This window comes from Eleutherodactylus coqui, chromosome 12 (genome assembly GCF_035609145.1).
Source record: "Eleutherodactylus coqui strain aEleCoq1 chromosome 12, aEleCoq1.hap1, whole genome shotgun sequence".
NCBI lineage: Eukaryota > Metazoa > Chordata > Amphibia > Anura > Eleutherodactylidae > Eleutherodactylus > Eleutherodactylus coqui.
The window spans coordinates 122111969-122397577 of record NC_089848.1 but is presented as its reverse complement, the minus strand read 5'-3'; the positions used below and the strand labels follow the sequence as shown (position 1 = coordinate 122397577).

At 46.1% G+C, this 285609-nt stretch overlaps 1 pseudogene; it reads right to left on the bottom strand.

Annotated features, from left to right (window-relative positions):
- Window positions 1-59892: 59892 nt before the first annotated feature.
- On the bottom strand, window positions 59893-268103 carry LOC136586586 (macrophage mannose receptor 1-like; annotated as a pseudogene).
- Window positions 268104-285609: the final 17506 nt, after the last annotated feature.

Here is a 285609-nt window from a genome sequence, read left to right as displayed (position 1 = left end):
AGCAAAGAGGGTTCCTCCCTGGTTTTAATATTACTACAATATGCGCCTGTAACGCCTTAGGAGGAAAGGGACATCCCCGGGAAACTGCATTAAATGCCTCCAACATAGGTTCTGTCAGTTGACCACTGAATTTCCTATAGAACCTTGGGGTGAATCCGTCTGGCCCGGGGCTTTTCCCCACCTTCACGTCTTTCAGTACCTGAGACATTTCTGTGGGGGTGAAGTCTACTTCAGGGGCTTCAGCCTCGTCAGTCAGATGGTTTTAGATATGTGTTGTTGCAGGTATTGTGTGATATTTTCTTTCTGAAAGGGCTTGCTTGTCCCCACCGGACAAGGGATATTGTAAAGCTCAGAGTAATAAGCTCTAAAGGCTTCTAGTATCTCTTCAGGAGCATGAACTACTGTCCCGGAAAGGGCAAAAATGGAAAGAATATTTGTCTGGGGTATCCGGGAGTGCACGGCCCTCGCCAGCCATCTCCCACTTTTATTGCCATATTCGTAGTATCCCGCCCGGAATCTGTCTCTGAGGTATAGGGTGTTCTGGTCTAGTATGGCAAGTATCTTGTGTCTGATGTTAGTTATTTCTATTAATAATGCTTCAGATCTCTGTTTCTTATTAAGCATCTCTCGTGTCTCCAGGGACTGTAGCAATTGTTCTAGCTTAAATTACCTTTTGTTCTTGAGTCTCGAGCTGTGAGACATGAACACCCTTCTCAGTGTACATTTTAGCGGCTCCCACTTAATTAGCGCAGAGGTGGTTTTGGACTTGTGAGCTTCAAGAAAGACAGTGATTGTCTTAGAGATATCCACCTTGCAAATTGAGTCCTTAAGTAGATTGTTATTTAGCTTCCAATTATAGCCCCTGTAGTCCTGCCTCCTAGGTTTGAGCTCCCCGAACACGGGGGCATAATCGGACCATATAAAATTACCTAATAAGTATTTGGAGGAACCATGTAATAGTTTGTGTGAGACAAAAATGTAGTCTATTCTGCTGTACGAATTGTGGACCTGCGAGTGATAGCTATAATCTCTAGTGGATGGGTGGAGAGTTCTCCATAGGTCAACAAGGTGGAGACTCACCAGCATTTTCCGTAGCCTGCAGATGGCCGAGCGAAGAATGGAGGAGTGCCCCTAAGAAGTGTCTTGGTGCGGGTCCAATGCTATGTTGAAGTCGCTTCCGATGATGATGGTCGTGTTTTCTGCATACTCTGTTAATCTCCGGAGTGCTCTGGAACCGAAGGAGACCGTTCCTGGTTGGGAAAATAAAAGTTAGCCAGAGTGTATATATCATCCGACAGTTTTAGTTTTAGAAATATGTATCTCCCCTCCTCATCCCTTTCTGTCACTAGGATCTGAGGTTTAATTGATCTATGAAAGACTATAGATACCTCACATTTTGCGGTCAGGGTGAGGAGTGTGATACCAATAAGGGTAGTATCAGTTGTGGCAACTAGGTGTATTTGCTGAAGTAAAATGGGTCTCTTGGAAAAAGGTTATCATAACTCTCTTCTTATGAAAACCATATAGAATTTGATTCCTTTTTTCTGGACTACTAAGACCTTTGGCATTATAGGAGCTCACCGTCAGTGACGCCATTGATTCCACTCTGGGGGAGGGCAACAGAGTGCATAAAGTGACCGCCTTGTGCTTCCATGGTAGTGGACAAATAAGGAGTGAAAGTTAGGAGGGAGGACAGACCAAGGAAAGGATGGGAGGAAAGGGGGGAAAATAACATTTAGACCTACAGAAATCATAAGAAGCAAAAATAAAATTAAAGACAATCAGAAAGAGATTGGTTTTTACTCTTTGATTGGTTGAAGCAGGACCCTAGGCCAAAGAAAGCCCCGCTCCCAAACAGATATAAACGCGTAGCAGGAAGGGCTAGGAAGGTAAATAACAATTGTAAGTGCAACAGCAAGTGTTGCTGGCCTAATTTGGAGGAACCTGAGCCCAAACACCGGACTTCAGCTCCCTCCAAACCCCTGCACCTGTAACTTAACCCTCTAGAGGGTATATCTTCAGAGACGTCAAGTCTCAGGGCATCCACAGACTTCATCAGGAGAGATATAACCATCTGCTCGAGGACGAAAATAGCAGGCATACAGGACCCATGAGGGGGTCCAACCACCAAAAGCTAATGTTTCCCGGTTGAGCCGGCCACATGCCACTCTTCTCTCGGAGGGAGCGGTTCCGGAGCATCGACTCTTGGCCAATCAGGGATCACTTTCATTGGTAGTTCAAATTTAGCCAGAAACTTTGGAAGGTCTCCAAGCCCACTGAGTATAGCTGTATTCCTGTCTTTTTCGGCTCGCAACTGAAAGGGATAGCCCCAACGCTATAGAATATTCTTATCTTTTAGTGCCGTCAGGACAGGTCACAGGTCTCTGCAGAGTTGCAGGGTTCTTCTTGATAGGTCTGGAAGCACTAGGAGAGTGTTGCCCTTGTAGGTTATGGGACCCTTTTCTCTGATTCTCCTCAGCAAGTCCTCCTTTTCTTTATCAAAATGGATCCTGCACACGACATCCCGGGGTCGGGCAGGGTCAGAGCTTTTGGGGCCTAGGGATCTGTGAATCCTGTCTATTTCCACAGGATTATCAACAGGTCTTTTCAGGACATCTCCAAAGCATTTTATTGCCCATTTTTCTAGGCAGGCCAGTTCTACTTCCTCACTCAAGCCCCTAATGCGGATATTCTATTGCAGTTTTCTATGTCGTCGAGTTGTGTCAAAATGTTGGAGATTTGCTGGGAATGATCTTGTAGGATGTGATGGTGTTCAGTGAACTGAGACTTGAGCTGCAATTGTGCTTCTTCAGAATCTGCAAGTCTATGGCCTATATGCTTGATTTCTGCCTGTAATGCTTCTACTGCTTGCATTTGTGAGCTAGTAACTTTAGTTAGTAGGGAATCTATGTGTTTTTTGTGGGAATGCTCCTTAAATGCGCCTTCCAATCCCAATCCTCATCATCATCAGTTGCATCCTCTGCAGCTGCTCTTATGGGTCAGCGGTTTGTTGGGCCTTTTGTTTTAGGAGATTTGTTAATTGCTGGAGGAGTGCCTGACATTTCTCTAGAGTCCCCGTGACCTTGGGCAACTGGGATTCTGTATGGGTTCCCTCTTCCCCTTTTCACCTGTGGTGGGGGATGCGTAAGTGCTTCTTCCTCCTGCTCTGCCAAGAGCTCCAGTGTGGGTTCCTTCCCCTCCCCCATCTGGGAGCGTGAGCTGTCACTCACCCGTCCCAGGCAGCTGTCGGCCGAGTGCTGAGGTCCTGAGAGCAAAGGGACAAAGGATCCACCACAGGTGTCCTCCATGGGAACATCACTGGTCCGAGGGGGGCTTAAGTAGGCCTCCTGGTGTCCCTTTTCATCAGTTAACCCTCCGTTAATGGCACTGGTGGAGGTGGGAGGAGCCTGCCGTGGGGGGCCCTTTTGGCTTTTATTTATTCTGTGCAGCTGCGGTGATGGGCTTCGCTGCTCCCGAGAGTCTGGAGAGCAGTGTTGGGAGCTCCCGAGCAGAGGTAACATAACATAGTAACATAGTATGTAAGGCCGAATGAAGACATTGTCCATCTAGTCCAGCCTGTCTATCCTACTGTGTTGATCCAGAGGAAGGCAAAAAACCCCAAGGCCAGAAATCAATTGGCCCTTTTGGGGAAAAAATTCCTTCCCGACTCCCTAATGGCAATCAGACTGTTCCCTGGATCAACCCCTAATAGTTCCTACCTGCCTATATACCAGGATTGACACAAACTAAAATTTATATCCTGTAATATCCTTCTCCAGAAAGACATCAAGTCCCCTTTTAAACTTCTCTATGGATTTTGCCATCACCACTTCCTCAGGCAGAGAGTTCCACAGTCTAACTGCTCTTACAGTAAAGAACCCCTTTCTGTGTTGGTGATGAAACCTACTTTCCTCTAATCGTAGCGGATGTCCTCTTGTTACCGTCGTGGTCCTGGGTGTAAACAGATCGCGGGAGAGATCCATGTGTTGTCCCCTCATGTACTTATACATGGTTATTTGGTCGCCTCTTAACCTTCTTTTTTCTAGAGTAAATAGTCCCAATTTGGACAGCCTCTCTGGGTATTCCAGTCCCGTCATTCCATGTATTAGTTTAGTCGCTCTTCTTTGAACCCCCTCAAGCACTGTGACATCTTTCCTGAGCACCGGTGTCCAGAATTGTACGCAGTATTCCATGTGAGGTCTGACAAGTGCCTTATATAATGGAAGGATAATGTTCTCGTCCTTCGCCCCTATACCTCTTTTGATGCACCCCAAGACTTTATTTGCCTTTGCAGCGGCTGACTTGCATTGGTTACTCCAGTTTAGTCTATTATCCACTAGTACCCCCAGATCCTTTTCCATATCACTTTTCCCTAGTGGTACCCCATTAAGTGAATATTGGTGACATCCATTTCTCCTGCCCATGTGCATAGTCTTACATTTTTCAACATTGAACTTCATTTGCCATTTTTCTGCCCAAGCCCCCAGCTTATCCAGGTCCGTTTGTAGCCGCACATTGTCCTCCGTTGCGTTAATTATATTGTATAATTTTGTGTCATCTGCAAATATTGATATTTTGCTGTGCAGCCCCTCTATCAGGTCATTGATAAATATGTTGAACAGAGTGGGGCCTAATACTGAACCCTGTGGCACCCCGCTAGCGACTGTGGTCCAATCAGAGTACGAACCATTTATTACCACCCTCTGCTTTCTATCGTTGAGCCAATTTTTTACCCACTTACACACGTTTTCGCCCAGTCTGAGCTGCCTCATTTTGTATATTAGCCTATTATGTGGCACGGTGTCAAAGGCTTTAGAGAAGTCCAGATATACAAGATCAATAGATTCTCCCTGGTCCAGCTTAGAGCTTACTTCATCGTAGAAACTGATCAGATTTGTCTGACATGAGCGACCCTTCATGAATCCATGTTGGTGAGGAGTTATTCCCTTAATCTCCTTGAGGTACTCATCGATTGCGTCTCTCAGAATCCCCTCGAAAATTTTTCCCGTTACTGAAGTGAGACTTACTGGCCTGTAGTTACCAGGCTCACTTTTGCTCCCTTTTTTGTAAATTGGGACCACGTTGGCAATGCGCCAGTCCAATGGTACTACTCCGGTCTTGATAGTGTCTAGAAATATTAGGTATAGCGGCCTAGCTATCTCGTCACTTAGTTCCTTTAGTATCCTTGGGTGTAATCCATCTGGGCCCGGTGATTTATCAATTTTAGTTTTCTTTAGACGCTTCCGCACCTCCTCCTGCGTTAGGTATGAGATATTTTGTGAGGGGTTCGTTTTATTCCCCTGCATCTCGTATGGCATTTCCTTTTCTTTGGTGAACACACTTGAGAAGAAACTGTTTAGTAGATTTGCTTTCCCTTCGTCATCATCAATGATTTCTCCTGCATTGTTTTTTAAAGGGCCAGCGCTCTCCCTGCAAATCCTTTTGCTGTTTATGTAGTTGAAAAATAGCTTCGGGTTGTTTCTGCTCTCTTTTGCGATCCGTCTTTCTGCTTCCTCCTTGGCAGTTTTGATCGTATCTTTGCATATTTTGTTTTTTTCCCTGTATGATTTTAGCGCTTCTTCGCTGCCTTGTTGCTTTAGTAGTTTGAACGCTTTCTTCTTTTCGTTTATTGCCCCTCGTACCGTCTTGTCGAGCCACATTGGTTTCCTTTTAGTTGAGTTTCTTTTATTTTTAAAGGGAATGAACTGCTCACATGAGGCGATTAGGATCCTTTTGAACTTTTCCCATTTTTCCTCCGTACTGATATTTTTGAGGATGTTGTCCCAATTAATGTTACCGATAGTAGTTCTAAGCTCATCAAATTTTGCTTTACTAAAGTTTAGTTTCTTTGTCACTCCCTGACAGGTGTCTGCTGAGGTGCCACTACAGTCATCTCGGTGCTGGGCAAGGACAAGGCCACCTCCTTCCTGATCAAGCGGCATTACCATCTTCGACCCCACCGGAGCAGTCATCCTCTTCGGGAAATGGCCCATGTAGGCATCCAGGGGACCCGTTTCCTCACCACCAAGTGTCTCCCAGTCTCCAGGTCATCTGGTGCGTCCCATGGTGAGTGGATGGCGTCCGTGGATGCTGTAAAAGTGGATAATTAGCAGGGTCCAGCGGGAGCTTGCAGTAAGAGCGTCCTACAGTCCCATGACTCAGGCCACGCCCCTCAGAAGGTGGCATTATATGAGACAGAAACGCACATGGATGCAGTTGCATCTTGTCTCCGATTCATTGAGACAAGACACCTTCTACAGCAGCATCAGAGACGTCCACTTCCACAACAAAGGTAGTTCCGGATTTTGATGAACCAGCACTGATGCAGAAGTGAACAGAGCTTTTAGTTTTTCAAAGGTATCCTGTGCCTCTGTAGACCATGACTAAGTGCTGGCTTTCTTTGTGAGCAAAGTGATTGGTAAGATGGTTTTTGAGAAGCCTTTTATGAATCTCCAGTAGAAATTCGCAAAACCTATAAAGCGTTGAACATCCTTTAGATTTCTTAGGGTGACTAATCAACCACAGCTTTTATTTTACATAGTACATACTCAGACTATCAGGGGGAATGATATATCCAAGCAATTGGATTCTGTTTTTTTCAAACTCACATTTTTCCAGTTTGATATAAAGATGATTCCTTTGGATATAATTTCCAAGATTAGCTTGAGATGCCTGCAATGTTCCTCTAAGCTGTCAGAAAATAGAAGGATATCATCATAGAATCATAAAATGGCAGGGTTGGAAGGGACCTCCAGGGTCATCTGGTCCAACCCCCTGCTCAGTGCAGGATTTGCTAAATGATCCCAAATAATTGTCCAGCCTTCCATTGAAGGTGAACTCACCACCTCCTGTGGTAACCTGTTCCACTCATTGATCCCCCTCACTGTCAGAAAGTTTTTTCTAATATCTCACACCATTCTTTTTTGCAAGCTAAACATTCCCAGATCCTTTAACCATTCCTCATAGGACATGATTTGCAGACTGCTCACCACCTTGGTAACTCTTCTCTAAACTTGCTCCAGTTTGTTGATGTCTTTTTTAAAGTGGGGTGCCCAGAATTGGACACAGTATTCCAGGTGGGATCTGACTGAGGAAGAGTAGAGGGGGTTAATTATCTCATGTGAGCTAGACTCTATGCTTCTCTTAATACACCCCAGAATTCTGTTTACCTTTTTGGCTGCTGCATCACATTGTTGACTCATGTTTAGTCTATGATCTATTAGTATACACAAGTCTTTTTCACATGTGCTGCTGCTTAGCCCAATTCCTCCCCTTCTGTATGTGCTTTTTTCATTTTTCTTGCCCAGATGTAGGAGTTTGCATTTCTCCTTGTTAAATACGATTTTATTAGCCGATGCCCACTGTTCAAGTTTTTCTAGATCTTTTTGAATACTCTCTCTCTCTTCCCCAGTGTTAGCTAATAGCTATCCCTTTGTGTCGCCTGCAAATTTGCTAAGTTTCCCATCAATTCCCTCCTCCAGATCATTTATAAAAATGTTGAACAACAGAGGGCCTAGGACAGAGCCTTGTGGTACCCCACTTGATACATTCTTCTACTTGGATGTGCAGCCATTTATGACCACTCTTTGAGTACGATCACTCAGCTAGTTGTAAATCCACCTAACAGTTGCCTTGTCAATCCCAAATTTGTACATTTTTTCAATAAGTATGCTATGAGATACTTTGTCAAATGCTTTACTAAAGTCAAGATATACTATATCCACCGCATATCCCTGATCAACCCAGTCTGTGATTCTGTCATAGAAGGAAATTAGATTAGTCTGGCATGACTTGTTTGTTACAAACTAGAGATGAGCGAGCGCACTCGTCCGAGCTTGATGCTCGTTCGAGTATTAGGGTGTTCGAGATGCTCGTTACTCGAGACGAGCACCACGCGGCACTCGACTCCATTACATTTCCATCCCTGAGAAATTTGCGCCCTTTTCTGGCCAATAGAAACACAGGGAAGGCATTACAACTTCCTCCTGTGACGTTTCAGCCCTATCCCACCCCCCTGCAGTGAGTGGCTGGCGAGATCAAGTGACCCCCGAGTATTTAAATCTGCCCCGCCTGCGGCTCGCCACAGACTCACACTAAGAGAGATCAGGGACAGTGCTGCTGATGCTGCTGCTATAGGGACAGTGTTAGCGTCTTCAAGAACCACAACGGCCCTTCTTAGGGCCATAGCTCACCTAGTGCATTACTGTTGTGGCTGCTGGGAGCAGTTTTGCACAATTTTTTTTTTTTTTAATGTATATCGCACATGCAGGCTGTAGCGTTCTCAGGCTGCAGTCTGTACTTCAGTATAGGGGCACTATTGGTCAGGCAGGGACAGTGGTAGTGTAGAATCCTGTCTACAAGTACCCCAACGGTTCTTTTTAGGGCAACCTGCGACCGTGTGCATTTAACTCCGTGGTTGCTGGGAGTTGTAGTACCTGTAGTGGGTGCTGTGATCACTTTTGCACCATTTTTTTTTTATGTATATCGGGCATGCAGGCTGTAGCGTTCTCAGGCTGCAGTCTGTACTTCAGTATAGGGGCACTATTGGTCAGGCAGGGACAGTGGTAGTGTAGAATCCTGTCTACAAGTACCCCAACGATTCTTCTTAGGGCAACCTGCGACCGTGTGCATTTAACTACGTGGTTGCTGGGAGTTGTAGTACCTCTGCATTGCACAGCCTAGCCTGCGTGCAGCCTTCATTTAGAAATATTTTTCTGTCCGCACTTCGCGTAGCCTCACTGCAGTCTGCCTCTAAGTGTACGCCAAGAAACCACACATTTTCTACAACACTCTGTTATACATGTGCTGTCTCAGACGTTCACGGTCTGCCCGATGCCCATAGATTGAAAGTGCAGTACACACTGCCTAGTCTCAGCCCGCATTGCAGAGTAAAATAAGGAGATTTAACAAACAAATTCCTTTTTACGGCTAAGGGTTACCCAGTGCATGTGCCTGCGTGGTCTGTGGGACTTCACGTCCATCCAAACTGCATAGTTCACAGCTAGGCCTGCGTGCAGCCTTCCTTATAATTTATCTCTGGCTTCATTTTGCGTTATATTACCGCTGGCAGCCACCAACTGCGTGGCAATAATTCACAAACATTTTTACACCGCTCTGTCTCTGCTCGATTCTTAATCCACCATGCTGAGGGGTAGGGGTAGAGGACGTGGACGCGGTCGCGGTCGAGGACGCAGAGGTCCACGTGAGGGTGTGGGAATAGGCCGAGTTGCTGGTCCAGGTGAATCACAGCCGGCTGCTGCGGGAGTAGGGGAGAGGACAGTTTCTGGGGTCCCCTGCTTCATATCACAATTTTTGGGTCCACGCGGTAGACCTTTATTAAAAACCAAGCAGTGTGAGCAGGACCTGTCGTGGATGGCAGAAAGTGCATCCAGCAATGTATCGACCACCCAGTCTTCTACGCCGTCCACTGCTGCAACTCTGAAGCCTCTGGCTGCTGCTCCTCCTTCCTCCCAGCCTCCTCACTCAATGAAAATGACACATTCTGAGGAGCAGGCAGACTCCCAGAAACTGTTCTCGGGCCCCTACCCAGATCTGGCAGCAATGGTTCCTCTCCCACCGGAGGAGTTTGTCGTGACCGATGCCCAACCTTTGGAAAGTTCCCGGTGGCCAGGGGATGAGGCTGGGAACTTCCGGCAACTGTCTCAAGAGCTTTCAGTGGGTGAGGAGGACGATGACGATGAGACACAGTTGTCTATCAGTGAGGTAGTAGTAAGGGCAGTAAGTCCGATGGAGGAGCGCACAGAGGATTCGGAGGAAGAGCCGCTGGAGGATGAGGTGACTGACCCCACCTGGTGTGATAAGCCAACTGAGGACCGGTCTTCAGAGGGGGAGGCAATTGCAGCCGCAGGACAGGTTGGAAGAGGCAGTGGGGTGGCCAGGGGTAGAGGCAGAGCCAGAGCGAATAATCCACCAACTGTTTCCCAAAGCACCCCCTCGCACCAAGCCACCGTGCAGAGGCCAAGGTGCTCTAAGGTGTGGCAGTTTTTCACGGAGACGCCGGACGACCGACGAACAGTGGTGTGCAATCTTTGTCGTGCCAAGATCAGCCGGGGAGCCACCACCACCAGCCTCACCACCACCAGCATGCGCAGGCATATGATGGCCAAGCACCCCACGAGGTGGGACTAAAGGCCATTCAACGCCTCCAGCTTGCACCACTGCCTCTCCCCCTGGGCCCCAACCTGCCACTGAGATCCAATCCCCCTCTCAGGACACAGGCACGACCGTCTCCTGGCCTGGACCCACACCCTCACATTCGCTGTCCTCGGCCCCATCCAACAATGTCTCTCAATGCAGCGTCCAGCTGTCGCTAAGAGAATCGTTGGAGCAAAAGCGCAAATACGCCGCCACGCACCCGCACGCTCAAGCTTTAAATGTCCATATAGCCAAATTGATCAGCCTGGAGATGCTCCCCTACAGGCTGGTGCAAACTAAGGCGTTCAAAAACATGATGGCAGCGGCAGACCCGCGCTACTCTGTCCCCAGTCGCCACTATTTTTCACGGTGTTCCGTCCCAGCCCTGCATGGACACGTCTAACGCAACATCGTACGCGCCCTCACCAACTCGGTTACTGGCAAGGTCCACTTAACAACGGACACGTGGACAAGCACGCGCAGGCAGGGCCACTATATCTCCCTGACGGCACATTGGGTGAATTTAGTGGAGGCTGGGACCGAGTCAGAGCCTGGGACCGCTCATGTACTACCCACCCCCAGAATTGCGGGCCCCAGATCGGTGCTGGTATCTGCGGCGGTGTATACCACCTCCACTACACCTTCCTTCTCCTCCTCCTCCTCCAACGCAACCTCTACCTTGCAATCAAGACTTGTCACCAGCAGCACGTCGCCAGCAGTCGGTGTCACGCGGCGCGGCAGCACAGCAGTGGGCAAGTGTCAGCAGGCCGTGCTGAAACTACTCAGCTTAGGAGAGAAGAGGCACATGGCCCACGAACTGTTGCATGGTCTGACAGAGCAGACCGACCGCTGGCTTTCGCCGCTGAGCCTCCAACCGAGCATGGTCGTGTGTGACAACGGCCGTAACCTGGTGGCGGCTCTGCAGCCCGGCAGCCTCACGCACGTGCCATGCCTGGCCCACGTCTTTAATTTGGTGGTTCAGCGGTTTCTGAAAGGTTACCCACACTTGTCAGACCTGCTCGGCAAGGTGCGCCGGGTCAGCGCACATTTCCGCAAGTCCAACACGGACGCTGCCCCCCTGCGCACCCTGCAACATCGGTTTAATCTGCCAGTGCACCGACTGCTTTGCGACGTGACCACACGGTGGAACTCTACGCTTCACATGTTGTCCCGGCTGTATGAGTAGCGTAGAGCTATAGTGGAATACCAACTCCAACATGAGCGGCAAAGTGGGAGTCAGCCTCCTCAATTCTTTACAGAGGAGTGGGCCTGGATGGCAGATATCTGCCAGGTCCTTGGAAACTTTGAGGAGTCCACCCTGATGGTGAGCGGCGATGCTGCAATCATTAGTGTCACCATTCCCCTGCTATGCCTGTTGAGAAGTTCCCTGCAAAGCATAAAGGCTGATGCTTTGCGGGCGGAAACGGAGGCGGGGGGAGACAGTATGTTGCTGGATAGTCAGAGCACCCTCATGTCTATATCTCAGTGCGTGGAGGAGGAGGAGGGGGAGGAGCCTGAGGAGGAAGAGACAGCTGGGCCCACTGCAGAGGGTACCCATGCTGCTTGCCTCTCATCCATTCAGCGTGTATGGCCTGAGGAGGAGAAGGATACTCAAAGTGATCTTACTAGTGAGGACAGCCATATTTTGCATACAGGTACCCTGGCACACATGGCTGACTTTATGTTAGCATGCCTTTCTCGTGACCCTCGTGTTAGACGCATTCTGGCCACTACGGATTACTGGGTGTACACACTGCTTGACGCACGGTATAAGGAGAATCTTTCCACTCTCATTCCCAAAGAGGAAAGGGGTTTGATGCAATACCACAGGGCCCTGCTGGACAAACTGATGGGAAACTTCCCATCTGACAGCGCTAGTGGCAGAAGGCGCAGTTCCGATGGCCACGTAGAAGGGGAGGCTCGGAGATCAGGCAGCATGTTCAGCGCAGTCAGGGGAACACTCTCCAAGGCCTTTGCCAGCTTTATGGCTCCCCAGCAAGACTGTCTTTCACCTCCCCAGTCAAGGCTGAGTCGGAGGGAGCACTGTAAGAAGATGGTGAGGGAGTACGCAGCCGATCGTACCACTGTCCTCCGTGACGCCTCAGCTCCGTACAACTACTGGGTGTCAAAGCTGGACACGTGGCCCGAACTCGCGCTGTATGCCCTGGAGGTGTTGGCGTGCCCTTCGGCTAGCATCTTGTCAGAGAGGGTGTTTAGTGCAGCTGGGGGAATCATAACACACAAGCGTACCCGCCTGTCAACTGACAGCGCCGACAGGCTTACACTCATAAAGATGAACAAAGCCTGGATTTCCCCAGACTTCTCTTCTCCACCAGTGGACAGCAGCGCTACCTAAAGAACTTTGTCAATCTGTGTATGGTATTCGTCCTCTTCCTCCGGCTCCTCCTCCTGAAACCTCTCGTAATCAGCGCGAATGGGCAATTTTCTGTGGGCCAAAAGGCTCATATAACTTTTCTAAATAATATTTATCTGTTTCAATTCTCATTAAAGCATTGAAACTTCCACCTGAACCAATTGTTTTTTAGACTGGGCTGCCTCCAGGCCTAGTTAAAAATTAAGCCACAGTACGCTAAGCGATTAATGGGTTTCACCTGCCCTCTGGGTTGGGCATGGGCAATTTTTCTGGGGTACATTTGTACTGTCGGTACAACAATTTTTCGGGCCCTCACCTACAATGTAATCAAAGTAATTTTTATGGGCTTCGCCTGCACTCATGGTACACCACTGTGTCTGGGGTTGGCCTACACATTTGCTACAGAAATGTAACTCTGTTCTGCCTACCTATACTTCTGCCACAGTAATGCTACAGAGGTCTGACTATACTTCAGCAACAGAAATGTTACTTCGGTCTGCCGATACTTCTGCTCCTGAAATGTTACCTTGGTTGGTGTATACTGTTACTACTGTAATTTTACTAATACTGGGCTCTGCCCATAATGCTTCAACGGAAATGTTACTGGGGCAGGTCTATACTGCTATAACAGAAATGTAACTAATAGTGGGCTTTGCCCATACTGCTTCTACGTTAATGTTACTGTGGCCTGTCTATACTCCTACTACTGAAATCTTACCAATAATACGCTCTCCCTACACTGCTGCCAGGGAAATGTGAATCTGCTGCTTTGTCCCTACTGCTTCTACGTTATTGTTGCTGGGGCCTGACTATACTCCTACTACAGAAATCTTACCAATACTATGTTCTCCCTACACTGCTGCCAGGGAAATGTGAATCTGCTGCTTTCTCCATACTGCTTCTACATTACTGTTGCTGGGGCCTGTCTACACTCCTACTACTGAAATCTTACCAATACTATGCTCTCCCTACACTGCTGCCAGGGAAATGTGAATCTGCTGCTTTGCCCATACTGCTTCTACGTTACTGTTGCTGGGGCCTGACTATACTCCTACTACTGAAATCTTACCAATACTTTGCTCTCCCTACACTGCTGCCAGGGAAATGTGAATCTGCTGCTTTGTTCATACTGCTTCTACTTTACTGTTTCTGGGGCCTGACTATACTCCTACTACTGAAATCGTACCAATACTATGCTCTCCCTACACTGCTGCTAGGGAAATGTGAATCTGCTGCTTTGTCCACACTGCTTCTACGTTACTGTTACTGGGGTCTGTCTATACTGATACTACTGAAATGTTACTGGGGTCTGTGTATACTGCTGCAAATGAAATGTTAGTGGGGTCTGTCCTCACTGCTGCCAATGAAATGTTACAGGGGTTTGTGCATACTCTTACCGCTGAAATGTTACTAATTCTCGGCTCTGCCTATACTGCTGCTACTGCAATGTTACAGGGTAGTGGAAACAGAGGCTTCCCAAAGACATGATGGTGGCGAGGCCACGCTACTAGGTTCCACAGGAGCGACAACTTTTCAGCGACGCGGTCACTGGGAAGGTGCATATAACCACGGACACGGGGACAGGACACGTACTGCCTCAAAAACTTTCCCGTCCTCCTCCTTCAACTATGAAAACATTCTTTGCCGAAGCCCACCTGCATTTAGTCTGACGTTACCTCAGCTGTCCAGGGCACTGCAATGGGATTTATTTATGTACCGCCGGTGGCTTCCTGGGACCCACCCATGCTGTCGGTCCACACGGAGTTGTAACTGCATGTGTCTACTTATAAAGAACCCCAGTCTGACTGGGGCATGCAGTGTGGGCCGAAACCTACCTGTATTTAATCAGACATTAGCTCTGCTGTCCAGGGCACTGCAATGGGATTTATTTATGTACCGCCGGTGGCTTCCTGGGACCCACCCATGCTGTCGGTCCACATGGAGTTGTAACTGCATGTGTCTATGTATTAAAAACCCCGATCAGGTTGGGGCGTGCAGTGTGGGCCGAAGCCCACCTGCATTTAATCTGACGTTACCTCAGCTGTGCTGGGCAATGCAATGGGATTTATTTATGTACCGCCGGTGGCTTCCTGAGACCCACCCATGTTGTCGGTCCACACGGAGTTGTAACTGCATGTGTCTACTTATAAAAACCCCCAGTCTGACTGTGGAATGCAGTGTGGGCCGAAGCCCACCTGCATTAAATCTGACGTTACCTCAGCTGTGCTGGGCATTGCAATGGGATATATTTATGTACCGCCGGTGGGTTTAAGGGAGCCACCCATGCTGTGGGTGCACACAGAATTCCCATTGCGGAGTTGTACCTGCCTGTGACTATTTATAAAAAACCCCGGTCTGACTGGGGCATGCAGTGTGGGCTGAAGCCCCCCTGTATTTAATCTGACGTTAGCTCTACTATCCGGGGCACTGCATTGGGACAAACTACAGGAGCAATACAGCGCTAATGAGACGTGCACAGCTACGCTAGCATAGGAGTCCGCTGTAGGCCCGCGATTGCTGAGGGTTTGTGCAGAGGCCTATGTCCTTGGTGCAGTGAAAGTCCGCTTCCTGCCTAGGATTGCTGAAGCTGTGGGTCGAGGCCTATGTCGTGGGCGCGGTGCAAGTCTGCCATGTTTGGCCGCTCAGATCAATTTTTGGTACATGTCTTGGGCTTCCTAGGACCCCCCTATGCTGTTGGTGCAAACTTAGTTCCCATCGCGGTGTTTGACCTGTCTGGCACAAAGACACTGACTGACTTGGGTAGAGGGCAGAGCGCTGACGGCTTTCCCCTTGCAGTGTGGATTGAGCTATGCGACACCTTGACAGAATGAATACTGTGTGGCACATGGATTCCCCATTGCTATGCCCACGTTTGCAGCTGCTGACGGAGGTGGCACAGGATTGGATGTCTCATTGCTTCTGTACAGCATTGTGGGCTATCGCCCTGCCCCTTTTAAAGAGGGTCGCTGCCTGGCCCTGCCAACCCTCTGCAGTGTGTGCCTCTGGTTCCTCCTCATGGCTGGCGCACTTATAGACATGAGGGTGGTGTGGCTGTGAGGCCAGCGTGTGGCATGAGGGCAGCTGAAGGCTGCGCAGGGACACTTTGGTGTGCGCTGTGGACACTGGGTCGTGCGGGGGGCAGCATGTAACCCAGGAGAAGAGGCAGGGGTGTGTCCCGCAGGCAGTGCTTGTGCTTAGTTGGAGGTAGTGTGGTGCTTAGCTAAGGTGTGGCCTTCTAATGAGGGTTTGTCCAAAGTAAAAATTGGTAGGGGGGGGCACTCTTGCCGTTATTGTGGCTGAATAGTGGGACCTGGGAACCTGAAATGCAGCCCAGCACGTTGCCCCTCGCCTGCCCTATCCGTTTCTGTGTCGTTTCCAGCACTTTCTTGGGTTTTGCAGATTTTCACCAATGTAAACCTTAGAGAGCATCGGCGATATACAAAAATGCTCGAGTCGCCCATTGACTTAAATGGGGTTCGTTACTCGAAACTAACCCTCGAGCATCGCGGAAAGTTCGACTCGAGCAACGAGCACCCGAGCATCTTGGTGCTCGCTCATCTCTAAAAAGTACGTAATGGGTCATCCCTCTTGTCCACAAAGCAGGGGGTGAGAATCTTGAGCAGCTACTAAAAGTTTTTTTTTTCCCACAAATTTGATAAGACATTGCAGGCAGGATCAGATTAATAATGAATTTGCTTAAAGGATATCGCATTTCCAATATTAATAGATGTTTGTTAGAGATGAGCGAGCACCAAAATGCTCGGGTGCTCGTTACTCGGGACGAAATTTTCGCAATGCTCGAGGGTTCGTTTCGAGTAACGAACCCCATTGAAGTCAATGGGCGACCCGAGCATTTTTGTATATCGCCGATGCTCGCTAAGGTTTTCATTTGTGAAAACCGGGGCAATTCAAGAAAGTGATGGGAACGACACAGCAACGGATAGGGCAGGCGAGGGGCTACATGTTGGGCTGCATCTCAAGTTCCCAGGTCCCACTATTAAGCCACAATAGCGGCAAGAGTGCCCCCCCCCCCCCGCACTGTCAGCGTAAAGATCGTTCTCCTCTGCCATAGCTGTAACAGCTGTGGCAGAGAAGAACGATGTTTGCCCATTGAATTCAATGGAGCCAGCAATACAGCAGGTTCCACTGAAAGCAATGGGCTGCCGGCGATCGCAGGATGAATTGTCGGGAAGGGGTTAAATAAATAAGCCGTTCCCTGCAATTCATCCAGAAATGTGTTACAATAAAAATATATACCGGCGTATAAGGCGACGGGGCGTATAAGTCGACCCCCCAACTGTCACCTTATACGCCGGCAATACAGTGGAGCAAAGAATAAAAATCATTACTTACTTCTTCTGACGTTCTGCGGCACTGCTGCAGGCTGTCGCTCCCTCCTGGTTCCCGGCAGAGCATTGCTTTCTGGACGCAGGGCTTGAAATCCCCGCCTGCAGAAACACAGCCAATCACAGCCATTCAATGACATCATTGTCATTGGCTGTGATTGGCTGAAGGCACGTGTGTTTCTGGAGGCGGGAATTTAAAGCCCTTCGTAGAGAAATCAATGCTCTGCCGGGAACCAGGAGGGAGCAACAGCCTGCAGGAGCACCGCAGAACACCAGGAGGGAGCAACAGCCTGCAGGAGCGCCGCAGAACGTCTGAAGAAGTAAGTAATGATTTTTATTCTTTGCTCCACTGTATTACCGGCGTATAAGGTGACAGTTGGGGGGTCGTCTTATACGCCCCGTCGCCTTATACGCCGGTATATATTTTTATTGTAACACATTTCTGGATGAATTGCAGGGAACGGCTTATATATTTAACCCCTTCCCGACAATTCATCGCCGCGCACGCCGGCAGCCCATTGCTTTCAGTGGAACCTGCTGTATTGCTGGCTCCATTGAATTCAATGGGCAAACATCGTTCTTCTCTGCCACAGCTGTTACAGCTGTGGCAGAGAAGAAGGATCTGTCTTCTATATGTTCTCAATGGGGTCGGCGCTGCTGCTGCCGGCCCCATTGAGCGCATATAGAGAAGATTTATGGCCTTAAGAAGGACCGTTGGGGTTCTTGAAACCTAAAATACTCCTAACACTCTCCCTATAGCAGCTCCAACACGATAGCACTTTCCCTGAACTAATGTCAGAATGCATCTGTGGCGAGCCGCGGGAGGGGCAGATTTCAATACTTGGGTGACACCTGATCTCGCCAGCCACTCACTGCAGGGGGGTGGTATAGGGCTTGAACGTTGCAAGGGGAAGTTGTAATGCCTTCCCTGTCTTTCTATTGGCCAGAACAGCGCGCAAATTTCTCAGGGAAGAAAGTGAAAGTAACTCGAACATCACGTGGTACTCGTTACGAGTAACGAGCATCTCGAACACCCTAATACTCGAACGAGTATCAAGCTCGGACGAGTATGCTCGCTCATCTCTAATGTTTGTAGATTATTCTGCCGCGATGTAACTCATGTCTCTGCTATTGGTGCTAACATTTTACAGGCCTTATCTGCATCCATTAAATCTTTTTCCAATGTTATACTACTTTGAACCCGGCTACTCTTCTTCCAATTGAGTACCCTGGTTCAAAGGGGGGGAGGAGAAGGCAGGTTCTGATCTATTTGAAATAGAATATCAGCATGATTGTCTAGCAGTGATGCAACAAGAAAATTTAAGTTTTAAAAAGTTACTGAAAGCCCTTGTTAACAATGCATATTTTGAGTTGTTTTTTATAGATGGTACCCAGGGTGATTGACGACTCCACACTGGATATGCAGTGGTCACACAAAAAGATGTTCTAAAAGCAGAAGCTCTGCCTCCGCATGTCTCAGTACAAGAAGCGGATCTGAAGGCCCTCACTGAGGCGTGTAGAGTGGCGAGACGTAAGAGGGCAAACATTTGCACTGACTCCCGGTATGCATTTGGCATAGCTCATGATTACAGCCCAACATGGAAGGCCAGACAGTTTTTTACCTCAACAGGACAACTAATTAAGAATGGTTCAGCGGTGCAGAGTCTCACGGAGGCCCCACTTCTACCTGACAAAGTGGAGAGCTCACACCAATTCCTACACCGGAGAAACAAGAGGCAACGCTATCACAGACCACACAGCAAAGGCAGCAGCCCTGAAGCCGTGGAAGAAAAGAAGAATTTAACAAAAACTTTGGACTTTGATATACTAAGGACTTTACAGTTACAAGCCAACAAGGAAGAAAAGGAAAAATGGACTAGAAAGGGACGGCGTATGGCGAACAGTCAACATAACTTTCCTACCATGGTCCCTGTGCCCCATGATGGCCCAGCTGATGCATGGAAAGACGCACCTCTCAAAGCAGCAATGATGTTGACGCTTGAACAAGGACAGGTGGCTCCTGGGTTTCTGTAGCTGCTGCATCATTTGTCCAATTTTGCATTATCTTTGCCGAAGGCAACAGGGCAGAAGTAAAATTTGCCACATAACACTTGCCGGGGCCACTCTACCCATTTCAGGGATTGCAAATTGGCTACACTCAGCTCCCACTTGTTGGGAAGTATGAATATGTGCTTGTTGTTGTTGATGTCTTTTCAGGTCGGAGACCTACCCTGTTACCAAAGTAAATAAGCAGGTAACCGCACAGAAGCTCATGCTTGAGGTAATCTGCAGATACGGGGTACCGGAAGTGATTGAGTCAAACAAAGGTACACACTTCACAGGTGAAATAATACAACACATCATGTCTGCTCTGGGTATATTCCAGGCTTTTCACACACCCTACCATCCACAGAGTAGTGAGAAAGTAGATCCAAAAGGCAATGGAGGAAATGGGCAAATCTAGAATTGAGTGTCTTCCATTAGTTCTTTCCCAGGAGGGTACATGCCACAGTAGCTGAGTTTGGGGAATGATTTTCTTGTTAATTTTGTCATAGGCCTCTCCAAGTTATTGTCAATAACGCATTCTGCAGTCTCTGCTTTTCTCCCAGGTCCTACAGATGAGTGTCACAATCTGAAACCAGGTGACAGGGTCTATGTGAAAAGTTTGAGAGAGAAACACGGTTTGAAGGTCCTTACCAGATGTTGCTCACCACCCCAACTGCAGTCAAGCTCGAAGGAAAGCCGACTTGGATCCACACCTCGCACTGCAAAAAGGCCCTGGGTCCCGGAGCACAGAACTCATAGAGAAAATGTGTATGGAGAGCAGCATCAAGTAGAAGCTATTTCAGAAAGACATCCTGGAATCTTCAGGGAATCCAAATCCAATTATCATCTTTATTGAGTTAAAAACTCCATCAGCATGAACAACAAAACTTGCGACGTTTCGTCCTATGCAAAGGACTTTGTCAAGCATGTTAACACAAAGACAGAGACAGGAATATAAATGAACCCCCCCCCCCCCAATCATACAAAGCCAGAGGGTACAGCCCCCGACTGTGGTGTAAACAGGATTGGACAAAAGAAGGGAGGTTCCCAGCACATCAGGTGTAATGCATAGAGGCCAAAATTACCTGAAACAGAAGTGTCAGTAATGAGACAGAGGCGCAGCAGCATTGCCGGAAGTGCCATGTCCGGCATCTAAATGGGTCCGATAGAACAGAGCCATAGAGGCCTCACCACATCCTCTGATCATCAGAGCTGGATGTGTGGGGAAGCAATTAAGGTGCGGAACACCCATGTATACTAGATGTTCAAGTATAGTGCATCATGATATGTCACTTCCGGTCAAAACCGGAAGTAATGCGGCAGAGCTATACAACATGCACAATAGGTAACACCAGAGATGCAGAGGATACAGTAATGATCTATAACGCCCAAAGGGGCGAAATGAAAGTGCATAGAGTGCATATTATGATGGTATTAAGTTGGAAAAGGACAGTAATCAGTGCGCTACATCACTTCCGGTATCAGACCGGAAGGGGCATGTCCAGGCCGCAGACAAGTGCTTGTTGTCATGGAAACCAATATAATCACCGCAAAAGCGGAGAATTGAGCCATAGTGGAGAAATTCCTGCAAGTTTCACCAATAGGTGAACAGTATAAGGAATAAAGAACCTATTGTGTAGGAAACGTGTGTATATACTCATGATCCTGCATATCCTTTACATGCTATGGGCAGTGGTGGGGACCTGGGCGGACGTGGCTGTCACACGTTCAGGGGCAGGAAAGGAGGGAAAGTGGAACCCCTGGTCCGGAGAATATGAAGGGGAAGTGACATTGTGGTACAATTCCTCTAACACACACAAGTAGCCACACATACCTTTGACTACTGTACACTAGCCCCCTGTTTCAGGGATCAGAACAAATTAATACAATCAAATGTGCAATATGAAGACTACACTGAGGGTGAGAATCCAACACTGCATCGTGCTAAGAGAGAAGTTGACGCTCCAGGTGGTAACTTTGATCCACATGTATATATAGATGCAATAGGAGTGCCAAGGGGGGTGCCAGATGAATTTAATTCTAGAGATCAAGTTAAAGCAGGTTTTGAGTACTTATTTGCTATTGTCACTGTTAATAATAATGTAGATTGGATGAATTATATCTATTACAATCAGCAGAGGTTTGTAAACTACATCAGAGATGCTTTGCAAGGGTTAGCTGACCAGTTAGGGCCCACTGCATCCATGGCGTTCCAAAATAGAGTGGCCCTGGATATGATTTTAGCAGAAAGAGGTGGGGTATGTAACTTCCTGTACGTGTATTATCCCTTTGATCAAAAAGAGTATGAGTAAGGGACTGGATAATGTGACACCAACATTTCCCTTGTTTGAAAAAGATGAAGAGCCAGTTCCGATAATGCCAACTACGTACGTTACCAGAAAAATGGAGAAATGTACTAGTACTGCGCCTTCCCCCGATCTCCTAAGATGGATTGTCAGTGGACTTCCCATTTGCCTAGGGATAGTGCAGAAGACCTTAGGTTCGAGCGAGGGCACACTCTGCGGGCTGTTAACTTGTACAGATAGAGGGTATGGATGCCCGGAAATGAGCCCAGGGAATCCATGGCCTCCTTCTGAGGTGAGGTAGGGATCCCCCCTCCTAGGGGTAGGGCCTTACGGGCAGTGGGGAAACCCTGACGCAAGGGAGAGGCGATCGAGGAAGAGTGCAAGGTCTGGTGCTTGATCTCCATATTAAGTTTTTAGGGGGGTTTGTGAGGGTATATGTATATATTGCCATATGTTTTTATGCTTTTATACCTGTATACAAGTTCTATTCTATGCTAAAATGAGAAAAACGTAATCTGTCGCCTTACATCAGATATTCCAAAGGCCTTGCAAGGCGAAGACAAAATGTATCTTAAACACCGCAAGGAAGAGCCGGATATGAAGGCCGCATGCTTGGCTGTTTTCCCAGAAGCGCCGTATCAAGATAACGACTATTTAATTACGTATATAATTATCACTGTCTCAGGCGGAAATCCAGACTTCACATATATGGTTATGCGGTGAATTTGAGCCAATGAGACCATTACCCATTTATAGTGATGTGACCAAAGGGTATAAGACCCCATGTAATCTGTAATAAAGTGTGCAGTTATGTCCCCGAGTGAGGAACTATACCAGACCTCTGTGTCTGGTAGCGGGGCATTGGGGTGGGCCTGATTGGTGCTGTATGCAGAATTTCCCTGACAGTAGTAAGGGCAGTAAGTCTGAGGGAGGAGCGCACAGAGGATTCAGAGGAAGAGCCGCTGGATGATGAGGTGACTGACCCCACCTGGTTCGCTAAGCCAACTGAGGACAAGGCTTAAGAGGGGGATCAAGTGCAGCAGCAGGACAGGTTGGAAGATGCAGTGGGGTGGCCAGGGGTAAAGGCAGGGCCAGAGCAAAAACTCCACCAACTGTTTCCCAAAGCACCCCCTCGCGCCAAGCCACCCTGCAGAGGACTAGGTGTTCAAAGGTGTGGATGTTTTTCAGTGAGAGCGCGGACGACCGACGCACAGTGGTCTGCAACCTGTGTCACGCCAAGATCAGCCGGGGAGCCACCAGTACCAGCCTCACCACCACCAGCATGTGCAGGCATATGATGGCCAAGCACCCCACAAGGTGGGACGAAGGCCGTTCACCGCCTCTAGATCGCACCACTGCCTCTCCCCCTGTGCCCCAACCCCGCTCTCAGGACACAGGCATGAGTGCCTCCCAGCCTGCACCCACACCCTCACCCTCACCTCAGCTGTCCTCGGCCCCATCCAGCAATGTTTCTGCCACGTACCCGCACGCTCAAGCATTAAACATGCACATTGATCAGCCTGGAGATGCTGCCGTACAGGCTTGTGGAAACGGAGGCTTTCAAAAACATGATGGCGGCGACGGTCCCACGCTACTCGGTCCCCAGTCGCCACTATTTTTCCCGGTGTGCCGTCCCAGCCCTACACCAGCACGTCTCCCGCAACATCAATCATGCCCTCACCAACACGGTTACTGGGAAGGTCCACTTAACTACGGACACGTGGACAAGTACTGGCAGGCAGGGCCACTATATCTCCCTAACGGCACATTGGGTGAATTTGGTGGAGGCTGGGATCGGGTCAGAGCCTGGGACTGCACACGTCCTACCCACACCCAGAATTTCTGGTCCTTCCTTGGTTCTGGTACCTGCGGCGGTCTATGCCACCTCCTCTAAACCCTCCCCCTCCTCCTCCTCCAACGCAACCTCTACCTCTCAATTAAGAAATGTGAGCAGCACGTCTCCAGCAGTCGGTGTGGTGCGGCAGCACAGCAGTGGGCAAGCGTCAGCAGGCCGTGCTGAAACTACTCAGCCTAGGTGACAAGAGGCACATGGCCCCCGAGCTGTTGCAGGGTCTGACAGAGCAGACCAACCTCTGGCTTTCGCCGCTGAGCCTCCAACCGGGCATGGTCGTGTGTGACAACGGCCGTAACCTGGTGGCGGCTCTGCAGCTCGGCATCCTCACACACGTGCCATGCCTGGCCCACATCTTCAATCTGGTGGTTCAGAGGTTTCTGAAAAACTACCTGCACTTATCTGACCTGCTCAGCAAGGTGCGCCGCGTCTGCGCACATTTCCGCAAGTCTACCACCCTGCAACATCGATTTAATCTGCCAGAGCACCGGCTGCTGTGCGACGTGCCCACACGGTGGAATTCTATGCTCACATGTTGGCCACTGTATGAGCAGCATAGAGCAATAGTGGAATACCAACTCCTACATGGGCGGCGTAGTGGGAGTCAGCCTCCTCAATTCTTTACCGAGGAGTGGGCCTGGATGGCAGACATCTGCCAGGTCCTCGGAAACTTTGAAGAGTCTACCCAGATGGTGAGCGGCGATGCTTCAATCATTAGCGTCACCATTTCTCTGCTATGCCTGCTGAGAAGTTCGCTGCAAAGCATAAAGGCTGACGTATGTTGCTTGATAGTCAGAGCCCCCTCATGTCTATATCTCGGCGCGTTTTGGAGGAGGAGGGGGAGGAGCAGGAGGAGGAGGGGGAAGAGACAGCTGGGCCCACTGCAGAGGGTACCCATGCTGCTTGCCTCCCATCTATTCAGCGTGTATGGCCTGTGGACAAGGAGGAGGAGGATCCTGAAAGTGATCTTCCTAGTGAGGACAACGATGTGTTGCGAACTGGCACACATGGCTGACTTCATGTTCGGCTGCCTTTCTCATGACCCTCGCGTTAGATGCATTCTGGCCACTGCGGATTACTGGGTGTACACACTGCTCGACCCACGGTATAAGGAGAACCTTTCCACTCTCATTCCCGAAGAGGAAAGGGGTTCGAGAGTGATTCAATACCACAGGGCCCTGGTGGACAAACTGATGGTAAACTTTCCATCTGACAGCGCTAGCGGCAGAAGGCGCAGTTCTGAGGGCCAAGTAGCAGGGGAGACGCGGAGATCAGGCAGCACGTCCAGCGCAGGCAGGGGAAGACTCTCCAAGGCCTTTGCCAGCTTTATGGCTCCCCTGCAAGACTGCCTCACCACTCCCCAGTCAAGGCTGAGTCAGAGGGAGCACTGTAAAAAGATGGTGAGGGAGTACGTAGCCGATCGTACCACTGTCCTCCGTGATGCCTCTGCTCCATACAACTATTGGGTGTCAAAGCAGGACACATGGCACGAACTTGACCTGTATGCCCTGGAGGTGCTGGCTTGCCCTGCCGCTAGCATCTTGTCAGAGAGGGTGTTTAGTGCAGCTGGGGGAATCATCACGGACAAGTATACCCGCCTGTCAACTGCCAGTGCCAACATGCTTACAGTCATAAAGATGAACAAAGCCTGAATTTCCCCTGACTTCTCTTCTCCACCGGCGGAGAGCAGCGGAACCTAATGATTCTTTTCGCTGGAACTGCAGATACAAGCACTCTTCTGTATCACCGGGAAAACAGGGCATTTATCTTTGACAATCTGTCTCTGACATTACTCCTCCTCCAGCAACAACATGTCATCGCGCTGAACGGCCAATTTTTCTGCGGCCCAAAAGGCTCATCTACATCTACCAATATTTTTACAATTTTTCAAAGTTTCAAAAGTATTAATACTTTAACATGAACCAATTTTTTTAACAGGACTGCCTACAGGCTCTGTTACAAATTAAGCAACAGTGAGCTATACCTTTAAAAACATGTTTATGGGTTTCACCTGCCCTCTCAGTTTCAGAGGTACACTTGTACTCTTGGTACACTAATTTTTGGGGCCCACGCCTACACTCTTATTCAACTAATTTTTCCGGCCTTCGCCTACGCTCCTGGTATCCCAATGTTTCAGAGGTTGGCCCATACTATTACTACAGAAATTTTACTGGGGTATGCCTTCCTATACGTCTACTACAAGAAAGTTACAGGGACCTGCCTATACTGCTGCTACAAAAATGTAACAGGGGTCTGCCTATACTGCTGCCACTTGAATGTTACAGGGGTCTGCCTATACTTCTGCCACGTAAATGATACAGGGGTCTGCACATACTGCTGCTACAAGAATGTTACTAGGGGCCGGCCTATACTGCTGCCACTTAAATGTTACAGGGGTCAGCCTAAACTTCTGCCACGTAAATGTTACAGGGGTCTGCCTATGCTGCTGACACAAGGATGTTACTGGTATCTGCCTATACTGCTGCCACTTAAATTTTACAGGGGTTTGCTTATACTGCCGCCACAAGGATGTTACTGGGGTCTGCCAATACTGCTGCCACATAATTTTTGCAGGGGTCTGCCTATACTGCTGCCACAAGGATGTTACTGGGTCTGCCTATACCTCTGCTACAGAAATGTTACAGAGGTTTGCGTATACTTCTGCTACAAAAATGGTACTGGGGTCTGCCTATGCTTCTGCTACATAAATGTTACAGGGGTCTGCTTATACTGCGGCGACAGACATGTTACTGGGGTCTGCCTTTACTTCTACAGAAATGGTACTGGGGTCTGCCTATGCTTCTGCAACATAAATGTTTCAGGGGTCTGCTTATACTGCTGCTACTAAAATGTTACAGGGGTTTGCATGTACTGCTGCTACACAAATGGTACTGGGGTCTGCCTTTACCTCCACAGAAATGGTACTGGGGTCTGCCTATACTGCTGCTACAAAAATGGTACTGGGGTCTGCCTATGCTTCTGCTATATAAATGTTTCAGGGGTCTGCTTATACTGCTGCTACTGAAATGTTACAGGGGTCTGCCTATACTACTGCTACATAAATGTTATTGGGGTCTGCCTATACTGTTACTACAGAAATGTTACTCGGCTCTGTCTATACTGTTACTACAGAAATGTTGCTGGAGTCTGTCTATACTGTTACTACTGAAATGCTACTTATACTGGGCTCTGCCTGTACTGCTGCTTCTGAAATGTTATAGGGGTCTGCATATACTGCTGCTACACAAATGTTGCAGGGGTCTGCCTATACTGCTGCTACAGAAATGTTACTGGGGTCTGCCAATACTGCTGCTACATAAATGTTACTAGGGGGTCTGCGTATACTTCTGCTACTAAAATGTTACTGGGGTCTGCCTATACTTCTGGCATGTAAATGTTACAGGGGTCTGCCTATACTTCTGCTACGATAATGTAACAGGGGTCTGCCTATACTGTTACTACAGAAATGTTACTCGGCTCTGTCTATACTGTTACTACAGAAATGTTGCTGGGGTCTGTCTATACTGCTACTACAGAAATGTTACTGGGGTCTCCCTAGACTTCAGCAACATAATTGTTACTGGGGTCAGCTTATACCTTTGCTACAGGATTACAGAGGTCTGTGTATACTATGGGTGCACTAAGTCTTCCCATCGCGGTGTTCTACCTATCTAGCCCCCCCAAAAAACCAGACTGACTAGGGCATGGATTGTGGGCCAAGGCCAACATGTATTTTTTCTCACGTAACCTCAGCTATCCGGAGCACTGCAATGGGATTTCTTTCTGTACCGTCTGTGGATTCCTGCTAGCCACTCATGCTGTGGGTGCACACAGACTTGCCATAGCGGAGTTGTACCTGCCTGGCACTTAAAAAAAAAAAACAGACTAACTAGGGCATGGAGTGTGGGCCGCAGCCAACATGTATTTTCTCTCACGTAACCTCAGCTATCCGGGGCACTGCAATGGGATTTCTTTATGTACCGTCTGTGGGTTCCTGCCAGCCACCCATGCTGTGGGTGCACACAGACTTCCCATTGAGGTGTTTTACCTGTCTGTCCCCAAAACACTGACAGACTTGGGTAGGGTGCAGAGTGCAGATGGTTTACCCCTTGCGTTGTCAATGAGGTATCCGACACCCAAACAGAATGAGTAGTGTGTGGACACATGGAGTCCCCATTGCTATGTCACTCGCAGCACCTTGGGCCACACAAGGTGTTTGCTGGGACAGAGGCTGACCCAGGGCCCGCTCACATACTTCCCATACCGAGTATTGCTGCATTGTGGAGATGTGTAGAAGTGCTGGGCGGGCAGCGGAGTCCCCTTTATGCCAACGTTTGCAGCTCCTGACGGAGGTGGCCCAGGATTGGAATGAAGATCGAACGTCTATCTATTGTCAATTCTCAACACCATTGTGGGCTATCGCCCCCCCCCCCCCTTTTTCAAAGAGGGTCACTGCCTGGCCCTGCCAACCCTCTGCAGTGTGTGCCTCCGGTTCCTCCTCATGGCAGATGCACTTATAAATAGACATGAGGGTGGTGTAGCTATGAGGCCAGCATGTGGCATGAGGGCAGCTAAAGGCTGCACAGGGATACTTTTGTGTGCGCTGCGGACGCAGGGTCGTGCGGGGGGGGGGGGGGTTGGGCAGCATGTAACCCAAGAGAAGAGGCAGCAGTGTTTCCCGCAGGCAGTGATTGTCCTTGGTTGGAGGTAGTTTGGTGCTTAGCTAAGGTGTGCCTTGCTAATGAGAGTCTGTCCGAAGTAAAAATTGTTGCGGGGGGGCCACTCTTGCCGCTATTGTGGCTTAATAGTGGGACCTGGGAACCTGAGATGCAGCCTTGCATGTTGCCCCTCGCCTGCCCTATCTGTTTTTGTGTCGTTTCCATCACTTCCGTAGGTTTTGCAGATTTTCACAAATGAAAATCTTAGCGGAGCATCGGTCATATACAAACATGCTCGAGTCGCCCATTGACTTCAATGGGGTTCGTTACTCGAAACGATCTCTAGAGCATCGCGGAAAGCTCGATTCGAGCAACGGGCACCCGAACATTTTGGTGCTCGCTCATCTCCAATAGCAACCAATCACAGAGCAGCTTTCATGTTACCTCAGCAGTATAATATATGGCAACCAATCACAAAGCTGTTACCACGCGGCCGTTGCGGCTCCTCCTGGGGTGTGGGGTGCTTGGTCCCACAGTCGGGGCGCGTCCCCCCGGCTTGTGGTGCCTGGACGGGGGTGTGCTGGTGGCTCACGGCGCCATGTGCGCGCGCATCGGTGAGTGCAGCTGCCGTGCACAAGCTACCTTTTTATATTGTCTATTGGGAGTTGGTTTTTCCCTCTCTCCGCCCCTGGGCAGAGGCTTTTCTTTATAAGTCTGGCAGTGACTTGCAATCACTGCCAGTTATTGGTTTCTCTCAGTGAGCTAGCTAGTCCGCCTCTGTCGGTCTTCTGCTCTTGTCCGCTTGTTTGCTATTTCTGCCGGGCTATTCCATCTGCCTCAGGTCTGCTTTGTATTTTCGTGTTGGTTTATTACATCTGCCTTTTCTGTCGTTATTTTGCCCCTTCCATCAGGTATGCCAGTGTCGCTTCTCGGTCCCTAGCGAGAGTAGAGTTGCCCGCCTGGGGTTAGCCAGCAGTGGAGGCAAGTAGGCAGAGATAGGAGTTGCGGGTGAGATCAGGGCAACCCGGGCTGGCATATCAAGGGCAGTATACAGTAACAAGAGCAGCTTTCATGTTACCTCAGCAGTATAACAGATAGCAACCAATCACTACGCAACTATCATTTAAACTCAGCAGTATAATATATAACAACCAATCATAGCGCAGCTTTCATTTTAACACAGCAGTATAATTTATAGCAACCAATCACAGCGCAGCTTTCATGCTACCTCAGCAGAATAATAGATAACAACCAATCACAGCACAGCTTTCATGTTACCACAGCTGTGTAATATATAACAACCAATTACAGAGCAGCTTTCATGTTACCTCAGCGGTATAATATATAACAACCAATCACAGCACAGTTTTCATGGTGCCTCTGCATTGTAATATGTAACAACCAATCACAGCGCAGCTTTCATGTTACCTCAGTGGTATAATATATAACAACCAATCACAGCGCAGCTTTCATGTTATCTCAGCAGTATAATAAATAACAACCAATCACAGCGCAGCTTTCATTTAACCTCAACGGTATCATATATAGCAGTCAATCACAGCGCAGCTTTCATGTTACCTCAGCGGTATAATATATAACCAATCACAGCGCAGCTTTCATGTTACCTCAGCAGTATAATATATAACACCTAGAGATGAGAGAGCACCAAAATGCTCGGGTGCTCGTTACTCGGGACGAAATTATCGCGATGCTCGAGGGTTCATTTCGAGTAACGAACCCCGTTGAAGTCAATGGGCGACCCGAGCATTTTTGTATATCGCCGATGCTCGCTAAGGTTTCCATTTGTGAAAATCGGGGCAATTCAAGAAAGTGATGGGAACGACACAGCAACGGATAGGGCAGGCGAAGGGCTACATGTTGGGCTGCATCTCAAGTTCCCAGGTCCCACTATTAAGCCACAATAGTGGCAAGAGTGCCCCCCCTCCCAACAATTTTTACTTCTGAAAAGCCTCATTAGCAATGCATACCTTAGCTAAGCACTACACTACCTCCAACAAAGCACAATCACTGCCTGCATGACACTCCGCTGCCACTTCTCCTGGGTTACATGCTGCCCAACCCCCCCCGCACGACCCAGTGTCCACAGCATGCACCAAAGTGTCCCTGCGCAGCCTTCAGCTGCCGTCATGCCACACCACCCTCATGTCTATTTATAAGTGCGTCTGCCATGAGGAGGAACCGCAGGCACACACTGCAGAGGGTCGGCACGGCTAGGCAGCGACCCTCTTTAAAAGGGGCGGGGCGATAGCCCCACAATGCTGTACAGAAGCAATGAGAAATCCAATCCTGTGACACCTCCATCAGGAGCTGCACACGTGGGCATAGCAATGGGGAATCCATGTGCCACACAGTATTCATTCTGTCAAGGTGTCGCATAGCTCAATCCACACTGCAAGGGGAAAGCCGTCAGCGCTTTGCCCTCTACCCAAGTCAGTCAGTGTCTTTGTGCCAGACAGGTCAAACACCGCGATGGGAACTAAGTTTGCACCAACAGCATAGGGGGGTCCTGCATGCCCCAGTCAGACCGCTGTTTTTTATAAATAGTCACAGCCAGGTACAACTCCGCAATGGGAATTCCGTGTGCACCCACAGCATGGGTGGCTTCCTGGAACCCACCGGCGGTACATAAATATATCCCATTGCATTGCCCATCACAGCTGAGGTAATGTCGTGCTTACTGCCGGTGGGCTTCGGCCCACACTGCATGCCCCAGTCAGACTGGGGTTCTTTAGAAGTGGACACATGCAGTTACAACTCCGTGTGGACCCACAGCATGGGTGGCTCCCTGGAACCCACCGGCGGTACATAAATATATACCATTGCATTGCCCATCACAGCTGAGGCAATGTCATGTTTAATGCAGTTGGGCTTCGGCCCACACTGCATGCCCCAGTCAGACTGGGGTTCTTTAGAAGTGGACACATGCAGTTACAACTCCGTGTGGACCGACAGCATGGGTGGGTGCCTGGAACCCACCGGCGGTACATAAATACATCCCATTGCAGTGCCCAACACAGCTGATGTAACATCAGCTTTAATGCAGGTGGGCAAAAAATTAATTGGATTACACTGTAGGCGAGGGCCCCAAAAAATTGGTGTACCAACAGTACTAATGTACATCAGAAAAATTGCCCATGCCCAACCAAGAGGGCAGGTGAAACCCATTAATCGGTTTGGTTAATGTGGCTTAATTTGTAACTAGGCCTGGAGACAGCCCAGTTAAAATAAAAATTGGTTCAGGTGAAAGTTTCAACGCTTTAATGAGCATTGAAACGTATAAAAATTGTTTACAAAAATTATATGACTGAGCCTTGTGGGCCTAAGAAAAATTGCCCGTTCGGCGTGATTACGTGAGATTTCAGGAGGAGGAGCAGGAGGAGGAGGAGGAATATTATACGCAGATTGATGAAGCTAAAAGGTCCCCGTTTTTGATGGTGATAGAGAACGATGCTTCCATCCGCGGGTGCAGCCTACGTTCTGCTTAGGTATCACTGCTGTCAGCTGGTGGAGAAGAGAAGTCTGGTGAAATCCAGGCTTTGTTCATCTTGATGAGTGTAAGCCTGTCGGCACTGTCGGTGGACAGGCTGGTACGCTTATCTGTGATGATTCCCCCAGCCGCACTAAACACCCTCTCTGACAAGACGCTAGCCGCAGGATAAGCAAGCACCTCCAGGGCATTCAGCGCGAGTTCAGGCCACGTGTCCAGCTTCGACACCAAGTAGTTGAAGGGGGCAGAGGCGTCACGGAGGACGGTCGTGCGATCGGCTACGTACTCCCTCACCATCCTTTTACAGTGCTCCCGCCGACTCAGCCTTGACTGGGGAGCGGTGACACAGGCTTGCTGGGGAGCCATAAAGCAGTCAAAGGCCTTAGAGAGTGTTCCCCTGCCTGTGCTGTACATGCTGCCTGATCTCTGCGCCTCCCCTGCTACCTGGCCCTCGGAACTGCGCCTTCGGCCACTAGCGCTGTCGGATGGGAATTTTACCATCAGTTTGTCCGCCAGGGTCCTGTGGTATAGCATCACTCTCGAACCCCTTTCCTCTTCGGGAATGAGAGTGGAAAGGTTCTCCTTATACCGTGGGTCGAGCAGTGTGTACACCCAGTAATCCGTAGTGGCCAGAATGCGTGTAACGCGAGGGTCACGAGAAAGGCATCCTAACATGAAGTCAGCCATGTGTGCCAGGGTACCTGTACGCGACACATGGCTGTCCTCACTAGGAAGATCACTTTCAGTGTGGTGGAAGCCCAGTATATATCTATATGGATCGGTGGGCCTTGGCAGTAGACAGTTGTCAATTTAACATTCTGTATACATATTTGCTTTCTGTCTTGCTACAAATATAATGTTCTTACAGTTATGCAATAGGTACTTCCGCTCATATGAAAATATCTGTTTTATAACTCTGCTGACATGGGGAAGACAACATGAAACTTCTGTTCTCAAAACGCTGACAAGATAATATATAGTATGAACACGTTACATTTTCCATTTGTTTTGCAATTTTGGAGGACAGTGTAACTCAGACATGGACAACCGCAGTCTGAAACAGCTACCGCAGAAATTACCCAAGCAATTTTACTGGAAACGTATGCAAATAACATGGGAGGTTTGTGCAATTTATAGTTCATGATGTAACATCCAATCATATCGAAGGAACCACACGTGGCTCCAAGACAACCCACTCATTTCATCCACCACCTGATGGCCAATCACAGATGACCGGAGGATGGAAGAATTGCAAGATGCTTATCCAATAATTAAACAATACGTTGTATCTATGTAATCTTTGACCCGCCCAGATGGGCGGATATGTTAAACTCTTAAAACAAGCTACACGCCGATCATTAAAGTTAGAATTGAGGAAGCTATGCATGCTGAACCTCGTGTCAGTGTGAAAACTTCTTATGCGCATTATCAATTCAGAATTAATATGGAAGGGTGTAAACATTCCAAATTGAGTAAGCCGTGGTTCCGCAAAGGAGGGTTCCGCGACATCAGGATCCTCCTCCTCCTCCTCAGGCCATACACGCTGAAAGGATGACAGGCAAGCAGCATGTGTACCCTCAGCAGTGGGCCAAGCTGTCTCTTCCCCCTCCTCCTCATCCTCCTCATGCTCCTCCTCCTCAACGTGCTGAGATATAGACAGGAGGGTGCTCTGACTATCCAGCGACATACTGTCTTCCCCCGGCTCTGTTTCCGAGCGCAAAGCGTCTGCCTTTATGCTTTGCAGGGAACTTCTCAAGAGGCATAGCAGAGGAATGGTGACGCTAATGATTGCAGCATCGCCGCTCACCATCTGGGTAGACTCCTCAAAGTTTCCAAGGACCTGGCAGATGTCTGCCAACCAGGCCCACTCTTCTGTAAAGAATTGAGGAGGCTGACTCCCACTGCGCCGCCCATGTTGGAGTTGGTATTCCACTTTAGCTCTATGCTGCTCATAGAGCCTGGCCAACGTGTGGAGCGTAGAGTTCCACCGTGTGGGCACGTCGCACAGCAGTCGGTGCACTGGCAGATGAAACCGATGTTGCAGGGTGCGCAGGGTGGCAGCGTCCGTGTGGGACTTGCGGAAATGTGCGCAGAGCCGGCGCACCTTTCCGAGCAGGTCGGACAAGCGGGGGTAGCTTTTCAGAAAGCGCTGAACCACCAAATTAAAGACGTGGGCCAGGCATGGCACGTGCGTGAGGCTGCCGAGCTGCAGAGCCGCCACCAGGTTACGGCCGTTGTCACACACAACCATGCCTGGTTGGAGGCTCAGCGGCGCAAGCCAGCGGTCGGTCTGCTCTGTCAGACCCTGCAGCAGTTTGTGGGCCGTGTGCCTCTTATCTCCTAAGCTGAGTAGTTTCAGCACGGCCTGCTGACGCTTGCCCACCGCTGTGCTGCCATGCCGCGCGACACCGACTGCTGGAGACGTGCTGCTGCTGCTGACACATCTTGATTGCGAGACAGAGGTTGCGTAGGAGGAGGAGGGTGGTTTAGTGGAGGAAGCATACACCGCCGCAGATACCACCACCGAGCTGGGGCCCGCAATTCTGGGGGTGGGTAGGACGTGAGCGGTCCCAGGCTCTGACTCTGTCCCAGCCTCCACTAAATTCACCCAATGTACCGTCAGGGAGATATAGTGGCCCTGCCGGCCTGTGCTTGTCCACGTGTCCGTTGTTAAGTGGACCTTGCCAGTAACCGCATTGGTGAGGGCGCGTACAATGTTGCGGGAGACGTGGTCGTGCAGGGCTGGGACGGCACATCGGGAAAAGTAGTGGCGACTGGGAACTGAGTAGCGCGGGGCCGCCGCCGCCATCATACTTTTGAAAGACTCCGTTTCCACAACCCTATACGGCAGCATCTCCAGGCTGATGAATTTGGCTATGTGCACGTTTAACTATTGAGCATGCGGGTGCGTGGCGGCGTACTTGCGCTTCCGCTCCAACACTTGCGCTACCGACGGCTGGATGGTGCGCTGACAGACATTGGTGGATGGGGCCGAGGACAGCGGAGGTGAGGGTGTGGGTGCAGGCCAGGAGATGGTAGTGCCTGTGTCCTGAGAGGGGGGTTGGATCTCAGTGGCAGGTTGGGGCACAGGGGGAGAGGCAGTGGTGCAAACCGGAGGCGGTGAACGGCCTTCGTCCAACCTTGTGGGGTGCTTGGCCATCATATGTCTGCGCATGCTGTTGGTGGTGAGGCTGCTGGTGGTGGCTCCCCGGCTGATCTTGGCGCGACAAAGGTTGCACACCACTGTTCGTCGGTCGTCTGCACTCTCAGTGAAAAACTGCCAGACCTTTGAGCACCTTGGCCTCTGCAGGGTGGCATGGCGCGAGGGGGCGCTTTGGGAAACAGTTGGTGGATTATTCAGTCTGGCCCTGCCTCTACCCCTGGACACCGCACTGCCTCTTGCAACCTGCCCTGCTGCTGCCCTTGCCTCCCCCTCTGAAGACCTGTCCTCAGTAGGCGTAGCAAACCAGGTGGGGTCAGTCACCTCATTGTCCTGCTGCTCTTCCTCCGAATCCTCTGTGCGCTCCTCCCTCGGACTTACTGCCCTTACTACTACCTCACTGATAGACAACTGTGTCTCATCGTCATCGTCCTCCTCACCCACTGAAAGGTCTTGAGACAGTTGCCGGAAGTCCCCAGCCTCATCCCCCGGACCTCGGGAACTTTCCAAAGGTTGGGCATCAGTCACGATAAACTCCTCTGGTGGGAGAGGAACCATTGCTGCCCAATCTGAGCAGGGGCCCGAGAACAGTTCCTGGGAGTCTGGCCGCTCCTCAGAATGTGTCATTGTAATGGAGTGAGGAGGCTGGGAGGAAGGAGGAGCAGCAGCCAGAGGATTCAGAGTTGCAGCAGTGGACGGCGCAGAACTCTGGGTGGACGATAGATTGCTGGATGCACTTTCTGCCATCCACGACAGCACCTGCTCACACTGCTCATTTTCTAATAAAGGTCTACCGCGTGGACCCATTAATTGTGAGATGAATGTGGGGATGCCAGAAACGTGCCTCTCTCCTAATCCCGCAGCAGTCGGCTGCGATACACCTGGATCAGGAGCTCGGCCTGTGCCCACACCCTGACTTGGGCCTCCGCGTCCTCGCCCGTGTCCACGTCCTCTAGGCCTACCCCTACCCCTCAGCATGCTGTATTACCAGTAATGCAGAAACAGAACGCTGTAATTAAATGTGCCGCTTATTGGCCTGTGGTTGGAGGCTGACTTCGCTTACGGAACGCCAGGAAATAATTTTGCGCAAGCCTGCTGTAACACTTAGCTGGCTGCATATGAATTAGAAGGACAACTACACCCAGCCCAGACCCAGTACACTGAGGACAGTCACAGGCAGCCCAAATAGATTTTTTTCCACAAATGTTTTTGCTAAGGCCCACTGCCTATATTCAATAAATATGTCTTCTGTCCCTGCCTAACCACCACTTCTGGCCCTGGAGTATGAATAATTACTGCAGGGCGCAATGCTCTGCACGGCCGATATACAAAAAAAAAAAATGTGCAACACTGCAAAAAGCAGCCTCCACAGTACTGCACACGGTTAGATGTGGCCCTAAGAAGGACCGTTGGGGTTCTTGAAGCCTAAAATACTCCTAACACTCTCCCTATAGCAGCTCCGGCACCAACAGCACTTTCCCTCCTCTATGTCAGAACAAATCTGTGGCGAGCCGCGGGAGGGGCCGATTTTTATACTCGGGTGACACCTGATCTCGCCAGCCACTCACTGCAGGGGGGTGGTATAGGGCTTGAACGTCGCAGGGGGTAGTGGTAATGCCTTCCCTGTCTTTCTATTGGCCAGAAAAGCGCGCTAACGTCTCAGAGATGAAAGTGAAAGTAACTCAAACATCGCGTGGTACTCGTCACGAGTAACGAGCATCTCAAACACGCTAATACTCAAACGAGTATCAAGCTCGGACGAGTACGTTCGCTCATCTCTAATAACACCCAATCACAGCATAGCTTTCATGTCACCTCAGCAGTATAATATATAACAACCAATCACAGCACAGCTTTCATGTTACCTCAGCAGTATACTATATAACAACCAATCACAGGGCAGCTTTTATGTTACCTCAGCGGTATAATATATAACAACCAAATAAAGCGCAGCTTTCATGTTACCTCAGCGGTAAAATATATAACAACCAATCACAGCGCAGCTTTCATGTTACCTCAGAAGTATAATATATAACAACCAATCACAGCACAGCTTTCATGTTACCTCAACAGAATAATATATAATAACGAATCAAATCGCAGCTTTCATGTTACCCCAGCAGTATAATATCTAACAACCAATCACAGTGCAGCTTTCATGTTAACTCAGTTTAATATATAACAGCCAATCACAGCACAGATTTCATGGTACCTCAGCAGTATAATATATAACAACCAATCATAGCCCAGCTTTCATGTTACCTCAGTATGATATATAACAGCCAATCACAGCACAGCTCTCATGTTACCCCAGCGGTATAATATATAACAACCAATCACAGTACAGCTTTCATGTTACGTCAGCAGTATAATATATAGCAACCAATCACAGCGCAGCTTTCATGTAACCTCAGCATTATACTATATAACTACCAATCACAGCGCAGCATTCATGTTACCTCAGCGGTATAATATATAACAAACAATCACAGCGCAGCTTTCATTTAACCTCAGCGGTATCATATATAGCAGCCAATCACAGCGCAGCTTTCATGTTACCTCAGCGGTATAATATATAACCAATCACAGCGCAGCTTTCATGTTACCTCAGCAGTATACTATATAATAACCAATCACAGGGCAGCTTTTATGTTACCTCAGCGGTATAATATATAACAACCAATCAAAGCGCAGCTTTCATGTTACATCAGTGGTATAATATAAAACAACCAATCACAGCGCAGCTTTCATGTTACCTCAGCAGTATAATATATAACAACCAATCACAGTGCAGCTTTCGTGTTATCTCAGCAGTATAATATATAACAACCAATCACAGCACAGCTTTCATGTTACCACAGTACAATATATGACAACCAATCGCAGCGCAGTTTTCATGTTACCTCAGCGGTATAATATATAACAACCAATCACAGCGCAACTTTCATGTTACCTCAGCGGTATAATATATAACAACCAATCACAGCGCAACTTTCATGTTACCTCAGCGGTACAATATATAACAACCAATCACAGCGCAGCTTTCATGTTACCTCAGCGGTACAATATATAACAACCAATCACAGCGCAGCTTTCATGTTACCTCAGCGGTGTAATATATAACAACCAATCACAGCACAGCTTTCATGTTACCTCAGTACATTATATAACAGCCAATCACAGCACAGCTCTCATGTTATCTCAGCGGTATAATATATAACAACCAATCACAGCACAGCTTTCATGTTACCTCAGCAGTATACTATACAACAACCAATCACAGGGCAGCTTTTATGTTACCTCAGCGGTATAATATATAACAACCAAACAAAGCGCAGCTTTCATGTTACCTCAGCGGTATAATATATAACAACCAATCACAGCACAGCTTTCATGTTACCTCAGCAGAATAATATATAATAACCAATCAAATCGGAGCTTTCATGTTACCTCAGCAGTATAATATATAACAACCAATCACAGTGCAGCTTTCATGTTGCCTCAGCAGTATAATATATAACAACCAATCACAGCACAGCTTTCATGTTACCTTAGTATAATATATAACAGCCAATCACAGCACAGCTCTCATGTTACCTCAGCAGTATAATATATAACAACCAATCACAGTGCAGCTTTCATGTTGCCTCAGCAGTATAATATATAACAACGAATCACAGCACAGCTTTCATGTTACCTTAGTATAATATATAACAACCAATCACATCGCAGCTTTCAACTTACGTCAGCAGTATAATATATAACAACCAATCACAGCGCAGCCTTCATGTTACCTTAGCAGTATAATATATAACAACCAATCACAGCGCAGCTTTCACGTTACCTCCGCGGTATAATATATAACAACCAATCACAGAACAGCTTTCATGTTACCTAAGCCGTATAATATATAACAACCAATCACAGCGCAGCTTTCATGTTACCTCAGTATGATATATAATAGCCAATCACAGCACAGCTCTCATGTTACCCCAGCGGTATAATATATAACAACCAATCACAGTACAGCTTTCATGTTACGTCAGCAGTATAATATATAGCAACCAATCACAGCACAGCTTTCATGTAACCTCAGCGGTATAATATATAACAACCAATCACAGCGCAGCTTTCATTTAACCTCAGCGGTATCATATATAGCAGCCAATCACAGCGCAGCTTTCATGTTACCTCAGCGGTATAATATATAACAACCAATCAAAGGGCAGCTTTCATGTTACCTCAGTGGTATAATATAAAACAACCAATCACAGCGCAGCTTTCATTTAACCTCAGCAGTATAATATATAACAACCAATCACAGCGTAGCTTTCATGTTACCTTAGCAGTATAATATATAATACCCAATCACATCGCAGCTTTCATGTTACCTCAGTTTAATATATAACAGCCAATCACAGCACAGCTTTCATGTTACCTCAGTATAATATATAACAGCCAATCACAGCACAGCTCTCATGTTACCTCAGCGGTATAATATATAACAACCAATCACAGCGCAGCTTTCATGTTTCCTCAGCGGTATAATATATAACAACCAATCACAGCGCAGCTTTCATGTTACCTCAGCGGTACAATATATAACAACCAATCACAGCGCAGCTCTCATGTTACCTCAGCGGTGTAATATATAACAACCAATCAAAGCACAGCTTTCATGTTGCCTCAGCAGTATAATATATAACAACCAATCACAGCACAGCTCTCATGTTACCTCAGCGGTATAATATATAACAACCAATCACAGCACAGCTTTCATGTTACCTCAACGGTATAATATATAACAACCAATCACAGCGCAGCTTTTATGTTACCTCAGCGGTATAATATATAACAACCAATCACAGCACAGCTTTCATGTTACCTCAGCGGTATAATATATAACAACCAATCAAAGGGCAGCTTTCATGTTACCTCAGTGGTATAATATAAAACAACCAATCACAGCGCAGCTTTCATTTAACCTCAGCAGTATAATATATAACAACCAATCACAGCGTAGCTTTCATGTTACCTTAGCAGTATAATATATAATACCCAATCACATCGCAGCTTTCATGTTACCTCAGTTTAATATATAACAGCCAATCACAGCACAGCTTTCATGTTACCTCAGTATAATATATAACAGCCAATCACAGCACAGCTCTCATGTTACCTCAGCGGTATAATATATAACAACCAATCACAGCGCAGCTTTCATGTTTCCTCAGCGGTATAATATATAACAACCAATCACAGCGCAGCTTTCATGTTACCTCAGCGGTACAATATATAACAACCAACACAGCGCAGCTCTCATGTTACCTCAGCGGTGTAATATATAACAACCAATCAAAGCACAGCTTTCATGTTGCCTCAGCAGTATAATATATAACAACCAATCACAGCACAGCTCTCATGTTACCTCAGCGGTATAATATATAACAACCAATCACAGCACAGCTTTCATGTTACCTCAGTATAATATATAACAGCCAATCACAGTGCAGCTTTCATGTTACCTCAACGGTATAATATATAACAACCAATCACAGCGCAGCTTTTATGTTACCTCAGCGGTATAATATATAACAACCAATCACAGCACAGCTTTCATGTTACCTCAGCGGTACAATATATAACAACCAATCACAGCGCAGCTTTCATGTTACCTCAGCGGTGCAATATATAACAACCAATCACAGCGCAGCTTTCATGTTACCTCAGCGGTATAATAAATAACAACCAATCACAGCACAGCTTTCATGTTACCTCAGTATAATATATAACAGCCAATCACAGCACAGCTCTCATGTTACCTCAGCGGTATAATATATAACAGCCAATCGCAGCGCAGCTTTCATGTTACCTCAGCGGTATAATATATAACAACCAATCACAGTGCAGATTTCATGTTACCTCAGCAGTATAATATATAACAACCAATCACAGCACAGCTTTCATGTTACCTCAGCAGTATAATATATAACAACCAATCACAGCGCAGCTTTCATGTTACCTCAGTATAATATATAACAAACAATAACAGTGCAGCTTTCATGTTACCTCAGCAGTATAATATATAACAACCAATCACAGCACAGCTTTCATGTTACCTCAGCAGTATAATATATAACAACTAGAGATGAGCGAACGTACTCGTCCGAGCTTGATGCTCGGGCGAATATTAGCGTGTTCGGGATGCTTGTTACTCTTAACGAGCACCACGCGATATTCGAGTTACTTTCAGTTTCCTCTCTGAGACGTTAGCGCGCTTTTCTGGCCAATTGAAAGACAGGGAAGGCATTACATCTTCCCCCTGTGATGTTCAAGCCCTATACCACCCCCCTGCAGTGAGTGGCTGGCGAGATCAGGTGTCACCCGAGTATAAAAGTCGGCCTCTCCCGCGGCTCGCCTCAGATGCCTTGTGAGTTAGCTGAGGGACAGTGCTATAGTGTTGAAGCTGCTGTAGGAGAGTGTTAGTAGTGAGTGTAGGCTTCAAGAACCCCAATGGTCCTTCTTAGGGCCACATCTATCCGTGTGGAGGCTGCTGTTAGCAGTGTTGTCCATTTTTTTTTTTTCAAAATCGGCTGTGCAGAGCATTGCGCCCTGCAGTAATACTACAGGGACAGAAGTGGTGGTTAGGCAGGGGGAGTGTTAGGAGTGAGTGTAGGCTTCAAGAACCCCAACGGTCCTTCTTAGGGCCACATTTAACCGTGTGCAGAACTGTGCAGGCTGCTGTTAGCAGTGTTGCATTTTTTTTTTTTTTTTAATTGGCTGTGCAGAGCATTGCGCCCTGCAGTAATACTACAGGGACAGAATTGTGTAGGCAGGGCCAGAAGACATATATTATTGATTGAATATAGTCAGTGGGCCTTTTCTTTAACAAAAAAAGGGAAACATTCTATTTGGCCTGCCTCTGACAGTCCTCAGCGTTCTGGGTACGTGTGTGGTGGGTGCAGAACGTAAACAGAAATCATACGCAGCCAGCTACGTTTAACAGCAGGCTTGCGCCAATTTCTTTCCTGCCTGGGAAAAATCACCGCTCTGCTGTAGTTAATAACTCTGCAACCCTGCAGTTCTGTGACACATTTGCAGGGCCAGAAGACATATATTATTGATTGAATATACGCAGTGGGCCTTTTCTTTAACAAAAAAAGGGAAACCTTCTATTTGGCCTGCCTCTGACAGTCCTCAGCGTTCTGGGTACGTGTGTGGTGGGTGCAGAACGTAAACAAAAATCATACGCAGCCAGCTACGTTTAACAGCAGGCTTGCGCCAATTTCTTTCCTGCCTGGGAAATCAAATCACTGGTAATACAGCATGCTGAGGGGTAGGGGTAGGCCTAGAGGACGTGGACGCGGCCGAGGACGCGGAGGGCCAAGTGAGGGTGTGGGCACAGGCCGAACTCCTGATCCAGGTGTATCGCAGCCGACTGCTGCGCGATTACGAGAGAGGCACGTTTCTGGCGTCACCACATTCATCGCACAATTAATGGGTCCACGCGGGAGACCTTTATTAGAAAATGAGCAGTGTGAGCAGCTCCTGTCGTGGATGGCAGAAAGTGCTTTGAGCAACCTATCGTCCACCCACAGTTCTGCGCCGTCCACTGCTGCAAATCCCAATCCTCTGTCTGCTGCTCCTCCTTCCTCCCAGCCTCCTCACTCCACTACAATGACACATGCTCAGGAGCGGGAACACTCCCAGGAACTGTTCTCGGGCCCCTGCTCAGATTGGGCAGCAGTGGTTCCTCTCCCACCAGAGGAGTTTATCGTCACTGATGCACAACCTTTGGAAAGTTCCCGGGGTCCGGGGGATGAGGCTGGGGACTTCCGCCAACTGTCTCAAGAACTTTCTGTGGGTGAGGAGGACGATGACGATGAGACACAGTTGTCTTGCAGTGAGGTAGTAGTAAGGGCAGTAAGTCCGAGGGAGGAGCGCACAGAGGATTCGGAGGAAGAGCAGCAGGACGATGAGGTGACTGACCCCACCTGGTTTGCAACGCCTACTCAGGACAGGTCTTCAGAGGGGGAGGCAAGGGCAGCAGCAGGGCAGGTTGCAAGAGGCAGTGCGGTGGCCAGGGGTAGAGGCAGGGCCAGACCGAATAATCCACCAACTGTTTCCCAAAGCGCACCCTCGTGCCATGCCACCCTGCAGAGGCCAAGGTGCTCTAAGGTCTGGCAGTTTTTCACAGAGACGCCTGACGACCGACGAACACTGGTGTGCAACCTTTGTCGCGCCAAGATCAGCCGGGGAGCCACCACCAACAGCCTCACCACCATCAGCATGCGCAGACATATGATGGCCAAGCACCCCACAAAGTGGGACGAAGGCCGTTCACCGCCTCCGGTTTGCACCGCTGCCTCTCCCCCTGTGCCCCAACCTGCCACTGAGATCCAACCCCGCTCTGAGGACACAGGCACTACCGTCTCCTGGCCTGCACCCACACCCTCACCTCCGCTGTCCTCGGCCCAATCCAGCCATGTCTCGCACCGCACCGTCCGGCCGTCGCTAGCGCAAGTGCTTGAGCGCAAGCGCAAGTACGCCGCCACGCACCCGCACGCTCAAGCGTTAACCGTCCACATAGCCAAATTTATCAGCCTTGAGATGCTGCCGTATAGGGTTGTGGAAACGGATTCCTTCAAAAGTATGATGGCGGCGGCGGCCCCGCGCTACTCAGTTCCCAGTCGCCACTACTTTTCCCGATGTGCCGTCCCAGCCCTGCACGACCACGTCTTCCGCAACATTGTACGCGCCCTCACCAACGTGGTTACTGCCAAGGTCCACTTAACAACGGACACGTGGACAAGCACAGGCGGGCAGGGCCACTACATCTCCCTGACGGCACATTGGGTGAATTTAGTGGAGGCTGGGACAGAGTCAGAGCCTGGGACCGCTCACGTCCTACCCACCCCCAGAATTGCGGGCCCCAGCTCGGTGGTGGTATCTGCGGCGGTGTATGCTTCCTCCACTAAAGCACCCTCCTCCTCCACCAACGCAACCTCTGTCTCGCAATCAAGATGTGTCAGCAGCAGCAGCGCGTCGCCAGCAGTCGGTGTCGCGCGTCGTGGCAGCACAGCGGTGGGCAAGCGTCAGCAGGCCGTGCTGAAACTACTCAGCTTAGGAGATAAGAGGCACACGGCCCATGAACTGCTGCAGGGTCTGACAGAGCAGACCGACCGCTGGCTTGCGCCGCTGAGCCTCCAACCGGGCATGGTCGTGTGTGACAACGGCCGTAACCTGGTGGCGGCTCTGCAGCTCGGCAGCCTCACGCACGTGCCATGCCTGGCCCACGTCTTTAATTTGGTGGTTCAGCGCTTTCTGAAAAGCTACTCACGCTTGTCAGTCCTGCTCGGAAAGGTGCGCCGGCTCTGCGCACATTTCCGCAAGTCCCACACGGACGCTGCCACCCTGCGGACCCTGCAACATCGGTTTAATCTGCCAGTGCACCGACTGCCGTGCGACGTGCCCACACGGTGGAACTCTACGCTCCACATGTTGGCCAGGCTCTATGAGCAGCGTAGAGCTATAGTGGAATACCAACTCCAACATGGGCGGCGCAGTGGGAGTCAGCCTCCTCAATTATTTTCAGAAGAGTGGGCCTGGTTGGCAGACATGTACCAGGTCCTTCGAAACTTTGAGCAGTCTACCCAGGTGGTGAGCGGCGATGCTGCAATCATTAGCGTCACCATTCCTCTGCTATGCATCTTGAGAAGTTCCCTGCAAAGCATAAAGGCAGACGCTTTGCGCTCGGAAACAGAGCCGGGGGAAGACAGTATGTCGCTGGATAGTCAGAGCACCCTCCTGTCTATATCTCAGCGCGTTCAGGAGGAGGAGGAGGAGCATGAGGAGGATGAGGAGGAGGGGGAAGAGACAGCTTGGCCCACTGCTGACGGTATCCATGCTGCTTGCCTGTCATCCTTTCAGCGTGTATGGCCTGAGGAGGAGGAGGAGGAGGAGAATCCTGAAAGTGGTCTTCCTAGTGAAGACAGCCATGTGTTGCGTACAGGTACCCTGGCACACATGGCTGACTTCATGTTAGGATTAGAGATGAGCGAACGTACTCGTAACGAGTACTTACGCACCCGAGTACCGCCATTTTCGAGTACTTCAGTACTCGGGCGTAAAGATTCGGGGGGCGCCGGGGGGCGGGGAGAGGCGCGGCGGTGCGGGGGGGGAGCAGCGGGGAACAGGGGGGGCCCTCTCTCTCTCCCTCTCCCCCACACTCCCCACTGCTACCCCCCGTGCCGCCACGGCGCCCCCCGAATCTTTTCACCCGAGTACTGAAGTACTCGAAAATGGCGGTACTCGGGTGTGTAAGTACTCGTTACGAGTACGTTCGCTCATCTCTAGTTAGGATGCCTTTCTCGTGACCCTCGCGTTGCACGCATTCTGGCCACTACGGATTACTGGGTGTACACACTGCTCGACCCACGGTATAAGGAGAACCTTTCCACTCTCATTCCCGAAGAGGAAAGGGGTTCGAGAGTGTTGCTATACCACAGGACCCTGGCGGACAAGCTGATGGTAAAATTCCCATCCGACAGCGCAAGTGGCAGAAGGCGCACTTCCGAGGGCCAGGTAGCAGGGGAGGTGCGGAGATCGAGCAGCATGTACAGCACAGGCAATACAACAGTCTTTAAGGCCCTGGACAGCTTTATGGCTCCCCAACAAGACTGTGTCACCGCTCCCCAGTCAAGGCTGAGTCGGCGGGAGCACTGTAAAAGGATGGTGAGGGAGTACGTAGCCGATCGCACGACCGTCCTCCCTGACGCCTCTGCCACCTACAACTACTGGGTGTCGAAGCTGGACACGTGGCCTGAACTCGCGCTGTATGCCCTGGAGGTGCTTGCTTGTCCTGCGGCTAGCGTCCTGTCAGAGAGGGTGTTTAGTGCGGCTGGGGGAATCATCACAGATAAGCGTATCCGCCTGTCAACCGACAGTGCCGACAGGCTAACACTCATCAAGATGAACAAAGGCTGGATTTCCCCAGACTTCTCTTCTCCACCAGCGGACAGCAGCAATACCTAAGCAATACGTAGGCTGCACCCGCGGATGGAAGCATCGTTCTCTCTCACCATCCAAAACGGAGACATTTCTGCTTCATCAATCTGTGTATAATATTCCTCCTCCTCCTCCTCCTGCTCCTCCTCCTGAAACCTCACGTAATCACGCCGAACGGGCAATTTTTCTTAGGGCCACAAGGCTCACTCATATAATTTTTCTTAAAAAATTTTATACGTTTCAATGCTCTTAAAAGCGTTGGAACTGTAACTTGAACCAATTTTTCGTTAAACTGGGCTGCCTCCAGGCCTAGTTACCACTTAAGCCACATTAACCAAAGCGATTAATGGGTTTCACCTGCCCTCTTGGTTGGCCATGGCCAATTTTTCTGATGTACATTAGTACTGTTGATACAGCAATTTTTGTGGGCCCTCACCTACAGTGTAATCAAATGAATTTTTAGCCCACCTGCATTACAGCTGACGTTACATCCGCTGTGTTGGGCAATGAAATGGGATATTTTTATGTACCGCCGGTGGCTTCCTGGCACCCACCCATGCTGTCGGTCCACAGGGACTTGTAAATGCATCTGTTTCCACTTCTAAAGAACCCCAGTCAGACTGGGGCATGCAGTGTGGGCCGAAGCCCACCTGCATTAAGCACAACATTACTACCTCAGCTGTGTTGGGCAATGCAATGGGATATTTTTATGTACCGCCGGTGGCTTCCTGGCACCCACCCATGCTGTGGGTCCACAGGGACTTCACAATAGGGAGTTGTACCTGCCTGTGTCTATGAATTAAAAACCGCGGTCTGACTGGGGCATGCAGACACCTTGACAGAATGAATAGTGTGTGGCACATAGGTTCCCCATTGCTATGCCCACGTGTGCAGCTCCTGATGGCAGTGGCACAAGATTATATTTCTCATTGCTTCTGTACAGCATTGTGGGCTATCGCCCCGCCCCTTTTAAAGAGGGTCGCTGCCTAGCCGTGCCAACCCTCTGCAGTGTGTGCCTGCGGTTCCTCGTCATGGCAGACGCACTTATAAATAGACATGAGGGTGGTGTGGCATGAGGGCAGCTGAAGGCTGCGCAGGGACACTTTTGTGCGCGCTGTGGATACTGGGTCGTGCGGGGGGGTTTGGCAGCATGTAAGCCAGGAGAAGTGGCAGTGGAGTGTCATGCAGGCAGTGATTGTGCTTTGTTGGAGGTAGTGTGGTGCTTAGCTAAGGTATCCATTGCTAATGAGGGCTTTTCAGAAGTAAAAGTTGTTTGGGGAGGGGGCCCACTCTTGCCGGTATTGTGGCTTAATAGTGGGACCTGTGAACTTGAGATGCAGCCCAACATGTAGCCCCTCGCCTGCCCTATCCGTTGCTGTGTCGTTCCCATCACTTTCTTGAATTGCCCAGATTTTCACACATGAAAACCTTAGCGAGCATCGGCGAAATACAAAAATGCTCGGGTCGCCCATTGACTTCAATGGGGTTCGTTACTCGAAACGAACCCTCGAGCATCGCGATAATTTCGTCCCGAGTAACGAGCACCCGAGCATTTTGGTGCTCGCTCATCTCTAAAAACAACCAATCACAGCGCAGCTTTCATGTTACCTCAGCGGTATAATATATAACAACCAATCACAGCGCAGCTTTCATGTTACCTCAGCGGTATAATATATAACAACCAATCACAGCACAGCTCTCATGTTACCTCAGCGGTATAATATATAACAACCAATCACAGTGCAGCTTTCATGTTACCTCAGCAGTATAATATATAGCAACCAATCGCAGCGCAGCTTTCATGTTACCTCAGCAGTATAATATATAACAACCAATCACAGCACAGCTCTCATGTTACCTCAGCGGTGTAATATATAACAACCAATCACAGTGCAGCTTTCATGTTACCTCAGCAGTATAATATATAGCAACCAATCGCAGCGCAGCTTTCATGTTACCTCAGCAGTATAATATATAACAACCAATCACAGCGCAGCTTTCATGTTACCTCCGCGGTATAATATATAACAACCAATCATGGCGCAGCTTTCATATTACCTCAGCAGTATAATATATAACAACCAATCACGGCGCAGCTTTCCTGTTACCTCAGCAGTATAATATATAACAACCAATCACAGCGCAGCTTTCATGTGTCCTCAGCGGAATAATATATAACAACCAATCACAGCGCAGCTTTCATGTTACCTCAGCGGTATAATATATAACAACCAATCACAGCGCAGCTTTCATGTTACCTCCGCGGTATAATATATAACAACCAATCACGGCGCAGCTTTCATATTACCTCAGCAGTATAATATATAACAACCAATCACGGCGCAGCTTTCCTGTTACCTCAGCAGTATAATATATAACAACCAATCACAGCGCAGCTTTCATGTGTCCTCAGCGGAATAATATATAACAACCAATCACAGCACAGCTTTCATGTTACCTTAGCAGTATAATATATAGCAACCAATCACAGCACAGCTTTCATGCTACCTCAGCGGTACAAAATATAACAACCAATCACAGCGCCTCTTTCATGTTACCTCAGCGGTGTAATATATAACAACCAATCACAGCACAGCTTTCATGTTACCACAGTATAATATATAACACCCAATCACAGCACAGCTCTCATGTTACCTCAGCGGTATAATATATAACAACCAATCACAGCACAGTTTTCATGTTACCTCAACGGTATAATATATAACAACCAATCACAGCACAGCTTTCATGTTACCTTAGCAGTATAATATATAGCAACCAATCACAGCACAGCTTTCATGTTACCTCAGTGGTATAATATATAACAACCAATCACAGCGCAGCTTTCATCTTACCTCAGTATAATATATAACAACCAATCACAGCGCAGCTTTCATGTTACCTCAGTGGTATAATATATAACAACCAAATCACAGCGCAGCTTTCATTTTACCTCAGTGTAATATATAACAACCAATCACAGCGCAGCTTTCATGTTACCTCAGTATAATATATAACAACCAATCACAGCGCAGCTTTCATGTTACCTCAGCAGTATAATATATAAAAACCAATCACAGCGCAGTTTTCATTTTACCTCAGTGTAATATATAACAACCAATCACAGCACAGCTTTCATGTTACCGCAGTATAATATATAACCACCAATCACAGCACAGCTTTCATGTTACCTCAGCAGTATAATATATAACCACCAATCACAGCACAGCTTTCATGTTACCTCAGCAGTATAATATATAACCACCAATCACAGCACAGCTTTCATGTTACCTCAGTATAATATATAACAACCAATCACAGCGCAGCTTTCATGTTACCTCAGTATAATATATAACAACCAATCACAGCGCAGCTTTCATGTTACCTCAGTATAATATATAACAACCAATCACAGCGCAGCTTTCATGTTACCTCAGCAGTATAATATATAACAACCAATATCAGCACAGCTTTCATGTTACCTCAGCGGTATAATATATAACAACCAATCACAGCGCAGCTTTCATGTTACCTCAGCAGTATAATATATAATAACCAATCACAGCGCAGCTTTCATGTTACCTCAGTATAATGTATAACAACCAATCACAGCACAGCTTTCATGTTACCTCAGCAGTATAATATATAATAACCAATCACAGCGCAGCTTTCATGTTACCTCAGTATAATGTATAACAACCAATCACAGCGCAGCTTTCATGTTACCTCAGCAGTATAATATATAACCACCAATCACAGCACAGCTTTCATGTTACCTCAGTATAATATATAACAACCAATCACAGCGCAGCTTTCATGTTACCTCAGTATAATATATAACAACCAATCACAGCGCAGCTTTCATGTTACCTCAGCAGTATAATATATAACAACCAATATCAGCACAGCTTTCATGTTACCTCAGTATAATGTATAACAACCAATCACAGCGCAGCTTTCATTTAACCCCAGCAGTATACTATACTGCTAATCCAGTCAGATAGCCTTAATCAGCATCGGTGCTTCCATGTGTTCATGCGGACATTCTGATATCATCTTTTCTAACTTACAATGTCCCGTTTTGTACCGTTCTGTATCGGCGACCCGGGCTATACATATATATATATATATATATATATATATATATATATATATATATATATATATATATATATATAGCACAATCTGTTATTTTGCGTCGTACACAAATCCACAGTTCTGTCTCATTTGAGTGACATCCTGTATGCGTGTTCTTCAGCACCCGGCGACAAATACTGGCGGAATTAAAACTCACTGACTCCCCCTGTAATATTTATTGCCAACAGCATTGCTTATAATTCAGAGGTAAAATAAAAGCTACGCTGTGATTGGTTGCTATGGGAAACATCTTTTCTTTTTGGACAGCTTCTATAAGAGTGCGGTGCTGCGCTCATTGTTGTGGCTGACTTTGTGTATTCCAACAACACAGGGTATATCATAGCATACCATATAACAACGGAGGGTATATCAGCTAGTACCGTGATGGTGAACCTATGACACGCGTGTCAACACTGACACGCGTAGCCATAGTCGCTGACACGCGGCCGCTCCCCCGCTAATGAATACCGTCAGGGGCCGCGGCTCCCCTGCCGGTATTCATTAACCAGCACTACTAGCAGCGCTGATCCCGGCACACATTGTGATGTCAGTGTGCACCAGGATCCTCCCCCCCCCCCATCCCCCGACGTCTCTTACCTGTTGGTTCCGCGGGAGCAGGCGTCCTGCAACACACTGACGTCACAGTGGAGAGATCATCGCTGCTGGAGGGAGCCGGGCACAGGAGGAGCGGAGCATCCACGAGGTAAGTCTGGGGGGGCATCTGTGTGTGGGGCAGGTAATGCTGGGGGCCGCTGTGCCTGGGGCAGGTAATGCTGGGGGCCGCTGTGCCTGGGGCAGGTAATGCTGGGGGCCGCTGTGCGGGGGGCAGGTAATGCTGGGGGCCGCTGTGTTTGAGGCAGGTAATGCTGGGGGCCGCTGTGTTGGGGGCAGGTAATGCTGGGGCCGCTCTGTGTGGGGCAGGTAATGCTGGCGGCCGCTGTGTGTGGGGGGGAGGTAATGCTGGGTGCCGCTGTGTGGGGGACGGGTAATGCTGGGGGCCGCTGTGTGTGGGGCAGGTAATGCTGGGGGCCGCTGTGTTGCGGGCAGGTAATGCTGGGGGCCGCTGTGTGGGGGGCAGGTAATGCTGGCGGCCGCTGTGTGTAGGGGGCAGGTAATGCTGGGGGCCGCTGTGAGGGGGAAGGTAATGCTGGGGGCCGCTGTGAGGGGGAAGGTAATGCTGGGGGCCGCTGTGAGGGGGAAGGGCATGCTGTGGGCCGCTGCGGGGTATATCACCTAGTACGTACATACATACATACATACATACACACAACGCAGGGTATATCACCTAGTACATACATACATACAACGCGGGGGTATATCACCTAGTACATACATACATACACACAACGCGGGGTATATCACCTAGTACATACATACATACATACACACAACGCGGGGTATATCACCTAGTACATACATACATACATACACACAACGCAGGGTATATCACCTAGTACATACATACATACACACAATGCCGGGGTATATCACCTAGTACATACATACACACAATGCCCGGGTATATCACCTAGTACATACATACACACAACGCAGGGTATATCACCAAGTACATATATACATACACACAACTCGGGGTATATGACCTAGTACACACATACATACACACAACGCGGGGTATATCACCTAGTACATACATACATACATACACACAACGCGGGGTATATCACCTGGTACATACATACACACAACGCGGGGTATATCACCAAGTACATATATACATACACACAACTCGGGGTATATCACCTAGTACACACATACATACACACAACGCGGGGTATATCACCTAGTACATACATACATACATACACACAACGCGGGGTATATCACCTGGTACATACATACACACAACGCGGGGTATATCACCTAGTACATACATACATACACACAACGCGGGGGAATATCACCTAGTACATACATACATACACACAACGCAGGGTATATCACCTAGTACATACATACATACACACAACGCGGGGGTATATCACCTAGTACATACATACATGCAACGTGGGGGTATATCACCTAGTACATACATACATACACACAACGCGGGGTATATCACCTAGTACATACATACTGTACATACACACAACGCAGGGTATATCACCTAGTAAATACATACATACATACACACAACGTGGGGTATATCACCTAGTACATACATACATACACACAACGTGGGGTATATCACCTAGTACATACATACATACACACAACTCGGGTATATCACCTAGTACATATATACATACACACAACTCGGGGTATATCACCTAGTACACACATACATACACACAATGCCGGGGTATATCACCTAGTACATACATACACACAATGCCGGGGTATATCACCTAGTACATACATACACACAACGCAGGGTATCACCTAGTACATACATACATATACACAACGCAGAGTATATCACCTAGTACATACATACATACACACAATGCCGGGGTATATCACCTAGTACATACATACACACAATGCCGGGGTATATCACCTAGTACATACATACACACAATGCCGGGGTATATCACCTAGTACATACATAGACACAATGCCGGGGTATATCACCTAGTACATACATACATACACACAACGCTGGGTATATCACCTAGTACATACATACATACACACAACGCTGGGTATATCACCTAGTACATACATACATACACACAACGCAGGGTATATCACCTAGTACATACATACACACAACGCAGGGTATATCACCTAGTACATACATACATATACACAACGCAGGGTATATCACCTAGTACATACATACATATACACAACGCAGGGTATATCACCTAGTACATACATATACACAACTCGGGGTATATCACCTAGTACATACATACACACAACGCGGGGTATATCACCTAGTACATACATACATACACACAACTCGGGTATATCACCTAGTACATACATACATATACACAACGCAGGATATATCTTCTAGTTATATGCCAAGATTGTAAGGCAAAACATTTTATGTTTGTGTTGCGAACATCGGGTCAGTCCAGTTATACAAGTGATCAAACAGTCACAATTTCAAGACCCTATAGAAACTAAATATGAAATATATTTAAAGTTCACCCCCTTTACCCAGTTTTATTACTCATGTAAAATAATCAATGCAATAAAAAATAAACATAATTGCTATTGTTAAATGTCCTAAATATCAAAATACCGGATGATTTATCACGGTGAAAAATACTCATTGCCAATATTGTGGGGCGATTTTTCGTCACCCCCGCCACTCAAAAACGGAAAAAAATGAAGAAAAACTGATCAAAAAGCTTCATATAGCCCATATTGGTACCAATAAAAATTAGCGCACTTCGCAAAAAAGAAGCCACCATACAGCTCTAATGGCAAAATGTGGCGATAATTTTATTTATTTATTTTTTTGAAGGTTTAACATTTTTGACCTCTATAATCCTGACCATGGCTCATTATTGACAAGGCTTTCCTTGCCTGCCGCCTGCCCGCACTCCAGCTCTGTTCTACATCTACGTCCCTGTCTACACCTCAGCTGCATTTTAACTGAGACTATCTTGAGGGTAACGGTCCTGGGGGGCCTCAGAGCAAAGACCAGATCCTGATTGGTGGGATGAAAGAGTGAAAACCGGGGAGCCCAGGTGCTGCCCCTGGATCTAGCCCCCAAGCCAGATCAATTTTGAGGCACTGTGTATCCACATCCAATGCCATCACATATCTAACGTGCTTATTAACTCTGTCCCCTGACAACTCCTGTTGGATGGCAGTCGGGTTCAGCCACTTTAGTGTAATGTGTGCAGCCAGATATAGACCACGACCTCTGTCTATATGCACTATTAAAGCATGCGGACATCATAGGGTGGTCTCTCCTCTATGAGCCAGAACGGAGAGAGTTGCTATGTTTCTGTTCCTGTTCTGGAGGACTTGAGCCGTCCTTGTATTACATTGATGGACATTCATCTGACAGACCACCATGTAATGCTACATTTCCCCTGCAGTGGATGCCTGGATGAAGATTGCTTTCCCTGGCAAAACCAACTGTTAGCTGGGGATGCCTGAAGTAGTCGTGTAAAACTATGCTGGTTATATACAGAGCCTCAGAGCTGACCTATCAGTTAGGCCGGTTTCACATGGGCAATAAAATGTGCTTTTCTGGCAATGTGAAATCGCTGTAATATGAAGCCATGTGTTTCAATGTCTTCTTTCACATGTGTGATGGTTTCACTCATGTGATGTGACATGAAAAAAAATTGCGACATGTGCTATCTTGCTGCGATAAGCCTTTTTTTCTACCCATGTATCCATATGGGGCCTCCAAAATATCGCATTGCGAAGCAGGTGCAATGTGTTTTTTAACATTAGCAACTCCTACTGTTTTCCATACCAGAAAATTGCAAGCGGCAGCGATGCAATGTGACATCATTTGCAGGAAAAAGCTTTGCTGACATTCAAACATCTCAAGTACAAAAATGCAATATTTCTGCAAATTTTTTTTTTTTTTTTTTTTTTTTTTATGGTGATATCGTACTCAGCCGTGTGAAACCCATATTAGGGTGAATTCACACACGCGATTTTCTCACATGACATTTGTACTTTCCGAGACTCTCATGGAAATAAAACCCATTATTTGCAATTTGTGTATTTACATGGGGGATTTTTTTTTCTCCTAGTGATGCTGCGGGATAGCAAGGTCTCAGTATGTCTTACAGTTTGGGGCGATATGGTCCACTATTTGTTATAGGAGAAAATAAAAATTGCACAAAAAAAAATCGCATTGCGCCGACATGTGAGTGTTATACAATCTCTTTATTTTCCCTACTGAAACCATATGTGATTTTCCCATGTGCAGCCATGCGATCCATTTGCCTTGCAAAACAGATCTGAAGCGCAGCAAACATCGTAGGTTTCCATGCAGAATATCTCACTAACCCGTGTGGATACACCCTTAGAACGTTTCATTGTATTATGAGCAGTCATGTAATATAGAACCAGCCACGCTGTACACTGTCTACTTCTAAGCACCGTATAGGACGGAGCCCAATAGTGCCACAGCGCCAAAGTAAAAACACCCAACAGCGTTCATACAATACTAGCATACAGCGTCCAAATAACAGATCCTATACAGCGCTATACAATGCCTATAAAACAATATTAAGGTTTGTGGTGCCCCTTCAGCAGTGACCTGCAAATCACAGCAGCTCCATAAGAGATGTAAGTACAAGGGTCACTTACCCCACAGGCAGGACGGCCACGTTAGGTACAGCAGTATGAGTAGTATGGGGGCGCTCATTGTAAGTATCTCATTAGTCTTTCCACTTCTTATGGGAACCGTGTGGACAGAATGGCACCACGAGAGTCCAGTAACAGTTCACAGGGAGAAGAGCGTCACATCCAGAAGTGTGGGCTCTATATAATAAAGGAATATCCCATCACATGGGACATTATAGCAATCAGCACCTCCCAGTCCTAACCGCACACATAAGCAAACTGCTGTGCATGACGATTAGGAAATGTTACTCCACAAATCAGCCTGCCTGGGACAGACCTGCAAGTCAGCTGATTGTTGGATTTTATTATTTCTCATCTGATTCCTTTTTTTATTTACGATACAGGAAAAACCTCTGCTTTCCCGTGCCCCGAGCAGCTTGTTGCTCATTCTGCAGTTATTCTGCTTGCCCTGACCCGTATTGTCCAACTACCTTCCTGTTTACATCCTCAGATACTGTGCCTCGCTATATGGTAGCGTCAGCTGTCACATTACTGGAACGATTTAGCTCTCAAGAATTTGTTCTTGGCGGACCTATCCAAAGGCCTTAAGGATCTGCTGGTTTCGCATCCTGAGCCAAGAACCCAGGAGCAAGCTATGCCGCTAGCCATTCGAGCTGATCATCAACTAAGGGCCAGGCGATCCGCTAGGACCAGTCCGGTCTCACCGGCCACACCATTTGAAGATCAGACTGCTTCACCTCTCCCCATTAAACCCATGGAATTGGGTACTATGTCATCTCAACCGCGAAGGGAATTCCGTCTAAAGAAAAACCTCTGTTTGTACTGTGGAGAATCTGGTCATCAGGTTGCTAACTGTGGGAAGAAGCCTCGGCAGAAAAACTTCCGCTCCTAGTCAGTTGTCGGGAGGACTGTCTAGGAGCTAAGCTACTCCCAGTAGTGTCTAAGATGTACTTGCCCCGCACTTTAGAGTTTCATTCCTTCTGTCGTGCAGAGCAAGCCTTTGTTAATTCTGTGGCTTCGGCGAATTTTGTTAATTTGGACTTCGTGGGTCAGATTTCTGGTTCATTGGTACGCGTAGATCCTCCAATTCAGGTGTCTGGGGTAGACTCCATGCCATTGCAGGCTGGTCTCGTCAAGTTAGTTACCCCAGAGTTAAAGCTTTCTGTTGGGGCCTTGCACATTCCTCGTCATGAAAGACTTGTCTGTGGACATAGTCTTAGGACTCCCTTGGCTAAGGGAACACAATCCTGTTATCAATTGGAACACTCTGGAGTTTATCAAGAGGGGCTCCCGGTGTACCAATCACATGAGTCCGGTGAACTTGGATACCTCCATTTTGGAAGATATTGAGCTGCCGGAATACATCTCTGAATTTTCTGACGGTTTTTCCAAACAATTACCTGAAGCTTTGCCTCCCCGTAGGGAGTTTGACTGCAAGATTGATCTCGTCCAAGGTTCCAAACTTCCTAAGGGTCGGATCTACAACATAACTGTCCCAGAGAGAGAGTCCATAAAGGACTATATTCAGGACAGTTTGGCAAAGGGGCACATCCGACCCTCCGAGTCTCCTACTGGGGCCGGGTTTTTCTTCGTTGAGTAGAAAGATGAGGGTCTCCCACCCTGTCTTGATTACAGGAAACTCAACAAGATAACCGTCAGAAACCAGTATGCGCTTCCTCTCATTACACCCTGTGATATTCAGATGGATCCTGTCAAGATGAAAGCCATCATGGAATGGGCTCACCCAGTCACTTTAAAAGCATTGCAGCGTTTCCTGGGGTTCGCTAACTGCTACCGTAAATTTATTAAGAATTTCTCTGTGGTGGCTAAGCCTTTGACAGATTTCAGCAGAAATGGGGCTGATGTGAGTACCTGGTCTTCTGATGAGCTTGCGGCTTTCTCCACTCTGAAGACTGCCTTCTCCTCTGCGCCTCTGCTCATCCAACCTGACCTATCCTGTCCATTTTTGGTGGAGGTAGATGCCTCCGAGTTTGGTGTTGGAGCGATACTGTCTCAAGGTCCCTCCACACTCACGAATCTCAGACCATGTGCCTACTTTTCCAAGAAATTCTCTTCTGCTGAAGGAAATTACGACATAGGCAACCGAGAATTACTTGCTATTAAGTGGGCGTTTGAGGAATGGAGGCATTTTCTGGAGGGAGCATGCCATCAGATCACAGTGCTCACTGACCATAAAAATCTCATTTATTTAGACTCAGCTAAGAGTAGAGATGAGCGAGCACCAAAATGCTCGGGTGCTCGTTGCTCAAGTCGAACTTTTAGCAGTGCTCGAGAGCTCATTTCGAGTAACGAACCCCATTGAAGTCAATGGGCGACTCGAGCATTTTTGTATGGGACCGATGCTCCGCATAGGTCATGACTTGTGAAACTCTGGAAAACCTCAGAAAGTCATGGAAACACCACAGAACCGGATAGGGAAGGGCAGGGGCAGCATGCATGGCTGCATCTAAGGCTCCCAGGTCCCACTATTAAGCCAAAATGGGGGCAAGAGTCTAGCGTCACCCCCCTAACAATTTTTACTTAGGACAAACCCTCATTAGCAAGGCACACCTTAGCTAAGCACCACACTACCTGCACCCAAGGACAATCGCTGCCTGCGGGTGACACCGCTGCCTCTTCTCCTGGGTTTTATGCTGGCTTTGCTGTCTAACCCTCCCCCCCCCCTCCCGCCCTGCACGATCCTGCGTCCACAGCGAACACAAAATTTTCCCTGCGCAGCGTTCAGCTTCATAGCCATGCCACCCACATGTCTATTTATAAGCGCGTACTGGATGAGGAGGAACCAGAGGCATACACTGTAGAGGGTTGGCAGGGCCAGGCAGCGATCCTCTTTGAAAGTTTGGGCGATAGCCCACAATGCTGTTGACATTGATGATAAATTGACGTTCGATCATCATTCCAATCCCGTGCCATCTCCTTCGCAAAATTGTCAGGAGCCGCAAACGTGGGCATAAAGGGGACTCAGGTGCCAGCACTTCTACACATCTCCACAATGCAGCAATACTCTGTGTGGGAAGCACGTGAGCGGGCCCAGGGTCAGACTCGGTCCCAGCCTCTATCTTGTGTGACCCAAGGTGCCGCGAGTTGCATAGCAATGGGAAATCCATGTGTCCCCACACAATTTATTCTGTGTAGGTGTTAGATCAGTGTTTCCCAACTCCGGTCCTCAAGGCACCCCAACAGGTCATGTTTTCAGGATTTCCTCAGTATTGCACAGGTGATGTAACACTTGTGAATGCCTCAGACATTGCCAGATGTGTTCTTACTATAGGATATCCTGAAAACATGACCTGATGGGGTTCCTTGAGGAATGGAGTTGGGAAACACTGTGTTAGATAGCTCAACACTGCAATGGAAAGTCTTTGAGTTCCTTGGGCTTGCCTATGCTGTTGGTGCACAAAGATGGTATTACACAAGAAGAAATCAGAGCGCCCAAACATGGCAGAGTTTCACCCCGCCAAGAACCTCGGTCCACATTTCTACCCTAGTCAGTCAGTGTATGTGCCAGACAGGTAAAACAATACAATGGGAAGTCTTTGTGCACCCACAGCATAGGCGAGCCCAAGGAACTTAAAGAAGGTATTACACATACAGAAATCAGAACGCCCAAACATGGCAGAGTTTCACCCCGCCAATGACCTCGGCCCACATTTCTACCTTAGTCAGTCAGTGTATTTGTGTCAGACAGGTAAAACACCGCTATGGGAAGTCTTTTTGCACTCACAGCATAGGCGAGCCAAAGGAACCCAAGCAAAGTATTAAACATGAAGCAATTACAGTGTTACGTTTGCCCCCTCCTTCACAGGTGTTTGTGTGTTTGCATTAGGCCCGTATTGATAAGTCCTGTGCTACGCCTATCCTGGGTGACCTGTTCGGCAGTACTAGGCCCGTAGTCATATGTCCTGTACTGCATCTGTGTCTTTGGGAGGAGTTGCATAATTTTTAATGTTATGCTTAAAGGGTCCGGACGCCTATTTTTTAAAGGAGAGGTACTGTTACGTGTGTTGCTGGGATCTGTTGTTCTAAGTCTCCTGTGTTGTGTTGTATTTCTTCATGTTTGTGCAGTCTTCTATATCTGCTGTGCATGTGACTGGACATGAGGTGTCTGTGTGGGCTCACTATCTTGAGTGTGAACAGTGTCATGCTCCTGCAAGTCTGTGCGGCTCTCTGTGCATGCGGTGGGAACTGTCTTGCTGTGGATCCTTTACCATCTAGGGATAGTTGGGTCCCGAGGTTCCAGCACTGGTCCGCCCTTATCAGGGTGTTTTCCCTGCTTGTCTCGTTAGATAGGGACCCCTAGAGGAGTGAGGTGTACTCCTCAATTAATTCAGTTTCTAAATGTGCCAATCACTTGGTAAACTCCTGTAAAATACTATATAGATGGTACCTAACTCCTCATGTTGTCAAAAAATAGCTCCTCGACTTTCCAAATGTTGCTGGAGGTGCGGTTCATCAGATGGTAAATTTTTGCATTTATTGTGGGATTGTCTGTATGTCTCTAACCTTTTGGATTCAGATCTTCCAACTAATATTCAACTTCAACACAATCCTGTTCTAGTTGTGTTAAACATTGATGCTGAGCAATTTCCCTCCACTCTGCGCACTTCTCTTCTCCGTATTTTGATTGCACACAGAGCTAACATTGCTCAACATTGGAATAGTAACTCTATTCCTTCTATTTCCAATATAATCAAATCAGTTAATAGCAATTATTGGTTTGAACGTATGCACACAAGTGCCTTAAGTGCAAAAAGAAAAAACTTAGAAGAGATTGGATGACCTGGATTCAAAGCTCCTTCTGCTACTTGCCCGACTTAACACTCTAACTGCCAATTTTCTTATTTATGACCAATTTTATTTATTTCCATACTTTATTGTTGTATACACGTCATATACTGATTAACCTATGTTTATAACTACTTCTTTAAAGATGTTATGTTTGTAGCATTTAAGTCATGATGGCTCCAAGTTTAATAACTTGCATCTTGTTTTATATTTGATAAAAATCTCTGATTAAAATAAAAATCTGTTAAAAAAAAAACAAAACTCTGTTTACTTGAGCTCATGTAGTGATTGTGCCCCAGTCTTATTTCTTTCTCGTAGATGGGCATCGTCCATCAGCCTATTAGAGGCCAGACTTTATAGCACAGCGCTGGTCAAGTTTTTAGTGCTTAAGAATGTTCCTGTTCATTTTGTTCCATGTTGTCCACTAAGACGTTTCCATCGTGTGTTGCAGCCGCACTGTTACTGTCAAAGTATATTCTGTTGGTGAAACCATTTTCTGCTTGTGGCAGCTTCCCTTTCTTCCTCCGATATACAAAGAAGACTGCAGTGGCGATGCCAGCAACGACAAGAATGACGAGAACAACCACGCCAATGGTCATGCCGTGTGAGGGCTTCTCTTCTGTAAAGGAGAATCTGGGTTAGAGTTATTCCATACATAAAACCTATTCACAGAAGTTGCACTACAAGTATAGAACAGTTTTTCTTGACTATGAGGACATCTTTCAACAACTTACCTTAACTTATACCGTATACTGTTGAGTTAACAAAAACAGTTGAACTATGTTTCAATATGAACTTTGCTAAAAGTTTGGTTTGACGCAAACTCCAATCTCAGGCAATTTGTCTTGGCTGAACCCACTTAAATTTCACTGACTAGAAGCCTAAAATAATGAATTTTATTAGATACTAACTAAAAAGATAGGAATAGTAGAAACATCACTCATCCATGGACGAACAAACACATTAAGCAACCAGAAAAAAGACCGATGTTATGAACAACAGTCGCTATGCATAATTCAGCAATAGAGCCAATATGCCGAAGAGAAAAGAGGAAATAGATTCTCTTTCAGTTAAATAACCAGAACAAACTTTAGTGCAGTACCGGCCACCAATGTATTGGACTAGAACATTCAGGCACTACGTTTTCCTGTAATCTTGCACAAATTAGGTCCACTATTCATGACCACTATATTTTGGGCTGAAGTGGACCACTTCAGCCCAAAATATAGTGGGCATGAATAGTGGACCTAATTTTCTAGTCCAATACATTGTTGGCCGGTACCACAGACCCACCACTGAACTAAGGTTTGTTCTGGTTATTTAACTGAAAGAGAATGTATTTCCTCTTTTCTCTTCGGCATATTGGCTCTATTGCTGAATTATGCATAGGGATCATTGTTCATAACATCGGTCTTTTTCTGGTTGCTTAATATGTTTGTTCATCCATGGATGGGTGATTTTTCTACTATTCCCATCTTTTTAGTTAGTATCTAATAAAATTCATTATTTTAGGTGTCTAGTCAGTGAAATTGCCATTCAATAGGTCGCTTCTACCTCAGTGACGGTAAACCCACTAAAATAACTCATCCTCCTCTTCTTCCTCTCCCCCCTTTTGACTGAACCAAACTTTTTTTGCTCAGATTCAGTAAGCCAGTCAAACCAAACTTTTGAAAAAAAGTTTGCTCAACACTAATGCTATTGAAAACCTATTGTTATACTAACACAATTAAATCCTGAAACACTTGAACCCTGTTTCGGGGGGGACTTTGCTAAAAGTTCAGTTCAGCACAAAGTCAATCCTGAGGTAATTCGTCTTTGCTGAACCCACTAAAATGGCTCCTCCTCTTTTTCTTCTTCCTTCTCCTCCAGCACCATAATGTTTGGAGGTATTGGTGAAGTTTGGGTTCATTTCAAGCAAATTTGGATCGAACTTTTTGCCCAAATTGACCAAACCAGCTAAACGAAATGTTGAAAAGTTTTCTTATCACTAATGCCATTAAAAAAAACTATTGTTATCATAACACAATAAACACCATTCATTGTAAAGTAATTGAAAGGGCAAATAAACTGTGGCTCAAAGTTATATTAACTCCTTAGTGATCACCCACACGCCTTTTGGCGGCCTTTTCACTAATGGGTTTTATTCTGAAGCCCTGACTTTTTATGGTGCTGCGTCAGAGTAAAGTTACAGGCCTCAAGATTGTAATAGCCCCCTGCTTTAAGCTACCAGAGGTAGCTGACAGCTTGTAGCAGTGGCCAGAGGCAGCAGTCAGCAGTCCCTGATCATGTAAAAACAAAGCAAAAAATGAAAGTTCTTTTTGTTTCGTCTCCGACGATTCCGAAATATAGTATTGGAGACCTCCAGGACTGTCTCCCGCAATTGATTTTCATCCCCCCTTTGGTGGGCACATTCGCATAAGCTATATGCTGAGCTGGCTTTGGCAGCATTTTGCACATAGCAACCACCAGAGATTGTTGTCATTGGTGCCTGGTCACATGGATCTTTGTGATACACCTATGACAGCGAATCATGTGATTGTTTTGTAAATAAAGCACAGGATTAGCGCTATTTGTTTCTCTCTCCTCACTAAATGTGTCTGTGAGAGGAGAGAGATAAAGAGCTGCTAATCCAATGCAGCAGAGAGTGAAAGACTTAAAGTACCCTTCATCACCCCATGATAACCCCATCTCACACCTTATTCAACCCCTTTAACCCACAAAGTGAAGAACACCCCTGTTCACTTTTTTTATTCTTTGTTTGGTGAGTCGTAGCACTGTTTAGACAGCATTACGCTATTAGGGCGAAGTCAAATGAGTGGGGGGTTTTTTTGTGCGTGGCTATGTGCGCAAAAAACGTGCGTCTGATAGAAACATTGGTTCCCTATGATGTGTTCACATGTCCGTATCTTACAGGCAACAAACCTTTGCACCTGCAAAAGATAGGGCATGCGTGCAGCGGCAAGGTCCGTGCTGCGCATAAAGATTCCCCGCGGGCAGTCCCCTCATCGCTGAACACTGTAACATTACTGTCACAGTGTTCAGTGACAAGGGGACTTGCCGTGGGAATTAATGAATCCCCTGTCACAGCTGTGGCAGAGGATCACAATGTTCTCCCATTGCTTTCATGGGGGCTGGTGCTGGGTGCTGCAGCCAGCCCCATTGAAAGCAATGGGCTGTAGGCAACCCCCCCAAGGGAAGGGTTTGAAATAGAAGCCCTACCCTGAAAATCATCCCTAGCTTGTGTAAAACAAATAAAAATCCCCACCTGCTGAAAGAGCTTCAGAACACTGCCGGGGAAGCCAGCAACAAGATGCGCCGGAGCTCTGACAGAGGCGGAGAGGTGAGTACATATTTTTTTTTATTTTTTTAAACAAGCTAGGGATGATTTTCAGGGCAGGGCTTATATTTCAAGGCCTTCCCTGAAAATCACTGCGGGGGGGTTGCCTGAACCCCCATGCTTCCCATGCGGCCGGTGGCAGCAGCACTGGCCCTATTGAAAGCAATGAGCACGGAGCTATAGTCACGCACATTTTGCTAATGCGTGGAGCACTCTTTTTGAGCACGTAAGTGCGCAAAATAAAAACCTCTTGTCTGACTGAGCCCTAACATGCGGTTAACCACTGTATATTTCCTATATTTTAAAAGTCTGGAAAAAAACAACAATAGTAGCGTGCTGTTCAGTAGTGTACGTCTACTGACGATTTGTCACATCAGATTTCCAAAATTTGGCCTGGTCATTAAAGCGATTTTGTCATTAAAAAAAAAAAATCAATACTTACCTATTCCTTCCCTGTCAGTTTCCTTAGCACATCTTCTCCTAGCTGAGCTTCTGCAATGCACCGGGGTCACCTCACTGCACACCGGGGCTGTCTTGTTATGGAGGCTGCATTCCTCGCATTCCTTCCGGTTGGATCAGTAAAGGTCATAAAGAGATAAGCAAGGCCAGAAGGGTCTGACTGTTACTTATCTCCATCTTCTTATGGCAATAAAAATGCACAAGTAGATTTTTTTTTTAGTTAGCTGTACAGGCAAATCGGAGTACAACTGAGCTTTGACCCTTAGTAATAAAAATTGCATACAGAGGCATGTGGGGTGCAGGTGTAAGAGCTACAATTGTGTGTGTGTTTAAGGACCTTCTAGGGAGATCACATGATGCAAGTGAGTTCAGCTCTGATATAGTAAGCAGCCAGAGAACAGTGAAAGGGACCTTTGCTCCACCATCTCACCTGACTGCAGCTGTGGTTGTCTTGTAAAAGGACATAGTATTAAGCCACAGCCCCCTAGACTGCAGCTCCACCCCTCCTAGTGCAGTAGGAAGAAGAGAGCAGTGGGAAGGGTATAAAGCTGATAGCTGCGCCACAGGTGGAGAGTGACACAGCAGTTGTTTGAGAAAGTATGATACAGCAGATGAAGGGAAGAGCAGAGAGTCCTATGCAGCCAGTCTATTGAAGTGGAGGAGGCTGACTGCTAAAAGTATTATCGAGAGCTTTGTGCTAAGCGTAGTATGCTGTGAGAGAAAAGGCTTTGTTGGGTGCCTGTAGTTCCCTGCTGGACCATAAGTTTGGGAACCTCTGCAAAATGCCAAGCGCTATGAAGAAGTGGTTACCGGTAACACTGTAAGTGCATTCTTCTGTTATGTGCAAAATATCTGCTCAAGGTGGAATGCTTGGACTTTAGGGGACTACCTAAAAGGGTTAATACTATTGAACAGTGTTAAATATGGCACCATCTTTAGTGCAAGGCCTTGCACAGTTAGTTAATAGGATGATATAATGAATATATGCTTATTGTGGTTGTTATGGCACAACAAGGCGCTCAGTGGAGTGTTCAACCAACTAATATCTGTCTGGGATGATTTAGTGACTCCTGCACTGAGCAGGGGGTTGGACCCGATGACCCTGGAGGTCCCGATGACCCTGGAGGTCCCTTCCAACGCTACCATTCTAGGATTCTATGAGTGTATAATGAAAGTAAAGCTTGATAGTGAGTAGCATCGCAAGTTGCGGATTCTCAGCAGTTGCAAGTCTTGGTGAGAGTGCCTGTGACTATAGTTACAGCCCTGCATGTATATTGATTGGAATTCTTGAGATGGCTTCTAAATTCTAGCCAGATCAGGCTGTATGGGATCTGCACTGACATGTTCCTTGTTGTTGCCAGTTTAAGGAAACAAAGAAGTGAAGTACGACCAAGATGTTATGCTGTATATTGTAAGTAATGTTTTGGACCGATATGTAAGATTATGATGCAACGTTTAATTACACACCTATTGAGTGCTAAACTATAATCAATGTTTTCTGTTTATTACTGTAACAAACTGCCTCAGTCTCCATCTTGTCATCACAACATCCCATCTGTTACACAGAGGTGGCAATCACAACTGGGCCCTGGAGCCTAAGGAGGTCCAAAGACCTCACTGCCATGTAAGAAGACAACATTTTTAGATATTGCACATGGTGGGCTTGTAACAGGTTATGCATAGAAGCCCAACAGCTTTGCTTCAACTTAAAATATAAGATAGCTAGACAGACAGATGAATAGTCATAGTTAGTGGTCCAAATATGCCACCGCTTAGTGGTCCAAAAAAAGTCTGTAACAATTATGCTGATGGATACCAGGGGAAAAAATTCAACCCAACATCTGTAGACCACGATGTGACATCATTCAAGGAGTCAGTCATGACTCGACGCTTGCACCAGGGGACTTTACCTTACCGTGTGTCATGACAGACAGCTGCTGCCCAGCCCACTCACCTGCTGCAAGGACCATGATGATGTGCATGTTGTGGTCTGCTCCCTGGTGTCATATGCGCCCTTGTGTCTTCTCTTAAAGGGCCATTGCACGCTCTCCTAACATGTCCCCCACCAGTCACCTCACATCTTTGGCTATCTTGGATATCCTTCACCCATGAAGGATTCCTAAGCAATTGGTTTCTACCTTTGTGACAAAGCCCCAGTAAGTTTTTGTATTCTTGTTCTGACCTCTGCTTACCCCCTGACCTAGGCTACGTTCCTGAACTCTGAGATTGCCTGCAGACTATGCTGCCTATCTATAGCTATTGAAGTTGTGCTGCCAACCTTGACCACTGCTAGTGCTACGGAAAAGACCCTGTTCAAAGTATAAGGTACTGAATGTTGGCCTCATGCAGCATCAGCAGCCACACAACCTGGATTATCTGTGTGAGTAATGGCTTAGGATCCCCACAGTGAAGACCAAATCCCTCTGGAGGGGCTAAGGGTTAAAACCTCCAATATAGCCCAAATCAAATCGGTGTGCGACAAGGCAGATCCACATCCGCCTGCCTGACAATGTGCCTATGACTTCCTTTATGAGGGGTTGCTGTACAACTGCTGGTCTCCACTGAGTCTACAATTGCTCCTTCTAATATCACATACATTACTGCTAGATGTTATTTACTGTACCTGGTATCTCCACCAGCTTCTCCGTGGGCAGCGGAGCTGTGAACACAAAACACAACAGGTTACAAATGGGATTTTTGTGTATTTTTAAAGCTAGATGAATTTTTGTATTTCATCCTATGTTCAGTGATTTTGCATCATTTTATTTGTTCTTTTATTGTTCTGTTGCAAATTCAATTAACAAAAAGTGAGATCGGTTTTCAGCAGTGGGCCGGCCCACAGAAAATTAGATGGACACTGATCCGTCACAACATTAAACCCAGTTCGGAATGGCCCACAGGTGAATCTTCCAGTGGGCCCTAAGCCATGGTTGGCCCTCAGCCTTTATCCTTGCAATGGTTGTTCACTTGATCTGCAGATGATATGTGAATGGGAATCTACCAATTCCTGCCCACAGCATTCTCCATATACTTCAGTGGACATATGGCTGCACACAAATGCAGCCACCTTTCTATTGAAGTATATGGAGACTGCAGCGGCAAGGAATTTGTGAACCGGGATCAGATACATTTTCCATGTAGCTACACAGTGGGCCTCCAAAATTAATTCTACTAGTGGGCCATGAGCAATCCAATTCGACATTGCATCTGCTAATTTTGTGTAGGTCCTCCTTGTGTTGCCAAAACAACTCAGGACTGTCCACGTTGTCCTGTGGTATATACGGTACCACCAAGACAAAAGCAGCAGATCCTTTACATCCTCTTAGTTGCTCGGTGCGGCCTCCAAGAATTAAAGTTGATGTTTCAGAAAATCCCACGAATGCTTGATATTTTTCTAATCTGGGAATTTTAAGGTCAAGTCATCACCTTTGAATTCTTTGTTAAGTTCCTTACTTGTTTCTGAACAGTTTTTGCAGTGCGGCCCAGCACATTATACTGCTGAAAGAGGGCACTGCCAGTAGGGATTACCGCTGCCAAGAAGGGAGTACTTGGTTTGTACAATGTTTAGGTAGGTGGTACGTGTCACATCCAATTGGATGTTAGGACCCAAGTACCTAACAGGACATTGCCCAGAGCATCACACTCCTCCTGCTGGCTTGTAGTCTTTCAATAGTGCATCGTTTTGTCATCTCTTTTCCATGAAAGCAACGCACATGAACCCAATGGTTTACATGTTGGAAAAGATGATGTGAATAATTCGACCAGGGTACCATTTTTCATTGCCCCTCTTATAATGCTCACATGCCTATTGTAGGTGGTTTCGGTAGTGGACAGGGGTCCGCATGGGCAGTCTGACCGGTCTCTGGCTACACAGCACGCTGCGATGTCCTGTGCATTCTGACACTTTTCTATCATTGACAACTTCTAGAGTAATCTATGCTACAGCAGCTCTTCTGTAGGGTCAGACTAGATTGGCTAGCCTTCACTTCCCAAACATATCAATGAGCCTCGGGTACCCATGACCTTGTCACTACTGTACGTCACTGGCTTTGATTCCTTGGACCATTTTTGGTAGTATAAACCACTGCATACCAGGAATACACACAAGACCAGACATTTTAGAAATCGTCTAGACATTGCAATTGGTCTTTGTCAAAGATGCTCAGAACTTTACATTTGCCCACTTTGCCTGCTTGCAATACATCAACATCAACTACTGATTGTTCACTTGCTGTCTAATATCTGCTCAAGTTACAACTGTAGTGAAGTAACCCCCCCCCCCCCCTTCTTAGCATGGACTTTGATAATGTATGTCCTTGTTTGTTGTTTATATTGTTTATCGCTAACAGTAATATTCCCTTAAGAAAAAAAGGATCGGGCCGAGCAAGGAGCGTTCTTCTTACGAGTTGCAGAGAGGAAGTCTATATAACTGGATATAGGCCTATGGTCTGTGTGTAGAACTTGAGAGCAAATGAGAGACGGCAGCCTGTTCCAGGGAAGGAATATTTGCAGATCTTTTGTAGGGGTGACCAGCCCATGGGACTATCTACTGGGGTTCCACAACCATAGGAGCATTGGACCCTTCAGGAGGGAGAGACTCTTGCAAACGTTGTGTTTGGAAGGAAACATTGCTAAGGAAAATGCTGCCGTCTCAGACCTTTGCTGACAATATATTGTGCTTTGACGCTGGTGAGAGACAATCGGTGTTGTATTGTTTTAACATTAAAGAAAGTTTGCAGCAAATCGTGGACAATTACGGCTGATAACAAGCCCTCTATACATTCATTATATAGGGAACATTGGTGACCGAGCCTTCGCTCAAGGCCATCTGCTGTTGTACCCTCCTGCTCTGGTGGAACCCCACCACCCAGGCTGCCTGGCCGCGCCCGGACTGGCATTGTACAAAGCTGTGGAACGCTATCCCTGTTATCGTATCCTGAACCCTGTGTCCTGTGGCACCTTTGTACAGTACAGTGGGGTACTACATGTTCCATATTGCCCTTTACCTGTACCAGAATGAATTGCTCCTTTGGACACAAGGGGAGGACAGCTCCATGCTATTCTTCGTCTGCACTGTGTGTACTGTACAGGACCCTGAAGAAGCTGCTGATTTACTTCTCCCGGCAGTTAACTTTTATATGTAAGGACTTACTTCATCTGTATTAGTTATGTTTAATTTTCCTTAATCTACCTTTCATGTTACTTTTGATTGACATTTTGGGGTCTTCAGAGCCAATTAAGAGTTTGCCGTAGAGTTAAGGTCTCAACCTACAATATTTTTCACATACAATGGACGTCCTGTAACCAATTAATATCATGAGCGACCACTATATATATTTTGTGACATTCCTCAATGGATCTCATACCCATATCCTCATAGTTAAAGGGGTTGTACCAGAATTTCAAGTTATCCTCTATCCACAGGATAGGGAATAACTTACTGATCAGTGAGGAGTCTCACCGCTGAGACCACCGCGGATCTGCAGAATGGTCGCTTCTTCCCCCTCAGTGACGTCAGCATGAAGGAAGCGCTGGTTGAGCATGCGGGGTCAGCACTCAATTCATTTAAATGTGACTGACAGAAATATCCGAGTGGGTGCCACTTGGGTACCTACACTGTCCCACTGAAAGTGAATGGAGTGTTAGTGCGCCTGTGTGACAAGCGCTCTGTTCAGTCTCCTCCTCACTGCGGAGGATGCAGTAAGCCCATTCCGAGGAGTATGGAAGACACGGCACCGCTGACACCCCCATTATTTAGCAAGTAACTTGAAATTCTGGTTCAACCCCTTTAAAAGGGTCCCAAAGGTACTGATGTCCTGTATGATTTGTACTTACAGTATCTTCACTCTAGAGGTCAACATTGCAATAATGTGTTTCTAAAATACAAATAAAAAGTAATACAGATTTAAGATTACTTACTTTTTAAAGTCTTACAAATATACCCGAAGTCTCTAAAGCACGATGTGACATCCCATGTTCCTTTTCTAGCATCCATTGCTATACATTTGGAAGACATATCTTCATCGGGTGCCTCATGGATCCAGTTTACAAAGTCCACAGGTGTATTGTCCAACCAAAGCCATTCGTCTAGAAACACAAATACAGAATATCTTACTTAATACAAGGCGCCATTTTCAGAATATTTTATATATTATAGTATACAATGTGTCATTAAAGTTGTTCCACATTCCCTCTACTTCCCATGTTAGAGGGAACTATACTTGAATATTTAATAATGGCGGTTTTTTTTTAATAATCAAGGTGAAGCACTGGCTACTAGACTGTAAGGCCAGGCATTATGAACAATATGGCCGCCTTTATAGCTATCATACTGCCACACAATGGACTAAAGGGCCAGATTTACACTATAAATTCTCCACCGTTGCTTACATAACATGCTGTGTTGTTGTTAGCCGTTTAGTCGTTCACGACCCTCGGCAGCCTAAAGGCGAGCTCCCTCCATGTTTTTCCGTTATGCACTGCTTCCTTCAGCTACTCCCTAATGAGTAATGTCACTTTTGCAGAATACTCACGACAACAATACAAGGGAAAGGAAGGAAGGAGGAATAAAGTAGAAATACAGTATGATGAGAATCAAATAGTTTCTGATACAAAAGTGAATGTTCTGATACTTTACCTTTTACATTCTTGTAAAGTCCAATATAAAATCCCTGTTTCTGGCTACTAAGTAACTCAGTATGATGTAAAAGAAACTCTGATTCGGTGGAATCTTCAATGGAAGTTAAACTGGCACCTATAAAATCCACATATTAAATAGTTCAATGTGTTTGCAATCATTTATGATGTTTATTTAACCCTCTAAAGTGTACCACTTCCAGATAACTTTTCAGAATAAGCTGCCATATGTGTAGACGAGGAATAACATTATTTCTGGCTATTACATGACATACATATGGTGTTTTTAGCAGTTTTTCCCTCTGCAAGCTGTATCACTAATTCTCAGTCTTCCCTAAATTGGCAGGTGGAGACTAGCTGCTATGAGGTCTCCAAACAATAAACATTGAGAAAACAGCAAATTCTATGCCTGCTGTAACTCTCTGCTGCACTCAGAAAGATAAAACATCCTGATTGAGGACATTATACAGCAGTTCTAAGCAGTGTAGATATGATTTCAGTAACTGTGGCAAGAGTTAACACTTAGGCCTTCCTCACACAGGGCGTTTGCAGAAATGCAGCGTTTTTCAACGCTGCGTTTACTGCAGATTCCGCCCCGTTTCAGCAGCGCTGGCATACTGTATGCCAGCGTTTTGGCTGCGTTTTCAGCTCGGCTGAAAACGCAGCCAAGAATGCTGAAAAGAAAAAAAAAAGTAATACTCACCTAGCCGCTGCAGTCCAGGTCACGGTCGCTGGTCTCTGCTGCTGATCCGGGCTTCCTCGGCACTCCCAAGTCTATTGACAGAGGCCAGGTTTGAGAACCCCGGCTCCGGCAATAGAGTGCTGTGATTGGTTGTCGGTGCTTGCTCGATGCCCAATCACAGCCCTTCATTGACTGTCTCAGCCAATCAGAGCTTGCCGGCGCTGATTTGCTGAGACAGTCAATGAAGGGCTGTGATTGGGCATCGAGCGTGCCAATAACCAATCACAGCACTCTATTGCCGGAGGCAGGGCTCTCAAACCTGGCCTATGGCAATAGACTTGTGAATGCAGGGGAAGCCCGGATCATCGGCAGAGACCAGCGGCCGCGACCCGGACTGCAGCGGCTAGGTGAGTATTAACTTTCTTTTTTTCGCTTTACCTAGCTGGGGCAGATTTTCGGGGTAGGGCTTCTATTACAAGCCCTCACCCCGAAAATCGGCGAGCGGTTAACGCTGCCAAAAACACGGCACCAAGTGTTGCCGCGTTTTCAGCAGTGCTAAAACCGCTGCCCATTCATGTCAATGGGCGACGCAGGGCTGAAAACGCCCAAAAATAGAACATGCATCGCTGTCAAAGCGCAGCATTGCAAGGCGCTGCGTTTTCAGCCCTGTGTGAGCAGCCCCATTGAAATGAATGGGAGCCTCGTACAGCGTTTAGCGCTGGGCTGAAAAGGCAGCACTGAACGCTGTATAAAACGCCTTGTGTGAGGGAGGCCTTACTATTAGCTGCAGCAGCTTGTCTGTATGAGTCTATTTGCTTCTCTCTCCTTCTTCCTCCCCCAACCCACTCCATAGATATCTATGGGTAGCATGAGACAACAACCCAACCCACACACACAAAATGTTTTCAATTTCAGCATCTCTGTTACTAGAAATGAATGTCACTTGATAACAGGCAGTAGACAGCATACACGCACATTTTACTTTTTTCTCATTATATTTTACTTCCACTAGGAGAGTAGACCTTCAGTATTGAAATATATTGTACTTGCTAGGCTGACAGGCATCCAATTGGGCTCTGCCTATGACAGGCGTACTAAGATGGCAACCTTGGAAACCATTCAAGATTATTTCTTGGGGTGTGCCGATGGGATGATGAAGGGAACCCTCTCCCTTTGTAAACCTCTTATATGCCACAGTTAGCATAGAAAGTCACATTAGGGCTCCCGTAACCACAGAGGAGCACTATTACATCACTATGTGTTAGTAGTCTCCCTCCCATGTCGTAAAAATGCATTATGAAGAGGGAAAGTATTAAATATAATACCAACTTATCTGTTTAGGACCAAGGTCTTCAGAATGTCTATGGCAAAATGTATCCTTTGTGATCTTCTCCCATTGATTTCATTGGGGCCAGCTTTCCATTGAAATCAATGAAACACAAAAGCTGAAGGAATTTCCTGCTGTGAATCCTGATGTTCTACCATTGTTCTCAATGGGGCCAGCAGCAGCAGTGACAGGAGACTCCTGCAGAAAAGATTTTTGGGGAAGAAGGGGGGGGGGGCTTGAAATATAAGCCTTACCCCGAAAATAAGCCCTAACTGTAGAACAAAAAATGAATAAATCACCTTAGAAGCGCTGTCATCTCGGGTGCATCTTCCAGCAGGTCCCCGACACTCTTCCTCAGCTTCTCTTTTGCCCAGGGATTAAAAAATCCTTGCCTCCTTAAAGTGCTGCCTCTGATTGTCTAATCCCTGTGACCAATCAGAGGCAGTGCTCAGCTGTCATTCAATGAATAGCTGAGTGCTTCCTCTGATTGGTCACAGCGCTCAGCCAATCAGAGGCAGCGATTTTAGGAGGTGGGGATTTTTCAATACCTGACCAGAAGAGAAGCTGAAGAAGAGTGTTGGGGACCTACTGGAAGATGCGCTGGAGACGACAGCTCTTCTAAGGTGATGTAGTATAAGTTTTTTTTTTCTTCTACAGTTAAGGATTATTTTTGGGGTAGGGCTTATATTTCAAGCTCCCCCCTGAAAATCCTCACCGTGGGGAGTTTCCTGCCACTGCTGTCATAGCAGTGGCAGAGGATCGCGATCATCTCCCATTGATTTCAGTGGGGCCGGTGCTACTGTCGCCTACCCTATTACAAACAATGGGTGAGATCGCAAAAAGGATTGACATGCTGCGATTTTGTTTTCACGCTGCATCGCAAGCGTTAAAACATCACACATGTGAATGGACGCATTGGAAGCCATTAGCTTCATAATTTTGCGATTTCTCGCAGCCTTACAGCGCTGGGAAATTGTGCGATTTCAACGCCAGTGTGAAGGAACCCTGATGGTAGGAGTTCTTCTGTGATCAGTGCTTCTAAAATTGTAGCTCATTTTCTTCTCCCTTTTTACTGAAAAATGTAACCTTTTACAGTTTTTAACATGTACCTTGGTGAAGGGCAGTTGATTCCCTCCATGATAGCAATAGGAATTGGTGGCAAGACCATGTCCTATTTACTTCCACAACAGAATACTATCCTTTGCTTACTCAGCATTACTTGAACTAAGATTTTTTTTTACTTGATTCTAATTTTAAAGATTATTTTTGTGCAAAAATGCATTAACTTAAAACATGTGCATGAAGCTGTGTTTTTTTTTAATTTTCACTGTGCCGGTGTAATAATGTGCTATTTTAGTAAATTGGAAAAGCAGGGATTTTTATATGTTTAATATTTTTTTACTTTTCTGTTAATTAAAAAAAACTATCTTACTTAATATTTTTAGTCCCCATAAGAGTCCTTCAACTATAGTACTGCATTATAAGAAGGCCACAGGCTGCCTTGACCCCCAGATGACATCCTGCAATCCCATTGCTAGGAGGGTCGTTCGAGATGTTTCTATCCCGACTGGAATATTTAAATGCCACTGTCAGAACAGGCAACTGGCACCCGCCTTATGGACTATGCTCATCTCTAGAGATGAGCGAGCATGCTCGTTTAAGGCAGTGCTGCGTCCTCAGGACGTGCAACCTCAATAACATAAACAAAAGGCACAACTGTGCAAAGGAAACATAAAACTTGGGGGAATTCTCTCCCTATCATCCCCTAACCCGGGATAGGGCCCTGCCTACTCGGCGGACCAATCGCTCTGACAAGTGCGAGCCCGCACGCGTGCCTAGGCCACTGACTAGTCCTTGTCAGGGAACCCTAGCACAAAAGAAAGGCGAAACAGAAAACGCAAAACAGAAAAGCACTTAGCTAGTATGGAGAGCTTCAGCCAAGAAGTGTTCCTCCGTCGCTGTCCAAAGGCAACTGAAGAAATTGCCCAGCACAGGACATAATGCTGGCGCTGATTAAGTAGGAGCTAGGCTACTCAGCACCAGGTGCTGACTGATATTACTCCAACTACCACACCCCTCAGCTCCCAGAGAAGCAAGGGCACACCCAAAACCTGGTCTGGCCTGCAAGCAAGGTGCAGGCCTCAGAACGGCTGCAACAGGCAGATACTCGAGCAAGCATCACTCTTCTCGAGTAACTGATTACTCGTCCGAGCAAATGCGGGGAGGTAGGGGCAGTGGGGGAGAGCAGGAGGTCTCTGCCCCCCCCCCCCCCGCGCGCGTGCTTTTGCTCGAATGAGTAATCAGTTACTCGAGAAGAGAGATGCTCGTTCGAGTATCTGCCTTAAATGAGCGTGCTCGCTCATCTCTACTTGTCTCCCTAGCTCACTCCATGAAATGGCACCCAAATGGATTAAGGTGAGTTACATATACAGTAAGTGGGCCTGAAATATCATTGCCATTTTTTGTTTTGACATTTTTAAACATCATATAAACATACTCAGAGAGGGGGGGGGGGGTATTTCTCTCTGTTGAGAGCACCACAGGGACTAGGGCAGTCTTTTAGACACTGCAATGCTCCCTGAGAAAAAGATAACCAGCTAACCAGAACCCCACTGTGCACTGAACGCAAAACGCACCCAAATAGCTCTCTGTAATTGGATATGCTGGTTTGGTTTACATCCCTAGTCATGTTGCAAGTCCTGTTGAAAGGTTGGACATTAACTTATAGGGTAGCCACCTTCCAATTGGTGGCACTGTAGAGACATTTGTTAGGTCTGCTATCTTTGTCTGCTGCCCTCTTGCTATTCTGGGCAGGCGTGGGCATTGCTTTACTCCCTCCGTATGAATATTCTCTGTTTCAATTTTCTTCCAGCAATGCACTAGTTAACCCTGATTAGGTGCTCATAGCCGAGCTGCAGCTTAAGTGGCAATTGCCTTTCAATTTAAGGTAGCTGGGGACACCCCACCCTTGCCTCAGAATTGATGTGTGTTTGTTCCTGACACTCAGCATATCTAGGTTGCCAGTCTCTAAAGTGTTCTGTCTGTGTATCAGTATTAGAGATGAGCGAACACCAAAATGTTCGGGTGTTCGTTATTCGAAACGAACTTCCCGCGATGCTCGAGGGTTCGTTTCGAATAACGAACCCCATTGAGGTCAATGGGCGACCAGAGCATTTTTGTATTTCGCCGATGCTCGCTAAGGTTTTCATGTGTGAAAATCTGGGCAATTCAAGAAAGTGATGGGAATGACACAGAAACGGATAGGGCAGGCGAGGGGCTACATGTTGGGCTGCATCTCAAGTTCACAGGTCCCACTATTAAGCCACAATACCGGCAAGAGTGCCCCCCCCCCCCCTCCCAACAACTTTTACTTCTGAAAAGCCCTCATTAGCATGGCATACCTTTGCTAAGCACCACACTAGCTACAACAAAGCACAATCACTGCCTGGATGACACTCCGCTGCCACTTCTCCTGGGTTACATGCTGACCAACCGCCCCCCCTCCCCCCCACAGCACACACCAAAGTGTCCCTGCGCAGCCTTCAGCTGCCCTCATGCCACACCACCCTCATGTCTATTTAGAAGTGCGTCTGCCATGAGGAGGAACCGCAGGCACACACTGCAGAGGGTTGGCACGGCTAGGCAGCGACCCTCTTTAAAAGGGGCGGGGCGATAGCCCACAATGCTGTACAGAAGCAATGAGAAATATAATCCTGTGCCACCGCCATCAGGAGCTGCACACGTGGGCATAGCAATGGGGAACCTATGTGCCACACACTATTCATTCTGTCAAGGTGTCTGCATGCCCGTGTCAGACTGGTAATATGTACCTTAACAGTAACCGCGTTGGTGGTAATGTGGTGGTGACTGCGGACCTAGTAGCACGGTTGTATTTTGTTGGTTTTCGGAATGCGGCCAGGATTAAGTGGGCCGTGGCGGGGGGATGGTGTGGGGGCTCTCTTGTTGTGTCGGTAAAGGTGAAATTCTTGGACTGCCACCAGACGAACCAATGCAAAGGCATTTGCCAAGAATGTTTTCCCTGTTGGAGGAGGAGGGGGATGTTTTTGAGGCACTACGTGTCCTCTCCACGTGTCCGTGGTTATATGCACCTTAACAGTAACCGCGTTGGTGGGAAATGGCCTCGCCGCCATCATGTCTTTGGGAAGCCTCTGTTTCCACACCCCAGAGACATACCATTAGCAGCGGTATAGGCAGAGCCCAGAATTCGTAACATTTCAGCCGTAGCATTAGGACAGGCCCCACTAACATATCAGTAGCAGCATTATAGGAGGAGCGCAGTCTTCGTTCCATGTCAGCAATAGTAGCACTCAAGACAGGCCCCAGTAACAATTCCGAAGCAGCAGTATAGTGGGAGCGCAGTCTTCGTTCCATGTCAGCAATAGTAGCACTCAAGACAGGCCCCAGTAACAATTCCGAAGCAGCAGTATAGCGAGAGCGCAGTTTTCGTTCCATGTCAGCAATAGTAGCACTCAAGACAGGCCCCAGTAACAATTCCGAAGCAGCAGTATAGCGGGAGCGCAGTCTTCGTTCCATGTCAGCAATAGTAGCACTCAAGACAGGCCCCAGTAACAATTCCGAAGCAGCAGTTTAGCGGAAGCGCAGTCTTCGTTCCATGTCAGCAATAGTAGCACTCAAGACAGGCCCCAGTAACAATTCCGAAGCAGCAGTATAGCGGGAGCGCAGTCTTCGTTCCATGTCAGCAATAGTAGCACTCAAGACAGGCCCCAGTAACAATTCTGAAGCAGCAGTATAGCGGGAGCGCAGTCTTCGTTCCATGTCAGCAATAGTAGCACTCAAGACAGGCCCCAGTAACAATTCCGAAGCAGCAGTATAGCGGGAGCGCAGTCTTCGTTCCATGTCAGCAATAGTAGCACTCAAGACAGGCCCCAGTAACAATTCTGAAGCAGCAGTATAGTGGGAGCGCAGTCTTAGTTCCATTTCCGTAGCCTTAGTATAGCCAAGGCCCAAGTTACATTTATGTAGCTGAAGTGTAGGCCAACCCCACACACCTTTCTGTACCATGAGTGCAGGCGAAGAACATACAAATTGCTATGATTACACTGTAGGTGAGGGCCCCAAAAAATTGGTGTACCAACAGTACTAATGTACCTCAGTAAAAATTGGCCATGCCCAACCAAGATGGCAGGTGAATCGCTTTGGTTAATGTGGCTTAAGTGGTAACTAGGCCTGGAGGCAGCCCAGTGTAACGAAAAAATTGGTTCAAGTTAAAGTTCCAACGCTTTTAAGAGCATTGAAACTTATAAAAATTGTTCAGAAAAATTATTTGAGTGAGCCTTGTGGCCCTAAGAAAAATTGCCCGTTCAGCGTGATTACGTGAGGTTTCAGGAGGAGGAGCAGGAGGAGGAGGAGGAATATTAGACACAGATTGATGAAGCAGAAATGTCCCCGTTTTGGATGGTGAGAGAGAACGTAGCTTCCATCCGCGGGTGCAGCCTACGTATTGCTTACGTATCGCTGCTGTCCGCTGGTGGAGAACAGAAGTCTGGGGAAATCCAGCCTTTGTTCATCTTGATGAGTGTTAGCCTGTCGGCACTGTCGGTTGACAAGTGGCTACGCTTATCTGTGATGATTCCCCCAGCCGCACTAAACACCCTCTCCGACAAGACACTAGCCGCAGGACAAGCAAGCACCTCCAGGGCATACAGCGCTAGTTCAGGCCACGTGTCCAGCTTCGACACCCAGTAGTTGTAGGGGGCAGAGGCATCACCGAGGATGGTCGTGCGATCGGCTACATACTCCCTCACCATCCTTTTACAGTGCTCCCGCCGACTCAGCCTTGACTGGGGAACGGTGACACAGTCTTGCTGGGGAGCCATAAAGCTGGCCAGGCCCTTAAAGACTGTTGCACTGCCTGGGATGTACATGCTGCTCGATCTCTGCACCTCCCCTGCTACCTTGCCCTCGGTACTGCGCCTTCTGCCACTAGCGCTGTCGGCTGGGAATTTTACCATCAGCTTGTCCGCAAGGGTCCTGTGGTATAGCAACACTCTCGAACCCCTTTTTTCTTCGGGAATGAGAGTGGGCAGGTTCTCCTTATAGCGTGGGTCGAGCAGTGTGTACACCCAGTAATCCGTCGTGGCCAGAATGCGTGCAACGCGAGGGTCACGAGAAAGGCATCCTAACATGAAGTCAGCCATGTGTGCCAGGGTACCTGTACGCAACACATGGCTGTCTTCACTAGGAAGATCACTGCCAGGATCCTCCTCCTCCTCCTCCTCAGGCCATACACGCTGAAAGGATGACAGGCAATCAGCCGGTGTACCGTCAGCAGCGGGCCAAGCTGTCTCTTCCCCCTCCTCCTCATCCTCCTCATGCTCCTCCTCCTCCTGTACGTGCTGAGAAATAGACAGGAGGGTGCCCTGACTATCCAGCGGCATACTGTCTTCCCCCGCCCCCGTTTCCGAACGCAAAGCAGCTGCCTTTATGGTTTGCAGGGAATTTCTCAAGATGCATAGCAGAGGAATGGTGACGCTAATGATTGTAGCATCGCCGCTCACCACCTGGGTAGACTCCTCAAAATTACCAAGGACATAGCAGATGTCTGCCAACCAGGCCCACTCTTCTGAAAGGAATTGAGGAGGCTGACTCCCACTGCGCCGCCCATGTTGGAGTTGGTATTCCACTATAGCTCTACGCTGTTCATAGAGCCTGGCCAACATGTGGAGCGTAGAGTTCCACCGTGTGGGCACGTCGCACAGCAGTCGGTGCACTGGCAGCTTAAAGTGATGTTGCAGGGTGCGCAGGGTGGCAGCGTCCGTGTGGGACTTGCGGAAATGTGCGCAGAGCCGGCGCGCCTTTACGAGCAGGTCTGACAAGCGTGGGTAGCTTTTCAGAAAGCGCTGAACCACCAAATTAAAGACGTGGGCCAGGCATGGCACGTGCGTGAGGCTGCCGAGCTGCAGAGCCGCCACCAGGTTACTGCCGTTGTCACACACGACCATGCCCGGTTGGAGGCTCAGCGGCGCAAGCCAGCGGTCGGTCTGAGGTGTCAGACCCTGCAGCAGTTCGTGGGCCGTGTGCCTCTTATCGCCTAAGCTGAGTAGTTTCAGCACGGCCTGCTGACGCTTGCCCACCGCTGTGCTGCCACACCGCGCGACACCGACTGCTGGCGACATGCTGCTGCTAACACATCCTGATTGCGAGACAGAGGAGGAGGAGGAAGAGGAGGGTGCTTTAGTGGAGGAAGCATACACCTCTGCAGATACCACCACCGAGCTGGGGCCCGCAATTCTGGGGGTGGGTAGGACGTGAGCGGTCCCAGGCTCTGACTCTGTCCCAGCCTCCACTAAATTCACCCAATGTGCCGTCAGGGAGATGTAGTGGCCCTGCCCGCCTGTGCTTGTCCACGTGTCCGTTGTTAAGTTGACCGTGGCAGTAACCGCGTTGGTGAGGGCGCGTACAATGTTGCGGGAGACGTGGTCGTGCAGGGCTGGGACGGCACATCGGGAAAAGTAGTGGCGACTGGGAACTGAGTAGCGCGGGGCCGCCGCCTCCATGATACTTTTGAAGGACTCCGTTTCCACAACCCTATACGGCAGCATCTCAAGGCTGATGAATTTTGCTATGCGGACGGTTAACGTTTGAGCGTGCGGGTGCGTGGCGGCGTACTTGCGCTTGCGCTCCAACAGTTGCGCAAGCGATGGCTGAACGGTGCGCTGAACTACACTGCTGGATGGGGCCGAGGACAGCGGAGATGAGGGTGTGGGTGCAGGCCATGAGGCGGTAGTGCCTGTGTCCTGAGAGGGGGGTTGCATCTCAGTGGCAGGTTGGGGCACAGGGGGAGAGGCAGGGGTGCAAACCGGAGGCGCTGAACGGCCTTCGTCCCACCTTGTGGGGTGCTTGGCCATCATATGTCTGCGCATGGTGGTGGTGGTGAGGCTGTTGGTGTTGGCTCCCCGGCTGAGCTTTGCGCGACAAAGGTTGCACACCACTGTTCGTCGGTCGTCAGGCGTCTCTGTGAAAAACTGCCAGACCTTAGAGCACCTCGGCCTCTGCAGGGTGGCATGGCGCGAGGGGGTGCTTTGGGAAACAGTTGGTGGATTATTCGGTCTGGCCCTGCCTCTACCCCTGGCCACCGCACTGCCTCTTGCAACCTGCCCTGCTGATGCCCTTGACTCCCCCTCTGAAGACCTGTCCTCCTGAGTAAGCGTTGCACACGAGGTGGGGTCAGTCACCTCATCGTCCTGCTGCTCTTCCTCCGAATCCTCTGTGCGCTGCTCCCTCGGACTTACTGCCCTTACTACTACCTCACTGCAAGACAACTGTGTCTGATCGTCATCGTCCTCCTCACCCACAGAAAGTTGTTGAGACAGTTGGCGGAAGTCCCCAGCCTCTTCCCCCGGACCCCGGGAACTTTCGAATGGTTGGGCATCAGTGACGATAAACTCCTCTGGTGGGAGAGGAACCGCTGCTGCCCAATCTAAGCAGGGGCCCGAGAACAGTTCCTGGGAGTGTGGGTTGACGATAGGTTGCTCGAAGCACTTTCTGCCATCCAGTACAGGACCTGCTCACACTGCTCATTTTCTAATAACCGTCTCCCGCGTGGACCCATTAATTGGGCGATGAATGTGGGGACGCCAGAAACGTGCCTCTCTCCTAATCGCGCAGCAGTCGGCTGCGACACACCTGGATCAGGAGCTCGGCCTGTGCCCACACCCTGACTTGGCCCTCCGCATCCTCGGCCGCGTCCTCTAGGCCTACCCCTACCCCTCAGCATGCTGTATTACCAGTGATTTGATTTCACAGGCAGGAAATAAATTGGCGCAAGACTGCAGGCCAAATATAATTTTTTCCCTTTTTTGAAAACGAAAGGCCCCACTACCTCTAGTGAATGAATAATCTAAGTTTAATAACTGTGCTGTGGCCCTGCTAATGTGTCACAGAACGTGAGGGTAGCAGAGTTATTAACTGTGGCAGAGCAGGTATTTTTTTCCCAATTAAGGAAAGCAAATGGCGAAGCCAGCAGTAAACCGTAGCTGGGTGCGTCTGATTTTTAAACGTTGCACACGCAGCCGACACGTACACACAGCCCTTAGGACGGACAGAGGCAGGACAAATAGATTTTTTTTCAGTTTTTTTCCACCAAAAGGCAGCACTGCGTATATTCAATGAACATGAAAAGTTTAATAACTGTGCTGTGGCCCTGCTAATGTGTCACAGAACGTGAGGGTAGCAGAGTTATTATAACTCTGGCAGAGCAGGTATTTTTTTCCCAATTAAGGAAAGCAAATGGCGAAGCCAGGAGTAAAACGTAGCTGGGTGCGTCTGATTTTTAAACGTTGCACACGCAGCCGACACGTACACACAGCCCTTAGGACGGACAGAGGCAGGTCAAATAGAATTTTTTTCACTTGTTTTACAAGCAAAAGGCCGCACTGCGTATATTCAATGAATAATAACTGTGTTGTGGCCCTGCCTACACAATTCTTTCCCTGCAGTATCAATGGAGGGTGCAATGCTCTGCAGAGGCGATTTTGAGAAGAAAAAAAATATGCAGCACAGCTAACAGCAGCCAGCACAGTACTGCACATGGATAAATATGGCCCTAGAAAGGACCGTTGAGGTTCTTGAAGGCTACACTCACTCCTAACACTCTCCCTACCTATGCAACACTTCTGTCCCTAATGCCGGGTGCAACGCTCTGCAGAGCCGATTTTGAGAAGAAAAAAATTGCCACTGCTAACAGCAGCCAACACACAGCTATCAGTGGCCGTAATAAGGACCTTTGGGGGTCTTGAAGCCTACACTAACTACCAATTCTTTCCCTACAGCAGCTCCGGTACAAACAGCACTGTCCCTCATCTAACTCACAAGGCATCTGAGGCGAGCCGCGGGAGGGGCCGACTTTTATATTAGGCGGACACCTGATCTCCCCTGCCACTCACTGCAGGGGGGTGGTATAGGGCTTGAACGACGCAGGGGGAAGTTGTAATGCCTTCCCTGTCTTTCAATTGGCCAGAAAAGCGCGCTAACGTCTCAGGGAAGGAAGTGAAAGTAACCCGAACACCGCATGGTGTTCGTTACGAATAACGAACATCCCGAACACCCTAATATCCGCACGGATATCAAGTTCGGACGAACACGTTCGCTCATCTCTAATCAGTATCTGTTTATTTTGTATGCTCTTTGCTTTGTGCTTCTGCCTGTCTATCCATTTGCTCCCAGTCTTTTGCATCATTCCCATCTCCTTGGTAAGTCAGTCCTGTTCTGTGTGTCTTGTGTTCAGTCCATCATCCCTGTGTCCAGTCAGGGATAATTAGCCCCGAGGTTCCAGCGTGGGACCGTTCTTGTCAGGACGATTGTTCTGCTTGTAGACAGGGGTCCTCTTATTATGTTCCTGATCAGCCAAGGGCTAGACTCCCCATCTAACATTACTTCTTTTCACTGGGGTTAGCTGCCAGCCAAACCAGGTCTGATCTAAAAGTCAGGCAGGTTGGTTAGCACAGTGGGTCCAAAACTTTTTCAGCCGTGGAGCCCTTTTTGAAGCAAAAATTCCTTGTGGAGCACTAAGGTGTGGTCAGGGGTGTGGCTAGGGGAGTAGCTTATAACAACATATTTTTACCTCCATCTTTATAAAAAGGACAGGGCCGCTTAAAAAAAATAAAGGTAGTAATGCTGTAGCACTGGATGGGCTATTGATATACATTATATTTAAAATTAACATACTGCGGAATACTGTGCCACCAAACATGTCAATATCCGCACGGGTTTTATGAATATTTTTTCCACAACGTGTGGAAGATTTTCAAAATCTCATCCACTTTGCTGCTACAGCTACTATAAATTCCATAGCAAAACTGCTCCTTGTAGTTATATCGGCCCTGGTAGTAATAGCATCTCCTATATTGGCCCTGGTAGTAATAAGTGACCCCCACAGTGGCCCCAGTAGTGATAGGTGACCGCCACAGTGGCCCTAGTAGTGATAGGTGACCCCCACAGTGGCCCCAGTAGGGATAAGTGACCCCTATTATGGCCCCAGTAGTGATAAGTGACCCCTATTGCGGCCCCAGTAGTGATAGGTGACCCCTATTGTGGCCCCAGTAGTGATATGTGTAGCAATTTTGGCCCTTAGCAGTAATATTGGCCCCCGAAGTACTAACCTCCTCAGTAGCAATATTGGCCCCAGTAGTATTAACCCCCTCAGCAGCAATATTAGCCCCAGTATTATTAACCCCACAGTAGCCACAGTAATATTAACCCCAAAGTAATATTAACCCCACAATAGCCACAGTAATATTAACCAGATAGTAATATTAACCCCCTCAGTAGCCACACTAATATTAACCTCCTCAGTAATAACCCCTCAGTTATATTAACCCTCTCAATAGCCACAATAATATTAACCCCCTCAGTAATATTAACAACCTCAGTAGCCACAGTAATAATATTAACCCCTCCAGTAATATTAACCTCCTTGATAGCCACAGTAATAATAGTCCCCAACCCATATACTTATCTCCTTCTTGTAGTCAGCGCCTCTCCTCCTCTGCTCAGTGCTGATCCTGGATGCACACTGATGTCAGTGTGTGAGCCAGAATGTTTCTTCCCCTGTCCTCTCTTGCCGAAATAAGGAGGAGAGGACTCAGGGGAGGAGGATCCCAGGCTGCACACTAACGTCAGAGTGTGCACCGGGATCAGCGGCACTGTGTGATTACCAGTGGGCAGCTGGGGCAGCCCCTCCAGTAATCACTACAGTGGTGAGCAGCCGGTGGCATGCATGCCCCATCAAGCACGCGTGCCTCAGGTTCGCAACCATGGACCCTCTGTCGGAGCCCCTGACTGCTGCTCACGGCCCCAAGGGCTAAGCGGAGCACAGTTTGGGAACTGCTGATCTACAGACCACTTCTGTTGTCCCTTGGAAGGGATCTGTAGGGATGGGCAGGGGTTCCTATGTCCTGGTTTGGGAGGATGAGTGCCATTAAATGGACGTCCTTCCAAAGTTGCTCTATGTTTTTCAGACTGCACCGTGCTGCCCTCCTGGGCTTTTCTTCGAGAGACTGTGAGGCCTGCTACTCCAGTTTATTTGGAAACGGGGATCTAAGAGGCTCAGCTATAAGAGTTTAACCAAACAGAAAGAACGAGGTGGAGTGGGTCTTCCTGATCCCCAACTGTATCACAAGGCCGCAATAGGAACCTGCATACTGGATCTGTTTCACCATGGGTCAGATAAATTATGGGTATTCATAGAAAGAGAGGGCAACCCCTTCGAGATGAGAGGGGCATTCTGGATCCCAGGAAAAGTTAACTGGGAAAAGACGCAGGCATCACCTACAATGGTAACGTTACTCAGAGACTGGAAGGAAGGGTGTGGGATCTCGGTCCCCGAGCCTCTTACCCCTTTAGTGGGGAATCCACAACTCCCGGCCACTTTGGGTCTGCGCAACTTGTGGTTCATGCCGGGGGACGCGGAGGCCAAAGTGGGGGAGATGATAGGACCGAAGGGCTTGTGGCCTCTGATGGACTTGTGTAGAGCACAGAGTATGCCTTCGGGCTATTGGATGCAATACCTCCATATAAGCAGTTATTTGGGGGAACTAAGGCCGGAACAGAGCTGGAACCTGGGGCTCAACCCCTTCGAGAGGCTGTGTGTACTTCAGAGGCACCTAGGCACACTATCTTGTTGCTCTATAACCTGCTGCGAGAAGAGCACCTGGACAATCTTTCCATCCCTTCCCTGGATGATAGGGGTATAGGAGGAGGCACTGGGCTGGTCCTTTCCCAGGGAGCTCTGGGGCAGAGCCTTTCAGTTGACACATAAAATGTCTATATCCAGCAAGCTCCAGGAGCTAAACTTCAAAATTATTTTGCAGTGGTACATGACTCCAGAGAGACTAGATAGGCATAGGTGGGAGTGCCCAATGGTGTCTTCCCTATGGTAGGATGTACAGCGCCTATTTTGGAAATTGAGCAGACAGCCACTAGTCCTGACACCGGGGAGGACGGAAACACCACAGGACCCGTAAGAGAAGGGGAGGGGATCTCAACGCGATCAACCAAGAGACCACCAATAGACCAACAGAAGTACCATACAAGGACATAGTGGTAAATATCTCTTCCAGGACATTGACTTCTACGGAGGTGTCTGTCCTATCAAAAGGTCTCTCTTTTTGTCCTAGATCCAAAACCGATTGGTTCTCCCTAAACCTGGACTTGCATAGACTGTATAGACACATTAGGCTGAAAAGGCTTTTTGCTACACAGGTTCCGGCTGCTGCCGCGCAGACCAACGCCCGTGAGGGTTTCTTCTTCGTGGGTGTTGGTCTGCGTGGCAGGAGTCGATATCAGCCTCCTACCACTAACCCTTATGCTGAAGTCTTTGTTAAAGAGGTCGATAGAGATATTGAAAGGCTGAGAATAAAATCTCTAACCAGAAAACATAGACCTAAATATAATCTAATGAGGTCTGAAAATATCACCCTTAATGCCTTATCCGCAGATAGGAGTGTTACTATCAAACCTGCGGATAAGGGAGGGGTTATGGATACTAATATGTATGTTCAGGAGATACAAGGCCAATTGAATGAGGTAGATGTATATGAAAAACTATGGTTCAATCCCACCTCTAAATTTCAGACCCAGTTGCGGATCATTTTCAATGAGGCCCTGATTCAGGGAGTCATTGATTGTGATCTGTTGAAATTCTTGGACATACAGCATCCAGTAGTTCCAACATTTTACACTCTCCCGAAGATTCACAAAAACCCACAACAACCACCAGGTAGACCCATTGTTTCGGGCTGTGGCTCACTTTTTTTTAATATAGCCTGGTTCCTTGACAGACTCCTGCGGGTATTTGCAGAAGGAGCATCATCATACATCAGAGACACCACACATTTTCTCAATCAAATCCTGCCCATGACAATAATGGAAAGTACTATATTGGTCTCATTTGATGTTACAGCTCTCTATACCTCTATCACACATGCTGGGGGTGTGGAGGCAGTCAAGAGATTTCTCATCGCATCCAATATGGATAAGATTTGTGCCGACTTTGCCCTGTCGCTGCTGGAGTATATCCTCACGAACAATTATTTTTTGTTCCGGGAGGTGTACTACCGGCAGCGACAGGGCACTGCTATGGGGTCCAACATGGCACCTACATATGCCAATATCTTTGTCAGAGACTTGGAAGAGAGGTACATTTATGTGTCCCCCTTTAAATGCCATCTGAGGTATTGGGGTAGATATATTGATGACATTTTTGTTCTCTGGGATGGAACATTGTTGGAACTCATGGAATTCCATGAATTCCTCAATTCCATATACCCAGAGTTGAAATTCACCCTATCTCATTCAATGACCGAAATGCAATTTTTAGACGTCTTGGTAAAGAAAGTAGGTGTGAGGCTACAGACGGATTTGTACACCAAAGATACAGACCGCAATAGCTTGTTATTGTATGACAGCAACCATCCATTGGCGATGAAACGATCTCTGCCATGGAGTCAGCTATTGCGTGTCAGACGCATAACACATGATGATATGGTGGATAGAAGATTGAGAGATATGTGTGACAAATTTCGCTATAGGGGATATCCTGGTGACATGGTTCAAATGGCCTGTGATAGAGCTAGAACCTTGAAACAGAGTGATCTTTTGATTTCTAAAATTAGAAAAGCTGACGAGGATACCCTTTGTTTTCACATATGGTACAGCTAGCCGTGCCATTTCAGGCATTATTAAAAAACATTGGCCACTGTTGAAGTTAGGGTGTCCGGAAGTTCCAGAGTTCACTAGTGTTCCATTAAAGGCTTTCAAGAGGGGATCTAACATCGGGGACAGAGTGGTACATTCACATTTTACCGATGTTAGAATCGAGAAACAACTTACACTCAAGCCACCGAAGACAGGCAACTATCCTTGCCTGAATTGTTCCTGCTGTGGAAACCTGGTAAAAGGGGACCACTTTTTCCATTCATTAAGGGGCAATAGATACACTATAGGGGAAAGATATACATGTGCTTCATCATTCGTGGTCTACCTCATTACCTGCCCATGTGGCTTGGGTTATGTCGGAGAGACTACCCTTGAGGTTAGATCACAAATGGTGAAGCACAAAAGTACCATCAGGACCAAGAACAAAGAGTCACCAGTCGCACGACATTTTGTCGAACAGGCACACTCAATAAGTCAATTCCGATATCGAGTAATAGACCATGTCCCAGAATTACCAAGGGGTGGTGACCGTTGTCTCCTATTGAAAAAACGGGAATTAAAATGGATCTATGAACTGGATACAATGACACCAAAAGGGTTAAACATGGAATACGCTTACCAGCCGCATATTTGGATTCTTTTGATGCTTGTTAGGTAGTTTTTAGTTTTAATTTAATTTTGTTTTGTATGTTTATATGTGAATATATTTTTATACCTTCTTTTTTTCTTTTTTCACAGGGACTTACAACTGATGGTTCCGTAGTCCTCCTGCATTTCCGCCAATGTCAAATAACAATTTAATAATGGCGATTATTCCAATATGATGGACATGAATTTGTGCAGTTAATAAAATATGTGCATTTAAAATATTACGATCTGCTGTTGTATATCTGGGGTATCTTAAATGTATAGTAATGGTTCTATTCTTTATGGATATATGAACATGGAACATCACTGTTTAGTGATACAATACATTTGACCAGACGAAATTTTGTTTTCCCTGCTATACATGATGGAATCAAATTTCTATATACATTCCCTATTTAGATACACCGTAGGAGATCATTTTTCACTCGCACACATTGGCATATGGTTTATAGATTAATATTGGGCATATATATATATATATAGTCGTATTGGTATATATTATGCCTATTTGATTACACATCCTCATATACATATGTATTTGGCATATATAGATCTATGGAGCCAAACTCTGTATACACACATATATATATACCTTGGACATTGATGATAATTATGATATGCCGACATTATAGTAATCCTTTGGGTTTGATTGCCGGTCTTCTACATCTATAGCGCGACCTCTATTTGTAGGTTGAGTGTCCGCACAAGCGTGGTATGTCTATTAGGATAATACAAGTGCAAGGGCTTTTCCATATGATATGTTCGGTGTTTGGTCTTCAAGCAAATGGCGCCGCGCATGCGCGGTAGAGAACTTCGGCCTTGGACATTTCCACACATGCGTGTTGGCCCCATCGGGACGCCGCGGACATATGGCTGTATGCAGTATGGAGGAAGTGCGGACTACCATCAGAATGTAAGTTAACCCTTGGGTGCATACTAATGACGTTGCTATTTGAGATTGGTTGCTGTTAATGACATCCTGACTATATATTACCTGCTTGTAGGCATGAGGAAGGCTTCTACAAGCCGAAACCTCGCTGTCTTTGGGTGATGGGAAAATAAAAACCATCTGATTTTACTGCATCCTGAAGTGCTGCCAGTTTCTATTCATACACCGGAATTGGCGTTGTTGTCCATCTCTCCCGGCGCTGCCCCGTTACTCAAAGTGGGCTTGCTGAAGTTTTTTACCATGGCAACAAGGAAGGTAATACCCAAGGTTTGGAAGCAGGGTATAGAAGTGCCCAGCAGTGTGGGTGGAGGCAATAGATGAGATTGGGCACTTGGAAGGGCTTAGACTCGCAGACGCTAATGCAGCATACGAGGGCCTCTACCACATTTGGGCTGTGTGATGTGATATCTGAAACACCCCCATATTAACCAGATGGTTACAGGACAGCACCTGTGAGTGAAGTGATTATATATTATAAAGAGGCAGATCCTCGGGAGTTAATCGCTGGATTCCTTCCCCCCCTCCCCTTCTTTCCTCTTTTCCCGACCCTTCTGTCCCCATAGGTTTTGGATTTACATGTCATAGTTTACCAAGTTATTAGCTATGAATCTAACATTTCCAATCTTGGTTTATAATTCTTTCCTGCAAAATGTATTTAGCAAGCCTTATAAAAGCATTGATATTTTCATATTGTAATGTATATAATGTTTAGGATATTGTAAAATTAATAAAAATGTATTGAACGCTAAATTCACCTACTGGATCCCAGGACCCATATCAAAAATAATAAAAAAAAAAAACAAACTCAAATTTTTCCTTATGGCCATGCACCAAATAATCCCAGAGTCATGGAAACACCCTTGCCCACCCTTGACCATATAACTGAAATGGAAGAACTCGTTGCAAATGACGAGAACAAAATCGAAAATTTCTACTCAATCTGGATGGTTGGCTATTCTTTCACAAGTAATCTGAAAACCTGGCTCCAAATAGGCGTTGTACCTACATAGACTTGACCAAATCTAATTATCCAAACTGTTATGTAACACTTGCTGTACTCCTTTGCCGCCACGGACGCCTACTCCTTCCTCTGTCCCTTGTAACCCCCCCTAACCTTTCTACACTTTCCTTCCATTTCTCATCATTCTCACGCTCATCACTTGCCAATGGGGTTTTTCGGTGGGGATATCGGTTATGGCCGCAAGCCCTCCCGTCAGATAGATTATACCTTGAGTCACAGAGGGATATCGTGTAAACCTTTTCACGAAGTTGTGTCGATGAGCGAACTATAGGAATATGTTTATGGTATGTGATTTTAATGTACCCCTGAATCTAATAATGATATTTTGAACAATAAGTTCACCTACTGTGCAACAAGTCAATCAAAGTCATCAGTACATAATGATTTAGGAGCTTCTTAAAAATTCTATTTTTCTATAAAGTGTTTCTAGAACTCACCAAATTGCACACATTTTAAGGAAGCTTTGTGCCAGTAATTGAATGAAGATGATACAAAAAGATAGCAATGGTTACGGAAGGGAATCCAAACATCTGAAGGTTCGTCTGGGCAGCTTCCAGGTGTTTGAGGAGGGTCAGTGGGAGCGACAACTGTAAGACAAAAAGTTAGAAGAGAGGATTAACCCTTTGCAATCTAATTTTAGATTCAGGGTTTCTTAGGGGGCTTTGTCTTTCTGCCATTATACAATGGCGCCATCTGCTGGCGAGACCCAGTATTGCAGTATGTGACATGCCGGAGAGGCCCCCGACAACAGAGCAGCGATTAATATACAGAAAGAATACCCTACCGAACGTCTTCCGACATAGGAGCTGTACAGCCTTCAATCAGAATGTCTGAAGATGTCAGACAGTGGATTGGAAAGGGTTAAGTTTGCTGCATAGTATAAAAACCCACTGACATGGGCGCGACTACGCTCAGCGGTATGGAGCGTACCGTAGTTGTGCCTGAACAAGGGGAAAATAGGTGTTGCCTGATCTTCCCCACACAAAGTATTCACTATGTATACTATAGTGACTTCTTACGATGTGCTATCTGCAACAGGTAATAGAACCAAGGTGGCATTTCTACATCTGCCTGGACCACATGATTGTGCCTTTGACACGGTTGAAAGTCTCTGTCCTATCACTTAACCTTCTGTGGGGTGTGGTTCTGGGTATTAGATGTTCCTACCCCATCAGATGGGTGATGTCTGGTGCCTTAGTGCTATCTCTCCATATTGTGTGTAGGTGCCTGAACTACTTAATGTTGTGGTGTATGATGTGGACTCCTGTCTTCTAAGTACCTTTGTCTACCTGTTAGCTCTACCATCTGCTGTCTATACATCCTTTCCTATATTCCATCTAGGGACAGACTAGGGCCTTGAGGTATGAGATTAGAGATGAGCGAGTATACTCGCTAAGGCACATTACTCGAGCGAGTAGTGCCTTAGCCAAGTATCTCCCCGCTCGTCTCTAAAGATTCGGGGGCCGGCGCAATAGAAATGTAACTCCAAACTTTACAAAGATGTATTGGGAAAATCATCAGCACAGAATTAATAATAATCTTTATTTATATAGCGCCAACGTATTCCGCAGCGCTTATTGTTGACTTATTTAGATCAAAAAGGAAAATGATGCACACGGGTTTTGTGTATATTATTTTGCCTCTGAGTGCTAATTGGGAGATTCAAGAAGCGGTCAATATACCTTCGCTGCACTGTTATGTGAAATGTGATGTGTTCATATACAAAATTTCTAATAAAAGATGATTTAAAAGAAAAAAAGTAAAATGATACGTAAATGTAACTAAATGCGGAGGAATTATGATATTAGATGCCAGGGAAATGAGCAGCTTACCGCTAGTTTGTTTGCAGATGGAAGAATAAGTCTCATTACAAGGCGATGTCTTCCACTGCCCATCAGTATCCACATATACACAGGAGGTGCTTTTCCTCGGCTCCTCAGCGGCCCATTTTGTGTAGCGCACTTTCCAGTTATCAACCCATTTATACGTATTTTCAGTCTGCAACAATTAGAATCATAAATAAAAATGTTATTATTTTAAGAACTAGAAGCTGCAGTATCTGATGATTCTTGTTGATCGCCAGACTGTAATTAGAGACTAGCCCGTTAATGACCAGGCCAGTTTAGACCTTAATGACCAACACATTGTTAGCATTTCTACCTCTCATTAACATGGTGTTTTAGTTTCAATGGTTTTGCTAGATGTTTTATGAATGAGCAGCAAACATTAACCCTTGCTGGTTCAAAGAAGAGAAGCACATACAAACTATACAAATATATGTCATATAGAGCTCTAAAAGCAGAATGTACTCCAGTGATACTATTGCGCATAATATACATAACGTCATTAACATAAAAGAACTCAACTCAATAAAAGAACTGAACGAAAAAAAGAATCCACTGTCAAAGTCCAGTCCATTTATCCAGATATGAATAAAATATGCATAACATTTAAAGCAAATAAGGAAGATAAAATAATACCTCTGCAGCGCCACCTATTGGATGGCAGCATTCCTGCAAATCAATGTATGACTCTTTAACAAGTCTGTAAAACATTGATTGGGAATAGGAAACCAAGCCAGAAAACCATACACAGGCAGCTGTTTCAGGGTGTTTGCCTATCATCAGTGTGCAGTAGGTTTTTGGCTTGGCTGGTGAGAGGCCTGTGATGTGGGTCATTTCACCTTAAGCAGAGCATCCATAAAGTGTGTAAAGACACCTAGGGGTTAGTGGGTCGGGGTGTTGGAATCGTCTCTCCCCAAGGAGAGCACCTAAAAGGGGTGTAGAGACACCTAAGAGGTGAGTGAGGAGACTTACAAGGCCATGCATGCTCCTCTGAGTAACTTATGCAAAAAAGGAAGATAGAATAATACCTCTGCAGCGCCACCTAGGGGATGGCAGCATTCCTTCAAATCAATGTACGACTCTTTAACAAGTCTGTACAAAATGACTGGGAATAGGAATGCTGCCATCCCATAGGTGGCGCTGCAGAGGTATTATTCCATCTACCTTATTTGCATAAATTACTCAGAGGAGCATGCATGGCCTTATAAGGCCTCCTTCCCACGAGCGTGACGGGCTCCGCCGCGTAATATTCCGCAGTGAAGCCCGTCACGGCGCCCCCCAGAGACCCCATACTTACCAGCGGAAGATCGCGTGAAGACGCTTCCCCGCCCACCGCCGTCGCGTCATGTGACACGCCCACCGCGTCACATGACGCGGCCGGCCGTGTCACGTGACACGCCGGCCGCGTCATATGACGCGCCGATCGCGTCATATGACGCGCGGCGGTAGGCGGGGAAGCGTTTTTTCACGCTATCTTCCGCTGGTTGCAGCGGGAGATAGCGTGAACGGACGGCTTCCATTGACTGCAATGGAAGCCGTCAGCGCGTACAGCCCGTCCTCACCCGCAGCAAATAGAGCATGCTGCGGGTGAGGACGGGAGAAATCGCGGTGCGTAATTCCGCGGTGGAATTACGCATCGTGAGCATTGTGCTATTAGGTTCAATAGAACCTAATAGCATGGTGCAACGCAGCGGATTTTTGCTGCGGATTTACGCGGCGTAAATCCGTTCGTGGGAAGGAGGCCTAAGTCTCCTCGCTCACTTCTTAGGTGTCTTCACACCCCTTCTAGGTGCACTCCTTGGGGAGACATAATAACCCCCCTGACCCACTCTCCCCCCTAGGTATCTTCACATACACTTTTTGTGTGCTTTCCTTAGGAGTTAGTTGGTCAGCTCTCAGAACTATTTCTCTAGCCTTTGCCCCCCCCCCCCCCATCCCTCCCTTAGTGCAGAACTCTCTTCACTCTGTAATAAACTCAATCTCTCTCCCTTCTGGCCAAGAAACTTTGCAGTCCCCTTGCTACACAACAGCCTCCTCACAGTCCTTGTCCTCTAGATTGCAGAGGCATACAGAGGTAAAAGGTGCTGGGAATTATAGTCCAGTGAACTTCAGTACAAGAAATGCTGATGCCTGTTGTAGCGAGTCCCTGCTTTGCAACGTTTGTTGTAACAGATTATGTTACTGGAAGTTAGGGGACCGCCACAGCCAATCAGAGGCTGCAACATCACCACTTGCTCTTCTGGCATCAGTTCTCACATCCTGAGCGCCATTACTCCAGGAGTTCAAGAGAGTGACTCTGTTGCTGCTGCTGATAATCAGAGGCTGCAAACACCACGACCATGGCAGGCTGCAGCACAACATTGCAGCAACATGGCACATGCAAGTATTGCTCCTCATCTTCTTCCTCATTAGCAGATGGCTACTAATGTGAAAGAAACACTTTTGGACATGTTGAAAAACACAGAATTTGTAATGCAAATTGACGAGTCAACGATTAGAGAGAATGAAGCATTGCTGCTAGCTTACCTTTGTTTCATTAATTGGAGTGAAGAGGTAGTGGAGGAACTGTTGTTTACCAAAAATTTAACCACTGACACAAAAGGTTTCTCTATATACAAAAGAGTGGAAGAATTTTTTCAAGAAAAAAACATCCCTTTAAAAAACGTACTTGCAAGTGCAAATGACGGAGCTGCATCCATGGTTGGTCGATATAGTGGATTTATAGCACATTTAGATTTTGCTATACCTGACGTAATGCACCTTGTTGCTAAACATTTATGTGAGAGATTGCATGATTCTCTGCGCTCTGTAATTAATGCTGCTAACAAGATAAAAGTGCACTTTGAACGAACGTCTTTTCCACAAGATAATGACAATGAACTTGAACGTCTTCCCCTACACACTGAAGTGAGGTGGCTGTCCAGAGGAAAGTGCTTACGACTTTTCTACAAACGTTTTGACACAGTTGTCGAATTTCTTTGGCTGATTGACCCAGGCCTTTGTAATGCAATCGAACTACGACGTCTTGATGTTGCCTATCTCACAGACATATTTGACAAACTCAACGAGGTCAACAAAAAAGCTACAAGGAGACAAAATGAATGTCATTAAGACTAAAGGTATAATCTCTTCCTTCATTGCCAAAATCACACCAATAACCTGAGTCGATGCGAGATCTGTCAGTTTCCGAGTCTTCAAGAAATTACACGTGAAGATGGAGACAAACTTCAAGATGAAAACTTAGACATTTTTTGCTCACACCTCAAAGAAGCCAAAGAAGACACTAAAACTAGGTTTCATGATCTATGTACCCTTGAAATACCAACGTGGGTACTCAATCCATTTTCAGCAGACGCAGGAGAATTTCATCCCAGATTACAGGAGGAGTTGATCGACTTAAAAAAAACTGATAGTGAAGCCCAAGCACTTTTCCAACAATTTGGCTATGAATGTTTTTGGGTGAAAGTGAAGAATTTCTATCCTATCCTGTGGCAGGAAGTCAAGTTGCTCGTCTTAGCGTTTTCATTTACGTACTTAGTAGAGAGGGGCTTCAGCAGCTCTTGATAAAAGCGAGGAACAAACTTCAGATATGTGTAAGGGGTGACTTGAGACTGCGGTTGACGAAGATAGAACCAGATATCGCAAAATTGGCATCCGCTCATTAGGCTCAAGGCAGCCATTAATTACACAGATTGATTGTGGCAAACATTATTATTAATCAAATGTTATTGTTCCTGCATTTTCATTAGTTTTCGGACCATTAAGGTTTAGGCCTCATTAAGATGAGCGTGTATTTGCACACACATACACATGCACAAAACTGCATGTCCATTGACGTGCTAAAATGTGTGAATTAAGGTCCGTGCCCATTGCTTTCAATGGGGCCGCGCTGCTGCCGGCGGCCCCATTAACAACAATGGGCTGCTGGCAACCCCTGCAGAGATTTTCGGAGAAGGGCTTTAAATATAAGCCTTTCCCTGAAAAATCATCCCTTGCATGTATAAAAAAAAATAAAAAAATATATAGTCACCACTCCGCTGCTGTCGGGTCTCAGATGTGTCTAGCCACTTAGTCTCCCTGCACTGCTCTGAAGCTCTTTCAGCAGGTGGAGATTTAAAATCCATGCCTGCTGAAAGGGCTGTGTCTTATTGGCTGAGCACTCAGCCAATCACAGGCAGCGCTCAGCCATTCACTGAATGACAGCTGAGCGCTGCCTGTGATTGGTCGTAGAGCTCAGCCAATCACAGGCAGCGCTCGGCTATTCATTGAATTCAATGAATGGCCAAGCGCTGCCTGTGATTGGCTGAGCACCTTTGACCAATCCCCACCTTCTAAAAGAGCTTCAGTGCAGTGCAGGGAGACCAAGCGGCAAGACGAGCCTGAGCCCCGACAGCAGGGGAGAGGTAACAGCTGTGACAGGGTATTCTTTACTCCCTGCAGGGAGTCCCCGTGTCACTGGACACTGACAAGGGGACTCAGTTTTCAGTGACAAGGGGACTTCCCTCTGGGAACATTTACACGCACCACGGACCTATGCGGTGCACGCATGTCCTATCTTTTGCAGGTGCACATGTTTGCACGCCTGTAAGACACGGACATGTGAACACATCATAGGGAACCAATGGTACTAATAGACGCGTGGTTTTGTGCGCATATAAACACGCTCATCTGAATGAGCCCTTAAGGCGTATCTTGCATCTTCTTTATATGTTGTACGTTTCTATCAAATGATAATTAAAGATTGTATTATTGTTTGTTTCTAAAGAAAAGAAACATCCTCTGCAATAAAACCTATTATTTGATATTATTTGATCCACAATTAACCTGTTTTTGTATATTTCGCACCTACATTTAGCAGGTACAATGTAGCTGACTAAAACTCTCCTTTGGTAATTCTTAGAGACGTTTTCACAATTGATGCTAATCTGTTAAACACTATCAAACTTTCCAAAACAAAGTATTCAGTATTTTAATTTGTACTTTTAACTTTGTAAGCAAGGTAAACTTTGACTGGAGAAAAACTGGTATAAACTAGTAAGGCTTGGGGGGCGCTGGGCACCATGCCAAAGGGGGCGCTGGGCTAAAAAAGGTTGAGAACCTTGTAAATGGGACAACCCTACTGTCATGGTCTGTGGACCGCGACTGGGTTGTGGTGCAGCGGCTGAGTCACATAAATGGGCTAGCTGCGTTGCTCTGACTATTTAAGGTTTATGTTTCTGGGGCCAGTCCCTACTTTTGGTGTTCTCCTGGTTGTTTGTAAATTTCCCCTTTGTATTCCCCTATCACTTATGTGCATAAGGGTGTTGCCCTGATGTTGTGGAGTCTTGTCTGACCAATGACATCACATTGTCATCACAATGACATCACAAGTCAGCTCCTGGATCTGGGAGTTGCTGATTAATACCTCAGCTCTGGTGGGGTGAGGTTTTCCTCACGTTCATCCCAGGAGTTGCGCATTTAGTGTCCAGATTGAATGTGCTAATTTACAGACCAAGTCACTTTCTGGTATACACATCTATCTGTTGTAGGCCAGCCCCACTTACAATTCATTGCATGTAGGAACTATCACTACCACCGGTTTAGACTATCCCAAAGTCAGGAGGATGACTTTACCATGGTCCCCTTGGATCATTGTCCTGATACCCCACTGGTTTGGAGACATAGCACGGTCCCTCTCCCTCTTTGGTGGCACGTAGTCTCTGGTCTCTCTGCACAGTGATCTTTGCCTTCTCCCCGCAGCCCCTCTCACATACAGGGGTTCCAATTCCTGCTGCTTTTCCTCTCTGGCAGCAACAGCTCCTCTGCAGACTATTTATTGCATGTCTTTCTGATGGTGCTCCCATAGCATCTACTACTCACTGTCACTGTCCCTTGTGATCTCCTGTTATGTAGCTCAAATTGCCCCCTTATACATCAGGGCATTATTCCACTAGAATGTTTCCAGTGAGCATGATGGGTCCTTTCCCCCTCTTTCTTCATTGTAGGACCTTCCAAGATCAATGTGATACCCCAACAGCCTATCAAAGCACAATACATAGGAGGCAATTTCTTGCAGCGGTTTTTCAAACTGGCCACTAGATGTCACTACAACCCCAGATTTCCAATCTTCATAGCAACTTAATGCTTTACAGAAGTGCCTTAGGGGTGAGTCCCTTAAATCCATCCCTGTATCAGCGCTCCATACCCTCAAGCTAGATGCTGGTGTTATATCAGATTGCGATAAGTAATGAGTGGACTTTGCTGAGACGTGGTGTTCTGCTTCTTAAAGGTTAATAAGAGAAGATGCACTGAGAGAATTTTGCCGTTTTTCTTAGCATGCTAAAGTGCCCCAACGGTTCCTAGAAGCCTGCCATCTGCAGCAACTGCATCCAAAAAGTTGGACTGTGTTTATGCTATTGCCACAGCCATTTTATATTGTATATCTTCTGCAGATAGTTAGGTAAGGTGACCAGACGTCCCGATTTAGGCGGGACAGTCCCGCTTTGGGACCCTGTGTCCTGCTTTCCAGCAGAATCCTAGTGGGACAGCTATTTATCCCGCTTTTGGGACATTTGTCCCACTTTCAGGACATCTGCTCACCAAGAAGATGATTACCAGAAGGGGTGCTGCAGCTCCTCAGGTGGTAATCACTTTGCAGTGCCGCGGCTAGATGCACACACTACTTAGTTCCGCAGTAGATGGGGTCAGCGGAGGAGGCGCTGCTGTGGGTGCACACACTTCCACCCGCATCAGAACTGTGAAGAGGAACGGCAGTGCTTGCAAGACCAGGAGGAGGGTAAGTATGTGGGTTTCAAGGGGGTTCTATTAGTACTAGAGCTACTATGTGGGTCACTATTACTACTGGGGTCGATATAGGGGACACTATTAGTAATAGTGTTCCCTATATCAGCCCCAGTATTAATAGTATTACCACTGAAGCCACTGTGGGGGTCACTATTACTACTAGTTTCACTGTGTGGGTCACTATTACTACTGAGCCTACTGTGGGGGACACTAGTATTACTAGGAACGATATAGGGGACATTATTACTACTGGGGTCACTATAGATGACACTATTACTACTGAGGCCACTCTGCACATGGCAGCATACATCAACATATGGGATGTTTACACGTTGCTGCAAAATGTCCACTGCAGAAATTTCAGCTGCAATTTTGCAGCATTTCTGCATCTAAAAAACTGCATCCTGTTCTGTTGGTGCGGATTTGGACTGAAAATCAGCCGCGTACCCACAGCCGATATCACACTATGCAGCGCTCCCCCTCACGTCCTCCGTAGGCTTCATGCTGTCAGCACTCCGAGCTTCCAGTTCCTTGCGGCCTGGTCAGGTGCGGCCACTACAGGTTGCTGGGAACTGGAAGCCGGGGAGCACTGACAGTGGGAAGCCTACGGAGGAGGTGAGCGCCGCATAGTGTGAAATCACCTGCGGGCACGCGGATGATTTCCACTCAAGATCCGCACATTGGTACAGATTGTGACTGTTTTTTGGATGCAGAAATGCTGCAGAATTTACACCCTGTCTTTTTTTGATACGGCCCTGTCCATTTTATAACAATGGAGGTAAAATTATGCATTGTGATAAGCCCCGCCTCTGACCACACCCCTCTGTCCTGCTTTGACCTTTCAGAAACTCTGGTCACCTTAAGTTATGAGATGTGTGTCCGCCATCAACTAGAGGTAGAGACGTGTGCGATCTGCACCCCCTGTGGATCACCTCCATACATGTTGATAAATTGTTTCACAGCTGTTTATGATGGGAAAGTACAAAGACTGAGAGACACTGCGACAGGACCTTCATATTGGATTGGCAAAGAAATCTGGAGTCCAATCAAAGGGGAAATTAATCATTCTGTAGTCATGGACCACTGGCGATTAAAGGGATTTTCCTGTACATTCTAAAAAACAATACAGGATTAAAATGAAGAGAAATTGAATACATATCTATCCCAGCGCCTCCCCATCCAGCAATGCCTCCCCGGTGCCCACCATATAGAACCTGGAAGAAGTGACAGGCAGTCACGTGTTATATATGGTGCATGTGATCGCACAGCCAGTCGCAGGCTTCAGTGGTGATCCTTCCATGGCTCTGAAGCCTGTGATTGGCTGAGCAGTCACATGCACAATTAACAGCATTGAACCACCCACCGCTGCTCCCTGGTTCCGTGTGGCGGGCATCGGGACTGCAGCGATGGACAGATAAGTGAGTATTCAATTCAATTTCTTTCATTTTAAGCCTATAGAATTTTTTATGTCCTGGAAAACCCCTTTATTGTGTAGGATTGGAGATTCCTCCTTGCTGTAAAGCCGGAGACTACTCTAAAATCAAGAGCTTGTTAGTGGCAGCTCGTTCTTAGAGGAGGAGTGCAGGTGAAGTGCTCTGCTCCATCTATTACAGGGATGATAAAAGATGTCACAACTACCGTGGCTTGCTAATCATTCAACTTTCATTTTCCTTCCTCTCATATGCAGGAAATTTTGGGGCCACGCAAAAAGTGCTGTATGAAAAATCTGCACCTCATGCTAGCATGGCTGAATTATGAAGACAGTTTATACCTATCTTCAATGACCTAATGTAGGATTTCGTATTGCTGCATTTGGCTTGTTTCCCATTTATTAGGTAGAGACTGATATACGTCACAGTACGGCCGCAGTTTAGAGCAGGCGGCCACTTCTGCTGGGATGATTTTATTAAAATATATATCAATAATAAAATTCTTCTCACCTCGTTCCCGCTGTAGAGGCCGATCCAAAAAGGCTCCTTATGTTTAGCCAAGTGAAGTCTTAGAAAAGATGCGGTGAACTCGTCTAAGATGCTGACTAGCTGTGCGTCATCCGTCCGACACGCCTGATGGGCATCGTCCCAGCTCCTCTTGGTGTTATCAAACTTGTAGCTGGCATCTCCATATTTATAGTAGTTACGGGCAGGAGGAGTGGTGGGAAGAACCGTCAGACTTGGGTCTAAAGCAAGGTAATGCAAACAAACAAGTTAGCGGAGACAAGAACGTATTAGATTATAGTTTATAGATCCTCAAAATATAAAAAGTTACTGATAAGGCAGGAGGCACGTGTGGCTAGTTGGCTACTGACATTTTTTGTGCAGCTCTGGACTTCCTAAATTGCATGGCAAACAAGGGTGCAGGATTCATTGAGACATTCTTGTACCCTTATCAACGCAATTCCCGTGATAGAAGAGATCCATCATAGATCCCTTGGAGATGGAACAGGATTTTAGAGGTGAACAACTGGCTGCATCGATGGTGTCATCAGAAAAAGTTTTGGATTTCTAGATCATGGAGTGAATTACCTATATGATGGACTCCTTGCTAGAGATGGGCTGCATCTTACAAAGACAGGAAAGCATATATTTGGTGGGCGCCTTGTGTCACTCATTAGGAGAGCATTAAACTAGAGCAATATGGGAAGGGAAGTGAAAGGCAGAAATATACAGCTAATTAATACATTTGAGAACCTCGCTATTAGAAGTGGAAAGAAAGAACAAAGAAAAAAATTCAGAAGGAACTTAGAAGAGCAAGAGACCCCGATCACAAACTAAAAAGTTTTTATACAAATGTGCAGAGCATGGGAAACAAACAAGGGGAATTGGAGCTCCGAACACAGGAAGAGAAATATGATGTCATCGGCATCACGGAAACTTGGTGTGATGATACACATGATTGGAATACAAGGCTTGAAGGATACAATGTATTTATAAGAAACAGACCTAATAAAAGGGGAGGAGGTGTTGTGTTGTATGTTAGGGAAGCATTCATCTCCACAGAGATCCAAGCTTCAGAGCTGGGAGTTCTGTAGAAACTGTTTGGGTAAGAATATAAGGAGTGAACAACAGAAAGGACACCATTGTAGGCATTTACTATAGGCCGCCTGGACAAGCAGAAGATATGGAGGAACTCTTTCTACATCAGATGGCCAAGCTCTCAAAGAAGCCCAACATAGTGATCATGGGAGATTTTACCCATCCAGACATTTGTTGGGAATCTCTCTCAGATAAAAGTAATGGATCCAACAAATTCTTATCCGCTCTTGTGACAACTTTATCTTCCAAATAAGTAGAAGCTAAAACAAGGGGATCGGCTATTTTGGACCTAATTCTTAACGCCCATTTAGACGGTATGAATGCCAGGCAAACGATGCCCAACACTCTTCCTGGCACAAACTCACTCTTGCGCTGCTGCACGGGAGCTAGTATCGCTGTCTCACAGCGGGGCGGCTGGAGGGGATCTCTCTCCTCGCTCTCCCCCACCCCTCTCTATTCACTTATCATAGTGACCGTTCAATACTGAACAGCTGCTATTTACACTGAACGCTCATCATTTATGGTGCATGAACGATGAGCGATCAGTGTAAATAGCAGCCGTTTAGTATTCAATGGCCGCTATGTTAAGTAAATGGAGAGGGGCGGGGGATGAGCGAGGAGTAAAATCTCCTGGAGCCTCCCCAGAAGGTTGGGAAATATTGCGAAATGAGATTCTCAAAGCACAATAGTTAACAATCCCTAAAAGAAGGAAAATAGGAATATTAAAAAAAAATTGCTGTGCATTTACCTTATTCCTTGGATCTCCATTGCGATATCGGGTGTTGTTCCTGACGCTCTCTAAATTCTATACATAAGGATTAAGAAAATCTATTCACCTTTGGGATTTTCTTACGTGTGACGGTCAGCCTGGCACTTTGGGCTTGGCAGCTAACACCAGGTAATTCCATTTTTAGATATTTATATATTAATCTATCTCTAGTTTTATTACCGCCCTTGTACTCATTACAAAGCGCTGCCCCTAAACTTTGTTTTTAGAACGCCTAAAAGAAGGAAGAATGGGAAGCCTTGAAAGAAAATAGGATGGACGAACGCAGAACTTAAATACATGCCAAAAAGGAAGAAAGACATGTTTATCAAATGGAAAGAGAGAGGAATATCTAAAGAAGAATATAATGTGGTCTGCAGAAACTGTAGGGCAAGTGTCAGAAAAGCTAATAGTGAATTGAGGCCTGCCAGAGAGGTCAATAGCATTTTAAAAGGATTTTGAGGGTATGTCAAAACCAAAAGAAAAGTCAAAGACGCTATTGGATGCTTACAAGATGAAAATGGTGAATTGGTTAAAAATTATGTTGAGAAGGTCGAACTTTTAAATTCCGATTTTGTATTTGTTTTCTCTCAGAAAGTAGATGTAACATCAACTGATCTTCCCTGTGCGGGGAGGGGGGAGAGGGAAGCGATTCCGGCAGGGGGAGACATGTGTGCACTTGTCATGGGTATGGGTGTCGTACGCAGTGCCAGCAGTGGACAGGATTGAAGCACAGCCACAAGACTACAGTGGGTCTGGCTGATCGGGGCAATGGGAGCCCACAAGGCACTCTGGGGACGGACAGATGTGTAAGCGCACATGTAGTTCAGCAGAAACCTGAGTAAGCACAGGTGCCGGGGGTAATTCAGCAGAAGTATGTGCGAGTTTGTCAGGGGGATGGCCAGTACATCTCTCTCTGGGGAGGTGTGCAGCCAATCAATAGATCTGCCCATTACCTGGGTGTACCTTATAACTCAGCGTGCCCAACCCATGTCTCCACCCTTACATCCAGTGGAGACATATTGCAGGCTTGCATAGTGGGAAACAACTAACAGAATGACATTTAACAAGGAGAAATGCAAAATCGTACATCTGGGCAAGAAAAATTAAATAAGCACATACAGAATGGGAGAAATTAAGCTGAGCAGCACATGTGAAAAAGACTTGGGTCAATTCCAGTGGTTCTGAGCCTGCAAGAAAGATTGCCCTGCCAAGAGAGAGAGCTGCCAAAAGAGTAAGGAGTCGGCTTGGGGAGCCATGAATGACATGCCCTGGAGAATCTGTGTCAGATGGACAGTGACACAAGTAAGGAGGCAGCCCGGTGTTTGAGAAGAGCAGCTCCATAAAATGCCAGAACTGATGTCACAGAGAGAATGAAACTGCAGGGACTACAGCTAGAGAGACCGCTACAAAGGATTCATATCATCCTGCAGCTGTGTAAATCGATATAACCCCAAAAGATGTTCAAAGACGCATCACCTACATTATAGCACCAAACATGGAGATATGTAAGTGAGGTGGGTCCTCAAGAAAAGGCCAGGAAAGTGCAACGCAGAATTCCTTTGGTTGGCAGAAATCCTCGAAATTTCTTCTAATAGCTTTAATAGAGACAGCTGTCTTCTTTGCCAAGCGTTGGATGCAGGTAAACTCCCTTGCTTTTTTTCAGCTCCCATAGGAGTTTATGAGAGCTTTCAGCATTTTTTGGCAAAAGACAGGTCAAGATCTATTTTTTCACACAATGAGAAAAATTGGTAACTGCAAATGGTCGCCAATGTTCTTTTTGATCGGTCATGTGAATAAATTAGAGATGAGCGAGCACCAAAATGCTCGAGTGCTCGTTACTCGAGTCGAACTCTCAGTGATGCTCGAGAGTTCGTTTCGAGTAACGAACCCCATTGAAGTCAATGGGCGACTCGAGCATTTTTGTATATCGCCGATGCTCGCTAAGGTTTTCATTTGTGAAAACCTGGGAAATTCAAGAAAGTGATGGGAACGACACAGAAACGGATAGGGCAGACGAGGGGCTACATGTTGGGCTGCATCTCAAGTTCACAGGTCCCACTATTAAGCCACAATAGTGGCGAGAGTGAGACCCCCCCCCCCCGCACTGTCAGTGTAAAGATCGTTCTCCTCTGTCACAGCTGTAACAGCTGTGGCAGAGAAGAACGATGTTAGCCCATTGAATTCAATAGAGCCGGCAATACAGCAGGTTCCACTGAAAGCAATGGGCTGCCGAGGATCGCAGGATGAATTGTCGGGAAGGGCTTAAATATATAAGCCCTTCCCTGCAATTCATCCAGAAATGTGTAAAAATAAAAAAGATATATATACTCACCTGGTCCCGGCAGACGGAGTTCAGCGCGAATCAGAGGCAGCTCATTCAGCAGGCGGGGATTTTAAATCCCCGGCTGCTGAATACTACTCACAGCTGTTCAGAGCAGTTCAGGAGGACTGCCACTGGCCGCGCTGAACTCCGTCTGCCGGGACCAGGTGAGTGTATATATATATATATATATATATATATATATATATATATATATATATATATTATTATTTATTTTTTTTTTTACACATTTCTGGTTGAATTGCAGGGAAGGGCTTATATATTTAAGCCCTTCCCGACAATTCGTCCCGCGATCGCCGGCAGCCCATTGCTTTCAATGGAGCCGGCTGTATTGCCGCTCCAATGAATTCAATGGTCAGTGCTCGTTTAATCGAGACGAGTACCGCGTGGTGCTCGTCTCGAGTAACGAGCATCTCGAGCACCCTAATACTCGAACGAGCATCAAGCTCGGACGAGTATGCTCGCTCATCTCTAGAATAAATGCATTGGAATCCAATGCTACACATGGTCGAGATTTTTGGCCGACGTATTTAGGCAGCTAAACAGCCATGTAAAACCGTTTGTGTAAATGAGGCCTAAAGCGTGCTCTTTGTTACAGTCAGTTAGATTGTCTAACATTTCTGAATATCGGCACATTGCTTATCTATCAACAGAAGCTTCTACAGCAACTTCATCTCCAAGTTTATTTGTTAAAATAAAAAAATATATATTTTCATAAGCCGGTGTCAGCGCTGTATCTTGATTCCTGTCTCTCCTACTCCTACAGCTTTTTTTTAATAGCATTTGTCTTGTAGGATAAAATGTGTGTTTAATTTATTGTGCAGGTCATTATGGAGGTGGCAATACCAAGGAAAAGGTTTTTTCTACCATTTTTTTTTAATATATATTTGTGTATGTTTTTAATGTATTTTTTTAATGTCCATGCAGGGGACTTGAACCTGTGATCCTATGTGATTGCTCAACATAATACACTGCAGTACTTATTTGGTGACCATTTCTAGAAGGTAGGAGCCAATGGCTCATAGGTAATTTGCTTTTTTGATTGGAGCACTGCTTTATTTTATGGTCTCTGGCTGAAGGGGAACTGCTAGAGATTGCAGAGGCTACAATCACATCCAGGCGCCACTGATTATAGCAACTGCATAAAAGTAATTATTCCATCAAGTCTTAACGTACCCTGATATTTCTGGCAGATGTATCCTTTGTTCAGACTACAATCCTCCGTAATCCAGGTACCGGCATCCCACATACTTCCAATGTGCAAAGCCACGCAGTCAGTATCCTTAAAAAGATTAAATACAGAAAACGGCACATTTTATGTCTATCAAATGAATTCAAAGACTTCAGACCGGATTAGCTCTGAACAGTTACATTAACATGTGCCTGCAATACCATGCCAAGCCACTAAAGTATGCACAGAGCTGTTTACTTTGTACATAACACAGACATGTAGGCCACACCATTTCTCACTTTTTGTTTCTGTAATTCATCTAAAATGAAAAAGGAAGCAATTTAGCAAAAAGTCTTAATTAAAAACGTCCTAGAATTTTGTTTCTGCAGCTCCCTTATAAACCACTAACAAATGTGTGATTTGCATTTTAGAGGGCTTTCAGAAGAAAAACTGGTTGCAACAGTAAATGTCTTGTAAGTTTAAACTGTTTCACTGTCCTCCAGGTGTCCCCCACTCACTGCCCCAGTAAAATGAGTCTAATTAAGGGAAGGGATTTGTATAGCACCAACTCAGGTAATTTTTGTTTACTACCCCCTCCAGCAAGCTGGGTACTCATTTTACTGAAGGATGGAAAGCTGAGTCAACCTTGAGCCGGCTACCTGAACCATGAAGGCAGAGGTGTAACTTGAAGCTTCTGGGCCCCCATGCAAAACCTGTAACAGGGCCCCCAAGTATAATGCTTTATTCATAGTACTGGGCTCCCTATATGGAGAACTGAAGCCTTATAGGCCCCCTAAGGCTCCTGGGCCCGGGTGCAACTGCATCCTCTAGAGTTACGCCCCTGCATGCAGGGATTGAATCCACAACCTTCAGGTCGTGAGTGACAGCGTAGGACTGCATTCTGCTGCCTTAACACTTTGCACCACACGGGGCCCATATAACATATAAACACTAGAGATGAGCGAACACCAAAATGCTCGGGTGCTCGTTATTCGGAACGAACTTCCCGTGATGCTCGAGGGTTCGTTTCGAACAACGAACCCCATTGAAGTCAATGGGCGACCAGAACATTTTTGTATTTCGCCGATGCTCGCTAAGGTTTTCATGTGTGAAAATCTGGGCAATTCAGGAAAGTGATGGGAATGACACAGCAACGGATAGGGCAGGCGAGGGGCTACGTGTTGGGCTGCATCTCAAGTTCACAGGTCCCACTATTAAGCCACAATAGCGGCAAGAGTGGGCCCCCCCCCCCTCCCAACAACTTTTACTTCTGAAAAGCCCTCATTAGCATGGCATACCTTTGCTAAGCACCACACTAGCTACAAAAAAGCACAATCACTGCCTGCATGACACTCCGCTGCCACTTCTCCTGGGTTACATGCTGCCCAACCGCCCCCCCTCCCCCCCACAGCGCACACCAAAGTGTCCCTGCGCAGCCTTCAGCTGCCCTCATGCCACGCCACACTCATGTCTATTTAGAATTGCGTCTGCCATGACGAGGGACCGCAGGCACACACTGCAGAGGTTGGCACGGCTAGGCAGCGACCCTCTTTAAAAGTGGCGGAGCGATAGCCCACAATGCTGTACAGAAGCAATGAGAAATAGAATCCTGTGCCACCGCCATCAGGAGCTGCACACGTGGGCATAGCAATGGGGAACCTATGTGCCACACACTATTCATTCTGTCAAGGTGTCTGCATGCCCCAGTCAGACCGGGCTTTTTAATTCATAGACACAGGCAGGTACAACTCCCTATTGTGAAGTCCCTGTCGACCCACAGCATGGGTGGCTCCCTGGAACCCACCGGCGGTACACAGAAATATCCCATTGCATTGCCCAACACAGCTGAGGTAGTAATGTCGTGCTTAATGCAGGTGGGCTTCGGCCCACACTGCATGCCCCAGTCTGACTGGGGTTCTTTATAAGTGTACAGATGTAGTAAAAACTCCGTGTGCACCTACAGCATGGGTGGGTGCCAGGAAGCCACCGGCGGTACATAGAAATATCCCATTGCATTGCCCAACACAGCTGAGGTAGTAATGTTGTGCTTAACCCTTTCCAATCCAATTTGTATATGGTTTTCCTAGGGGCCTTACTCTTTTTCTGCTGTTATACAACGGCGCTATATGCTGGCTAAAGCCAGTACTGCATGAGCTGACACGTAGGATAGGCTCCGACAGCAGAGAGGCTGGCAATATACAGTAAGAGAACCCCGACGGACGTCTACCAACAACGGAGCTGTACAGCCTTAAACCCTAATGTCTTCACAGGTCACACAGTGGACTGGAAAGGGTTAATGCAGGTGGGTTTCGGCCCACACTGCATGCCCCAGTCAGACTGGGGTTCTTTACAAGTGGACACATGTAGGTTAAACTCCCTGTGGACCCACTGCCTGGGTGGGTGCCAGGAAGCCACCGGCGGTACATAGAAATATCCCATTGCATTGCCCAACACAGCTGAGGTAGTAATGTCGTGCTTAATGCAGGTGGGCTTCGGCCCACACTGCATGGCCCAGTCAGACTGGGGTTCTTTAGAAGTGTACAGATGTATTAAAAACTCCGTGTGCACCTACAGCATGGGTGGCTCCCTGGAACCCACCGGCGGTACATAAAAATATCCCATTGCATTGCCCAACACAGCTGAGGTAACGTCAGCTGTAATGCAGGTGGGCTAAAAATTAATTTGATTACACTGTAGGCGAGGGCCCACAAAAACTGCTGTATCAACAGTACTAATGTACATCCCAAAAATTGGCCATGGCCAGCCAAGAGGGCAGGTGAAACCCATTAATCGCTTTGGTTAATGTGGCTTAAGTGGTAACTAGGCCTGGAGGCAGCCCAGTTTAACGAAAAATTGGTTCAAGTTAAAGTTCCAACGCTTTTAAGCGCATTGAAACTTATAAAAATTGTTCTGAAAAATTATTTGAGTGAGCCTTGTGGCCCTAAGAAAAATTGCCCGTTCAGCGTGATTACGTGAGGTTTCAGGAGGAGGAGCAGGAGGAGGAGGAGGAGGAATATTAGACACAGATTGATGAAGCAGAAATGTCCCCGTTTTGGATGGTGAGAGAGAACGTAGCTTCCATCCGCGGGTGCAGCCTACGTATTGGTTACGTATCGCTGCTGTCCGCTGGTGGAGAACAGAAGTCTGGGGAAATCCAGCCTTTGTTCATCTTGATGAGTGTTAGCCTGTCGGCACTGTCGGTTGACAAGCGGCTACGCTTATCTGTGATGATTCCCCCAGCTGCACTAAACACCCTCTCTGACAAGACGCTAGCCGCAGGACAAGCAAGCACCTCCAGGGCATACAGCGCGAGTTCAGGCCACGTGTCCAGCTTCGACACCCAGTAGTTGTAGGGGGCAGAGGCATCACCGAGGATGGTCGTGCGATCCGCTACGTACTCCCTCACCATCCTTTTACAGTGCTCCCGCCGACTCAGCCGTGACTGGGGAGCGGTGACATAGTCTTGGTGGGGAGCCATAAAGCTGGCCAGGCCCTTAAAGACTGTTGCACTGCCTGGGATGTACATGCTGCTCGATCTACGCACATCCCCTGCTACCTTGCCCTCGGTACTGCGCCTTCTGCCACTAGCGCTGTCGGCTGGGAATTTTACCATCAGCTTGTCCGCAAGGGTCCTGTGGTATAGCAACACTCTCGAACCCCTTTCCTCTTCGGGAATCAGAGTGGGCAGGTTCTCCTTATACCGTGGATCGAGCAGTGTGTACACCCAGTAATCCGTAGTGGCCAGAATGCGTGCAACGCGAGGGTCACGAGAAAGGCATCCTAACATGAAGTCAGCCATGTGTGCCAGGGTACCTGTACGCAACACATGGCTGTCTTCACTAGGAAGATCACTTTCAGGATCCTCCTCCTCCTCCTCAGGCCATACACGCTGAAAGGATGACAGGCAATCAGCCGGTGTACCGTCAGCAGCGGCCCAAGCTGTCTCTTCCCCCTCCTCCTCATCCTCCTCATGCTCCTCCTCCTCCTCCTGTACGCGCTGAGAAATAGACAGGAGGGTGCCCTGACTATCCAGCGGCATACTGTCTTCCCCCGCCCCCGTTTCCGAGCGCAAAGCAGCTGCCTTTATGGTTTGCAGGGAATTTCTCAAGATGCATAGCAGAGGAATGGTGACGCTAATGATTGTAGCATCGCCGCTCACCACCTGGGTAGACTCCTCAAAATTACCAAGGACATGGCAGATGTCTGCCAACCAGGCCCACTCTTCTGAAAGGAATTGAGGAGGCTGACTCCCACTGCGCCGCCCATGTTGGAGTTGGTATTCGACTATAGCTCTACGTTGTTCATAGAGCCTGGCCAACATGTGGAGCGTAGAGTTCCACCGTGTGGGCACGTCGCACAGCAGTCGGTGCACTGGCAGCTTAAAGTGATGTTGCAGGGTGCGCAGGGTGGCAGCGTCCGTGTGGGACTTGCGGAAATGTGCGCAGAGCCGGCGCGCCTTTACGAGCAGGTCTGACAAGCGTGGGTAGCTTTTCAGAAACCGCTGAACCACCAAATTAAAGACGTGGGCCAGGCATGGCACGTGCGTGAGGCTGCCAAGCTGCAGAGCCGCCACCAGGTTACGCCCGTTGTCACACACGACCATGCCCGGTTGGAGGCTCAGCAGCGCAAGCCAGCGGTCGGTCTGCTGTGTCAGACCCTGCAGCAGTTCGTGGGCCGTGTGCCTCTTATCGCCTAAGCTGAGTAGTTTCAGCACGGCCTGCTGACGCTTGCCCACCGCTGTGCTGCCACACCGCGCGACACCGACTGCTGGCGACATGCTGCTGCTAACACATCTTGATTGCGAGACAGAGGAGGAGGAGGAGGAGGAGGGTGCTTTAGTGGAGGAAGCATACACCTCCGCAGATACCAGCACCGAGCTGGGGCCCGCAATTCTGGGGGTGGGTAGGACGTGAGCGGTCCCAGGCTCTGACTCTGTCCCAGCCTCCACTAAATTCACCCAATGTGCTGTCAGGGAGATGTAGTGGCCCTGCCCGCCTGTGCTTGTCCACGTGTCCGTAGTTAAGTGGACCGTGGCAGTAACCGCGTTGGTGAGGGCGCGCACAATGTTGCGGGAGACGTGGTCGTGCAGGGCTGGGACGGCACATCGGGAAAAGTAGTGGCGACTGGGAACTGAGTAGCGCGGGGCCGCCGCCTCCATGATACTTTTGAAGGACTCAGTTTCCACAACCCTATACGGCAGCATCTCAAGGCTGATGAATTTTGCTATGCGGACGGTTAACGTTTGAGCGTGCGGGTGCGTGGCGGCGTACTTGCGCTTGCGCTCGAACACTTGCGCAAGCGACGGCTGAACGGTGCGCTGAACTACACTGCTGGATGGGGCCGAGGACAGCGGAGATGAGGGTGTGGGTGCAGGCCATGAGGCGGTAGTGCCTGTGTCCTGAGAGGGGGGTTGCATCTCAGTGGCAGGTTGGGGCACAGGGGGAGAGGCAGGGGTGCAAACCGGAGGCGGTGAACGGCCTTCGTCCCACCTTGTGGGGTGCTTGGCCATCATATGTCTGCGCATGGTGGTGGTGGTGAGGCTGTTGGTGTTGGCTCCCCGGCTGAGCTTTGCGCAACAAAGGTTGCACACCACTGTTCGTCGGTCGTCAGGCGTCTCTGTGAAAAACTGCCAGACCTTAGAGCACCTCGGCCTCTGCAGGGTGGCATGGCGCGAGGGGGCGCTTTGGGAAACACTTGGTGGATTATTCGGTCTGGCCCTGCCTCTACCCCTGGCCCTGGCCACCGCACTGCCTCTTGCAACCTGCCCTGCTGATGCCCTTGACTCCCCCTCTGAAGACCTGTCCTCCTGAGTAAGCGTTGCACACCAGGTGGGGTCAGTCACCTCATCGTCCTGCTGCTCTTCCTCCGAATCCTCTGTGCGCTGCTCCCTCGGACTTACTGCCCTTACTACTACCTCACTGCAAGACAACTGTGTCTGATCGTCAGGCTGGGAGGAAGGAGGAGCAGCAGACAGAGGATTCGGATTTGCAGCAGTGGACGGCGCAGAACTGCGTGTTGACGATAGGTTGCTCGAAGCACTTTCTGCCATCCAGGACAGGACCTGCTCACACTGCTCATTTTCTAATAACCGTCTCCCGCGTGGACCCATTAATTGGGCGATGAATGTGGGGACGCCAGAAACGTGCCTCTCTCCTAATCGCGCAGTAGTCGGCTGCGACACACCGGGTCAGGAGCTCGGCCTGTGCCCACACCCTGACTTGGCCCTCCGCGTCCTCGGCCGCGTCCACGTCCTCTAGGCCTACCCCTACCCCTCAGCATGCTGTATTACCAGTGATTTGATTTCACAGGCAGGAAATAAATTGGCGCAAGACTGCAGGCCAAATATAATTTTTTCCCTTTTTGGAAAACGAAAGGCCCCACTGCCTCTAGTGAATGAATAATCTAAGTTTAATAACTGTGCTGTGTCCCTGCTAATGTGTCACAGAACGTGAGGGTAGCAGAGTTATTATAACTCTGGCAGAGCAGGTATTTTTTTTCCCAATTAAGGAAAGCAAATGGCGAAGCCAGCAGTAAAGCGTAGCTGGGTGCGTATGATTTAGCAATGTTTTTCACGCAGCTCACACGTGTCCACCGCCCGTAAGGACGGACAGAGGCTGGACAAATAGATTTGTTTTCACTTGTTTTTCCACCAAAAGGCAGCACTGCGTATATTCAATGAACATGAGAAGTTTAATAACTGTGCTGTGTCCCTGCTAATGTGTCACAGAACGTGAGGGTAGCAGAGTTATTATAACTCTGGCAGAGCAGGTATTTTTTTTCCCAATTAAGGAAAGCAAATGGCGAAGCCAGCAGTAAAGCGTAGCTGGGTGCGTATGATTTAGCAATGTTTTTCACGCAGCTCACACGTCTCCACCGCCCGTAAGGACGGACAGAGGCTGGACAAATAGATTTGTTTTCACTTGTTTTTCCACCAAAAGGCAGCACTGCGTATATTCAATGAACATGAGAAGTTTAATAACTGTGCTGTGTCCCTGCTTATGTGTCACAGAACGTGAGGGTAGCAGAGTTATTATAACTCTGGCAGAGCAGGTATTTTTTTTTCCAATTAAGGAAAGCAAATGGCGCAGCCAGCAGTAAAGCGTAGCTGGGTGCGTCTGATTTAGCAATGTTGTTCACGCAGCTCACACGTCTCCACCGCCCGTAAGGACGGACAGAGGCTGGACAAATAGATTTGTTTCCACTTGTTTTTCCACCAAAAGGCAGCACTGCGTATATTCAATGAATAATAACTGTGTTGTGGCCCTGCCTATACAATTCTTTCCCTGCAGTATCAATGGAGGGTGGAATGCTCTGCAGAGGCGATTTTGAGAAGCCCAAAAAAAATGCAGCACAGCTAACAGCAGCCTGGACAGTACTGCACACGGATAAATATGGCCCTAGAAAGGACCGTTGAGGTTCTTGAAGGCTACACTCACTCCTAACACTCTCCCTGCCTATGCAGCACTTCTGTCCCTAATGCCAGGTGCAACGCTCTGCAGAGCCGATTTTGAGGAAAAAAAAATGGCACTGCTAACAGCAGTCAACGCACAGCTATCAGTGGCCCTAATAAGGACCTTTGGGGGGTCTTGAAGCCTACACTAACTACCAATTCTCTCCCTACAGCAGCTCCGGTATAAACAGCACTGTCCCTCATCTAACTCACACCGCATCTGAGGCGAGCCGCGGGAGGGGCCGACTTTTATATTAGGCGAACACCTGATCTCGCCAGCCACTCACAGCAGGGGGGTGGTATAGGGCTTAAACGTTGCAGGGGGAAGTTGTAATGCCTTCCCTGTCTTTCAATTGGCCAGAAAAGCGCGCTAACGTCTCAGGGAAGGAAGTGAAAGTAACCAGAACACCGCATGGTGCTCGTTACGAATAACGAACATCCCGAACACCCTAATATTCGCACGAATATCAAGCTCGGACGAACGCGTTCGCTCATCTCTAATAAACACCAATAATTGACATTTGCTGAGGTGCTCAGTCTATTCATATATAAGGGTCTGCTTTCAGGGGTTGGGCTCCAACCAGGTGAGTCTATTCCTATTCTGCCTACAGCTACATCTAGCCTCACTCCACCTAACATAGAAAGTATTTTTGTGGCCACTGCATTGCTAGTATATTGGGTTATTCTGTATATGAAATGCATAAATACAGTAAATTACTTACAAGCCAATATCTATACCGGTGCGGATGACCCTTGGCCCAATTTGTATAATACAATCCACTCTGATCCGTCCAAACAAACGTCATCTCTTTATTCTTGTCATGTAATCCAATCCATACATCAGCCTTCACGGTTTTTAAATTAGACATCAGAAACGCTGAAATAAAAACATATATTTATCACCAAATGGGAATATGGAATGCAGTTCAATAACAAAGTTAGCGAATACATAGATTATATGTATCCCACCAGAGCGCGTGTGCATGTAACATACATGTCTGCTATAGAGTTCATTGATCCCAATGGGTTCGTTCTCACGAGTGCGTTTTGTCTGCACATTTCAGTGCAGAAAAAAGTGGGACCGGCTCTATCTGCGTTTAGTGCTTTCTAATTTCTTAAACCAAACTCAATGGCTGAAGCAAATAGAAAGTTTTTAACCCCTTTTCACCCGTTGGGAGGTGGAAGTGATTGACATCTGTCACCTTGCAGCAACAGCCTGAATTATTTAAGCATGAGGGACGAGTGAACTCTGACATCGTTCGCGTGTTCAAACAATACATCGACTCGTCTAAAAGGACTTTTTCACACAAGCTCATTGCACACACTTCAGCGCAGAAAATTTGCTCCGTGATTGACTTTTTTTGCATGCGTATTGGCATATTTTACTGTCCTTTTTCGCACATGCAGGGCAGGGTTTTTGGTCCACGGGACACCAGCATGTCCCAATTTAAAAGGCTATTTAGCCTAATGAGGTTCAGATGGGTGCGCATTTGCACACCTTCCATAGACTTCTATGGGGACCTTTAGTACGCAAATCCACGCAAAAATAGAGCATGCTGCATTCCTTTTCAATGCATGTCTAACACACGCACAAAAAAGAGGAATAAGAGTGAACCCATCGAAATCAATGGGTTCTGTTCTCTGCGTTCTGCGCACGGAAATACACGCACAAATACATCTGTGTCAGGGAGCCCTTAGGGTTTAGTAATAGTATACCTGACTAATATCTCTGTTCAGCAGGGGGTCCTGGGCCTGAATGGCCATGTCCTCCACCCCGCCTGATAAACCACTAGCCCCCGCTCTGAACCCCCCAGCCACCAGTCGCACATTCTGAGCATAATCTGAATCCCCCTTCTCAGTGTTATAGGAGTACTATGGCTATTACTGTTATGGGGCTGGAGAACTACAGAGAATAGCCTGCAGGGGGCTGGAGAACTACAGAGAATAGCCTGCAGGGGGCTGGAGAACTACAGAGAATAGCCTGCAGGGGGCTGGAGAACTACAGAGAATAGCCTGCAGGGGGCTGGAGAACTACAGAGAATAGCCTGCAGGGGGCTGGAGAACTACAGAGAATAGCCTGCAGGGGGCTGGAGAACTACAGAGAATAGCCTGCAGGGGGCTGGAGAACTACAGAGAATAGCCTGCAGGGGGCTGGAGAACTACAGAGAATAGCCTGCAGGGGGCTGGAGAACTACAGAGAATAGCCTGCAGGGGCTGGAGAACAGGCATACTGAGTGCGGATTAGAAGCGACAGCTGTATGGGTGTAGGTGAACGAGTTAAATCCTCCAGCCACACTGCTGCTGGCGACTGCTCCAGGAGAGAGATAGCTCAGAAAGAGCTGAGAGGAATGCAAGCCTGGGGTCCGGTGTGGACCAAACTGTAATGTCACGAGTCTGACAGGGAAAGACATCCCCTAGACAGACACCTGGTCAGTTACGGTATCTTGGACAATTGCTGCATGTTAGATGTAGGTGAGAAACTACTGTCTACTTAGTGCCTTGGTGGGCAAGCATTTATTTTGTTTCCTGTACTAAGTATATGTGTTGCTACTGGGTTTTCCTTTCTATTGCTGCATTCAAGAAAAAAATAAACTGGTTGGATTTATATATGGACTGAGTGAGCAATTCCGTCTTCACCGACCCCACCTCTCACACGGACATTGCCATAATATATATTATTTTTATAATACTGCTGAAACAGTACATCTCTAGCCAATTGTATCTATCCTACCTGTCCCTTTATTTAAAAAATTGGACTTAAAACTTACAGGTAAGGAATAAAGTGGTGCTGTTATGGACAACAGATTACTGGGAAGTAATCCTGTTACTTCCTTACGTCCATGATACACCCATGATAGAATAAATTACAGAACTCTAGGATGGGACTACAGCCTGAAGATCCTTCCTTCCCAAAGAAAGCTGTTCTGTAGCCAGAAGATCCAATGTATAATGTCTACAAAAGGTGTTAGGCAAACTCCATGTGGCAGCCTTGCAAATCTGGGACATAGAAGCATTAGGCCTCTCTTCCCACGAGACCGAAACTGCTTTGGTAGAATGAACTCCAAATGTAGATGGAGGGGTTACCCCTGCCAAGGAATATGCTCAATGGATTGCTGTCAAACTCTACCTTGCCGCAGTTCTATTAGCAGCTGTTTTTTCTTTGTTACAGCCCTCAAACTACACAAAAAGTTGGGAACACTTCCTGCATTCTCTAGTGACTTCTAGTTATTCTATTAAGGCTCTTCTGACATCTGAATTATGGAATTCTCCTTCCTTATAATTTCTTGGATTCTAGCAGAAAGATGGTAAAATGATGGGAATGGTGAAAACTGGTCACCTTGGGAAGAAAAGCAAGATCTGGATTAATAACTACTGTATCATCTAGAACAGTGGTGGCGAAGCTATGGCACGCGTGCCAGAGGCGGCACGCAGAGCCCACCCTACTGGCACTACCGCCATCGGTTGCTCACCATTTTAGTGAGTACCAGCAGGGGCCGCGGCTTCCCTGCCGATATTCACTCAGCAGCACTGCTAGCCGTGCTAATCCCGGCGCACACTTTGACGTCAGTGTGCAAGCAGGATCCCCCTCCCCTGACCTCTCCTCTTAGGTTCCACAAGAGCATGGGGGGGGGGAGATGTGCGGCAGCACACAGACAACACAGTGTGCATCGGAATCAGTGCTGAGCAGAGGAGCAGCAGAGCTTCCACGAGAAAAAGGGGGTAAGTAAGTGTGTCTCCAGGGGGCCGCTGTGGGATGTCACTATTACACTAGGGCCACTGTGGAGTGTCACTATTATGCTGGGGGCCGCTGTGGGGTGTCACTATTACTATTGGGGGGCCGCTGTGGGATGTCACCATTACTACTGGAGTACGCTGTGGAGTGTCACTATTACTACTGGGATATATTGTTGCGTGTTACTATTATACTGGGGGCCGCTGTGGGGGTGGGGGTATGTTTAAATGTGGCAGGGCTGTTTCAAAATTGAGAGGGTGCAGGTTTTGACTGCTGTTTGGATGCGGAAATGCTGCAGAAATTTCCACTGAGTACATTCTGTAGCATTTCTGCATCCAAAAAGCAGTCAAAATCTCCACCCTGTGTATTTTGAAAAGGCCCTGTCCTTTTTAGAATGATGGGGGTAAAAATCATATGTTGTGATAAGCCCCGCCCCCTGACATATTGGCACTTTGTGATAAATAAGTGGGTTTTGGGGTGTGGTTTGGGCACTTGGTCTCTAAAAGGTTCGCCATCACTGCCCTAGAATATTAGTATAGGGCGGAGAGATAGAGATAGCAGTCATCTCGCCCACCCTTTTAGCAAAAGTGATTGTTATAAGAAAGGCTAACTTATATAAGAGAATCTTAATAGGATTTGAAAATAACAAAGAAAAAGTATCTCGGCTCTCATGTGGAAAAGAAAGGAGGAGTCGGTATCTTCAAGGTACTGAATACAGACTTTTAATAAAATCTAATGTGAGCTGACACCATGCGGCATTGGAAGCTATACAATATAATTTACAACATTTTAGTAATTATGCTAGGGAATTGAAAGAATTTATAATTATGGCTGCTGATTTTTGAATAGAACACATTTTTTTTCATTTGGTAATGAATTTTTTTTGCAGGTATCTGGAACCCCGAGGGGGTCCAGATTGTCTCCATCTGTGGCTAATCTTACGATGAGTTGGTGGGAGAGTTTTTTCATTTTCGGTCACAATAATCCATTTGCATGCCGCATAGTGTGGTGTGCTAGATTCATAGATGATGTGGTGAGAATTTGGAACAGGGAAGATGAGCAAAATATAGAGAATAATGAAATATCGGAGTTTACAGAGTATTTGAATAATAATTCCGCAAATTTACAATTTGTTGTCACCCAGAATAACATGGAAATTCCTTTCTTGGATTTGGTTCTTAGTGGCAATGTTACTACGGGCTTAATAGAAACTAGATTGTTTAGAAAGGAAACGGCCGGCAATACGGTGCTGCGCGCCAGTAGTCATCCTAAACATACACTGAGAGCGATACCAACGGGTGAATTCATCCGTGCGAAAAGGTCCTGTACAAATAATTTGACATATGATGGAGTGAAAAAGGAAATAAAGGAGAGACTGGTTGAAAGGGGGTATAAAAAATGAATAGAACATGCCATAAAATCGATACTATTGAAAGGAGTTCACTTCTAGAGGATAAGGTTTATAAAAATAGAAATAGTTACAAAAATAAAAAAAGGTCTGGTATTTTCCTCGGCTTTTAGCAGAAATTTCTATAGTATTAAAAAAGTTTTTTATAGATTTTTGCCGATTCTACCACAAGATGAGGTTATTGATAGCATATTAGAGAATGGAGTTATGTTTGTTGCTAAAAAGAGCAGGAGCCTGCGAGACACGTTGTCTCCAAGCACTTCTGATTCAGCAAGAAAGAAACCCCATTGGTTAAAAAATAAAGGCTTTTTTAATTGTGGTAACTCCTGCAGCATATGTCATCTTGCTGTTAAGAAAAGTAAATTTATGGACAGTGAGGGGGTCAAAGAATATGAAATTAGGAGCTACATGAATTGTGACACTACAAATGCAATTTATATGATTACATGCACGCAGTGTACAACACGCAAGGTGAAGACGCGCATTGCCGAACGGCATATTAAAGATGGGAACACCAATAGCTGAGGGATAGTGAAACATTTTCTTGAAGTGCACTCAGGCAGTTTAAATAGCTTTTCTTTTCATGGCTTTGAAAGAGTATTCAATAAAAAGAAAGGCTTTGTCAACCAAGAATTAGTATTTAAAAGGGAAGCGTACCGGATACTGGCATTGAATACAAGGTATCCAGCGGGAATTAATTTGAAATCTGATCTCATGTATATTTATTAACTAGCTGATATACCCGGCTTCGCCCGAGTTAATTTGGTCCTGGTGTTTATCTGGTGTTCACACAGAAAATCTTATGAAGTCGTGGTTACTTTAGAGATACCGAGGAAAAAAATATGTTCACCATTTTGCATGGTTCTTTGTGTTACCCAGAAAACACCACGTGGAGGCAACCATGTGACATTTCCTTTATATAAAATGACATCAGGAAGTGAGAGAATTAGATTCCGTACGTAAATTTGGATGCTAATTATTTTGCACTTGGAATTGAATAATCGAGTTGGGACCCATAAACTTTTCCTATTTATGACATAATCAATGCTCGTACCAAATTTCGTGTTTCTATGACATCGGGAAGTGAGAGAATTAGATTCCGTGCATTAAATTTGGACGCTAGTTCTTTTGCGCTAGAATTGAATAATCGAGTTGGGACCCATTAGCTTTTCCTATTTTGGACATAATTAGAGATGAGCGAACGTACTCGGATAAGCACTACTCGTCCGAGTAATGTGCCTTATCCGAGTACCGCTGTACTCGTGCTGAAAGATTCGGGACGCGCTGCAGAGCGGGGAGCTGCAGGGGAGAGCGGGGAGGAACGGAGGGGAGATCTTTCTCTCCTTCTCTCCCGCCCACTCTGCCCCGCTCCCCGCTGCGACTCACCTGTCAGCAGCAGAGCGCCCCGAATCTTTCAGCACGAGTACAGCAGTACTCGGATAAGGCACATTACTCGGACGAGTAGTGCTTATCCGAGTACGTTCGCTCATCTCTAGACATAATCTATGCTTGTGCCAAATTTCAAGTTTCTACGACATCGGGGAGTTGGAGAATTAGTGGCGAGTCAGTCAGTGAGTGAATGAGTGAGTCAGTGAGGGCTTTCGTCTTTATATATATATAGATGTTATATTGAGAATATGTATTAAAAGATATAATATCTTATAGATGTGCAATATAGTGAATATATTTGAAATATATATCTAGAAAACTTTTTTCCAACAAAATAGAATATATTATATATTTTTACGCATAAATTAGTGTTAATATTAATTAAATGAATTGGAATATATAAAATGATATGCTCATTTATGCCAAAAGAAAAATGAAGCAATAAGAACGTGTATTGTCAGGTATATGGGAAGAGCCTGATAATTAAGTGTTCAATGTTGCTGGTTTATTAGGGGTTAAATCACAGCTGATTTTAATGAATGAAAGGTTTTAAGCTTGGTGAACAGAATCTAATGTTGAGCTGAACAAGGTTCGATTGAGAACTGAAACGCGTTCTCCATTTTGTTTCTGTTATGGTGCACATATTTTATTAATAAAGCAGGAGTATTCGCACACAAGCAGCTTCCCGACTTTGACATTTATAGTCACATTAGGCACTCAGAGTTAAGACTTGAACCTCTTATAGAAAGTCGAAAATATTCAGAATAATGGACCCTGATGAAATATCAACTGGAGTTTTATAAAACCTAAAAAAGACCGTCCACACTCTAAGGTAAATATTTGAGGTTCCTTTTTTTCTATTAGCTAGCAAGGTGGAAACAACCCCTCTGAAAAACCCTTCTTTAAAATCTGCCTTTCAAATTATATGCCATCAGATGGAGAGGCTTGACATCCAAGTGGAATACAGAGCCCTGAGAAAGAAGATCTTTCCTTTTTGGGTCTCTTACAGACATCCTCCTTAGCCAAGAGAACCATTCCCTGCATGGCCAAAAAGAGGCTATCAGGATTACACTAATTTTCTGCTACCTTATCTCTAATTTATTCGAGGAAGAAGATAAAGAGGAGGGAATGCAAAATACAGATCTCTCCCTCAAGGGCAAAGAAGAGAAGCGGCAACATTTCCTATTCTTCCTCATAGCAAAAAGATCCAATGCTGGCCTGCCCCAAAGATTATAATTTTGATTGAAGACTTCTAGGTTTAGTACCCAGTCCTCCTGTCTGATGGTATGTCAGCTCAGGTAGTCAGTCTATCATTGTCTCTGCCTCTCAGATGAACATCTAGGAGCGAAAGAGAATACCCCTCTGCTAAACTCATTATCTGATACGTCAGACTCATCACTGCTGGGGATCTGGCTGGCTGTCGATAAAGGCTACTGCAGTCACATCATCCATCAAATCTTTACGTTTCTCTGTGAAATGAGATGAGTAGATAGACAGGGAGAGAAGGATAGCACTTAATTTTCTCGCATTCTTGGATTCAGTGGCTAACGAAAGATCCTAAATTCCTTGAAGCTGAAGAACTCCAAATGATTCCGCCCTCCAACCTCTAGTACTTGCATAAGTCAGTATTACCACCTGATTCTCTTTCTTTCAGCAAACCCCCTCTGACAGATGACTGAGCAAAGTCCACCATAGATAGGGAGAAATCTAGAAGATCTAGAATCACTAGATGTCTCTCCAAATGTGCTAGAATCTGCAGCTCAAAAGCTCTTGAGTAAAATTGTGCCCATCTGACTGCCGGAATATACAAAGTCATCAAACCAACAACTGACATGGCCTTCCTCAGAGTAGTCTGAATGTTAAGCCCCAGATCCTTTATCTTTGATATAATAGTCTGAATCTTTGAAGGAGGAAGAAAATTGGCCTACAGTCTTGAATCCAATTGGATTCCTAGAAATACACATCTGTGATCTGAAAGAAGACAAGACTTTCTCCAATTTTTTTGCCAGCCTAGATTGGATAGAATCTCTATTATTCTTACAACCTGTAAATTTAGACCCTCTGTTGACTGAGCAGAAGAAAGTCATCCAAGTATGGAACTATTATTGTGTCCTCCTCTGTGATATGGGCCAAGACTTCATCTACTAACTTTGTAAATTATCTTTGGTGCCTGAGAAAGACCAAAGGGAAGTGCGCTGTACTGAAGATGCATGATTACATTCTTTTTGATCTGAACCGCTACTCTTCGGAATTTTTGTGAAGATGGATGAATAGATCCATAGATGTTTAAAAAAAGTTACAAAAATAAGTTTAAAAAATTACAGAATAAAATAAAAATATATATGGAAACTATAAAACGACCCCCAGATGATGCCAATCTAAACCATCACCATATACGCGCTGTAATCCGAGATTATACAAATTATATATCAAAATGTCCGAAACTGAATGACAAACCCATTCCTGTACTTTTTTGTAACATAAATATAAGAATTTTAACAATCAAGAACTATACATTTAAAGAATCTTTTTCTTTGCTTTTTATACACATTACACTTGATAAAATAAAATAAAATAGGAAAAAAATTTCAGTGAATAAAGGTACTAAAATATAATAGCCCTTTAATGGATAAAAAAAAAACTGCAGCAAGAAAAATTTTAACAGACCAGGAAAAAAAAAGTAGGGCCGTAAAACCACTACATGGGTAAAATCGCTAAAAGTGTCTGGACTAGAGATGAGCGAACGTGCTCGTTTAGGACAATTACTCGAGCGAGCATCGCTTTTTTCGAGTAACTGCCTACTCGGGCGAAAAGATTCGGGGGCGCGGGGAGGAGCAGGGGGTAGCAGGGGGGAACAGGGGGGAGCTCTCCCCCCCCCACAACCCCCCGCTCACCCCTGGCGCCCCCCAAATCTTTTCGCCCGATTAGGCAGTTACTCAAAAAAAGCGACGCTCAATCAAGTAATTGTTCTAAATGAGCACGTTCGCTCAGCTCTAGTCTGGACCTTTAGGACTGAAACACCCTAGTTTTTAAGTGGTTAGGATACAATTACAGCTCTACAAAGGGCATTTACAACAATGGGACAGTAGAAAAGTCTATGCATTACTTACATTGCACCAGATCATCACTTATGGTGACCAGATTTCCTCCTAAGGACTGACAGTCACGTCTGGCATTATCCCAGTGAACCGCTTCATCTTCTTTGGTGCCAAATATTCCATAACACTTAAATACAGTAACAGGATATGATTATAGTTTAGTGCGCCTGTCATGCTTGGGTGAGCAGCTCTAACAGCATGCTGATCACCGTTAATTGCCAGCAGGCGCCTGAACTTTATATAGCAAGGGTAACAAGTCCTTGAACCTTCCGGCAATTAGTAGAGATCACATATGGTTATAGTGAATCAACCACAGCATGTCTGGGCGCCCTTGTCGTATGCTAAAAAAAATGTAAATTACAACATACTGTAAATATCGCAATAAAACAATGAGGTATCATTTCAATGTCTACCTTTGGTTACCTTGTTTTATGTCTTCATTTAGATTGGCCAATATACATCTATTATAAGCAATTCAGAACCCGTTAAGAGCAAGCCAATATGATATTAAAGACAGACAAAGGGAGCCATGGGGAAAGGCTTCCATGACTGAGATTTGGAGGAAGAATCACATGGCTACACATGGTAGAGTAAAGGCAGGTGATGTTAGGACCTCATTAGGTTTCTTGGGTATAGTCAACGGTCAAAGGGGATGTCCTACCAAAATTATTTATCACCTATCCACATGCTAAGTGATAAATGTATGATTGCTGGGGGTACAACTGTCGGAACCCCCACCAATCACAAGAACAGCACACTCCAAGTGAATGGAATGGTAGTGATCATATATGACCAACACTCCATTCACTGTCTATGGAGATAGCCAAGTCATAGCTCGACTATCTCCCTCAATTAGGGGCATAACTATAGGGGATGCAGTTTCACCCAGGCCCAGGACCCTTAGGGGGCCCATAAGGTCTCTCTTCTCCATATAGGGAGCCCAGTACTATGAATAAAGCATTATAGTTGGGGGCCCTGTTACAGGTTTTGCACTAGGCCCTCGAATCTGCCCTCAATGCTACAGAACTGAATGGAGTGGTGGTGACCTGTGTGCACTGCCGCTGCATTCACTCAGGAAACTTGGGATGTGCTGCTGTGATTGGTGGAGGTCCCAGCAGTTGGATGCTCAACGATTATACATTTATCACCGATCCTGTAGTAGGTGGTAAATGTTTTATTGGTTTATACCCATTAAAGTGGTATTCTGTCACGTCACTGCCATTGGCCACTCTGCTCACCTGCTGTTGGGTCCATGGTCGGCCCCTGCTGTAATCCAGGCACTGCAAGCTGCACTTTCTCCACTGCTCGCTACCTGGCTTCTGCAAGTAGCCTCTCATCCCCTTTCCGTAAGGGCCGGCACTTGCTAATCCAGTCTCCCTTCCAACCACCACTCACCCCAGACTATGTTTTGCATCGTTATCCCATGGAGAATGCCTAAGCAATTGGTTTCCATCCCATTTGTGACAAATTCTGTTTCTGACTTCTGACCACTCTGACTTCTCTGCTCCCAACTTCAGTTTGTTTTTAGGCTTTGCTACTTTGCTGTCTGCCCTGACCTTTGCTGAATACCATCTCTGACATTGTGCTGCCAGCCCTGACCACTGCGAGTTACATGGACAAGTCTCAGTTCAGACCATCAGGTGCTGCACGTTGGTCTTAGGCAATGTCAGCAACCACACCATTGAGAATATATTTGTGAGTAATGGTGTGGGGACCTCGCAGCAAAGACTAAATCTCTCTTGGAGATGTCAAGGGTGAACAAGAGGGTGCTGCCCCTTTCTAAAGCCCTAAGTCAAATTAGTGTGTGGCAAGACAGATCCACATCCACCTGTCTGACATATTGCCATCTCATAAAGTGTTGGCAAATCCTGGGATGCAGTAGAATCAGGGCATGCTATGGCACCCATCCAGCACTACTGTAAGGACTGTGGATGTTGGACCACTATGTCAGACTACCGTGTAGGTGAAGATCCGATCCAACATGGCTGACAGCCAAACCCAGCATGGGAGGTAAGATCCCAGATGAACAGCCCGGTATATAGATGGAAACTAGGGAAGGTATCTTGCCCTGAACTGTTAACCAGGAGAGGGAGATCCCTGCCTACAAGCGGAGCACTCATCCCGCTAAGGACGACCCCACGGTCTTCCTCTAGGTGCTGACTTACCCTCGCAGGCCAGAACACCTATAAGACAAAGATAGAACACCACCGGGGAGTAAAGAAACAAAGAAGGAACAAGCGGACAAGGATAAACAGAGAAGCAGACACCAGGAATAACAGACCACAGAGTACACAATTGAAGAACACAGAACAGAAGCAGAGTGCAAGGTAGCAAGGTAACTCGCGAAGCAGCGGCTGGACAGGACGTGAAGGGAACAAAACTCTCAACAACACTGCAGAAAGGTCTTAAAGGCCCTGGGCAGCTATACAGGATTGTGATTAGAAAAGGATAATCAGCTGAACAGGAGACCAGAAGCTGTTAACCCTAGGAGTGCTGAAAGAGAGTGAATATAAGCTCAGGGAACAGAGAGAATGGGACGACGCCCATATTTGCCAGACACAGAAGCAGATTGTGTCAGAACAGTGCACCCAACAACTACTTTGGCTGCCAAGGCACGGCAGCAGCAGTGCACTCCGAAGAAAAGCCCCTTGTGGCCTGGATGTGTTTATGTTGCAAACCTGCACCGAATTTGCAGCATTTTCGTGTAAACAACAGCAAAACCACTGCTAATACAGATGTAGGACCTTTGGTAACATCATGATCACTTGACAGATGTTCTGCAGAGGAGAGAATTGTTAAGAGTCAAATGTGGTGTCCTCCCTGGTAGGTCACATCACCTAACGGCTTACATGCAATGCAGCTCGTAGGAAAGAAAGTCGTAGAATGATAAAGGATGCTGCAGAGGTGTAAGAGAATGAAGAAACTGTGAGCAATATAAAAGAATTCTGTGGGAATGGAAGAGACAATGGTGAGCAGTTTGTGAGAGCAGAGAAAGTCATGTGGAGCACTATGCAACAGAAGGGGCCATGGAGATTAGTCTGTAAGAAAGGAAGATATGGGGAGCAGTCTGTGAGAGATTCTGCATTTGGGCTGCATAGAACGTCCCGAGAAATGGTGAAAGTGAAACCTTGGTGTTATTTCTATTTACACCTGTAAGACGTGTGGTTTCAGGAGGGACAGGGCAATGCCAATCTATTTGTATTTTCTTGAACACTGAATTTATTTATGCTGCTATATAGAGGCTAAAATAGCCCTAGAAGTCAGGATCAAAGATGTCTGAGCAGTAAACTCTGCAGTCATCAAGAGTAGTCATCATAGTCCTCTGGCCAGATGAAAAGGAAATGAAAGTGGGCAACTCAAATTAGATATGACATCACCTTTGAATCACTGCATTTAACTACTGTAATTCCCTTTAAAGGTACAGCAACACTGATTCAGCTTTGCAGCCCCTTCACTGCAGAGCAGTGCTCCCTACCACTTGGCTGTGCAAGGAACTGCAGCAAGGGCCCATTCACTAATTATAGTGGGATGCACTTCCCCTGCGCAGTGAGTGCCTCGGATGCTGCTGTTCAGGGAAACACTGTAGCCTTGACATGCTCAGAATTGGTGGAAGTCAGGTCCCAGAGGTCAGAGCTGCATAGATCACAAAGTGATGGCCTATCCTAGCAATATATTATCACTTTATAAGATGGGAATACCGCTATAAGCATTACAAGCATTACTGTACAGACACATCCTAATAATTTGACATTTTTCCTAGGTTCTGCAGTCAATGAAATAGTATTCCACTATGCATTTGGGGCTGCATACACAAGTTCCTATTGCCGTGTGCTCTACATTCTATATCCTACAATATTACCCGCTAATAATAATATTGTACTTGTGTTGTGAAAATTACCTTTTGTCCAAATGAAAGCCAGTCTGGTGGACATCCACCGTCCGGTGCAGGAACAGTTGGGGTAAATGGTGCAATAATAGAACTGTTGGATCTTTCACAGATAAATTGGTTAAGAAAACCACAATTTATGTCATTCCAACGTCCTATAAAATTTAAAGAGAAATGACACATTAATTAAAAGGGTTTTGTACAAATCTGAAGTCAGGTTACATAGTTACTCAGTAGAGATGAGCGAACGTACTCGTCCGAGCTTGATATTCGTGCGAATATTACGGTGTTCGGGATGCTCGTTACTCATAACGAGGACCACGCGGTGTTCCGGTTACTTTCAGTTTCCTCTCTGAGACGTTAGCGCGCTTTTCTGGCCAATTGAAAGACAGGGAAGGCATTACAACTTCCCCCTGTGACGTTCAAGCCCTATACCACCCCCCTGCTGTGAGTGGCTGGGGCGATCAGATGTCACCCGAACATAAAAGTCGGCCCCTCCCGCGGCTCGGCTCAGATGCCTTGTGAGTTAGCTGAGGGACAGTGGTATCGTGCTGGAGCTGCTGTAGGGAGAGCGTTAGGAGTTAGTGTAGGCTTCAAGAACCCCAACGGTCCTTCTCAGGGCCACATCCAAGGGCGCCCACCCACTGGCGATTTTTTTTTCTTTGCGCTTTGCGTACTCCTGTCCACTGGCGTTTTGCGTTGCGTTGCGTTTTTTAACATAGGAACTGTCAGTTGCATATGTGTCCTTATTTTTCTCCTAATGCACCCATGAAAGTCAAGCAGGGCCAAAAGACATACATTATTCATTGAATAGACGCAGTGTGGCTTTTCCTTTGAAAAACAAGGGAAAAAATTCTATTTCGCCTGCCTCTGACAGTCCTCAGGGCTCTGGGTACGTGTGTGCTGCGTGCAGAACGTTAAAAAAAATCAGACGCAGCCAGCTACGTTTTACTGCAGCCTTGCGCCAATTTTTTTCCTGCATGGGAAATCCCTGATCTGCTGTAGCGAATAACTTTGCATCACTGCAGTTCTGTGACACATTTGCAGGGCCACAACACAGTTATTAAACGTAGTAGTATTCATTGAATACACGCAGTGTGGCTTGTCCTTTGAAAAACAAGGGAAAAAATTCTATTTTGGCTGCAGGCTTGCGCCACTTTCTTTCCTGCCTGGGAAATCAAATCACTGGTAATACACCATGCTGAGGGGTAGGGGTAGGCCTATAGGACGTGGACGCGGGCGAGGACGCGGATGCCCAAGTCAGGGTGTGGGCACAGGCCGAGCCAGTGCGGTGGCCAGGGGTAGAGGCAGGGCCAGACCGAATAATCCACCAACTGTTTCCCAAAGCGCCCCCTCGCGCCATGCCACCCTGCACAGGTCAAGGTGCTCTACGGTGTGGCAGTTTTTCACAGAGACGCCTGACGACCGACGAACAGTGGTGTGCAACCTTTGTCGCGCCAAGATCAGCTGGGGAGGCACCACCAACAGCATGCGCAGGCATATGATGGCCAAGCACCCCACAAGGTGGGACGATGCCCGTTCACCGCCTCCGGTTTGCACCACTGCCTCTCCCCCTGTGCCCCAACCTGCCACTGAGATCCAACCCCCCTCTGAGGACACAGGCACTACCGTCTCCTGGCCTGCACCCACACCCTCACCTCCGCTGTCCTCGGCCCCATCCAGCAATGTCTCTCAGCGTAGCGTCCAGACGTCGCTAGCGCCACAGTTTGAGCGCAAGCGCAAGTACGACGCCACGCACCCGCACGCTCAAGCGTTAAACGTGCACATTGCAAAATTGATCAGCTTAGAAATGCTGCCGTATAGGCTTGTGGAAACGGAGGCTTTCAAAAGCATGATGGCGGCGGCTGCCACGCGCTACTCGGTTCCCAGTCGCCACTACTTTTCCCGATGTGCCGTCCCAGGCCTGCACGACCACGTCTCCCGCAACATTGTACGCGCCCTCACCAACGCGGATACTGCCAAGGTCCACTTAACAACAGACACGTGGACAAGCACAGGCGGGCAGGGCCACTATATCTCCCTGACGGCACATTGGGTGAATTTAGTGGAGGCTGGGACAGAGTCAGAGCCTGGGACCGCTCACGTCCTACCCACCCCCCGAATTGCGTGCCCCAGCTCGGTGGTGGTATCTGCGGGGGTGTATGCTTCCTCCACTAAACTACCCTCCTCCTCCTCCTACGCAACCTCTGTCTCGCAATCAAGATGTGTCAGCAGCAGCAGCACGTCGCCAGCAGTCGGTGTCACGCGGCGTGGCAGCACAGCGGTGGGCAAGCGTCAGCAGGCCGTGCTGAAACTACTCAGCTTAGGAGAGAAGAGGCACACGGCACACGAAATGCTGCAGGGTCTGACAGAGCAGACCGACCGCTGGCTTGCGCCGCTGAGCCTCCAACCGGGCATGGTCGTGTGTGACAACGGCCGTAAGCTGGTGGCGGCTCTGCAGCTCGGCAGCCTCACGCACGTGCCATGCCTGGCCCATGTCTTTAATTTGGTGGTTCAGCGCTTTCTGAAAAGCTGCCCCCACTTGTCATACCTGCTCGGAAAGGTGCGCCAGCTCTGCGCACATTTCCGCAAATCCCACACGCACGCTGCCACCCTGCGGACACTGCAACATCGGTTTAATCTGCCAGTGCACCGACTGCTGTGCGACGTGCCCACACAGTGGAACTCTACGCTCCACATGTTGGCCAGACTCTATGAGCAGCGTAGAGCTATAGTGGAATACCAACTCCAACTTGCGCGGCGCAGTGTGAGTCAGCCTCCTCAATTATTTACAGAACGGTGGCCCTGGTTGGCAGCCATCTGCCAGGTCCTTGGAAAATTTGAGGAGTCTACCCAGGTGGTGAGCGGCGATACTGCAATCAATAGCGTCACCATTCCTCTGCTATGCATCTTGACAAGTTCCCTGCAAACCATAAAGGCAGACGCTTTGCGCTCGGAAACAGAGCCGGGGGAAGACAGTATGTCGCTGGATAGTCAGAGCACCCTCCTGTCTATATCTCAGCGCATTCAGGAGGAGGAGGAGGAGCATGAGGAGGAGGGGGAAGAGACAGCTTGGCCCACTGATGAAGGTACCCATGCTGCTTGCCTGTCATCCTTTCACCGTGTATGGCCTGAGGAGGAGGAAGAGGAGGAGGAGGATCCTGAAAGTGATCTTCCTAGTGAAGACAGCCATGTGTTGCGTACAGGTACCCTGGCACACATGGCTGACTTCATGTTAGGATGCCTTTCTCGTGACCCTCGCGTTACACGCATTCTGGCCACTACGGATTACTGGGTGTACACACTGCTCGATCCACGGTATAAGGAGAGCCTTTGCACTCTCATTCCCGAAGAGGAAAGGGGTTCGAGAATGATGCTATACCACAGGGCGGTGGTGGACAAACTGATGGTAAACTTCCCATCCGACAGCGCTAGTGGCAGAAGGCGCAGTTCCGAGGGCCAGGTAGCAGGAGAGGCGCAGAGATCATGCAGCATGTACAGCGCAGGCAGGGGAACATTCTCCAAGGCCTTTGCCAGCTTTATGGCTCCCCAGCAAGACTGTGTCACCGCTCCCCAGTCAAGGCTGAGTCTGCGGGAGCACTGTAAAAGGATGGTGAGGGAGTACGTACCCGATCGCACAACCGTCCTCCGTGACGCCTCTGCCACCTACAACTACTGGGTGTCGAAGCTGAACACGTGGCCTGAACTCGCGCTGTATGCCCTGGAGGTGCTTGCTTGTCCTGCGGCTAGCGTCTTGTCAGAGAGTGTGTTTAGTGCGGCTGGGGGAATCATCACAGATAAGCGTACCCACCTGTCAACCGACAGTGCCGACAGGCTTACACTCATCAAGATGAACAAAGCCTGGATTTCCCCAGACTTCTCTTCTGCACCAGCGGACAGCAGCGATACCTAAGCAATACGTATTATGCACCCGCGGATGGAAGCTACGTTCTCTCTCACCATCCAAAACGGGGACATTTCTGCTTCATCAATCTGTGTATAATATTCCTCCTCCTCCTCCTCCTGCTCCTCCTCCTGAAACCTGACGTAATCACGCCAAACGGGCAATTTTTCTTAGGGCCACAAGGCTCACTCATATAATTTTTCTAAACAATTTTTATACGTTTCAATGCTCTTAAAAGCGTTGAAACTTTAACTTGAACCAATTTTTCGTTAAACTGGGCTGCCTCCGGGCCTAGTTACCACTTAAGCCACATTAACCAAAGCGATTAATAGGTTTCACCTGCCCTCTTGGTTGGTCATGGCCAATTTTTTGGATGTACATTAGTACTGTTGATACACCAATTTTTGTGGCCCCTCGCCTACAGTGTAATCATAGCAATTTCTATGTTCTTCGTCTGCACTCATAGTACAGAAAGGTGTGTGGGGTTGGCCTACACTTTAGCTACATAAATGTAACTTGTGCCTTGTCTATACTGCAGCTACTGAAATGGAACGAAGACTGCGTTCCCACTATACTGCTGCTTCGGAATTGTTACTGGGGCCTGTCTTGAGTACTACTATTACTGAAATGGAACGCATACTGTGCTCCCCCTATAATGCTGCTAGTGATATGTTAGTGGGGCCTGTCCTAATGCTACGGCTGAAATGTTACTAATTATGGGCTCTGCCTATACCGCTGCTAATGGTATGTCTCTTGGGTGTGGAAACAGAGGCTTCCCAAAGACATGATGGCGGCGAGGCCATTTCCCACCAACGCTGTTACTGTTAAGGTGCATATAACCACGGACACGTGGAGAGGACACGTAGTGCCTCAAAAACATCCCCCGCCACAGCCCACTTAATCCTGGCCACATTCCGAAAACCAACAAAATAAAACCGCGCTACTAGGTCCGCAGTCACCAACACATTACCACCAACGCGGTTATTATTAAGGTACATATTACCAGTCTGACTGGGGCATGCAGTGTGGGCCGAAGCCCACCTGCATTAAGCACGACATTACTACCTCAGCTGTGTTGGGCAATGCAATGGGATATTTCTATGTACCGCCGGTGGCTTCCTGGCACCCACCCATGCTGTGGGTCCACAGGGAATTATAAATGCATCTGTTTCCACTTGTAAAGAACCCCAGTCTGACTGGGGCATGCAGTGTGGGCCGAAGCCCACCTGCATTAAGCACAACATTACTACCTCAGCTGTGTTGGGCAATGCAATGGGATATTTTTGTGTATCGCCGGTGGGTTCCAGGGAGCCACCCATGCTGTAGGTGCACACGGAGTTTAACCTACATGTGTCCACTTGTAAAGAACCCCAGTCTGACTGGGGAATGCAGTGTGGGCCGAAGCCCACTTGCATTAAGCACGACATTACTACCTCAGCTGTGTTGGGCAATGCAATGGGATATTTTTGTGTATCGCCGGTGGGTTCCAGGGAGCCACCCATGCTGTAGGTGCACACGGAGTTTAACCTACATGTGTCCACTTGTAAAGAACCCCAGTCTGACTGGGGCATGCAGTGTGGGCCGAAGCCCACCTGCATTAAGCACGACATTACTACCTCAGCTGTGTTGGGCAATGCAATGTGATATTTTTGTGTATCGCCGGTGGGTTCCAGGGAGCCACCCATGCTGTCGGTCGACAGGGACTTCACAATAGGGAGTTGTACCTGCCTGTGTCTATGAATTAAAAAGCCCGGTCTGACTGGGGCATGCAGAGACACCTTGACAGAATGAATAGTGTGTGGCACATAGGTTCCCCATTGCTATGCCCACGTGTGCAGCTCTTGATGGCGGTGGCACAGGATTCTATTTCTCATTGCTTCTGTACAGCATTTTGGGCTATCGCCCCGCCCCTTTTAAAGAGGGTCGCTGCCTAGCCGTGCCAACCCTCTGCAGTGTGTGCCTGCGGTTCCTCGTCATGGCAGACGCACTTCTAAATAGACATGAGGGTGGTGTGGCATGAGGGCAGCTGAAGGCTGCGCAGGGACACTTTGGTGTGCGCTGTGGGGGGAAGGGGGGGCGGTTGGGCAGCATTTAACCCAGGAGAAGTGGCAGTGGAGTGTCATGCAGGCAGTGATTGTGCTTTGTTGGAGGTAGTGTGGTGCTTAGCAAAGGTATGCCATGCTAATGAGGGCTTTTCAGAAGTAAAAGTTTTTGGGAGGGGGGGGGCCCACTCTTGCCGCTATTGTGGCTTAATAGTGGGACCTGTGAACTTGAGATGCAGCCCAACATGTAGCCCCTCGCCTGCCCTATCCGTTGCTGTGTCGTTCCCATCACTTTCTTGAATTGCCCAGATTTTCACACAAGGAAACCTTAGCGAGCATCGGCGAAATACAAAAATGCTCGGGTCGCCCATTGACTTCAATGGGGTTCGTTACTCGAAACGAACCCTCGAGCATCGCAAAAAGTTCGTCCCGAGTAACGAGCACCCGAGCATTTTGGTGCTCGCTCATCTCTATTACTCAGTATTAGTATGCCATTTTAACACTCTGATCAGCGCGGGTAGGATGACACAGTAACAGAGAATGCAGGCTCATCCATTATCTGGTTTACACTGATTTTTATAGAGCAGGTTATCCATGCAGCCACTCAAATGGATAAGCTGGTACCCTATTGTTACTGCTCCCTCCAGAAACCTATGGTCTGGAGTACAGATGAGCAAGCACGAAAATGCTCGGGTGCTGGTCAGTCACTGTATTATTTGTGCCAAATAGGTAAAACACTGCGATGGGAAGACTTAGTGCACCCATAATATAGACAGACCCCTGTAACATTCCTGTAGCAAAGGTGTTAACAGACCCCAGTAACATTTCTGTAGGACAAGTATAGGCAGACCCCTGTAACATTTCTGTAGTAAAAGTACAGACAGACCCCTGTAACATTTCTGTAGTAAAAGTATAGCCAGACCCCTGTAACATTTCTGTAGTAAAAGTATAGGCAGACCCCTGTAAAATTTCTGTAGTAAAAGTATAGGCAGACCCCTGTAACATTTCTGTAGCAGATGTAAAGGCAGACCCCACTAACATTTCTATAGTAAAAGTATAGACAAAGCCCAGTAACATTTCTGAAGCAGCAGTATAGGCAGACCCCTGTAACATTTCTGTAGCAGCAGTATAGGCAGACCTATGTAACATTTCTTTAGCAGCAGTATAGGCAGACCCCAGTACCATTTCTGTAGAAGTATAGGCAGACCCCAGTAACATTTCTGTAGCAGCAGTATAGGCAGATCCCTGTAATATTTCTGTAGCAGAAGTATAGGCAGACCCCTGTAATATTTCTGTAGTAAAAGTATAGACAGGCCCCAGTAACATTTATGTAGCAGCAGTATAGGCAGACCCCAGTACTATTTCTGTAGCAGAAGTATAGGCAGACTCCAGAAACTTTTTTGTAGCAGCAGTACAGGCAGACTCCAGTACTATTTCTGTAGCAGAAGTATAGGCAGACTCCAGTAACATTTCTGTAGTAACAATATAGGCAGACCCCAGTAATATTTCTGTAGCAGAAGTATAGGCATACCCCAGTAACATTTCTGTAATAACAGTATAGACAGACCCCAGTAACATTTCTGTAGCAGAAGTATAGGCAGACCCCAGTAACATTTCTGTAGCAGAGGTATAGGCAGACCCCAGTAACATTTCTGTAGCGGAGGTATAGGCATACCCCAGTGACATTTCTGAAGTAACAGTATAGACAGACCCCAGTAACATTTCTGTAGCAGAAGTATAGGCAGACCCCTGTAACATTTATGTGGCAGAAGTATAGGCAGACCCCTGTAACATTTATGTGGCAGAAGTATAGGCAGACCCCTGTAACATTTAAGTGGCAGGAGTATAGACAGACCCCTGTAACATTTATGTGGCAGGAGTATAGGCAGACCCCTGTAACATTTATATAGCAGTAGTTTAGGCCGCAAAAAAATTGGCAGTTCAGTGTGATGACATGATGTTTCAGGAGGAGGAATAGGAGCAGGGCTAATATCAGAGACAAATTGACAAAGCTAAATGCCCCTTTTTTTCCGGTGATAGAGAAGAATGCTTTTATCTGCGGTTGCAGAAAAAAGAATCTTTAGGTTCCGCTTATCCGTGATGATTCCCCCAGCTGCATTAAACACCCTCTCTGACAAGATGCTAGCGGCAGGGCAGGCCAGCACCTCCAGGGCATACAGTGCAAGTTCATGCCACGTGTCCTGCTTTAACACCCAATAGTTGTATGGAGCAGAGGCATCACGGAGGACGGTGGTATGATCGGCTGCGTACTCCCTCACCATCTTCTTACAGTGCTCCCTCCGGCTCAGCCTGGACTGGGGAGGTGTGAGACAGTCTTGCTGGGGAGCCATAAAGCTGGCAAAGGCCTTGGAGAGTGTTCCCCTGCCTGCGCTGGACATGCTGCCTGATGTCTGCGCCTCCCCTGCTACTTAGCCCTCGGAACTGGGCCTTCTGCCACTAGCGCTATCAGATGGGAAGTTTAGCATCACTTTGTCCACCAGGGCCCTGTTGTATTGCATCACTCTCATGCTCCTTTCCTCTTCGGGAATGAGAGTTTAAAGGTTCTCCTTATACCGTGGGTCAAGAAGGGTGTACACCCAGTAATCCGTGTTGGCCAGAATGCATCTAACGCGAGGGTCACGAGAAAGGCAGCCTAACATGAAGTCAGCCATGTGTGCCAGGGTGCCAGTACGCAAGACATGGCTGTCCTCACTAGGAAGATGACTTTCAGGATCCTCCTCCTCCACAGCCCATACATGCTGAATAGATGAGAGGCAAGCAGCATGGGTACCCTCTGCAGTGTGCCCAGCTGTCTCTTCCCCCTCCTTCTGCTCCTCCTCCAAAACACGCTGAGATATAGACATGAGGGTGGTCTGGCTATGGTCTGGCTGTTCCAACCGCAAAGTTTCAGCCTTTATAAAATAAATAAAGAAATCTTGGTATTTGTATAGCGCCAACTTATTCCGCAGCGCTTTCAGGTAATTATTATTTATTACCCCCCACCAAGCTGGGTTCTCATTTTACAGACCTCGGAAGGATGGAAGGCTGAGTCAACCTTGAGCCGGCTACCTGAATCATGCGGGGACTGAACTTGCAACCTTCAGGTCGTAGGCGAGAGCTTACACTCTGGCCACACGAGGCTCACTTCTCAGCAGGCATAGCAGCGGGGTGGTAACGCTAATGATTGCAGCATTGCCGCTCACCATCTGGGTAGACTCCTCAAAGTTTCCGAGGACCTGGCAGATGTCTGCCATCCAGGCCCACTCCTCGGTAAAGAATTGGGGAGGCTGACTATCACTACGCCACCCATGTTGGAGTTGGTATTCCACCATTGCTATACGCTGCTCATACAGCCTGGCCAACATGTGCAGTGTATAATTCCACCGAGTGGGCACGTCGCACAGCTGTCGGTGCTCTGGCAGATTAAACCAATGTTGCAGGGTCCTCAGGGGGGCAGCGTCCATGGTGGACTTGCGGAAATGTGCGCAGACGTGGCACACCTTGCTGAGCAGGTCAGACAAGTGCGGGTAGTTTTTCAGAAACCGCTGAACCACTAGATTGAAGACGTGGGCCAGGCTTGGCACGTGTGTGAGGCTGCAGAGCTGCCACCAGGTTACGGCTGTTGTCACACACGACCATGCCCGATTGGAGGCTCAGCGGCAAAAGCCAGAGGTCGGTCTGCTCTGTCAGACCCTGCAACAGTTCGGGGGCCGTGTGTCTCTTGTCACCTAAGCTGAGTAGTTTCAGCACAGCCTGCTGACGCTTGCCCCCCTCTGTGCTGCCGCGCCGCTGCTGGTGACGTACTGCTCACACTTCTTAATTGAGAGGTAGAGGTTGCGTAGAAAGAGGAGGAGGGGGAGGGTTTAGAGGAGGTGGCATAGACCGCCGCAGCTACCAGCACCGAGGTAGGACCCGCTATTCTGGGTGTGGGTAGGACGTGAGCGGTCCCAGCCTCCACCAAATTCAACCAATGTGCCCGTCAGGGAGATATAGTGGCCCTGCCTGCCAGTACTTGTCCCCATGTCGGTGGTTAAGTGGACCTTCCCAGTGACCGCGCTGGTGAGGGCATGATTTATGTTGCAGGAGACGTGCTGGTGTAGGGCTGGGATGGCACACCGGGAAAAATAGTGGCAACTGGGGACCGAGTAGCGCGGGACCGCCGCCGCCATCATGTTTTTGAAAGCCTCCATTTCCACAAGCCTGTACAGCAGCATCTCCAGGCTGATTAATTTGGCAATGTGCACTTTTAAAGCTTGTGCGTGCGGGTGCGTGGCGGCGTATTTACGCTTTCGCTCCAATGCTTGTGCTAGCGACAGCTGAACGCTGCGTTAAGATATGTTGCTGGATGGAGTCGAGGACAGTGGAGGGGAGGGTGTGGATGCAGGCCGGGTGGCGCTCGTGCCTGTGTCCTGAGAGGGGGGTTGGATCTGAGTGGCAGGTTTGGGCACAGGGGAAGAGGCAGTGGTGCGACCCAAAGGCGGTGAACAGCCTTCGTCCCACCTTGTGGGGTGCTTGGCCATCATATGCCTGCGCATGCTGGTGGTGGTGAGGCTGGTAGTGGTGGCTCCCCGGCTGATCTTGGTGCGACACAGGTTGCACACTGCTGTTCGTCGGTTGTCCGCGCTCTCACTAAAAAACATCCACACCTTTGAACACCTAGCCCTCTGTACGGAGACTTGGCGCGAGGGTGTGCTTTGGGAAACAGTTGGGGGATTCTTCGCTCTGGCCCTGCCTCTACCCCTGGCCACCTGACTGCCTCTTCCAACCTGTCCTGCTGCTGCACTTGCCTCCCCCTCTGAAGCCCTGTCCTCAGTAGGCTTAGCAAACCAGATGGGGTCAGTCACCTCATCGTCCAGCTGCTCTTCCTCCGAATCCTCTGTGTGCTTCTCCCTCGGACTTACTGCCCTTACTACTACCTCACTGATAGACAACTGTGTCTCATCATCATCATCCTCCTCACCCACTGAAAGCTCTTGAGACAGTTGCCGGAAGTCCCCAGCCTCATCACCCGGACCCCGGGAACTTTCCAAAGGTTGGGCATCGGTCATGACAAACTCCTCAGGTGAGAGAGGAACCATTTTTTCCCACTCAAGCAGGGACCCGAGAACAGTTCCTGGGAGTCTGCCTGCTCATCAGAATATGTCATTTTCATGGAATGAGAAGGCTGGGAGGAAGAAAGAGCAGCAGCCAGAGGATTCAGAGTTGCAGCAGTGGACTGCGTAGAAGACTGGGTGGTTGATACATTGCTGGATGCATTGCTGGAGGACCTGCTCACACTGCTCTGTTTGTAATAAAGGTCTACCACGTGGACCCATAAATTGTGATAGGAAGCTGGGGACCCCAGAAACTTGCCTCTCTCCTAATCCCTCAGCAGCCGGCTGTGATTCACCTGGACCAGGAACTCGGCCTGTGCCCACACCCTCACTTGGACCTCCGCGTCCTCGTCCATGTCCTCGACCCCTACCCCTCATCATGGCGGATTACGAATAGAGCAGGGGCCAAATAAATTACCCCACTGTACAGCACTGACAACTGGGTCTTAATTCACCGCACACAGAGACTTGTAGATAGCGGAGGCTCTATGCTGTGACTTGAAAAAAGTAACCCGCTGTCTTGCGCTGATACCTAGGGGTAATTTACCGCTTGCAGAGACATGTAGATTACAGAGGCTGTGTGGAGTGGGAGAAAACTCTAAAGCCAGTGGATAGTGCTGGTAACTGCGGCGATCTGAACCCCACCAAGGAAAGGGTATTGTGAGACGCTCTGCACAGCGGCTGAGCTGAAATACTTAGCAGTGGCCCCGGTAATATTACAGTACAGTTTAGCAGTGAGACCGCAGTCTAATTCACTGCAGACAGAGAACGGTGTAAATAGCTATGGAATTATTTGCGTACACTTTCACGCTGACAGCGGTATTGTAACGCAAACTCCATCCAGAAAAAAAAAATGGAAGGCTGCAAACAGGCCTAGCTGCGTAATACTGAAGCACTACAACTCCCAGCAGCCACCCAGTAAAATGCACACGGTCACAGGTAGCCCCAAGAAGGACCGTTGGGGTTCTTGTAGACAGGATCCTACACTACCACTGTCCCTATCTCAGCAGAACTTTCCCTATACTCTTTATTACAGACTGCAGACTGAGAACGCTATAGCTGTAATGGCCTGCACAGCCCGGGATGAAAAAAAGAAATTGTGCAAAACTGCTCCCAGCCAGCCACAACAGTAATGCACATGGTCAGATGTGGCCCTAAGAAGAACCATTGGTGTTCTTGAGGACAGGATCCTACACTAACACTTTCCCTATCTCGTCAGCAGCACTTTCCCTATACTCTCCCAGTGTGTGTCTGAGCGAGCCACGGGCGGGACCGCTTTAAAAACTCAGCGGTCACTTGATCTCACCAGCCACTGCAGGGGGGTGGGATAGGGCTGGAACATCACAGGAGGAAGTGGTAATGCCTTCCCTGCATGTCTATTGGGTAGAAAATGGCGCTAAACATGCAGGGAAGGAAATGGAATTGACTCGAGTACTGCGTGGTGCTCGTCTCGAGTAGCGAGCATCTCGAGCACCCCAATGCTGGAACGAGCATCAAGCTCGGATGCGTGTGGTTGCTCATCTCTAGTCTGGAGTCAGTCTCAGCAGCAATTGTATCATAGAGTGTAAAACCATGTTTAAATGCTCACTAACTGTTCAAACAACCTGTTCTTCCATAATAGCTTATGTGATAACTAGTAAAAGTGAAATTTACTAGCGGTGTCCCTTCCTCTCAACTTGTTGTTCACTGTCTGTTGTTAAGCGGACAGAGAACAGGAGGTAGAGAAATTAGCCATATGAAGTCTGTGGAAGCAGAGGACAGAAGGGAGAAGGAGAGGCAGAAACTCACACAAATGTGCTGTTAGAGCTAATGTTGAGTGATTTAGTGCTACTTATTTACATCTCCACTGTTCAATACTGCTGTACACTGTCCTACATGATGATGCTTTATCCTGTATGAGTTAAAGCAATTAAAGAGCACAGTCTCTGTGCCATAGTATATAGCATAGGGTACAGGAGCCAGGTTTCTCCCATGAGTTCTGAGAATCAGATGTACACCCTGTAGAGGGAAAAAATGGGAAAATGTAGGATAGAATACACAGATTAGAGATGAGCGAGCACCAAAATGCTCGGGTGCTCGGTACTCGAGTCAAACTTTTCGTAATGCTCGAGAGCTTGTTTCGAGTAACAAACCCCATTGAAATAAATGGGCGACTCGAGCATTTTTGCATGGGACCAATGCTCCGCATAGGTGATGACTTGTGAAACACCAGAAAACATCAGAAAGTCATGGAAACACCACAGAAACTGATAGGAAAGGGCAGGGGCAGCATGCATGGCTGCATCTGAGGCTCCCATGTTCCACTACTAAGCCAAAATGGGGGCAAGAGCTTGGTGGTCACTCCCCTAACAATTTACTTGGGACAAACCCTCATTAGCAAGGCACACGCGCTGGCACATCTTAGCTAAGCACCACACTACCTGCAACCAAGGACAATCACTGCCTACGGCTTACACCGCTGCCTTTTTTCCTTGATTACATGATGGCATTGCTCTCCAACCTTCCACACGACCCTGCGTCCACAGAGCACACACAATTTTCCCTGCGCAGCGTTTAGCTGGCCTCATGCCACACGCCTGCTTCATAGCTACGCCACCCTCATGTCTATTTATAAGTGCGTACTGGATGAGGAGGAACCGGAGACACACACTGCAGAGGGTTGGCAGGGCTAAGCAGCGACCCTCTGTGAAAGTGTGGGCGATAGCCCACAATGCTGTTGAGAATTGATGATAAATTGACATACGATCAACATTCCAATACCGTGCCACCTCCGTCACAAAATTGTCAGGAGCCGCAAACGTGGGCATAAAGGGGATTCAGGTGCCAGCACTTCTACACATCTTCACAATGCAGCAATACTCTGTGTGGGAGGCGTGTGAGTGGGCCAGGGTCAGGCTCAGTCCCAGCCTCCACCTTGTGTGACCCAAGGTGCCGCGAGTTACATAGCAATGGGAAATCTATGTGTCCCCACACAATTCCATCTGTGTAGGTGTCAGATAGCTCAACACTGCAATGGGACATCTTTGAGTTCCTTGGGCTCGCCTATGCTGTGAGTGCACTAAGATGGTATTACACAGGAAGAAATCAGAGTGCCCAAACATGGAAGAGTTTCACCCCGCCAAGGATCTCGGCCCACATTTCTGCCCTAGTCAGTCAGTGTATTTGTGTCAGACAGGTAAAACAACGCAATGGGAAGTAGTCTTTGTGCACCCAGAGCATAGGCGAGACCCTGGAACCCAAGGAAAGTATTACACATGAAGAAATCAGAGTGCCCAAACATGGCAGAGTTTCACCCCAACAAGACTGGATGAACCACAAAGAAGTTCCACAGGTCATACCTGGTGATGTTAATTCCCCCCCATCCCCCCAGGACCTCGGCCTCTGCCCACACTCTCAGTAATTGTGGGCATAAAGTGGACTCCAATGCTAGTGCAGCTGTGAACGTCTCATTAATGCAGTAACACTCCTTTGTTTGGCCCAAACCAGTGTCTCAGATGACTGTGGTAACACAAGAGAAAATACATGTTGCCCACCGCTGATCCCCAGACCCAAAGCAGGAGGAGGAGGTGGCATAATAAGGCCAAGAAACCATGACCGAAGTAGGACCCACAATACTCTGTGTGGGAAGTACGTGAGCGGGACCTGGGTCAGGCTTGGTCCTAGCCTCCACCTTGTGTGTCCCAAGGTGCCGTGAGTTGAATAGCTATGGGAAATCCATGTGTCCCCACACACTTCATTCTGTGTATGTGTCAGGCAGCTGAACACCGCAATGGGAAACCTTTATGCACCCACAGTATGGGCGGACCCCAGTAACATTTCTGTAGCAAGAGTATAGGCGGATCCCAATAACATTTATGTAGCAAGAGTATAGGCGAACCCCTGTAACATTTATGTAGCAAGAGTATAGGCGGACCCCAGTAACATTTCTGTAGCAAGTGTATAGGCGGACCCCAATAACATTTATGTAGCAAGAGTATAGGTGGACCCCAGTAACATTTCTGCAGCAAAAGTATAGGCGGACCCCAGTAACATTTCTGTAGCAAGAATATAGGCAGACCCCATTAACATTTATGTAGCAAGAGTATAGGCGGACCCCTGTAACATTTCTGTAGCAAGAGTATCGGCGGACCCCAGTAACATTGCTGTACCAAGAGTATAGGCGAACCCCTGAAAAACTTTGGTTACCAAGAGTGTAGGTAAATGCCGGAAAAATTTGTTAGATAACAGTATAGGCAAGGGCCTGAAAAATTGGTGTACCAAGAGTACAAGTGTACCCCTGAAAAATTGCTGAACCGTGAGGGCAGGTGAAACCCATAAATATTTTTTAAAGATACAGCTCGCTGTTGCTTAATTTGTAGCAGAGCCTGGAGGCAGCCCTGTGAAAAAAAATTGGTTTCTGTTAAAGTATAAATACTTTTAAAACTTTAAAAAATTGTAAAAAACTTTTAAACAAAGCCTTTTGGGCCGCAGAAAAATTGGCAGTTCAGCGTTATGACATGCTGTTTTAGGAGGAGTAATAATATCCGAGAGTGATGGACAAAGCTAATTCCCCCTTTTTTTTGGTGATAGAGGATGCATTTTTCTCCTGTTGCAGCAAAAAGAATTATTAGCATCGGCTGCTTTCCGCTGATGGAGAAGAGAAGTCTGGAGAAATCCAGCCTTTGTTCATCTTTATGAGTGTAAGCTTGTCGGCACTGGCAGTTGACAGGAGGCTACACTTATCCGTGATGATTCCCCCAGCTGCACTAAACACCCTCTCTGACAAGACACTAGCGCCAGGGCAGGCCAGCACCTTCAGGGCATACAGCGCAAGTTCCTGCCACGTGTTTAGCTTTGACACGCAATAGTTGTATGGAGCAGAGGCATCACGGAGGACTATTGTATGATCGGCTACGTACTCCCTCGCCATCTTTTTACAGTGCTCCCTCCGACTCAGCCTTAACTGGGGAGTGGTGACACAGTCTTGCTGGGGAGCCATAAATCTGGCAAAGGCCTTGAAGAGTGTTCCCCTGCCTGCGCTGGACATGCTGCCTAATCTCCGTGCCTGAACTGCTACTTGGCCCTCGGAACTGTGTCTTCTGCCACTAGCACTGTCGGATGGGAACTTTAGCATCACTTTTTCCACCAGGGCCCTGTTGTATTGCATCACTCTCATACCCCTTTCCTCTTCGGAAATGAGAGTGGAAAGGTTCTCCTTATACCGTGGGTCTAGAAGGGTGTACACCCAGTAATCCGTGTTGGCCAGAATGCGTCTAACGCGAGGGTCACGGGAAAGGCAGCCAAACATGAAGTCAGCCATGTGTGCCAGGGTCCGAGTACACAACACATCGCTGTCCTCACTAGGAGGATGACTTTCAGGATCCTCCTCCCATACACGCTGAACAGATGAGAGGCAAGCAGCATGGGTACCCTCTGCAGTGTGGCCAGCTGTCTCTTCCCCCTCCTCCTCCTCCTCCTGCTTCCCCTCCTCCTCCAAAACGCACTGAGATATAGACATAAGGGTGGTCTGGCTATCAAGCGACATACTGTCATCCCCGTCTCCTGTTCCAACGCATCGGCCTTTATGCTTAGCAGCGAACTTTTCAGCAGGCTAAGCAATGGGATGGTAATGCTAATGATTGCCACATCGCCGCTCACCATCTGGGTAGACTCCTCAAAGTTTCTGAGGACCTGGCAGATATCTGCCATCCATGCCCACTCCTCAGTAAAAAATTGCGGAGGCTGACTGCCACTCTGCCACCCATGTTGCCGCTGGTATTCCACTATTGTTCTATGCTGCTCGTACAGCCTGGCTAACATGTGCAGCATGGAATTCCAGCGTGTGGGCACGTCGCACAGCAGTCGGTGCTCTGGCAGCTGAAACAGATGTTGCAGGGTCCTCAGGGTGGCAGCGACCATGGTGGACTTGCGGAAATGTACGCAGATGCGGCGCACCTTGCTGAGCAGGTCAGACAAGTGGGGGTAGTTTTTCAGAAACCGCTGAACCACCAGATTGAAGATGTGGGCCAGGCATGGCACGTGTGTGAGGCTGCCGAGCTGCAGAGCCGCCACCAGGTTACGGCCGTTGTCACACACGACCATGCCTGGTTGGAGGCTCAGCGGCAAAAGCCAGAGGTCGGTCTGCTCTGTCAGACCCTGCAACAGCTCGGGGGCCGTGTGCCTCTTGTCACCTAAGCTGATTAGTTTCAGCACAGTTTGCTGACGCTTGCCCACCGCTGTGCTGCTGCACGCTACCGACTGCTGGCGACGTGCTCACACTTCCTAATTGAGAGGTAGACGTGGCAGAGGAGGGGGAGGGTTTGGAGGAGGTGGCATAAAACACCCCATATACCAGCACTGAGGTAGGACCCGGTATTCTGTGTGTGGGTAAGACATTAGCGGTCCTAGGCTCTGACTCGGTCCGAGCCTCCACCAAGTTCACCAAATGTGCAATCAGGGAGATATAGTGGCCCTGCCCGCCAGTACTTGTCCACGTGTCCGTGGTTAAGCGGTCCTTCCCAGTAATCACAATTTATATTGCGGGAGACATGCTAGTGTAGGGCGGGGACGGCACACCGGGAAAAATAGTGGTGACTGGGGACGAGTAGCGCGGGAACCGCCGCCGCCATCATGTTTTTGAAAGCTTCCGTTTCCACAAGCGTGTACGGTAGCATCTCCAGGCTGTTTAATTTGGCAATGTGCACATTTAAAGCTTGACCATGCGGGTGGGTGGTGGCGTATTTCCACTTTTGATCCAAGTTTTGTGTTAGCGACAGCTGAATGCTGCACTGAGAGACATTGCTGGATGGAGTGGAGGACCATGGAGGTGAGGGTGTGGGTGCAGGCCGGGAGGCGTTCGTGCCTGCATCCTGGGAGGAGGATTGGATCTGTGTGGCAGGTTGTGGCACAGGGAAAGAGGCAGTGGTGTGACCCGGAGGCGGTGAATGGCCTTCTTCCCACCTTGTGGGGTGCTTGGCTATGCTGGTGGTGGTCAGGCTGGTAGTGGTGGCTCCCCGGCTGAACTTGATGCGACACAGGTTGCACACCACTGTTTGACGGCCATCCGCACTCTCACTAAAATATAACCACACCTTTGAACACCTAGCCCTCTGCACAGAGGCTTGCCGCAAGGGGGTGCTTTGGGAAACAGTTGGGAGATTCTTCGCTCTGGCCCTGCCTCTACCCCTGGCCACTTCACTGCCTCTTCCAACCTGTCCTGCTGCTGCACTTGCCTCCCCCTCTGAAGCCCTGTCCTCAGTAGGCTTAGCAAACCAGGTGGGGTCAGTCACCTCATCGTCCAGCTGCTCTTTCTCTGAATCCTCTATGCGCTCCTCCCTCGGACTTACTGCTCTTACTACTACCTCACGAACAGACAACTGTGTCTTATCATTCTCATCCACAAAAAGCTCTTGAGACAGTTGCCAAAAGTCCCCAGCCTCATCACCCGGACTCCGAGAACTTTCCAAAGGTTGGGCATCGGTCACGACAAACTCCTCAGGTGAGAGGGGAACAGTTTTTTCCCACTCAGGGCAGGGACCCGAGAACAGTTCCTGGGAGTCTGCCTGCTGAGAATATGTCATTTTCATGGAGTGAGGAGGCTGGGAGGAAGGAGGAGCAGCCAGAGGATTCAGAGTTGCAGTCCTTTGGCTGGGAGTAGTGGACTGCATAGAAGACTGGGTGGTCGATACATTACTAGACACGTTTTTTGCCATCCACGACAGGACCTGCTCACACTGCTCTGTTTGTAATAAGGGTCTACCACGCAGACCGGCAAATTGTGCTATGAAGCAGGGGAGGCCAGAAACTTGCCCCTCTCCTAATCCCTCAGCAGCCGGCTGTGATCCACCACGCCCAGGAACTTGGCCTGTGCCCACACCCTCACTTGGACGCCCTCCACGTCCTCGACCCTTACCCCTACTCCTCATCATGGCGGATAAAGAATAGAGCAGGGCCCAAATAAATTACCCCACTGTACAGCACTGACAACTGTGGCTTAATTCACCACACACAGAGACTTGTAGATAGCGGAGGCTCTATGCTGTGACTTGAAAAAATTATTACGCTGTCTTGCGCTGATACCTAGGGGTAATTTACCGCTCACAGAGACTTGTAGATTATAGAGGCTGAGTGAAGTGGGAGAAGACTCTAAAGCCAGTGGATAGTGCTGGTAACTGCGGCGATCTGAACCCCACCAAGGAAATGGTATTGTGAGACGCTCTGCACAGCGGCAGAGCTGAAATACTTTGCAGTGGCCTAGAAAATATTAAAATACTGTTTCACAGTGAGAGCTGGTTGTAAGGCACTGCAGGCTGAGAACGCTATAACTTCAAGGCTGGGAACAGGCCTAGATTTGTAATACAAAAGTTGGTGCACTACTGCTCCCAGCCAGCCACAACTGTAAAGCACACGGTGAGATGTTCCCTAAGAAGGACCATTGGGGTTCTTGCACAGAGGATCAGGAGTCCTGTAAAGCTGCCCTATATAGGCACCTCTGCCCCTAAACTCTGCGTAATGCACTGCACACACAGAACGGTATAACTGAAATAGTTTGCAGTGGCCTAGGAAATATTAGAGTACTATTTAGCAGTGAGACCGCTGTCTAATGCACTGCAGACACAGAACAGTATAGCTGAAATGGCCTGCACAGCCCGAGATGCTTAAAAGCATCCCAGCCAGCCACAACTATAATGCACCCGATGAGGAGTAGCCCTAAGAAGGACCGTTGGGGTTCTTGAAGACCGGATCCTACTCTAACACTTTCCCTATATCAGCAGCAGCACTTTCCCTAACCTCTGCCAGCATGCGTCTGAGCGAGCCGCGAGCGGGACCAGTTTAAGTACTCGGCGGTCACCTGATCGGCCCAGCCACTCACTACTGGGGGGGGGATAGGACTGGCACGTCACAGCAGAAAGTGGTAATGCCTTCCCCGCATGTTTATTGGCTAGAAAATGGCGCTAAACATGCGGGGAGGGAAATGCAATTGACTCGAGTACCGTGTGGTGTTCGTCTACCCTAATACTCGAACGAGCATGAAGCTTGGATGAGTGTGCTCGCTCATCTCTAATACAGATGTAGCGAAGTCTAACTTGACTCTTAACATGTTGAGATAACTTTCTGAGACACTGTTTATTGCCTTTTCAATTGCTTTGCAGTGGCTTTTTTTGTGTTAAGTTACAATAACTTCTTGATTGTCTTCAGGCAGCATAGATGGTGTTAAGTTTCATATGATCCTCTATTGGACAGAAGATTATCGATTAATTAGCCATTTTAATTAGCAGTTATACTTATATCACAAATACCCTGGATAGGGGGGCGTGGCCTGGACGCTGAGCAAGATGGAAGTGTGAGGGAAGTGCTCCATCTAAGCAGCACCACTCAGGCCTCTTTACAGCAGCAAGCAGCCGCAATTATGGGGAAAACAACAAGGGACAGGAGCACGGAACATCAAGGGACCCCCCGCCCGGCAAAAGTGCAGCCAGATATGCAGCGCTTCTTCAGGGGGAAGAGCGCTCACTCACCGAGGCCTCCCTCCAAGATGGCACCGGCCCGGGAGCTCATCTCATCTCACAGTAAGGGGGAGGAGGAGGGAGCTTCCTCAGATGGGGAAGATTGTGAATCCATTTCAAAGGGTTCATGAGGAACCTGATTTCTCAAGCCCTGCGCCCCATCAGCACAGACTTTGCAGAGATTAAAGAGGAGTTTAAGCAGATGGGGCACAGACTGGAAGATCTGGAGTCCTCCTCCTCGGCGGTTATCTCTCATGCACAACAGTTAGAGCAAGCTTTGAAAGAGCAGCAGGCACATCTAAACAGAGCTTTACTGTTACAGGAAGATCTTGAGAACAGGAACAGGCGCAATAATCTGCGTATCAAAGGTCTCCCTGAAGCTTTTACAGGAGACTCTTTATATAAAGTCGCCAAAGAAATCTTTGTGTCTCTATTAGGTGCTGAGAGAGCCGCCTCCATCTCGATTGAGAGAATACACAGGGCATTGAGACCCCCGCCAAGCGATGCAGAGCCTCCGAGGGATATAATCTGCAAGCTCCTCTCCTTCCCAGACACCCTCGCCTTACTGAAAGCTGCCAGAGCCCGTAGGTCTGTGCCCTATGCGGATGCATCTCTGCTTATATTTCAGGACTTAGCGCCTACTACACTAGCCAAGCGCCGTCTCCTGCGCCCCGTCTTGGAGGTTCTCAGGGAGAGAGACATAAAATACGCCTGGCTTTTCCCGTTTGGTCTTGGCTTCTCATATAAGAGTAAGAGAGTCAACGTTCGCTCACAGGAAGACCTGGAAAAAGTCTGGCTGTTACTAGAAATTGAACCTATCTCCCTTCCCTGCTGGCAGCCACTTCCGGACCTCCCTCACTTCCACCCGCTGGAGGCACCGGAGGGGGGGCAAGCCTCCGGTAGCACTAAATCCCCTAGAGGGAAAAAGAAAAAGTCAAGAGAGGACTTTCCTTGAGATCTGGCAGCAAAGGAGTCTTTTGTCTGAGAGCCCCTACCTGGTGACCCCATGGACAGGGTAGGAGGGTCACCATTGCCAATGCAGGCCAGCAGGCGAGTTCAACAACTGAAACTCGCTACATTTCAAATCGGAGAGTTTTAGAGACCCGGCTGCGAGTCCCGTTTCCCCGTCAGGACATAACTAATTCCAGCCCGGGCTCTCGCTCTCGCCTCCGTAGGGAGGCTTTCGTGTTCCAGGTCGGATGTTCTGTATCCACGTTCCTGTTCTCCCTAAGCCTATTTCAAGAACTTGAGTATTATTGTTTTGCTGTTACGCTAAGATATAGTTATATGTATACCCCATGATCAGCCCAAGGGGCCCATGAGGGTGCCTGTCAGACCAGGCTGTGTTGAGCTTTTTTGATTCCGATTGAGTCACTGGCTCTACACACCCCCAGTAGTACGCCCTCATCTTGGAGAGGGGATTTGGGACTATAAGTATCCCACCCCCTCCCAAAGTACTACTTGTAATAGTTAGCGGACCTAATCGTCTGCGCTTGTACCTTACTCGATTTACCTTCCTCTTTCCCAATTCCATTAGCCTTCCTATCCTCCCCTTCCCCCGGACCCACAACTCTGTATAACTCCTCCCCTTCTTGTATCCTTTTACCTCCTAAGCTATCATCTCTATCGCCGGGTACCACAAATCGTCACCTTTCACCAGTACTGAGGTGCTGTGTTGCTAGTTGAATTTTTGTTCTTCTTCTCATCCTCTGCTCTCTCTTCTGAACAGGAAGGATCTGATGGGAGACCTCCGGCTCACTTCCTTCAACGTGAGAGGCCTAAATTCGCCCTCTAAAAGACATAATGTCTCGCTCCTAACCAAAAGGTATGGCACAAAAATTCTTTTTATCCAAGAATCCCATTTTAAGGGGGACAGAACCTTTAATTTGCCAGGTAAACACTTCTCCCAAGCTTTTCACAGCACTCACCCTTCATCGGCATCAAAGGGAGTCTCTATCTACATACACAAGGATATTCAATTCACGGTAGAAACACAATACAGAGATGAGGAAGGCAGGGTCTTATTTTTAAAAGGAACGCTAAATAATGTTAAAGTTACCCTAGCCAATCTCTACTCTCCAAACTCGAACCAGATTCAGTGGCTTGTTCATCAACTAGAGACCTTGAAACACTTTGCTGTGGGCCATCTAGTGATAGCGGGGGACTTCAATGTCACCTTAAATCCACTTCTTGACTCATCCTCGGGCCGCTCACAAATTTCACAAACCAAATTAAGGAAACTAGGGAGGTGTCTATTCGACCTGGGTGTGGTGGACGCTTGGCGTCTTCTTCACCCCTCGACGAAGGACTTTTCCTACTACTCATTGGTCCATTCCTCATTCCAGAGGTTGGACTACCTCTTTGTCTCCTCCGCTCTCCTCGCGACCCTCGAGAAGGCAGAAATAGACACAATAACGATTTCAGACCATGCTCCAATTCATTTGGTTCTTCGGTCCCCCCACGGTGTGCCAAGGGAGTGGAGATGGAGATTGAATCCGTCCATATTAGAATCTCTAGAGGACAGGGAGCATTTAAATAAATCGCTTGAGGAATATTTCCAGTTAAATATTAATGGCGACACCTCGATCCCAATAACTTGGGAGGCTCACAAAGCCTTCATTCGGGGCCAGCTGATCTCTCTTGGATCTCACATTAAAAAACGTATCCAAAAAGAGATAGATGAGAAGCTGAAAGAGATTGCCAAATTGGAACACTTGACCAAACTCTCTCAAACCAAACTGAATCTTGAAAGGCTAGCCGCTCTCAGGACAGACTTGAGACGTTGTCTAGACTCCAGATTCAACAAAAAACAGCTCCACCTAAAACATATTTTCTTCGCTCAAGGGAATAGAGGGAGCAAATATATGTCGTCCATTCTCAAAAAGACATAGACAAAAAATTTAATTAAATCAATAAAAACCGAAAAAGGGGACTCGGTCTCCGCCTCATCTGACATAGCAAGAGAGTTTCAGGCATTTTATTCTAAGCTCTATAACTTAAAAGCTAACTCCACCCCTGAGGGACAAAAAGACTCAACTCTACTAATAGACCAGTTTCTACAGCAGATAAATCTCCCTAAGTTGAGCTCCGCAGAAACATCCGCTCTGACCTCTCTGGTCACCCTACCTGAAATTCAAAAACTGATAGCATCATGCCCTCCGAACAAGAGCCCGGGCCCAGATGGTTTAACCATACACTACTACAAGACCTTCCAGGCTACCCTAGCACCCAGACTCGTGGATCTCTTCAATGACCTGTTGAAGGGTGCCCCACTACCAAAACAGTCCCTAGAAGCCCACATAACCTTGATCCACAAGGAGAACAAGGATCCTGAACTGTGTGGCAGTTATCGCCCAATCTCTCTGATCAACCTGGATGCGAAGCTCTGGGCCAAGCTTCTCGCAGAGAGACTGGGTACTTGCATGCCAATTTTGATCGGAGAGGAACAGGCAGGCTTCTCTAGGGGTAGGGAGGGGAGAGACAATTGCCTCAGACTTTTGCACGCTGCCCGATACGACCAATCTCATAACATACCCTTGGCCCTAGTAGGTACAGATGCCGAAAAGGCCTTTGATAGGGTAGATTGGAGCTACATGGAGGGAGTCTTGCATCATTTCAACTTTCCCAGAGAATTTTTACATCCATTTTCTCCCTCTACTCGCAGCCGTATGCTCGACTCAAGATAAACGAGGTCCTCTCCCCTCCCTTCGATATAAGAAATGGCACGCGCCAAGGCTGCCCTCTTTCTCCAGCCCTCTTTATATTAGCTCTTGAACCCCTATTGCTGAAAATCAGACAGGACCCAGCCATAAGCGGCTTAAACTGCGGGAACAATTCTCTATCTTCTGCAGCTTATGCGGATGATATTGTGTTCCTAATTACAAATCCAGAGGAGGGGATACCGAGACTTACGGAGCAACTTGAGGAGTTTGGTTTGGTCTCCAATTTTAAAATTAATTTTTCAAACTCAACAATTTTGAATATCTCCATTCCCTTGGCCCGCTATGACGCACTCCGAACTAACTCGCCCTTTTCTTGGTCAAACACCTCTATCGACTATTTGGGTATTAAACTCACAAAGAAAGCAGAGGACCTATATAATGCCAACTTTGCCCCCTTGATTAGTCAAGTGAAGAACTTGCTAAGGTCTTATGATGTTCCCTTCGCCTCATGGTTTGGCAGAAAAAACATCATTAAAGCATACGTCTTGCCAATCATAATCTATAAAATACGAATGCTTCCCATTCACCTGCCAAAAAGCTTTTTTAAATGTCTCAGCTCTGCCTTCTCGGGGTTCGTGTGGAGGCGGAGGAGGCCGAGACTGGCCCATAGCCTGCTGATAAGGAAGAGGGCGGAGGGCGGGATCGACCTTCCGAATCTCTACGAATTTTATCAGGCCTCTCAGCTGGGATATTGGATATGTCTAGTTAAACCCTCTAAAGATGGATTACCCCGAATCCTTGCGGAAGGTTGCGACGGAGACTCTCTGGATGCGAACCTGTGGTTCCCATCAAAGACTCACCTTAAGGGTCGAGGCTTTAATCCCCTGCTCAGAGGCCCCTGCGAGGTATGGAACATGCTGAGACCCATACTAGCGCCGGACCCCTCTCCTATCCTCCCTCTACATTCCATAGGCAGATTATTAAAACATCCTTCCGATCCATGCTCCGCCTCGATTTGGAGGAGAGCCGGATCTTTGACAATTTCGAACCTACAATCTTTAGCACACCTTCCCCCGGAATCCATTGTTCAGGCATTGGGCTTTGCTGATAACCTCTCCTTCTTACACAAAGCCCAAATAAAAACACTGTTGAGGAATTCTTCAACTCTTACCAAGCATCCAGACAGGCATCGCCCTTTGAAAAAACTTTCCTGGAAAACAAACCCTGCCTAAGAAAAATTGCGTTCCTCCGCAAAAACTTAATCACCCCTCCCACCGACTACAAACCGGCATTTCTATCCTCGTGGGAGAAAGACTTAGGCATCACGCTCACCCCACACGAATCCTCCCTGATACTCAAAACTTCCTTCGGGCGGTCGCCCTGCATCCTTGCCCAGGAATCCCATTATAAGTTATTAGCTAGGTGGTACAGGACCCCTCAGTGGCTGTCTGACCACAATCTGACCACCCAGAACCTCTGTTGGAGGTGCAAAAGCGATGTAGGCTCCTACCTCCATATTTGGTGGGCGTGCCCATCCATCATGCCTTTTTGGAAAGGAGTAGAAAAGATTCTCAAGAAAATCTCCCCTGATTTTGCTCTCACTCCGGACATAGTCTTCCTATGGAGACCCTCCAGGTCCTTTCACCCGCAGAAGAACAAGCTGCTGGCATCTCTGATTGATATCGCTAAAGCCTCGATTCCCCCTCTCTGGCAACAAAACACACCACCCACACTGAAACAATGGAAGGACAGGGCAGACCTCCTCTACAATTTAGAGGAACTGCATAGCTGGTCCAATAACACATATGATAAATTCCTGCTGACGTGGTACCCATGGAAAGCCATAAGTGACTCGGACGTTTGGACCCGGTGAGCGGAGGTCTCCCATCCTTTCCCCCTTCTAGGACAGTGAGTCCCTCTTCTCTTTTCTACTCTTCTAGACGACAACCATGCTGATATAAAAGGATACCCACTCCTCCTACCCCCTCCTCCCCCCCTCCTCCCCCCTCCCCCAGCACCTTCATACTTCCCCCCCCCCCCCCCAGTGTTCATGATATTGTTTTACTAATGTTTGTTCTATATTTTTCATATTGACTGTACTCTTTTGCGGGGCTCACACAAGGATTTAACTTAGAGTGTATGTTTCCCAGCCCCACCTTGAATGTGACTTCAGCTAACCCAAAGCGATTTGTTGACGCGCAACCAGGAGCAAATTTATGTAACTCAAAGCTGACTTGTACTCATTCGGGCTCTTCGTTGTGTGACTGTGTACATGTTATATAATAAAATCCAAATAAAATTGATTAAAAAAAACCAAAACAAATACCCTGGATAGCACTGCGGACTGATATTTGTATCATAACAGAACAGAAATAAACTGAAAACTTTCTATTTTTTGAAAGCTCATTGAAGCAATGGGGATGAAACTGAAATGATTTATTCCATTTTAATTCTGTTTTTATGTTCTAAAAATGGAACAGACAGATGGGAAGCCCTAACACAGATGAGAGTAAGCCCTAACACAGGTGAGAGTAAGCCCTCACTGCCATACAAGGTGGGTTTTCCAATTATTTAGAGTGTCTTTTAAGAACATCAGGTCTCAGGTCCATTTTCCTTCTTCATCTTGGGACTTGTCTATTATGCTGAAAGGAAACCTGTCACTTGTATGGGAGAGCACGTATGGAACTCTGAAAAGAGTCAGGTCTTTGGCCAATCCGTGGACTTCAGTAGCAGGCACCATAGGAATCAGGGAGCTGGTGAGGCTAAAAAAAAGATAGCACCCTGCTCCTTGTTACCTCCACAAACAGCACCATAAGTTAGTTAACGGGTTCCCTTTAAACAGTGTTCAGGTGCACCTTTTGAGCCACTTCAGGTCATCTGCCTACAATACATTTAGTGGAAGACCTTCTTCTTAGTTGCAAATGCTTTTACTTGAAATATTAGCGAGATCCATCCAAGCCTTTTCTTGCAGGGAGCCATACCTCAGAGATCTCAGACCTCAGCACAATGCATGGATACCTTCAAAACGTACTTCCCCAGTTAGCCATAGACCAAGAGAAATGCACTGCACTGTTATCTGAAGTCAAAGGATCTCAGGAAACCCAAAGCCTTATTTCTACAACATCAGAGATGCAACAAAGGAAAAAAGGCAAGCAAGGTAGCTGGATCAACCGGAAACAGTATATCGCAGTCTTACCAACTTGAAGATCTGGATTCTTTGCTAAAAATCAAGGTGCCTCTACTATATCCACTCGTATATCAGATTTACAGAGTTATGGTTCAGTCCAGCACTATTGTCCTGATGTTAATACCGCAGTGGGCTCAGCTATTGGCAAAGGAGTACTTTTTTTATTTAAAAAAAAAAAAGATGTTTTCCATTTTTCCAATTTGAGGCTTCGTTCACATATATTGGCAGCCGCTTTCATGGCCGGCCGATATACGCTATGATCTGAGAGTTAAAACTGGTGAATGAGTGCACTAATCTAACATTTTGCGCCCCTTCACATGGCATGGGCCCCGATGCATATACGCCGAGGCTACCATGCTGTTAAGCCTTCTCCTTCCCTCCCCCTCACCGTCTCACTTCTTCTCTCCTCCCCTCCGCTTGATTTCAATGGGAGGGGGCGCGATGGGGATGGAGCTAAGCTCCGCCCCTGTCTGCCCCCTCCCATTGCAACTAGGCCGAGGGAGGAGAGAAGAGGAAGGGAGTTTAGCAGTCATGCTGCTAAACTCTCTCCCAGCTCCCTTGTCTGGCTGCTGTCATGGGCTCCCATAGCCCAAAAACATCCGGTACGATATTGGCCGGCTTGGCACTTTTACGTCGTGGGAAGACGGCCATGTGGAATCCAATGCATCAGATCAGAGCGTATATCGGCCGACCGTAAAAATGGCGGGACGATATACGCTCGTGGGAAAGAGGCCTTAGATATTGCTTATACAATCCAATGTGTGCATCCTGGGGATGGCCATGAAAGTGAAAATTTTCTAAAAAATTTGTGTAGTCTGAAGGCAGCATAGCATATCCCCCTTCCACAAGAAATGTACGTGTGATCGTTGTCTCCATTATAGGAGTTTAACTGCTAATTAAAACTGTTACTCTATTATCTTCTATCCTTTATGGGGTCATATAAAAATTAACCCTCTCTGTGCTGCCTTCGGACTACAGGAAACAAAAAATTTCAGTAAGCAAATTTTCACTTTTTCAATGGCTTAAGATAAGATAACTTGTTGCAGAATGTCAGCACAGTTGAGTTAAACTTCGCTCCCTCTGTAATGGCCAAGAATAGTGTTATTCCTCATGTCCACACATAATAACCAATTCCAAAAAGGCATCTAAAAAGTTGTGTATGCTTTAACAACCTATTTTTTGTTCCACAAAAAACAGAATCTGTACATGTTAAAGGGAGCATCTTATCAGAAAATGACCAATCACATAAGTCACATTTTTTGTGTTAAACATATTTTTCAAGAATTACCTGTGATTATTTTAACTTTCATTCAAAATCTATATAAAAAAAAACAAAAAACTAAAATCCTGCATTTTTCACACTGACCAGTGTGACCACAGCCTAATAATAGGCTCTATGGAGAAAACTTTGCAGCAGTCATCTCCCTAACATCACAGGCAGGATTACACTGAAAGGATTACACAAATTACATAATCAAAAAGTTAAAGTAAATTAGAAAAACTAAATATGTTTCTCCATTTGGTTTTAATTAATAAAATCTAGTCCCTTTCCATTTGCAAATTCTCATGATTTTGTTTCATTTACAAATGTTGTAATGAGTTGAAGCCATACCCCGCTCTGTACGCATCTCCGTGCAAAACTCATCATTATTGGCAAAGTCCGGTTGATGTAAGGCCCAGGCAACAAAGTCAACTGGAGAACCGTCCATCCACCTAATGACAAGCAAATACTGTTAGAGGGTAATACGCATGCTCATAGGTGAAAGGTCAGAAAGAACACTTAAGAGCAGATGTCTCTTGTGTAGTATCAAGTACAGCATGATTATAGACAGTGGAATCGATAAGTAACAGTAACATCATGATGAAACTTTTTGATCCAACCCCAGACTTACTGATATGGCTGTTATTTTTTGGTTCGTACGTTTTTTGTTTTTTTTAGGGCTCAGTCAGACATGCATTTTTTTTTTGTGCAGCAAAAAAAAATGCGCGTGGCCAAAGGTCCGTGCTACTGAAGAAGCTGTGCTTGTAGAAGCGCAGCTGCTCCATGAAGGGCCCCTCATCACTGAACACTGTGACAGTTCTGTCACAGTGTTCAGTGATGAGGGGACTGCAGCGAGGACGAAAGAATTCCCTGTCATAGCTGTCACAGCTGTGTCAGAGGATCGCAATGTTCTCCCATTGCTTTCAATGGGGCCTGCACTTCCACCTCCCCATTGAAAGCAGAGATGAAGGCAACCCCTGCAGCGATAATCTTCCTGGAAGGGCTTGAAATATAAGCCCTTCACTGAAAATCATCCCTAGCTATAGAAAGAAAAAGGAAATCACCTATGAATTACTTAGTGCTGCCTCTGATTGGCTGAGCGCTGTGACTATTCATAGACAGCACTCAGCTGTGATTCAATGCATGGCTGAGTGCTGCCTCTGATTGGTCACAGCACTCAGCCAATCAGAGGCAGTGCTTTCTAGAGGTGGGAATTTTTCAATTCTCGGCCACCAGAATACAGATGAAGACTGACAGGGATGGGGAGAAGAGCCGGACAGCGCTTCCAGGTGAGTTAATGTTTCTTTTTTCTACAGCTAGGGATGATTTTCAGCGAAGGGCTTATATTTCAAGCCCTTCCCTGAAAATCATCGCTGCAGGGGTTACCTTCATTCTATTGCTTTAAATGAGGTGGCAACAGCTGTCACAGCTGTGATCATTGTGGCAGAGGAGCATATCTTCTCCCTGTGTTTTCAATGGGGCCGGCGCTGCTGCCGCTGGCCCTACTGACAGCAAGGTGAAGCCCCTGGATGTAACAGCATCCAGGGGTTTTGCATCCAAAGAATCCCCTGCTGCAGCTGTCACAGTCATAGCAGAAAGCAATGGGATAGCATTCCAGTCCTCTGCCACAGCTTTGACAGCTTTGGCAGGGGATTCTTTTGTCCCCGCGGGGAGTCCCATCATCACTGAACACTGTGACAGTCCTGTCACAGTGTTCAGTGACGAGGGGACTACCCATGGGGATTCTTTACGCGCACGCATGTCCTATCTTTTGAGGGCGCGAATATTTTGCACCTGTAAAAAACGGATATGTGACCACTACATAGGAAACCAATGGTTGTAATAGGCACGCTTTTTTTTGCACACATAGACACGTGCAAAAAAACGCTCGTCTGACCTCAGCCTTAAACAGCACCATTCTTCTCCATGGGCTAAATCTAAATTGCAGTTCAATCCCATTATATTTGGCTTCCGAATCTGGCACCTGAAGAAATCTATTGATCCAAACTGTACCACGGTGTGCCCATTTGCACAGTACATTTAAACGGGAGCTGAAGAACATTTTTGAAGGGGAACTATATCTGCAAGTGTTCCTGGAAACGTAGGGGCGCAGAGGCGCCAATGCAAAATCTGTAACAGGGCCCCCAGCTATAATGCTTTATTTATACTACTAGGCTCCCTGTATTGAATAGAGAGGCCATATGGGCCCCCCAAGGGCCCTGGGCTTGGGTGCAACCGCATCCCCTGCACCCCCTATAGTTACGCCCCTGTAGGTGCGGCTCCAGACCACTGCCTGAAAAGTCTGCACTGTTGCCCTTGAAAAAACTCTGGGGATATTGTGATTGTGGCCACAGACTTTACAAAGTGCACGCCGAAGACACACGGCCATCCGCTTTCCTGAGTTACTCAAAAAGCCTGTTGGAACTGTGACTGGGAACGCCAATTCCCCCTCCCCCCCCTTCACTACCCCTGAGGAGAGACTATTGCTATGAATAAGCAGCCAACAGAAGCTATATACTTATATATTGCCCATGAACATTTAATAACCAAACATATTATCAGCAGCAGATCTACTAAATACCTACTTAAATTCTTTATCCAGTCCTAAGCGCAGGCCAATGTAATACCTTCTTTCTCCCCCTTTGAGGATTGTCTGAAAGCAAAAAAGGGAAGATCAAAGTGATGCTCACACGGACATCATGGCTACTGTTACTTATCCATGTAATTCCATGGATGCACAGGTCTGTGTGCTTTATGGAAGCTGCAGTAAATGCGAGTTAATACAGAGAAAAGTGTTCATAAACTAATGATAAAGCTGTTTAAGCGACTCTCTAGAGCCATGGTAGCAAACCTATGGCATGCGTGCCAGAGGGGGCACACAGAGCCCTCTGTGCTGGCACACACCCCGACGGCTGCTCACCACGGTAGTGATTGTCGGTCGGTAATCACGCAGCGGCGCTGTTGGTGGCGTTGATCCCAGGTGCACACTCTGACTTTAGTATGTGCTCCCGGGATCATCCTCCCTGACTTCTTCCTCTTGGTTCCGTAGGAGAGGAGAAGGAAGGAAGCATTCTGAATGCACACACTGCAGTCAGTGTGTGTACCCTGGATCAACGCTGAGAAGAGGAATGTCTCTGACTACAAGGAGGAGGTAAGTATGTGGGTTGGGTTGGACAAGGGACTGTTATTACTGGGGCTACTGTGGAGTTAATAATACTACTGGAGCTACTGTGGGGTTAATTTTGCTACTGAAGGGGTTAATATTATTACTGGGTTTACTGTGACATTAATATTACTACTGGGGCAACTGTGGGGTTAATATTGTTACTGGGGCCATTGTAGGGTTAATATTACTATTGGGGCAACTATGGGGTTATTATTATTCCTGGGGCCACTGTGGGGGTTAATATTATTACTGGAGTTACGGTGGGGTTAATATTACTACTGGGGCTACTGTGGGGTTCTTATCATTACTGGGGCTACTGTGAGGTCACTATTACTACTGAGGCCACTGTGAGTGACACTATTACTACTAAGGCCAATATAGGGGGACATTATTAGTACTGTGGCCACTCTGCATGTGGTAGCATACCTCAAACTGACTTTGGGTATGTTTACACATGGAAGAAAGCTGCAGAATTCCGCAGCGAAAATTTCTGGGGCAAATTCCGCAGCATTTCTGCATCCAAAAAGCAGTAAAAATCTGTATGATTGTTGCAGATCAGGTGAGGCCACTACAAGCCGCTGGGAACCAGAAGCTGGGAGCGCTGACAGCGAGAAGCCTTCAGAGGAGGTGAGGGGGAGCGCCGCATAGTATGACATCAGCTGCGGGTATGCAGCTGATTTCCAGTCACAATCTGCACCAATGGTACTCTGGGGCTGCAGCTAGGGAAAAAACACAGTGTGTTCCTCACTGACTATTTTGAAGCCGCACTGTTCTTTTTATAATGAAGTAGGTAAAAATCATATGTTGTGATAAGCCCCGCCCCCTGATGTGTTGGCACTTTGATATAAATAAGTGGGTTCTGGGTTGCAGTTTGGGCACTCGATCTCTAAAAGGTTCTCCATTACTGCTCTAGACCCAGGGCAAAATCTGTCCATAGACCGGAGTGTGTGTGTGTGTGTGTGTGTGTGTGCGGAGAGTCACTTCAAAGGGTTTTTTTTTTTCTGGGTGTGATATGTTTTTTTTCAAAAATTCAATCCAAATCTGCTAAAACAATAAAACCAGTGGCATTTACTTATCCTCAGCCCCAATGATCCAGCTCTGCAGCTCTATGGGCCTCCCAGTCTTTGTTTTGGAATGGCTAACATCTGATGAAACCAGCCAAGCAGAGGCCACAGCGGTTGCATGCCATTCTCCTGGTCTCACAACTTAGATGCCCAGAGCCATGATGCCAAGAGAATGGCACCAGACCACTGTGGCCTCTGATTGGCTGCAGCAGTCATGTGGTAGTCATTCTAAAGCAAAGATCGGGAGGACCACGGGGCTGCAGCACTCAGTTGCCAAGAGTGAGGACAGGTAAATACCACTGGTGTTATTGTTTTAATTGATCTTGATCCAGTTTTAAGAAATCATATTACACCCAGACCACCCCTTTAACTGTCAGCCCTCTTATAATAATAACTTGGCTGACCATTTCTCAGTATACGAAGCACAGCTCAAAAGCAAGCTGCAGGAAATAGCGGGGGATAATGTTTGTTTCAGTGGCCAGTGTGAAAACTGGAATACTTAAGGATTTTATTTGTATACATATAGTCACAAAAACCCACAATGTGTTTAGAACATATGCTTATAGCATAAACCTGATATAATGAATAAGCCATTCTGATACAGCGCCTTTAAAGGGGTTGTCCAAGAGTTTTTAAAATTAAACTACCTGCAGTAAATGTCATAAAATATAAAAAATAAAAGGTTACTCGCCAGTTAAAGGGCCAGTTCGGTATTTTTTTTTTCATTCATTATGTAGCTATGCCCCCTAATATATATAAGTCAACTAGTATCACCTTGCTTAGTTATTACTTTCTATCTGGAACTCCTGGCCTCCTACTCCTCAGACGGTCAGGAGATCTCAATTCTGACCAGTTCAGATCTACTTGGGTTTGTGTATTCAATTTCTAGTCATTTTCTCAGTCTGTGTGATGCTGTTACATGGCCCCTACCACAGAAACTGCTTAGAGGGGGGATACAGACACTCCTTTCAGAGTTACTGATCATGGTCAAACAGCTCCTGTCAGAGTTACAATAGAGGAGATCACAGCTCAGCCTCTTGGCTGTATACTTGTCTGGTCTGTAGCTTATTTAGGTGAATACAGAATGTAATGTCAGTGTTTTCCCTGCAGCAGAGATGGTACAGTCTCTAGCTGCTCATGCAATGCTGTGCTGATGTGAAAGTGAAAGCAAAACTCTCAACATCAAGATGGTATCTGATAAGTATCAGACAGGAGGTTACACTGCAAGGAAGTGACTGTAATATGCAGATGAGACATCCAGAGTGTGACAGGCAATGAGGTGAGGGGGCGGGGATGGAAAATGTGTTTTTCCCAGAGTCCCTCGTTAAAGCTTTTAATTTTCATAGATGGAGTTTAGTCTGGATCCCTGCATAGTTTATCTAACCAAACTTCAACATCCCAATAAAAGTATCCAAATTAACAGGAACATACAATACAAGCAAAGATATCGGCAAAATGAGGCAATCTGAAGAGATTGGAGTATTTCACATTTATAGACTCATAGACTGGTAGAGTTGGAAGGGATCTCTGGGGTCATCGGGTCCTCCGGAGGTCATCGGGTCAGACACCCTGCTCAGAGCAGGATCACTAAATCATTTGTTTGAACACAATTTAATGTGTAAACTTTGTGTAGTAGAAATTGGGGAATCCCTAAGGCCCAATGTCCATGTGTTAATTTTAATTATAAAATCTCCCACACGGGAGATCTGCACCCGTAGCCCCCCATAGGGATGCACTAGCATCCCAAGACAATTGGAAGCATGCGGATGTGATTTTTTTCTGGCCATGTGGATCGCACGTGCGAGAATAAATCTCAGCATGCTCCCTTTTCTGCGGATCCCACGGAATGTCTTCCATTGAAGTCAATGGAAGCCGTCCGATCCGCGGCACAGTCCCAGCTGTCACTGTTGACATGCCGTGAATCCAAGGGAAAACAGAAGATTAAACAAATAAATAAAATTTGCACTGCGCATGTGTCCGGCACATCGCCGGCACGTCCGGTACATAGGAAATTCGTGCTGGAGCTGGACAGGTAAGAAAATGTTTTTTTCTCTCCATGTCTGCGGGCACAGCTGGATTCCGCCGCGGGATTCAACAGTAGAACCGGTTTGCGCAAGTGGCCATGGGGCCTACGTGCTTTTTGTCACTTAGCAGGATAAAAGTGCTGGTTACCACAACTACTGTGTCGCCTTAATCTCGCTACGGGAAATGTGGTGCAACAATTGAATTCCATCATGTACGTAATTTTACCTCAATTGTCGTGTGATGAAAAGTCACAATAGACCCCATAAGCTAAAGAAGAAGAATATTAGTATTCTGGACTTACGTATTTCCAAAGGAATTTCCGCTCAGATTCACTGTTAATGGTGACAACATGGGAAGAACTTCTTCTACAGAATTCTTGTGCTTTCTCCATCGGCATTTGATCTTCGCTAATATAGTATTGGCTGTCATTATAGATTAGCCAACCGTCATGTGTAAAGTTATATGCTGTGATGTAAAGAGGATACAAATACTTCATTATTACACGCAAGTGAGAAGGACTGATGCAAATGGCGCATAAAATGATACAACAGCAGCATGGCGGGACGGGTAAACTAGATTGTGGTTTGCTGACAATCATTATTCTCCAGCGGGTCAGTTTACCTCTAATAAACCCCCATGACATTATTTGACCTCTCATTGGATGTTCAAGTAAAACTTTACTGCATTTATGGAATTTAGGGATTCTGTATCAGTTGAGGGGATCTGGGGGTCTGTATTTTTTAAAGGGCCTGCATTTACTTAGAAGGTCTGTATTTTGGGTGGCTAACCTGGGTTATTTATTACCGTGTTTCCCCTGAAAATAAGACATCCCCTGAAAATAAGACCTAGTAGAGATTTTGCTGAAGTGAACAGTTTGTCTGGTTATGCTGGTTTGTGATGACAACTACTGTACATGATATAATAAATGTTCATTTATTTTGTTCAACAATAAATGTGAATTCTTCTTCAAGGAAAAATAAGACATCCCCTAAAAATAAGACCTAGCGCATCTTTGGGAGCAAAAATTAATATAAGACACTGTCTTATTTTGGGAGAAACAGGGTAGTTTTCAGGCTCTGATCCAGGGTCATTATTTGTTTAGGGTGTCTAGTCTGGTATCGGTATTACTTTAGAGGGCCTGCGTTCTGTATTAGTTTAGAGGTCTGGGGGTCTGTATTTTTTAAAGGGCCTGCATTTACTTAGAAGGTCTGTATTTTGGGTGGCTAACCTGGGTTATTTATTAGTTTTTAGGCTCTGATCCAGGGTCATTATTTGTTTAGGGTGTCTAGTCTGGTATCTGTATTAGTTTAGAGATCTGGGGGTCTGTATTTATTTAGGGGGTCTCTTTATTTAGGGATCTATATTTAGAGTCTGGTCTGGACTAATTCAGGGTGTTCAGTCTGGGGTCTATGTTAGAGGGTTTGGTCTGGGGTGCTGTTTGAAGTGTTGTATATATCAATGTACTAGTTCGCAGGCCAATTTAGTCTAGTATCTAAATAGAATGATATATAAACTGCTCACCGATACGTTTTGGTTCTTCCTTTAATTCAATTCCTAGAAACAAAAAGAATAAAAGTTCAATCAGAAAATGACCTGCACTGTATATGTAACAATCAATCAATGTTATTAGCCCAATGATATAGTGAGAATTTCCAGTTAAGTCTATAGCCCCTCTCCCCTTCTTGCTAATCATGAGGCCTTTTATCAAACTGCACCCCAGCCCATATAAAGGTCAGTATAGAAAGAGGTAAATGTCCTGCTATGTATCAACCTCTGGAGTAACAGATGAGCATGGTTTTGTCCCATTATGTGGCCGCAAAAATCACAGTCGTATAACGGGACGAAATGAATCCATTGATGTCAATTGTTTTCTTTTTCACTAGCGGAATTCTTGGGCGTTAACGCTACACCTAAGAAAAGATAGGACTTGCCCTATCTCTCTCTGGGTACTCCACTTTAAAAAAGACATAGACAAACTGGAGCAAGTTCAGAGAAGAGTCACCAAGATGGTGAGCGGTCTGCAAATCATGTCCTATGAGGAACCGTTAAAGGATCTGGGAATGTTTAGCTTGCAGAAGAGAAGGCTGAGAGGAGACTTAATAGCTGTCTACAAATATCTGAAGGGCTGTCACAGTGCAGAGGGATCAGCCCTATTCTCATCTGTACAAGGAAAGACTAGAAACAATGGGATGAAACTGAAAGGGAGGAGACACAGATTAGATATTAGACAGTGAGGCGATCAATGAGTGGAACAGGTTGACACTGGAGGTGGGGAGTTCTCTTTCAATGAAAGTCTTCAAACAAAGGCTGGATAAATATCTGTCTGGGATGATTTAGTGATCCTGCACTGAGCAGGGGGTTGGACCCGATGACCCTGGAGGTCCCTTCCAACTCTACCATTCTAGGATTCTCACAGGTAGTTAACACTGTGTGCAAGAAAGGTAGGGCAGGACCTATCTTACTGTTTGTTTTTTTCAAATGCACACACACTAGCGCAGAGTTTGAACAGTCCGGAAAAAAAAAGATTAATGTGCAACTACGCTCCGCAGTGGCAAGCGTAGTTGCACATACGCCCATCTGCTTAATCCCTAGGAGGGTGACAGCACATACAACAGTATTTAACACTGACCATTTGTAGAGCATGGTCCTAGTGTGTGTTAGCTTTTTGTTTCTGCCTCTGCATTGTAGTTTAAGAGACTATCCCAGAAATTGCATCTATTCCACATTTTTTATCCCTGAAAGGGACTTGAATCAAGAAAGCTACGATCGCTATGATTATGATTTACAGTACTCCTGCCCTACTCCCGTACTATAATGCATTATCGATCATGAGGATTACATAGTGGAGGCCCGCATTGATTGCAGCTTGTAAGAAGTTAACAACAGCAATCAGTGTTCTTACTGATCCCTGCTGTTGCAGCAGGAGGGCAGCAGTGGAATGGCGCAGACTCACTTCTGTGCCATCCACAGGCCATACGTTTACGTCCCATTGAGGTAAGTACAACCCTGCCAGGACGCAAACTTACATCCTGTGACATTAAGGGGTTTATGTTGCATTGTGTTAGAACACTATATTGAAAGCTCTCTGTGGTTCCTGACTGAGGAACTTGGTTATACTAGAATTTGTATGTGTACATGGACATTCTCTTTAATTTGAACAAGTATGTACCTCTTTGTAGCTTACAAATCCATTCCAGTGCAAAATCACAGTGTCCAGATCTCCAATAAGCGAAATAGTGATACATCATCCCGCAGGACTCCCTCATCTCCTTGTTGGGTTCATTATAGCCCCATTTTTCATAATTTAACTAATTTTAAAAAATGGAAAAATATCAATTATTAGCTAATAAGAATAACATTCACAATATTGATAAATCATACCAATGTCACCTGGTCAAAGTGCATATTCAGTACATTTAACGTGTTATGATAACTACAATGTACTATAAATCGATACGAACGATTGCTACATTTGTAGATATATCCCCTGACATTCCCCTAGAAAAATGTATCGGAATGTTTGTCACCGAGTTTGCAGGTCGTCCAATGTGATGGCTGTGATCAGTTCATTTGGCGCTGCAGTGATGGGCTGAGCCATGGCGCTCTAGAACCAATCAGAGCCAGCCCTTCCTGGAGGCGGGTTTTGTGAACCCCCTGACCAGGAAGCAGTAGCTGAAGACTACAAACAACTGCCGCAGAACTACTGGAATACAATGCCTGTTAGGTAATGTATTGTTTTTTGTTTTTATTTTAATGGAGCTAGGGCTTATTTTATAGACAAACATTAGGACTCCAACTGTAAAAGTTCCATCACACGGCACGAAAACCGTGATTTGTTGCGATGCAACACAAAGGAAGCTTCCATAGGTAAACATGGGCTACAAAACATTGCAAATCGTGGCTGTATAGAGCATGTTGTGTTTTTTTTCTTGCAATGTAATAGCCTACACAACATCGTTAATATGAAGGAGCCCATTAAAAAGCATGAGCTTCACATACATGCAATTTGTAGCACTGTCGCATTACGAGAAAATCGCACAATTTTGTCGCCTGTGTCAAAGAGGCCTCAAGGTTATTTTTTATACTTGATAATGCACTGATCCCTTGATAGAATTGAATTGTATTTGATCCCTCTTTACTTTAGTATTGACATTAGCCACATGGGACGGTACCTTGGTGTGTGCATTTGCACTTTATGTACTTACGTCTCCCATAAATGGGTATGGTACACTTTTAGGTCCTTATTAGAGATGAGCAAGCACCAAAATGCTCGAGAACTCGTTTCAAATAACGAACCCCATTGAAGTCAAATGGGAGACTCGAGCATTTTTCAAGGTGACCCATGCTTTGCATTGTTTCCAATGGAGCTGCGGCTGCTGCTGGCGACTCCATTGAAAATTATGGTCTGCCGACACCCCTGAATTGTTTCTCAGGGAAGGGCTTATATGCAATGAATGGGCTGCCTCTGATTGGCTGAGCACTGTGACCGTTCAGAGGCAGCTCTCAGCTATTGAATGACAGCTGAAAGCTGCCTGTGATTGGTTCCTGCGCTCAGTCAATCAGAGGCAGCACTCACCCATTCAAGCTGAGAGCTGCCTCTGATTGGTCCCTGCGCTCAGCCAATCAGAGGCAGCACTCACCCATTCATGAATTCATGAGTTGGTGAGTGCTGCCTCTGATTGGCTGAGCGCTGGGACCAATCAGAGGCAGCTCTCAGCTGTCATTCAATAGCTGAGAGCTGCCTCTGATTGGTCACAGTGCTCAGCCAATCAGTGGCAGCCCATTCAGCAGATGGGGATTTAAAATCCCCGCCTGCTGAATACTACTGAGAGCAGTGCAAGGAGAAGAGTCATCTGGATGCGGCTGCTGAATAAAGGGGAGTATTCTTTTTTTTATTTTATTCACCATTTCTTCTTGTTTTTCAGGCAAGGGCTTATATTTAAAGGGAATGAAGGAAACATCTTCCGCATGCGGCAGATGTGTTCTTCATCCGTGCGGGGACATGGCAGCGGTGGACAGGTAAGTTTTTTTTTGTTTTTTTTTCATTAAATTATTGTTTTTCAGGGAACGCCTTATGTTTAAAGCCCTTCCCTGAAAAACAATTACCGGGTGCCAGCAGCAGTAGGGAATTGAAGAACTCCTCTGCTGCATCTGTCACAGATGTGTCAGATGTAGCAGCAGGGAATTATTTTTACTAGCAGGGATGAAGGAAACATCTGCCACATGTGGCAGATGTGTTCTTCATCCCCGCGGGGACACGGCAGCGGCGGAGTGGTAAGTTTATTTATTTATTTTTACACTAAAATTATTGTTTTTCAGGGAAGGGCTTATGTTTAAAGCCCTTCCATGAAAAACAATTCAGGGGTGCCGGCAGACCATTGTTTTCAATGGAGCAGCCGTGGCTCCATTGAAAACGTGGGGAGTAGACGGTGAAATTTTTGCGAGCACCTGAGCACCGCGTGGTGCTCGGCTAGAGTAACGAGTACATCGAGCAGGCTAATGTTCAGACGAGCATGCTCGCTCATCTCTAGTCCTTATACATTGGCATTAGGATTTGAATCTGCTATTCCCTGTCACCTTATCTTTATGCAGTTGCACTTTATGATATCTTTCGAGGTTGATCTCTAGCAGCGCATTGTGCATGTATTACTGTTTCATTATGAATTCTAGGATGTTTGTGCATTATCGCTATCCAATATTACCTTTATTGATATGTCATTTTTGAGAACCCTGATTATTATTATTCTACTCATTAGTGTGGCAATCCATGGAAATATCTTTCTTTCTGTCTTTTTATATATCCTGATACCTCTGTAAAGGTACCCCCTGTACCATTCGTCACTCTATAAAGTTGCATACCAATCTCAGTGGTCGTACAATTCCTTGCCGCACCTTGTAATGAATCTTAGTACTTGCATTGAAAAGGATGTTATCCAGTTTAATGTAGGAGCAGGCACTGTAAATGCAACATCTGGCTGTTCCATGTGGTTTATCAGGCAACCAAGTTACTGCTGGAGTTAAAGGGGTTGTCCCGCGAAACAAAGTTGGGGTATACACTTCTGTATGGCCATATTAATGCACTTTGTAATATACATCGTGCATTAATTATGAGCCATACAGAAGTTATTCACTTACCTGTTCCGTTGCTGGCGTCCCCGTCCGTCTCCATGGTGCCGTCTAATCTTCAGCGTCTAATCGCCCGATTAGACGCGCTTGCGCAGTCCGGTCTCCTCCCTTCTGAATGGGGCCGCTCGTGCCGGAGAGCGGCTCCTCGTAGCCCCGCCCTGTCAGTGTGCCGATTCCAGCCAATCAGGAGGCTGGAATCGGCAATGGACCGCACAGAAGACCTGCGGTCCACCGAGGGTGAAGATCCTGGCGGCCATCTTCACAAGGTAAGTAAGAAGTCACCGGAGCGCGGGGATTCGGGTAAGTACTATCCGTTTCTTTTTTTAAACGTCTGCATCGGGTTTGTCTCGCGCCGAACGGGGGGGGGGGGGGGGGGCTATTGAAAAAAAACCCCGTTTCGGCGCGGGACAACCCCTGTAATGGGGCATATAGCTACTGACCAATCTGTCCATTAAATTTTCTCCTCTATAAGTTATGGTAGGAGCCTCTAATATGCCCCCAGCAATCTGCTCAGTAGACTCATTTTGTAATTTGTGCTCCTTCACAGGCGCTCTACTTCTATACCTGCTATACTGCTCAGTGGCTATACAATGTTTAGATGCAATAATACTAAACCCCCTAATGCTACAGGATGTACATTAACATCCTGCAGGTTCGGGGTTTGTATGGAGGTGGATCGTGGGTCAAATCTGTTCCATGCAATGTGGGTGCTGGCTGTTTTTTTTTACACAAGCCAGCTACAGCCCTCAGTCTGTGTGGAGAACTACAGAGCCCAGCTACAGTCTTCAGTCTGTGAGGAGAATTAAAGAGCCCAGCTACAAGCCAGTAGAGTGACAGTTGGGCAGGCAGTTGATCGTGCAGGTCTGTGGGGGGTAAAGAGAGAGAGGTAGGAGAGGAGTCGTGTCAAAATAATAGTGAGGAGATCGTCAGTCAGTGATATTTCAGTCAGATCAGAATAGTAAAGTGAGCAGAGAGTTTGTCAGAAAATTGGCTGTGTATGATTGAAAGGAGTTAGTCAGACAAGTGAGAGAGTTAGATAGTGAAAACCTTCGGGCGTCCATCAGAGAGAGACAGTGTTAGTGTATATAGAGAGCAAATTAGGATTACTGGGAGAAGAAAAATCCCTGTCAGAAATGAAGTCTGAGAGCTGCCGGTAGCTACCGGAAGAGTTGTTGGATCCAGAGGTGAGTTTCGGCCTGTCGTAGGAGAGTCCCTGCGAGGTGGCTAAGACACGAGAGGTAAAACACAGAAGTATACATGTTACCATGAGGAGAGGGCCTCAAAGAGCAAAGTTATAATTACGGACACCAGAGCCAGGGAATACCCTCATAGCCTGGGCCAAAACGGAGGTATATACTGGGCCAAAATGGAGGTATATACTGCTCACAGCTCACACCACTGAAAAGCCATTAAACCGGCCCAAGAAAAACTCACAGTACTGCCATATGTTACCCTGAGCATCATCTGTCTGTAACCTGAGAATCCCATGTACAGTATTCCTGTTAATGATACTCCTAACATGTAATAACCACTTTTAATGAAAGGCTTGTATGTGTCCACTGATATATGATCTCGACTGACGTCAACAAAGAAATGGAAAAGAAAGTTATTACGTTTAAACCCCGGCTCTTGTGATTTCTTAATTGTAACACATTTAACATTCTCATGCTAACGTAGCGCTGGCGTCACAAATTATAATTAATAAGCAAAAAAAATAGCAATGACGCAGTGTTCCAGCTATGACCCAGGCACGAGGCCCACACTGAGGAGCTGGTGGGGTAGAGGTAGCATTTATCATGTGGCTTTACCAGACTCCTCCCTGGAGGGACGCACATAACCTCGGCCCAAGTAATGCTAGGCCTCTTCCAGGCAACGCTGGGACAGCGGTTACCTGTATACGTGTAGTAGACTTTAGAGTTTTCATGTGTGACACCACCGTTCCTTCTCATCGCAACTTGTACCCGGCGGTTAAATGAAGAGTCCACACACACAGTTGAAACTTGATAACTCGGTCACTGGGAACAGGCAATAATTAGTGAACTTTCCTTAAAGCTTTGCAGAGTACAGCTTTACACACCAATGCAGGTAAGACAAAGAATTTGAGTTCAGGAAGGAGACTCAGGATGATGTCGGTCCTACAGGCCACGTTATCTGTCAGCTACTGCTCCTGGAAAGGGAACACTCTGGAGGAGGATGGGGGTAGGAACACTCCACAGACACTCACTCAGTATTTGAAGACAGCTCTGCACAGCAGACTCCTCACTTAACTCACTCTTCAGAGGTAGTTCCAGTCATGGAAGACTTCAGGGAACCTCTTCTCTTCTTCCATCACTTCACCACATGAGGCTTGAAGGTACCCCCATGTGGCTGGCACTCCAGTCCTGACCATAGAAGATGATGAACCTTTTTTAGACAGACTCAACCACTCATACTTATAGGGTACATAAACCACATGACAGGACATATATTGATACATTCCCAGACATATCCCAGCCACATTCAGACATTAACCTTTCATATGCTGCATCTGTGCAATGAACATAACAAGAGACTAGACATTTTGCACAGTGCATCTACACAAAAGACAAGAATGTCTGACAATTATGGAGGGGCCAGAAATAAGTGTTTCGGGCCACTACAGTTCCCCCTTACTTAAAATAAGCCCATCCTGGCGCCTCTAAAACAGAGTGAAACATCCGAAGAAGGGATATCTCAGTGTTCTATTCCAGTGCACCCTGAGGACCTCTGCCCAGTCTCCAAGTGTGCAAGGCAAAACCTGTAAACACAACTCCTACCCTCCGGTTATTTGTACAAAAGATTAACCGATTCTAGTATTCTGAGACTACATTCTTATGAATGTCACTTTCTGAGTAAAGCATTATTATGACAGCGTGTATGAAAATGGTTTGGCCTAACCATGAGAAGTTTCTACTAGGCTGAACAGAATTCAGGGTGCACTAGTATAGCTATGGGGCACAAACATGACTCTTCTCCCCACAGACAAAGAATATGAGGCAAGTGGAATGAACATCACTTCCTCTGACAAAAAGAGAATACAATACTGAAGCAAAACTTCAAAGTAGAGAAGGGCGACTGGCAGACAAAATAAGAGACAAGTGAAATGATCATCACTCTCCCTAAAAAAGCACAGGAGACTCAGTGACCGGTGGTAGCTTAAGTCAATATCCCCTGACAAGGTGAAAAGGATGCCCTGCCTATTGAGACAAACTAGGACGGTGGACAGACACCGGCACTAAAGACTAGACATAGGGAACAAAGAACCTCCAGTCATACACATAAAGTCATGCATAGAATTCATACAGACCTAATTAATCAGGAGCTTTGGTTGGTGAAGCTGAACAATTTTACTTTAACTAATAAGAATACTTGGTCTGCCTCCTGCACAGTACTTGAACATTAAACGTTGCATAGCAACATGAACAATTTCAATATGAAATAATAATAATAGTATGAGACTAAGCAAAAGGGAACATTAATACCTTTTCAGTCATTTGGGGGCTTAAAATGGGGACAACAAAAGTTTCTTACGTAAAGAGTCCTAAAACTGGAAATAGCTGTGCAGTTGGACCAAACTGGAAACTAGGATCTCCTTATCGCCCTTTGAAACGGCGTTCCACCCGGTGGGTGTAAGGAGACTGCTCCAGGAGCTGACTCCCAATGAGGCAAAGGAATTGGGACTATCTGGGTCCTAGACACATCTGGTGCTCACCCGTACCAGCATTGAGATAGTGGTAGTGTAACCCTTTGATTGTTGTTGTACCAGGCCTTCTAGCTCGGGCGGTCTTGTGGTAGGCAGACACAACTACCTCCATAACTCCAACCGTTCTCTTGAATTAAAGAGGATTCTCACCCCAGGATTCTCAAAGTCCCGTATGAAGGGACGCAACCCTGAGGGGACGGCTGCATACACCAACTGGTTGTTCTAGAGAATGATGATCCAGGGTAAAATCGGTGCTCTTTCCTGGTGGGGAAGGATTTGGGTACCGGCTTGGTGACGTCTTGAGCAGCAACAAGGGTGAGGTTCCTCCTGAGCCTGGCGGGTTTTGAAGTCCCTGGCCAGAAGAATTTCTTCTTTTGAGTTTTTTTTTCATGGACATCCCCGGCTGAGCCAGAAATTGAAGGACACGTGGGGGTGACCGGTTCGAAAAATTCCGGTTCATGCCTCCAGAAATATAGCAGCTGCAGTGGTGGGTAGCCAGAGGCCACACCCTGGATGGGCTTGGTGCCAGACGTTGCTAGTAACTGAAGGAGCATCTCTGAAGCAGGCTGGCTGATAGCGTTCTGAAGGCAGAGGTCCCAAGGCTCCTTTTTTGTAGTAGACTCCACCCGTTGGGGGGTGGGTGTGAGATGCACACAAAACTTCTTGAGTAGGGGTAGCCCCCCCCCCCCTACTTTGCAGATAGCCAAAGCACAAACTTTTTGGTGGCAAGGTCTTGGCGGGAACATCCTGTGAAGAAGGAAGAAGACTGGGCAGCTGGGCGCCATTTTGAGTAGACATATTGTGACTCACATGGGGCTCTGCAACAAAGTCCATTAACTGCACATGGTCCAACAATATTAGCACTCTCTCTCTCTCTCTCTCTCTCTCTCTCTCTGCATAATACTTTCTTGCAACTGCCACTGGAGAGGAAACTTTTTGTACAATTTTAGACATGGAGGGAAAAACTTGACACAGAGGTTTTCTTTTGCTCCAGTCTCACCAGAATTCTTTTCTTTTCTAGAGTACCTGTGCAGTAACACAGGTAGATGTGGCACAGAGGAATTTGATCCTGTTCGTGATGCCAAAAAAAGAGGTCCTGCAGTGTACCAGCGGCCACCCAGACACGAGACCCACACTGAGGAGGTGGTGGAGTAGAGGTAGCACTTGTCACGGTGGCTCTACCAGACTTCTCCCCGGAGGGACGCACGTAACCTCAGCCCAAGTACAGCTAGACCTCTTCCAGGCAATGCTAGGTGTGTAACACCGTGATGAGGAGAGCTCTGTGAGGTAACTGTTTGACACCATGAGGAGGAGAGCGCTGTGAGGTATCAGTGTGTGACACCATGAGGAGGAGCGTTCTGTGAGGTACCTTTGTGTGACACCATGAGGAGGAGAGCTCTGTAAGGTACCTTTGTGTGACACCATGAGGAGGAGAGCTCTGTGAGGTATCAGTGTGTGACACCATGAGGAGGAGAACTCTGTGAAGTACAGGTGTGTGACACCATGAGAAAGAGAGCTCTGTGAGGTATAAGTGTGTGACTCCAGGAGGAGGAGAGCTCTGTGAGGTACCAGTGTGTGACACCATGAGGTGGAGAGCTCTGTGAGGTACCAGTGTGTGACTCCATGAGGAGGAGAGCTCTGTGAGGTATCTGTGTGTGACACCAGGAGGAGGAGAGCTCTGTGAGATACCAGTGTGTGACTCCATGAGGAGGAGAGCTCTGTGAGGTACCAGTGTGTGACTCCATGAGGAGGAGAGCTCTGTGAGGTACCAGTGTGTGATGCCATGAGGAGGAGAGCTCTGTGAGGTACCTGTATGTGACACCATGAGGAGGAGAGCTCTGTGAGGCATGAGTGTGTAACACCATGAGGAGGAGAGCTCTGTGAGGTATGAGTGTGTAACACCATGAGGAGGAGAGCTCTGTGAGGTATCAGTGTGTGACACCATGAGGAGGAGAGCTCTGTGAGGTACCAGTGTGTGACACCATGAGGAGGAGAGCTCAGTGAGGTACTTGTGTGTGACTAAAAGCTTGGGTTAAGACTTTTCACACAACCTTGCTTGCGCATGTATAATATCTACGTGTGCAAGATAAAGAGAACAGCAGCTATTTTTTAATGGGTTTATTCTCCTGAGCGTGTTTTGCGCGCATGGAAAAAAATCAGACCTATTCTAACTTTCAGAGTTTTGCACAGCAAATGCCCCCATAGAAGTCTCTCAGAGGTGAGCAAATACGCAAGGTGATCCGTGAAACACTGTGCAAAACCTCTGGGAAAAGAACACATCTGGACCTCATTTGGCTAAACAGCCTTTTAAACGATGCAAGGGATATGTGGCACGCATGTGTGAACTGACCTTGCATGCACAAAAAGTACACTAATATGCACAGACATGTGCGCAAATCAACCTTGTTCATGCGCAAATACGCTCCGTAACGGCAAGCATATTTACGTATGCGCTCATCTGGCCGCGGATTCCACAAGAATGTAGTCGTTTTAAAAAAAAAGTGTACTGCACATGTGCGCCGGCCAGCACTTCCACACACAGCCGCAGTACAGAAGAAAGAAGACCCGGAAAGGTTCTCAAGGTCCCCGACCAGGGACACTACGGGCTCCTGCATGTGGGATCAAATCCGCCCGTGGACATGGGGCCTTATGCTAGGCATTTTTACTGCATATTTTATGTTTTGAAATGCAATGGGTGAAATCTGCCAAAAATCCTCAGCATTTCCCCAACAAAATCTGCAACATAACGGATTAAACAGATGGGTGTGAATTTGTCCCTTTATGTGGTAGTGATAATCACAGCCACATAATGGGACGAATCGAGACCATTGATTTTAATAGTTTCATTTTCACTAATGGTATTCTCGCCCATACTATTCAAATAGTACTATTAAAAATATGACTTCCCCTATCTTCCTGCTTTTTTTTTTCAAACTCGTTCAGAATAGTGCTGAGTTTGAAAGTTAAAATAAAAAAAAAAGATTTTTCCCTCATTCATACACAACTATGCTCCATAGTGGCGAGCGTAGTTGTGCATACGCCCATGTAAAGAAGTCCTCACAGCATCACTTATTGCCTTTGTGCTGCTGAGCAGTGTCAGCAGGTGTGCTGGGAATTTTCTGCTGTGAATCTATCCCAGGTGACTGTATGTGATGATAATTGTGACCACATGTGATGGTAATTGTTTTGACAATACATGACATTACTTACAGGTGAGCCATCTGACCACATGAATCCTTCATCCGAATTACTGTGCACTAGACCAATCCAAACAGATCTAATGTAATCAGTGTATTCTCTGCAAAAGTAAAAAATAAGTAATATTAGCAGTGCACCAAGATATATCCTGTACAGAGATTGATCCAGGGTTTCATTTCAGAGGATGGAATGCTTTAAGGATCTTTCACACAGGACGATAATTGGGAACGAATGTTTGTCCAAACGTTTGTACATCCAATCACTCCACTATGGGACAGTGCCAGCGCTCATTAAGGGTAAAATAGACGTTCGTATTCTCAGACTTTTCAAACTCTGAATTATAGCATATGAGTTTGAAAAAAACCCAGCAGGAACATAGGTCCTGCCCTATCTTTCCTGCATGTAGTGTGGTAGTTGGGATTTGGATATAAAAGCGTTAATGCAATTAAGATGGTGGGTGTTGTATGCTTATTTTAGGGCAGCAGATATGAGAGCAATTGTAGGGTTAAAGAGTTACTGTGCCTGTGCAATACTGTAGTGAAATGTAACCAATCTGCTTGCTTTTAGATAATGGAGTAATCTCTTTGTGTGGATTGTATAAGAGAATATGTATCCTTTTGTTCTCGGTACAATCTTGGGAAATTATTCCACTAAACACACATATACTAGTATAATAAACAGTCTATGTTTTCTAAAGAAACAGCTTGGGTATCATTGGACTCTACAACATTCCTGGGGGCTCATCCGGGATTTAGAGGCCCTGAAAAGGGTAATTTCACCTCCTGCTATTTTGTAGGTTTCAAGCCTGATTAACTGGGAGAGAAGATCCACTTAAGCACCAAGGAGCTATTTATTCATAATTGGAAAACACTCTCCCAGAGATTCAGACTGTAACTGCAACGTTTATGAACCCATGAAAGGCACAGAAATCATAGACGAAAATAATTGGTCAACTGAACAGGTGAGAATTTGAAGTCTAAGGTAGGGGACCTGCTGCTTGGTACCGCAGAGGCCATACATCTCTTAAAATGGACTTTTAGTAGCTTCGATTGCGCAAGGCAAAGTTTTGTTCCATATGGTAAGGTTGGAGGGTTGGAATTACTCTGATACAGCAGAGTCATATGTGTGTGGTAAAATACCTATACATGTGTGTATAACTGGCATTGTAATCATATTTGTAATCTAGCCGTGTAATTTTTTTGCTGTATCGTTTCTGTGAGCTCTTTAGTAGAAAAAACATTGCTCGCCTAGCAGTGCTTCCTGGGCTTCAGCGCATCTTCTCACTGGCATTGCCGTCACTGTAGTGAAGCACTTTACCTGCCAATCACAAGCAGCACTCAGCCATTTATTGACTGACAGCTGAGCGCTGCCTGTGATTGGTCACAGCACTCAGCCAATCAGAGGCAGCGCTCAGCAGTGATGGCCCCATTGAAAGCAATGGGCACGGAGCTTTGGTCACGCGGTTTTTGTACATTCGTTGGCGCACTGTTTTGTGCGCACATACGCACATGCAAAATAAAGAATAGAAAAAAAAATCCCAAAAGAGTTTTTATTGCAGAAAAGTGGAAAACCCCCAAAAAATAAATAAATAGCACCAACCCCGCAGAAAAAAATGCATTGTGTAATTTATGCTGCATGATTAACTCTGCAAAAGAAACAAAACAAAAAACAATGGCCGAATTGATGTGTTTTCTCTTCCTGCAATTATAAAAAACATAAAAGTTTTACAATATAGTCGATTTACCCAAAAATGGTACCAATAAAAACTACAGTTCACTACACAAAAAAAGCCCTCATACGGCCGTGTCGATGGACAAAAAAAAAAAAGTTATGGCTTTTGAAAAGTAGAGATGAAAATTCCCCCCAAATTGTTGCATCCTTATGCCCAAAATAGGCCATGTCCTTAAAGGGGTTGTCCCGAGGCAGCAAGTGGGTCTATACACTTCTGTATGGCCATAATAATGCACTTTGTAATATACATTGTGCATTAATTATGAGCCATACAGAAGTTATAAAAAGTTTTATACTTACCTGCTCCGTTGCTAGCGTCCTCGTCTCCATGGTGCCGACTAATTTTTGGCCTCCGATGGCCAAATTAGCCGCGCTTGCGCAGTCCGGGTCTTCAGCAGTCTTCTATGGAGCCGCTCGTGCCAGAGAGCGGCTCCGTGTAGCTCCGCCCCGTCACGTGCCGATTCCAGCCAATCAGGAGGCTGGAATCGGCAGTGGACCGCACAGAAGAGCTGCGGTCCACGGAGCAAGAGGTTCCCGGCGGCCATCTTCACAGGTAAGTATAGAAGTCACCGGAGCGCGGGGATTAAGGTAAGCGCTCCGGTAAGCTGTCTGTACGTCCCTGCATCGGGGTTGTCTCGCGCCGAACGGGGGGGGGGGGGGTTGAAAAAAAAAAAAACCCGTTTCGGCGCGGGACAACCCCTTTAAGGGTTTAACGTGTCTCGGCAAGTGTAAGATGAAGGTTAGGAGGAAATTAAATTGAAAGGATGTTTAGGTACAGTAATTTATAAGTTGTTCATATATAAACAAAATGGGAATTGAAAATGTGTGCTGTTTGGTGCACAAGGTGTAGTGGCCCAGTACATGTGTTCCTGGCCCCCTCCATCTATATATATATATAAAGACGAAAGCCCTCACTCACTCACTCACTGACTCGCCACTAATTCTCAAACTTCCCGATGTCGTAGAAACATGAAATTTGGCACGAGCATAGATTATGTCCCAAATATGAAAAGTAAAGGGGTCCCAACTCAATTATTCAATTCTTGCGGAAAAGAATCAGCGTCCAAATGTTACATACGGAATCTAATTCTCTCATTTCCCGGTGTCATAGAAACGTGAAATTTGGCACGAGCATTGATTATGTCATAAATAGGAAAAGTTAATGGGTCCCAACTTGATTATTCAATTCTAGTGCAAAAGAATTAGCGTCCAAATTTTACGTACATAATCTAATTCTCTCACTTGAAATTTGGCACGAGCATTGATTATGTCATAAATAGGAAAAGTTATTGGATCCCAACTCGATTATTCAATTTTAAGCGCAAAAGAATTAGTGTCCAAATTTTATGTACGTAATCTAATTCTCTCATTTCCCGATGTCATAGAAATTGGAAATTTTTTTCACGACCATTGATTGTCAAAAATAGGAAAAGTTAATGGGTCCCAACTTGATTATTCAATTCTAAGTGCAAAAGAATTAGTGTCCAAATTTTACGTACGTAATCTAATTCTCTCACTTCCCGGTGTCATAGAAACATTAAATTTGGCACGAGGATTGATTATGTCATAAATAGGAAAAGTAAAGGAGTCCCAACTCAATTATTGAATTCCAAATGCAAAACAATTAGCATCCAAATTTTTTGTACGGAATCTAATTCTCTCCCTTCCCGATGTCATAGAAACTTGAAATTTGGCACGAGCATTGATTATGTCATAAATAGGAAAAGTTAATGGGTCCCAACTCGATTATTCAATTCTAAGCACAAAAGAATTAGAGTCCAAATTTTACTTACATAATCTAATTCTCACACTTCCCGATGCAACAAATAATTACACAAATTTTTACCGCACAAATGTGAAATTTGCCATGACCATTCTTTGCATACTAAATATTGGAAATTTAAAGGGTTGGAACTTGATTATTAAATCCTATGCATAAAAGTAAGTGACCCCCTATGTAATGTAACTAATAACACACATCTGTACTGCACAAACTTGAAATTTAGCATAACCATTTCTATGTTATGTAACTAATAACATATCTGTACCCTGCAATATATGAGACAGTTATCTTCTCAGCAAAACAAAACGCATTTATCTAAAGTAACCACGACTTCATAAGATTTTCTGTGTGAACACTAGATAAACACCAGTACCAAATGAACTCGGGTGAAGCCTGGTATGTCAGCTAGTCTTGTATAAAAGCTAGAGGCGGTACAACAGGGTACTTGAGCCTCCATTCCTGCCCATATCACATCTTACATTCAAGCCACATGTGGTACAACAAAGTACTAGAGTCTCTATGCCCACCCTATCACATTTTGCATCCAAGCTAGAGACAGTACAACAGGGTACTAGAACCTCCATGCCCACCCGTATCACACTTTGTATCCAAGCTAGAGGCAATACAACAGGGTGGAAGAGGGGAGAAGAAAAAAGTAACAGGGAGGAGAAGCATAAGGAAGAAAAGGAGGGTTGTGTGTGCGAGGAGCGGGGCAAGACAGAGCAGTGCTGGGTTATAGTTGTGAGTCAGGGAGCCCCTGAGGGAAAGCGGAGTCTATTTCAACCCTGCTGGAAGAAGCCAGAGACAGGACAGACCTTGCGGAAGCAGGACAAAGAATAGCCAATCTAATTGTGAGTTTAATCAGTCCCTGTGCAGTAAACAGTTAGTGTGCCCTTCGTCAAGCCAGTGCTAACTCCTCCATTCCTTCACAGACAACTTCTCAATTCAGAACCCATATAACTTAGTTTGGCAGACCTATCTTCCATGAGAAAGAAAGAGTGAGAGAGTTGAGGAGTTATAAAGTGTTGTCTCATGCCTGCAAGAAGACTTGTTGAAGTGCTCTACTGTCTGCTAACACTATTCAGTTAATCTGTCAAGTTGCAAGAGTCAGTAAAAACTGTGTGCCTCTGGTTTTGCAAAAGCTGTTTAGTCTGGACTCACGTTGAACTATTACCACTATTATTATCAGTAATCCTTGTGTAATCCATCTGCTGCACGGTGTCATCATCCTAGGCGAAGTAGCCACCACCGTGACTAGACCTGAGTTAGAAAAACCACTCGAGTTACTTCTGCAACCTACAGCTCGTAATGTCATACATGTAATGTCTTATGTAGATGCTCTGTGCAAAACCATCTTGTCATTCTGGTATATGTATTGCACAGCTGCAGCAAATGAGAGGTTAATGTCTGCAAAGTGTGAGCTGACTATCTGGTAAATGTAACAATTCTATCCTGTCACATGGTGTGAGTAAAGGTAAAAATGTGAGTGCTTGAATGCTGGAAAGAGAGTTCACCCATCTTCTAGAGCTGCTAGAGAGAGTAAAGTACAGAGGCACATGGGGGCACCTTCAGCCCTCATGTGTTGAAGATGGAGGAGAAGGAGAGATTTCCCGAGCGCAAGGATCAGCATGAGCAGTTAGTGAGCCCCAGAGAGAGAGAGAGACAGTCCCAGGTTTTTCCTACACAAGGCCCAGTGCAGAGGTACTCTTCTTCTCAAATGTTCACGCCCAAGCATCGTGAAGTCTGGGATCGCTGTGTGAAGGTACTCATCTTCCAGATTGTCTGTATATATTACTAATTCTGCCTGCACGTGGAAACCTGTTAATTTTTTTGCCTTGTATCTGTGGAATTGTTATTCAGTAAAGTTATTCCAGGCCCTGACTGTTCCCAGGGACCTGAGGTACTATAACTAATTAACTGTGGCGAAGTTAATTCCCTGCCGATGTTCATGCCAGTGGGTGCCAGAATGGTGGCATCACCCGTGACAACCCCATCACCTGTCCTAATGTTTATTGGGAATCCCCATGCTGGGGGTGTCCGGAAGAGGCCCAGCGCTGCCCTAGCCTTGGTTGCGTGTGTCCCTCCAGGAGAGAACGTGGTAAGTGCCGCCATGACAAGCCAGCATCTTGAGGCTATGCCCTACCTCACCTGAGGCTATGCCCTCCGAGGTTGCAGCTTGACCGCTTCCCCGGAGGCAATCGTTCTACTGGGAGGAAAATCTCCAACTAATTTTGTTGCCCACTGATTCTACATCTTCTGCTGCTACTGTTTAGTGACCTGATGTGTCCACTGGGGATGCCGCAGAGCCCCCGCACCCTCTCTACATGTTCAGAAGAGAAAATCTGACCGCCCAAGTGGAATACCCGCCGTGGATATTGATCCACCCCCAGAACTCTGTTGTGAGGGACTATATCCCAGAACTCTTAAGGGCCTTTGTGCTAGGGTTTGGAGACTCTGACTTCACCTTCCAGTTCATGGGGCAGCATCAGTCCGTGCCCGGCCAAATCGCGCGGCCACCTCTGAGGAGACCTGCTACATCTCCTATTACCGTTGTGGACACTTCATCCTCCAGTGGAAGCTCCATTCAAGTCTCCCCTTCCACTGCCAGCTTGGCAATATCAGATGGGGACAAAGAAAGTGACCCAAGTCTGCGACGCAGCTTGTCGGAAGTATCTGTGGTGGAGGTTCCAGTGAGTACCATCCTGTCCATCATCTCAGTGTCAGATTTTAACAGCAGGGGGAGTGAGAGGTTCTTGGATGGCAAACTGTTGTTGCCTGCTGACAATTTTCATTTCCCGTAAACTGGACTTTATGCATAAAGAGACTCTTTTTGTAAGAGACATTTGTTCCTAGTTCCCCGTTAAGCCCCTTGATACCCCAAAGGACTCAAAAGTTTGCATAGCCTCCTCTCACTGTTTTTGACATTGAAAAGGTAATAAAGTTATGCAACGTTTATGATGTTTAAGTAATGTGCAGGAGGTTGACTACAGCGCTTATTGTTGGCTTCACTGGCTCACACCTAATTTAAAGTAATATATTTTCTTATAAATGTAATATGTGAATTTAGAAAAAGTTTAGACTAGATATGCCACCGTGTGCATGAAGCTGTGTGCATGAAGCTGTGTGCATGGTATCTATGATTTATGTGTATGAATGGAGGTTTTCTTCTGTTCCCCACATTGTATCTCAGTGCTAGCTGTCCGTCCTATCTTTTTCAGTTGGCGGGGCCTACCTTTCACCTTGTTCTGCTTTTTGCAGGGAGAGTGATGGTCATTCCACTTGTCTCTTGTTCTCTTTTTCCTGCCAGTCTAATTTCCTGCCCTTTCTAATTTTTGGTTTGGTCACATTGTGTTTCATCTTTAATAGAGAAAGTGATGGTCATGCCACTTATCTCAATTATTTTAGTCAAGAGAAGAGTTATGAATGTGCTCCATTGCAATACTAGTGTCCCTGAATTTTGTTCAGCCTAGTAGAATTTCTAAATGTACTTACACGTCATAGTCCTTACATGCTATCATAAAAAAACACCATACTCAGAAATAACACTTCTTGTAGTCTCCATACATTTGGGGTGGGTTAATCCTGTACATAGGTAACCAGGGTAGGAACTGTGTTTATAGGTTTTGCCTTGCACACTCCGTGACTGAGCAGATGCCTCTCAGGTGCATTGGAAGTCAAAACACTAAAGATGACCTGACTCCAGATTCTTACACTCTGCCTTGGAGGTGCCAGGGTTGGCTTATTTTTAAGTAGGAGGTAACTGTAGTGACCTAGTACATGCTTTCCTGGCCCCCTCCATAATGTCATACATGTAATGTCGTATGTAGATGCTGTGTGCAAAACCATCTTGTCATTCTGGTATGTGTATTGCACAGCTGCAGCAAATGAGAGTTTAATGTCTGCAAAGTGTGAGCTGACTGTTTGGTAAATGTGACGATTCTATCCTGTCACATGGTGTGAGTGAAGGTATGAATGTCAGTGCTTGAGAGCCGGAAAGAGAGTTGATCCATCTTCTAGAGCTGCTACAGAGAGTAACGCACAGAGGCATATGGAGGCAACTTCAGCCCATATATGTTGAAGATGGAGGAGGTAGTAGAAATAGAAAAGTCCCGCAGCACACCTAACACATGCACTTCAGTGCAGAGGTTCCAGTCTGTATATGCCAAGCCACCTGTGGGGTCATGAACCCAACCCCAAATAAATGCAATGGTATCCAAGGAGGCGGCAGCATCAACGGTGTAGAGATTGTAAAAAAAGGGTTTTATTGCTCCATAAAATGGCGACGTTTCGACTTAATCTAAGTCTTTTTCAAGTCTTTTTCAAGGCTTGAAAAAGACTTAGATTAAGTCGAAACGTCGCCATTTTATGGAGCAATAAAACCCTTTTTTTACAATCTCTACACCGTTGATGCTGCCGCCTCCGAAGATGGAGGAGGTGAGATTTCCTGAGCGCAAGGATCAGCATGAGCAGTAAGTGAGCCCCAGAGAGAGAGCATGAGCCAGTCTCAGGTTTTTCCTGCACAGGGCCCAGTGCAGGGGTACTCTTCTTCCCAATTGTTCACGCCTAAGCGTCCTGAAGTCTGGGATCGCTAGGTGGAGGTACACGTCTACAATTGTCACACACACAGGTGTCCTGAAGTCTGGGATTGCTGGGTGGAGGTACTCATCTTCACGTAGAAGACTGTTTTTGTTTTTTTTTGCCTTGTATCAGTGGAGTTGTTATTCAGTAAAGTTATTCCAGGCCCTGACTGTTCCCAGGGACCTGAGGTACTATAACCTTGTCTGTGGTGAAGTTAATTCCCCATCGATGTTCATGCCAGTGGGTACCAGAATGGTGGCATCACCTGTGACAACCCCATGACCTGTCCTAATGTTTATTGGGCAACCCCATGCCAGGGGTGTCCGGAAGAGGCCCAATGCTGCCCTGGTTTTGGCTGTGTGCATCCCTCCAGGGCACACCTGTATCTGCCACCTGTACCTTTGGACTACGGAGGACCTGGGACCACTTCTGTAATACTACGAGCCGACCTGGACCACGGGTGCTGAGCAGGTTACCCTCTTTTTTTGTCAGGGGTCACACTCAGCGCCAGATAAGCCATTTTTATATTCCCGTTTGTGGGATTTATGAGTATCCAATTGGTGCTTTCCCCTCTATGCTCTCATCCACCAGTGTTTAATGGGTTCCTATTATTTGGTACCTGGTGTTCCTAGATCACCTTTGGGATACAGCGACATGGATCAATTGAAAAAAAGAATAGTTCACTTTACCATCCAGAACACTCAATGCAGTCCATAACATATATAAGGTTTATGATGGTATCCTTTTACAATCAGCATCTAAAACCATTGACTCTATTATGAGATCATCAACAACCTCCCTTTAATTATGGTTACTGCTGCATCCTCTTATGGACTGTTCAAAATTGGGCTATCAGTATTCAGAATTACTATCCGCCCTCTCCCGAAAGGATACATATTGAAATGATTACTCTATTGATTTAGGTCTGATTCATTATCAATATTACATAACAAAAATTATACACATTGATCTAAGATTAGCCCTGTGCAACTTTACTATTGTTATAACACTCTTCTGCACTCGACAAGTTCCTAGTGAAGTAATTATGCTCTTAATTCTATCTTGAGTGGAAGGAATTACATTCCTAAAATCCTTATCAGAAATATCGAGTATTTTCTTTCACCAGGTCGTCGTTGTCTTAGCAACTTAGATCAACTTCTAATATGCTTTATCCACGGAGATAGCCGATCATGTGACAATATTATGACACTTCTATCACATGATCGCCGTTACCGTGGCTACGTATTCTCCCCTCTGCATGAAGCTGTTCTTGCGATATCCTGAAACGTCATTGCGCCTGTCACATGTTAAACGTAATGACGTTATGGCGCTGAAGCGCACACTTACGATCACGCTACATCACGGCGATTCGATTAACATGATCTCCCATCACATGATCGCCGTTACTGTGGCAACGTTTACTCTCCTTTGCATAAGTTGATCGAACGTCATGACGCGTGTCACATGATAAACGCGATGACGTCATAGCGCTGCGCGCGCATGCGCGATCACACTACACCACGGCGTTTCTATTATAATGAATTTCAGACCTAAGAGGATTCATATTGATCATCAGTTTATGCGGAAAGGTATCATTTCTCCACCTCTTGCTGACACATTCGGTGGATGGTGGAATAGCGGACGAGATATAGATCATCCTATCAGTAATTAGCTGGGACTATCTAGCTCCGCCCACTATAACACATGATTGGCCAATCATTCATACCAACCCCTTTATGGGAGGACCATCAGGGTATATTAGCAGCAGTATTGTGGGCTCACAAACAGATTGCCTGAACTCACCATCAGAGTTCTAGGCTCTACCATTTTTTATTTTGGATGTATGTTTGTGATAGATAGCTCTCCTATTTGGGCAGCAAGGATATTGCTCCGCTCCCGATATTATGCGATTCATGTGTGACTAGCTTTTGAATGAATGGGATCCAGATGCTCTAATAATGATTGGGATTTGATCCCCCTTAGAGGATGACTGTCACGGACTGAGCCAATTCTAATTATGTGCTCCTGCTCAGTGTATTTAAGCAGTGATAGGTCTTTACTCTCAAACTACTCGACCTCTGTATAGAGCCTGGGAATCAATCAACATCTTAATTGATATCCTTGATCTCAATTTTCATTATTTATTTTTCTACTATCATCCTCTACTAGTCCATAGATAGTATATACAAGGGATATACCATCTTTTCAGTACCTTTGTCTTATACTTTACCTGAGAGCCTTTCTACACTATCACGCCAGCGATAGCTGACAGAGGCTTTTTAACCTTATGGTGCCTCAGATCACTACTGTGGCACTTTCTTAAGACGTTATTCTCTTCTTGCCGAAAGACATCATCATGGCAAAGTATTTCTGATGTTACTGTCAACTCTAATTGACTAAATTCATCTAACCGCTCCTGATGAACTACTATCCACTCTAGTAGGGAAACGCGTTGAGCGTCAATCAATTCACTTGAGAGGATTGCTCTCCTTCTCAAGTGTATACGAGTGTGTGATATTCCCGAGATAATTGAGGAGACATTATTACCTCCCGGAGGGATTTTTGAGTTTTTAAATATCTTTATTAAACTCTAAGTTTTTCATCTATTCTGAGCGCTACTACCATCATTCAGATATTGATGTGGGTCGCTTCATAAGTACATGAGATCCTTGTGTGATTTCTTACTTACCTTCAAGATTGAAGTTCAGCGCTGTTGACTATTGAACCAAGCCAACCTCTGCTGTCATTCAAAGTGATTCAAACACCACGCTTTTCTATGGTAATTGTACCTAAGTGGTGATTGGATCATGTATTGATGCCTTGCATGGTACTTAGCCACATAAACCACATATCTTTAATACTGGAGCTTAGTGTTGTTGGCTATTGAATTAAGTCAACCTTTGATGTTATCCTAAGTAACATAAACTCCACGTTTAGCTTTAGTAGTTCTATCTGAGTGGTGATTGGCTTACACACTGATGTTTGTTATTACACTTAGCCATATAAATCACAAACTAAGATCATCTCGCATTATATTAGCGACCCCTTAGTCTCAAGTGTTTACAAGTCAAGTTTGGGTACTATTACGATTCTATCCACCCACTTTGACCATTTTGATCTCTGTCTTTATGTATGTTTCGTTTGTCTTAGCCCCAGTTATTTTAGAATAATTCTAAATAAAAGTTATATTTTAGTTTGTCTTGTACTGTGAAGGGTTCCTATTCTACTAGTTAGACAAATTCTGCCCCTGTGATCCTTTTAACATCCCTACCCAGTGCATTTGAGGAATCTTGGTCTCTGGAGAGCCATTCTGGTCATCAAGTTCAACAACAAGAGACCCTTAAAAATGGTCTTAAGAACTCAGTACATAACTTATGGATGTTTTTCTGCTTATATAAAGAAAATAATATTGCACCAAGGGGTTTAAGAGTGCTAATACAGCCAGCTTTTCCTAACGATGTTACATTCACTGGTGAATGGAGAGTTATGCTGCATAGGTTTTCTAGCTTGATATTGGATAAGATCATAGGAAAGCGAAAGGGCTTGGCACAACTTACATTTAAATTGATATTTTATTTGTTGACCTATTGTATGAAGGAAAATTTGGATTTCATCTTGAGAAGCACCAACCAGCTTGAAATGCAGATCTTCTCACGGAAAATCAATAAACTCAAAAGGTGCATTATAGTTAAAAAAAACGATTCCCTGGGAAATACAAAAGAGTAAATATTGATTAAAGGATACCTAAAATTGGCACTAATCCTTCTAGTTGCTTAGAGCATAGGGATAAAGTATCTTATTGGCTGGGACGGACCAATACATTCACCAACCAGTCTTCTAGAAGCCCTATACCCCCCCACCCCCACCTAGAGGGTAATAGCTAGAGAGAGAGGAGGAGGGATGAGGGTGTATAAGAAGTCAAACTATACAAATAATAGTAAGACTGACAATACGACAACAGAGTCCAAAATAGAAAGTAGAACAAAAGAGATTGTGAAAGAAAACATTCCCAAAGACAGCTTTTTCATTTAATAACAACACGCCTAGGGTACCGACTGGAACACTAGTCAATTTCAGTATACCCACCCCCCATTTCATTTTTTTTTTTGCCTCCCACGAATTTTCCCCTCATACCTTCGATCATTTCTGTGTCTATAAAAAGTAGAAGATCATAGACCGAAATGTTCTCCACACATTCTGACTAGTCATCCAGTTGAAACCATACTCCTTACGTCCCCTATGGCCAACTCTCCACCATCTTTTTTTAGAACTGGAACCCTAGGACCATCCCCCTGTAGATTCCAGATTAAACATGGCCCATGTGCATCAACTAGAACCTATAACTATGACAACCTCAGCTCAGAAGTCCTGTTCCTCCACTCAGACAAAACCACATTCCTTGACCCAAAATCTAAAACTACCATCGACCCACCAAAACAAGAAAAAGAGATAAACACTCTGCAAGGGAACGATCCAGGATCAACCTATTTTGGGTTCCAGTCTAAACGCAATCAACGTTCCACAAAAGGTCATCAAAAGAAGAAGCTGCAAAAAGGGGGGGGGGTATACCCCCGGTTAGATTATTACCCCCCCCCCCCCCCTTCCCGGTAATAATCTAAAAAAATCCCAATAAGTCCCAAAATGAAGTTTTGAGTCTTGAAGAAGCCAACCATATGGCATTTTTAATGTCTCTTGCCATTTATTGTTGAGGAAGGAGGCGGTACTTTTATCAAAGGGTTTATCATTTTGTCCCTCTATTAAAGGGGTGGTCTCGCGAAACCAAGTGGGGTTATACACTTCCGTATGGCCTTATTAATGCACTTTGTAATATACATCGTGCATTAAATATGAGCCATACAGAAGTTATTCCACTTACCTGTTCCGTTGCTAGCGTCCTCGTCTCCATGGTTCCGTCTAAATTCGCTGGCAGCTTGCTTTTTTAGACGCGCTTGCGCAGTCCGGTCTTCTCCTTTCAGCACGAGCCGCTTCAGTGTGCTCCCCGCTACAGCTCTTCTGCGCATGCGCAGACGAGCTGTCACTGCTCGGGAGCGCGCTGGAGCGGCCATTCTGTACCTTCCTCTGTTAGAGGAAGGTGCAGAGCTGCCGAGCTGTCCGGAGAAGCCGCCCAGCTGTCCTGGTAAGTGATGGGCTGGGGGGGCTGCCGCTGCGCCAGGCTGCGCCGGGGGGGGGGGGCTGCCGCTGCGATGGGGGGGGGGCTGTCGCTGCGCCGGGGGAACTAGCGCTGGGCCGGAGGGGGCTGTCGCTGGGTCGGGGGGGGGGGGCTGTCGCTAGGCCGGGGGAACTAGCGCTGGGCCGGGGGGGGCTGTCGCTGCGCCGGGGGAACTAGCGCTGGGCCGGAGGGGGGCTGTCGCTGGGCCGGGGGGGCTGCCGCTGTGATGGGGGGGGGCTGCGCCGGTTACCTTCTGCCTGGCGGTGGGTGACAGGTCGGCCGTGTTCACTCCAGGGGTCCGGTCGGCGGCTGCGGGGCGTCTGGTTGCCATGGAGACACAGCTGGTAGCGTCTCGGGAGCGCGCACGTCGGGCTACAGCAAGCGATGCGAAAAGAGCTGGCGGCCATCTTGGGAAAAAGTTTTATAAGTTGCTGAAACGCTGGAACGGTAAGTAGAAACCAGCTAGGAAAGTCATTTACAGGGGTAATTAGTAATGTATGTTTAATTAGGGGGACTGGGCAAAAAAAAAAATTCGCTGCTTCCTCGAGACATCTCCTTTAAGTCTATCCTAACAGGCCTCAGGTTAAAAAGTAACTACTACCCCATTGAAAGTAAAGGGAATCATGTGGCAACTTTTTATGACAATTTGTTACACGATTTTGCCAGGTTATGCAATATGAATATAGGGTCAGGAATTTCCAATCTGACACAGGATCAACAAGTGACTGTATAAGTACTTACAAAAAAATGATGATTTGGTTATAAGGAAAGCTGATAGGGGGGGGCGGCATTGTGCTACTACATAGGAGCCAATATATGAATCAGGCGTGGAGGATCTTAGAAGATCCCAGCTTTTATGAAAAACTGGATAATAACCTCACTAAGGAAATTATGACCAAGCTACATACACTAGTTAATAATACGTATGAAAGAAACTATCTCTTGAAAACAGAAAGAGACTTTATTTGTGTAAACAACCCCGAGATACCGTATGTCTACCATCTACCCAATGTGCACAAGGACCTCTTCCATCCACCGGATAGACCCATTGTTTCCAGGGTAGGTGGTATCACAAGTCCTTTATCACGTACGTTTATGTAAGTTGACAAATTCTACAAAAATATGTTGTTATGTTGCCGTCCTATTTTAAAGACACTAGCCATCTATTGTCTTTATTAGAGGGACTAGAGTGGGAAGATGATTTTCTGCGGTGAACCCTGGATGTTGCATTGCTATATTCGAATATTCCACACACATTGGGTGTGGATGCTATAAGCCAATATCGGAGAGACGATCTGTTAATGCCAGTTCAGCAGAAATATTTCATCTTGGAAGCTATTGCGTTCATTTTAAATAACAATTATTTTAATTTTGAGGGTCAATTTTCTTTACAAACCCAAGGTACGGCCATGGGGACCAACTTTGCCCCATGTTATGCAAACCTATACGTAGGAGCGTTTGAGGCCAAGAATTGGATCAACATATTCTAAAACTTAATAGAAACTACCATAATTTAGAATTTACAGGGGAGATCAACACTACCCAAGTTACATTTTTAGATTTGGAGCTCTATTGCAACTAGGGGGAAATACATACAAAAACACATTTTAATGCAGTAGATGCCAACAGTTAAGACTTTCGTAGCTTGCAGGAGAAAAAATGGAAACTAAATATACCATTCAGTCAGTTTGTGAGAATTAGGCAGAATTGCTGCTCTATTGATGTTTTTAAAGAACAAGCTAATATCCTTAAGGATAGATTTAGGGAAAAGGCTATCCGTCAGCATGAATACAATCAGCGTATCAAAGAGCACTTGTGTATGATACTAAAAATAAAAGCAAAAATAGTAGGATACAGAGAAATGCACATACCAGTGTAAATGATCTGAAGACCGTCTTTATAACACACTACAGTACACAACATAGCGATGTTAGAAAGATCCTGGAAAAATATTGGGGGATACTCACTGAAGACCCCCTTCTGCTACCTAAAATCACTACTACACCAAAGTTGGTCTTTTGTCGAACCAAAACATGGAAAAACATTATGGCATCATCCTGCCTTAGGATAAGGATGGGTAATTTACCAGTGGGTGTTTATAGGTGTAATCCGAGGAGATGCAAGTGTTGCGCACAAATAACCCATGGGAAAACTGAGATTAGACTAGACAAAGATCAGAAAACCATAAAGATGTGACACCATATGACATACAGCTCGGTACCCATGTGGCCTAGGATATGTGGGCTGCACGATGAATATGTTGAGTGCAGCTCAATAAACATAGGTCAAATATAAAAAATGTTTTCCATAAACACAGTGTGTCCCGACACTTTCTGCATTCCCATGAGAAGGACTCTGATCAACTTAGTGTCACTCCACTCGAAGTAGCAGAATCCAACTCTTTTAAAAAATTGAAAACGAAAGAGATGTATTGGACTTTTAGGCTTAACACATTAGCACCAAACAGATTGAATGAGGCTCTAGAGAAATGTTAATCATTTATGGTATATGAGTTTGGTGTATGTATATTTTGTATCTGAGATGGTATTACTATGTGTTTCTGTACGATGATCTTCTATATATACAGATTACTTCCTTTTATACAGTTTTCACCTACTTTCTGTTTTTACTATGTGGTTTTACAATATTAGTTATATACAGTATATATATATATATATATATGTGTCAATTGAATTAGTTTAAGCCATAAGGATCTATGAAATGTGGTTTGTAGATATATATATATATATATATATATATATATATATATATATATATATATATATATTTGTTCCTTTTAGAAAGAATTTGAAGAGGCATTGTTCTTTTATTCATTTATGAAAACTCCTTTTTGGGACCCTTACGACTATATTGTAAAGGAGTCAAATATCAATAGGAACCGCAGCACAATACGCAGGCGCAATTAATTGTAGCACAGGTGGCGCTCCACACACAGTTTTTCAAACTGTGCTTTATTACCCTTATGGTTCTCTATTGCACATGCACAGGTTGTGGAGCGCACGTTGCGTGTCACACAGCGCTGTGGGATTCTTGCGGCCTCCCATTGTGCATGCGCGGTCCGTAGAGCGCACGTTGCGTTCCATGCAGCACTGCACTCATTATGTTATTCACCACACAGAGTTGTGGAATGCACCGTCCCACTGGGCAGCTGCGTTTGATGTCATTTTCTGGCGCCACCTACTCCGGTGGCGAACACCCAGTCAGGCCCCAAATCGGAGGAGGCAGCTGATAGGTAATGTATTTGTGTGCACTATAGATATATATATATATATATATATGTGTGACAGTGGATATGATTTGTAAAGCTTGAGGCGCAGAAACGCATTGCTTTCTTTGTACTGACAGCTGGGTAAATGGGTGAGAGCCCTCTCTGCCCATTGAACAGCTGCTATTCTTTTTCTTGTAATGAATTTTATCCCCTTGGTGGGACATTAAATATTTTATAGAAGTAGTTGAGCATGGGAGATTAGTAAGTGCCACTGTGACAGGCCAGTATCTTGCCCTCCCAGCTCTTCAGCGTATGCCATGTGCCCGGGGTCACCCTACGGGACGCTGCAAAGGTTTTTGAGGTAACTGTTACTTGTCATCTGGAGCATCTATGGGAAAGCTGGGTTACAGGCAGCTACGGCCTCATGCACAGGGCAGGTCTGTACTCCGCCTGCAGAATCCCACACGGAATGCGTCCCTGACCACGGCGGGTGACCCTGTGTACCTGTGTGTGCAGGTGGTTTTCTTCGCGGGCATCCTGGTGAAGCTGTATTTTTCCGGCCTCTCTGTACTGCGGACGCTCCATGTGGCTCGCCATCAGACATGCGCAGTACACATTTTTTTTTTAACACCTACTTTTCCCGCGGCCCGTCTGCGGACTTCTTTCATTGACTTCAGGAAATATGGAGCCTGTAGTAGAGTGTGACTGGGTGGTCCAGGCATTGAGTGTCACTGCTGTATAACGCACTGTCCACAGATAGGACCACATGTTCCACGTAAAAAATTAATTTTAGCAAGCATATTTACTAAACATACTAACAAGCGCAGGATCGCCGCTCACCTTATCATTGTTCTCACAATCGTTTGTTCGTTCCTGTTGGTGATACTGGCTAAGTCACCTCCTATAGTTCTGCAAAAGTCTCTTGCTTCTCGCCAGGTCCGTTTATCATAATGTTCTTTAGAGTAAAACTGTTGGAAAACCAAGTACAATTTGCATTAGATATTTTTTTTTCTAAATGGTTTAAAATTATTTTCTGCTATAACCTCCCGTAAAATAGCCAAATGTTGTGTAATGTGTATATTAGATGCGAACACAGCATCTTGCTGACCAGGGCTCACTTACAGGGGATTATGGGGCCTGTGCATTTTACGTGTACTTTTTACTTGCATAATACGCAGTCCTAAAAGCCTATCATTTAATATTCTGCCACTCAGACATACATTTTTTTCACGCGTGCATTAGGGCTCATTCAGGCGAGCGGGTTTACATGCGTACATACGTGCGCACAAAACCACACATCTATTAGAACCATTGGTTCCCTATGGTGTGTTTACATGTCTGTGTTTTACAGGCGTGCAAACACACGCACCTGCAAAACATAGCACAAGCGTGTACCATAGGTCCGTGGTGCTTGTCAATATTCCCCGCGGGAAACCCTCTTGTCACTGAACACTGTGACAGCACTGTTACAGTGTTCAATGATAAAGGGACTCCCCGTGGGGAGTAAAGAATTCCCTGTCACAGCTGTGGCATAGGATCCTGATGTTCTGCCATTGTTCTCAATGGGGCTGCCACTGCTGCCGGCGGCCCCATTGATAGCAATGGTATGGCAACAACCCCTGCAGTGATTTTCAGGGAAGGGCTTTAAATATAAGCCCTTCCCTGAAAATCATTTCTAGCTGTAGTAAACAATAAAAAAAAATGTATACTCACCTTTCCACTGCTGCTAGGGCTCAGGCGCGTCTAGCCGCTTGGTCCCTGGCACTTTAATGAAGTTCTTTCAGCAGAATTAAATCTAATGAATAGCCGAGCACTGCCTGTGAGTGGCTGAGCGCTGTGACCAATCACAGGCAGCGCTCAGCTGTCATTCAATGAACGGCTGAGCGCTGCCTGTGATTGGTTGAGTGCTCAGCCAATCAGATGCAGCCTTTTAGCAGGCGGGGATTTTAAATCCCCGCCTGGTGAAAGAATTTCGTTACAGTGCAGGACCCAAGTGGCTAGATGTGCCTGAGCTCCGGCAGCAGCAGGGAGGTGCGTATTTATTCTTTTTTTAATTTTTTTACACCTGCTAGGGATAATTTTCAGGGAAGGGTAGCCTCATTAAACGCAATGCTGCACGGAGCTGCACTTACGCGTGTTTGTGCATGTATGTGGGTACAACGATTTTGTGCACTCCTATGTACGCACGAGCACACACTCATGTGAAAGAGCCCTAGGGCTACTTCACATGGGTGAATGCGCAAGTTTGAATAAAAAACAAAAATGGGAAGATAGTTCCTTCCCTATTTTTCTCACCCCTCTGTGCACTTGCCCAACATTTCCATCGGGCGCACATGCGTAGAAGGCGACGTAAGGTCCTAGAAGGACTATATCGCTGTGGGACATTGTGGAGGATGTGGTTGAGTATTTTCACCTCCTCTCATGCATCCAAGCCAGGGGGATGGGGGCTTCCCACAGCTCCACATGATATCTCCATGTTGTCGGCTACCTCTGGGATCCAACAGCATGGAGCTGTCACATCCTCATCCCATAGGGCTTTAATCATCGAAGGATACATATTTTTACGTTGCTGCGGATTAAAGCCCAGAGAGCCAGAATGTAAAAAGCCAATGGGGCCATCACTAAGGGGTTAATAGACAGAGCTCATAGAATCCCAAAGCTCAAACATTTACCTCCAGGAACATCAAGGGATGCATTAGCCAGACTACATTTTTACTGCTATAAAGAAGCACTCCTTAAGTCATTCGTTAAAACTGCAAACCTTCCAAATCGCTTTCAATGGATTTCTTGTTTTCTGACCTGTCTCCAGCAACTGTAGCAAGAAGGAGGGAGTTTGCAAGATACACCAAGATACTGAGAGAGGAAAAGGTCCCCCTAAATGGGGCCTTCCAGTAAAGTTGCTCATTTTCAAAAATGGAATCACTCACAGAATTTCTTCACCCAAAGAGATGGATGACATTTTTGTCAAATGATCTTTAAGGCTTCCTCAAGAGAATTCACCTCGCTCATCAACGAAGAGACCTTCTTCAATCAACCATTCATGGAACAAAGTACCCAGAAGCAAACCTATATTTATCAGCTAGCCAAAACCAAGAGCCCTGGAAGAGGCCTAAAAGAGCTGCTCAAGTGTGCTGCGGCTGGATTAACGAAGTCTGGTGCGAGTATTGCAGCAGTTCTGAGATCGCTGCCGGATTAATGTAGTCCGGCGCGGGCTTTATATTTGGTTCTGCACCTTCTAGCTCAGTAGGTGTGATGTAATGTAGTCACATCTGTGGGTAATTAGCTGGGTATTTACTGATACTGAGTTAAGGTGCTATGTATTGTCATTTGCTCTCTCTCTCTGAGCTGGCAGTCAGTAGCTCCCATGGTCACCATGGTCACCATTGCGCCTTACTCCGGACGGCTCAATGTGCTGCGGCTTATTCTACTAAAGCTAAGTGCTGTGTTTTGTTGTGTTTTGTCCTTTATCAGTTTGGCCAAGTTGGGTTACTTAGGCCCCAGGAACGAGTGCAGGCCCGCATCTATCAACGCGATTAGTCTGCCGTGGTAGGCAGGGCCCTCTTCCTCGCTCGTTTTGTAGTCAGGGAAAGACTGCCTATTTATTATTTGTCAGTTTGTTTTGGCCGCTGCACTGTGAGCATTTATTGTGCACATCTGCAAGTGCTTGTCCAGCATGTCCTGTGCGGCCGTAACAGGAGAGTTCCATTTATTTTTGTTGTCTGCCTTTGTTGTTCACCCCCACCTCAAGTGAGTGGCAAAAACGTGCCCAAAATACCCTTTTGGGTTCACTTAGAACCTGAACTAATACCAAGAAACATGTTTACCGATTTTTGTTTTACTACGGTATGTTTAGTTAAGTTACTGGATCAATGCGTCGCTAATTACTCATAGCATATCAATATCAGTCGTCATGCTTATATTAAAGGCATGTGAAGGGACGTTGGAGGAGTCTAATTCTGGGCGCCAATTTGAAAAAAAAAAACGTGATCATTTTACACATAGTATTTAAAATTTGTTCTTTAAATGTTAAAGGACTAGTTTATACAGGCGCCCCCCCCCCATCCTTTTAGGAAGGCAAAAGATGATGATTTTATTTCTAAAGATGAGAAATCTTTCCTATATCCTAAACACCCAGAAACAGCTTATTTTTATTTCCTACCTAAAATTCACAAATCCACAACACAGCCCCACGGTAGACCAATTATTGCAGGGATAAATTCCCTTACCAGCAACCTATCACAATACATCGATAAACAGCTCCAAAGGCTGGTAGTTCAATTACCAGTCTACTTGAAAGACACCACACACGTTTTACAATTATTAGAAAACATAACATGGAAAAACTCTTAAGTTTGGGTCACCCTGGATGTCAGTGCCCTATACTCCACATACTTAGGGCCTCAAGGCAATTGAACACTTCTTAGATAAAGATCATCTGACCCCCCATCCGACAAAAAGTATTCATTTTGGACAGCATTCATTTCATTCTCCACAACAATCTATATATATAAAATTGAATGTATGTCTGTCTGCGTGCGTGTCTGCGTGCGTGCGTGCGTGTCTGTTTGTCCTTTATGCGCTACTACACCATTCATCCGATCGCCATGAAACTTTGGGAAGTTGTTAAGTACACTCCTGGGAAGATTATAGGCATAGTACAAATATCCTACGATAAATGGCGCGCGAGCGTCGTCGAAAGTTACGCCCCCCCCCCACGTAGATCGAATAAGTAAGCCACCTGCTATTGTGATGTCATCACTGATGTCATCAACATCGGACGCCCTTGAACATGCCCCAACATGTTCTATAAAGCTGCATTGTGATGTCATTAAGGCTCTATTATGACACGTACAGCTTGGAACCACTAGAGCACGCCAGCCAATTACCATTGGAGTTGGAAGTGGGTAAACAAGTACTAGGATATCTTCCTAAGAAGCCACAGCAGGAAGCAGAATGTAGCAAATAGACACTACATTACAGGAAATAGAAGATTTGGACTGGTGGGTGAGGAGACCCAGTGGACTGGAAGAGACAGGAGAATATCAGTGAGGAGAAGATGCAGTAAGAGGACTGCCGGGGGAGGAATAGAGAAGTATCGAATTTAATTTTTTTTAATAGCAGAACCTTTTTAAGGTCCGTTAGCAAGGAATGCATCGTTGCTTCTGTGACAGGGGCCATTGAGGTGCTCTGGGCAGTTGGTTGTGGTATTGGACTATTGCCCATCGTAAGACCCCAGCGGTAATAGTGACACCTTCACCCCAGCGATAATAGTGACATCCCACAGCAGTAATAATAGTGACACTCCCCCCATTAGTAATAAGAGTGACATACCCCAGCGGTCCCCCAGCAGTAATAATGCCCGCTCCCCCCCCCAGCGGTTCCCCCAGCAGTCATAATACCCCCCCCCCCCCCAGTGGTCCACCAGCAGTCACAATGCCACCCCCAGCTGTCCGCCAGCAATAATAATGCCCCCCTCCCCCCAAGTGGTTCCTCCAGCAGTCATAATGGCTCCCCCCCAGCGGTTCTCCTGGCAGTCATCATGCCCCCTTCCCCCACAGAGATTTTCTTGGCAGTCCCCATGCCCCCCTACCCCCAACAATTCTCCCAGCAGTCATGCCTCCGCTCCCCCCCCAGCGATTATCCCAGCACTCAGAATGTCTCCCATCCCCCCCCCCAGCAATTCTCCCAGCGGTAAGAATGTCTCCCCCCCCCCCCCAGCAATTCTCCCAGCAGTAAGAATGTCTCCCCCCCCAGCGATTCTCACACAACGGCTATTTTATTCAGCCTGGAAGGGGGAAGCAGCGGCCTACAAAACCTCAGTGGTCGCTGCTGCCGTCATCTAGATATATAAAAACGAAGTATGTATGTATGTCTGTCTTCGCAGCAACGCGCGACGGGTACGCTAGTCTATATATATAAAATTGAATGTATGTCTGTCTGCGTGCGTGCGTGTCTGCGTGTCTGCGTGCGTGTCTGTTTGTCCTTTATGCGCTACTACACCATTCATCCGATCGCCATGAAACTTTGGGAAGTTGTTAAGTACACTCCTGGGAAGATTATAGGTATAGTACAAATATCCTACGATAAATGGCGCGCGAGCGTCGTCGACAGTTACGCCCCCCCCCCCACGTAGATCGAATAAGTAAGCCACCTGCTATTGTGATGTCATCACTGATGTCATCAACATCGGACGGCCTTGAACATGCCCCAACATGTTCTATAAAGCTGCATTGTGATGTCATTAAGGCTCTATTATGACACGTACAGCTTGGAACCACTAGAGCACGCCAGCCAATTACCATTGGAGTTGGAAGTGGGTAAACAAGTACTAGGATATCTTCCTAAGAAGCCACAGCAGCCGGATAAATTGTATGTTCCACCCAACGGCTATTTTATTCAGCCCGCAAGGGGGAAGCAGCGGCCTACAAAATCTAATTCTCTCATTTCCTGATGTCATAGACAGACAGACTGTATGCAATTAGACAGACAGACAGACAGACAGACAGACTGTATGCAATTAGACAGACAGAGACAGACAGACTGTATGCAATTAGACAGACAGACTGTATGCAATTAGACAGACAGATAGACAGACAGACAGACTGTATGCAATTAGACAGACAGACAGACAGATAGACAGACAGACAGATAAACAGACAGACTTTATGCAATTAGACAGACAGACAGACAGACTGTATGCAATTAGACAGACAGACAGATAGACAGACAGACAGACTGTATGCAATTAGACAGACAGACAGACAGATAGACAGACAGACAGATAAACAGACAGACTTTATGCAATTAGACAGACAGACAGACAGACTGTATGCAATTAGACAGACAGACAGATAGACAGACAGACAGACTGTATGCAATTAGACAGACAGACAGACAGATAGACAGACAGACTGTATGCAATTAGACAGACAGACAGACTGTATGCAATTAGACAGATAGACAGACAGACAGATAGACAGACAGACAGACTGTATGCAATTAGACAGACAGATAGACAGACAGACAGATAGACAGACAGACAGACAGACTGTATGCAATTAGACAGACAGATAGACAGACAGACAGATAGATAGACAGACAGAGACTGTATGCAATTAGACAGACAGACAGACAGACAGATAGATAGACAGATAGATAGACTGTATGCAATGACACGTACAGCTTGAAACCATAAATACTAGAGCACGCCAGCCATTTACAGTCAGTCTCCATTGGAGTTGGAAGTGGGCAAACATGTACTAGGCTATCTTCCCAAGAAGCCACAGCAGCCGGATAAATTGGATGTTCCACACAACGGCTATTTTATTCAGCCTGCAAGGGGGAAGCAGCGGCCTACAAAACCTCAGTGGTCGCTGCTGCCGTCATCTAGATATATAAAAACGAAGTATGTATGTATGTCTGTCTTCGCAGCAACGCGCGACGGGTACGCTAGTCTATATATATAAAATTGAATGTATGTCTGTCTGCGTGCGTGTCTGCGTGCGTGCGTGCGTGTCTGTTTGTCCTTTATGCGCTACTACACCATTCATCCGATCGCCATGAAACTTTGGGAAGTTGTTAAGTACACTCCTGGGAAGATTATAGGGATAGTACAAATATCCTACGATAAATGGCGCGCGAGCGTCGTCGAAAGTTACGCCCCCCCCCCACGTAGATCGAATAAGTAAGCCACCTGCTATTGTGATGTCATCACTGATGTCATCAACATCGGACGCCCTTGAACATGCCCCAACATGTTCTATAAAGCTGCATTGTGATGTCATTAAGGCTCTATTATGACATGTACAGCTTGGAACCACTAGAGCACGCCAGCCAATTACCATTGGAGTTGGAAGTGGGTAAACAAGTACTAGGATATCTTCCTAAGAAGCCACAGCAGCCGGATAAATTGTATGTTCCACCCAACGGCTATTTTATTCAGCCCGCAAGGGGGAAGCAGCGGCCTACAAAATCTAATTCTCTCATTTCCTGATGTCATAGACAGACAGACTGTATGCAATTAGACAGACAGACAGACAGACAGACAGACTGTATGCAATTAGACAGACAGAGACAGACAGACTGTATGCAATTAGACAGACAGACTGTATGCAATTAGACAGACAGATAGACAGACAGACAGACTGTATGCAATTAGACAGACAGACAGACAGACAGATAGACAGACAGACAGATAAACAGACAGACTTTATGCAATTAGACAGACAGACAGACAGACTGTATGCAATTAGACAGACAGACAGATAGACAGACAGACAGACTGTATGCAATTAGACAGACAGACAGACAGATAGACAGACAGACTGTATGCAATTAGACAGACAGACAGACAGACTGTATGCAATTAGACAGACAGACAGACAGACAGACAGATAGACAGACAGACTGTATGTAATTAGACAGACAGATAGACAGACAGACAGATAGACAGACAGACAGACAGACTGTATGCAATTAGACAGACAGATAGATAGACAGACAGAGACTGTATGCAATTAGACAGACAGACAGACAGATAGATAGACTGTATGCAATGACACGTACAGCTTGAAACCATAAATACTAGAGCACGCCAGCCATTTACAGTCAGTCTCCATTGGAGTTGGAAGTGGGCAAACATGTACTAGGCTATCTTCCCAAGAAGCCACAGCAGCCGGATAAATTGGATGTTCCACACAACGGCTATTTTATTCAGCCTGCAAGGGGGAAGCAGCGGCCTACAAAACCTCAGTGGTCGCTGCTGCCGTCATCTAGATATATAAAAACGAAGTATGTATGTATGTCTGTCTTCGCAGCAACGCGCGACGGGTACGCTAGTCTATATATATAAAATTGAATGTGTGCGTGTCTGTCTGTGTGTCTGCGTGTCTGTTTGTCCTTTATGCGCTACTACACCATTCATCCGATCGCCATGAAACTTTGGGAAGTTGTTGAGTACACTCCTGGGAAGATTATAGGCATAGTACATTTATGCTACGATAAATGGCGCGCATGCGTGCGTCGTCGACAGTTACGACCCCCCCACATAGATCGTTCGATTTCCATCATTGCCACTAATTCTCTCATTTCTCGATGTTGTAGAAACATGAAATTTGGCAGGAGCATTGATTATGCCATAAATAGGAAAAGCTAATGGGTCCCAGCTCGATTATTCAATTCTATGCGCCAAAGAATTAGCGTCCAAATTTTACGTACGGAATCTAGTTTTCTCGCTTCCCAATGTCATAGAAACTTGAAATTTGGCACAAGCATTGATTATGTCATAAATAGGAAAAATTAATGGGCCCCAACTCGATTATTCAATTGTAAGCGCCAAAGAATTAGCGTCCAAATTTTACGTACGGAATCTAATTTTCTCGCTTCCCAATGCCATAGAAACTTGAAACTTGGCACGAGCATTAATTATGTCATAAATAGGAAAAGCTAATGGGTCCCAACTCGATTATTCAATTCTATGCGCAAAAGAATTAGCGTCCAAATTTTACGTACGGAATGTAATTTTCTCACATAGAAACTTGAAATTTGGCACGGGCATTGAATATGTCATAAATAGGAAAAGCTAATGGGTCCCAACTCGATTATTCAATTCTATACGCCAAAGAATTAGCGTCCAAATTTTACGTACGGAATGTAATTTTCTCACATAGAAACATGAAATTTGGCACGGGCATTGAATATGTCATAAGTAGGAAACGCTAATGGGTCCCAACTCCATTCTTCAATTCTATGCGCAAAAGAATTAGCGTCCAAATTTTACGTACGGAATGTAATTTTCTCACATAGAAACTTGAAATTTGGCACGGGCATTGATTATGCCATAAATAGGAAAAGCTAATGGGTCCCAACTCGATTATTCAATTCTAAGCACAAAACAATTAGCGTCCAAATTTTACGTACGGAATCTAATTCTCTCACTTCCTGATATATATAAATGAATGTCTGTCTGTCTGTCTGTCCTTTATGCATTACTACACCATTCATCCAATTGCCATGATACTTTGGGAAGTTGTTGCGTGCACTCCTGGGAAGATTATAGGCATAGTACATCTATCCTACGATAGGTGGCACACGTGCGAGCATCGTCGACAGTTATGCCCCCCAGAGAAAGATCGTTTGATTTCCATCTCAAGCACGAAACCAAAAGGCATTACGAGCAAGCGTGTTCAACTACAAAATGATGCATCCGCCGAACGTTTCGCAAGACAATTGCTGGATATTGAGAATGCTGAGGTAAAAGGAAAGCTGTGCTGTGATTGGTTGCTATTTCTTATACTGCTGAGGTAACATGAAAGCTGTGCTGTGATTGCTGGCTACTTCTTATACTACTGAGGTTGCATGAAAGCTGCGCTGCGATTCGTTGTTATATATTATACCACTGAGGTAACATGAAAGCTGCGCTGTGATTGGTTGCTATATATAATACCGCAGAGGTAACATGAAAGCTGCGCTGTGATTGGTTGCTATTTTTTATATTGCTGAGGCAGAATAAAAGTTGCGCTGTGATTGGTTGTTATTTCTCTTACTGCTGCTGAGGTAACATGAAAGCTGCGCTGTGATTGGTTGTTATATTTTATACTGCTGAGGTAACATGAAAGCTGCGCTGTGATTGGCTGTTATATATTATACCACTGAGGTAACATGAAAGCTGCGCTGTGATTGGTTGTTATCTAGATATATAAAAATGAATGAATGTATGTCTGTCTGTCTTCGCAGCAACGCACGACGGGTAAGCTAGTTACTATATATTAACAATCAATTCTATATCCAAACACGAGGGACCGCTATGGGCACGAAATGCTCCCCATGCTATGCTAATTTGTACATGGGGGGCCTTTGAGGAGAAATTGTCCGATCCACATATTCACTTTTACAAAAGATTTATTGACGACATTATCCTTATATGGGATGGGACTGTAGAAGAGGTTATCAACTTCATTTCTCAAATGAACTGTAATTCATGGAACCTGGAATTCACAGGTTCTTACAGTCAAACTCAAATTACATTCTTGGATCTAAACATCTATATTGATGCTGGCACTATACAAACGAAAACCCACTTTAAAGCGGTAGATGCCAATAGTTTCCTTGATTTTCGTAGCAATCATGCTAAACAGTGGAAACTGAATGTCCCTTTTTGGTCAATTCAAACGCATTAGGCGTAACTGTTCTACAATTGCAGAATACAACAAACAATCCAACATTTTATCACAAAGGTTTAGGGATAAGAAATATCCAGAGATGCTATTTTCAAGTTTCTATAATAAAGCTAAACAGGGAGGGAGGAATACTAATCTCCTAACTCCAAAAATGCATCACCCTATAGATAATTTTTTACCACAGAAATACAATTGTAACTTCATCACCCGTTAGAACTCCAACCAAAAGGAATTAAAGGACATCATCAAACAGCATTGGCATATCCTGATGTCGGACCCCCTGTTGTCATCAGAACTGTCTTCTCAACCTAAAACATTATTTAGAAAAAGCCGTACATTAGGCAATATTTTAGCTCCTTCCCGTCCCAACCAATTTAAGTCTAAGTCCAGGACAGTTAAATTAACCCACTTCCCACCACTCTCAGGTGTTTATAAATGCGGCAGACTTAATTATAAATGCTGTCCAATTATTTGCCATAAAAGGAAGGATATAGAATCCCAAAATGGTAACTCCCCATTTCAAATTAAACAATATTTAAACTGTGGATCTGATTATGTGATATACCTTATCGAATGCCCTTGCAAACTGCGATACATTGGACGTACAGTGAATACCTTGCGGAGTCAGGTGAACCAACATAGATTTAACATTAAAAACAGTTATTTGAAACATAATTAGAGATGAGCAGGAACCAAAATGCTCGGGTGCTCGTTACTCGGGATGAAATTATCACGATGCTCGAGGGTTCGTTTCGAGTAACAAACCCCATTGAAGTCAATGGGCGACCCGAGCATTTTTGTATATCGCCGATGCTCGCTAAGGTTTCCATTTGTGAAAATCTGGGCAATTCAAGAAAGTGATGGAAGCGACACAGCAACAGATAGGGCAGGCGAGGGGCTACATGTTGGGCTGCATCTCAAGTTCCCAGGTCCCACTATTAAGCCACAATACCGGCAAGAGTGCCCCCCCCTCCCAACAACTTTTACTTCTGAAAAGCCCTCATTAGCAATGCATACCTTAGCTAAGCACCACACTACCTCCAACAAAGCACAATCACTGCCTGCATGACACTCCGCTACCACTTCTCCTGGATTACATGCTGCCAACCCCCCCCCCCCCCCGCACGACGCAGTGTCCACAGCGCACACACCAAAGTGTCCCTGCGCAGCCTTCAGCTGCCCTCATGCCACACCACCCTCATGTCTATTTATAAGTGCGTCTGCCATGAGGAGGAACCGCAGGCACACACTGCAGAGGGTTGGCACGGCTAGGCAGCGACCCTCTTTAAAAGGGGCGGGGCGATAGCCCACAATGCTGTACAGAAGCAATGAGAAATATAATCCTGTGCCACCGCCATCAGGAGCTGCACACGTGGGCATAGCAATGGGGAACCTATGTGCCACACACTATTCATTCTGTCAAGGTGTCTGCATGCCGCAGTCAGACCGCGGTTTTTTATAAATAGTCACAGGCAGGTACAACTCCGCAATGGGAATTCCGTGTGCACCCACAGCAGGGGTGGCTCACTGGAACCCACCGGCGGTACATAAATATATCCCATTGCAGTGCCCATCACAGCTGAGGTAACGTCTGATTAAATTCAGGTGGGCTTTGGCCCACACTGCATGCCCCAGTCAGACTGGGGTTCTTTAGAAGTAGACACATGCAGTTACAACTCCCTGTGGACCGGCAGCATGGGTGGCTCCCTGGAATCCACCGGCGGTACATAAATATATCCCATTGCAGTGCCCAGCACAGCTGATGTAATGTCAGCTTTAATGCAGGTGGGCAAAAAATTAATTGGATTACACTGTAGGCAAGGGCCCCAAAAAATTGGTGTACCAACAGTACTAATGTACATCAGAAAAATTGCCCATACCCAACCAAGAGGGCAGGTGAAACCCATTAATCGCTTTGGTTAATGTGGCTTAAATTGTAACTAGGCCTGGAGGCAGCCCAGTTAAAATAAAAATTAGTTCAGGTGAAAGTTTCAACACTTTAATGAGCATTGAAACGTATAAAAATTGTTTACAAAAATTATATGAGTGAGCCTTGTGGGCCTAAGAAAAATTGCCCGTTCGGCGTGATTACGTCAGGTTTCAGGAGGAGGAGCAGGAGGAGGAGGAATATTATACACAGATTGATGAAGCTAAAAGGTCCCCGTTTTTGATGGTGATAGAGAACAATGCTTCCATCCGCGGGTGCAGCCTACGTATTGTTTAGTAATCGCTGCTGTCCACTGGTGGAGAAGAGAAGTCTGGTGAAATCCAGGCTTTGTTCATCTTGATGAGTGTAAGTCTGTCGGCACTGTCGGTTGACAGGTGGGTATGCTTATCTGTGATGATTCCCCCAGCCGCACTAAACACCCTCTCTGACAAGATGCTAGCCGCAGGACAAGCAAGCACCTCCAGGGCATACAGCGAGAGTTCAGGCCACGTGTCCAGCTTCGACACCCAGTAGTTGTAGGTGGCAGAGGCGTCACCGAGGACGGTCGTGCGATCGGCTACGTACTCCCTCACCATCCTTTTACAGTGCTCCCGCCAACTCAGCCTTGACTGGGAAGCGGTGACACAGTCTTGCTGGGGAGCCAGAAAGCTGTCAAAGGCCTTAAAGAGTGTTCCCCTGCCTGTGCTGTACATGCTGCCTGATCTCTGCGCCTCCCCTGCTACCTGGCCCTCGGAACTGCGCCTTCGGCCACTAGCGCTGTCGGATGGGAATTTTACAATCAGTTTGTCCACCAGGGTCCTGTGGTATAGCATCACTCTCGAACCCCTTTCCTCTTCGGGTAAGAGAGTGGAAAGGTTCTCCTTATACCGTGGGTCGAGCAGTGTGTACACCCAGTAATCCGTAATGGCCAGAATGCGTGTAACGCAAGGGTCACGAGAAAGGCATCCTAACATGAAGTCAGCCATGTGTGCCAGGGTACCTGTACGCAACACATGGCTGTCCGCACTAGGAAGATCACTTTCAGGATCCTCCTCCTCCTCAGGCCATACACACTGAAAGGATGACAGGCAAGCAGCATGGGTACCCTCAGCATTGGGCCAAGCTGTCTCTTCCCCCTCCTCCTCATCCTCCTCATGCTCCTCCTCCTCAACGCGCTGAGATATAGACAGGAGGGTGCTCTGACTATCCAGCGACATACTGTCTTCCCCCGCCTCTGTTTCCGAGCGCAAAGCGTCTGCCTTTATGCTTTGCAGGGAACTTCTCAAGAGGCATAGCAGAGGAATGGTGACGCTAATGATTGCAGCATCGCCGCTCACCATCTGGGTAGACTCCTCAAAGTTTCCAAGGACCTGGCAGATGTCTGCCAACCAGGCCCACTCTTCTGAAAATAATTGAGGAGGCTGACTCCCACTGCGACGCCCATGTTGGAGTTGGTATTCCACTATAGCTCTACGCTGCTCATAGAGCCTGGCCAACATGTGGAGCGTAGAGTTCCACCGTGTGGGCACGTCGCACAGCAGTCGGTGCACTGGCAGATGAAACCGATGTTGCAGGGTGCGCAGGGTGGCAGCGTCCGTATGGGACTTGCGGAAAGGGGCGCAGAGCCGGCGCACCTTTCCAAGCAGGTCTGACAAGCGTGGGTAGCTTTTCAGAAAGCGCTGAACCACCAAATTAAAGACGTGGGCTAGGCATAGCACGTGCGTGAGGCTGCCGAGCTGCAGGGCCGCCACCAGGTTACGGCTGTTGTCACACACGACCATGCCTGGTTGGAGGCTCAGCGGCACAAGCCAGCGGTCGGTCTGCTCTGTCAGACCCTGCAGCAGTTCGTGGGCAGTGTGCCTCTTCTCTTCTAAACTGAGTAGTTTCAGAACGGCCTGCTGACGCTTGCCCACCGCTGTGCTACCATGCCGCGCGACACCGACTGCTGGCGACGTGCTGCTGCTGACACATCTTGATTGCGAGACAGAGGTTGCGTTGAAGGAGGAGGAGGAGGGTGGTTTAGTGGAGGAAGCATACACCGCCGCAGATACCAGCACCGAACTGGGGCCCGCAATTCTGGGGGTGGGTAGGACGTGAGCGGTCCCAGGCTCTGACTCTGTCCCAGCCCCCACTAAATTCACCCAATGTGCCGTCAGGGAGATATAGTGGCCCTGCCCGCCTGTGCTTGTCCACGTGTCCGTTCTTAAGTGGACCTTGGCAGTAACCGCGTTGGTGAGGGCGCGTACAATGTTGCGGGAGACGTGGTCGTGCAGGGCTGGGACGGCACATCGGGAAAAGTAGTGGCGACTGGGAACCGAGTAGCGCGGGGCCGCCGCCGCCATCATGCTTTTGAAAGCGTCCATTTCCAAAAGCCTATACAGCAGCAACTCCAGGCTGATCAATTTGGCTATGTGCACGTTTAACGCTTGAGCGTGCGGGTGCGTGGCGGCGTACTTGCGCTTGCGCTCAAACAGTTGCGCTAGCGACATCTGGACGCTGCGCTGAGAGACATTGCTGGATGGGGCCGAGGACAGCGGAGGTGAGGATGTGGGTGCAGGCCGGTAGGCACTCATGCCTGTGTCCTCAGAGGGGGGTTGGATCTCAGTGGTAGGTTGGGGCACAGGGGGAGAGGCAGTGGTGCAAACCAGAGGCGGTGAACGGCCTTCGTCCCACCTTGTGGGGTGCTTGGCCATCATATGCCTGCGCATGCTGGTGGTGGTGGCTCCCCAGCTGATCTTGGCGCGACAAAGGTTGCACACCACTGTTCGTCGGTCGTCAGGCGTCTCTGTGAAAAACTGCCAGACCTTAGAGCACCTTGGCCTCTGCAGGGTGGCATGGCGCGAGGGGGCGCTTTGGGAAACAATTGGTGGATTATTCGGTCTGGCCCTGCCTCTACCCCTGGCCACCGCACTGGCTCGGCCTGTGCCCACACCCTGAGTTGGGCCTCCGCGTCCTCGCCCGCATCCAAGTCCTCTCGGCCTACCCCTACCCCTCAGCATGCTGTATTACCAGTAGTGCAGAAACCGAACGCTATAATTAAATGTGCCGCTTATTGGCCTGTGGATGGAGGCTGACTTTGCTTACGGAACGTACAGCAGAGCCAGGAAATAATTTTGCGCAAGCCTGCTGTAACACTTAGCTGGCTGCGTATGAATTAGGACAACTACCCCCAGCAGAGACCCAGTACACTAAGGACAGTCACAGGCAGCCCAAATAGATTTTTTTTCCCAAATGTTTTTGGAAAGGCCCACTGCCTATATACACTAAATATGTCTTCTGTCCCTGCCTCACCACTACTGGCCCTGCACTATGTAAAATTACTGCAGACTGTTTCACTGTGGACAGGAATACAGCGGTGATGTAACAGGCAACACAGAGCCAGGAAAGAATTTTGCGCAAGCCTGCTGTAACACTAAGCTGGCTGCGTATGAATTAGGACAACTACCCCCAGCAGAGACCCAGTACACTGAGGACGGTCACAGGCAGCCCAAATAGATTTTTTTTCCCAAATGTTTTTGGAAAGGCCCACTGCCTATATACACTAAATATGTATTCTGTCCCTGCCTCACCACTACAGGCCCTGGACAATGTAAAACTACTGCAGGACGCAATGCTCTGCACTGCCGATATACAAAAAAAAAAGTGCAACACTGCAAAAAGCAGCCTCCAGACTACTACACACGGTTAGATGTGGCCCTAAGAAGGACCGTTGGGGTTCTTGAAGCCTAAAATAACTCCTAACACTCTCCCTATAGCAACTCCAGCAAGACAGCACTTTCCCTGAACTATGTCAGAATGCATCTGTGGCGAGCCGCGGGAGGGGCCGATTTATATACTCAGGTGACACCTAATCTCGCCAGCCACTCACTGCAGGGGGGTGGTATAGGGCTTGAACGTCACAGGGGGAAGTTGTAATGCCTTCCCTGTCTTTCTATTGGCCAGAAAAGCGCGCTAACGTCTCAGAGATGAAAGTGAAAGTAACTCGAACATCGCGTGGTACTCGTCTCGAGTAACGAGCATCTCGAACACGCTAATACTCGAACGAGTATCAAGCTCAGACGAGTACGTTCGCTCATCTCTAAACATAATGTATCTAAACATTTTTTTTTTACCCACCACAACTCAAATCCAGTTCTTCTAAAAATCCCTCCAATTGAACAAATACCCGCCGGCGAATTTTCAAAATTAAAAGCAAAAGAAATATTTCATTTTAATACTTTAATTCCTCACGGCCTCAATGAGACCTTAGAGAAAATTTAAGTTTTAGCTTAGAACCAAATCTGTTTTAGGGTAGAATCAAACAACAGTCATTACACCCTTAATTTTTAATCTTTAATCAACAGGATATTTTATTCTATTTTTACAAATATTTTATTAACTCTTTATAGAGGTTATTATCAACTACTCATTGATTCCATAAAATACCCCAAATAATTGGAATTAACATAGACATTAAACTTTTTATATGATCTATATTCCATGAAATCATTTAGATCACCACTATACTGAGTAGATCTCCTATAATTGATTTACTCACTATATCTATATACATGGTTAATATGTTACTCTCCCAAGGAATTTTGGAAATCACCTGGGTTAGGACACGGCCCGATCACATGATTACATTAAATTACATCAGCACACGGCATAATCACGTGTATATGTAATTTCTATTAATGCAATTATGCCCTATAAGACATCATGTGAAAGCCGCGTCACCATGTGGCTAGATCATGTGGGCCAGCGTCACGTGACTTGCGAGACCCAGAAGTAACTACTCATACTACACCGGGAGGTACTTTTAACAATTTTAATACTTGTATATATAAATGTTGTATGTTTCTATTACCCTTTTGTACTTGATGAAGGCCAATTGTTGCATGGCCGAAACTCGTCATACTGTCTAATAAACCGTGGAACTTTACTGCTGCTGCCGATGCCAAGTTTCATTTAATACGCTTGCCGGGATAGGGGGGCGTCTGAGCAGAGGCGTCTCCGTGAAGTAAGTCACGCTATTTACTTACCTCTTTGCCGTTATTACAGACCTATAGAACAAATAGAGCGCTGAGGATTTTTTCCTTTTTTCCTTGTTTGTATTTTACTCCACCATCTATATGATTTGAGCCTCCTCAAGCTGCTCCCCTATAGCATACAAGTTACCTCTATGACTGTGTCTCATTCACCATCTCCTTGTTCAAGAGGATCACCTGCATTGATTTGCCTCCGCCACAATGATGTCTTTGGTTATCTAAACAGAAAGCGCCACCTACCAAATAATGTTATATGTAATCAATGGTTCTCCATACACTATAATGTCCCTATATTCCCCAAATGTCAAACAATCTACTTTTCTTCATAAAACATTAGAGGATTTCAATAATGACCGACAAGGGGTTGCTATTATTTGCGGTGGCTTTAATGGCCTTTAATGGCTTCTATTTGCAGTGTCTTTGCCCCCAAACTTGGTCCTGGATAAAAATGTCTCTGGGCCATTTGAAAAGCCTTAAAATAGCCAAGATATGATTTTCAAGGAGGGGCTGTATAATGTGTGGAGAATCCAGCATGCCAATGAGAAAGATTTTTTATTCTAATCTACGCAAGGTATACTCCCATATTGACTTTTTTCTTGTAGATAGATGGATCCTACAAAAGGTGAGCTATTAAAATATTGCTTTGATATCCTGGTCAGACCATGCCCCGGTATCCATCAGAATCAAAGAAAAGTACAATTTCATTCCTTTTTCCCTTTGAAGGATTAATAATTTTGTCCTCAATTGCATTAAATTTTTACACCATGTTCAAAACACTCTCACAGAATATTTTAGGCTAAATAATCAGTATGTGATGCCCATAAGGCAGTAATAAGAAGTCACTTCCCAAGGGCTCATTTAGATGAGCGTGTTTATATGTGTACAATCGTGCGCACATAGTCATGTGTCTATTAGAACCATTAGTTCCCTATGCTGCATTGATATGCCCGTGTTTTAAAATGTGCAAATGTGCATACCTGCAAAACATAGGACATGCGTGCACGCAATGGGATGCAAGCAACCAATGCAGTGATTTTTCAGGGAAGGGCTTATATTTAAAAGCCCTTCCCTGAAAATCATTGCAGGGGTCACCGGCAGCCAATTGCTTTCAATGAGGCTGCTAGCAGCAGCAGTGGCCCCATTTAAGGCAATGGGCATGGACCTGCATTCACCTATACTTTGGCACTTTCGCGGAAGCGTGGATTTGTGCACACATACGTTATCCCCGATGGGATGTTTATCTGCAGAGCTTTCCACAACTTCGGCGCATGCGCCCATCAGCATAATGGGGGGCATAAGTGCAGAAGCTGGGGAGGCCGGGAAATTTAATTATCTCCTTGCTACTGCTTACTAAAGGTAGCTGGGAACCTGGAAAATTCAATCACATCAGTATGTGATGCCCATAAGGCAGTAACAAGAGGCCACTTCCCAAGGGCTTATTTAGATGAGCGTGTTTATATGTGTACAATCGTGCGCACATAGCCATGTGTCTATTAGAACCATTGGTTCCCTATGCTGCGTTTATATGTCCGTGTTTCAAGACTTGCAAATGTGTATACCTGCAAGGTATAGGACATGCGTGCATGCAATGGGATGCAAGCAACCAATGCAGTGATTTTCAGGGAAGGACTTATATTTAAAACCCTTCCCTGAAAATCATTGCGGTGGTCACTGGCAGCCTATTGCTTTCAACGGGGCTGCCAGCAGCAGCAGTGGCCCCATTTAAGGCAATGGGCATGGACCTGCATTCACCCGTGTTTTGGCACTTTCGCGGAAGCGTGGATTTGTGCACAAATACGCTAGGCCCCGATGGGATGTTTATCTGCAGAGCTTTCCCCAACTTCGGCGCATGCGCCCATCAGCATAATGGGGGGCATAAGTGCAGAAGCTGGGGAGGCAGGGACATTTAATTATCTCCTTGCTACTGGTTACTAAAGGTAGCCGGGAACCTGGAGGTTTCAATCACATCAGTATGTGATGCCCATAAGGCAGTAATAAGAGGTCACTTCCCAAGGGCTCATTTAGAGGAGCGTGTTTATATGTGTACAATCGTGCGCACATAGCCATGTGTCTATTAGAACCATTGGTTCCCTATGCTGCGTTTATATGTCCGTGTTTCAAGACTTGCAAATGTGTATACCTGCAAGGTATAGGACATGCGTGCATGCAATGGGATGCAAGCAACCAATGCAGTGATTTTCAGGGAAGGACTTATATTTAAAACCCTTCCCTGAAAATCATTGCGGTGGTCACTGGCAGCCTATTGCTTTCAACGGGGCTGCCAGCAGCAGCAGTGGCCCCATTTAAGGCAATGGGCATGGACCTGCATTCACCCGTGTTTTGGCACTTTCGCGGAAGCGTGGATTTGTGCACAAATACGCTAGGCCCCGATGGGATGTTTATCTGCAGAGCTTTCCCCAACTTCGGCGCATGCGCCCATCAGCATAATGGGGGGCATAAGTGCAGAAGCTGGGGAGGCAGGGACATTTAATTATCTCCTTGCTACTGGTTACTTAAAGGAGATGTCTCGAGGAAGCAGTTAATTTTTTTTTTTGCCCAGTCCCCCCCATTAAACACACATTACTAAGCCCCCCTGTAAATGACATTTCTAGCTGGTTCGTACTTACCGTTCCAGCGTTTCAGCAAGTTATAAAAGTTTCCTCAAGATGGCCGCCGGCTCTTTCCCAGTCGCTCGCTGCAGCCCGACGTGCGCGCTCCCGAGACGCCGCCAGCTGTGTCTCCATGGCAACCGGACGCATCGCAGCCGCCGACCAGACGCCCCGCAGCCGCCGACCAGACAGCAGGTAACCGGCGCTAGCCCCCGGCTCCCCAGCGCTAGACCCTCAGCCCAGGTGAAGGCCCCGGAGCCCAGCGCTAGGTTGCAGAGCCCAGCGCTAGTTCCCCCGGCGCAGCGACAGCCCCCCCGGCCTAGCGGCAGCCCCCCCCCGTCGCAGCGACAGCCCCCCCGGCCTAGCGCTAGTTCCCCCGGCGCAGCGACAGCCCCCCCGGCCTAGCGACAGCCCCCCCGGCCTAGCGCTAGTTCCCCCATCGCAGCGACAGCCCCCCCGGCCTAGCGACAGCCCCCCCCATCGCAGCGACAGCCCCCCCGGCCTAGCGACAGCCCCCCCATCACAGCGACAGCCCCCCCATCACAGCGACAGCCCCCCCGGCGCAGCCCGGCGCAGCGGCAGCCCCCCCCGGCGCAGCGGCAGCCCCCCCCCGGCGCAGCCCGGCGCAGCGGCAGCCCCCCCCGACCCATCACTTACCTGGGAGGCTTCTCGGGGCTGCTGGGCTGGGCTGGGCTTCTCCGCTGGGCAGCTCCAGTTTCTGCACCTTCCTCTAACAGAGGATGGTGCAGAATGGCCGCTCCAGCGCGCTCCCGAGCAGTGACAGCTCGTCTGCGCATGCGCAGAAGAGCTGTAGCGGGGAGCACACTGAAGCGGCTCGTGCTGAATGGAGAAGACCGGACTGCGCAAGCGCGTCTAAAAAAGCAAGCTGCCAGCGAATTTAGACGGAACCATGGAGACGAGGACGCTAGCAACGGAGCAGGTAAGTGGAATAACTTCTGTATGGCTCATATTTAATGCACAATGTACATTACAAAGTGCATTAATATGGCCATACGGAAGTGTATAACCCCACTTGGTTTCGCGAGACCACCCCTTTAAGGTAGCCGGGAACCTGGAGGTTTCAATCACATCAGTATGTGATGCCCATAAGGCAGTAATAAGAGGTCACTTCCCAAGGGCTCATTTAGAGGAGCGTGTTTATATGTGTATAATCCTGCGCACATAGTCCTTGTGTTTATTAGAACCATTGGTTCACTATGCTGCGTTGATATGTCCGTGTTTTAAAACATGCAAATGTGCGTACCTGCAAAACATCGGACATGCGTGCACGCAATGGAATGCAAGCAACCAATGCAGTAATTTTCAGGGAAGGTCTTATATTTAAAAGCCCTTCCCTGAAAATCATTGCGGGGGTCACTGGCAGCCTATTGCTTTCAATGGGGCTGCTAGCAGAAGCAGTGGCCCCATTTAAGGCAATGGACATGGACCTGCATTCTCCCGTGTTTTGGCACTTTTGCGGAAGCGTGGATTTGTGCGCAAATATGCTAGGCCCTGATGGGATGTTTATCTACAGAGCTTTCCCCAACTTCAGCGCATGCACCCACCAGCATAATGGGGGTATAAGTGCAGAAGCTGGAGAGGCAGGGAAATTTAATTATCTCCTTGCTACTGGTTACTAAAGGTGGCTGGGAACCTGGAAGTTTCAATCATATCAGTATGTGATGCCCATAAGGCAGTAATAAGAGGCCACTTCCCAAGGGCTCATTTAGATGAGCGTGTTTATATGTGTACAATCGTGCGCACATAGCCATGTGTCTATTAGAACCATTGGTTCCCTATGCTGCGTTTATATGTCCGTGTTTCAAGACGTGCAAATGTGCGTACCTGCAAGGTATAGGACATGCGTGCATGCAATGGGATGCAAGCAACCAATGCAGTGATTTTCAGGGAAGGACTTATATTTAAAAGCCCTTCCCTGAAAATCATTGCGGGGGTCACTGGCAACCTATTGCTTTTAATGGGGCTGCTAGCAGCAGCAGTGGCCCCATTTAAGGCAATGGGCATTGACCTGCATTCACCCGTGTTTTGGCAATTTCGCGGAAGCGTGGAGTTGTGCGCACATACGTTAGCCCCCCGATGGGATGTTTATCTGCAGATTTTTCCCCAACTTCGGCGCATGCGCCCGTCAGCATAGTGGGGTGCATAAGTGCAGAAGCTGGGGGGGGGGGCAGGGAAATTTAATTATCTCCTTGCTACTGGTTACTAAAGGTAGCCGGAAAACTGTAAAATTCAATCACATCAGTATGTGATACCCATAAGGCAGTAATAAGAGGCCACTTCCCAAGGGCTCATTTAGATGAGCGTGTTTATATGTGTACAACTGTGCACACATAGTCATGTGTCTATTAGAACCATTAGTTCCCTATGCTGCGTTGATATGTCCGTGTTTTAAAACGTGCAAATGTGCGTACCTGCAAAACATTGGACATGCGTGCACGCAATGGGATGCAAGCAGCCAATGCAGTGATTTTCAGGGAAGGGCTTATATTTAAAGCCCTTCCCTGAAAATCATTGCGGTAGTCACTGGCAGCCTATGGCTTTCAATGGGGCTGCTAGCAGCAGCAGTGGCCCCATTTAAGGCAATGGGCATGGACCTGCATTCACCTGCATTTTTGCACTTTCGCGGAAGCGTGGATTTGTGCACACATACGTTAGCCCGTGATGGGATGTTTATCTGCAGACCTTTCCCCAACTTCAGCGCATGCATCCGTCAGCATAATGGCGGGCATAAGTGCAGAAGCTGGGGAGGCAGGAAAATTTAATTATCTCCTTGCTACTGGTTACTAAAGGTTGCCGGGAACCTGGATGATTCAATCACATCAGTATGTGATGCCCATAAGGCAGTAACAAGAGGTAACTTCCCAAGGGCTCATTTAGAGGAGCATGTTTATATGTGTAGAATCGTGCGCACATAGTCATGTGTCTATTAGAACTATTGGTTCCCTATGCTGCGTTGATATGTCCGTGTTTTAAAACGTGCAAATGTGCGTACCTGCAAAACATTGGACATGCGTGCACGCAATGGGATGCAAGCAACCACTGCAGTGATTTTCAGGGAAGGTCTTATATTTAAAAGCCCTTCCCTGAAAATCATTGCGGTGGTCACCGGAAGCCTATTGCTTTCAATGGGGCTGCTAGCAGCAGCAGAGGCCCCATTTAGGGCAATGGGCATGGACCTGCAATCACCTGTATTTTGGCACTTTCGCGGAAGCGTTTATTTGTGTGCACATACGTTAGCCCTGACGGGATGTTTATCTGCAGACCTTTCCCCAACTTCAGCGCATGCTCCCGTCAGCATAATGGCGGGCGTATGTGCAGAAGCTGGGGAGGCAGGGAAATTTAATTATCTCCTTGCTACTGGTTACTAAAGGTAGCCGGGAACCTGTAAGATTCAATCACATCAGTATGTGATGCCCATAAGGCAGTAATAAGAGGTCACTTCCCAATGGCTCATTTAGATGAGCGTGTTTATATGTGTACAATCGTGCGCACATAGCCATGTGTCTATTAGAACCATTAGTTCCCTATGCTGCGTTTATATGTCTGTGTTTTAAGACGTGAAAATGTGCGTACCTGCAAAACATAGGACATGCGTGCACGCAATGGGATGCAAGCAACCAATGCAGTGATTTTCAGGGAAGGGCTTATATTTAAAAGCCCTTCCCTGAAAATCACTGCAGGGATCACTGGCAGCCTATTGCTTTCAATGGGGCTGCTAGCAGCAGCAGTGGCCCCATTTAAGGCAATGGGCATGGAACTGCATTCACCTATATTTTCGCACTTTCACGGAATCGTGGATTTGTGCGCACATACGTTAGGCCCTGATGGGATGTTTATCTGCAGACCTTTCCCCAACTTCAGCGCATGCGCCCATCAGCATAATGGGGGGCATAAGTGCAGATGCTGGGGAGGCCGGGAAATTTAATTATCTCCTTCCTACTGGTTACAAAAGCTAGCTGGGAACCTGGAAGTTTCAATCACATCCCTATGTGATGCCCATAAGGCAGTAATAAGAGCTCACTTCCCAAGGGCTCATTTAGATGAGCGTGTTTTGTATGTGTACAATCGTGCGCACATAGTCATGTGTCTATTAGAACTATTGGTTCCCTATGCTACGTTGATATGTCCGAATTTTAAGGTGTGCTAATGTGCGTACCTGCAAAACATAGGACATGCGTGCACGTAATGGGATGCAAGCAACCAATGCAGTGATTTTCAGGGAAGGGCTTATATTTAAAGCCCTTCCCTGAAAATTACTGCGGTGGTCACTGGCAGCCTATTGCTCTCAATGGGGCTGCTAGCAGCAGCTGTGGCCCCATTTAAGGCAATGGACATGGACCTGCATTCACCAACATTTTGGCACTTTCGCGGAAGCGTGGATTTGTGCACACATACGTTAGCCCTGATGGGATGTTTATCTGCAGACCTTTCCCCAACTTCAGCACATGCTCCCGTCACCATAATGGCGGGCATAAGTGCAGAAGCTTGGGAGGCAGGGAAATTTAATTATCTCCTTGCTACTGGTTACTAAATGTAGCCGGGAACCTGGAAGTTTCAATCACATCAGTATGTGTTGCTCATAAGGCAGTAACTAGAGGTAACTTCCCAAGGGCTCATTTAGAGGAGCGTGTTTATAGGTGTACAATTGTGCGCACATAGTCATGTGTCTATTAGAACCATTGGTTCCTATGCTGCGTTGATATGTCCGTGTGTTAAAACGTGCAAATGTGCGTACCTGCAAAACATTGGACATGCGTGCACGCAATGGGATGCAAGCAACCACTGCAGTGATTTTCAGGGAAGGTCTTATATTTAAAAGCCCTTCCCTGAAAATCATTGCGGTAGTCACCGGCAGCCTATTGCTTTCAATGGGGCTGCTAGCAGCAGCAGTGGTCCCATATAAGGCAATGGGCATGGACGTGCATTCTCCCGTGTTTTGGCACTTTCGCGGAAGCGTGGATTTGTGCGCACATACGTTAGGCCCCGATGGGATGTTTATCTGCAGACCTTTCCCAACCTTTGGCGCATGCGCCCATCAGCATAATGGCGGGCATAAGTGCAGAAGCTGGGGAGGCAGGGAAATTTAATTATCACCTTGCTACTGGTTACTAAATGTAGCCGGGAACCTGGAAGTTTCAATCACATCACTATGTGATGCCCATAAGGCAGTAATAAGAGGTCACTTCCCAAGGGCTCATTTAAATGAGCGTGTTTATATGTGTACAATCGTGCGCACATAGCCATGTGTCTATTAGAACCATTGGTTCCCTATGCTGCGTGGATATTTCCGAGTTTTAAGGCGTGCAAATGTGCGTACCTGCAAAACATTGGACATGCGTGCACGCAATGGGATGCAAGCAATCAATGCAGTGATTTTCAGGGAAGGGCTTATATTTAAAGCCCTTTCCTGAAAATCATTGCAGGGGTTACCGGCAGCCTATTGCTTTCAATGGGGCTGCTAGCAGCAGTAGTGGCCCCATTTAAGGCAATGGGCATGGACCTGCATTCACCTGTATTTTGGCACTTTCGCGGAAGCGTGCATTTGTGTGCACATACGTTAGCCCCCGATGGGATGTTTATCTGCAGAGCTTTCCCCAACTTCGGCGCATGCTCCCGTTAGCATAATGGTGGGCATAAGTGCAGAAGCTGGGGAGGCAGGGAAATTTAATTATCTCCTTGCTACTGGTTACTAAAGGTAGCCGGGAACCTGGAGGTTTCGTCACGTGATTACCGTTATCCAATATCTGATAATGGTGATCACTGAGGGTGCCTTCACATTTGCGATCTCGATGTCGTGGTGTTTTTTTAATGCGAATGCCAATAGGACTTTCTAATGTTAAAAATGCATCGCACATCGCAAAGCACAAACTTGCAATTTTTGTGCAATGTGTTTTTAATATTACGAAAGTCCTATTGACATCTGCGGTAAAAGTACACAGCGATCGCTATCACAAGTGTGAAGGCACCTTTAAAAACTGTTGAAGTTTAAAGCTCTTTTCGGTTTGGGCCCCATCGTATATATGGACATAATATTAAGGCCATAATGGGTATGTTTCTCAACACAGGACAAATAGTGGTATCTATTTTGGGGTGTAAATCCTCATTTTCATGTGCACTATAGAAAAAAAATATGTCTTTAAAATAACATATTTGCAAAAGTATTTTATTTTTTTCTCCCTCTCTAAATTGCATTAACTCCTGAAAAAAACTGTGGGGTCAAAATATGCATGACCCCCCTGAGTGAATATATTAGGGGGTGTAGTTTTTGAAATTGGGTCATCTAAGGGGGTATCTATCATTTTGACACCTATGAGCCTTTTGCAATCTTGGCTTGATTCCGGAAAACAAAGTGTTCCTCAAAATGTTGATAAGTGGGGGCGTGGCTTGTTGAGGCACCGAGACGGCAGCTGCAGCTTAAGGCTCTGCTCGGCTAAGGCACTATAAGATACCTACAGCTATTCACACAGGAGAGAGAAAGCACCCACAGCTGCAGGAACTTCCCAGGATTGCAAAGATGTCCAGGAGATGGGCTAATAAATCTGTCCCCACGAGGCTGGAGACCTTTTACACAGCGCGCGGAGCTGCTGCAGAGAAGGCCGTGGGGGATTCCTTCCCCCTGGCTCCTTGGAGAGAACTCAGAGCGGCCAAGCAGCACACATGCCTGACGGAGGACGAGATGAGAGGAATGCGGGCAAAGATATCAGTGCGGACAAAACATCTCAGCAAGAGATTGAGGAGGCTGACGATGAAAGGTTGGTGCCAGACGGGGACATGATTACAACTCCCAGGTCTCCTAAAATAGCACCAGCCATGCTGCTGCCGGGCTGCCAATCCCCTACCTGTAGTCCTGCAAAACAGAGGCAGAAAATGTCTCCCACAGAGGACACTAAGACTGCAATTATACCGACATCTGAAGGGGCTAGAGAGAGAAATAGATCATCTTTCTGCATCTAATAAACCTGGCACAGAAATATATATTAAAGAAATAGTTCTGGCCCTGAGAGACTCTCTTCAATCTAACCTCAAAGCCCTTTCTTCAGAGTTTAATGCCTCAGTTCTAGAAGTTAAAAGGAGAATGGATAAAGCAGAAAAAATGGAGGCAGTGGTTAAGTCACACAATCCATTGATCGATGCCCACTATGATCTTGAGGATGTAGTCTCCAAAATGCAAAGCAAATTGACTGATCTTGAAGATAAAAATAGGCGCAATAATGTTAGGATCCGCGGGGTCCCTGAAAAGGTCTCGAACATGGACATTCTCAGTCATGTAGTGCGCCTTATGAAATAAAAAAATAATAATATACTCGGACAGGAGCTAATGATACACAGAGCGCAGACTACCACGCCCGAAGTTGCTTAAGCAGACAGTCCTAGAGACATTATTGTTCGTATTCACTACTATCGCACCGAAAAAGCTTTAATGAATGCTGCTAGAAAATCTCCAACACTGCCGGGCCCATTGGATGATGTTCGACTTTTTACAGACTTATCCAAAGCAACTATGGAGGCAAGGAGAGGCTTTACAAATGTGACCTTAGCTTTGAGAAAGGCAAGCATATTATACAGATGGGGATTCCCCACCAAAATTATTGTTACCAAGGATAATGAAACACATGTGGTTCAGAGTCCAGAGGCAGTAGAAAAGGCCCTGAAACTATGGGGAATACCCCTACAAGATCATACACCTGCTTACACAACTGTGGGTCCCAAGAGGCGACAGCAAAACGAGCACCGGAAAGCCACCACACTGGAGTGAAATAATCTTATGAGGTTTTGCTTTCCTCTCTCCTCTCATTCTTTACAGGAACATTACGGTTAGAGTGCCTGCCCGTTTAAGTTGGACATTTTCCCCCCAAATGACCATACAAGCTTGGTCTTGCTATGTCGCTGTGATGTTTTTTGATGTCTTCCTTTTTCATAAGCTATTTGCTATTTACAGCTTACTTACGCTCTGAATCAGTTGTCCGCCAGAGCTTTGTGTTTGGTTTTTCTGTTTTTTTTTACAGGCATTGTCATTTTTCAACGTCATCTGTGCTCCCAAGATCATCGTACACCACCGATGCTACGGCTTTGAAGATTTTGTCGCTAAATGCCAACGGCCTAAACTCTCCATACAAAAGGCATTCTATATGGAAAGAAGCACTTACTCACAATGCGGATATTGTATGTATCGAAGAGACCCATTTGTTAGAAACTGATTGCAAGCGCATAGCACATAGAAAATTCCACCAAATTGTCTTTGCATGTGCCCCAAAAACCGGGCTGGGGTTCTTATAGCATTTAGAGAAAATGTTACTTTTACTATTGAGAAACACATTTGTGATATTAAGGCCTTAGTCAGACGGGCGATTTTTCGCGCGATTTGCGGATGGCATGACGGATGCGCATCCGCAAATCGCGTGACCTGTGCGCGCAAGTCGCCCACAAATCGCCCGAAAATCTGCTCCTAGCCGCATTTCATTAGAAACGGGCCGGAGCTGTCCAGCGCATTGCATTCAATGGAGACGGCAATACAGCCGTCTCCATTGAAAGCAATGCGCTGCGAGCGAGCCCGGGATTAATTGTCGGTAAGGGCTTAAATATATAAGCCCTTCCCTGCAATCCATCCTAAAATGTGTTAAAATAAAAAAAAGTTGTATACTCACCTTCTGCCGGCAGCCGGAGCTCCGCGCGGCCGTCCTGCAGTGGGTGTGAAGGGGGTGTGAGTCAGACCTGCCCCCTGATTGGCTCAGCGCTGAGCCAATCAGAGGCATGCCTCACTCACACCCATTCATGAATTCATGAATGGATGTGAGTCAGACCTGCCCCTGATTGGCTCAGCGCTGAGAGGCAGCAGTCACTCACCCATTCATGAATTCATGAATGGGTGTGTGAGTGTTTTCAGCCTCTGATTGGTCAGGGCTGTGACCAATCAGAGGCAGATCATTCAGCAGGCGGGGATTTTAAAGCCCCGCCAGCTGAATAGTGCCAAGAAGCAGTTCAGGAGAACTGACAGCGGCCGCGGCTGGACTCCGGCTGCAGCGGAAAGGTGAGTATACATTTTTTTTGCAGGGAAGGGTTTATATATTTAACCCCTTCCCGACAATTCACCCCGCGCACGCCGGCAGCCCATTGCTTTCAATGGAGCGGCTGTATTGCCACTCCATTGAATTCAATGGGCAAACATCGTTCGTCTCTGCCACATCTGTTACAGCTGTGGCAGAGAAGAATGATTTGTCTTCTATATGTTCTCAATGGGGTCGGCACTGCTGCCGCCGGCCCCATTGAGCGCATATACAGAAGAGAACAGGAATCGCAGATCGCAGATAGGTGCGATCTGCGATTTTTTTTTTTTTTTTTGTTCTATAATTTATCGGACGAGCGCATAAAAAGCGCTCATGTGTCCGATACCATTGCAAAGCAATGGTTTTTAAAAATCGCCGGACGCATGCGCATGCGCAAATCGCGGCTAAAAACGCCCGTCTGACTAAGGCCTAAAGGCGTTACATAATTCTGGTGGGGTCCCCGAACAATACTCTAATCACTATAGCAAACGTATATGCACCGAACTCAAAACAAATACGTTTTCTAAATAAGCTTAAAAAGAAAATCAATCAAGTAACAAAGGGCCCAATGTTGATGTGCGGGGATTTCAATCTGGTCCCTGATAAGATAGCCTATTTTACAGGTCAGAGTTCAAAAAGAGGTTGTATGTTGGGAAAATGGCTGCATAGTTCCGCTTTGTATTATACTTTTCGTTGCATTAATGCATCGGCAAGAGAATATTCTTTTTACTACCCTAGAAACAAAACATTCTCACGTATCGATCTATGTTGGTGGATAAAAGCCTCCTTACGATGATTTCTAAGTCAGAAATAGGTACCGCCACGTGGTCCGACCATAATAACACACTTGACACTTGAAAGAAGTTGCCAAACAAATAGATTATGGAGAAATAATACTTATGTGATGGGTCTTGCCTACACAAAAAGAGGAAATCAGAAATGCTTTAGAGGAATATTTCAAATTTAATGATACCCCAGGAATAGATCCGATGATTTTGTGGAACGCTCATAAATCCTATATAAGAGGCATACTCATAAAAATAGGAGACAGATATAAAAAAGAAAAATTGAAAAAAACGGAAAGTCCCTCTTGCTCAAATATCTCTTGAAGAAAAGGAGTTACAACAGTTCCCCTCTTTAAAAACACATCATGATCTACGCAAACTAAGGTTATCCCTTCGTGGGGTGCTGTTGGGAGATTTTGATAAAGAAGTCAACGCAAACCGGTCAAATATATATTCATCCGTAAATAAACCTACAAAATGGATGGTCAATTTATTAAAAAGAAAGACAATTAAAGCCAATATACCTTATTTATGGAATTCTAAACAAAAGGAGTCCAAACCTACTACCCCAAAACATATTGTGGAAGCATTCCGAACACTTTACAGTAAGCTATACAACTTAAAAGATGATGCCCAAACAACCCAACCTAATAGCAATGTCAGAAAGGATTTCCTACACAAGGCAAATCTGCCTTCGGTTAACCCCTGTCAGGCAGCTTCTTTAGACCAGCCCATTACCACTTCCAAGGTGGCCAAAACAGTCATGTCTTTAAAAAAGCGGAAAGCCCCAGGACCAGACGGATATTCTGCAGAATATTATCAAACATTCTGGGCGCCCCTGCCCTCATATATAGTAAATACATTTACCATAATGCAAAGGGGTCACTTCCCGGATGAGATGTTACAGGCTACAATAGTGGTCCTTCCCAAGCCTGGCAAAGAACCGAATGATCCAGCTAATTTCAGACCGATATTGTTATTAAATACAGACGTGAAAATTTACGCAAATACTTTGGCTAATAGATTATTAAATATTCTTTCAGATCTGGTTCATACGGACCAGGTTGGATTCATTAAAGGCAGGCAGGCCTCGTATGGCACAAGGAAAATTTTAAATTTAATACATTTATTAGAGATTTCCCAGACTCCGGCAATCCTGTTGGCTTTGGATGCAGAAAAAGCCTTTGATAGAGTCCATTGGGGATACGCATTTGAAACTTTGAATAGATTTGGCTTGGGAGAAAATGTGATCCGTGCCATCTGGGCTCTGTACTCGTCCCCCTCCGCTAGGGTGTTGGTAGATGGACGGCACAAGTCAGGGCTGTCCGCTTTCGCCGATTTTATATGTACTCATGGTGGAACCATTGGTGGAACTAATCGTATATCGCCTGAAATGAAAGGTATCCCACTGAACTGGAGACAATACAAAGTAGGACTGTTTGCAGATGATATAATTTTGACTGTCACTTCCTTTAGAATCCTTGAGAGCTGTTTATAAAATTTGGAACAATTGAGTAAAGTCTCCATGCACAAATTAAACGTGGATAAATCGCTTATCTTGGGTATAAATATATCTAGCCTCTTAAAACAGGCAATTCAATCAGAGTTGCCTTTTGGTTGGAGAAAAAAAACGCTTCCATATCTGGGAATAGAGCCACCATAGCATCTAATTCCAAAGACACTGAAAACCCAAATTTCCCTGCACTGCTTAAATCCAACCAGGGGGAAATCGAGCATCTATCTAAACTTGGTCTGTCTTGGTACGGTAGAATTATGTTAAATAAGATGAAAATTCTTCCCAAGATACTGTATTATTTCAGAGCTCTACCAATTCAGATCTCTAACTGTTCTTTACATAGCCTCTAGAAACAATTAAACAATTTTATATGGAATTGGAAAAGACCACGTTTGGCCCTGCCAATTCTAGCATTGCACCGCAGATGTGGGGGAGCTGATGTCCCTAATTTAAAAATGTACTATAGAGCGACTATTTTGAATCAGACCAAGAGGTGGACAAATAGTGAGAATACCCTGGGCTGGATAGGTATAGAAAAAGGCTATATAAAAGGATTCTCAGGCCAGGCTCTAATGTACACAGCATCAGTAGCATGTTCCCCTGAGCTGCCGGAAATGATATTATTAGAGCATGGTATGTCCCCCGCGATGGTAGCTTCAATAGAAGCCTGGAAAACCCTCTCACAGAAACTGAGTACTTTCGATAGTTTAAGAAGACCATCTATGCCCCTTGAGATTCTAATTTTTTTCTTACCCGATCTGGACTTAAAGGAATGGAAAGTGAGGGGTGTGAAATGATTGGATGATGTAATATCTATAAATACTATGAGAACATTTTCAGATCGCTGCTCCAAATACAACTTACCAATGAAAGAAATTTATACCTATTACAGAATAAGGTCTTTTTTTGCAAAAGTCACTAATTCATAAAATTCTTCTTCCTAGCACAATTATTCATAAAACAGAGTCTAAAGGGAATGTAGGTAAATCAGAAACCAGGCTATTTATGATATAATGACAGATAATAAAAATCTGCAGAAAAAAGCAGATATGTTAAGTTGGGAGAGGGAATTGGGAGAAACGATATCTGTTAAAGCTTGGGAAAAGGCATATAGAGTATCTCTAAAATCTACCAAAGGTTTGGGGATACTAGAAACCCAAACGAAATTGCAAATAAGATGGTATTATTCCCCTTCACTGCTAGACAGTAGATTAGAAAGCAGTTTAGAAAGCGATTAGAAAGAGGTTTATGCTGGAGGGAGTGCAGGCAGAAGGGCTCCCTATCGCATATATTCTGGTTCTGTCCCAAATTAAAACTATTCTGGGGAGAAATCCTTAAAGTTCTTCAGGGCGTCCTAGGATGTGGTGTCCTCAGGGATGCCAAGTTTATATTACTTTTAATAGGCTCAGAGAGTTCCCCTCCGTGTACTAGGTACTAGCTTTGCCACTCCTTAATGAGGGCAAAGGCCATAATTGCTAAGCACTGGAGGGAAATTCTCCCACCAGATATAGGGGAGTTTCTGGGTTGTATGGCAGAACAATGTATGTCTGAAAGGTAGTTGGCAATTCGCAATAATTCTATGAAACAATATGGTGAAGTATGGGACAAATGGAAAGAGATTACATTAATATCTACTAGATGAAAATACAATGCCTAGCTGGTTTATGTTTATGTTTTATTAAAATGTTGCAAACAATATGAGAAAGTATCTAAATAAGTGAATGGCTCTTTAATAGAGATGAGCGAACGTACTCGGATAGGCACTACTCGTCCGAGTAATGTGCCTTATCCGAGTACCGCAGTGCTCGTGCTCAAAGATTCGGGACGCGCTGCGGAGCGGGGAGCTGCAGGGGAGAGCGGGGAGGAACGGAGGGGAGATCTTTCTCTCCTTCTCTCCCGGCCGCTCTGCCCCGCTCCCCGCTCCGACTCACCTGTCAGCAGCGGAGCGCCCCGAATCTTTCAGGACGAGCACAGCGGTACTCGGATAAGGCACATTACTCGGACGACTAGTGCTTATCCGAGTACGTTCGCTCATCTCTACTCTTTAACATAAGGATATAAGGGACAAGAATAGTTTTGTTATTGACATTTTCTTATGGATATGTTATGATATGATATAACTGACGGACATCTATGTTTAGATGCAACATCATTCCCTATTCACAAGTCTCTCTGAATCATATGATACAGTAATATATATTCATGTCTATAAAAAACTTTAATAAAAAAATCTAAAGTGGAAAAAAATGTTGATAAGTAATGTTAAATTTGTACGTTTCCTAAATGGTTAAAAAAAAACTTTTTTAGGTATGGGTCCAGAATAAAATAAACAGATGTAAATATATATCTTATCAAAAATGTGTACAGTATGTTTGCAGATATTTGAGATATTATAGTTAAAAATATGAAAAAGTAACAGTTTTTCTTTTAATTTTTCCGATTTTGGCACTTATAATAAATATACACAAATTCTATCGGTCTATTTTTAACCACCTAAATAAAGTACAATGTGTGGCGGAAAAACATGTCAGAATCACTTGGATGTGCAAAACCTTTACAGAGTTATTCTATGTTAAAGTGACACGTCAGATTTCCAAAATTCAGCTCCGTCACTAAGGGGTTAAGCCCTGACACTTGAAAAAATGCAGCATTTGCTATTTTAGTCTATATTACAGACCAGAATAGCCCATTGAAGTCAATGGGTTATTGTAATTACGCAGTGAATATGCATGATACATTTGTGTAATTCCATGACATCAATGGATTTTCTTGCAGTCTTTTTTGGAATGCATAAAAAATATTGTTAATACATGCGCAAAAAAATGCAAACAGCCCTTGGGCATCCTTTTATCTGTTCTTAACTAATGTTTCTTTTTTCTTCTCCTAGGACAATTGAAAAACAGAAAACTAAGCGCAAATGTGAACTGAGCTTAAACAATTAAAGAGGACTTCTCTGTAAAGAGGTACAAACAAGCTTACTGGTTCTGCAGTGGATACCATGCCCGAGTCCAAAAGATCACAAGTTACGGTACAACCCGAGGTTGAGGGGTAGTTCTCCTCAGTAGTACGTATAATGCCCCTCTGATACAGGAATAATTGTGGCCATAATTTCCACAGTGCCTCCTTCAGCCCTGCACAATGATGCCAGTACTATGGTATCCTTAGCTGCAGCAACAGTTCTCTCACAAATGGACTGCGGCACCAGCTTAACATTAGATACACTCAGTCAGCTTTTCATGGGAAGTACCGTATTTTATACAGTCTGTACATGAGGAATGTGACACATCTACACCTAAGCGTCCTGATGCTGTCATAGACTAATAACTGTACATCCCGGATCAAATAATGCTGTTTGGGCTGGATAGCCTTAGCACCGTGCTGATTGCACTCAGAGAGGTGTCCTTTACCAAGGCATTACCTTTTTCGGCGTTGTGAGTAGCACAAAAGTTTTTTCTTTGAAAGCTGCTCATCTCAGGATATTTTAAACAAAGAGAAAAGGTAAGGAAGAACACATTTGAACACTGGGAACTGTGGCACAGTGGCCTTTGTAGTAGCACAGTTTTGTCACAAGCTAAAGAGTAGAAGAGTAGATAGCAAGGAAAGAGTGTTCCCTGCAATTGTGCTGACTAATGAGAGCAATTAGCAGCCAGATGGGAGAGCTCCTCCCAAAATTGATCCCAATCTGGGGAAGGAAGCAGGCTAAGCTAAAGGACCGTGGGTACCATCCCTTTAAGGTAAAAAATGCACCTTGTAATAATGCTTTTGGAGGTGTAGGCCTTGCCCCTGGTTTAGCCAGGGGTGCTATTTGTCTAATTTTGATGCACTGTATGTCTGAAGTTGGCAATGCTGCGTAAAGCATAGTAACAACTGGCGAGTCCATTCTGAATTGAAAATCAGTCTTGGAGTGCATTTCTTCATGCACCAACCTTTTACCACAGAGTTGCTGATTCAAGGTCCATGTGTATAGCCTTACATGCTATAATGGGGCCTTGTACTGTCTATGGATTAACATGGACAGCACTCGGCCCCAGATGACCCTAGTGTGCCGGAGGCCTCACAGTCTGATATCAGAATTCAGTTTTTGCATTGGCAGATTTCCTCACCTTGAAACATGAGCGATCTGATGGCGTCCAATCAGTTGGACACGTTGGTTCTGCCGTTGTTGTTGGGATCGGTGGTGGCGTCACTCCTTCTGCCCACTTCTTGCACACATACTTGGCTTTCTCTTCACACTCTATAACATCCCATAATCCAGCTTTGTCTCCAGTTCTCATACCAACACAGCCCTGTATTCTGTCTTTGAAATGTAATGAAACATTAATGCAAATAAAGAAAAGTATATAATATATAGGTATGTACAGTCATAAAAATGACAGCTGAAAGGAGAAGAGGCCACGGCATTACTGCCATTCAAATGAGATGAAGGCGGTAAGACCTTGAAAACGTGAACCGTTATTTCAAGTGGCTTTTAACTGCAGTTGATCAAGGGGATATCTGGTAGGAGTTATCTCCAGGACAGTAATAGGGTATATGGCATAAATTGTCCTGATAACACAAGCCTTTAAGAATGTGATGCTGCACGTAAAATAATGTAACCAAATTACGGAGAGCATTTCCAAGAAGAACTGATATCTTCACTTTAATTTGAAAAACGAAGTTTAGCTATATGTAAAGTAAATGTGTCCAGGGCCATCATTATGGTGCAAAGGTACTGCAGTGTGACTTGTGAACGAAGGGCCATCTAAACAATGGTTGTGAATTGCACCCATGTAACACTGTGGAAGGGCCCACCCATTGGTTGACAATGTGTAACAATATTTTATAGCAATGTTTGTGTTTATTATGTTTCATTGCAAGTGTCAGAAGAAGAATGTCAGATTTCACCGATGTTTCCCTCTTTATAGAGGTCATATTGCTCTGCCACATGGAAGGGGCCTGATCTGCAACAACAGCAAAGCATTTGACTACTCCACACTATTCTAAAATGTTACCCATTGGTGCTTAAGTAAGGCTCTTCCTACTCCTCTACAAGCAGGTGACTTGTTAACCATGTCACTATTATCCTCCATGGAGTGATAACTTCTCTACTATGCTGGAATAGGCAGAGCATATCCCATGTGATGCTGACAGTCTATCCGAACCATCACCCATGTTATCAAAGTGGGTCAGGCAGCCCCCCCCCCCCCCTTCCTTCACTTTTTGAAGCAGAAGCACTACTTACAACTCTTTAGGGGTCAGTGTTGGAATACCAGCAGGGCTCGGGTCTCCTTTAAGATGGTGACATTAGATCTCCACTTTACACTCCCCACCCCTTTAAGTCCTGCTGCCCATTGCACTACATGACAGTCCACTGTCCATAACATGTGCAGCCACTTTACATACTGCTGGTTGCTCAATCCTATCGACTACTCCAAATTTAAACTACAAGAGCAGGTGACGAGATGGCATTGAATTTCAGAAAGGCATATTTTAATGAGGGTAGGAAGAGGGTAGGAAGAATCCAATGGCTGGAAACAGAATTGTCCAAGAAGGTTGGGAAATATTGCAAAGTGAGATACTCACAGCACAATCATTAATCCCTAAAAGAAGGAAGAATGGGAAGCATTTAAAGAGACCCGGATAGATGAACACAAAACTTTCACACGTTAAAAACGAAGTAAAATATGTTTATCAAATGGAAAGAGGGGGGAATATCTAAAGAAGAATATAGTGCGGTCTGCAGAAACTGTAGGAAAAGTGTCAGAAAAGCTAAAGCTAATAGTGAATTGAGGCTTGTAATAGAGGCCAAAAGCAATAAAAAGGGATTTGGGGAGTATGTCAAAAGCAAAAGAAAAGTCAAAAAAGCTATTGGATGCTTACAAAATGAAAATGGTGAGTTGGTTAATGATGTTGAGAAGGCCGAAATTTTAAATTCCTATTTTGTATCTGTTTTCTCTCAGAAAGTAGATGGAACATCAACTGATCTTTTGTGTACTGTTGGTGAAATAAAAGAATGTAGGCTATCTGTAAGCAGAGAGATGGTGAGGGGACACTTAGCTAACTTACATGAATTCGAGTTTCAAGGTCCAGATGAATTTACATCTTAGGATACTGAAGGAAGCAGTGGAGCTAATTGCTGAACCACTCGCCATAATCTTTGAAAACTCCTGGAGAACGGGAGAAGTCCCAGAAGATTGGAGAAGGGTAAATGTTGCCCCTATCTTCAAAAAAGGGAAGAAGATGGATCCAGGAAACTACAGGCCTGTCAGCCTGACTTCTATACCGGGAAAGATCTTTGAACAAATTATTAAACAGCATGTATGCAAGTACTTGGATAAAAATAGAGTGATTAACCCCTTCCCACTTCAGGACGTACATTTATGTCCTGGAGCGTCGGGGTATGTATGAAGAGAGATCGTGGGGCGACCTGTCTTCATACAGCGCGGGCGTCAGCTGTTTATTACAGCTGACACCCGCGGGCAATAGCTGTAATCGGCTGTACGGCTGATCGCAGCTATTAATCTTTGAAATGCTACTGTCAATTCTGACAGCGGCATTTAAATCCCCTGAACGATGTTCCTGCGTCCCGTACGGTCCCCCCACGTGGGGTGGCTTGATAGGCTCTCTGTCAGAATGCAGTATGACGTAATGCTATAGCATTACGTCATACTGCAGGAGCGATCAAAGCATTGCATATTGTAGTTCCCCAGGGAGGCTTAAAAGAAAAGTAAAAAGAAAGATCAATAAAGTTTTATTAAGTGTTAAAAAAAAAAAGTAGTAAAAGTTTAAATCACCCTTCTTTTGCCATATCTGTAATAAAAAATCTAAATCATAAAAGAAAAATACATGTTTGGTATCGCCGCGTCCATAAAAGTCTGATCTATCAAATTAGCACATTATTTAGCCCGCATGATAAACGTTGTCCGAAAAAAAAATAAAGAACGCCAAAAATGAACTTTTTCAGTTACCCTGTCACCCAGAACAAAACACAATAAAAAGCAATCAAAAAGTCTTAAGAATTGGTACTAACAGAAACTACAGGACAACCCGCAAAAAATGAGCCCTTGATCAACTATGTCAACGGAAAAATAAAAAAGTTATTGCGCGCAGAAGATGGTAGCAGAAAATAATTGAAAAAAATTAAATGTCTTTGAAAAAACAGAGTAGTGCAGTAAAAAAAAAAGCTCTACAAGTTTGGTATCGTAGTAAGCATACTGACCCATAGAATAAAGTTATTATGTAGTTTTTGTTGCAGTTTGTGCGCTGTAGAAACAAGAGGCACTGAAAGATAGCGGAATGTGTTTTTTATTTTATTTTACTCCACTTAGAATTTTTTTTAAAGTTTTTTTAGTACATTTTATGGTACATTAAATAGCACCATTGAAAAATACAACTTGTCCCATAAAAAACGAGCTTTCATACAGCGACGTCGATGGATACATGAAGGAGTTACGATTTTTTTAAAGGGAGGGGAGGAAAAAACAAAAATGGAAGAAAAAAAAGGGGGGGCGTGTCATTAAAGGGTTAACCAGAGCCAGCATGGGTTTGTAACAAACAAGTCATGCCAGACTAATCTAATTTCCTTCTATGACAGAATTACTGACTGGGTTGATCAGGGAACTGCGGTAGATATAGTACATCTTGACCTTAGTAAAGCATTTCACAAAGTATCTCATACCATACTTATTGAAAATATGACCAAATAAGGGATTGGCAAAGCAACTATTAGGTGGATTCACAACTAGCTGAGTGATGGTACTCAAAGAGGGGTCATAAATGGCTGCACATCCAAGTGGAAGAATGTATCAAGTGGGAACCACAAGGTTCTGTCCTAGGCCCAGTGTTGGTCAACATTTCTATAAATGATCTGGAGGGGGAAATTGATGGGAAACTCATCAAATGTGCCGACTAAACAAAGCTAGGAGGGATAGCTAACACTAGGGAAGAGAGAGAGAGGGAGTATTCAAAAAGATCTAAAAAAGCTTGAACAGTGGACGGCGACTAACAGAATGGTATTTAACAAGAAGAAATACAAAGTCCTACATCTGGGCAAGAAAAATGAAAAAGTCACATACAGAATGGAAAGAATTAGGCTAAGCAGCAGCACATGTGAAAAAGACTTGGGTATACTAATAGATCACAGACTGAACAAGAGTCAACAATGTGATGCAGCAGCCAAAAAGGCAAACACAATTCTGGGATGTATTAAGAGAAGCATAGAGTCTAGATCACGTGAGGTCATTAACCCCCTCTAGTCTTCCTTAGTCAGACCTCATATGGAATACTGTGTCCAGTTCTGGGCACCCCACTTTAACAAAGACATAGACAAACTGGAGCAAGTTCAGAGAAGAGTTACCAAGATGGTGAGCAGTCTGCAAATCATGTCCTATGAGGAACGGTTAAAGGATCTGGGAATGTTTAGCAGAAGAGAAGGCTGAGAGGAGACTTAAAGGGGTTGTCCCGCGGCAGCAAGTGGGTCTATACACTTCTGTATGGCCATATTAATGCACTTTGTAATGTACATTGTGCATTAATTATGAGCCCTACAGAAGTTATAAGAAGTTTTTCACTTACCTGCTCCGTTGCTAGCGTCCTCGTTTCCATGGAGCCGACTAATTTTCGGCGTCTAATGGCCAAATTAGCCGCGCTTGCGCAGTCCGGGTCTTCTTCTTTTCTCAATGGGGCCGCTCGTGCAGGATGCCGACTCCGTGTAGCTCCGCCCCGTCACGTGCCGCTTCCAGCCAATCTGGAGGCTGGAATCGGCAATGCACCACACAGAAGCCCTGCGGTCCACCGAGGGAGAAGATCCCGGCGGCCATCTTCAACCGGTAAGTAAGAAGTCACCGGAGCGCGGGGATTCAGGTAAGCTCTGTGCGTTTTTTTTTTTAAGTCCCTGCATCGGGGGTTGTCTCGCGCCGAACCGGGGGGGGGGGGGGGGGGGGTTGAAAAAAAAAAACCGTTTCGGCGCGGGACAGCCCCTTTAATAGCTGTCTACAAATATCTGAAGGGCTGTCACAGTGCAGAGGGATCAGCCCTATTATCATCTGCACAAGGAAAGACTAGAAGCAATGGGATGAAACTGAAAGGGAGGAGACACAGATTAGATATTAGATAGTGAGGGGGATCAATGAGTGGAACAGGTTGCCATGGGAGGTGGGGAGTTTTTTTTTTCAATGGAAGTCTTCAAACAAAGGCTGGACAAATATCTGTCTGGGATGATTTAGTGACTCCTGCACTGAGCAGGGGGTTGGACCCGATGACCCTGGAGGTCCCTTCCAACTCTACCATTCTAGGAATATATGAAAATGATGACAGGAGAAGGCAGGCATGTTTAATTTCTTGCAGTGCAATGACTTTACTGTACTTGTTTGTCTACATACTATCACTCCACGGGAGGGCACATTCATGTCAAACATTAAAACAAGGCCTGGCGGCCTATCCCACACTCACAGCCCTTAACTCTGGTCACTATCCTGACGATCCTTGGCCTCTCCATTGTTTCAGACCCAAACTGGTTACAGTTTTTGTTCAAACCTTTCCTCTTACAAGCCGTCCTTAGGGGATAATGCAACAAGAGCATCCGTGCACATTGCCTTCAGTGATCGTTAACCCTCTTGGGTAACTGCACCACTCCTATCAGGGCGTATTTTACTGCACACTCTCTTGTTATGACAATACTTGCTATCACCTGACTCACTTCCTGGTGGGAAGTGACTCCTTTGTAGAGACTAGCCGCAAGCTCCGATGCTCTGGTCATGCTCTTCCACTCTTGCGTAGTCTGGACCACTATTCCCCAGGACCATTTTGGTTAGGCCACAATCTAATTAAACCCTCTGAGAGCCACTTAAGCAGAGAACAGGTCTCTATGACACAACATGTACGATAGGAGGGGTACATGAAGTACAGACATTATGTCTCCAACTGCTGCAACAAATCAGAAGCACAAACATCGCAATATAATGTCGTTACTCATTCTCAACCGATGGGGGTTCATTCACTCCCTTACACCCAATAGGAAAAGCACTTTAATAAACACTACACTATGAATTGACAAACAGATACACCAACCATTCAACAGGACAATTTTTCTTAAAGGGGCATTCTGATAATATCAAGTTGCCCCCCTATCTACAAGATGCAGACAGATGTAGTTCCTCCTTGCCACACACCACTTTGGCTTTGGGCTATCTGAGGTGGCGCCACCTGGGGAATCCCAGTTTTCATGCTTCACCCATGCAAGTGGAGTGCCATCTTTGCCATTTCACACATAGATAGCCCTGGTAATGTGGCCACTGACACTTGCCTGCACTGAGACATGGTATCTGAAGGTCTGAACAGGAGCATAGTGGAGAAACAGTCTGTAGTCATGGCTGGTAGCGCAATAACAAGGTCCAAGCTAAAGGTCAGCGCAGACAGCAAGCAATAACAAAGTCCAGAGTACAGAGCCAAGGTCGGGGAGCACAGAAGACAGAATAGTCAGAGTCAGGCAAGGGTCAGAACCTGGAATGGGGACTTATCACAAATGAATGATGAGACCAATTGCTAGGGAGTCATAGGGAGTGGATGCCTAATATAGCTGGTGCAGAAACGAGATTAAAGGGGACAGGTTTAGGGAGTGCACACTGTCCTTTTTAAGAGAGGTGGCGGGACAGCGCACAATTCCTATGGGCAGTCACCAGGGATGCATAGGATGTGCAGTGGGGACATGCTGTGACAATAAATACCTGAATCTTGGGGGTCTGATTGTTAGAATTTCTGCTGATCACAAGGGGGGCCCTGTGTCCGCCTGCGTGTTTAGTAAAGAATGAAGCTACAGTGTACATGCTCAGCCACTGCTCCATTCTTTTCAACCGGACTGCAGGAAATAGCCAAACACTAGAAGTTAGCTATCTCTAGCAGTCCCATTGAAACTAGTAAAGCCGTGGCTGAGCATGCATGTTGCCACTTCAACTATTACCATTAACACAGGGGGACATAGGACTCCTATTAAGGCAATTGGTGGGGTCCCAGTGGTTGGACCTAAGTTGCTATCCAACATCCTGTGAATAGGGAATTATGGGATAATATATTATTGGAATACCTTCTTAACTCAATCATCCCTCCTTAGTTGGAATCTTATCAGCCTGATCCCGTTCTGTACATACTACATTCCCTATAGACTGGAAGTTATGCAGAGTTCCATGCGCTCCTTCACCTTAGTTTCACTGTAATGTAATTGTTTGCAAACAGTGAATCCAACTTGTGGATGTACTAAAAACCCGTATTTGAGCGTTCGACGAAAAAAAATCATAAGCAGTACAACTTGGTGAGAAACATTTTGTTGGTGGAACACCTCATTGAGCTTACATAAAGGACCTTATATGTGCATGGACATTCACCATGATAAGCGCAGACAGAGGACCTACCTGGCATGCCCGCGTTCCAGTGTGTGAACAAAACTTCTTGCCTGTTGGCCCACTTAAAAGTGTTCTTCTCCTCCGTATCCGAGAGCCCCGTCCAGAAATACTTCTCTGGCCTGAGCCCAATCAGACTTGTCATATAGGCCTGCTCAAACCTGCAGAGAGAAAACAACATTGCAATATATGAGGTTAAGGGCGTCTTCAGACGGGCACGTGTGCAAATACGCTCGCCACTACAGAGAATATTAGCGCATGAACCTGTTGAGTCTTTTTTCCTTGCGTGAAGTAACATTGCATGAGAAGTATGGCTGTGGAAACAAAACCATTGAACTCATCGGCTTCGTCACATTTTGCAGGTGTGATTTTTACGCCCAGAAAACATGGCGAAGTCTCGGCCGTCTGTTTAAGCCCTGATATTAAACTTCACATAAAAAGAACTAAACGGCATAAAGGGTGCAAATGACTGAAGGAAGAAGGAGAAGAGCAAAAACCTATAGGAGCAGATCTAAGGGCGGCTTCACACAAGCGTATTGCAAAATAAGCACGCCCCTGCACAACGTTTGTGCACAGAGAACAAGTGCCTGCACACAATGCTGCTACTTCACATGGAGAGAAGAATCCCCCCTCCCTGATGGAAATGGCTATTAGGCCAAACTAGGAGCCGGTGTCTGCAAGTTTGCACATCATTTTGCTAAACCCCGCACATCCATATGTGCATATTTGCGCACCTCCCAGAGAACCATGCATGCAAAAAACAAATGAGAATGAATGGGTTCTATTCTCTGCGTCTTGTGACTGGGATTTTCCTGCACTAAAAAACACGGAAAACTACACTCGTCTGACGCAATGTTAAGACTGGAATTTCATACGCTAGTCTACAAAAAAGATTGTTGGAGTAAATTGCGCCAAACCTGTTAAAATGCAAATGCCTTAATTAATTTGGCACATATTGGACTATTGCGAAGTCAGAAAATTACTGCCAAAAACGCTGTTAGCAGGTTTAGATTTACCACTTTTTTGTCATTTTTTGGCTTTAGGCTTAAAAAAGTTGTGCTAAAATCACAGCCGAGGTCCGCTGCACTAATGTCAGAAAGAATAAATATTTGCCACTAGCGTCAATTGTCAAAAAGAAAGCAATAAAATAAAAAACTATTGAATTAAAAACGAAAGCAATGAAGATCTCGCCCTCGCCGCTACGCCATCCTTAGGCTACAGACACACAGCGAGACGCACAAAACTCACGCAAATATGAACTCCAGTCTTTTGAATGGACTTTTTCACATGAACAATTTTTTTCTCTTACAACGGTTACTTTTTTGTGGTTCTCTCGGAACGCCTGGCTCGTTGTATTCAATGGGACCTTTAAAGACATCCGTGGGGTATGCATGCGGGTGAGATGCGATGTTTCCTGTTGAAATCAATAGAAAACACTTGCGACCCTCCGACACGCGTGAAACACGAGCCTAAAGGACGCAATTTCACAGAAAGGGATGCGAGGCATTATTGAATGAAAAGCGCCTCGCATCCGCATGTCAAAGACACAGTGGCAAGCGTGATATTGGACCGAGTTCCTTGGTCCGATATCGCGCTCACCCATCTGAATGTAGTCTAATAGGATGCTTTTCTATCACCATCCGTGGCAGCATGCTCCTATAGTTCTCTCTGCAAGAGGATGAGCGTTCCGGGACCTCCCCGCTGGGAGAACGCAGCAGATCTCTTCTTCACTCTCTAATTACATGACTGTGTAGAAATACCAGTCACCTGTCATCAACAGTCAGCAGGAAGGCTCCATTCTGATTACATGTGTTGTTCGCTTCTGCAAATGTCCCAGGCGATTCGCCTATTAGATAGCAGTAGTAGCCACGTCTCCTCCAACCCTGGTGACGCATAAAGGGACAATAAATCAGGTTAGTAACATTGGATGACTTTGTGTTTTAATTCAACTGCTTATAAATAGGAATTACTGAATGCAGGGAAAACCCCTCGGACTGTGAAGTCTCTCTGCTGCACACTATGTAAAGAGAGTTTCCTTTATCATAGATAAAGTTTCAATCCCTGTATATGTTCTGCTACTTTCTATTTTACGTTATGTTACAATTTCTTACCATTTTTATCACTGCTTAGGGAGCACCGATACACCCCATACACTTAAAGGGAACCTGTCAGCAGATTTAATAATGTATGAGCAGCACTGCAATATTGCTAAAAATGAAAAAAAGCACATAGAAAGCAAGGAATTGGGCTAAGCAGCAGAATATGTGAAAAAGACTTGGGTATACTAATAGATCATAGACTGAACATGAGTCAACAATGTGATGCAGCAGCCAAAAAGGCAAACACAATACTGGGATGTATTAAGAGAAGCATAGAGTCTAGATCACGTGAGGTCATTATCCCCCTCTGCTCTTACTTAGTCAGACCTCATCTGGAATACTGTGTCCAGTTCTGGGCACCCCACTTTAAAAAAGACATAGACAAACTGGAGCAAGTTCAGAGAAGAGTTACCAAGATGGTGAGCGGTCTGCAAATCATGTCCTATGAGGAACGGTTAAAGGATCTGGGAATGTTTAGCAGAAGAGAAGGCTGAGAGGAGACTTAATAGCTGTCTACAAATATCTGAAGGGCTGTCACAGTGCAGAGGGATCAGCCCTATTCTCATCTGCACAAGGAAAGACTAGAACCAATGGGATGAAACTGAAAGGGAGGAGACACAGATTACATATTAGAAAAAACTTTCTGACAGTGAGGGCTCAGTCACACGGGCGCATCGGCACTTGTACACCGGCGCTGATGCGCCTGCGTGACTGAGCCGTTACTGCAAAAAGAAGACAGCCGTACCTGAAGACGGACGTCTCTCTGCAGCGCTGAAGAAAAAACACATGACCAGCAATGAAGCGGTCACATGTTCTTTCCTCCGGCGCTGCAGAGAGACGTCCATCTTCAGGTACGGCCATCTGCTGCTTGCAGTAACACGGGCGCCGATGCGCCCGTGTGACTGAGCCCTCAGGGTGATTAATGAGTGGAACAGGTTATTACGGGAGGTGGTGAGTAGAGATGAGCGAGCATACTCGCTAAGGCAAACTACTCGAGCGAGTAGTGCCTTATTCGAGTACCTGCCTGCTTGTCTCTAAAGATTCAGCTGCAGGCGCGGGTGAGCGGTGAGTTGCAGGAGTGAAGAGTGAGATCTCCCCTCCATTCCTCCCCGCTCTCCCCCGCCGCTCCCTGCCCCCCCTGGCAGCCGAATCTTTAGAGAGTGAGTTCTCTTTCAATGGAAGTGTTCAAACAAAGGCTGGACAAATATCTGTCTGGTATGATTTAGTGATTCCTGCACTGAGCAGGGGGCCGGACCCAATGACCCTGGAGGTCCATGAGGTACATGTACATGAGGCAGGGCAGTCCGGTGGGTGTGCCAGTTCAGATCTGCTAGCAGCCTGTTCGTTTCCAAAGTCTGCCCCTCTCATCTCCAACGTAGCACTGTCAAGTCTTGTGTGAGTACTATGTGGTCGTCAACTGGTGCATGTGCAGATGAACTGTCCCTTTTGTTGACAGATTCAATTTGCTTATTTGCACATGCCCTGGCTGTTAACCACACAGTGCTCACGCCATACTTCGCAGCTACTGCATCATCCATGTCTGAGATAGCCAAAGGGGCAGACTTTGGGGATGAACAGGCTGCTAGCAGAGATGGTCCGGCACGCCCACCGGACTGTTCTGTCTCCTTTACATATGGCACAGGAGAACTATGAACATCAATTATTGGGATATGCTTTTAATATTACACCAACCAAAAAGACTTTGTACAACAGAGCGCTGTCACTATTGTGGCGCTGCTTTTGGCTTACATTACTAAAATCTGCTGACAGGTTTCCTTTAAAGGGGGGGGGGGGGGGTTCCATCCATTGATAAAAAGAAAAAACAATCTAATATATGTGTATAGATATGTAATAATAGATGATATATCTCTGCAGCAGCGGGCAGTTGCACCCTATGGTAGCTTGCGTTAGATAATATGTCTGTAGTGGCCCGGAAGCTCCTACAGGATGGTCACACATTCACTGGTCCTTAAATTCCCGTTTATATGCTCCGTAGGAGACATTTCTGGTGCTGTCAGTCAGAGAAACCCTGTTTTACAGACGATGGCCAATCTGCCAGGCAACGTCTGACTCTGGATTGGTTGCTGTCACTCAAAATCATGGATTGGTGGAGGGGATTCTAGCCCAGGAAAGGAGAGCAGGGCAAGATAGGATGTGGGAGGAGTTACACAGCCAGAGCGGGAAATCAGACAGGAAGAGGAGGAGCGTTGTAATTAGGAGGAGAAGGGGAGTGTACAGCCCAGTGGCAGGATGAAACGCTGACCGGAGTGGAGGAATAAAGTTTACAAGCCTGTCAATACAAGTGCAGTCTGGAAGAGAACAGTTTGGGATCTTGCTACAGAACAGTGAGTGTTGCGGAACCCTGAAGTCAGGGAAAGTAGAGTCTCACACAAGCCTCCATTACACACAGTCTGCCTTGCAATCTAGCAAAAACAAACCCTCAGATAACTTAGACTGACGGGAATCCTGTTTAAAGTAATCCTAAAATACAGAGAGAGAAAGAAGCATTGAAGAGAATTCTGCTTAATGTTCTTGAATGTACTGAACTCACCGCTATTGTCCTTTATCAAAACTGAAACCTGCATTGCTGTGAATTGTACAAGTGTTCTTGAGAGACTGTTAGTAAACTGTGTGCCTTTAGTTTGTCAGTTTGCAACAAAGCTACTGTGGACTCGTCTCAATTATTTCTGTTCCATCTACTGGAGTTCAAAAACCCAAAGGTACTGGTGTCACTCGTGACAAAACTATTATACATTAGTTGCTTTAACTTCAAATCCTGTTTATCCACTGCATGGGCCTAGCAAGGCGCTTTGCAGCCATTGTCGGAAGAGATTGCAGAGCCACCCGTGACCACCATCTTGGTTTTGCCCATGGTCTCCCCCCACATCTGGCTTGCCTCCTCTGCGAAGCTGCATGTCCTTGTATTGCAAAAATAGCAGTGGGGGACCTTGAGGATCAGCAGAGAAGTAAGTAAGACATTTTTTAAACCACTTTGAGATTGTTGAAACCCATTTTTAGTTGTCACAAAACCATTTTAACATTTTCACTGAGGGATATTTCAGCTACATTTGAATGAGTATCTGACCATCTGATACATGATTTTTGAGCAGAGTCAAAGTTAGAGCTGGGGCTCTGCTCTGTGATGCTTCCGTGCTCTAATAGACAGGGGTTCACCTGATCGGACAAACCCTTTAAAAACAGTGTATTTTACCTCATCACATCCAGGGTTCAGATTGATAACCTGCTCTTGAGCATTTGGCAATGGTTTTCTTTTGCAAATATATGGAAACGTTTTCTCGCACATCATGTCTGCCCACTGTCCGTCCTGTATAAGAATTTATAAGATGTGAATATCACATATACCAGAGACCATTACCAGCAACTTGTACAGTGTCCTGATCACCTATTACCTGCTTCCCATCACTATACAGCATAGTGGTAATATTCTGGCCTCCTGCAGCCACCACTAGGGGGAGCTTACTGAAGACAGGTGTATTATGGAGTTTGATGGAAGCTGGTTAAATGTGTATGAAACACCAGGGACACTTTACAGGGTGATATCACATAATACACCAGTGTGTGATGGACCAAGGCTACATGCATGCTGTCTATGCATATATTGTGAGCATTGAGGCTGCAGTGTAACAATATGTGATATTTTATATTTCTAGTATCAGTGTGACTGATGCATAAGATTACATATCAGTGATTTAATCCTACCAGTTAATAAATACAACATCTTAATGATCCCGGGTTCAGAGTGTCATACCTTAGTGGATAACGCAACACAGTCCTCTTGTTCGCTCTTGAGGTGAGATGGCTCTCCTCTCTGCCATGTTGTATATGTCACTGGGGATCCGTCACTCCATTCAAAAAATAGCTGAGTCTTCAAGTCATTCAGTCCCGTCCAAACATACTCCGCATCTCCTAGAAGAAAATAAATTATATTTACATGTTATTATGCATCCTCCTCCAGGTGATGATACTTTGTTACAAAGTAGAGACAAAGAAAGTGCTGAAGGTGAGCGGTGATCCAATACAAACTCATTGAGGCATCATCAACTATTACAGTCTCTGAGGCCCTGCAGGTTCTTCATGCTGATGTATTATTCTTATTATCTATGTTATTTTTGTTATATTATACTCATCAGCAGATATTCTGTATTGCCATGACTGTAAATATGTGTACAAACATCAGACACCCTGATAATAAGGTGAATGGAGATTCACTGACACCGCTAATACTTCTTGTACTCCGCCTGACACCTTGTGTTTTTAAATAGTTCCAAAACTCTTTTTACAATTGTATCAGAGGTATATTATGCCCAGTGCCAGCCTTTAGGTTGGATGGCACCTTGTGCGGAATTTTTCTTTTTTGGCGCCACTTCTCCTCCCCATCATAAGACAAAAGCTATATATATTTCATTAATAGGCACTCTGTATCCTGTTTATGAAGAAATCAGCAAGATAGTGTAGTGGCCCAGTACAACAGGGGCCCCTGCTAACTAGTCCGAATGCATTTGCCTCTTGTCAGTGTCTTTCGATGTTGCTTGAGTGATGCAGTGCAAGAAGATGGAGGAGGCCGAGAGGATGGCCTCTTGTCTGTGAGAACAACTGAAGTGTTTTGAGAGTCGTGCAGCGTGGAGTAGCCAGTGAGTGTGGACCGGTAGAGAAAGAGAGCTTAAGAAGTAAGAATGTCCCCCGGGCCAGGACCTACAGATAACTTAGAGTGTGGTTTCTCCTGCATCCCCGTGAATTCTCCCTGTCGCACCACTGAGCCATTTACTGCTAAGCTGTAACCTGTGGAAGTTGAGTAAAATGACCAGTCGCCCGTCCGTTTCGGGAGGCTGTGTCTTAAAGAGTACATGTGTATGTGGATTTACTCCGACAGCATGGAATTCCCCCACAGAAGCTGCGCGACAGAAGATTTACTCCAACAGCAGGTGTGAGGGTATATATATATATATTGCCAAATGTTTTTTATGCTTTTATACCTGTATGCAAGTTCTATTCAATTCCAAATGAGAGAAAAAACTTATATGTCGCCTTAAATCAGATATTCCTAAGGCTTTGCAAGGCGAAGACAAGATGTTTCTAGAAATTCAGAGAAGATACGGAACCAGACACAAGGCCGCGTGTACTTGGCCGTTTTCCCAGAAGCAAGATATCAAGATGTTCCACTATGTACATAATTTTCACTGTCTTAGGTCGGAAATCCGGACTTCCCATATATGGAGAATGCATGCTTGGCCGTTTTCTTAGAATTGAGTGGGTGATTCTTTGCACTGGAGTTAATTGAATACGTGATTTTCTGTACATAAGCCAGAGGCGCCGTAGCAAGATAACGTCTGTTTTCACTGTCTCAGGCCGGAAATCCAGACTGCCCATATATGGTTATGAGCCCATCACCCCTTGCTGGGGATGGGACAAAGGGTATAAGATCTCATGTAATCTGTAATAAAGCTCGGCAAAGCGCAGCCATGTCCCGTGTGAGGAATGATACCAGACCTCTGTGTGGTGTTTTTTTCTTTACCGCCGGCAACGGGGCAAGTGGGGTGGGCCTGATTGGTGCTGTACTTAGAATTTTACCCTGACAAATGGCGCTCGAACGTGGGGCGGTAAAACCAGGAGCTTACAGCGCAATTCACCCGGATCCACGCCACGGGGAAGCCGTCCTGCTGCAAACCGAGCCTGATCAACTCACTTAGAACTCCAGGTAAGGCCAGCATATATTTATGTTGTGTTTTACGCTGAGAGTCTTGCAGCAGGACTGACTATCTGTGGTTTGTGACCGGACGGGTTGGGTTAAGAGTTCTACACGGTAACTCGTGTGGGCTTCGGGTTTGCCGTCATGGACCACTGACCGTGATATGCGCACCAATCGGTCACCCGGAAACTAGTCTGTAGTTTATTTGTACTTTGAAGTTTTAACGTTTTAATAATAGTGGAGATTGTTGTATCTGCAGAAGTTTTTTTTTCTCTTTCTTTTCATTTAGTCTCACAAGAGAAGGGACCCTCGGTTTAGTTTAGTTAGTTGTTAATGGTTTAGCAGAGAGGGATGCATTTTGTGAGACAGGCTTCATAAGAGAAGAGACTCTCGGTTGTTTTGCCTTATATATGGGGCTAACGATTTGATTTCAGAGAGATGCATTTTATGGGGCTGGTTCCATAAGAAGAAGGGACCCTCGGTTGTTTTGCCGGTATATAAGGGGCTGACAATTTGAAAATTAAGAGGGATGCATTCTATGGAGCGTGTTATTTTTATTGTTGTTGTTTTTGTAATATGCGTAAGATCTTATTAAAGAAGACTGGGCCCCTCAAGGGCTGCCGCCGTGTGGATGAATCTGTAAAATGTAACAAAACTTATGAAAATGTGTGACACCGACCCGCACGGCAGATTACAAAATGGTGTCTGGGAGGAGGTCTTTAGGACCGAGAAAGACCAAGGTTTGCTAGAAGCAGAGAGACAGTCAGAGAAAGTTAAGTATGTACACGTATTAAGAAAGTATCCGTAAGTGAAATGTTGAAAAGTACAGTAAGTGATCAAGAGGGCGTCAGGAGAGTGTCTATTAAAGGTTATATTGGCAGCTAGGTAGGGAGAAGTATGAGAAACAAGCAAGTCGAGAAGAAAGTTACAATGCATGTGATTTGTTGGCAAAGAGAGATGAAAATGTGTATAATACAAGATAGATAATAGATATGGATATATATGTGTATATATGTATATACTGTATGTGCAAATAGTTAACTGAGCTTGCTTTTAGGGGAGAAGAGTTTTGTTGACATGTAGCTGCGAGTCTGTGTAAGCTTTCCAAGGTCGGAAGATAACAGCGAGAGAGAATGAAGTGCTGACCCTGGATAATGTCTCTGCTTGCTTAAAATGAATTGAAATTAATTTAATTAATTATACTGTCTTAGTAGGCAGGGAAATATAGCAATTTTTAAGTTATATTCTTACTTATACAAGGGTTGAAAATGAATGTTGCAAGGTCAGGCAATAGTTTAAGCTAAAACAATTCAGTCTGTGTTTCATATTCGTAGAGAGATAAGAGATGTTTTAAAAAGGTGGGGGCTTTCAGATTCACTCTGAGCTCAGGGTCACAAGGGGGGCTGAAAAATACCCACAGATTCTAAAATACTTCAGCGTTTAATACAGCATATAATAGCTTCAGTAGATAAGAAATATAGAATGTATCAGCAAACTTTTCACATAATTTGTCAAAGATAGCGCTCATTCACAATCTCATCTCAATAGAATCATGTACTTTATAATAGCACTCACCTCAATGTTTTTCAACTGATGTATGTATGTTTGTCAAACTTTTTTTGTCTGTGCATCTGCATGTACTGGTACACCTTCAAAGGGGGGTAACGGAGCAGACTTGAGAGCATGGATGTATGTGAGTTAGTGACCCGTGTTCGGGCTGTGTGGAATGTGTGATGCAGGTAATGACTGGGGATAAAAGTTCCCCCCCCCCCCCCCATGCATGGGACTTTGCTTGGTTGTGATGTGGATGCTTGGACTGTTAAGCTGAAATGAGCTCTGAAGAAAGACGCAATGTGCCAATATCGAAGGGGTGGAGCTAGATGATGTAATAGTACGTAGTAATGTTTCATCCCTCTTGCACAAGGGAGGGGGTGAGGATCTTGAACAGCTAGTAAAAGTTTTTTTTTTTGTTTTTTTTTCTCCTGTCTCAAATTTTGATAAGATATTGCATGCAGGAACAGACTAATAATGAATTCACTTAAAGGAATATCACATTTCAAATATTAATAGGTGTTTGTAGATTATTCTGTCCCAATGTAACTCATGTCTCTGCTATATGGTTATGCCTGAAGAGAGCGGGTAAGCCCGCAGAAACGCGTAGCAAAGGAACCAATAAATTATTTAAAGTTATTTATGGACACTGTGTCCTTCATCTCTGCTGGAACCCATGAGCGCGGGGGAAATTTTTCTATTTAAATACAAGTTGTTGCACAAACAGCCGGTCACGGCTGTTAACCCCAAAGACGCTCTCCGGTGATCTGGATTCGGGACTCCAGGGACGCTACAAGCAAACTCGGATATAAGGTGCCGGTCAATCTCCTGAACAGGAGCTTTGGCCGTGCACCAGGTGAGTACATAAAAGTATCTCACATCCTTTTAAATCGTTTTGTGCGAGTAAGGCGCTGATTCTTGTTTTGTTTAATAGAGGAAACGGGTAAATCTTGAATTGAGTGTCTTTCATTAGTTTTTCTTTTTCTCCGGAGGATACATGCCACAGTAGCTGAGTTTGGGGAATGATTTTCTTGTTAATTTTGTCATAGGCCTCTCCAAGGAATTGTTAGTAATCCATTCTGCAGTCTCTGCTTTTCTCCCAGGTCCTACAGATGAGTGTCACTATCTGAAATCAGGTGACAGGGTCTATGTGAAAAAGTTTGAGAGAGAAACCCTGTTTAAAGGTCCTTACCAGATGTTGCTCACCACCCCAACTGCAGTCAAGCTCGAAGGAAAGCCCACTTGGATCCACACTTCGCACTGAAAGAACTAATGATCCTGTATATCCTTTACATGCTATAATATGGTACAATTCCTCTAACACACACCTTTGACTACTGTACACTAGCCCCCTGTTTCAGAACAAATTAATACAATGAAATGTGCAATATGAAGACTACACTGAGGGTGAGAATCCAACACCACATTGTGCTAAGAGAGAAGTTGACGCTCCAGGTGGTAGCTTTAATCCACATGTACACATAGATACAATAGGAGTGCCAAGGGGGGTGCCAGATGAATTTAATTCTAGAGATCAGGTTAAAGCAGGTTTTGAGTCCTTATTTGCTATTGTCACTGTTAATAATAATGTAGATTGGATGAATTATATCTATTACAATCAGCAGAGGTTTGTAAATTACACCAGAGATGCTTTTGCAAGGGTTAGCTGACCAGTTAGGGCCCACTGCATCCATGGCGTTCCAAAATAGAGTGGCCCTGGATATGATTTTAGCAGAAGGAGATGGGGTATGTAATTTCCTGTTTGTGTATTATCCCTTTGATCAAAAAGAGTATGAGTAAGGGACTGGATAATGTGACACCAACATTTCCCTTGTTTGAAAAAGATGAAGAGCCAGTTCCGATAATGCCAACCACATACGCTACCAAAGAAAAGGAGAAATGTACTAGTACTGCGCCGCCCCGGTCTCATAAGATGGACTGTCAGTGGACTTCCCATTTGCCTAGGGAAAGTGCAGAAGACCTTAGGTTCCGGCGAGGGCACACCCTGCGGGGTGTTAACTCGTACAGATAGAGGGTATGGATGCCCGGAAATAAGCCCAGGGAATCCATGGCCTCCTTCTGAGGTGAGGTAGGGATCCCTCCCTTTTAGGAGTAGGGACTTACGGGCAGTGGAGAAACCCTGACGCAAGGGAGAGACGACCGAGGAAGAGTGCAAGGCCTGGTACTTGATCTCCATATTAAGTTTTTTAGGGGGGTTTGTGAGGGTATATATATATATTGCCAAATGTTTTTTATGCTTTTATACCTGTATGCAAGTTCTATTCAATTCCAAATGAGAGAAAAAACTTATATGTCGCCTTAAATCAGATATTCCTAAGGCTTTGCAAGGCGAAGACAAGATGTTTCTAGAAATTCAGAGAAGATACGGAACCAGACACAAGGCCGCGTGTACTTGGCCGTTTTCCCAGAAGCAAGATATCAAGATGTTCCACTATGTACATAATTTTCACTGTCTTAGGTCGGAAATCCGGACTTCCCATATATGGAGAATGCATGCTTGGCCGTTTTCTTAGAATTGAGTGGGTGATTCTTTGCACTGGAGTTAATTGAATACGTGATTTTCTGTACATAAGCCAGAGGCGCCGTAGCAAGATAACGTCTGTTTTCACTGTCTCAGGCCGGAAATCCGGACTGCCCATATATGGTTATGAGCCCATCACCCCTTGCTGGGGATGGGACAAAGGGTATAAGATCTCATGTAATCTGTAATAAAGCTCGGCAAAGCGCAGCCATGTCCCGTGTGAGGAATGATACCAGACCTCTGTGTGGTGTTTTTTTCTTTACCGCCGGCAACGGGGCAAGTGGGGTGGGCCAGATTGGTGCTGTACTTAGAATTTTACCCTGACACAGGAATCATCGCTGCAGAAGAAACGGTGACATCACGAGTGACTAAAACGACTCAGGTAATCCCAAAGGCGGTTCCCATTCATTAACCTGCCCTAGGACGTGTCACCGGTTACCCTCTGGGTGGGAGACGGTAGAGCCACCGTGCCAAGGCACAAACTCTACCCTGCTGTCTCCTAGGCCGTGGCCCGCTTCTTGGACGCTGCAGTAGCAGCATACCCACAACAGAAAAGCTCAGTGAATAAATCTAGTACTAGAATCTAATTCATAACATACATACAGCACTAGATTCAGCATGAGATAATATGAGTGCATAGATATAATTCCAGAACCAAGCCCATAACATAAATACAATACCAGAACTGAAACTAAGCTCCAAGAATAAATACGGCACCAGAATCAAGCTGATAACATAAACACAGCACCTGGCTCATAACATTGATACAGCTTCAGAACCAAGCTCAGATATCACTCTCGAAATCTAAAGGCAGATAACAAGGGATCACACCGTTTACATAAGATTAGGGGGGCTTTCAGACGGAACGATTTATCGTTTGCACGAGCGAACAATATCAGAGTTCGCCCGTGCAGCCCGTTTAGACAGAAAGATAAATCGTTTGCTCGCTAAATCGTTCACATTCACTGTAGAAGTGAATGAAAATGACTGAACAATTGGTATTCAAACCAAACGATTAGTGAATGAGCTAACGATGATTTTCATGCTTGCATGAAATGAAGGATAAGCGAACGAATCATCATTCATCGTTCGATCGTCGTCTGTTTTTACACTGAATGATTATTGTTCAAATTCGGACAATCCAGCAATTTATTTTTGAAGATCTAATCATTCCGTGTAAACGCACCTTAAGGCCTTAGTCAGACGGGCGTTTTTAGCCGCGATTTGCGCATGCGCATGCGTCCGGCGATTTTATAAAACCATTGCTTCGCAATGGTATCGGACACATGAGCGCTTTTTATGCGCTCGTCCGATAAATTATAGAACAAAAAATCGCAGATTGCACCTATCTGCGATCTGCGATTCCTGTTCTCTTCTCTATATGCGCTCAATGGGGCCGGCGGCAGCAGCGCCGACCCCATTGAGAACATATAGAAGACAAATCATTCTTCTCTGCCACAGCTGTAACAGCTGTGGCAGAGAAGAACGATGTTTGCCCATTGAATTCAATGGAGCGGCAATACAGCCGCTCCATTGAAAGCAATGGGCTGCCGGCGTGCGCGGGGTGAATTGTCGGGAAGGGGTTAAATATATAAGCCCTTCCCAGCAATTCATCCTAAAATGTGTTAAAATAAAAAAAAATTGTATACTCACCTTCTCCTGATAGCCGGAGCTCCGCGCGGCCGTCCTGCAGTGGGTGTGAAGGGGGTGTGAGTCAGACCTGCCCCCTGATTGGCTCAGCGCTGAGCCAATCAGAGGCATGCCTCACTCACACCCATTCATGAATTCATGAATGGGTGAGTGACTGCTGCCTCTCAGCGCTGAGCCAATCAGGGGCAGGTCTGACTCACATCCATTCATGAATTCATGATGTAAATCTCTGTGGCTGCAGCAGCTCAGGCAACATTGTTGCCCCCATGTTTGTCTTCAATTAAAGAGGTAGCATCATTAGGTTAATATCTGCCCAGTCATCTCATGTCGATCGATCACATAAAGACTAGTCACTGTAAATGTAAGGCTATGTTCACATCAGCATTGCAGGTTTCACTTCTTTACTCCACCATTGGAGCAGGAAAATACTGTAGAATCCACTGGCTGAACAGATCCATCATGTGACCAAAGTGAACGGCCCAGAAGGGACCCACTGAGTATAATGCGATCCGTTCAGTTTCCATCATGCAGTCCAGAATTTTCCCAGACGTAATAGACCAGCATTGTGCACTGTTTAATCCTGGTTATAAAAGTCACAGAGCTTTGAGCACCGATGTGGACAGAGCCTGAGACTAACGGTATCGGTAGTGAACCTGGGCATACTTACCAAACTCAAACTGTGAGGCAGCAGCACTTGCTTCTTCAATATTGTGCAAACTTACAAGGTCGCCCTCTTCTTTCCTGCAAGATAACATGGCGTCCTTCCAAATCCTTCTGTCCTTAACCAGGTAATAACAGTATCCGTTATAAGGAATCCATGATGATGGACAAGAGATGGGATCATTGGTCCCTGTAACAAGAGAGAACTTCAGGAATTATCATATACTTGAGATGATCAAAATCTGGTTTGGGGAGTGCAGCTGGGTGTTAATTTCAGTAGAGCATAATAAGAACTATTTATTGGGGTCATGTGATGTGCATCCGTAGGGCGCTATGTACAGTCTTACAACTGTCAGGTTCTTGGTGTCGCAGTAACATAGCAGCATACTATATAAAGCCAAAAAGACACTTGTCCACCCAGTTCAGCCTGTCATCCTGCATGGTTGATCCAGAGGCAAAAACTCCCAATGAGGTAGAAGCCAATATTCCTCATCTTAGGGGAAAAAATGTCTTCTTGACTCTAATCTGACAATCGGAATAATCCCCGGATCACCGACCCTTGTGAAGTAATCAGTGATATAACATGTAATATTATTACACTGAAAAAAGGCGTCTTGGCCCCTCTTATACTCTTTTATCAAAGTCACCATCACCGCATCCTCAGGCAGAGAGTTCCATAGTCACTTCTCTTACAGTAAAGAACCCCATTCTCTATTGGTGTAAAAACCATCTTTTCTTTAGATGTAAAGGGCGCCCCCTTGTTACAGTCACAGTCCTGGGTATAAATAGATGATGGGAGAGATCTCCGTACTGACCCATGATACATCTATACATAGTTATTAGAGTGCCCCCTTGTTACAGTCCTGGGTATAATAGATGATGGGAGAGATCTCCGTACTGACCCATGATACATCTATACATAGTTATTAGAGTGCCCCCTTGTTACAGTCCTGGGTATAATAGATGATGGGAGGCATCTCTGTACTGACCCCTGATATATCTATACATAGTTATTAGAGTGCCCCCTTGTTACAGTCCTAGGTATAATAGATGATGGGAGAGATCTCTGTACTGACCCCTGATATACATATTTATTAGAGTGGCCCCTTTTTACAGTCCTGGGTATAATGGATGATGGAAGAGATCTCTATATTGATCCCTGATATATTATATATAGTTATTAGAGCGCCCCCTTGTTGCAGTCCTAGGTATAATAGATGATGGGAGAGATCTCTGTACTGACCCCTGATATATAATACATAGTTATTAGAGTGCCCCCTTGTTACAGTCTTGGTTATAGATAGATGATGGGAGAGATCTCTGTACTGAGTCCCCTAATATACATAGTTTTTAGAGCGCCCCCTTGTTAAAGTCCTGGGTATACTAGATGATGGGAGAGATCTCTGTACTGACCCCTGATATATCTATACATAGTTATTAGAGCGCCCCCTTGTTACAGTCCTGGGTAAAATAAATGATGAGAGAGATCTCTGTACTGACCTCTGATATATCTATACATAGTTATTAGAGCTCCCTCTTGTTACAGTCCTTGGTATAATAGATGATGGGAGAGATCTGTGTACTGACCCCTGATATATCTATACATAGTTATTAGAGCGCCCCCTTGTTACAGTCCTGGGTATAATAGATGATGGCAGAGATCTCTGTACTGACTTCTGATATATCCATACAAAGTTATTAGAACGCCCCCTTGTTACAGTCCTGGGTATAAATAGATGATGGGAGAGATCTCTGTACTGACTTCTGATATATCTATACAAAGTTATTAGAGCGCCCCCTTGTTACAGTCCTGGGTATAATAGATGATGGCAGAGATCTCTGTACTGACTTCTGATATATCCATACAAAGTTATTAGAACGCCCCCTTGTTACAGTCCTGGGTATAAATAGATGATGGGAGAGATCTCTGTACTAACCACTGATATATATATACATAGTATTACAGCGCCCCCTTGTTACAGTTTTGGGTATAATAGATGATGGGAGAGATCTCTGTACTGACCCCCGATATATCTATACATAGTTATTAGAGCACCCCCTTGTTACAGTCCTGGGTATAATAGATGATGGGAGAGATCTCTGTATGGACCCCCCTGATATATCTACACATAGTTATTAGAGCACCCCCTTGTTACAGTCCTGGGTATAATAGATGATGGGAGAGATCTCTGTACTGACCTCTGATATATTATACATAGTTATTAGGTCGTCCTTAGACGTCTTTTTTTTTTTTAACTAAATAATCCCAATTTTGATAACCTCTCTGGGTATTGTAGTCCGCTCATTCCATTTATTACTTTAGTTGCCCACCTTTGTACCCGCTCAAGCTCTGATATGTCCTTCTTGAGTGCCGGTGCCCAAAACTGTCCCCAATATTCCATGTGTGGTCTGATCAGTGACTTGTAAAGAGGAAGAACAATGTTCTCATCATGCGCCCCTAGACCTCTTCTGATGCCCCCCATGATCCTGTATGCTTTGGCAGCAGCTGCCTGACACTGGTTGCTCCAGTTAAGCTTACAGTTAACTAAAACCGCCAAGTCCTTCCATGTCAGTGTCCCCAGTGGTTTCCCATTTAGTGTGTGACGGTGCCATGGATTTCCTCCGCCCGTGTGCAGAACCTTACATTTATCAGTTACACCTTATTTACCACTTTTCTGCCCCCAACTTATCCAGATCCATTTGCAACCGTATACAGATCTATATGTACCCGTATACAGATATATATGTACCCGTATACAGATATATATGTACCCGTATACAGATCTATATGTACCCGTATACAGATATATATGTACCCGTATACAGATATATATGTACCCGTATACAGATCTATATGTACCTGTATACAGATCTATATGTATCCGTATACAGATATAGATGTACCCGTATACAGATCTATATGTACCCGTATATAGATATATATGTACCCGTATACAGATCTATATGTACCTGTATACAGATCTATATGTACCTGTATACAGATCTATATGTATCCGTATACAGATATATATGTACCCGTATACAGATCTATATGTACCCGTATATAGATATATATGTACCCGTATACAGATCTATATGTACCTGTATACAGATCTATATGTATCTGTATACAGATCTATATGTACCCGTATACAGATCTATATGTACCCGTATATAGATATATATGTACCCGTATACAGATCTATATGTACCTGTATACAGATCTATATGTATCCGTATACAGATATATATGTACCCGTATACAGATCTATATGTACCCGTATATAGATATATATGTACCCGTATACAGATTAGAGATGAGCGAACTTACTCGTTTCGAGTACTTACGCACCCGAGTACCGCCATTTTCGAGTACTTCAGTACTCGGGTGAAAAGATTCGGGGGGCGCCGGGGGGCGGGGAGAGGCGTGGCGGTGCGGGGGGTAGCAGCGGGGAACAGGGGGGAGCCCTCTCTCTCTCCCTCTCCCCCCCACTCCCCACTGCTACCCCCCGTGCCGCCACGGCGCCCCCCGAATTTTTTCACCCGAGTACGGAAGTACTCGGAAATCGCGGTATTCGGGCAAAAAAGGGGCGTGGCCGAGCACGTTCGCTCATCTCTAATACAGATCTATATGTACCTGTATACAGATCTATATGTACCCGTATACTGTCCTCTCTTGTGTTAATCCAAGATTTACCACATTCAATAGGACTAAAGGAACATTAATTCCAAATAACATTATATCTTATCCAGGGATGTACACAAATATCATAATGCACCAAAGCAAAACTTACAATCGGTCCATCCACACTGCGAGCTCCAGCAATATACTGATTTATATATAATATACTGACTGCTTCATTCATTAACATTAATATTCTATTTACTTTTGGAAGTTATTTATTGGACTCTGAGCTCCACTTTTTACATTTCCAATCAGTCTTATAATTTCTCAATCTTCACTAGGGGGGGCTCACAGCCTAATGATTTACGCAGCTACTACTGAACTCAATGGAAGCTGTAAAAATAATTGTTCTCTGTTAGCAGCCATTTCAAGTTTCCCTAAAAACAACTGTCCTATGATGACGACTTTCCATCTCATGACTGAAATCAGTCTACTGCTTCTTTATTACAAACATGACCGTTTCCTACCTGAAGACGGGACCTCAGAGGACTTGCTGGGGACTTTTTTACAGATATAGCCCAGTTTTTCCTTGCACTCCTTGTTCTCCCACTTTGTGTTCTTCCCAGTATTTACCACTACACAGTTTACTCCAGATTGTTCGGATGGATTTCCTAAAGGAAGCAACAAATTTGGGTTAAATATCTAACCTGTGCGATGGTTATTGATTTCCCTTGTAGATGCTGTTATATTAGGTAACAGTGATGCAGGTAATACAACATGAATACACTACTCAAGGAAAAAGTAACATTTGGGGTATGTTCACACAGGGCATATATTCCGATTCTGCCTCATTAAGACTTCTGCAGTGCCACTGATGTCTCTCCTCCTGCTGTTGTACCTCTCTCTATAGTATACACTGTATGCACGATGGTGCACCATTTATTATTGTATGGTAATTCTATATTCCTACTCTATTACTTTTGCACATTAGATGCCACTTTAGACTCAAAGGACTGTCTATCTGTAGTTTACAGACGGTAACACTGTAATTCCAGAGGCTGCTCCTCTGGGGAGGAGTTCCAGCCTCGACAGGAAGTGGTTGATCTGAGACCAAGATCTGTATTGTGTGGTGGTGTGATCCGGCCACTAAGTGTCCCCTGCAGCATTCACTCAGAAGCCCCAGAGCTGTGCCATTGGCAAAAGGGCTGCTAGCGCCCGGAATAGTGCGTGCAGGGGGAGGCAGAGCCATATTACGGACATTGAGCAAGCCTGATACAAGCCTGATACTGGAGGTCTCATCAGTAACAGTGTGCGTACAGCACGGAGTAGAGACCAAGACCAAGACCTTGCATGACGTAACCTGACAACAGCTGCAATGTACTACAATGCCGCAAATCGAGTTATCACAATGTACCTGTCATTTTAACGATTGCTACATCTGTACAAATAAACATATATGGCACAGGCACACGTCTGTGTGAATACAGTAGAAGATATATACATTCCGCATTACTGTGCATGTTGTGTTACCATTTCTGTTTCTGCATAACCTGCAGTAAGGAGATAATCGATTGCCGCCACTGTCTGTCACCCGTCCACCTGGCTCCTTACACAATACTTTACTATCTAGAGATCAACCTCCTTATTCACCTGGAAGCCAGTTGAGATATCTGAAAGGACCTCCACCGTCCCATCTCCAGCCAGCGTTCAAGTCCAGACTATTGAGCCCGATCCATAAGGCTGTGGTGAGATCTTGTGTTAACCCTGCAAGATATGGATGAGATACATCATGGATTACATACAGCTTAAATTGTCATAAGTTTTAATTTAGTGTTTTATTTAAAGCACAAAGCCTTCAGTACAAATATGTACCCCGACCAGCCAACCACGTTGGTTATGTATCCAACTATGGAAATACACAGTGATCCTCTCACTAGGAAACCCAAACATTCCTCCATAAGGGCTGTTTCAGACGACCATGTATGCAATTGTGCAACATATTTGCTCTGTGAAGGCGGCAGATTTCTGTGCTCATCGGCGCATAGTACTGTGCTTTATCAAATCTTTGTGGGTGTCAATTGTTTGCGACTTCTTGTTGGCCCTTCAGCAAACCCAAAGGGAAGGAATCTGGTGGCATCTGGTCTGGTGATCTTGGCAGCCGCAGATTTTTCAAAATTAATCAGTCACGGAAATAACGCTCAGTTTCCCTCATACATGGATCAGATGGTCTTTTAACTTGTCATCTGTTAAACGACTCTTCACCAATTTGTGAGTCCAGGATTTCGTCCGTCACTTCCTTCATCGGACTTAATGTCTTTAGACATTGTTTAAATGAACGTGTCCGGCAGTACACTCGAACCATGTTTCGGGTCAAACTTTGCTAAAAGTTCGGATTGGTAGAAACCCAAATCTCGAGCGATTTGTCTGGGTTGAATCCGCTAAAATTTTTCTTCTACCTCTTCTTTTTCTTCTTCTTAATTGTTTTCTTGTTTTCTTAAGAGAGAATAAAAAAAAATATTTTTTTTCCTTATTTTCCCTTCTTCTTTTCCTTTTTCATGTTTTTCCTTCTTTTTCTTATTTTGTTTCATTAATTTCACTGTAAAACAACTCAGAAGTACTTATATGCATTCCTAGGTGACCTACGAAGCTCCTACAGGGCTTTTATAGCTCTTAGACAGTGTTATACAGCAGTTTTAGAGGTCTTCATGAAGTTCCTGTTTGTTTCAAACTAATCTGGGCAGAACTGTCCTTTTGTCCAAATTTGACGAATCAACCAAACCGAACTTTGGAAAACTCGCTCATCATCAGTTGCGAGGTGTGATGGTTCAATAGACACAGAAGGAGATTTATGAAACTCTTTAAAACAAAACCCGTCATTGTTGCCCATATCAACTAATCACAGCGCAGCTTTCACTTCTCATAGTGCTGTGGTAAAATAAAAGCTGCCCTGTGATTGGCTGCTATGGGCAGCTAAGACAGGTTCTCTGTTAGACAGTTTTCATAAATCTACTCCTTAATCTTCAACCAGATCAATGCTCATAGGAAACAGACAGAAATGATAGTTATTGAGGAATCTTTGGGTTTTCTTGTGAGAGAATCAGCCTGTAGTATTTAAAGCCTTGCTCATTAAAGTCAATAGAGTTTATATACAGAGGGGCGCTACATTGCTCCATGAAGTGGCAGCCATCAACGGCTGGAATTCTTACATTTACTGTAAGTTCATATTAAAGGGGTTGTCGAGGCATATATCTCCCACCCAATCTAACATCAAGGGTGGAGAGACACTATTGCACAATGTGAGTACAATAGCAGGTGCAACCATCTGTTGCCCAATGGATATAGTGCACAAGTCCTCGACAAGTGTACCACCCAGCATGCAGTGGTCTCTATGCATTAAAACAGACATGAAAGAACAGGACTTGGTTCCAGGCCATTCGTCATACATGTAATATTCATGTCTCCATCTGTGTAAACCTTGGATGTGCCCCTTCCGATTCTGGTTCTTACCTGCGATGAATGACTGTTCGTGTAGCTCGGTTATACTCAGCAGTTCTGCACCTTGTTGCTGGCAGCTTCTCCTGGCTTGGTACCACGTGAGGGCCGAATCTGAGTTAATCTGATAGTTGACATCAGTTACAGAATCTGTTTTCCAGAAGCTGCTAGACGTGGCTGAGAAGAAAATGTTGGAATACATTATGTGTGTATTCAGCCTATTTGTCTCACTTTATAGTTTGTCCGGTCGATGCTATTCACTAGGAACTGACCCAAATTTATTTCGGCAGTGAATGGTTTTTTTTAACCCATTCAGGACCAGGCACTGTAAATTTACGGCTCCTGGGCTCAAAGCCCAGCCATATGTAAAATTACGACAGTGATTTAAGCCTCCTGCTCTGCAATCAGAGACAGGAGGGGTTTCAGCTGTTAGTAACAGCTGATTACCCGGAGGAGAAGGCAAGAGGGGTTTTTAACGCTTTCTGCCTTTTCCTTCCCCTAGTACACAGCGCTCATTGGGCGCTGTATACTGAAAAGTGAAAGTGGAAGTGTAGCTTTCACTACGGGATCCTGGGGGTCACGTGACCACCAGGATTTCCTGCTATAGCAGAGCTGTAGGGTCGTACTAGACCCTAGCCAGCTCTATCAGTGACTAATGTCACTACAGGGGTTGTTTTCCCCATTTAACTATTTGCAATGGGAGGGGTACAGGTGCGGAGCTAAGCACCGGTACTTAGCTCCACCCCCGTCTCACCCCCTCCTATTGCAAATAGTGGAGAGGGGTGGAGAGGGGGCGGGAGCTCAGTTCCTGCTCCTGGCTCTTCCATCCTTCTCCCCCTGTAGACAAGGACACCGTGTATCGGCTCGGCATGAAAACCGAGCGATATACGGTCGTCTGAAATAGCCCTTCTAATGATTTTTGTTGTGTGAGGCTGCCTGTCCACGGGCGATAGTCATAGCGTTATCTGCGGTGATAAATCGCCCGCGGATCATGCTATGAAAAGCTTTCTTAGGCTACCTATGGAAAGCGCAGCCCACTGTAAATGAGCGGAGAATCATAGCGATTTTCCGCTCCCATGATTAAAATCATAGCATACCGCGATTTACCGCGATTCTCCGTGGTGAGCCTGTCAATTGTAGTGCTTCACGTCTCCTCCCACACGGCTGAATATCGTTAGCGATATTCTGTCCCACCCGTGGACAAGAGGCTTCAAGATAATTTGTTGCAGCAAGTTATCGCAGTAAAGTCAAGCCTTTTTATGGGCTTTAAACCTGCACATACATCTTTTTAAGGCAGTGGTTTGGCTGACTACTGCAGCCAGGCTCTTGCTCTAACTGCCAGGAGCAGAGAAACCTCAGATTAACCCTTCACATGTCACAATCAATAACAACTGTAGCATGAAAGTAGATGACAGGGGAAGAGGGCTCTTTCTGTCACCCATCTGCAGCTCGTGGTGCAATTGCAAGATATCAATGAGCTCCCATGGCAGCTGGAAGCCTGGAAAGGCCTCTAGATTTGCCATGCCTCTCAGCCTATTAGGCCCTGCCTCTGGCATAGTCTAATAGGCTGCTATCATAGGCTTAGTAGAAGGTACAGTAGAGTACTGTCCTAGTGATCGAACGATCGTATCCTCAGGTCCCCTTGTGAGACTAAACGTATGGTTAAAAAAAGTTTAATAAAGTTTAATTTAAAAAAAATCCTGTTAAAATAAATGCGCATGTTTCTATGGGCCAAACTACTTGCCAAAAGAATGGAAGACCTTATACCCACCCTGGTCAACCCTGAGCAAACAGGATTCGTGAAAGGCAGAGAAGGGAAAGATAACTCCATACGCCTTTTACACGCAATAAAATATGCCCAAAAGCATAACACCCCACTGGCCCTTGTTAGCACCGATGCCGAAAAGGCTTTTGACAGGGTGGACTGGACCTACATGGAGAGAGTTCTCTCAAACTTTAACTTTCCCACCCCCTTTATCTCCGCAATATTGTCTCTATATACAGAACCGCACGTTAGACTAAAGATCAATGACACCCCTCTCCCCCACTTTATTTATACTTACAATAGAACCTTTACTCCAATGGGTGAGGCAAGACCCCGTAATGAAAGGACTAAGCCTTGGCAAACACACACTCTCCACAGCAGCTTTCGCAGACGATATAATGTTTGTTGTAACCGATCCGGGGAGAAGTTTGCCCAGACTTATCTCCCTCTTAAATGATTTCGGTGCCTTTTCGAACTTCAAGATAAATTTTTCCAAATCAACAATAGTAAATATCTCAATCCCCAAGAAACACTGTAACTTATTAAGGTCCAGTTCACCCCTGTCGTGGCCGGAGGCCTCGGTTGACTATCTAGGTGTCAAACTCACCAAGAAAATAGAGAATATACACTACCGTTCAAAAGTTTGGGGTCACCCAAACAATTTAGTGTTTTCCATGAAAAGTCACACTTATTCACCACCATGCGTTGTGAAATGAATAGACAATAGAGTCAAGACATTGACAAGGTTAGAAATAATGATTTGTATCTGAAATAATATTGTTTTTACATCAAACTTTGCTTTCGTCAAAGAATCCTCCTTTTGCAGCAATTCCAGCATTGCACACCTTTGACATTCTAGCTGTTAATTTGTTGAGGTAAGCTTGTGAAATTGCACCCCACGCTTCTAGAAGCATCTCCCACAAGTTGGATTGGTTGGATGGGCACTTCTGGCGTATCATACGGTCAAGCTGCTCCCACAACAGCTCAATGGGGTTCAGATCTGGTGACTGCGCTGGCCACTCCATTACCGATAGAATACCAGCTGCCTGCTTCTGCTGTAAATAGTTCTTGCACAATTTGGAGGTGTGTTTAGGGTCATTGTCCTGTTGTAGGATGAAATTGGTTCCAATCAAGCGCTGTCCACTGGGTATGGCATGGCGTTGCAAAATGGAGTGATAGCCTTCCTTATTCAGAATCCCTTTTACCCTGTACAAATCTCCCACCTTACCAGCACCAAAGCAACCCCAGACCCTCACATTACCTCCACCATGCTTAACAGATGGCGTCAGGCATTCTTCCAGCATCTTTTCATTTGTTCTGCGTCTCACAAACGTTCTTCTTTGTGATCCAAACACCTCAAACTTGGATTCATCCGTCCACAACACTTTTTTCCAGTCTTCCTCTGTCCAATGTCTGTGTTCTTTTGCCCATCTTAATCTTTTTCTTTTATTGGCCAGTCTCAGATATGGCTTTTTCTTTGCCACTCTGCCCTGAAGCCCAAAATCCCGCAGCCGCCTCTTCACTGTAGATGTTGACACTGGTGTTTTGCGGGTACTATTTAATGAAGATGCCAGTTGGGTACCTGTGAGGCGTCTGTTTCTCAAACTAGAGACTCTAATGTGCTTATCTTCTTGCTTAGTTGTGCAACGCGGCCTCCCACTTCTTTTTCTACTCTGGTTAGAGCCTGTTTGTGCTGTCCTCTGAAGGGAATAGTACACACCGTTGTAGGAAATCTTCAATTTCTTAGCAATTTCTCGCATGGAATAGCCTTCATTTCTAAGAACAAGAATAGACTGTCGAGTTTCAGATGAAAGTTCTCTTTTTCTGGCCATTTTGAGCGTTTAATTGACCCCACAAATGTGATGCTCCAGAAACTCAATCTGCTCACAGGAAGGTCAGTTTTGTAGCTTCTGTAACGAGCTAGACTGTTTTCAGATGTGTGAACATGATTGCACAAGGGTTTTCTAATCATCAATTAGCCTTCTGAGCCAATGAGCAAACACATTGTACCATTAGAACACTGGAGTGATAGTTGCTGGAAATGGGCCTCTATTCACCTTTGTAGATATTGCACAAAAAACCAGGCATTTGCAGCTAGAATAGTCATTTACCACATTAGCAATGTATAGAGTGCATTTGTTTAAAGTTAGGACTAGTTTAAAGTTATCTTCATTGAAAAGTACAGTGCTTTTCCTTCAAAAATAAGGACATTTCAATGTGACCCCAAACTTTTGAACGGTAGTGTATATGGTCAAAACTTTCTACCCCTGATCGACCAGATCAAAGCTCTTTTACGCTCCTACGACTTGCCAGCACTATCCTGGTTTGGCAGGAAAAATGTGTTAAAGTCCTATGTGCTTCCTATAATAATTTACAAAATTTGTATGCTCCCGATACACCTACCCACGTCCTTCTTCAAAACAATACGTATGGCCTTCTCCGGATTTGTGTGGAGACAGAAGAGGCCTAGATTGGCATATAGTTTGATGATTAAGAGGAAAACTGAGGGCGGCTTAGATCTCCCATCTATTCAAGACTTCTATAGAGCAGTTCAACTCAGATATTGGACAGATCTAACTAACCTATCGAAAGACCCACTGCTGCATGCCCTTGCTGAGGGAGTCCACGGGGATCACTATTTGGATGATCTCTTGTTTCCAAGCAAGAACACATATAGGGCAAAAGACTTCAACCCATTGCTTAAAGGCCCATGTGAGATCTGGGACGGGCTAAGTGAGTCTCTAGCTCCCAAACCCTCGCCAAAAACGCTACTTCAGACCTTATACAAACTGATGGGGCTTCCACAAGACCCAGTGATAATCAATATCTGCAGAGGGGCTCATAATAGTCAGATAGAAGACCTGCAAGCTCTGAGTCATAAAACCCCCGAGGAAATGAGACAGAGTTTGCTTCCATACCAAACCTGCTCATTCCTGCAGAAAGAGCACATCCACAAAACGCTCAGCAAATTCCAGGCAAAATATAGGTCCACTCGTCCTAAAACTTTATTCGAAAAAATTCTCACTGAAAAAAACCCTAAAACACTGAAAATCTCATACCTGAGAAAACATTTCATCGCACCTCCGCTATCTGCCAAACCCGCCTTTCTCACATCGTGGGAAAAAGAATTAGGAATATCACTATCTAACGCAGACACTGCTCTTATCATGAGAACGGCCTACGGCCTCTCTCCATGCATTTTCATGCAAGAAAGCCATTACAAGTTGCTTGTCAGATGGTACAAAACTCCACAATGGCTTTTCAGCTATAAACTGGCACCCCACAACAGGTGTTGGAGATGTGACTCTGGTATCGGATCCTACTCCCACATCTAGTGGGATTGCCCAGATATTATACCTTACTGGAGAGGGGTCGAGGAAGTCCTCAAGTTGATCCAACCAACCTTATCCTTAGGGGCAGAAATGATCTTCCTTTGGAAACCCTCACATGTCTTCCACCCTTTAAAAAATAAATTGATAGCCTTTCTTCTGGACATGGCCAAAGCCCTAATTCCGCTACACTGGCTGCAGAAGACACCCCCTACCATATCCCAATGGAGAGAGAAAGCGGATATGTTATGCAACATGGAAGAACTCCTGAGCTGGTCTACAGGCACTCACGACAAGTTCCTCCAGATCTGGTCCCCATGGAGAAACCTGAGACATAATCCCTAAAGCAAGAGATCCCCCAAAAAGATTATTATTAAAACACCATGATCCCACCCTCGGAGGGAATTGCTCTGGATGGGACAACTCCCATAAAAACATCGAACTCAAGGAGACCTCGAGACCTCGGACGTTCAGCGCTTAACCTAGGCCTGGGAACATTGACAGATTTAATGCCCCGCTGTTCCGGAGGAGATAAGACTCTTCGGATATATGTTCAGGGGTTGCTTCCCGTGCCTACCTACCAGCCCCCCCCCCATCCCCTCTTCCCCACACCCCCATCTTTTTACCTATCCCTCACATTCCAATCCCCCCCCCCCTTCCTGTTTCTGTGAACTTTAATGTAAACTGAGTTCTACATTCCTAGTTTGTGTACCGACAGCTTACTGGTACAATTATTATCAAGTGCACGAGTTATAGACACTTGTTATAAGTTCGAATTAAGCGGATTCTTAGAAAATGATGTCCATCAACCTGATTATAATTGTAAAACTGCTGATAGATTTAATGTTAAAATGAGTAACTATTAGAGATGAGCGAGCGTACTCGGATAAGCACTACTCGCTCGAGTAATGTGCTTTATCCGAGTATCGCTGTGCTCGTCCCTGAAGATTCGGGTGCCGCTGCGGCTGACAGGTGAGTCGCAGCGGGGAGCAGGGGAGAGCGGGCGGGAGAGAGGGAGAGAAAGATCTCCCCTCCATTCCTCCCCGCTCTCCCCTGCAGCTCCCCGCTCCGTGCCGGCACCCGAATCTTCAGATCCGAGCACAGCGATACTCGGATAAAGCAAATTACTCGAGCGAGTAGTGCTTTTCCGAGTACGCTTGCTCATCCCTAGTAACTATCGCTATGTCAGCTTTCTCAATGCAACATTTTTGTATGGAGCATCTATGAAAATTCAATAAAAATTTGATTTAAAAAAAATAAATAAATACACATTTTTCCCCCACAAAAAAGACTTTTAAATGAATAAAATGCGATAAAAAAAGCATCACATAATAGGAATTTGCACATTCATAATGACCCCGGCAAAATTGCTATTTTTATTTTGTTCACCTCCCAAAACACGTAATAAAAAGCAATCCAAAAGTCACCCGTACCTCAAACTGGTACCAATAAGAACCACAACTCTTCCCTCAAAGGGCTCGGTCAGATGAGCGGAGATCCGCGTGTTCTGCCACGTGGAAAAAAAAACACACCACGTGTGCGGCAAAAATCCATCTACCAAAGATAGAACATATGGATGGCAATGGACGTGGTCATGTGGATTGTTTTCTGCACGTGGCGCAGTTTTTTTTCTGCGCGGAAAAACGCACGGATCTCCGCTCGTCTGACCGAGCCCTAAAAAAGACCTCACAGAGTTGTGTTCCCAGAATAATAAACATGTTATGTCTGTGTTTTTATTAGGGAAAAGCAGTTAAAAAAATCTATATAAACCTGATATCCCAATAATTGTGCTGATCCAGATAAGGCCAGCTTCACACGAACGAGAAAATTGCGCTCTGAGAAGCACAAATCTGGCACAAATATAAACCCATTCTTTGGGGTGATACACATGAGCGATGTCTTCCTGCCGGGCAACGTGATGCGATGCTGGGCGGGAAACAAATCACAGCATCTTCTATCTGACTGCTGGATCTCACATTGCAGCCCATTGTCTCTAATGGGGCGGGCGGCAGCAGCGTGAGCCCCATTGAAAGCAATGGGAGAAACTCTGAAATTCTCTGCCTCGGCTGTGACAGCTGCACCAGAGGATCCCTGCACCCCCAAAGTGATACCTGGGGATTTCACATGGGGGCGGGATTCATGGCCCCATATCGCGCTCGCCGTGTGAAGTTAGCCTCGGGATGTCATGTTTTTTACCAAATGGCGAACTCTCTCTCATCCACATGTGAATGCTCTCTCTCAGTAGCTGCACAATCCGTGTAAAGTACTCTAGCACTTACATATAGATGGACACAATCCATGCAGCTGGTCCGTGTCGTAATCTGAAGTGGTGGAGCACCAGAGTCGTCCATCGGGTCGTCCAGCGGTTGTACAATCTACATAAGTTTTGTCCTTGAACTTGAAGGGGAACTTGCAGGGCCGCCCGTTACTGTTTCCTTTTAAAGTGTATATTTCTGTAGGAAAGCATATTGATTGCATCAGTGATCTGCAGTTTGCATCAATGTACAATGTATAAGTCTGTGCTCAGATTTGTGTTGGAGTCTTCATCTGACTGCTAACCATCCTGTAAGGGGTCGTTACTGGCGATGTTAATTGCTGGCAAAAAAATAAGTTTCAGTGACCAGGCAACACTGAACTCTCTGTCAACTAGCCAGACCGGCTCCCAAAGCCCCGGCAGTTGTAGGACTAACCCACATTGTCACACAGGACTGCTGACACTGCACTGCTCTATTCTCAGCACAACCCAACTGATAACCCCGGGGTGCTCTGTGTGCAGGAAATGGGGAAAAGAGTCGGGTTATGCTGTCATAGAACAACGCAGCGCCCTTCAGTCCTGTGTGACAGTGTGAGCTAAAACTACTGCTGCTGGAGATATTTAGAATGAGGCATATAGAGGGGGCGCTGTACCTATGCTGGGCCATAGAGAGAACAATATGCCTAAATGGGACCACAAAGAGAACAGTATTACTTTCTGGGGCCACAGAAGGAGCCTAATCACTTTGTGGGTGGGTAGAGGGAACATTATCAGGAGGTATAGAGACAGCAATATTACTTTTAGGGGCCACAGAGGGGACACTATCACTTTAAGGTGCTACAGAGTAGGGCACTATACCTAAATTGGGCAACAGAGGAGGGGCACTATACTTACATGCAACCTCAGAGGAAACTTTATACGTAAGTGTGTCACACAGAGGCACTATGACTAAGTGAAGCCACATAGGGGCACTTTATTTGGGTGAGGCCACAGAAAGAGCACTTTACTTAAGGGGGGCCGCAGAGATAACACTATCACTTTGTAGAGCCACAGTGGAAGTAGTAATACTTTGTGGGGCCACAGTGGGAAAATTATCACTTTGTAAGGGCACTATTTGTGGGACCACAATATGAGCACTATTATTTTGTGGGACAAACAGGGGCATTACTACTTTGTAGAGTGACAGGGTGGGGATGGTACTTTGTGAAGCTACAGAGGGACACTATTGCTTTGTAGGGGAACTAGTACTATAGGGGTATGCTGAAAGGTTCATTGAGGGTAGCATCAGGATGGAGAAAGTGTGCAGAGATTACAGTCATGCCTGGAAGAAGTTTTTATGGTGGTCTGGACCTAGATAAAGAAGAAAACAAAATTGGACAACACAAGTCGGACAAAACGTCACCAGTGATCACTGGAGGTAACTGTACTGCAATCACTATCAATGTGTAGAACTAGTATCTGATTATTATTTGGGACTGCATTATTTAGAGGTGTACTAGAGCTCAGCTGCTGTAAAATCACAAGTCTTAAGTCTCAGCCCCAAACCATATCCCCTATTTTTTTTACCTCAGCCAGTATGTTTTTGGTGGGAATGATGGTAAGCTTATCTCCATTGCATATTCTATTTAATAAAAAATAGAGCAGCATGCATCACTGTTTTAACCGTCTAAACAATGGAGACATCAGCAAAACCCAACTAACCCATTTGGTATCAACAGTATTCACAGTCTGATGGATTCGATGGGTCTTGTGATTGATAAGAATATAATAATAATCTTTATTTGTACATTGCCAACTTATTCTGCAGCAATTTTAAGGCATATAGGAAACACAAACAATACGAAATTTACAGAAATTACAAGACTTACATATGGTATTCAAGTCTTTGGAAACAAAGGGGGTTGGGTGATAGAGAAAGTCCAGGGGCCAGAGGTGGAGCGAGGGGGAACACATTAATGCAACGATAACATGTGATGTACAGTTCTTAGGAAACTGGGTGGGGGTAGTACAGGAGGTATGGGTTAGGAAGTGTACATGATAGGCAAAAGTGGAAAGCCATGGGGAGGGTGCCTACAGTGGGGGTGAGGGACTAGATCAGAAGGTTTGGTATGGTACTTTGAAGAGGTGCGTCTTTAAGGCGCGTCTGAAGTTCAGTGCATCCAAAATTGTCTGGATGTTTTGGGTTATAGCGTTCCAGAGGACCAGTGCTGCTCTAGAGAGGTCCTGGAGATGAGCATGCGAGGTTCGTATTAGAGAAGTGTTTAGCCTGAGTGTGTTAGCAGATCGGAGTGTGCGGCCTGGGTGATGTATGAACAGAAGGAAAGCAATGTACGGTGGCGCGGCGCCATGGAGAGCATTGTGGATGAGGGTCATGAGTTTAAATTGAGTTTTGTATGGGCAGCCAGTGCTGTGACTGGCATAGTGCAGAAGCATCCGAGAAGCAGCTGGATAGGAAGATAAGCCTAGCTGCTGCATTTAGTATAGGTTGGAGAGGAGAGAGTCTGGTGCAGGGAAGGCCAATAAGCAAGGAGTTGCAGTAGTTGAGTCGGGAATGGATGAGGGAGACGAGTGTCTTTAGCGTGTCCGTGGTGAGGAACGGACAGATTTTAGCAATATTTCTGAGGTGCAGGTGGCATGTTCAGGCCAGAGATTGGATATGGGGGGTAAAGAACAGGTCGGAGTCCAGTGTGACCCCAAGGCAGCAGGCGTGCTGTCTGGGGGTTATGATGGTGTCAGATACTGATATGGAGATGTTGGGGAGTGGGGGGGTCGGCTGGTTGAGAATGAAAAGACAAGGAGGTCAGTTTTTTGGAGATTAAGTTTGAGAGAAAAGGGAGGACGTGGTGTTAGAGACAGCGGATAGACAGTCGGTGATGTTTTTGAGGAAAGCGGCAGCGATATCATGAGAGGAGGTGTATAACTGGGTGTCGTCAGCATAGTGGTGTTATTGGAGGCCGAATCTGTGAATGGTTTGTCCGATTGGGGCTGGGGAAATGGAGACGAGAAGGGGACCAAAGACAGATCCCTGGGGGAACCCAACAGCAAGGGCAAGCGGAGAAGAGATAGAGCCAGCAAAGGAGATGCTGAGAGAGTGGTCAGACAGGTAGGAGGAGAACCAGGAGAGAGCAGTGTCCTTTAAGCCGATGGAGCGAAGCATAGCAAGGAGGAGGTCATGGTTGACAGTGTCAAACGCAGCATAGAGGTTAAGAAGGATTAGTAGGGAGTAGTTGCCCCTCGATTTAGCCGTACTCACGTGACTTGATAATTTTGTGAGTGCGGTTTCATTTGAATATAAAGGGCGAAAGCCAGGCTGGAAGGGGTCAAGCAGAGAGTTATCAGAGAGAAAGCATGTGAGGCAGGAATAGACTAAGCATTCAAGTAGTTTGTAGATGAAGGGGAGGTTTGAGATGGGTCGTAGTTGGCAGCGTTGGTCTGGTCAAGGGTCGGTTTCTTTAGCAGAGGGAATATGATGGAGTGTTTGAATGAGGAGAGGAAAACACCAGAGATTAGGGAGGGGTTGAAGATGGTGGTGAGGTGGGCAAAGACAGCCGGGGAAAGGAACAGGAGGAGGCGTGAGGGGAGAGGGTTGCTAGTGCAGGTGGTGGGGCAGGCAGCAGAAAGCAGTCTGCAGACTTCTTCTGTTGTTTGTTCTAGTATAGATAGTGGGTGAATGATGAATGCAGTGCTGAAGAGACCGGGATCGGGACCAGCCGTGTAATGTTTGGTGATTTCTTTGTGGATGTTTTCAATTTTTTTTTCTTGAAGTGGGTGGCTAGCTCTTCAGTAGTACGCTAGCGAGGGTGAGTAGGTGATTGGGGGATTTGTGAGGGTGGCTATGGTGTTTTTTGGCAGTGGTGAGAGGGGGATGGAGGCATTTGAGGAAGGTGAGGAGTGTGAGAGCTGTGCATGGGCAAGGAGAGCAGGGAGGAGCTGATGTTGATGGAGTGTGTTGCAGCTGGGCATTGGAAGAAAGTGTTAAGGTTTGTAGTGAGAATAGCAGTGGAGGTGAGTGTGAACATGAAGGTGCTAATGTGCAGTGTGTGAGTGATGGTGGTCTACCTATATCCTGCCCTGTCAAACTACACTGTTTAATTGCATCATTAGACTGCATAAGACACTTGATCCAGGACAATTATTGCAGGATACCCATGTGTGCCAGCCACATGCGTGCCAATGAGGCTACCACTAGATATATAGATCAAGCTACAAAAGCTACAGCTGGGAATGGCTAGTTAGATTATATTAGTTACATTAAATTGATGTGAGTCCCAGTAATGGTGGATAGGTCTTAACTAGAAAACCTCTTTAATTTAGAAATATTTGAAGTGGCAAATATCTTCAAACTTAGCCAAAGGAGTATAAACAGTGATCAGCTCCTCCTCACAAGGCACAGCACCCCCTGTTTATAAGAACCAGTGGGATTACCATTGGTGGTGTGTGATAGTGAAGGTGTTCATGGGCTTATTACTGGTGGTCTTGGGCAGTGAAAGTGATAATGAGAATTGCGTGATCAAGTGTTTATTTACCTCCCTCAAGCTCCAGCTCTGTCTGGTGCCCAAATCACTGATCCACAATGATGATCGGCATAAATGACAGTGATAATCTCCTCCTTACCTTCATAAGGATTAACACATAAATCGTCTTTTGATGAATGGATTTGCCATCGACTTGACTGTCCTGTCTTGGAAGACAGGACGATTTTTTTGTTATCTCTGTAGGTCATGTACAGATCACCTTTAAGGACTCCAAACAAGGTCTCATTTTTACATTCCAACTTTTGGAGGTCACTCTTGCCATCACACGTGTTCAGCGTCACTGCTGACTGTTCTGCTACAGATGATACAGATAAGCATTTTTCTGTCCCCACATTTATGAGCTGATCTTCAGAAATCCATTGAAATTTCTGTATAATGGAATTCTCATTACATTCAGCCATGACGAGTGCAGAATCCTCTGCTTGTAGACATTGCTTGCAGACGTCATTGTAGATTAAAAAGGTTTTGGCACCTGAAAAGTAAAAATAAGGTGATTTTATGAATACTTTTATACTACAAAACCTTCTAAAATTGGATTAGTTACTGCAGGTTACATTAAATGGGTATTCCCAGTATGGGAATGGTGGCTCACTGTGTTCTATTCATTAAATTCTTATATTTGGCCAATATGTAACTTTTTTTTGCAAATGCACTTTTACCAAGTTCCAGGTTCTCCAAAACCCCCATACGACCTCTGTGTTTACCTACTGGAGACATCCTCCAGTAGTTCTTTGCGCGGCGGTCGAGCATGTACAGTACATCATGGGATCATGAGCTCTCTCATGTTCATGGTTTTCCTGTTTTCCGCACAAGCTGGAATGTGCAGAGAGGGCCTCAGCGTCTCTGCATTTCCTCTCGCCTACCTCCGCTGAGCACTGCATGACTGACAACAACTCTGGGAGGCATTGGTGTCCCACATCTGGGTGATACAATTGACCTCACTTCAGATGTTTTTGGCATGGAGTAGTTTATGTATGTATGTGATGAGGGTACTAAATTGCATAAAAATAACTGATTATGGGAATACCCCTTTAATACTCCCTAAACAGGATTTAATATGCATAGAAATAAATAGCACTTAACGGAAGTCAAGTCAAAGTTAGCCAGTAAAGCAAAGTGTGATTGTTCCCAGCAAGAGAAGCCAAGTCATCTTGTATATATGATACCTTTTAATGGCTACAAAAATACATGATGTAATGCGAGCTTTCAAACCAACGCAGGGTTCTTCTTCAGGCTAAAATGAAATAGATCTAAAGAGACATGCATATTTATACACACTTATGACATGGCACAGATATGGCTGTAAATAATTTGCACTTAAAAGAATACTACCACAGAAATACAAACATCTTTAACCCCTTCACGACCAAGGATGTAAAGGTATGTCCTGGAGCGTCGGGTATGTATAAAGAGGGGCGACCTCTCTTCATACAGCCCGGGTGTCAGCTGTTCATTACAGCTGACACCCACGGGCAATAGCTGCAATCGGCTGTGCTATAGCATTACGTCATAGTGCAGGAGCGATAAAGCATCGCATGTTGTAGTCCCCCATGGAGGCTTAAAAGGAAAGTATAAAAAAGATCAATAAAGTTTTATGAATTGTAAAAAAAAAAAGTAATAAACGTTTAAATCACCCCCTCCCCCTTTTGCCATATCTGTAATTAAAAAATCTAAATCACAAAGTAAAAATACACATTTGGTATCGCCGCGTCCGATAGAAGTCCGATCTATCAAACTAGCACATTATTTTCCCCGCACGGTGAAGGTCGTCCGAAAAAAAAAAAAAGAACGCCAGAAATGCACTTTTTTAGTTACCCTGTCTCTCAGAAAAAAAACGCAATAAAAAGCGATCAAAAAGTCGGAAAAATAAAAAATTTATTGTACACAGAAGATGGCGGCAGAAAAAGAGTAATGCAGTAAAAAAAACGATCCAAGTTTGGTATCGTAGTAATCGTACTGACCCATAGAATAAAGTTACGTCGTTTTTGTTGCAGTTTGTGTGCTGTAGAAACAAGATGCACTGAAAGATGGCGGAATGTCGTTTTTGTTTTTCATTTTACTTCACTTAGAAATTTTTTAAAGTTTTTCAGTACATTATATGGAATAGTAAATGGCACCATTGAAAAAAACAACTCCTCCCACAAAAAATAACAAGCCGTCATACAGCGACGGCGCTGGATAAATAAAGGAGTTACGATTTTTTTGAATGGGGAAGGAAAAAACGAAAATGGAAAAAGAAAAAGGGGGACGCATCATTATGGCGTTAAATAGTCACTAACACAGGGACCATAAAACCTTCACTCCCTTATCAGTGTTGGGGGTCACCAGGTCAGCAGTGTAATCTGTGCTATAGATTTCTCAGTCATACACAAATCCTCGTGAAGAATTTAGCCCTCTATTGAAAGTCTCAAAAGTTGTTATGAATTTATATTCCCCAAATCTTCGATGGCTTTGTGACTTGAAATTGCCTTTCAGTTTCATAACTTTGACATTTTCAATGTCGTGTCTGTGAATGTAGAAGTGCTCGGCCACAGGTAAGTCTGTCTTTTTCTGTTTGTGTGACCATGACACCTCATCCACGTTTTAAGTTTTTGCCCTGTTTCTCCAACATAAAAGCCCCAACAGGACATTTACTACACAGGATCGGGTACACAACATCAAAGAGGAAAATTTATACCATCTTCAAAGGACATTTCACATGTGCCACGTCTGATGTTGGGTACCTGATCCGGTGTAGTAAATGTCCTGTTGGGGGTCTTTATGTTAGAGAAACAGGACAAAAAAGCGAGGATGAGATCTCATTGTGTCACAATTAAACAGAGAAAGACAGAATTACCTGTGGCCGAGCACTTCTCTAGTCACGGACATGACATTGAAGATATGAAAGTTATGATACTGAAAGGCAATTTTAAGTCACAAAGCCATAGCAGATTTTTTGAATTTATAAAAACTTTTGACACTTTCAATAAAGGGTTGAATTCTTCATGAGGATTCGTGTGTGACTGGGAAGTATAAGAAATCTATAGCACAGATAAGACTGTTGGCCTGGTAACCCCCCAACACTAATACAGGGACCATAAAACCGTCACTCCCTTATCAATGACTATGCATTATCCATCCCTGTTTGGGGCGTTTCTAGTGAGTTATCTGCATTATAACTGAAAATGCACCAAAAACGCACCAGAACCACACCCAAAACGTACAAAAACGCACAAAAAATGCAGTGAGGGAGGCCTAAACTGCTCAATTGCAATACATCTCCTCAGATGCTGTTCTAAGCAGATCATGTATGATAGGATTTGCTTAGATACATCTACTCAGCAGACGTATCACACAGGATCTGCTTAGATACAGCAGCTTAGCAAGCTTATCATAGCCGATCATGTGTAATACGCCTGCTAAGCCAGCCGAGCAAACGTACCACACACGATCTGCTTAGATACAGAATCTCAGCAGATGTACCACACAGGATCTGCTTAGATACATCTGCTAGCAGATGTACCACACAGTATCAGCTTATATACGTCTGCTGAGCTGCTGTATCTAAGCAGATCCAGTGTGATACATCTGCTCATATGTATCTAGGCCAATGCTGTCTGATATGTTAGCTGAGCAGATGTATCTAATCCGATCCTATCTGATACATCTGCTGGGCATACTTGCAGTATAGGGGATCGTGATTGAAGGACCTGCGAGGGGCTGGCTCTACTGAAGCTGGGAATTGGGTCAGGTTAGGAGCTTTGGGGGCGGGGTTTTCTATTATGCGATTGGTGGGTGGTGCTTTGGGGCGGGGCTTGGATAAGGCAATCGCTTGGGGGGGAACCTACGTGCCATAGTGACAGAAAAATGTGTGCAGAAGTGAAAATGAATGTATTTGTAATGAATGTATTTGTAATGAATGTAATTGTAATGAATGTATTTGTAATGAATGGGGTTTGTAAGGATGATTTATCAGCTATGAAATACTTGCGCAGCCACAAGATTCTACACAAGAAGGTGGAATGTATTCCTTGTCAACGGGAAGACTCACAAATCAAAGATTCCAGTAAACATAGTGGTCATGTGTGGAGACTAGAGATGAGCGAGCGTACTCGTCTGAGCTTGATGCTCGTTCGAGCATTAGGGTGCTCGAGAGGCTCGTTACTCGAGACGAACACCACGTGGCACTCGAGTCAATTCCATTTCCTTCCCTGCATGTTTAGCGCCATTTTCTGGCCAATAGACATGCAGGGAAGGCATTACAACTTCCTCCTGTGATGTTCCAGTCCTATCCCACCCCCCTGCAATGAGTGGCTGGTGAGATCAAGTGACCGCCGAGTACTTAAAGCGGTCCCACCTGCGGCTCACCTCAGACACACACTGGGAGAGATCAGGGAAAGTGCTGCTGAGGAGATAGGGAAAGTGGTAGTGTAGGATCCTGTCTTCAAGAACCCCAACGGTCCTTCTTAGGGCCACATCTGACCGTGTGCATAACTGTTGTGGCTGGCTGGGAGCAGTTTTGCACAATTTTTTTTTTTTCATCTCGGGCTGTGCAGGCCATTACAGCTACAGCGTTCTCAGTCTGCAGTCTGTAATACAGAGTATAGGGAAAGTGGTGCTGGGACAGGGACAGTGTTAGTGTAGGATCCTGTCTACAAGAACCTCAACGGTCCTTCTTAGGGCTACATCTGACCGTCTGAATTTTACAGGGTGTCTGCTGGGAGTTGTAGTGCTTCACTATTACGCAGCTAGGCCTGTTTGCAGCCTTCCGTATAATATTTTTCTGGCTGAAGTTTGCATTACAATACCGCTTTTTAGCGAGAAAGCGTGCGCAAACAATTCCATTATTATTTACACCGGTCTGTGTCCACAGTGAATTTGAGACGCACAGCGTACGGCCAACACAGCCACTTATAGAGGGAAAGTGATATACACACTATACAGCCTGTATTCTTTTTTTAAAAAAAAACAAAAAGCTTCTTGGTTGAGCTACCTTTGACCGTTTAAATTTTACTGGGTGTCTGGTGGGAGTTTAAGTCCATCACTATTGCACAGTTAGTCCTGTTTGCGGCCTTCCTGACTATTTTTTTCTGCCTGGAGTTTGCCTTACTATACCGCTCTCAGTAAGAAAGTCTACTCACATAATTCCAAGATTATTTACACCGGCCTGTGTCTGCAGTGAATTTGACGCTCAGCGTACGGCCAACACAGGTACTTATAGAGGGAAAGTGATATACACAGTATATAGCCTGTCTTCTTTTTAAAAAAAAAACCCAAAAAGCTCCTTCGTTGGGCTACCTCTGACCGTCTGCATTTTACTGGGTGCCTGGTGGGAGTTTTGGTGCATCACTATTGCACAGCTAGGCCTGTTTGCAGCCTTCCTTACAATTTTTTTCTGCCTGGAGTTAGCGTTACAATACCGCTCTCAGCATGAAAGTGTACACACATAATTCTATAATTATTTACACCGCTCTGTGTCTGCTCTATTCGTAATCCACCATGCTGAGGGGTAGGGGTCCAGGACGTGGACATGGGTGAGGACGCAGAGGTCCAAGTGAGGGTGTGGGCACAGGCCGAGTTCCTGGTCCAGGTGAATCACACCTGGCTGCTGCGGGATTAGGAGAGAGGCAAGTTTCTGGGGTCTCCAGCTTCATATCCCATTTTATGGGTCCACGTGGTAGACCTTTACTGCAAACAGAGCAATGTGAGCAGGTCCTGTCGTGGCACTCAGTCTTCTAAGAAGTCCACTGCTGCAACTCTGAATCCTCTGGCTGCTGCTCCTCCTTCCTCACAGCTACCTCACTCCATGAAAATGACATCATCTGTGCAGGCAGACTCCCAGGAACTTTTCTCGGGTCCCTGCCATGAGTGGGAAAACCTGGTTCCTCTCCCACCTGAGGAGATTGTCGTGACCGATGCCCAACCTTTGGAAAGTTCCCGGGGTCCGGGTGATGAGGCTGGGGACTTCCGGCAAGTGTCTCAACAGCTTTCAGTGGGTGAGGAGGACGATGATGATGAGACACAGTTGTCTATCAGTGCGGTAGTAGTAAAGGCAGTCAGTCCAAGGGAGGAGCGCACAGAGGATTCGGAGGAAGAGCAGCTGGACGATGAGGTGACTGACCCCACCTGGTTTGCTAAGCCTAATGACGACAGAAATTTTACAGGGGTCTGCCTATACTGCTGCTACAGAAATGTTACAGGGGTCTGCCTATATTTCTGCTACTGAAATGTTACAGGGGTTTGCCTATGCTGCTGCTACAGAAATTTTACAGGGGTCTGCCTATACTTCTGCTACAGAAATGTTACAGGTGTTTTCCTATACTCTTGCTACAGAAATGTTACAGGGGTCTGCGTATACGTCTGCTACAAAAATGTTACTGGGCTCTGCCTATACTTCTGCCATGCTAATGTTACAGGGGTCTGCCTATACTTCAGCTACAGGAATGTTACAGGGGTCTGCCTATACTCCTGCTACACAAATGTTACAGGGGTCTGCCTATACTGCTGCTACACAAATGTTACTGGGGTCTGTCTATACTGTTACTACAGAAATGTTACAGGGGTCTGTCTATACTGTTACTACAGAAATTTTACAGGGGTCTGCCTATACTGCTGCTACAGAAATGTTACTGGGGTCTGCCTATACTTCTGCTACAGAAATGTTACAGGGGTCTGCCTATATTTCTGCTACTGAAATGTTACAGGGGTTTGCCTACGCTGCTACAGAAATTTTACAGGGGTCTGCCTATACTTCTGCTACAGAAATGTTACAGGTGTTTTCCTATACTCTTGCTACAGAAATGTTACAGGGGTCTGCGTATACGTCTGCTCCAAAAATGTTACTGGGCTCTGCCTATATTTCTGCCATGTTAATGTTACAGGGGTCTGCCTATACTTCAGCTACAGGAATGTTACAGGGGTCTGCCTATACTCCTGCTACACAAATGTTACAGGGGTTTGCCTATACTGCTGCTACACAAATGTTACTGGGGTCTGTCTATACTGTTACTACAGAAATGTTACTGGGGTCTGTCTATACTGTTAGTACAGAAATGTTACTGGGCTCTGCCTATACAGCTGCTACAGAAATGTTACTGGGGTCTCCCTAGACTTCTGCAACATAAATGTTACTGGGGTCTGCCTATACTGCTGCTACATAAATGTTACAGGGGTCTGCATATACTTCTGCTACAAAATTGCTACTGGGTCTGCCTATACTTCTGCCACGTAAATGTTACAGGGGTCTGCCTATACTTCTGCTGCAGAAATGTTACAGCGGTCTGCCTATACTTCTGCTACTGAATGTTACGCGGGTCTGTCTATACTGTTACTACAGAAATGTTACTGGGGTCTCCCTAGACTTCTGCAACATAAATGTTACTGGGGTCTGCCTATACTTCTGCAACAGAAATGTTACTGGGGTCTGCTATTACCTTTGCTTCAGGAATATTACAGGGGTCTGTGTATACTATGGGTGCACTAAGTCTTCCTATCACGGTGTTCTACCTATGTGGCCCCAAAAAACCACTGACTGACGAGGGCATGGATTGTGGGCCGAGGCCAACATGTATTTTCTCTTGCGTTACCACAGCTATCCGGGGCACTGAAATGGGATTTCTTTATGTACCGTCTTTGGGTTCCTGGGACCCACCCATGCTGTGGGTGCACACAGACTTCCCATAGCGGTGTTGTACCTGCCTGGCACTAAAAAAAACACTGACTGACTAGGGCATGAATTGTGGGCCGAGGCCAACATGTATTTTCTCTCGCGTTATCACAGCTATCTGGGGCACTGCATTGAGACAAACAAGAGGAGCAATACATCGCTAATGAGATGTTCACAGCTGCGCTAGCATCGGAGTCCACTCTATGCCCGCGATTACTGAAGGTTTGTGCAGAGACCTATGTCCTCGGCGCAGTGAAAGTCTGCCATGTTTGGGCACTCTGATTTCTTTATGTGTACCGTCTTTAAGTTCCTTGGACCCACCCATGCTGCGGGTGCACACAGACTTCCCATAGAGGTGTTTTACCTATATTTCCCCAAAACACTGACTGACTTGGGTAGGGTGCAGAGTGCAGATGGCTTACCCCTTGTGTTGTCGATGAGGTATCCGACACCCAAACAGAATGAGTAGTGTGTGGACACATGGATTCCCCATTGCTATTTCACTCACAGCACCTTGGGCCACACAAGGTGTTTGCTGGGACCGAGCCTGACCCTGGGCCCGCTCACATACTTTCCACACAGAGTATTGCTGCATTGTGGAGATGTGTAGAAGTGCTGGGCTGGCATCTGAGTCCCCTTTATGCCCACGTTTGCAGCTCCAGACATTTTTGCGACAGATGTGGCACGGGATTGGAATGATGATCGTACGTCAATCTATCATCGATTCTCAACAGCATTGTGGGATATCGCCCCTCCCCTTTCAAAGAGGGTCGCTGCCTGGCCCTGCCAACTCTCTGCAGTGTGTGCCTCCGGTTCCTCCTCATCGCAGAGGCACTTATAAATAGACATGAGGGTGGTGTGGCTATGCAGCCAGCGTGTGGCATGAGGGCAGCTGAAGGCTGCGCAGGGACACTTTTGTGTGCGCTGTGGACGCAGGGTCATGCAGGGGGGTTGGGCAGCATGTAACCCAGGAGAAGAGGCAGCGGTGTGACGGGCAGGCAGTGATTGTGCTTGGTTGGCGGTAGTGTGGTGCTTAGCTAAGGTATGCCTTGCTAATGAGGGTTTGTCTGAAGTAAAAATTGTTTGGGGGGGGCACTCTTGCCGCTATTGTGGCTTAACAGTAGGACCTGGGAGCCTGAGATGCAGCCCTGCATGCTGCCCCTCGCCTGCCCTGTCCGTTTCTGTGGCGTTTCCATGACTTTTGGATGTTTTCCAGATTTTTACAAGTGGAGACCTAAGCAGCGCATCGGTCATATACCAAAATGTTCGAGTCGCCCATTGACTTCAATAGGGTTCGTTACTCGAAAACCAGCTCTCGAGCATCGCGGGAAGTTTGACTCGACGAACGAGCACTCAAGCATTTTGGTGCTCGCTCATCTCTAGTGGAGACGTCCCGCTTGTGAAAGATAGTTTGATTGAAGGAGCCAAAATTGCGCCTGCCAAATTAATCTATTTAGTGTTCTATTGGGCGTCTGAAACGCCTCAGCAAACAACAATGCAGCATTTGGATATTGCGGTGCATACTGCAGTGGACTATTATCAATACTTCAGAGATGTACGCTCCTGGAAGTTATTAGCGGAGCTGGGTGGTCCAGGAAAAGAAGTGCAAATTGATGAGTCTTTTCTAGCAAAGTATCATCGCGGCCACAACTTGCAATATCAGGACCGATGGGTTGTTGGAGCCGATGATGTTGATAATCGAAAAGGTTTCATTACTTTTGTCACGGGAAGAGATGCAGCGACTGTGCTGCCAATAATTCAGCGAGGCATCGCTCCAGAATCAATTATCATGTCTGACGAATGGCCAGCGGATCGAAGCATCGCACAACGGCCAAATAATGACCCTCATCAAACTACCAATCACAGCAGACATTGTGACGATCCGCTCACGGGCGCTCATACCAACAACAGTGAAAATGATTGGAAACAAGTAAAATTGGCCTTCAAGCGCATGAAGGGCACAAACAGACATGATTCCCAGTCACCTGGATGAAGTCATGTGGCCTGAAAGATATGCTAAATGAGAGTGAGAAAGAACAACTCCTGCGCTCAGGGTGACCCGTAAGATGCCGACCGTGACTGCCTAAGGCCTCATGTCCACGGGGAAAATCAGATCCGCTGCAGATTCTACATGTAGAATCTGCAGCGGGTCCCTCCTGCCCCGCGGACATGAGCGCTGAAAATAAGAATTTAAAAGTATTTACCATCCGGCGCGGGCGGAGAAGATCAGCTGTTCCTCACGGCCGGATCTTCATTTTCGGCCGGCGGAGGAATTCCTGACGCCGGCGGCACGTCGCCGGCACGTCGCCGACGTGCCGCGCGCATGCGCCGGGCACATCCGCCGAGCCGAAGCAAGGAAGATGCGGCCGTGAGGAACAGCTGACCTTCCCCGCCCGCGCCGGATGGTAAATACTTTAAATTCCTATTTTAGGTCTCCCGCGGATCCGGACGGCTTCCATAGGCTTCAATAGAAGCCCGCGGGAGCCGTCCCCGCGGGAGACCCGCACGAAAATGGAGCATGGTCCGGATTTTTCCATGCTCCATTTTTTTTTAAATCCCTTTTATTGACGATCCGCGGGTATTTATCTACCCGCGGGTGGTCAATGCATCCCTATGGGATGCGGATCCGCACGCGGGAGATCCGCTGCGGATCCTAAATCATATTTTGCCCGTGGACATGAGCCCTAAGGGGTGAAAGTGTAGATGTATGGACTGGTAGGTTCGTGGAGCCAGAGAGAAACAAAAGGAGCTCTCTGTGATAGAATAAGAGGTGTTTATTACACAGAGCTCAGCAGATGTACCACACAGGATTGGCTTCGATAAGCAGATGCCATGTGATATGTCTTCTCAGATGTATCTAATCCAATCCTGTCTGATATGTCTGCTGAGCAGATGTATCTAAGCTGATCCTGCGCAACACGTCTGCTGAGCTGCTGTATCTAAACAGATCATGTGTGATATTTCCGCTGAGCAGACATATCCCACATGATCTGCTTAGATACAGCAGCTCAGCAGATGTATCTAAGCCAATCATCTGTGATACATCTGCTGAGATGCTATATTCAAGCAGATCCTATGTTATTTGTCTGCTAAGCAGATGTATCACACATGTTCAAATTACATACATCTGCTCAGCAATTGTATCACACAGGATCTGCTCAGATACAGCGGCTCAGCCGACAGTATCACACATGATAGTTGCCCCAGTAGTAATACAGACCCCCCAATACTTGCCCCACTAGTAATACAGACCCCCTAATACTTGCCTGAGTAGTAATACAGACCGCCCCAATAGTTGTCCCAGTAGTAATACAGATCCCTGATAGTTGTCCCAGTAGTAATAAAGACCCCCCTGATAGTTGCCCCAGTAGTAATACAAACCCCGAATAGTTCACCCAGTAGTAATACAGACCCCTCATAGTTGCCCCAGTAGTAATACAGTCCCCCCAAAAGTTGCCTCAGTAGTAATGCAGAGCCCCCAATAGCTGCCCCAGTAATAAAACGGACCTTCAATAGTAATACAGACTCTCCCAATAGTTGCCCCAGTAGTAATACAGATCCCCCAATAGTTGCCCCAGTGGTAATAGTGACCCCCATTAGTTGCCCAGCTGTAATAGTGACTCCAAATAATTGTCACAGCGGTAATACTGAACCCCAATAGTTGCCCCAGCAAAAATAGAGAACCCCAATAGCTACCCCAGCAGAAATAGAGACCCCCAATATTTGCCCCAGCAGTAATAGTGACCCTAAATATTTGCCCTAGCAGAAATAGAGACCCCCAGTAGTTGCCCCAGCAGAAATAGTGACCACAGTAGTTGCGCTAGCAGAAATAGTGACCCCAATAGTTGCCCCAGCAGTTATAGTGCTCCCTAGTAGTTGCCCTATTAATAATAGTGACCCCCAATAATTGCCCCAGCAGTAATAGTAACCAATAATAGCTGTCCCAGTAAAAATAGTAACCCCCAATAGTTTTCCCCAGCAGTAATAGTGACCCCCAATAGTTGCCCCAGCAGTAATAGTGACCCCCAATAGTTGCCCCAGTAGTAATAGTGACGCCCAATAGTTGCCCCCACAGAAATGGAGACCCCCAATAGTTGCTCCAGCAGTGCGATATGTGTGATGCATCTGCTGAGACGCTGTATCTAAGCAGATCCTGTGCGATATATCAGCTGATCAGATGAATCACACATGACCGGCTTCGATATATCTGCACCACACAGGATTGGCTTAGATTCATCTGCTGAGCTGCTGTATCTAAACAGATCTTTTGTTATATGTCTGCTCAGATGTATCTAATCCAATCCTATCTGATACATCTGCTGAGCAGATATTTCTAAGCCTAACATGTGTGATACGTCTACTGAACAGATGTATCTATGCCGATCATGTGTGATACGTCTGCTGAGCTGCTGTATCTAAGCAGATCCTGTGTGAAATATCTGCTGAGCAGACGTATCACACAGGATCTGCTTAGATACAGCAGCTCAGCAGACGTCTCTAGGCTGATCATGTCTGATACATCTGCTGAGACGCTGTATCTAAGCAGATCCTGTGTGATATGTCTACTCAGCAGATGTATCACACAAGATCAGATCACATACATCTGCTTAGCAATCGTATCACACGTCATCTGCTTAGATACAGCAGCTCAGCAGACAGTATCACACATGATAGTTGCCCCAGTAGTCATACAGACTCCACCAACAGTTGCCCCAGTAGTAATGTAGGATCCCCCCGATAGTTGCCCCAGTAGTAATACAGACCCCTCGATAGTTGCCCCAGTAGTAATACAGACCCCCCCCCAATAGTTGTCCCAGTAGTAATACAGAGCTCCCCAATAGTTACCCCATTAGTAGTACAGACCCCCCAATAGTTGCCCTAGTAGCAATACAGCCCCCCCAATAGTTGCCTCGGTAGTAATACAGACCCCCCAATAGTTGCCCCAGTAGTAATGCAGACCCCCCAATAGTAATATAGACTTCTCAATAGTTGCCCCACTAATAATACAGACATCCCCCAATAGTTGCCCCAGTAGTATTAGTGCACCCCAATAGTTGCCCCAGCAGAAATAGGAACCCACAATAGTTGCCCCATCAGTAATAGTAACCCACAATAGTTGATATAGAAAAAAATAGTGATCCCCAATAGTTGTCCCAGCAGAAATAGTACCCCCCAATAGTTGCCCAGCAGAAATAGAGACCCCCAATAGTTGCTCTAGCAGTAATAGTTACCCCCAATAGTTGCCCCAGCAGAAATAGAGACCCCCAATAGTTGCTCTAGCAGTAATAGTTACCAATAGTTGCACCAGCAGAAATAGTGATCTCCCTAATAGTTGCCCCAGCAGAAATAGAAACTCCTCAATTGTTGCCCCAGCAAAAAAGTGACCCCAATAGCTGCTCCAGCAGAAATAGTGACCCCAACAGTTGGCCCGGCAGTAATAGTGCCCCCCAGTAGTTGCTCCAGCAGTGATAGTGACCCACATTAGTTGCCCCAGCACTAATGGTAACCCACAATTGTTTCCTTAGCACTAATAGTGACCCCCAATAGTTACTCCAGCACTATTAATGACCCACATAGTTTCCCCAGTAGTAATAGAGACCCACAATACTGCCCTCAGTAGTAATAATGATCCCCCACGTACCCTTTAGCTTGGGATGGTCGCCGGTGGATGTTTCTGTGGCTTCTCCCTCTCCTGCGAGTTTGCGGGTGTCGGCGCGGGTGAGCAGTGAGTTGCGGGAGTGAGAGGGAGATCTCCCCTCCGTTCCCCCCGCGCTGCTCCCTGCCCACCGCCGGCACCCGAATATTTTCTTCCGAGCGGGCAGGTACTCGCTAAGGACAAGGCTCGCTCATCATTACTCCCTACCTTTCACTACAACAAATGGTTCCATAGTACACACTCTTCAGCCTCGCGAGGAGTCTCCATAGCAATAGGCAACAACATTCCCTTTAATACAACCCTCATGAAAGCAGATCCTTATGGCAGATTCTGGCTTCTAAAGGGCACGATAGCTCACAAAAAAATCTCATTTGCAAATCTGTACGCCCCCAATCAAAACCAAATCCCATGGCTAATATGCACTTTGAGTAAATTTCCTTTACTGCCGTATCTTGTGGAGAGTTACGATCCAGCTCTTCATCTCAACTTGCATCCACATTATCTCCACATTTTACTATATCAGGGTGAGTGCTGCTGCCATTCTCCTTTGTGTCCCAGTTAGAGAGTGGACGTGGCAGCTGAATCTCACATTAATTGATCACGAAGAACAGGCTGACGCCATAACAAGAAAACTTGAAGAATTCTTTAAATTTAATGAGACCCCAGAAACATCATGTCCGATTCTCTGGGAAACGCACAAGGCCTTTGTTAGAGGTGAATTAATAACCTTGGCAAAAAAATAAAGAGACGAAGAGAAAAAGAGATCAACACCTTATTGGCCCGAATTCTTAGCCTAGAACTAATACACAAGATCCCCAAGATTGAACCAAACTTAAAAATACTAGGATTAAACTTAAGAATGCACTGAATATAAAGACAGCAAACCTCTCCTTGTCTCCAGGTAAAAAATATGGAGACAAAGGATCCAAGCTTCTGTCAAATTTAATTAAGAAACGAAAAAGAAAAAGCTTTTATCTATAAAATAAAATCCACCGAAGGCAATATAGCAATATAGCCGCCTCCACAGCAGATACAGCAACAGGATAAGAAAAATACTAGACCTCTTTGTGTAACTTAAATGATCCTGCAACCGGGGACAAACAGAGTGCAGACCCAGTAGAAGTCATTTCCTTCCTTGATTCTCTTAATCTCCCCATGTTAACTAATGAAGAGTGATTCCTGTTGCTACATCCATTCACACCATCGGAGATATATGGTACCCTACCCTCTAGCCCCAAGGGGAAAAGTCCCGGCCAAGATGGCTTTCCAATTTTTTATTATAAAAAATTTTCGAAAACATTACTAGCGCATTTCACAAACCGGTGCAACTCGCTACTTCAGGGTGCAGAGCTCCCTAAGCAAGCCCTAGAAGCCTTTATCACCTTGATTCCAAAAGAGGGCAATGACACAGAAATCTGTGGTAACTGTCACCCTATCTCATTGCTAAACACAGACCTTAAATGGTGGGCCAAGCTTATTGCACAACGCATATCCCCTGTAATTTCCAGACTTATTCACCTTGATCAAACGGGATTTGTCCCAGGTCAAGAAGGTAAATATAATACAACCCGCATCATTAATGCCATTCACTTTGCTAAATCTAACAGAGTCCCACTCACCTTCCTCAGTACAGACGCCGAAAAGGCGTTCGACAGAGTGAACTAGACTTTTATGAATCACACACTGACCAAATTCGGCTTTCTGGCACAATTCATAACTGCTATATTACCGTTATAGTCTAAACCTTCAGCGAGAATCCGGGTAAATGGCTCACTCTCGAACCCCTACCCTATCAACAACGGAACTAAGCAGGGTTGTTTATTGTCACCAGCCCTCTTTATATTAGTTATGGAAACATTACTGCAGAAGACTAGGCAAACCCCAGACATTGGAGGACTAAAAGTGGGGAACAGCACTCCCACCACAGCTGCATTCGCAGATGATCTTCTCATCTTAATGTCTAATCCTTAAGAAGCGCTCCCCAAAAGCCTAGAAATCTTCAAACTTTTCAGAAAAATCTTGAATTTCAAAGTGAACTAGAGTAAATCTGAAGCCCTAAATATCCCATCCCCAAATAACATAATAAATCTACTTAAAAAACACCTCAGCATGTGGCCCTCCTCTGGTGTAAAGCACCTAGGTATCATCTTGACCTCAAACCCTTCTCTTCTATTCAAAGCTAACGATATCCCTCTTCTTTAAAACGTCCATTCCCAGCTACATGAATTAAATATTCCATACCTTTCTTAGATGGGTAGGAAAAACCTAATTTCTTCTTACATCCTACCTATATTCTTTACACCCTACAGACAGTGCCAATAGAAATACCAATATATTTCTTCACCAAACATGACCCAACCCTCTGCAACTTTATTTGGAATAAACACAAACCTCGCTTAACTTTTTATACCTAACCCAGAAAAGAGCGCAAGGCAGCTTCAACCTCCCAATTATCCTATTTATTACAAGGCCATACACTTAGCCAGATGGTTATCATTGTCTAACTTGGACAAAAACCCACCCGACACAAGGCTCAAAAAAGCTGTCTTGCAGTCCAAAGATCAATATCTCCTCTGGTCAAATGGTCCCCTTACAACCACATTTTTAGATCTCAGCCCAACCACGAGGGGCTCTATGAAGGTAGCCCATTCCCTACTCCCCACTACAGAACCCCTGGCAAAACTGGCTCCAATGATTCCAGCCTGACTAATCCTGGCTATATTAGCCAATAAACTGATAGAGATATCAGGAGTCTGGACACATCTTAGCTCCATGATCGTCTTTAATATTTTGAAAGGTAGCTGCCTCACCAACCTATCTCAAATTAAAACATCAATACCAGATAAATCACTTACTTTTATCGAGACCCTAGACGTATTCAACTCTATTAAGGGATTTCAAACAATTTTCTGCTACAGATTAGGAGACCCTCTTTGGTTCAAGGCTTATTTATCTTTTACTCCTCTTCCGAAGAAAAATATCACCCTCCTGTACAAAGGTTTACTACTTAATCATTCCTCAGAGAAACCTTGGTTCATTAGGGAATGGGAAAGGGAACTAAAAATCTCCCTAAATATGGAGATTCAGAGGGTTTTAGTAACTCACATGGGTTTTCCAGGTGTGTCCAGATTCAGGAAAATTCTTTCAAAATTCTTACCAGATGGGGCGGAGCCTGGACGTCGAGCGCAATGGCTGCCTGAGACCCGCGCTCCCACAAGCAGGCACCCACAGCAACTTACAGCGGCTGTCAACCAGCGGAAACATGGGCAAAACGAATAAAGAAAAGTCCACTGACCTGCAGGGCACCCCTCGTCCGACCAAAACGCAGGCTGACATGAGGGGTTTCTTCAGGGATCGCTCCTCTCGCTCCCCACGGCCCCCTGCTAAGATGGCGCCGGCACGAGCGCTCGCTCCCGCTCTCAGCCATGGTGAGGAGGAAGAACGGACCTCGGAGGAGGAGGATGGTGAGTCCGTTTCCAGGGGATTTATGAAGCACCTGATAGCACAAGCCCTGCGCCCCATTAGTGCTGATTTAGCAGAGATTAAAGAAGATTTTAAACTAATGGGGCACAGGGTGGAAGATTTAGAGTCCTCCTCTGCAGCCATTACCTCCCACTCTCTGCAACTGGAGCATGCCTTAAAGGAACAGCACCTGCATTTAAACAGGTCTCTCCTGCTCCAGGAAGACCTAGAAAATAGGAACAGGCGCAATAATTTACGTTTTAAAGGCATCCCCGAATTGTATGCAAATGACTGCCTGGAAAAAATCGCCAAAGCTATTTTCGCCACCCTGTTGGGGGAGGAGAGAGCGGCCTCTATTTGTGTGGAGAGGATACACCGTGCCCTGCGTCCGCCGGCGGGCCCCTCTGAACAACCAAGGGACGTAATATGCAAAATTTTGTCCTTCCCGGACGCAGTCGCGGTCCTTAGAGCGGCCAGATCTTTTAAGGACTTGAAGTTTGAGGGTTCATCCATTCTGTTATTCCAGGACCTGGCGCCCTCTACCTTGGCAAAGCGCCGCGCTTTACGCCCTTTGCTCGATGTGCTGAAAAACCGCGACATCCGATACGCGTGGTTGTTCCCTTTCGGCATCAGCGTGACCATCAAGGGTAAGAGGGTCAATATTCGCACTCAAGAGGAGATGGCGGAACTGTGGACCCTCCTGGAAATGGATCCGATCGAACTCTCTAATTGGCAACCTCTCCCGGACCTTCCCCAGTTTCAGCCGCTAGAGAACCCTGAAGACTGGCTGCTGGCGGGCAGCACAAAATCCCCTAAGGGGAAGAAGAAAAAACCCAAGCCGGACTCATGATCTGCTTTTTTTTGGAGAGTGTCCTCTCCTGTTTTGCCCTCAAATTTGGTACTAGCCGCGGGGCCTCCCCTTTAGCCGTTTTACATGCGGCGTGGGGGATGGTCCTATGGCAATGGATGTTATAAGCTGTTTTTTTTTTTTTCTTTCTTGATTAACCGTTTATGCCTACAGTATGCTATTGGGTTCAGCCGGAGTCGAACGGTACATCGGATCGGTCGGAGTTATACAAGAGACTTGGTAGCCTCCCGACTTCGAGACTTCAGGACACCTCTCTTCTCAGGTTACGATATAGTGTATCGCACTGTTCGGGCCAGAGACTTTGTAAAAGACTGTGAGCATGTCTTCATAGGTTTTTTATTTGCTGTAACTGTTGTAAGTTGTTTGATATATCTGATCGGAGGTTTCGCTGGTTGTATACCTCGTTTCTCTTTTTTTTGATTAGTGGGCTGTGGGGCCTGTTTCGTCCAGGCCGCAACTAATTCTCTGACATCCCATCAGATTCATTTCTCGGTGGGATCTCAGTAGGCCGCCTCACGTGTGGACCCTAGTGGGGAGTCTACGGACCCCCCCCCCGGGGGCACACCTGCATAGGTTTCCTTGCCAGCAGTGG